The sequence below is a fragment of the Canis aureus genome, chromosome 9, assembly GCF_053574225.1.
Source record: "Canis aureus isolate CA01 chromosome 9, VMU_Caureus_v.1.0, whole genome shotgun sequence".
Taxonomy (NCBI): domain Eukaryota; kingdom Metazoa; phylum Chordata; class Mammalia; order Carnivora; family Canidae; genus Canis; species Canis aureus.
This window is the reverse complement of record NC_135619.1, coordinates 36,102,695-36,391,052: the sequence shown is the minus strand read 5'-3', so window position 1 is coordinate 36,391,052 and position 288,358 is coordinate 36,102,695. Positions and strand designations below refer to the sequence as shown.

General features: G+C 37.5%; 4 protein-coding genes and 2 long non-coding RNA genes across 31 annotated transcripts; 4 read left to right on the top strand and 2 right to left on the bottom strand.

Annotated features, from left to right (window-relative positions):
- Positions 1-14,525: 14,525 nt before the first annotated feature.
- CCDC198 (coiled-coil domain containing 198) lies at positions 14,526-39,825 on the top strand. Of its 8 annotated transcripts, none has more exons than XM_077909426.1 (7): positions 14,897-14,935; positions 17,201-17,283; positions 23,877-24,012; positions 28,960-29,046; positions 30,450-30,548; positions 31,347-31,515; positions 39,566-39,825. In XM_077909426.1, the coding sequence occupies exons 3-7, from the start codon at positions 23,878-23,880 to the stop codon at positions 39,793-39,795; spliced, it is 720 nt and encodes a 239-aa protein (XP_077765552.1). In that variant the 5' UTR covers positions 14,897-14,935; positions 17,201-17,283; position 23,877; the 3' UTR covers positions 39,796-39,825. The 8 variants fall into 8 exon arrangements, with proteins under 8 accessions (XP_077765547.1, XP_077765546.1, XP_077765554.1 ...); XM_077909425.1 differs by having other exon boundaries at positions 23,877-24,039; XM_077909421.1 differs by lacking the exon at positions 23,877-24,012 and having other exon boundaries at positions 14,526-14,935.
- Positions 39,826-58,359: 18,534 nt separating this feature from the next.
- On the top strand, positions 58,360-61,950 carry LOC144320104 (uncharacterized). The gene is made up of 3 exons (XR_013385689.1): positions 58,360-58,467; positions 60,881-61,100; positions 61,634-61,950. It is a non-coding gene; the product is annotated as an uncharacterized LOC144320104 (long non-coding RNA).
- A 9,075-nt stretch (positions 61,951-71,025) lies between these two features.
- NAA30 (N-alpha-acetyltransferase 30, NatC catalytic subunit) lies at positions 71,026-91,773 on the bottom strand. The gene is made up of 5 exons (XM_077909419.1): positions 91,523-91,773; positions 90,450-91,257; positions 85,616-85,739; positions 83,486-83,541; positions 71,026-74,517 (listed from the first exon to the last, which is right to left on the bottom strand). Exons 2-5 carry the CDS (start codon positions 91,254-91,256, stop codon positions 74,380-74,382), a joined length of 1,125 nt encoding a protein of 374 aa, XP_077765545.1. The 5' UTR covers position 91,257; positions 91,523-91,773; the 3' UTR covers positions 71,026-74,379.
- On the top strand, positions 91,477-112,279 carry LOC144320644 (uncharacterized). 2 transcript variants are annotated; one of them, XR_013386251.1, is made up of 5 exons: positions 91,477-91,672; positions 93,296-93,479; positions 108,905-108,985; positions 109,982-110,104; positions 111,868-112,279. It is a non-coding gene; the product is annotated as an uncharacterized LOC144320644 (long non-coding RNA). The 2 variants fall into 2 exon arrangements; XR_013386250.1 differs by having other exon boundaries at positions 109,982-112,279.
- A 13,951-nt stretch (positions 112,280-126,230) lies between these two features.
- Positions 126,231-183,396, bottom strand: AP5M1 (adaptor related protein complex 5 subunit mu 1). 17 transcript variants are annotated; one of them, XR_013386244.1, is made up of 10 exons: positions 182,843-183,378; positions 176,602-177,247; positions 172,048-172,275; positions 171,270-171,409; positions 170,507-170,592; positions 170,297-170,415; positions 167,489-167,585; positions 164,934-165,003; positions 162,939-163,157; positions 156,912-162,824 (listed from the first exon to the last, which is right to left on the bottom strand). XR_013386244.1 is itself a non-coding variant. In XM_077909407.1 (10 exons), exons 1-9 carry the CDS (start codon positions 182,914-182,916, stop codon positions 162,962-162,964), a joined length of 1,488 nt encoding a protein of 495 aa, XP_077765533.1. In that variant the 5' UTR covers positions 182,917-183,379; the 3' UTR covers positions 156,912-162,824; positions 162,939-162,961. The 17 variants fall into 17 exon arrangements, 11 of the variants coding, with proteins under 11 accessions (XP_077765535.1, XP_077765541.1, XP_077765536.1 ...); XR_013386245.1 differs by having other exon boundaries at positions 156,912-162,802; XM_077909407.1 differs by having other exon boundaries at positions 162,939-162,989; positions 182,843-183,379.
- EXOC5 (exocyst complex component 5) lies at positions 183,325-237,864 on the top strand. 2 transcript variants are annotated; one of them, XM_077909403.1, is made up of 18 exons: positions 183,329-183,616; positions 202,052-202,146; positions 202,791-202,938; positions 204,705-204,899; positions 209,490-209,554; positions 212,236-212,264; positions 213,426-213,535; positions 218,887-218,931; positions 219,039-219,179; positions 220,203-220,285; positions 221,318-221,527; positions 223,296-223,443; positions 226,773-226,881; positions 230,536-230,656; positions 231,638-231,724; positions 234,743-234,851; positions 235,050-235,265; positions 235,904-237,864. In XM_077909403.1, exons 1-18 carry the CDS (start codon positions 183,590-183,592, stop codon positions 236,090-236,092), a joined length of 2,127 nt encoding a protein of 708 aa, XP_077765529.1. In that variant the 5' UTR covers positions 183,329-183,589; the 3' UTR covers positions 236,093-237,864. The 2 variants fall into 2 exon arrangements, with proteins under 2 accessions (XP_077765530.1, XP_077765529.1); XM_077909404.1 differs by lacking the exon at positions 235,904-237,864 and having other exon boundaries at positions 183,325-183,616; positions 235,001-235,139.
- The last annotated feature ends 50,494 nt before the right edge of the window (positions 237,865-288,358 follow it).

Below are 288,358 nucleotides of genomic sequence, written 5' to 3'. Positions count from 1 at the left end.
ACTGGAGAAGTACTTAGAAAGAAAAAGAAGGCAAAGACCCAGGCTTGAAGAATACCAAAGAATGGAGAAAAGGAAAAAAAGAAGTTTTTACTGGGGGAAAAAAAAGACAGAGTCATGGTTAGAAATGGAAGATAATTGGGGCACCTGGGTGGCTCAGTGGTTGAGCGTCTGCATTTGGCTCGGGTCATGATCCCGGGGTCCTGGGATCAAGTCCCACATTGGGCTCCCCATGGGGAGCCTGCTTCTCCCTCTGTGTCTTTGCTTCTCTCTGTCTCTCATGAATAAATAAAATCTTTTTAAAAAATGGAAGATAATCAGTGTTGTGTGATTTTGTGAAATCTAATAACAGTGTGTAGGTTTGGATAACCACCAGGCTAGGAAGTGGCTGAGCTCAGAGAGAACTTCAGGACAGAACAGGAAGCCAAAAAAGGGGGTCTTTTTAGGGTATTAATATCACAACTAGAGCTGAGGAATATGGACTCTAATGGAGACTGTGACACCCGGACCCAAGACTAAGGGAAAAGGCCGGGTGAGATCAGAATCCTACAAGTCAAGGAGAAAGCAGAGGCCAAGTGCTGGTGAGTCTACTCTGGCCAGAGTGCTGGGAAGGACAGAAGGGCAGTAATTGGTGGAGATTCCAACAGGTAGGTTTTGGAAGTCTCTGGGATGCAGGCACAGGGTTCAGAGACCCAGGCATGGGGGAATTCTGGGCAAGTTGCTGAAACAGGGAATGAAATACACAAAAAAGCAAGAGCTCAGATAATGAATTACTCTGGTCAGAGGTGAGGCAGCTGCAAAATCAGCTTACGGTGAGTCGCAGGCTGCTAAAGTAGGATCTCCTAAGAGCATCCCTACTAGGAACATGCCTTAATCCTAGATTTGAGCTGGGCTGAGCTAAAAGGTGGCAGTTAAAATAAAGAAAACTAATCTGTTAAAATGCAACATTGTATAACCTAGCAAGTCCGTCATGGCATTTATTCTAGAAAAATACTGGTTATGTCCAAAGAAGCATATTCAAGGATGCCCATTGCAACGTTGTTTGTAACCAAAGAATTGAAAATAAACTTCAAGTCTATTAATAAGGGAATAATTATGTTCATCCATACTGAAATAATGCATAGCAATAAAAAATAATGAAGAAATTCTTAGTGATTGACATGAGAAGATCCCCAATACATAATGTTGAGTTGGGAGGATAAAAAAGTGGCATGATGTTATGAACTATATGAAACTGTTTATGTTCTTGAGAGGAAAGAGAAAGAGATCTGCTAAATGTAGAGGGTTCTGGCACAGTAGAACCTGGCAATCCTTGTAGATCATTACATTTTGACATATCTCATGCTGCCAGGATGCTGAGTCAGGAAGAACTAAGAAAAGACAGATGGCTCTGGATGGAAAGGAACCATCCCTAACCTTCAGGAGAGCCCCAGCAACTGAGCAGAAAAGTGAGAAGACTGAGGAGGTCAGTGGGCGTGGTCTCTACACCTAACCTGGGCCTTACAAGTAATAGCAGAACACCAAAGCTGTCACAGATGGAAAGGCCCAGTGCAGAATTTTTAGACCAAGGGAGATCTGGGCATATGCTTGAAATGGGAAGGGAGAAAGCCCTTAGAAAGAGAACCTGTGGAGACACAGAGGTAGAAATCAGTGGGCTTGTAGAATGTTAAGCTTCTGAAGGAAACTGGGAGCCCACATTGTCCCCTTTATTTTACAATTGAGAAAACTGAAGCCTGGGAAGGTGTTGCGAGTGAAGCCCATGATTGAGAATCCAGACTGCATCTCTTAGTAGCATGGGAACTGCGTTGAGCCACTATTTCCTCATCTTTGAACTAGAAATAAAAGCTGCCTGCTTCAGAGAGTGGTGAGCCTTTATTTCTATTTCTCTAGTAATTATTATTACTATCATTCATTAACATTTATAAATATCCACCATGCCAGGCCCTCTTGTAGTGCTTCACACAGATGAACTTATTTAATTTTCATAATAACCCTGTAAAAACTATTATTATTCCCTTTTTATAACACAGAACTGAGGCATGGAGAAATAGTAAGTTACACAGCCAGAAAGTGATAGGAGCAGGGTTCAAAGCAGGCAGTTGGCTCCTGTGTCCAAGCTCTTAATTACTTGGTCTACTGCCTCTAAATTAGGTTGTGTGAAGTGCCTGCTACAATGCCTTGCATGTGGCAAGGGGTTAACAAATTATTGCTAGTTAGAGAAGGAGCTGGCCCTAGAACACAGGCTTCTTGGTGGCCAGGCCCACCCCTTTACACCACACTGCATTGGTCACTGTTCTGAGCTACCCCGGAGAAGAAGGAAAAATGAAAAAAACCGAACAGAAAACCAGCTACTCTTTCAGCAGAGGAAGTCAGAGCCCAAGTAAAACTCAGAATGAGAATTTCTGAAGCATGGGGGCCTTATGGCCCATCGGTCAAACCCCATTTCCAGCTCTTTTGCTCTACTGGAGGTGGGCTGAGTCAAGGATTGCTTAACACATGGGACCACGAGTCACCATTTGGTAGTCTTTCTGGTGACATGGAGATTTTTTTACTCAGTTTTATAGTCACAACACAATTGACTTTTAACTCTTCTGTTATGACACCTCATCATGGGCGTTCAGACACATGACACAGTAGCTCCACAGTGGCTTTCCAATAGGCTGGCCTATCTTCATTTAAAAGCCATGAGTGTACTGGAGCACTCCTTCCACCTTCTGGGTGAGAAGATCTCCACCTCCCCAAAATAGATGCCCTCATTAGCAATCTTGGTAAAGGGGCCAGAGATGGAAGCACAGAGCACAGCTCTGCAGTGGGGAGAGATGTAGCCCAGGCCAACCATGGAAAGGGAAGCTGTCCTTCAGCTTTTTGGGTAGGGGGCATGCCACGGTCCTCATGCCACATTTGCCCTCAACACACATTTTGGCTTTTGAAAAGCAGGCTCTAAAAAAAAAAAAGAAAGAAAAAGAAAAGAAAAGAAAGAAAAGAAAAGAAAAGAAAGAAAAGAAAAGAAAAGAAAAGCAAGCTCTGCATCCAAAGGTGTCTTCAAATGGAGGGACTTGAAATGCAAAGACATGAGTCTTCACAACATACATTACAATAAAGGCAACCACAGATCAACAGCTGCGAGATCCAAAATGGTCACCTCTTTGCGTCTAAAATAAAGCTCATTAGGAGTTTAATGAAAATGTAAGGACTTTTTTATGTTATTCCGAAGATCTAGCACTAATTAGAAACCCAGAGCATTTTTTCTATAGGCCTGGGGCAGAATGAGGGGTGGAGGGGGAGGATGGGGGAGAAGTGAAGAGTACAGGTAAGTTGTCCATTCTTTCAACACACACAAGCACCTGTTATGGGTTCCACACTGAATGTTTAGAGGGTGAGGGTGAGAGATAGCAGAGTATAATCACTACCCCAAAAAATGATAATTTTTAAAAAAGATTTTATGTATTTATTTGAGAGAGAGAGAGCACAAGAGAAAGCACAAGCAGGGGGAGAGGCAGAGGGAGAGGGAGAAGCAGACTCCCCACTGAGCAGGGAGCCCGATGCAGAGCTCAATCCCAGGACCCCTATGATCACGACCTGAGCCGAAGGCAGACTTAACCAACTGAGGCACCCAGGCCCCCCAGGAATGTTAATTTACTACACAATAAGAGACAGAGCTAGGATTCTAGGCTGGTCAGAGCACCTGAATTCATGTCTTAGTTAATATGCATCATATGACAGAGTGAGTGACTTGGTCTCTGTAAGCTTCCGTTTCCTCATTGGTAAAATGGAATAATGGCAGGACTGTAATCATAGTGTTGCTGTAAGAATTAAATGAGATAATGTATTTAAGAAATTTTACAGAATATCTAGTACATAGAGCTCATCGTATTTTAGTTTTTATTGTTGTAAATAACGAAAGGCAGATAAGAATCACATTAATCATGGTAATCATGAAGATAAAATTCATAAAGATAGAAGTGTTTTGGATAGGAATATACTTTGAGGGGTCTGACTACCTAGAAGATTAGAAGTTTCATAAAACATTTGACAAGAATGAAAGCTAGAAGTTCTCTCAAAATAAGGATTACTCTTCTCTTCAAAGGATCTAAACTCCAGCCCCACCTCTAAACTACCACAGGGCCTGACCCCACTGTCTGCGCTAGCTATTCCCTGCACCTGACTTTATGGCATTGTTTCCTTGGACCCTGACCCTCCAAGATTGCAAAAACCATCTTCTAAATCTTGATCTTCTCAACTCCAACTTCTCCGCTCCCCTGACCAAATGGTGACTTATGCCAGTTTTCTGCTATTCACACTATATCCTCATTTAGCCTTAAAATTTTTCTTTAAAATTTGTTTCTGGGGCACCTGGGTGGTGCAGTCAGTTGACTGTCTGCCTTCAGCTCAGGTCATAATCCCAGGGTCCTGGGATTGAGCCATCACATCAGGCTCCGTCCCGGCTCAGTGGGGAGTCTGCTTCTCTTTCTGCCCCTCCCTCCTCTTATGCATGCTCTCTCTTTCTCTCTCTCTCTCTCAAATAAATAAAATCTTTAAAAAACATAAAATTTGTTTCTTTCATGCAGACTTCTTTCCTGCCCTCCAGAAACAAGATAAGATCATAAATGTGACAAAAAAAATCTGGCACCTACTTTTCTCTTAGGGATATTTCCATGTATCTTTTGCTGACCTAGCAAGATGTGTGAGAGGGGGAGGATATTAAGGGTTTCTTCCAGGTGTGTTGGCCCTGCAGCCACATACTCCAAGCCCCTAAGCTTGCCCTGTAGAGCAAACACAACTATTAGCTAGATGTCACTTTTTTGGAATGGAGGGGCCCATGGACTTTTTCCCTGGACTCAGGTATTAAGGAAATGGAATGACAGTGTAGGAAGAGTGACAGGGACTGCCAGAGGAGTCTGCATCTGGGTCTCCAGGAGAGCCAGAGCAATAATTCATCCCTGGGATCGCCCTGTAGAGTCCTGGCCCCCAAGACACACCTGGATGTTGTAGAGCAGCTCACAGGGCTAAACAGAGTGTTAACGAAAACAGAGTGAGTGGGAATGTCATCAGATCACTTGGTGCTTTGGGGTCTATTCTAGGGCTCAACTAGATCTGATTGCATAGTAGACCCATTTGACATAATTGGAAGTGGAAGCTAGCAGTTTCTTTGCTTGTGTGAGACCTGCAGCAGCTGGCATAAGAGACAAAGCATCATCTGGAATGAATCTGGGAAAGTGCAGGAAAGGAGGAGCCGTTCCTACCACTTGGCCAGTGTCCTGGGCTCTGTGCTCACATCCCCTGTCCTGACCTCCTCAGTGAGCAACCTCTGTGGCCCCAAGGGCCTGATTGTTATCTCCACAAGGAACGGAAAAGATAAGGCCATAAGCTTCTCTGAGGGCCAGGTCTAGGGAAATGCAAAGAGGACAGAGCCTGCCCCCTCTCCATTTATTCTTATTTTTAAAGTAGGCTCCATGCTCAGTGCAGGGCTGAACTCATCACCATGAGATCGAGACCTGAGCAGAGATCAAGAGTTGGATGCTGACCCGACTAAGCCACCCAGGCACCCCTCTATATTTTTAAAAGAAGGCCTGAGACTTCTTTGTCAGAACAAGCTCGGTCCTTTTGGTAGGTGTCAGATTTGTCATGGTCACATGAATTTGAAACTTTGAGGTTGAAATAGTTCCATTGCATTATGGTTAGGAGCACAGGCTTTGAGAGTATCACCCCGTGAGTTACTCATTGCTTTTGGGGTTGGGGGCAGTAGAGACAAAGCAGCTTTGCAGTGGATGGCTCAGTGGTCACCTCACAAACCCATGGGTCAATCTTAGGCATCCAGACTCCCCATCGATGCAGTTTGCCACATGCAGGAGCAGCTAGAACCAGTGTTGCTCACTGATGAACGTCCATCTAACAAGCCTTTCCACCCAACTCCCAAATTACCAACAGAGGCTACAGAAACAAGTTAAATGACCTCAGGAGGAAACAATCGGAACCAGAATATGGGACATTCCGCAGTCTCTTCAACACATTAGTGGCATGTAAAGATGGGAGGGCAAGAAGAGAATGATGAGTTGCACTTCACAGGGCTGTCGAGGAGATTGAGAAAATGCATGGGCATCCAGGAGAGAGCACAAAGGTGGCCAAGTGGGTAGCACATTGGAGATCTGGGTATGCGCCATGGTGTCCCCACAGGCCACCTGCAGTCTGATGGTGGCCAGCCTTCCTGCTTACCACTTCTCAACTCCTTTACATAACAATGCTGAACCCAGCCTGTCAGAAATATCATCTCCCCAGACAAAGCATCTCATACACTGGGTCTTCCCGAGTTAAGCTAGAAAAGTGGCCAGAGGCCCACCCACACGGAGAATGCGGTAAGACAGGTTTAGCAGAGACTACTGGTGCCCTTCCAGGTCCCCCAGGTCTTTGCCATTTCGGGGCACCCTGCCAGCACTCATCACTAGGAATCTGGGGCTTTCTCTGACTGCTGGAGCCTGCTCTGTCCTCAAGAGTGTGGCCGCTGGAAGTGCCAGGAAATCAACATCTTTCTACCATCCCCGGGCCCTCCTCCACCAGCATCCTCCTTCCTCCACTGGGCTAGCTCTGAAGTGTGTGCTCTACATCACCTCCCAGGAACCTACGCAGGCTAAGCTCTGCTCACTCACAGTACAACTGAGGCAGGAGAGCTAGGCTCTTGTCTCATGGAGTCAAAGAATGAATCTTGCAGGCAAAGGAGAATGGGTGAAGCAATAAAAGTTTATTAAGTGAGGATACAGGGAAAGCTCTCAGAAGTGAGAGGGGTCCCGGCAGGGTGCCAGCATGGGCCCCCACTGACAGTCTTTTATTTAAAACTGACCAGGGAGCCTGTGGCCTTCTCATTTTTATAATGTCCTGGTTTGAGGAAGGACTGTTGATACCATCTTTCATGGCTTCCTTTCGGATCTGGTTATTCTTTGTTGGTCACAGGTGACTGTAATTAAAAAAAAAAATCTTTTCCACTCATACCTAGGGCAGGGTGCTCTGGTTTGTTTCCTTATCCCTGGTTTTCCTTACATCTCAGCATCTTTGGGATTTTGTTTTGTGAGCCTGATTCCATGGCCCCCTATCTATCTTTCCCTACCTTTCCCTACCTAGAATGAGCTAGATAATATCCCCTTTATCAGCTGTAGTTACTTCTCTGAACTACTTTCCCCACCCAGCACCTGTGATTTCTAGGAGCACATCCTAAATGAACCAGTTGCATTGAAAGCTTCGTCTAACACCACATACAGGAGTTTGGCTTTTACCCTAAGGGCAGTGGGAAGCCCCTGAGACACTCACTAGACTATTAGTATTGTTCGAGAGCTATTAGTAAGTGTTCGAGAGATCCAAGTTCTGCCCCGCTCTGCCTTTTCATCATCAGTGCTGGATTCTGAATCCAGGAGGAGTCTTAAGCGCTGTGGTTCATTCTTCTCAGACACTTTCCACATAGTGCCTGGCACGACGGGCTGCCTCCGGCTTCTCAACAGCAGCCTCCCCCCACTACTTCCCCGGGGCAACAGGCAAGGGAGCCGTGGAGGCACCCCCAGAGCCCCCGCTCACACACGGACTGTGCATTGGCTGTGAACTGTCGCTACAGGATTTCTATACCTTTAGTTCTTAGTCAAGCCACTTCAGAGAACAAAGAGGAAGACCAGCCGAAGAGTGGTGGGCAGCAAGGCAAAGTTTATTGAGCAAGAGTACACAGCTCCGGGAGAGGGAGGGGACCCGAGAGGGCTGCCATTTGGAGTTGCTAAGTTTAGGGGTTTAATGAGCTCTTTTGCGGAACCATCTTAAGCAACCAGGGTGTGCTGAGTCATGCCAATCAGGGCTTGGACCATGTATTTCTACCTATTAGGTTGATGTTTACACAGTGATGGTCTTTTGCGGCTGACATCTGAGGGCTTATGTCTTCCTGCCCCCTGCCCATGATACTGACAAATGCTTTGTGGTTCACTGTTTTATTTTAGGACCTTTTGCAGAAGTCATTTCTGCAAAGACTACAAAACAGAATGCTAGTGCCATCCTGTCTAAGCTGCAAAACAGGATGTCAGTGCTGTTTTGTCTTGGCTGCCCCGATTCCATCTTTTCTTGTTGGGAACCCAGGCTCTGACTACCTAACTCTCTAACTCCTAACACTGTTACATAGAAATTAACTCCTGATTTCTGCTTGAAGATGTATGAACTATAAGTGTAAAATCCTGCAAAGGACATCATGCCAGTTGTAGCAAGAAACATCCAGAAGGGCCAAAGGTCTGAGGGAGTATCTGGCTGCCTGTGAGTCCAGTGCCAGGGACCTAATCTTCCACAGAAGGGTGGAAGCACTCTCTTCCACGGTTAGAGAGTACTGGAAGAGACCCATGGGAAAGTGCCCTGTGCTAATAAAGAGAATCCTAAGCCCCTGCCTCGCTTCAGCATGCTCGAGCGCGCCAACAAGACCCAGAACAAGCCATGAGCTCTAATATCAGGCAGCAGGCCAAATCATGAGCAAGGCTTTGTGTACTATTCTTGGAACAACTTCAGAAAGAGTATGGGTCCAAATGGGTATTATGATGGAAGATTCTTGGGAAAATCTCACTAGAATCCTGACAACTTCTGGATAACATTTTTTTCCTTCTCATGAGAAGCAGATGGAATAAACAGGTTGAGCCTGTTGTTCTATTATTTTATTGTTCTAAGCAAGATACACCAAGATCTGTCTTTTACTAGGATACAAACTAAAAGGAAGCAAATTGAAGATTAGCAAATTCTTTGCCTATATCCATTTATTTAGCAATCATGCTGATTTGCCTTCTGTTTGTATTTTGAACGAAAGGAAAGGAAAAGAAAAAGGAAAGCAGAAACTTGCCCTACACAGTCCCAAAATGGTCATTGTGTTAAGATTGGATGTCATCATGGACATATAACCTCTGCCCTGAGGAAAGTCCTACATGAAGTCAGAGTGGCCAGGAGCTTAGCCGCAAGTCACAGAAAGCCGTCTCTCCTCACTGCACTTGCAAGTGCCCTGAGTCAGACCAGGTTTCCTGGGCCACCTGGACAAATGAAGACTGTGGGGCAGAGGACCAGAGCAGTGAGGCTGCTATCTCTGTATTTCTTGGCATCACATTGAATGATGAGGAAAAGTAATAAAAGATGGAATGAAGTGAAAGGAAAATCTTTGGGGAAGGTCTCTTTATTTGGTGTCCTCTAAATTTCATCTCAAAGCAATTAAAAATAAACAAAGTACAGACTTTCCCAGAACAGGGTGACATCCTGGATTTGTGCAGAACCCAGAACAGATGCATTTTACAACATAACACTGACAATGGAGGTTTCTGAACTCAGACACCAGCACTAGCCAGACTAGCATTTAGTTCAGGGACACCAGCCACTAGCTGATGCTTCACTCTGCATCACAGTGGCCCACCCTGAACATCTGGCTCACCGGGCACCTCTCTACCCTGTTTTTATGACTTCTTGAAGGCTAGAAACTCACATTTTCATTTCTGGGTCACTGACTTAAATTTCTGGGTGGGGGGGAAAGACTCTAAAGTTTGTTTTTACTTGACATTAGTTAAGAGTAAGCCTTTTGCCTTCAGGGGAAGAAAATACATGTTCTGCAATTTAGGCCTATATCCCGAGGGACTGTTTAGACCAGAGACCACATATTAAAGGTTAAATTTCAGTGTAAGTTCTTGAGACAAACATCTATGGACAATAGTTATTATATACCTTGTTTTAGGAAAGGAAGGGAAGGTGGGAAGGAAGATAGAAGGAAGCTGTCCTAAAGATGTCTTTAAAAGGATTATTATAACCAAAGGTTGACATTCTCCCAATGAGAGACAAAATATCCAAAACCTCCTTGACCTAAGTGAAATCCAGGGGAGCAATCCATTTTAAGACACTCACGTATGCACTGGCTGTCATCAAGGTAGCAGGTATGTGATGGTCTGGTTTTAGCATTTAATTCCATGCTGCACTTGCAGATTTGGGTAAAGATATAAATTTGATTCAACTGGTCTCATTTAACAGCTTATGTAAAAAAGCTTCAATTCACCTTTTTCCCATTTGTTTTGCTTCAGCACTTCCATTACCAAGTAGGTCTGATTGTACTGTCACCCTCACACTGGATGTATGGATAAATATAGTGGGAAATAATCACTGGGAGGGAAATTAAGGTTTGGGTCATACATCAGCTCTGCTTAGTTGGCATCCAAACACATAATTCACATTGCTGAACAGACTCCAGTGATTGCTTATCCATTACAGATCAATTGCAGAAAAGGCTGTAACATTATTAGAAGCATACTTTAGGAATCCTTTAAACATTTAGGATTTAAACCTCATGTACTAAATAGTCAATACATAGTAATTAACCCATGTGTGAAATTAAATTCAACCCTCAGGGATATTTATATACATGTTGTTTTCAATCCTACTGGAAGCCTTTCTAAACAAACTATATGCTAAAGGATCAAAAGGCAGTTTTAACCAACCCTGCTCCAAACCGCCACCATCCTATCCTAAGGAATATCACCTTACCATTCATCACCTGCTTAATATAAAACATCCAAATGTATATATCCATAGCTCATTAAGAAACTCATTCATCCAATATTAGACTTTTAAAATTTTATAATGTACTACCCGTTAACATGTACAGTCATTGAGCATTTGAATAGTTTTCTACTTGTCTGTAGCTGCTCAGAACCTACTGCTACTGCAATCAGCATTCCTATTTGATCACATAGTATCCGGTGAGCTACCTGCAGAAAATCTGTCTTTCTCCCCCGCCCACCCCCCTACCCCCACCTCCCTCACCGCCCCCCCCCCCCCATCTCTAAGAGTCATCAAGATAGAGGGCCAAGAGAATGGGGATGACGCTGTGAAGTCCAGCAAAACTAAGGCAAGAGTTTTCAAATCACAGTCTTATAAACAAAGGTAGGAAAGGTTTTCGCATGAGAAAAAATCGCTGGCGTCTTGCCAGCTCTAGAGTTTGTAAGGAAATGTAGAGGTCACCTCACCCACTCTCTGATACCAAACTCCTACATAAAGCTTTCTGTCATTCAAATGTAAAACTTTTCCTGTTAGAGAGCAGGAGAATCCACATGTCTCCTATGAATGTGTATTGAGTTTCTGTAGAATTTAAATCCAATAGTCAAGATTCCCTAAGTTTTGCAAAAGGCCGCGTAGGTGTGAACCAAGAACAAAAGCAGAGATTTCTGGCTGCGAAAAAGCAGCTTTTTGGCTTTACCTCCTCCTTCCTTTGGATCTAAAGTCTGGAAGAAGAAGGTTAAGAGTAAGGCTAATAGGCGCTTGGCTCACTCCGGGTCTTGAAGAAACGAGTGTCTTGAAGGAAGGCGTTCAAAGAAAGGTCTGAACACTCTGAGCTTGAGCAAGGATATCGCTTGGGAGCTCCATGGTCCAGTTGCGTGTGGAGCTGCTCCAGGCTGGGGCGAGGGGGTGGGGCGGGGGGAGCGCTTCAAACCCTCACCTGCTTGGGGCAGCCCCGGGGGGGTGGGGGGGGCGGGCTCAGCGGTTTAGCGCCGCCTTCAGCCCAGGTCCTGATCCTGGAGATCTGGGATGAGTCCCACGTCGGTCTCCCTGCATGGAGCCTGCTTCTCCCTCTGCCTGTGTCTCTGTCGCGCTCTCCCTCTCTGTGTCTCTCATGAATAAATAAATAAAATCTAAAAAACAACAACAACAACAACAAAAAACAAACCTCACCTGCTAGAATACATGGCTGGCTGTTGAGTCCTGCTTCATCCCGTTGCCTCGGGGACCTCACCACCACCTCTCCCCTCTGTGTCCCCTTTCTCAGTCAAGTTTTCTCTGGGCTCTAGAAGCATTAGAAAAATTTAACTAATCCTTTCTCTGCCGTAAGAGATTGATAACTTACATTCTCATTTCATATTCATAAATTCTGTCTGTTACAAATCCATTATGTCTTATCACCTTTACACCCAATGATGCATGCACATAACCATGCTTGAAACTGGGGAGGGCCATATAGGCATTATTGATAGTCTGGGGAGTCCAGGTTTTGGTGGGTGAGAACTTTTTAATGTTTTCCAACTCTTATGGTTAAGAAATTACATCTTACATGTAATTCTACAAGTGAGGTTAAATTCTCCTTTTCCTCTTTTAATGAAATTGAAATTATTTTTCATCATTATCCTTATAAAAATCCTTTCAGCACGTGAACACCTTTTAAGCACCACTGTCTTCCCAGTTGAATAGGTCCAACTAATGTATCCTTTCCTCATTATTTTTTAATACTTAGGTGTAAACTCCTTAGAAATATATCTATTTTAATGGATTCTGACCAATAGGTAATAAGAACTCTCATATTACATACAGACATGTAGCAGTGCTTTTTCAAGAGAAGGAAAATACTGGCTAATGTTTACAAGAGAGCTTAGTGTATGTCCAGTATTATTCTTAGAGCTATACATGGAATCAATTGATTCAATTCCTCAGGAAGTATTATATTATCCCCATTTTACAGATGAGGAAATCGAGGCATGGAATGGTCAAGTAATCTGTGCAAGTTATAAAGCTTGGAAGTGGCTACTGATAAAAAGAGAAACAAACACGGTGTAAATCCATGTCTTTGATAATTTCCTCAACAAGTAACCAACTTCTGCCGCAAAGGCTCAGATTCTCCACAGATGTAATCTCTTGAAATTAAATAATAAGAAAACTAAAATTGAGAGCAGAATCCTTCTCACTGGTCCACACCCATAAAGTCCACAGTTCCAGCATAATATCTAGTTATCCAGTTGTTTACAATACTTCTGCCCTTAGAAATACTTAAACTGATTGTATCCAGAAGTAAATCTGACTAGATTTTAAGTATTTTAATCTTTATAAGTAGACTAGTCTCTAGTTGCCAGAGGTAATTTTGTTTGCAGATACTGTTAATATGTGATTCTTTCTTATGAGTCTCTCTGCCACAGAGAAAATTGTGTGCAAAACGCAAAGGGACTAAGTAGGAAAAAATTAAACTCATATCTTTTTAGATGAACTCTATTGGCTAGCGAGACTTTCTAAATCCACGTTAACCTCTTAGCAAATAAATTTTGCAAAAATAAAAAATATATATTTCTCTGAACTTCTCTATAGGGAAATGATTAAAAATGTAAGTAATATGTGATCATGAACAATTAACATTTGAAAGTGAGTTTTGAAAAAAAAAAAAAAAGAAAGTGAGTTTTGTTTCTTAGTATGAAAAATAAAAAAATCACCCAAAATCCTATTCAAAACTTACTACTTAACATTTCAGCACCTTTTCTTCCAGTCTTATTTTTTGGCCTATTTTCAAAGCATTGTTAATAAGCTATCTTTGAAAACCTAAGGCTTATTTGAATCCTTTATTCTAGAAGTTTGTCCTCTGGGTATGTATTCAAAGAAAAAGAAAACACCAATTCAAAAAGCTATATATGCACCCCAATGTTTATTGCAGCATTATTTGCAATAGCCAAGATATGGAAGCAGCCCATGTGTCCATTGATAGATGAATGGGTAAAGAAGGTAAAGAAGGTATACATTATTAGAATACACACACACACACACACACACACACACACTGGCCTATTAGCCATAAAAAAAGAATAAGATCTTGCCATTTACAACATGTATAGAGCCAGAGTATATCATGCTAGGTGAAATAAGTCAAAGAAAGACAAATACCATATGATTTCACTTATTTGCAGAACCTAAAAAACAGAACAAATGAACAAAAAACAAAAACAGAATCATAAATACAGAGAACTGGTAGTTGCTGAAGAAGAGAGAGTTGCGGTAATGAGTGAAATAGTCAAAGGGGATTCAGAGGTACAAACTTACAGATATAAATTCAGTAAGGCACAGGGATGAAAAGCACAGCATAGGGAATATAGTCAATAACATTGTAGTAACCTTGTATGATGACAGATGGTAACTACGCTTATCATGGTGAGGACAGTGTAATGGATAGAATCGTAGAATCGCAAAAAATAAAAAATTTAAAAAAAAGAATCGTTGAATCGCTATGTTGTTCACCTGAATCTAATATTAAGTTATACCTTAACCACAGTTCAAAACAAAGAAGAAGAAAAAGTTTGGCCCCTTGTTGTTGTCTCCCTGCCTTCCTGTAATGTATTAATCCCCTTCAAAGGCAATTCAAGGTATTGAAAGAAAAATAAAATTATTTTAGCCACTCTGTTGTTACCTATCCTATATGGAAAATAAATTCTTCAATTAAAATTAAAGATTAACGAATGATGATTAGTGTGTATCCTCTCGTTTCTGAAGATGATATAGCTATTCTTCGATGATAGCTCTCAAAGATGGTATTGAAGGGTACATGCAATAAAAAGTCAAGTTTAAGACGTTTGTAAACCTCTGCTCTCCATCCCTGTTAATGGCCTTCCCGGTGTTAGAGATTTGTTTAATGATCAACAGTGGTTTCTGTTCCTACCACCGAGTCTTTCAGAAACTAGCGTAACAAGTCAATGTTTAACCGGATTCTTTGGGTCTGAAGTGGCAGAGTAGGAGCTAAAGGGACGTCTCCATGGAAACCAGCCTCCCAGGAAGTGGCCAGAGGGTTTACTGTGTGGTGGAATAAAGCTAGAAAGATGCCATGAAGTGCTTTGTGAAGCTGGGATAAAATTCTGACCTACCTTAATTAGAATAAGCTAAATTCAAGGCCCCAAACCACTTCCCTCATGATTGTGCTTTGAATATCTTTACCTTGAAATGGGCCTCAGCCACTCTAAGGCTCACCCTCGGGTGACCAGAGTAGCACCCTTGCAAAACAAAGAGGTAGAGACTCCCTCGGCCAGTCCCGTGGATTTTGCATTGAATCAGAATCTGGAAGAGAAGAGTTCCTATTCGTTCGCAAGACTGCAGGACCGGAATAAAGCTTTGGAAGGGCAGCTGCCACCTCTACGAGAGACCTGGTGTGGAAGATACTCTGCAGGTACGTGTAACACCTATCATGAGATTTGTGTATTTGGACCAATGGAAGCTATTAACAGATGTACTTGACTGTCCGTCTCCATAATCATATCAGAAAATTTCTAAATTGCTGACTGTAAGGGAACATCTTTCAAGCTGCAAGCGCATGTCTGTCAAGTAGTCTGGGTACATTAGAATGAGTGTGTAAACTCTGCACCCAAGGGCTTTTTACCATTCCACACGAGAAGAAAAAAATCGTTTGGTTTCAGCTTATAGTGCTTTCAATGTTTACACCTAGCTTTGCCAGATGATTAAAATTATATAGATAAGATGTGATAAATTATGACAATCATATGTTTCAGTTAGATTCTAAATTTAAACCATTCTCTCCAGCACCACTTAGTGCATCAGGCTTTGTTATTTTGAAAGCAACACTTGAGGAGTGAATTCACCCTAATGTGAATTTGGAAACCACCCCAAACAGAATTGATTTATTGCAGTACAGATGAGAGGATGAGTCACCCCCTCCCCAACCCCACATTCTTCATGCAGAATATGAACTAAGTTCTGTCATCTGGAGAACTAAGAGAATTTTTCCCATTATGACTGGAAGCTCTGTGCCTGGAGTGGCTATCAATTATCCTGGAATATTTTATAAGACATGTAAAATTTTTTTGACAATCACAATGACAATTAAGCAGAGATTCTAACTTGGGAAGAGAAATATGAGTATATAATGTATACATATGTTTATCTATGTAGTATATCTATGTATTTTTTTCTTTATTTATATTCTGGATCAATAACACAAGTAAGTTCCCATTATTAGTCAACCTGACCAGAAAGCTTTATATTCTCTTTTGGTATATCTGGTAGATCGTACCCAGACTGATTCTCATAGCTATTCTCTGTAGAACTGACCAGCTTTGACTGGGTAAATGGCCTATTTTTATGTTCTCCAATTTCATAAACATGTGGGGGGGAATTTTCCTCTAGTTTCATTGAAGAGTTCCTTTTTTATCCAAACCCTCTATCCAGAGTTTTAAGATTCTGGTAACTGAATAGTGAAACTGATTCTAATGCATTAGAGTCCTACATGGAAAATATTCTTATTTTTGAAATGACAAAATCACATTACAAATAACAAAGGGATGCTGAGCATTCTGATCACTAATTTCAGGAGACCCATACTCTAAGCCCAGCTCCACCAAATGCCAAATTATATGAGTTTGGGCAAATTATTGCATCAGTTTCCTTCACCTATAAATCAAGGATAAAAATAACTGCCCTGACACAGCCAATGCTGTTTTGGATGAATCAAAGTAAATAATGAGGTGTTATCACTCAAATCATAATATTAAAATAAGGAGTTGTTAGGCTACTAAAAAAAATGTTGCCAGAAATACTTACATTTTTTTAATACTTACGGTTTCTAATCAAAAATGTTTTTTGTTGTCATTACTGTTGTTTCTGTCTTGTTCAATGTGCCAGCATCTCTTGAAAGAAAATATAAACATGGTGAAGTTTTTAAGGTGGTCATTCAAATGCTGTAAGGATAGAAACACATAATTACACAGGGATTTTTCCATTTACAATGCAAAGTGAAACTATAGGTTAGTCCATGCAACAATCTAGAAATTAGAATGCTTCCAGATTACTAAGAGGAAAAGACAAAACTTCCTTCATGCAGCGTTGGTCATGGTAGTAGTACTAGCGCCCCATGATCATGTTGTATGATAGGGCGACTGTGGGAATTTCTTCTCTAGCTGGGGGGACTATTTAATTAGGTACATACAATGCTAAACATTGCTACTTCTATCACAAACTCATGCTCCATTTTTTAATCATCTCCTATCTATCCACCATCCAACTATATCATCTGAGAAGAGAATTTATTTTCATTTCTTAAGGATATATTATTTCTGATTTCCTAAATTTATTTTGAATAGATTTCATGAAATTTAAACAAATGGAAAAGTTTCTATTTTTCAGACCAAATTCTATGTTTTAACAATATTTGTAGTCAATACATTGTTGATTTTTCCAATTTTCCTCTATCAAACTAGAGAAGAATTCAATAAATTAAATCCTAGGTCTAAACTAATGTTTTACCATTGGCATTCATGTAGGACCCCTGCCTTATGTGTTTCATCTCCATATTCAACATATAGGTTGCACATATATAACTAAAAAGGTACCAAATCATATTAGTGAAGTCTAACGATTAACCTAATTTAATAGTCAATTTTTTAATGGTTTGTTTTTATTTCTCTCTCAATCCTTCAAGTGCCCAGGGCCATGTATTTTGACATTCCACTGGAACACGGAGAAACAAGTATTATTAAAAGGCATCCACCCCGAAGACTTCAAGTAAGATGAATTTAAAAGGCTTCATAAGGAATTTCTTGGATTTCATGGTAACATCCCTTTTTAACTATAATCATAAAGGAGGGATATCGAAAATGACTAAGCTAGTAAAAACAGGAATGTTATTGAAGAGAATGCCGTCAGTTGCAAAGACCATGTTTCTTTAGGATTTCCTTTTGTAATGATTTCCCTTTTAAGACCACCCACCACCAAAAGAAGGAAACGTAATATCAAATACACAGGCATGATGGGATTCAAAGGACCTGTATTTTGCACTGATGAGTTAGATGACCATGGAGAAATCACTTGTAACAAACAATAATAACAATCATAACAGCTAAGACTATTTAATTAGCACCTACTTCAAGTCAGATACACTCTGTGCTGCATGTTGATCAATGTCAATCATTTCATCTTCATATACCTCTAGGAGAAAGGAGGCATTATCTTTGCTTAATACATGTGGTTTAGAGAATTAAGTAACTTGTCCAAGGACAGTGGAGGTCAGATATCAACCAGGTCTCCAAAGCTCATGTTCTTAATTATCAGCATAGTTGATCTCTACAGACCTGCTATCTCTAAACTTCTATTGTTCTAAATGTTAACTGGTTGCTAAAATTGAGGACATTGGATTCCAAGACAGAAAAGTAAGAGCTTTAAATGCATTTACCTTAATAAATATTTAATGAATTCTCTGTAGAGAACTATAAATTCCAAGAACTCTCATCCTAGAAGGAGAAAGAGATCTGAGTGGGTCCTTGAAAATGAGCATCAGCCAAGAGAAGGGTTTGTTTGGGCTCTCCTGTGAGCAGGATCTATTACTGACATTTGAAAAAAGAATTGGGAAAAAAAAAAAAAAAAGAGAAAGGAATTGGAACCAAATCCCACCTGCTACACAATTCACCTAGACATCTGGACAAATCCCAGAGGTATTAGATCTCATTTGTTGGGGATTATTTCTGTTTCAGTTGTTTTTTATTTACCTGTCTTCTCCAGAAGCTCGCATTGAAGTGATTGCATCTTGCACATCTTTTCCCAAAATATTGGAAACCTTGAAATATTTTTATTTAAAGAAAAATAAAGTAAAATGATATCAAATTGATATATAATTTTAAAACTTTTGAGCAAACCTCTAGCTAAACTTATGTTTTGTTCCTACATCAAATGTACCTCCTCAAAGTAGTGTGCTTAATATGCGTTCCTGTGGAGCCAGTTAGCTGAATGACTCAAGTAGGAGATACTACTGTACCCAGTGAAAAGTATTTGTGTAGCAGTGTGTAGTTCAACTCTAAAGCAGCTAAAGTTAGGCTAGGATTCTCAAATCAGTTCAAGCTCAAAAGGAAAACTTCTATGTTTCAGAACCAAAGACTGTATCCCCACATCCTAACCAACCACCTTAAAAATCAAGACAAATGAATTATTTCAGTGCAAAGACTATTGTCTTATTCGGTCTTATATCTTCCGTCACCAACACTTACTATGTACCCCCCCTAAAAAAAAAAAAAGCTTATGAATGAATAGGTGAATGAATGATAATGAGTCCCATGCTCTCTGGTGGGAACAAAAATCAAAATGCATTCTCTCTGTTCCTGCAGACCTGTAGCATCCCTGTATTGTAAGTCCAACTGACTAGCTGCCAATGTCATGAATTATGAAGATCCAGGAGTGCTTGTTGAACCCAAGATCTGAGAGGCACTTGGGCTTCAGACAACAGCTTTGCCTTGGAACCTGAAAGGCACAAGTCTCTCTGTGTCTCCCCTTAGCTCTTCTCTGTGCATTTGCTTTATTCATCCTGCAAATCGACTTTCTTTGCTCCTCAAGACCACTTGGTGAAATATGGCCACCCTCAATTCCTCAATTTGTGTTCCAGTTAAACAGACAGATTGGCCTGGCTCTCTTGGCTCCAATTCGAAATTCCTGGGAGAAAAGATCTTATTGGCTCAGCTTTGCTTATGATTCCAGTTCTGTTCCAGTAAGCTATGACCAGAGGGTATGCTCATGCAGTAGAAATGTGGGCAGAGTAGCCCCCCTCGCCCGCCCCCGACAAATTCTGGAAGCAGCTCCCAGAGAAAAGGGAAATCACTGGGAACTTGGCAGACACTCCCAAAGATATCAACTATAATTATCTTCACAAATGAGCCTCAGCACATTTTCCACCACAAATGGGTTTTTGAGAGAATAATAAATGCTGGGTTCCCATGACATGCTAATTAATAGCCTAATCTCTGCCAAAGAAAATTCTAAAAGTATTTTTAATTATTAAACCAAATCTAATTGCATCCTAAATAATTTGAGTTGCACATTTGGCACTCTCCACTTCCTAAACATCTACTCCTCAAGTAAAGAGCAGGTCATGAACTAAAGTTCTCCAACTCGGAGCTGCTGAATTCTGAGAGCCTCTGCCAGGGAACCCTGAATCCAGCGTGCTCATCTCTGGTTGAAAAGTTGACAATCACCACTGTCCTTCCTGGCCTGATTCACCTTCTCATCCAACCATTTCAGGTCCTGCCTAGGTGGAAATGGTTAACTACCCCCACCCCACCCCCAGGGTCCCATGTAATGTGGTTTCCTTGGGTGACTCCCTCCTTCATCTCCCAAGATTTGCTTAAATCTCACTGTCCTACAGGCTTATCATTATAATCGGGTGACAATTGCGGCTACCCTGGTGCTCCTGGTTCCCCTGATCCACCACTATCTTTTCTTTTCCTCAAAGCACTGACTTCTAACACACCAAGCAATTTACTTCTATTAAGTTCATTGTGTATTTTCTTTTTTTTTAATTTTAATATTTTATTTATTTATTCATGAGAGACAGAGAGAGAGAAGCAGAGACATAGGCAGAGGGAGAAGAAACAGGATCCCTGCAAGGATCCCAATGCAGGACTGGATTCTGATTCCCGGGATCACGCCCGGAGCTAAAGGCAGACACTCAACCGCTGACCCACCCAGGTGTCCCTGTGTATTTTCTTCATCACCTCCCCACCAGTGTCAGGATATTATCTTTCACACGGGCATAGATTTTTGTCTGTTGTCTTTGCTAATGTATCTAAGTGTCTTGAACATAATAGGCGATCGATAAATAGGAGTTGAATAAATGTTGAATGAAGGAATGCAAAGGGGAAAAGAGGAGTATAAACACTGCTGGTGAGAGGTAAGGAGGGCAGTCCCGACCTGGACGGTTTCATTATGTTGTTTTCAGTTTTATAATTTGTCACAAATGTATTTCCTTTCCTTGTCTTTTCTAACTCTTTGCCCATTTTCTATTATCTATTTCTTTGTGATTTGTGAACGTGCTTTATATATCTTAGATCTAGCACTTTGTCAGGGATATGTGTTGCAAATATCTTCTTTTCATCAAAGTGAAAAGGTTCGCCTTTTCACTGTGTGTGTGTGTGTGTGTGTGTGTACATAAAGATTTCCACTTTAAATGTGGTCACATTTCTCAATCTTAGTCTTTATGTTTTGTATTTTTGTATTTTGTCTAAGAAATTTTTCTTCTCCCCAAGGTCTTCCAAATTCTTATTCCTTGTATTTGTTTTCTTGACTTTTGCATAGGCTAGAACTTCCTTCTGACGTTGAATACAAGCAGTGATGATGAGCATCCTTCTCTTATTTATGACATTGATAGGACTGGTTCAAAAACTAAGTACATTTGCAATAGGATTTTTTAAAAAAGATTTTATTTATTTATTCATGAGAGACACAGCAATAGGATTTTGATAGATGCTGATCAGAGTCCCAAGAAGAAACAGATGCTACATTCAAATTAGAATAATTCAAGGAAATTTTCTTTGTAGATAACTGTAGATAACTATTTACAGACGTTTGGATCAAGGGAACCATAGAGGATATTGCAATGACCACTAGTGGCAGCTGAGAAATAACCACCTCTGAGCGAAGGGACTTGGAGAATGAGAGAACCTGGAAGGAGAGTCAGGAGGAGGAAGGTGCTTTGAGAGAAACAGTGGGACACAGTCAGCCCAATATGACCTTCAGGTAGGAAGGCAGAGGAAGAAATATCCTCACCTCATTCTCTCTTCTCTCAGATCTCCTGCCAGGGTTGCTCAGTGGCTAAACCCAGTGGGAAGCCAGAGGGCAGGAGAAACTGATTAGTTCTCACAGGCAGAGAACAGGGTAGAGAAATGTGGCAAGTGGATCTGAAGAAACAAGTAGAAGATACCCAGTACAGTGCCATTTATTATTGACGTTCTTTTTATTCCTGGTATGCTAAGAGTTTTTCTTAGGGCCGAGTGTGAAATTTTATTGAATTTTTCCCCCTTCATCTATTAAAATAATCTTACAATCTTGTAACCAGTTGATAACAATATGTTACACTAATGGACCTTATGTTGAGCCCTGCTTGCATTCCCGGTATAAATCCTACTTGATCATGAGATACCCTATACGTATACAAATACATTGTTGGATTGCCCATGCTTAGGCTTTTCTTATCTATTTTCATAAGTGAAATTGTTCTTTAATTTCCAAAACTGTCTTTTTTTTTTCAGTTTTGCTTTTAGGGTTGTACTAATTTTGTAAAATTTGCTGGTTATCTTTCTCTTTCTTCTGTTCTCTAAAACATTTGATATAAAACAATTATTATCTGTCTCTTAAAAGTTTGATAAAACAGACCTGTGAAATCATCTTTAGCAACCTGGACTTTTGGGGGAATGACAAATTTTCCTACTAACTTAATTTCTTAGTTGTGTTAAGTATCTTATTTTTTCATGATTCAATTTTGCTAATTGATATTTTTTTCAGAAAAGTATCCATTTATTTAAGCTTTCAAGTTTATTGTTATTAAGCCTTAGCTTCTTCATATTCAACTTTTAAAAAAATTTAATTTATAGTTGACACCAATGTTACATTAGTTTCAGGTGTACAACTAGTGATTCACTATCTCTGTACTCTATGCTATGCTCCCCACACATGTAACTGTTGTCACTACACAACACTATTATAACACCATCGTCTATATTCCCTATGCTGTGCCCTTTATCCTTGTGACATTCATTCTATAACCAGAAGCCTATGTCTCCCACTCACCTTCACCCATTTTGCCCATCCCTCACTCTCCTTCCCTCTGACAACCACCAGTCTGTTCTCTGTCTTTATAGGTCTGATGATACTTTTTGTTTATTCACTTGTTTTGTTTTTAGATTCCACATCTGGAGAAAAAACATAAAGTATTTGTCTTTCTCAGTCTGATTTATTTCCTTTAACACTATACTCTCTGGGATCATCCATGTTGTAGCAAATGGCAAGATCTCAACCTTTTTTATGGCTTCTTAATATTTTTCGTATTCAACATTTTGATAATGTAAAATCTTCCAACTTACATTTTGATGCAGCTCTCTTGTACTGGGTAGAAAGGTAGAGAACAGCTCAATCCCTAATTTCAAGCTATAATCCTGGCTCTAGTTTACCCTGTTACATGGAGCATTTTTAGGTTCCCTTTAATCTCCAGAAATGGCCATCAGGAGCCCCAAACATCTTATGGGTCAGCTGCCTCTAAGTATGTATTTGTTTATTTTCTGGTCCATGGAGATATATATCTTGTATTAAAGCCCAATCACATCTTTTTGGCTTTATGTTTTATTTTTCATTGCTAGATGTTTGGGGCAAAGAAAGTTATTGAAATGTGAACTCATTGCAATGCCTTGACCAGAAATTCCTCCTTGGGCTCATGATTTCTTGCTTTGAGGCTGCCCTGGACACTTTTGCCTTCTGAGAACTTTAAAGGACATACATTCTTGAGTCATGATGCCAAACAAATTTTGCAATTTCTTTGAGCTTCTTCTGCCCATCTTTCTCCTCCTGTTAGTACACAGAGGCAAACATCTCAGATTAGTGTGTCATGAAGCTCAGTGACTTCTGCTTGATTTAATCTCCATTTCTGAATTTCTCAGCTGACACTTCAACTGATTAGCCTGACCATTTGTTTCATTTGAGAAGCCAAATAACCAGAAACCTTTAGACAGAGAATACATTTTTTAAAACATGGGATAAAAAAAATTAAAGGTGTCATTCTATCATACCAATTCTCCAGTAATTCCTTCCCTGTGCTTTCTCTGAAGATGATGAAGTGAGGCAGCTTGCTTCCCAAGCAGGGAAAAGGAACATTTATATGAATCCAGAATTCTGGGGCAATTTCATTTGACTAGTTTGTTTAGAGAAGCCAATTTTTCAATAATCTTTTCTGCAGTGGTTCTCAGGCCAAGCGCAAATACTTAAGGGAGAGATCCTATTTGCAATGTTAGTTGCTGCCATCTAGTGCTCTTTGTAGATGAATAGCGGGATTCTTAGGTTCTTTTCAAAGTCCAGGAAGAAAGTAATTGCCTGGAGACGGTTCTTAAAGACACCTCCTCTTTAACCCTTATAAGAATTGTGGGTTTAAACACAATGAGGCTGAAAATAGAAGAATATATATTTGTATTTTCAAAGAAAAACCTGGCCCTAAGAATTTATGGATAGATTATTTTAAATAGCTGAAAATATTTAAATAACTGGAATCTCCAGATTCAATTTTTCCATAGTACCACAAACAAATCCTCTTTGGTCTACTCTGATGTAGTTCCTTTACTCACTTGAGGCAGTATGGAAGCCAGTGGACCCCAACCTAGAAAATCATCAGAATCCTTGGAGATATATTCAAAAGAAACAACTGAGAAGCTGGACCTCACTGAAATTAAAACCTGCTCTGCAAAAAGACAATGTCAAGAGAATAAGAAGGCAAGTAGAGAAGATAAAAGATGGCAAGTAAGCATGTGAAAATGTTCAACATCATATGTGATTAGGGAAATCCAAATTGCAACAACATTGAGCTATCACCATACACATATTGGAACAGCTAAAATCCAAAACGCTGACAATACCAAATGTTGGCAAGGGTGTGGAGCATCAAGAACTCTTATATATGCTGCTGGTGGAATGGAAAAATGGTATAGCCACTTTGGAAGTCAGTTTGGTGCTTTCTTATAAAACTAAACATACTCTTACCATACAATTCAGCAATTGTGAGCCTTAGTATTTGCCCAAAGGAATTGAAAATTGATGTTTGCATAATTTGGATGTCCATAAACATCCATGTGCAGCTTTATTAATAATTTCCAAAATTTGGATGTAACCAAGATGTCCTTCAGTAGATGATGGATGAAGAAACTGTGGTACATCCATATAATGGAATATTATTCAGCATTAAAAAGAAATTAACTCCCAAGCTATGAAGATATATGGAGAAAACTTAAATGTGTATTGTTAAGTGAAAGAGGCCAATTTGCAAAGGCTATATACTGTATCATTCCAAGAATGTTAACTTTTCAGAAAAGGCAAAACAATAGAGACAGTAAAAACATCAGTGGTTGCCAGGGAATAAGCGGAGGAAGGGTGGACTACATCAGTGGATACATGTCCCAATACATTTGTCCAAATCCATAGAAAGTACAACACTAAGCATGAACCCTAGTTTAAGCCATGGACTTTCAGTGATAATGACATGTGAATATAGGTTTATCAATTGTAACAGATACACCATTCTGGTGAGGGACGTTGATAGTGGAGGAGGTTGTGCATATGTGAGGGCAGGGAGTATCAGGGAACTCTCCATACTTTTCAGTTTTGCTCTGAACCTAAATCTGCCCTAAAACTTAAAGTTTATTATTTATATACATAATACACATATTCATTCCCAGGACATACTCTGGACCTGTTGAATCACAACCCTCAGTGAATAGCCCAGGTTTTGTATGTCTGTGTCGGGGTGTGTGTGTGTGTGTGTGTGTGTGTGTGTGTGTGTGTGTTCAATTCCAGGATATTCTGATGATAAACTAAGTTTAGGAACAAGTAGAAGAGAAAGAAGCATGAGGTTTGGAACTGGACAGACTTGAGTTTGAATTCTAGAGCTGCCACTTTCCAGCTGTGCAACATTGGACAAGTTATTAACTTCTCGACAATGGGGAATCATCATAATTACCCACAGGGTTCATGGGAGGATTGAACCAGATGACATATTGTGACCCTGGAAGTGATAGACAGGAACAGCTGTAAAGGCTCATGGGCCTCATCAGCAGAAAGAATTAGATCCTGAATGAAGTCCAGAGAGTGGCACAAACACTTCTTTGTTCTCCCCTCATGCCCTGAATACCCCCCTTCAGTCATTGCTGATTCTTCTTCCCACTTGTGCCTGGATATCTCCTTCCCCTTGGTCTCCATTTCCCAATGGTTCTGATCTGATCAGCTACTACCTCTTATACCAGCAGGTCCCATTTTCCCAGCAGACAAGAGAGCCAGACGAACCTCTCTTACTAGTACTCATCACCTCTCATTACATTCTTGCACAGTTCTTATGTTAAAACCCCCACTTTCTCCACTTAGGGTGAGAATGGAACAGAGAGCTACTTCCTACCACAAGTGCAAATTGCCTGGCACATGTCTAAGCTGAAGATGAGTTCTTTCCCTTTGTCCTGCCTCCTTTGGCCTCGTTTTCTTCCTTGCCAGGTGAGCTTTGGGCTGTGCCAGCAGGAAGGAATGCAGGCTCTTCTCCCTAGAACAGCTCAGGCCGGGGCCCAGAGACCAGGAAATTATTCTATAGGGAAGTAGCAGCAGGCACAGGTCATGCTCCCCATGAGAGCTGGCTGTTCAGCATCCATTTCCCTGTCTCCCCCTCTGTCTTTTCACTCTGGTCACCTTGAAAGCCAAGCTAGCATCCAGTCTACCCCTTGCTAGTGCAACCAATCAGACTAAAATGAAAAACAAAATTTTTCAAAATAAATCATCATTTGCCTTTAGGAGAAGACTAAGGTGGGCATGGTGCTCAAACTGTTTGTTGCAGTGTGGCATCCTCTTCATTTTCCTCCTACTTCTCTAGCCAATCTCTTCTCTGTGTCCTTTGCCAGTTTGTCCCCTCACCAGCTTCTCAGTGTTGGAGCTCTTCAAGTCTTCAGGACTTGGCTCTGCTTTTCTTACTCTTGACCTTAGGGTCAAGATGGTCTTACCTGTGACTATGGTTTCAGTTATTCTCTACCCAGGGATGATCCCCAAATAATGCATCTCTAGCACAGACCTCTCCTGTGAGTTCCATGCCTGTACATCTCATTATCTACTCAACATCTACACTGGTATGCTTCAAAGGCACCTCAAACTCAATCTAAACCGAATTTATATCCTCCTGTTACATCCCATTCACACCTGGTCTTCCTTAGGTTTCCCATCTCAGTGAATGATAACACTATCCATCCCCTGAATTTGGATGCCATTTGGACCCTTCACTCTTCCTCACCAACTATAATAAATCTTATTTGGTCAGTTTTAAATATTTGTACAGGGCAGCCCTGGTGGCTCAGCGGTTTAGTGCCGCCTTTGGCCCAGGGTGTGATCCTGGAGGCCCGGGATCGAGTCCCGGGTCGGGCTCCCTGCATGGAGCCTGCTTCTCTCTCTGTCTGTGTCTCTGCCTCTGTGTGTGTGTGTGTGTGTGTCTCTCATGAATAAATAAAACCTAAAAAAAAACCCCAAAACTTATTTAAATAAATAAATATTTGTAGAGCCCATCGATTTCCCTCCAGGAGCCCCAAGCCCATCACCATTGTCTTCCTAACTGCCCATCCTGCATCTGTGATTATTCTTTTCTAGTTCTCACACTGTGGCCAGAATGATCTTTTTTTAAGGATTTTATTTATTTCAGAGAGAGAGAGAGCGCTAGAGAAACAGAGCAAGCATGAGCTGGGGGCAGAGGGCCAGGGAAAAGCAGACTCCCTGCTGAGAAGGAAGCCTGCTATGGGGCTGGATCCCAGACCCCCATGATCTGAGCTGAAGGCAGACACTCAACCAACTGAGCTACGCAGGTGCCCCAGAGTAATCACTTTTTAAAAAGTGAATGTAATCATGTCACTAGTTTGCTTGATTCATGTCAATGGCTGCCCATTGCTCTGAAGAAAACCAATGTCTTTAGAATGCTCCATCAGGCACTGCAAGACCTGGCCCTGCCTACTATCTCTCCAGCCTCATTTGAGCTATTCTTCCCCTCGCTCTGAACTGCAGTCAACTGACTTCCTGCAGTTCCCTCAATAAATCATGCTCTCTCCTACCTCGGGGTTATTGCCTACATTGTTCCCTCTACCCAGAATACCTTACTTAGTCCCATAGAATTTCCTAAGCATCCAACTTCTGCTGAAGATTACTTCCTCAGGAAAATTTCTTGGACCACCTCCTTACTCCTCCCCGCCTTACGTTAATTTTCTAGGGCTGCAGTAACAAAGTACAACAAAGTGTGGGGCTTAAACAACAGAAATGTATTATCTCACAGTTCTGGAAGTCCAAGGTCAAGGCATTTGCAAGGTTGACTCCTGATAGCCGAGAGGAAGAATCTGTTCCATGTGTCTCAACTTTCAGTGGTTTCCTGGCAATCTTTGTCACTCCTTGGCTCATAGAAGCATCACCCCAATCTCTGCCTTCATCTTCACATGGTGTTCTCCCTGTGTGCATGTGGGTGTTTGCACCTATATTTCTCTTTTTTAATTAAGGTGATCCTTAATCCAAGCATTGTGGGTTAAGGATCACCCTGCTCTAGTATGCCTACATCTGCAAAGACCCTCTTTCCAAATAAGGTCACATTCTGAGGTGTTGGGGGTAAAGACCTCAACATATAAGTTGGAGGAGGGGCACAATTCAACTCATAACACCCCCATTTCCAAGGTGGAATCCTCTGGTTATATATTGTCATAGACCTGCCCGATAGACTTTTTCTTCAAAGCACTGATCACAGTTTGTAATTATTCATGAATAATCACACAAGCAAAATGTATTTGTTCCCCTACAGATTGTAAGCTCCATAGGGAGCATGCTGGGTTTGTTGACCACTGCACCTTCATGCCAGGCATGTACTAATTGTTCAGGATGTACTCACTGACAACAAAAAAATCTGATGGCCCTCCAGGTCCCTGCCTGCATGGCAATGTGGAGAAACCCACCTTTGTCTCTTGCTCTACCACTTCCCAATGCTCCAACATCCAGAGCATTAAGTCATCCGAGGCAAGTAGGGCTGAGGCAGATCCACTGGTTCATCATTTGCTTCCCAATCTTAGTGACCCCTTGAAACTCCAACATGATCTCCCCCCATAAAGACAAGCCCCTACTAGGAAAAACAAAAACAAAACCAGAACAAAACAAAAAAACCAACCATGTCTAAGATTTGTAAGCCCACTGCACCTTCATTTTAAATGTGTCTCATGGGTGCCAGTGATTATTATGGAGGGAGCTTCTCTGGAGATCGTATATACAGGTCACTTTGCTAAGAACTGGAAGAGTTCAGCCTGGTGGTTAAGGACTGAATATAAGAAATTCCTGGTGCCCCCTTATCTCGAATATTCTAAGACCCTTGTTGTCTGGTAACTTCAGTCTTGGTCCCTTGATGCAGACAGAAAAGGATTCTTAGCGTCTTGACTCTCTGACCAATATTTAGATCAATAAGTCACTGGCGGCAGCACAATAGAACAATGAAGAACCCAGATAAGTTGAAAAGTCTGCACAGATATGACCGTAATCCTGTGGAAATCGCCTTCCCTCTGTGCTCTCAGGAATAAGTGCTGCTTTTGCTAAATGTTAAGATAGTTTAATGTCTGGCTTTTATGTTTCATCATCTCATGGCATGAGGAATGCTGAATGCTCTAAATGTTGGACTTCTAGAAGCTTGAACCCATTGACCTGCCACAAGTAATTACCTCTGAAATGCTCCTGAGCCAGCAAGAAGCCAGAACAACTCACAGAGCTAAGGTGAACTGTAGCACTAACTGGAAAGGGTGGTAATGGGGGGTGGGTTCTCCTTTCATGTACTCCTGGCACAAAGACCTCAGAGACAAATCAGACTATTAAGTCATTCAGAGTTAGAATTTTCCAAAGCTATCCATTCTCTCCTAGGCCTGCCTTAATCTGCCAAAGACTCTCATCTCTGAGGTAAATTCTGGGCCCTTCTCCACTTCCTGGTGAAACAGGGAGTTGCAGATAAGAAGAGAGGAATTTTACTTGGATATGGGCAATTCTAGAAGTGTTCAAATTTGTGAAAAATCTAGCATAGCTCGCTCCTTGTGTTCTTCCCCTCACGTTAAACCTTTCTCTTCATTCTCAGCTTTTAGGGGAAATCATCTCTACAAGGTGTCCCTAACTTATTTACCACAACTTCACCAAAAAGGAATCTTTGGAAAAGGTCCTCTGAAGAGCTCTGGCCTTTTATTAATTTGTCATATATTCTGCCGAGATAACACCCCTCCTATAGACATGAAAAACTGGGAGATAGTAGATTTTCAACACTTTCCACTCCCGGTTCATTCTGGAGCCAGCTAGGTGCTGCTGCACAGCTGGCTGATTGGGGAAAAGATGTCCAGGAGCTTTTAGACCACCAAGCCCGGGTTTATGATGCCAACAGCACTGTAGAGATCGTCCCTTCATGAGGCTCACAACAGTCAACACAGTTACAGTCCACAGGGTGGCCAAAGGATATCTCTGAGCACATCTGGCTGCCATATCCCTCCCCTTTGCTGGCCACAGCCAGGAACGAACAAGGCTGTATTCACCCCTGGTTGCTCTCAGTGACTGTCTGTACTGTCCCACTGGGGTTTATGATGCGCCAGGGGAGACCACCAAGTCACAAATAATCAACTTCCTGATATACCAGGGCTTATATTCCTATATATAGGACATTTATAAACAAACCCCATAGGGGTTCTGTCTATAGAAATGGGTTCCATTTAGCCATACAGTGGCTCCCCTCTGATTTCATAGCCAGACACAGAAGAGGCAGAAGAGGCAGAAAGAAAGAGGCCAATCTTATCCAACCAGAACACATTTCTGGGGAGATGGTGATAAGCATCTATTGACAGGGTAGGCGATATTTCATCAAAATGAGATGTGGAAATGTATTTCCATTTAAAATTTTCAAAACTCTACAGGAACCTTAAAAGCTACATTATACGCACAGCAAAGCTCCATTCACTGAGAGCTACACAAAGGACTCGATGGGGGGCTATAACGATCCACCTTCAACATCACAAGAGTTCCCTATGGATTATAACTGATAGCTGATTAAGATCTCACTCTGCTGAAAAAAAATTGCAAGTTACGTATTGCAGAGTCAGTAACAAATTACCCCATTCTAACTAGTGTGTCATCTTTCACAGCAGGAACTGGAAAAGAAGATGCAAACTCCAGGGTACACTCCCGGGAAAAGACAATACTTACATAAGATGCGAATGCTGGAAATGAACCGTAACAGACAAGAGGTAAGTGTGAGAAGAGAGAAGAGTGCTGTATTTACCACGTTTACTCCACGTAATCACTACTCTCACACAGGAATGGTCTAGCATCCATCTCCAGGCTTCACTTAACATTTTAAATTTGGTCATTGGCACCGACACTTCAATTCCAGGAGCTGGGAAGGATCAGCAAGATCCCTTCTTCTAGCGACTCTCTTTGTTTTCAGTTTCAAGGATGGATCTGTGTCCCAAGTCTCTCTGTTATTTCTTTCTTTCCTTTTTTTTTTTTTTTTTTCCTTCACAAATTGCTATGACATTCTGGCTTCAGTGGAAAAATGATGTTAGATCGTTTTTCTCGGTTTAGTAAGATAGAGAGGGGTGAGTCGGTCTTTATCTTGCTACCACGGTATCCCTCCATAATTCATGCCACAAGATTATCTCAGAAGAATCATCTCTTCTAATGAAAGCTTTTATAGTAATATCTCCTGTAATTGGCATATTCCAAATTCCTCACTCTAGTATTTAAACCTAGAATCACTGTCTTCTGCAATTCCAAATATATCGGTGGCCTCCCAACAATTGTTTCTACAAAGATCCTTCTCTTGAACCAAGCCATACCATTTGAGTATACTCGCCTCTCTCCTAACAAGCCTGTGCATAGAGAAAGTTTCTGTGCCTTATAATAGGAAAAAGAAAACTGTATTCTGGTTAGGGGACCAAAGTACAGATAAATACACCACTTGCAAAGTGGCTGATCTGTTGATCTATTCTGATGACAGGAGTTCAGGGGGAGAACACTAATCCATTGTGGCTGATCATTTTCAGGCCCAAGCAGAGTTGAAGAAAAGTCTTCATAGGGAGGTAAGAATTAATCAAAAACCAAGGGACCATAAAGCCAAGAAAATCCTTCAAAGCATCCCAAGAAACCCAAGAAATGATGACGGGGACCTTCCAATCTTGTTGCCAGATGAGACCTTGAACAGAAGAAGTCCAGGTCAGTTCCATACATTATTTTATGTAAATTATGTAAAAAAATTAAGTAAAAATATTTCAAGTATTTTTAAAACTTGAGCAAATAAACTTGAGGTAGAGAGTGTGGTGGTGGATGGACAGCAAGTAGCCTTGGGTTTCTGCTGATATTGTACTTCCTGGAAAGTAGGAATCACACTGTCCTGTAACTTTGGGTGGCTGGGAGGAAAAGACTTGTAGACTTTGTTCAAACCTTGTAGCAAGATGGCTCTCTTTAGAGGCTTCCTGTGAAGCACAGGCATTCTTGCAATTCTTGCTCCAGCCCTAGGAAGAGAAAAAGCAAAAGAGCCTCATCTTGTGGTTAAAGAGAATGAAGCATGCGGACTTCTATTAAATAGAAAACCGGTATCAGCCAGTTTGCTGCCATCTGCAGACACCCTCCCCCAGCCAGCTCTTTCCCCTGCAGCCCTCTCAGGTTCCTTCAGGGGAGCTAAAACTGAAGCCAGCATCACGGCCCACCCCAGGCTTGGTCTGCTGTATCTGCTGTCTCTGTGAGGGCCCTCCTCCTACCCCACTCTGGACCACCTTCCAGCCCTTCTCCTCCCCCTCCTTGCAGCTGGTTAGTCACAAAGTCCTGTTGATGTCACCTGGCACTGAACCATTACCTTCCTCACATCCTCTAATGCCCCCCCACAAGGCATAGTGTCACACTGGGCTACTGCCGGTTCCTCCCTCAAGTCTTGCCCTTCTTCCAGCAACCCTCTATCCACATGGTTCTCAGTACAGTCCCCAGGCCCCCCAGAATGAGCATCACCTGAGGGATTGCTGGGCCCCAGCCAGAGTGATTGAATCAGAAAATGTAGGGGCAGAGGCCAGCAATCTGGGTTTAACTCCCCCTTAGGTGATTCTGATACCCATAAAGTTGAAGAACCACTGCTCTACTTGGTCATCAGTATTGGCCACAGACTGGCACCATCTGCATCACCTGGGAGTTTGTTAGAAAAGCAGAATTTCAGGCCACACTCTGGACCCACTGAATAAGGATATGCATTTTATCAAGATCCCAAGGTGATTCTCATGCATGACAGCTTTAGAAGCCCAGTGCTAATAGCCAAGTAATCTTATAAAATGCCAATCTGACCATATCGTTCTCTTGCTTTAAAAAAAAAATCTTCAGTGAGCCTCCATCAGTCTGAGGACAAAATCTAAACTCTTTGCCCTGGGGGCACCTGGGTGGCTCAGTAGATTAAGCATCTCACTCAAATTTCTGCTCATGTCATGATCTCAGGGTCATGAGATGGAGCTCCAAGTAGGGCTCTACACTGGACATGGAGCCTGCTTTAGATATTCCCTCTCCCTCTGCCCCTCTTCCCTCTAAAAATTAATAAATTTAAAAAAATTAAATAAATAAACTCTTTACCTTGGTACTCTAAGCTGACCTTTGTGGCTATATCTGCTGCCATTTTGTGTCCAACTTCACCTCCAACCAGGCCAGACTGCTCAGTGATTTCCAACAGACATCGTGTTCATAGCCTCTGTACTGTGTGGTCTCACCAATTTTAGCCCCAGTAAGTTTGCCCTGTCCATGTTCCCTCAGGGCAAAGCACCCTTTGAATATATAATATTGTTCATGCACAGAGCTTACTGTGCTGTGAGCTCACTCCCCACATCAGCAAAACTGACTACTGAGAGATCTACAGAAATGCTGGCCATGTCTCTGGAGATCCTGAGCTTCTCAGATGCAAAGTTGCCAGCTGAAAGAGACATTGCTCCTGCTCACAGGAATAGGATGCTTAATCAATAAGTTAATTAAATAAGAAAAGGCTGAATAATTGAAAATCTACTTGGGGAATCTATTTAACCTATACTCCCAGTGCCTGAATGAAATATGCTATGTAGGCACATAGATAAACAACTTTTACAATGTAAAAAATATTGCCAAAACAACCCAAAAAAAGGTGTCTCAGCTTAAGTTAGATACTAAGAGTCATTGCTTAAGAGCGAGCCAAGAAAAGCCAACATTGGTAAAATCTTTGGAAGATGGCCCAAATCTGGAGGGGCCCAGGAAAGATGGTGGCATGTGGAGAAGAGGGTTTCTCTGCATTTCCTGATGCTTTTTAAAACTGCTTCATTTTGTTCTACTTAAAGTTTAAAGATTTATTTGTTTATTTTAGAGAGGGAGAGAGAGAGCTCATGAGTGGGGAGTACGGACAGAGGCAGAGAGAATCTGAAGCAGACTATGTTGAGCATGGAGCCAGACCTGGGGCTTGATCTCACAACCTTAGATCTGGGACCTGAGCCAAAACCAAGAGTTGGATGCTTAACTGACTGAACCACCAGGCACCCCTCAAGCTAAGGTTTATTGAGTGTGTACTATAAAGCAGGAACTGTTGTCCATGTGCAACATGCATTATTGCTCCTAATCCTCACACAGCCTATATGAAGGAGTTACTATTACCTCTTATGTGACAGAGCCAGAATTTGAAGTCAGGTCTTTCTGACTCCAAAGGTTCACTCCACCCATCAGCACCCCCTCATATACCCTCATCAGGAATCCAGGGACTTGGAGATCTGTCCGAACAACCTTGGCCAAGTCTGCAAATAGAGGGGTGTGACTCTGAACCTTCTCTGTCATGAGCAGGCTGCTCCTCTGCCAAGCCTGCAGATTTTACCACCACAACAGGCATGTGCTTGAGCAGTGATGCCTTTTACTTATTTCCAGGTAGCATCCTTGCTTTCTCTCTCTGTCTACTGAAAGCAGTCCATTTTACGTTCTCCCAAAAGTGGAGCAAAGCCAAGATCATAGAATTACAGGAGCTTTCTGCTAGTCCAGTTCTGATAATTAAGATTCTGCTGTACCCCCCTTCTGTTATTGAATGCTATAGTTGCCCATTCTTGTTCCTTTTTTGGGAAGGTGGGATGAGAGTTTTAGGTTTCTCTCTCTCTTTTTTTAAAGATTTTATTTATTTATTCATGAGAGAGAAAGAGAAGCAAGCTCCATGCAGGGAGCCTGATGTGGGATTTGATCCTGGGACCCAGGATCACGCCCTGGGCCAAAGGCAGGCGCTAAACCGCTGAGCCACTCAGGGATCCCCGGGTCTCTTTTAAGATAAATGTCGGTCTTTGTTTTCTGTTGCCTCTTTAAAATGAAATTTTACATATATTTTACATTTATATACTTTAAATACATGTTATATGTTTATGGAATGACTTACATATGACCTAAGATAAATGTATAATAATTACATTTAACTTACACAATAAATTACTTATAACTTATACAATGGCTCATAACTTACACAAAGTGAGCATTGTTCTTTGGATGTACAGTTTCTTTTTTTCAAAAAATATTTATTTATTTATTCATGAGAGACATAGGCAGAGGGAGAAGTAGGCTCCTCGCAAGGAGTCCAATGTGGGACTCAATACTGGACCCTGGGATCATGCCCTGAGCCAAAGGCAGACGCTCAACTGCTGAGCCACCCAGACATCCCTTTGGGTGTACAATTTCATGAGTTTAAACATGTTTAGGTGGCTCTGGCCTTTTCCAGAAGCCATGATAGGGTAGTGGGTAGCAAGAGCAGTGAACTTGAAATCAAAGTTCTTCATCTGAGCCCCAAGAACTACATTTCTAGATGTAAACTCCATGGTAACAGGGCCCTCTTTTTGTTTCTAGAACAGTGCCTGTACACAGTAGCCTCTCAATGAACATTAGCCATATATTTGTCAGATAGTTTTATTCTATATAGAAAGACAATAGCTAAACTCCAGTTACTTAACCTCTCTGAGCCTCAGTCTCCACATCTGTAAAATAGGAATAAAGCCTTGTCTACCACGTAGAGTTTATGAAAAAATTAATCCAATGTGTGTAAAAGCACATATAAAATGTAAAATGCTGGGGCACCTGGGGGGTTCAGTCTATTAAGCATCTGGCTTCGGCTCAGGTCATGATCCCAGCATCCCACATCATCGGGCTTCCTGCTCAGTGAGAAGCCTGCTTCTCCCTCTCCCTCTGCCCCTTCCCCTGCTTGTTCTCTCACCATATCAAATAAATAAATCAATAAATCTTTTAAAAATAATTTAAAAAAATAAAATGTAGAGTGCCAAACTCATGCATGGGAATATAAGCAACTGAAGAAATATGGAACTGATGAATAGTAAAAATAACTATCTATCTCACAGGAGGTGTCACCTTAAAAACATTATTGTCACCTACACAATTCTGGTCTTATCAGGCCACCGCACCATTATCCACTTTATTTTTCTTTAAAGTATCCTGGGTTTTTTAGTGTGTTTTAAATTTAGCCTTTTCTGTGAAATTGGGGCTTTGATGTAATGGTGATACATTTTGCTAAAATATATATATTGTAAAACACATAACCATCAAAGATTTTTAATACTTTAGAGAATCTTTGTACTACCTAAAAATCACTCCATATTTTCCCCCCACTGGCCTCTGTTGCTTTACCTCTCTTCTCAAATTAATTTTGAAGTTGGACACACTCTCCTCTGCTCTGCTCACCCACAACCCATTTAAGTTTTTAAACATTGTGTTTTTCTTTTTTGTTTTTCCTTATGTCTAGCAACCCCAGAGAATCAAGCAGGGATTTATAAAAATGTAACAAGTAAAAAAGACATCTAGCTGAGGAGTCCTTAAACTTTAATGCTGTGTATACAAAACTATGTATATAATACTTCATGAATGATTTAAGAGATATTCAAGGATAAAATTGAACATGTGAATCTGGCCTCATGCACTAACTTTAGGCCTGCATTATCATAACATCAAGAGTGGTGTGGGACTTAAGCTATTATTAATATTGCATTAGATCCCACCATTAACAAACATTCTCTTCCTGTTTCAAAGCTCCTGCCTCTAGTCAGCAGAAAATTGCTGTTCCCAGTCTGAATGATGCCTCTAGTAGTTCTTGGCTCATTTGCACAGCAGAGATGATTATACCCTCTGGCCCCAATGAATGAAGTCTTTTCCCAGTCCCAGTTACCAGTAATTCTCACCTCCCAAAATTCTCTGATGGCTCACTTGCTCACTCATGTATTCATAGATGTGGCTTTGCAATAGAACAGATGACGAACAAGGAGAAGTCTGATAACTGTGAAACTGAGAGACCTCACAATCTGAGAGAATCAGGAGATTTCCTCAAGGAAGTGGTATTTAAGCTGAGACAGGAAGTAGCTGGACAAAGGGGATAGGAATCCATGTACGTGTAAAGACCAAAGTGCTGGAACATTCAGATATATCACAATATGTGCAAAAGCTCTTGAGTGGGAAGGGACCTGACAGATTCTAGACACTGGTTGGGAAAGAGATTCAGGTAGTGATCAGAGATGGCTCTGGACTGGGTGGCTCAGTGGTTGAGAGTCTCCCTTTGGATCAGGGCATGATTCTGGAGTCCCAGAATCGAGTACTGCATCAGGCTTCCTGTAGGGAGGCTGCTTCTCCCTCTGCCTATGTCTCTGCTTCTCTCTGTGTCTCTCACGAATAAATAAAATCTTAAAAAAAAAGAGAGATGGCTCTGGAGGAATAGGCAGGGCACAGAGCACACAGGGTCTTGCAAGTTGTATCAATTAAGGACTTTGAACTTGAGTTTAAGATCAATGCAAAGCCATTGAAAGGTCAGGGAAGCCACACAATCAGGTTTACATTTTTTTTTTCAGGTTTATATTTTTAAGCATTGCTCTGTCTACCCTAGAGAGGATATGGGAGGAGAATGCAAGAGGGCATGGGAAGACAAGTGATAAGGATATAGCAGAAAAGCAAGTGAAAGATGGTGCTTGGACCAAGAGAATAGGGTGACAGAAGAGAAAGAGCCAGATGTCAGATATTTAGAAGATAGAATTGGCAGAAGCTGGTGATGGATCAGATGTGGGTACATGAAGAGAGCAAGAAGGCCAGGAGGTTTCATGGGATTCTCTTGAAGAACTAGGCAGACAATGGGGCAAAGCTGGTGCCATTTGCTAAATTAGGGTAACTGGGAGAAAAAGCAGGTTTGGAAGAGAAAGAGAAGGTGAGTCTGACATGTTGCCAGGAGACAAAAATGGAGGCGTCCAATTGTACCCAAAAAAAGTGTGTGTAGCTCAGGAGAGAAATTGGGGCTGCAGACATGAATTAACTGTCATTTTTGGTCACTACTATGTGTATAGATAATAACAATAACTATAATCAGATTCAAGGGGGGACAAGGTAACCTATCATGGAGGCACAAAGGAAAGTAATGAATCATAAGGCGCCAATGCTCACATTGAAATGCTTGATTTTCTCATGTAATATATGCAATGTCAACTATCAAGGGCTTAAATAAAATATATCATAAGATTTGATAAACAGTTATCCTTGAGATGACATCCAAAAGTTATGGCTGGTTCAACCATTTGGTTGTGGGGACACTCTGGGTTTTGACCCAGGATAATTTTCCTAGCTCAGAAGTGGTCATTGCTTTTGTTTTCTTAAAAGCCAGACTTCCTTGAATAAAGTACCTGTTCTGAAGTGCATTTTATTTTAAGTTTTATTTATTTATTTGAGGGGGAGAGAGAGAGAGAGAGAGAGAGAGAGAGAGAGAGAGAATCTCAAGCAGACTTCCCACTGAGCACGAAGCCTGATCAGGGCTTGATCCCATGACCTTGAGATCATGACCTAAACTGAAATCAAATATTGGATGGTTAACTGACTGAACCACCCAGGTACCCCCTGAAGTGCATTTTAAAAGGGCATTGGGTAGAGCTTAAATAAAAAACTACATATATACACATGTAAAATCCTATACTAAAAATAAATTAAATCTCTTCTAGAAGGTATAGAAAATAAAATAAAATGTATTAGCCTTTGAGCTCCCTAGTTCTATAGATCTGGGGTGCATTACAAGTATTTGTGTTTCTTTTTTTTTATTATTGGAGTTCAATTTGCCAACATATAGCATAACATCCGTGTTCATCCAGTATTTGTGTTTCTAAAAAGCTTCATAGGTGATTCTAATATGAGGTGAGAGTGGATGTGAAGGTCAGGAAAAGTAATGTATCATGTGCCTAGCACTTGTAGTTGTTCAATAAATAGCACTAGGTAACACAACCTGTGCAATACTCTTGCCAAAAATGCTTAACCTTATTTTAATCACAAGGAAACTGACAAACCCAAATTTAGGGCCATTCTGCAAAACAATTGATCTGGATTCTCTAAAAATTTCAGTGTCAGGGAAAAAGAAGAAGACAATGAAGGAAAAAGAAAGAAGGGGATCATGAATGAGAATGAGGGAGAGAGAGAAGAAGGAAGAAGGAAGGGAGGGAAAAAAGAGAATAAAGAAATAGATAGGGAAGGTTATGCAATACACAATCCTAGATTGGATCCTGGGTCTATAAAATAAAAGACAAACATGCAAACAAAAAGAAGCTGTAGAAAGCATTATTTGGGACAACCATGAATATTAGAATGTGAACCATATATTAGAAAACAGTAATATATCAATGTTAAATGTCCTTAGTGTAATAATTGTATTATGGTTATGTAGGAAAAGCTCCCTTGCTGTTGGATTTGTGGTGATGTATTTGGGAGGATGTAACTGCAATTAATTCTCAAATAGCTCAGCTGAAAAGCACGCATGTATACATGCACGTATAAAATGAAAGCAATATTGTGACATAATGTTGTTAATGAGTTGGGATATATAGGTATGAATTGTATTATTCTTGTAACTTTCAGAAGATTAAAAAAATTTAAACAACAAAAAAGTTATTAATGTACAGAACTTTATATACACAAAGTTAATATATATTCTATATGCATATATATGAGTTTATATATAATATATATGTGTATATATATAATACATACACCTATAAACTCATGAGTTTTTATGTGTGTGTACATATATATACATGTGTGTATATATATATATACACACACACATACACACATAAAAACTCATTTATATATATATATATATATACACACATTTCTAAAGAACACCAAGCAGATTATCCTGCATTCATAAACATCTAGGTACTTAATAAACAAATAAATCATTGTTAAGGGAAAAAATTAATTAAACTTTAAATTTTTCTAGGAAATTTACAGAATGAAGATTTTGGGGAATATCAAGCAATGAATGATTACTGTCCCCGGAAAATTGGCAAAATGGAAACATGGCTCCATGAACAAGAGGCTCAGGGACAGCTTCTCTGGGACAGCTCCAGCTCTGACTCAGAGGAGTTGAAGAAAAGTGAGAAGAAACCACAAGCACTGGTGAGGACCAGGACAGAGAGAATCCCACTTTTTGATGAGTTTTTTGATTGAGAATAAAAATACTATTCACTAACATAGAAACTGAGTGCATTGAGAACTTCCTTTCTCCTTTCTCCCTTCCCCGCCCCCCAAAAAAGAAAGAAAACTTCCTTTCCCATAAAAATTCTTCAGGTTAGTTGTATGAATTATTTGGAGGATATCAATTCATTGTCTTTTCATTTGGAGTCTTACAGTTAACAGTTTTGTCATCTATTATTAACTATGCTGCCTAATGGCCTCAAAACTTAGGGCATTTGATTGTCCCTCTTTACTGTAGTCTGTGAGGCTCAGCTGGGTGGTTCTTCTGCTGGCCTCTTGTCGGACTTTTTATGTAGTTGAAGTCAGATGGCAGCTAGACTGGAATCATCTGGAAGTTCAACCAGGATACTGAGGTAGCTGGACCTCACCTCTTCCCCATGTAGTCTCAGAGTCTCTTTACATGGTTTTTCCTAGTGGTCTCCATCAGAGTAGTGAATTTACTTTTATATCAGCCCAGGACTCCCCATAGCAAGTGTTCCAAGACAAGGAAGTGGACCTGCCAGTCCTCTTAAAGCCTCAAAATGGAAAGGGCGCCCCACCACCCTCACCAAATCCTATTGGTTAAAGCAAGTCACAGGCCAGGTCACTGCCCATGAAAGAGAGGTCCACACAGGGTACAAATTCCAAAGCATGGTCTTTTGGGGTTCATCTTTGACACTTGCCACCATACTATACTTTTAAAAAGCAAATTAGATCTTATAAAACAAATAGATAGGAGAGTAGATTTGATACAAATAAAAATGAGGTTTTAAAGAAAAGTCACAGTAATGCTACATTAGACATCAAGCTCACAGATGTCACTTCTTAGGAGTTAGCAGCTTGTTATAACAGAGAAGTGCAGCAAAGTTGTGAAATAATGTCAAGGGTGGAAGGTCATTGAGAAAGAAATTTCAAAAGTAAATAAAGATCTCATAGATTATGATGTAGATCTTAGGACTCTTTGACACTAAAAGGAATCTTAGAAATGTTCAGTCCAAAAATTACTCTATTAACAAAACTCAGATTTTTTTTAGGGAATCTTGAGCTTTTTTTCTGTAAAACTAAGCTCCACTTTTAGTGTAATCTAAAAATACACTTAAGCCATTCAGAAGCTTCTAAGAATTTAAACTTTGAAACAAAGCAAAACAAAAACATTCTTTTAAATCCTTCTCTAGACAAATGTTGGTAAGGATGTAGAGAAAGGGGACCCCTCTTACACTGTTGGTGGGAATGCAAGCTGGTGCAGCCACTGTGGAAAACAGTGTGGAGGTTCCTCAAGAAATTAATAGAGCTGCCCAATGAACTACTAGATATTTACCCCAAAGATACATGTAGTCAAACGATGAGACACCTGCACCCGAATGTTCAGAGCAGCAATGTCCACAATAGCCAAACTGTGGAAGGAGCCACAATGTCCTTTGCTAGATGAATGGATAAAGAGGATGCAATATATATAATTATTATATTATTATATATATATTCACAATGAAATATAGTATTCAGCTATCAGAAAGGATGAATACCTACATTTACATCGATGTGGATGGAATTGGAGGGTATTATGCTGAGTGAAATAAGTCTGTCAGAGAAAGAGAATTATCATATGGTTTTACTCATATGTAGAATATAAGAAATAGTGAAAAGGACCATAAGGGAAAGAGGGGAAACTGAGTGGGGAAAAATTAAAGAGGAAGGCAAACCATGAGAGACTCCTAACTCTGGGAAACAAAGGGTTGCCGAAGAGGAGATGAGTGGGGGGATGGGGTAACTGGGTGGTGGGCATTAAGGAAACCACTTGATGGGATAAGCACTGGGTGTTATACTATATGTTGTCAAATTGAATTTAAATTAAAAATTTTAAATTAAATTAAAAAAATAAAGCCGTTTCTAGGAAACTTCTAGAAAAAATGTAGGGGAGCACCACCCAAATTTGACATTTGGTGCATTCAGATCAGTCACTAAGAAGCCTGTTGTATCAGGGGACAAATCTTCATGTTCTTGTGAGGACAAAAGGCAATTAGGTCATCCCTGGGCATTTCTGCTCCCACTTCTACTTTTCTGTGGTCAGTGAGAAGTGTACTTCCTGCAAAGGAATATACAAAAGTTGTTTGACCAGCCAGCCTTCTTGAAAAAGTAAGATCTCTGAGAGGAGAAACAAGTCCAACCTATTGATAATATTCTCACACATTATGGTTTATCTTGAAGGCTTAAAACGAATGCTGAAGATAGCAGAGCCTAAGCATATCTTCTTCATCGCTTTGGGCTGTGACTTGTAATTGGGCGACACCCCTTCTATAAGCTCCCTGGACTGCGAGCTACATTGGGCATGGACCACATCTCCTCCCTGTGGCATCCCCACTTCCTGGCACGACATCTGGCCCAGAGTTTATTATTAAATGTTTGCTGAATTCATTAATTTCTGTGTTGAGTTAACTAGGCAATTAGAGAGGCACTTGTTTCTCTCCAGCTATGCAGTTGTTCATTATCATTTCCATCATTTCCCAAGACTCACAGATACACAGGTTGATTATACAGTTAAAAAAAATTTTCAAAAGCTTTTGGAAATTTATACATCTAAATGGAGGGCATAAATTAAGTATCGCCTTGGGATATTGGAGCTAGATGCATATGCCAGTGAGGATGTCACAGCTCAAAATATTTTTCGAGCCTCTATCAGAGGAATGCCTTCTCTGAGTTTATTTGCCTGCTCCATGTGGAACTCCCTCTCATTTCATTATAAATTCAAGAATTTGAAATAATAATAATAAAGGTGATAGTAATAACTGCTCATGTGCATTGATTGCTTATTGTGGCAGGTGCTCCTCAAATGCTTTACATTGGTAGTCCTCACAACAACTTTGTGCATCAGTATTAACACCGTCCCCATTTTACAGATGAGGAAACCGAGGCACAGAGAGGTTAAGTAACTTTCCAGAGTCACCCTGCAGAACTGCCCTTTGGAGGAGTAGACTGTTGCTGACCAGAAGGGACCTGATGGGAGCCAGGAGCTCCTTCCTCCTCTCCTCAATTTTACCTTGAACTCACCAGCTGCATCATGTGGCATTCCACATTTTTTTCTATTATGTAGTGGATTTTTTGGTTTCTAGGGGGTTTTGTTGTTTGATTTTGAGAGGGATAACACTACACTGAAAGGATGAGGGTTCTGTGGGATTAATTTTTAGCAAGGAAGAGTTTCCTAGGAGCCTGATAGCTTCACTGTGGGCACAGGGTAGGTTAAGAACACCTGAGAAATAGCTCAGAAGAGAAAGTTTCCAAGAATGGGGAGATGGGCACACAAGAACAGATGAAAGAGCCAAGACAAACTTACTTTCTTCACTGTTTGGCCAGGGATCAGGATCTTGAGCAACCCCACCAGATGCCCCACCCAGGGTGGCATTCAGTTGCACCCTGTGGCAGGGCTGGAGGCAGTACTTCTCAATACAGCCACAGATTAGAACACCTGACAAATAACCACTAAACTAACAGCCATTAGGATTAATGGGCCCACCTTCCCATTTACCTGGGCTAGGGTAGAACTCTGGCATTGGGTTGATATTTCCTTAAGTTCCCAAAGAGGTAAAAAGATCTGTACTCTGAAAACTATGAAACTTATTAAACAAATTGAAGAGGACATAAATGGACAAACAGGATGTCTGGGTGGCTCAGTCAGTTAAGCAGCTACCTTGGCTCAGGTCATGATCTCGGGGTCCTGGGATTGGGTACTGCATTGGGGTCCCCTCTAAGCAGGGTGTCTGCTTCTCCCTCTGCCCTTCCCCCTACTCATGCTCTCTCTCTCTCAAATAAATAAATAAATAAAATCAAGAAAGAAAGAAAGAAAGAAAGAAAGAAAGAAAGAAAGAAAGAAAGAAAGAAAGAGAAAGGAAGGAAGGAAGGAAGGAAGGAAGGAAGGAAGGAAGGAAGGAAGGAAGGAAAGAAAGAAGAAAGAAAAAGAAGAAAGAAAGAAAGAAGAAAGAAAGAAAGAAAGAAAGAAAGAAAGAAAGAAAGAAAGAAAGAAGAAAGAAAGAAAGAAGAAAGAAAGAAAGGAAGGAAGAAATGGAAAAACATTCCATGCTCATGGATTGGAAGACCAAACCCTGTGAAAATGTCTATACGATCCAAAGCAATCTATACATTCAATACAATCCTTATCAAAATACCACCTTTTTGAGTTCCCAGGTGAAGAAACTAAGGTGCAACTAAGGTTGAAAACTAGAGCTTCAGCAGTACAAACATTCTATTTTACCAGATATATCTTCTATCTTTAAAAGTGACAACTTCTGAGGTAATTTTTCAAAGGTAAGGACATGAAGCCTGGAGCTCCACAAGCAGTAAGAGAATGTTCATTTTGTTGGTGATTGTCTGAGAATACCAGTTCTTTACTTAATCTTGAATTGGTTTGAGGGCTACGTAGGGCCATCAGTAAACACAGCTGTTGCTGGTGAAAACTATAAAATTCAGCCTGGAGGCAAAGTTGTCAATTTTATTCAACTGAAAATCTCCTGCTTTGTGTGTGTGTGGGGGGGGAGCTTATCTATGTCCTAATGCATGGTTTCTCTTGTGAAAATAATGTCCTTCTTGCTCTGAATTTTTATGAGAAAGAAGAATGTCTTTTTCTGGCATTCTTTTGGAAATGTTCTTTTTTTTCCAAATTTTTTTTCAAGTAGGAGGCCATCTTTCCTCATCTGTCTATTGGATGATAATTCTGGGTTACTATGCTGGGGTTTAACTAAAGATGGCTCTTGCTGGCATCATCTATCAAATAATCGTGTAAACAAACAGATACAGTTTTCTGCTTGTTCAGAGCCTTTTAAAGACAAAACAAAACACCAGCTCTCCAAGCCACTTCCTATCTTTCCAGGACAGCATACCTATCATCAAATCATAATTCATATCAAATATTTTCTGCCTTGAATGAATAACAAAAGCCTATTTCCACATATTCCTGCAAAATGTCACTAATTAAGAATACTGTAGGGAACTCTGAGAGAAGGTGACCTAAGGGATAGGTTAGAAAAGGTCAGACCATTAAAAATCTGAATTACATCTCATTTTTAAAGAAACATTATTTTATTCAAGTACAGAATAAGCAAAAACACATGTGAAAACTAAGATAATAATTAAGGTTTATTTTTAAAGGTTTATTTTTAAGTATATATTTATAGTAAGTCTGCAACTCATTCATCCATTCATCCATTTATTCAATTCATTTAATCATGCCCTCAACAAATAGGTTTTTGAGTATCTACTACATGCCAAGCACCATTCCAGATGCTGAAAATACAAGCCATAAACAGGACAAAGTTCTGATACCCATGGATTATGTTCCAGTGGGGAGCAGACAGACAGTGGAATACATTATACAATTTCAGGTCATATTAAGCATTTTGAAGAAAAATGAAGTTGGTAGGAGTGTGGCATGGATGGAGTGGATTGTGGCAAGCAGGTACTCAGAGAAGGATGCTCCAAGTAAAGAGAGGGTGTAAGCCATGGGAAGCCCTGGGGAAGAGAGCATGTACAAGGGCCCCAAGGTGAGAACAAGAATACTTAAGCACCAACAGGAAGGCCAAGATGGCAGAGGAGCAAAGGGGAGACTGGCAGGGATGATGTCAGTCATCCATTCTGACAGTCAGTCAGAAAGGTCATCAGAGCCCAGATGAAGGGAAGCCCAGAGGACCTCAATATGATGATGAGTCTAAGTGTAACAGAATGTCAAAGACAGAAGGGCCTGGTCCTCATCTAGACTGACATCTCCAATATGATCATGAGCAGAGGTACACAGACCCACTAAGGTCACATGGCCATAGCTGACTGACCCGGGGCTGACCCTTGACTCCACTGAGCCAGTCAGAGAGGACCTCTGTCTCTGTTGGTGGTAGGAAGCTCAGCAAGTAAGTTCAGGAACCATGGGCAGCAGTGTTCTGCCCTATGGGCCAGAGATACAGGAACGCTGACCTGCAACAAGGGACCTATCAAGGCCCCAGAGCACATCTGCTCCTCCTTTCCAGCTCTCCTGAGGCCCTGTTGTCTCCTGCTTTTCATCCTGAGACTGTATCCTTCTAGTAAATTCTACTTTCTGCTTGGGCCAGCTCCACTTGATTTTCTATTTCTTAAAACCGAAGAATCCAACCAATAGAAGCCTTACACCACCACCTCTTTGCCTTATGACGTCACACAAGAGGCTGCGGTATGCTAGAATTGGCTAGAGTGGCCAGTTCTAGCTCCCAAGAGGAATTGTGAGGATCCCTTTCCAAATCCAGGTAGAGATGCCCTGTTAGCCACAGAGGGAGTATTTATATCACAAAAAAATGGCAAATGTTACAAATCAGTGCTTTTTTTCAGAGAGCTGGATTTACCAGCACACCTGTCTAGAGATGAAGACCAACAGCTCTAGAGTAAGAGTTCACATCCCAGCTCTGCCACTTCTTACCGTAGGTCAGCTATTTAACCTTGTTAGCCACAGATTCCTCACTGTAAAATAGAAATAATGGTAGTGTCAGCGAAATAAGATAATATATATAAGGGCCTTGGAACAGCACCTGACACATAATAATAGCTCAATACATGTTAGTTAACCAGTGGTATTATTCCCATTGAAATTATAAACAAAATTAGAAATTTTTGTGGTTCTAAAAGTCTGGGCTGTTCACCAAGACATGAAACAGAAGCTAGAAATACATAACCGTGGGACCGTGGAAACAAATGTACCACAATTCACAGATGAGGTGATTATATGCCTACAATGCACAAAGAAATCAACTGTTAATTTAAAATTAACAATGGAATTAGATAAGTGTCTGGATAAAAGAGGTATATTTAAAATCAACAGCCCTTAGGGGCAGCCTGGGTGGCTCAGCGGTTTAGCGCCGCCTTCGGCCCAGGGCCTGACCCTGGAGACCCGGGATCGAGTCCCGCGTTGGGCTCCCTGCATGGAGCCTGCTTCTCCCTCTGCCTGTGTCTCTGCCTCTCTCTCTCTCTCTGTCTCTCTCTCTGTGTCTCTCATGAATAAATAAATAAACAAATCTTTAAAAAAAATTATCAGCCTTTGTAAGTCATTTCTCAGAATTTATACAATGGAAATAAAAATACCAATGTGCCAAGACAAATATTCAAGGATAAATAGTGGGACTAATAAGGGAAATGTGTCAGAGACTACTCTCTTGGAATCTTCTTTCTCTGTTATTCTAGTTCTCAAGTTCTCATTTCCTTTTTTTTTTTTTTCTAAGACTTTATTTATTTATTTGAGAGGGAGAGAACACAAAGGGAGAGGGAGAAACAGACTGCCCACTGAGCAGGGAGCCCCATTTGGGGTTCAATCCCAGGACCCTGCATGACATCCCCGCACTTTGGGAGGACAGGTCCAAGTGATTGAGAGTCTTACAGAACTATGTGGAGTTGGGATCCCCCAAGAAGGGATCCAAGGACACTGATTAAAAGCAGCAGATGTGGGCAGCCTGGGTGGCTCAGTGGTTCAGCACCACCTTCAGCCCAGAGCCTGATCCTGGAGACCTGGGAGTCCCACGTCGGGCTCTCTGCATGGAGCCTGCTTCTCTCTCTGCCTGTGTCTCTACCAATCTCTCTCTCTGTGTGTGTGTGTGTGTGTGTGTGTGTGTGTGGCTCTCTCTCATGAATAAATAAATAAAATCTTTAAAAGAATTTTTTTTAAAAAGCAGCAGATGTCCCTGACAATCGGATGCTTAGGGACTGGCTCTCTCCCTAACATAACACACAGGCGTAAAGCAAAGCAATGGCACCATCCCATCCAAGTACAACACATCAGTGATGGAGAGGATTGTGAAAGTTCTGAAACAATCTTTTACCAGGAAATGATCCTCTAAGAGAATGGATAAAGAAATAATTTCTCTTCAGAATTCATCAGCACAAAGTCTAAGTGGAGATTCCAGAAATGAAAGATGTTAACGTTGAATCCAGGTTTTTCAGGAAAGAAACACAAGGTTATTTTACAATGTCCTATTTTTTTGTACGCCAGTGAACTTACTCAGATGTTCCTGTCATCCTTCAACATTCCCCAAAAATAATTCCCTCCAAAAATATAATCCAAGGCTTATCTTATTATGGAAAGTTGGGAACTCTCTCCATCAACTTCTGGCTCAGAGGACACTGGGAGGCTTCTTGAGGGCAAGTAGGACTTAGGATCAAGCAGGGCACTTCAAATCACAGACTCTAAATGAAGGGGAATTTAGACCTTTCTCCCACAGGGGCTGAAATAATCAAACACTCAGAGTTGATTTTCCAAAGAGACTTGAGTGGCTGACTGATTTTGATACATACTGATTTAGCTTACTTGGTAAATGTCTTAATAATTATTTAATAATTATTTGAAAGGAGACGTATCTTTCACTCGGTGTGTTTTATAACATAACAGACACACACACACAAACCAACCCCCCGCTCCCCCCCCCACCCCCCACCCCCGCCCCCAGTCCGGAAAAGAACCCTCAGTATTTCTCTAGAAGGAGATCTATACTTTACAGGCCTTCAATCTAAGGGTTGTAGAAGTTTGCCACCTACTGACCTTTTGCTGAAGTACCTTGTTCTCCTTGAAATCCTGCAAACAGTCATAATTCAATGCCAGCAACATGCATGGAGGTCTGTAGTTTTTTACCACTATTTCCCAATAAAATGTGAAGAGGTGGTGGTTGGCTTTTTTTTTTTTCACGTTCTTAAAATAAAATCCTATAGGGAAGAGAACCTAAAGCTCAAAGATTTTGCACAGATATTGACGTGTTCAGTGCTGATGTTCATTTGAAGGCCCTCTGCTGGCCATCCTCATTACATGTCTCCTTAGTTTAAGGAGAAAAAACAAAAAAAGGAAATTAAACACAAAAAGTTGATAACAGTGAGATCGTTTTCAGTCCTCTCACTCACTGCAGCATTTATTTCCCTGCTTGTTTTCTTCTCTAGGGTTTGAGTCCACCGCCAAGCATTCCTTATTACCCAGAAATGGAAAACAGGTGAGCGGATCTGGCCCTGACCTTCAGTCTTGTACTGAGCTAGCTTCAGTTTTCCCATTACTCTTTGCAAAGCCTGTGTTATCTAGCTTACGGCTTCTTCCCTCATGCAGTGTTTCAGAGGTATTCCTAAATATAGGCTCTGTAGAACATCCCAAGTGCTTAAAATAATAGCTAATTACCAATAAGCTGGGAGCTCTTGGAGGCAGACACATAAAATCATCCCCAGGTATTACATGGTGATGCCCTACAGGCCAGGCTGTGGACATGTCAGGACAAGATGCATCACCCACCAAATTCTGAGGGCAGAGTCTGTCCTGCTGCTTTGTCTCCCTTCCCTGCTTCCATTTTTAATTTTTTCTGCCATCTTTATTCCCTCTTCAGAATCTATTGGGCTACTCTGCATCTCTTCCCTTTACCCTGCAGGCTGGGATCTTCCCTGGAAATATTGGAAAATGAAATATCATTTCATTTGTCTATAGGTGAGGGAAAGCTAAGCCAGAGAAATTTTTGAAATCCTTTGTGGCTGTCTGATTCTGTGGTGATCAATCAACCCACTGCCGATCTAACTTAAAATATGTATATATTGGGTTGCCTTGGCAGCTCGGTTAATTGAGCTTCCAAATCTTGGTTTTGGCTCAGGTCATGATCTCAGGGTCATGAGATTGAGACCCATGTTTGGCTCCTGCATGGCTCAGAGTCTGCTTGAGATTTTTTTGCCCTCTTCCTCTCCCTCCTCCTCTGCCCCTCCCCCAGCACACACATGCTCACATGTTCCTCTCTCAAATAAATAAATAAATAAACAAACAAAATCTTTTTTTAAAAAATACTAATATAGACACAAATGAGTTGCAAGTTTTTTCAATAGATGAAAACTAGTTAATGAGGATTGACCTATAAGAACTAGGACTTGAAAGGGGCATGATTATAATGATAATAAAACTAATCATCAGCAAATCAACATAGAGGTCCAAAGACAAGGACTAGGGAGATCGGAGTAAATACAGACAAGACAAAATATTGCCAGAGCTGAAATCCTTGAATTGTAGGTGACAGTCTTCATCACAGTTTCTTAGTCTATTAGACTATTAGATAATCAAGATATTAACAGAAATTCTTGTTGACACACAGCTGCATCAAACTCTGAGCAGAAGCTCATGGTGTCTGGCCAGACATTTAAGGATCATCTAAGCCTTATAAATATACTTAAATATTCTAGAATAGAACTACTCCTCAATGAGTACCTACTATGTTGATTGTCTATGCTGCATAATAAACCACTTCAAAATTTAGTGGGTTCAAATAATTATTTATTGTTCAAATTTTGCAGTTAGGGTGGGCTTGGTAGAGCAGCTTATCTCTATACCATCTGACATAGGTTGGGGCACTTCTAGTACTACAGGATTCATGTCCAAGATAGTTCACTCACATGGTTGGCAAATTATTGTTGGCTATCAGCTGGGAACTGTCAGCCCAGGACTTCAATTCTTTTCCCTCTTTTCCACCGGAGTCTCTTCACATGACTGCTTGGACTTCATTATGACATGGCAACTGCTTCCAAGAAAGAAATAGGAAGTATTAGTCCTCTTAAAGGCTGGACTTGAAACTGGCATAGAAACACTTTTGTGACATTCAGTTAGTTAAAGGAGTCAGAGGCCTAACCCAGATTCAAGAGTATGGGGAATATATGTTTCATATGTATAAATTCAGCCTCTGAAATATTAAGTAACTCACTAATATAATGTGAATTTAGAGAAAATAGAAATAGGAATTGAGGGAAATTTTCTTTTTCCTTAACCACCCAAGATGACTTACAACTTCTGCTTCATGCAGAGTCCCTGGAAAAGAGAAACAAAGGGGGACAGGAAGAGAAGAAGATGAAAAGAACTGTAAAAATTGTCAAGAGATTTGTTTCCCCAAACATCACACTAAAACGCAAGCTCCGTGGGGATAAAGATTGCTGTCTGGTTTGCTCCCTAATATACCTCATCATACTAGCCTAGCATAGGTGCTTCACAAATATTTGTTGAATGAATGAATGAATGAATGAATGAATGAATAGGTGGTAGGAAAAGATCACTTCAAGTTTTGATGCAGCTAAACATAGTAGGTGGAGGATTTGGAACTGTATAAATATTTTATATAAGCAAAAATAAAATTAAATAAAAAATTAAAAAGCATTGTCTAATATTCAAAACAAATAAACCTAAGTATATCAAATTGGTGGTATAGCCACACAGAGAATAATAGTTTCAAGTAACTCTGAAACATGGCATTTTAACTCCATATCCTGAGTGGGATATAAAAGCCTAAAGGTAAAAGAACCATAAGGAAAATGAAGTGGATTGATTATCTTACTGATAGTAGTAATTGAAATTATCATGTGTTTGTTATAGACTAAAACTTGTAAATAATTATGAACGAAGATGCTCAACATAAAAGACAGATGAATTTAAAATCAAAGAAGTTCCGTAAAACTCTCTACTCTAAAATTTGTTTTTTTGTTTTGTTTTGTTTTGTTTTGTTTTCAATTCACGTCACTTTATGGACAGAAAAGGAGGGGAAGGGAGTGAGGCAGTGGGCGGCTGGGCCTCTCCCAGCCTCAGAGGTAATACTCTAAAATTTGAATTGGAAATTCCAATATGAATGCATGATTCTTTTTTCTTTTAAAAAATATATATTTCCCAGCTGTAGCCACTAAATAGACCTGAAAACAATAACAAATCAGTAGCTTTGAGCACCCCCTCCACCCAAATCATGTCCTCTAAAGACCATGTCCTAACAAAAGAAATCAGGACTGCTTGGAGAAATGAGTGATTCCAGTAAACAGCAGGAGTGTACAAGATGATCCAGAGCACCAAGAAAGTGAAGAAATTATCAAGTACTATTGCAATCATACTTAAAGGTGACAGTAGCCATCCAAAGGGGTTCCAAATGGCAAAGATGGATTAATTTGAGCAAAGAAAATAACAGTAATGGATTAAAAATATGAAATATAAAAAAAATCCATTAGTTCATAATAAAGACAAACATAATGATTACTCTGGAGATTTCTACCACACCAAATCATTATTCTATTAGAAATTAGTAAATAACAGGAAAGAACTAGCAATTAATCCTGCCTTTCCTATATATTGGATTTCAACATAACCAAATAGCATGAAAGAAAATTCTTCACTGTAGAAACATTCTTACTAAATAAATGCAAACAGAATGATAGAATTAGATGGACACCATTTCTGCAACCCCTAATAAAATAATGAATCTAAGCAATGAAAATCAATGAATACTAAAACTTTAGATGAAAAGGTAAGTTTTGTGATGGAGAGATCAGGTTGACACAACCTGAACCCACCGACCAATCTTTTTATTTTTTATTGAAGTATGAATCAAGAGCTGTGGAGGGTGTGAGATTTTGCTCTATTTACGGGCTAACAGATTAACCCGCCAAATTTCAGGGAAGTTGATTAAAGGTATAGGCTCTGGGTTAAAGATTACAATAGTTAATTTTATGTGTTAACTTGACTGGGCCACAGGGTACCCAAATATTTGCTTAATCATTACTCTTGGGCGTGTCTGTGATGGTGCTTCGGAATATGATTAATGTTTGAATTGGTAGATTGAGTAAATCAGATTGCCCTCCCCCCATGTGGGGAGGCCTGAATAGAACAAAAGGCTAAGAAAGACAAAATTCTTGCTGTTTTTGAGCTGCAACATGGCAGTCCTCTCCTGATTTCAGACTTGGATTCAGACTGAAACTTAACTGCCAGCCCACTATGGGTTCACCTGCTTCTCAGGCCTCTGGACTTGGACTGAAACTTATACCAGTAATTCTCTGGGCTCTCCCAGCTGCATGACTACCATCTTGGCCTTCTCAGTCTCCATAGTCATGTGAGCTAATTTCTCACAGCATATCATTCTCTGTTCCTGTCTCTCTCTCTCTGATTCTCTCCCTGCACCCCACCCCCGTGTGTGTGTGTGTGTGTGTGTGTGTGTGTGTGTGTGTGTGTTTCTCTGGAGAATCCAGTCTAATACAGAGATGGAGGCCCATCAATTACTTACAGCAATAGCAGCGACTAATTTTAGTATTATTTTTATACTGGTTCTGTGAGCCTCAATTCTAATACTAGAATACAGAAAATTTCTAATACAGAAAACCATCAGATGACCTTGTACATGTAGTAGGTTGTTTTGCAGGAAAGGAATCCCAGACTTAGGGAATTCTGAAATTTGACACTGTAGAGCAAGTGTCAGCAATTGTTCTGTACAGCAAGCTTGTCTGTCCTTTGCTCCAGCAACAGACACTATCTCTTTCTTCATATACAAAACATCCTTGAAAAGATAATGTAGACAAAAGGCAGTTAAGGTCTTTTCTTGCAAAACCTGGAGAAATAAATAAAAATCTTAAAAAACAAAGCAAAACAAAAAAACTTCTAAAGGGCAGCCGGGGTGGCTCAGTGGTTTAGCACCGCCTTCAGTCCAGGGCGTGATCCTGGAGACCCCGGATCGAGTCCCACGTCAGGCCCCCTCCATGGGGCCTGCTTTTCCCTCTGCCCGTGTCTCTGCCTCTCTCTCTGTGTGTGTCTTTCATGAATGAATAAATAAAAATCTTAAAAAAAAAAAACCTGGAGGAATGCAAAAGCCCCATGGATGACTGTCTCCCATCCTTCTAATCTCTGGATTGATCTGAACATCACTAAAATTGGGACATCATGTGTCCTGATGTGATGAAATAAGTGCTCAGCATCACCTCGACGTTATTCTTGCTAAAGAGGGTGTATCTGAATCTAATCAAGTCTAGAGATCTCACGGCTAGTTTGAAAGTAATAAAAGAACAAATAGAACTAGGGGATAAAAGAACAAATTGGATGAGGAGGCAATCAGCCAAATCTAGAAGATGGGAAATCGTATGTAATAAATGACCCCATTTCTTCAATACATAAGCGGAATTTTAAAAGACGGGAGGAGAAGGAATAGTTATGGATTAAAAGAGAAATGATGCCATGCTTGGGTCTTGTTCTATCCTAACCTAAATCAACCAATTATAGAATGATTTTTAGAAAGTGGAGAAGCTCTGAACATGGATGGGGAATTAAATATTAATAAAATTATGTGAAAGAATTATTATTGTTAGGGGATATGTTGTTAAAAATCCTTGTGTGTTAAGAGTTAATTACTGGACTCTCTGAGGATAAAATGATATGATGTCATCATTTGCTTTGAATTACTTCACCACCACCACCAACAACAACAAAAATGGGAAAGAAAGAAAGATGGAAGAAGCCTGGCAAAAAGTGGTAAATGGTTAAAGCTGGTGACAGTACATGAAAGTTCATTACATTAGCTCTGCCTATTTAATTTTAAATTTTTCTATTGAAAAGTTTAATAAATAAAACTGTGGAAGAATGAAAAACTCAAAAACAAAAACAAATGTGGGAGAAATGAATCACAGGTGTAAAAGGTGGTAGGAGACCCTGCAGAATGGCTTTAACTTAGACCTCAGTGGACCCTCTCAGATCTTTGGAAGCCTGCCCTTCCTGACAATAACTTCCATTTTTTTCCTTTTCAATGTAGAATAGCTCATACTTTTTGCTCAGCGAGAAGACAGAGTTCCTATGGCAAAAACAAACAAACAAACAAACAAACACAAAACCAAGTGAGGTGGGAGAAGGGAGATAGAGAGAAATAGAGGAGGGAAGGGAGAGAGAGAATGATACAGATGTATCCCCTTCAAAGTCCAGTAGAGGAGACATCCATTAATGCAATAGTCATACAGATGAGTATTTAATCACCAATGGAGGCAAATACCACGAAGATAAAGAGGAAATTTCTATAAGAGCAGACAGCACAGGAACTTGCAAGGCAAAGACAGGCAGCCTCTCTAAGGAAGTGACCCTGGCTGCTGCTGAGATCCGAAGAATAAGTGGATATTACACATACAAATCGATTAGGGGAAAGCTGTTTAGGACAATCAAGAGAGAAGCTCTTGACCTTGGGTTGCAAGGAGGAGAATACACTGAAGGAGGCACCAGAGTATACAAAGGAGGGAGACCCTGGGAGACTCTTGCGGGGGCCCCACTAGGAACAATAGTGGCTTACGCTGGAATGGTGACAATGGAGATGGAGAGAAGTGGACTCATCGGGCAGATATTTATGGAGTAAAATTAATCCAACTTGGTGATGGATGTGATATGGTGATGGACATAGATGTTTCCTATTATACTCTTGGTATTATTTCCATGCTATCCACCCAAAACGCTGAGTTTTAGGGGCCTGTGCTAGTGGACCACTGGATGGGTTAAGTTGTGGGGTGCCAGGAAAAAGAACCATGATTTTGACTGATCCAAGTATTTTACACAAAATCTGGGACACTATTAAGGGAGAGCTGCGGCTGCTGTTGAACCCCTCAACATCTCCACCTACCACACACATATTCATACCCACTGCCAGGCTCTGAGGAAAGAGGAATTGCTCCATGTTAGAGAGCTAGCTTGAGTTCTGGTTATGGTTCTTACAAGTTGGGAGATGTTGGTCAGTTCAAGTTTCTGGGTCACAAACTCCAGTGCTGCCATTGAGGTCTAAGAACCATGGGACACTTGACCCCTGTAATGTGCGCTGAGCTGAAATGTTGAGAGGAAGAAACTGATGGAGGTGGGAGGTATCCAAAGTAGCACTTTAGATCTAGAAGTGATGAGCTCTACAGTAACTCTTGAAGGGAAGGCCAATATTTGCTGTGAAATCACTCAAATGAGCGGTGCCAGGTAGCTCAGTCAGTTGAACGTCTGCCTTCAGCTCAAGTCATGATCCCGGGGTCTTGGGATGGGCTTTGCTGGGGTGGGGGAACCTGTTTCTCCCTGTCCCTCTGCCTGCTGCTCTGCCTGCTTGTGCTCTTTGTCAAATGAATAAAATCTAAAAAAAAAAAAAAAAAAAAAAAAAAGGGAAAGAAAAAGAGAAATCACCCAAATGGTTCTTTTTATTGTACAAATGTAATGGAAAAAAACCTTCTATGAATTATTTCCACACAGAAGAGGATCTTTGCTTTCACTTTGCATAACCAAAGCCTGGTTCCCACCATGAAAGGGCAAGACCCAGTTTTGTAGTAGGTAAAAATCTACTGTTTTCTCTAATGACTATAGATAGGGGGAGAGGAGAGAAGTAGGCTAGTATGGACGCTTCCAGTCTGCATGAGTCCCACTGTTAGGCTTCCTTTCATCCATGACAGTGTCTGTTTTCCTGAATGGGATCCCATGGAAAGGAAAAACAAAGTCAAAATACCAGAGGTTGCCTGATATGGTACTTACTGCTCAAAGCACTGGATTAAGAGTCAAAAGTCTTCATGTCCACTTACTAGCTGTGTAATCATGTGCTAACTTCATACTCCCTGTACCTCTCTCTCTTCATCTGTGGAACTATGATAATAAAGTCACCGCCTCACTGGGAAATTTATGATGATTGAATGCAACACTCTTTGTGAAAGCACTCAGCATAAATGATTCAATACGTATTGATAGATAGTTGCTTTCTTTCTGCTGAAGACAATGGTTTTTTCAGTCATCTGTCCTTGTTCCACGACGAAAACCAAAAAAAGGAAACAGACTTTAACTAGGATCATGTGGCATGTGTACTCACTCAGTCTGTCTCCAGTCACTTCTGAGTCTTAATTAGTAAGAACACTAGCCAGCCAAACCCAAAGGCCCGCAAGCTTAGCCCTTTGGGTTGGCCTCCTGGGGGCCACAGCTCTGTCTGGTCAACCAAGCTTCTGGCTGGGATGCCACCCTTGTTGGACACACCAGCACAGCCTTGACACGTGAATGTTGATGAACAAACTGATACATCTATCCTGTAATTTAGATGCTGGAAGCTAAGTTTCATCCCACTGATAAGCTTGCCGACTATGAAAGCTCTCATGGGTCTTAATGAAAGTCCTTTTGGAAAGTCCTTTTGGACTTCCACCACCTCCACTTTGATCCCAAACTTTCTAATTGATAAGTTATTCTTTCCAGCCTATCTCTTAACTCAGACAAAAAACTCTTCAGCCAAAGCATCTCCTGATGGGACCTGAAACTCCCCCCTCAGGTAATAAAGATTGAATTGAACCAGCAAGACCCTGTGTGATTGACCCCAAAACCGTGATCGATTTGACCTTCACTGCCCAGCTGCGTGTACCCATTGGCCTTTGTCCCACCTTTTCCTCATATAAACCTAGAAGTATTTTTGGCACTTTGGAGACAGGCTTTGAGACGCTAGTCTGCTGTGTTGCCGGTGCTGGCCTCGCTGAAGTAAATCCCTTTCTTGTTTCACTGCCATTCATTTCTCTCCCTTTGGATTTTGTCAGCAGAAAAGTGGCCTAACCTGGTCTGTTTGGGATCCCCGGAGGCAGGTGCTCTTACAATCCTGCACCTTGGTTACACTAATGACCAGTTCTACCTTGCATATGACTACGAACAATCAACTACAGCTTCGACACTAGGATTCTCCGGGACTTGAGTGAAAATGTGCTAATCCAGTGTTTCTCAAGGTGTGGTCCCCGAGCCAATTGCTCCTGAAACTTCTGGAGATCTCGTTGAAATGAAGGCAATTCCCAGCACTACTGAATCAGAATCTCTGGGTGTGAGCTCAGGGATCGGCACTATTAACCATCACCACAAGAGTTTGATGCTCATTAAAGTTTGATGAAGGGTTAAACAAACTCATTCAAACTACTAAGTCTTCAGGGCTATATATAATAGATAATACTTCAAGCCAGAGCAATGTTTAAGTATATTGAAGTCCTGAATTCCAAAATACTAGTTATAATTTTAGAAATGAGTGCAATCTGAGATGTGTAAACGGGTGGCAAAATCTGATTTTTGGTATTTTACCTATGTTAATCAAATGCATTGGTTGCTCTAAAATGGGCAGATTTATCCATAAGGAATAAAATTATTGACTAATGGCTATAATAAGGTGTTACATCAGCCTCTGATAATAAGAATAAGCACAGTAGATAACCACTTTTGATCACTAGCTGTAACAACTGAATGTGACCCTTCACTACAGATTTTTACTGTCTGCTTTGAACTTAGAAGTATGTTTAAGTAGGAAAAATATTTTACTTTGTACTGAGTAGCAGAACTTCCACTTCAGGCTTCATTAAAGAAAATAAATATGCCATCTCTCCTCTTCCATTTCCCTTGGTTAAAGTAAAAAATATGTTCAGTGGGACTGGAGACAAAGAGGCTAGTTGTGTGGTTAGGACATTGGTTACACATAGGAAAATTGACCAACTCAGTAAATATATTGAGGCTATTGGGAGACAGATTTTTCAGTGGTAGAGTGGGGAGGTACAAATAGATAGGAGAGGAAAGTATAAACACTGTGTTGTTGGATTGAAACTGAAGGTATCAGTGTAAATTCATGGTTTTTAGGGTATACAGATAGATGGAGAAATGAATGATGGGTGGATGGATGAATGGATAGATACGGGTATGTATATGTGTGAGTGTGTCATATTTCCTAATCTGCTGAAAAGAGCTAAAAGCAATGATATTCCAGTACCAATGAGCACCAGGATCATGGATTCTAAATTCTATCCTCCACTAAAAGAACCCAAGCCTCTTTAAAGAAATAACTGATTCCAGGGCTGCTTCAGAGAAACAACAGGTGAACCCAGAACATCATGTAGTACCAAAAAGTGAGGAAGTGCTCAAAGAACAAGGTGAGCTTGTCAAAAGCCAGCTTGAGTGGTTTATAAATAATAATAGCAACAGGTTATAACACACTGAACAAAATAGAAATCCATGAGTCTATATGGATATACAAAAGTTAATATATAAATAAATGAAAGGAAGTGAAAAGCTCTACCTTCTAAGAGGATTCCAAATAACGAATATAGAGGAATAATAGAATTAGAAAATCACCATTTGGCAACTTCATGGTACTAATTGATTTAATCATGAATCAGCAATGGATGTGAAAACTAATGAGTGAAAATTTGATGAGGAGCATTAAATTTAGATAAAGCTAAAGCATCTCTCCACAAAATCCTTATTCATTGCTTACTAATAAGTAATAGTTACTAACTTTATAATAAAATAACCAGGGAGATACCATCTTAGCCAAGTGACAAAAGGAAACAACAACAGTAATAGGAAAAATAAATACTGTGCCTCCTGATATTATAGACTGAGAAGAACACAATATCACTTTGGTAGTGTTCCTGCCAGAAATGTATAATTTGAATCCAAACACAGGGAAACACCAAAAAAAAATTTTTTTTTGAGAAATATTTTACAGAGTAGATTTTTAAAACTGTCAATGTCATAAAGGTAAGGAAAGACCAGGGAACTGTTTTGAATTAAGGGAGATTAAAAGAAATAACAACTAAATATAACACATGATCCTAGATTGGATACCGGACCTTTAAAGGATACCATGGGTTGTTAACTGGGACAATCAGCAAAGTTTTAGTGAGATCTATGGATTAGATGATAGTATTGTTCAACATCAACTTCTTCTGGTTATATAAAAGAGAGCCTTTATTTTTAGGAAATACATGTTGAGTTGAAGTATTAAGGGACAAAGGGGGCTCATGTCTATAACTCTCAAATGGCTTAGAACAAATTAAGGAATATCCATGAGAGAAGAAATGATAAGGCAAAAGTGGTAAAATCTTAATGTGGAAGAAGTAAAAACTTGTCATCTAACCTGTTAGGTTCTTTCCCTGGGGTCTGCATATTACACTGACAAAAGACAGATTAACAAGAAGAAAAAGATTTATTCATGTACACCGGAGAGCTAGGGAAAGAAGTAGCTGGCTTCTTAAATGGTTTGAGTGAAAGGCTTATATACCTAATTTGAAAGAGGGAAAGGAGAAAGAAAGGCTTTTCTGGGGAGAATAAATAGGTTTCTTTAGGAAAAACAAATGGGATTTTTGAAGAATAAGTGAGAGATAAGAAAGTGATAGCGTTTATCTACAGAAGTATGAATGGTCTTTCTGCCTCCCTCAGGGCCATAAAACTCCTCAGTGAAGGAATTTGGGGAAGGCTTTATCTATGTTTTCCCTTCCGGGAGTAGATCTTCCCAAAAGAAGGAATTTTTGATAGCCTTATTTTCTAGAAATTGCTGCTTTTAGCCAGATAAGGAAAGCCCCCCAAGAAAGTTTCTTTTTGCATCTCTTGATTCTCAAATATCTTGAGCTTGAAATAATCTTTGTATCAACCCTGAGGTTCTGAGTGGTTCCCTACATTATCAATTGGGAAATCTTGATGAAAGATAAATAGGAGGAGTCCTTTGTATCATCTGTTGCAAAATTTCTGTAAATTTGAAACTACTTCAAATTTAAAAATTTTAAAGTATGCATACCCTTAACCTCAGAAATTGGAAATATCATTAAAAAGGTAAAAAGTCATCACATTTGCTTTATTCAAGTGCCAGCTCTGAAGGATAGATTAAATATATAAGGATTTAATTTCCATAAATAAGTGAGTAGTACACATCTACCCTTGAGGAAGAGAGCCCTGGAAGGAACATTAGTAACTCAATCCAGGTGGAAGGAGGTATTGTCCAGGATGCTGAGAGCTCTGCAGTCAGAAATGTCAGACAACAGATCTCGGCTGAGTGTAGGATAACCACGTAGCTGAAGGCTCTACTGACAGCTTCCTGGGATGTCAAGATGGTAAGATGGCCCTTGTGTCCACAGTTTGATCCTCTTGCCCAAATTCCCATCTTCAAAACCAACATAATGTTCAGATCTTCACTGCTAAAACAACAGGTACTTGCTTTTTTATTTTGCAAAATGTCAGTCCTGATATTTTCCAATACTACCAATAATACAATCAAGCTGCTTGTATTAAATACTTACTCTATGGTAGGCTCTCTCCCAAATATGTAACCTACATTGTTTTATTTGATCCTGCCTATTTTCCTGTGAAACAAGGATTATCATTTTTCTCTTCATGTTACAGAAAAGGAAACCAGATGCTCTGAGGGATTAAACTCTCCAGGATCACAAAGCTGATAAGTGGATGCATCTGGGTTTGAACCCAGGCTTCCTAATATCAAAGCCCATATAATTAACCACAATATAGGATGCTGTGTGCTATGCCTCAACATTCTCTGGTTTTCTCTAGACTCCAGCTTATAGAAATAACTCAGGGTCAAAATTCTGTGCCAAATATACCATCTCAGTGAAAAGAAATCCTGAGGTACCCAAGTGGAAACCAACTTAAGGTTACCATCTCAACCCAAACCCAGCAAGAGGGGAAGTGCTCTGCAAATGAGAGCTACCTCAGGTCAGAGCTGATTCCCATACTGCCAATGCCTCTGGGTGCCTCAATGCCATGCAAACTGGTAAGTGTTTAGCTACGTTTGGTTAAAAGGCAGGCAGAAGAGGTTTATAAAAGAAACTGAAAATTCTTATCTCCAATTTTAATTAATTTTCCTCTATTTTCTTAGAGATTCTTGCCTCAACATTCTTTCTTCCTCAGCTGAGTATTACATATGTCAAATAGCTACTCCTGACTAGTACCTACTAAAACAAAGTTTAGTACCTACTAAATCCAAGAGCTAGGACCAACCTGGAAGAAAATCGTGATCCCATCCCCAACTCTTAGTTCAGTCCTCCCAGCTCTCAAACTCTTTTTCCGCTCCCGTACACAATGGGTGATATTGAAAGTAACACACCTCCTTACTATAGGGATGCCATTAACTCTATGAAAAAGAATACCTTTTGCAAACATATACGTGTTAACTATTATCAGGAATAAGCCACAAATAGCTATGGATATGAAATATATTTTTGGTATATATTCTACATTTATTGCCTCCTACTAAGGGCTATTGTATTTTCCCCTGTTCTTTTGCGATTATTTCATCTGACTTAGATCAATCACCACCACAGCACCGGAGTAGATCTGAGTATAGTGGAAGCATGAAGTCTGTTAGAAATTGCTCCTGCCCAAGAATTTATACTCATCAAATTTATACCCAGAGAGCTGGACAGGTTGATGCCACAAGTAAGCCAAGCTCTGTTTTTGGACTGCCTGTGTGGAAAAGCCTCTGAATACTTCAGCATTAAATGATGATGATGATGATGATGATGATGATGATGATGATAAATTTGAATATATCATGTCATATTCAATCATCACCACAAATATATGAAAGTAACTTTTATTATTTCTATTTTCCACATAAGAAAGTTGAGGTTTCAAGTATTTAAAAAAAGGGTTGCCGGCGGGGGTTCCTCGGGAGGCGGGGCGTGGACGGGGAGGTGGAGACCAGCACGTAGACGCAGGTCGGGGCGGGGAGGACTCAGGAGGTTGGGGAGGACTCAGGAGGTCCGGGAGGACTCGGGAGGTCGGAGAGGACTCAGGAGGTCAGGGAGGAGTCAGGAGGTGGGGGAGGAGTCAGGAGGTGGGAGAGGACTCAGGAGGTGGGGGAGGAGTCAGAAGGTCGGGAGGACTCAGGAGGTCGGGAGGAGTCAGGAGGTCAGGAGGAGTCAGGAAGTGGGGAGGACTCAAGAGGTCGGGGAGGAGTCAGGAGGTGGGGGAGGAGTCAGGTCGGGGAGGAGTCAAGAGGTGGGGGAGGATTCAGGAGGTCCGGAAGGAGTCAGGAGGTGGGGGAGGACTCAGGAGGTCCGGAAGGAGTCAGGAGGTCGGAGAGGATTCAGGAGGTGGGGGAGGATTCAGGAGGTCCGGGAGGAGTCAGGTCGGGGAGGAGTCACGAGGTGGGGGAGGATTCAGGAGGTGGGGGAGGATTCAGGAGGTCGGGAGGACTCAGGAGGTCGGGAGAGGTCAGGAGGTGGGGGAGGACTCAGGAGGTCCGGGAGGACTGCGGAGGGCGCGGGCCGTCGCGGGGAGGGCGGCGGGGCTGCGGCGCGGGGTGCTGGCGCGGGGAGGGCCCCTCAGCCCTGGGGCGGGGCAGCTGGCCCCCGGCCGCCCACTTCCTTCAGCCCCAGGGGGTGCGCTGGGAAGGCGCCCAGGGCCGGGCACGCCGCCTCCCGGGCTGACGTCCTTCCTGGAGGGGGCGGCGCTGCCGGCGGTGGGCGTCGCGGTCCCCGCTGCTCCCCGCACCGGGGCGTTGCAGAGGAACCTTTGCGCTAGCTCCTCCAGGGCGCGGGCGCACACGCACACACGCACACACACACACTCGGTCTGCACTCCTGGAGGCGGACCGGATCCTCTCACGTACACACACGCACACGCACACACACTCGGTCTGCCCTGCTGAAGATGGACCGGACCTTCCAGGGGGCTCTTTGTGCCCCTCCTCCAGCGCGCGCTTACGCATACGGTCCATGGTACCGGCAAATGCCTTTTTGGGATTTTGCCTTGAAGAAGAGGGACACAGAGAGGCTACCAGGTGCTGGTTCTGACCCGAAAACAGAAAATTAGGCTGCTGAAAAGATGCAGCCAAATGGCACTACTTGTAGCGCCCAGCTTTAAACTGCTTACAGGGAAGAGGACTTCTCTCTCGTTTCCTAATTAATCTTTCAAAATTTGCCTTCCGGAGCTCTGACTCCCCACACACCTGAATGCCTAAGTGTTCCCAAGCTTCCCATATAGGGAATATGTGTCTGCTTGAAGAAAGCAAATAACTCCAGGACCCCAGGCCTTCAACTGGCGTTTTCTCTGCCTTTCTCTAGACTTCTGCCGTCTTGGACCCCACAGAGTATTTGATGCCAGAGGAGTGGAGATTTTCTTCTACGATGCCAGGAGCAATGTCTGGCACATAGTAGGTGCTCAGTAAAGGTCAGATGCTGTGTTCCGCTTGGGAACTAAAGCATCTCTTCTAACGTCCGCGGCAACCCACTACTCTCCCTCCGTGTTTGTACTGGGTGATTTCCCACCCTCTGTCTACGCAACGTGGGTTCATTTTCCATGCTGACTTGGGGCGGGAAGGATTAAAATTACTTTCCAGGTATGCTTCTACCTAGGTATCCAAATACATTAGCTGGCTGTTAATTTAGTTAAATCCCTGACATAAAAAAAAAAAAAAAAGTAAGGCTCACATGATAGTTATGTGACCATTCCAAAGAGAATTCAGTACCTCCCAAGCAAGTTGAAAGTAGGGTTAACTCACACAGAGAGAAGGCAATCATATTTTTCCCCTGGTGAAGGCAAACTAAGCAGAAAAGCTGCCTTTCAAGGTAGATATAATGATTTTTGCTGACATTGCCTCTGGAAAAAATATCCTTACAATATTTTTAAATGTCTTTTTGTAAAAAATAAAATCATTCTATATTAAGACTCAGAACCCTCTACTTCAATCCACAAAATCTCTGCTAATATTCTCTCCCCTTCTTCTGCCTATTTAAGTAACCACTGTTGGCCCTGGCTGGCTACACGCCTTTTGCTTCCATCTATTTTTCTATATATAAAAATGACCTTGTTTTTTGGCCTTGATTCTCCTTGCTGTCAGTAGGCTGGTTTGCCTGAAAAGGTGAATTCCTGTTCTTGGCTTCATCAGCAAGTGGCGTGGATAGCTGATTTGACAAGGTTCTTTGGGTGGGGGAGACAGAAGTACCCTATCAGGTGGCCAAGGAATGGGAAAATTTAGGTAACAGGTTAGACAAACTCGAAAATGTAGAGTGTGAAGTCTTAAAAGCACTGTTAGTTGTAAAAGTGCCTGGGTGGCTCAGTTGGTTGAGCATCTGCCTTCGGCTCAGGTCGTGATTCCGGCGTCCTGGGATCGCTTCTCCCTCTACCCCTAACCTCCCCCTGCTTATGCTCTCTCTCTCAAATAAATAAATCTTAAAAAATAAATAAAAGCACTGAAGTTACTTCTCATAACTGAAGTTTTATATGAATAACTTTAAAACAAAATGAGTCCAACTGCACTAGGTTTATGAAAAGTTATTTCATTTGGGCTAAAACATATAAATCAGATATCTCAATTTCCATAAAACTTTCTTGTTCAAACTCTTGGGTCTAATTTACAATTCAGGGTTAATTGTATTTGGATTTATGTGTCTGAGGATTTGAATGTTTGACATGATAAAAAAAATCTTTATATTCGCAATACAGTAGAACTTTGCTTCTCTTTTCAAAAGTATAGGAAAATAATTCAGAAAGAAAAACTTCTGGGATCTTACTAATTCTCCAGAGTTTTTGCCTTGCCAACATTTCTGCAATCATAATAATTTGGTGATCACCTCTGCATTTCACAGAGCTTCAGGTTGGCCTGTGAGTCTCTCAGGAGCCATTTGATTGGCTCAGTCTTCTTAGCGCCTAGCCTGGCCCAGGCCAGGTCCTTGGTAACAGAATAGAGCTGTTTGTCTCATGGCCTTATGATGTAAAGAACATCAGCAGAGGATATATTCTTTCCATGAAGAATGTAGGAAGGGGAGAGAAAGGGATGGAGGGAAATATGTAAAGATTGTCTAACCAGTTACCAGTTAACACCTTTGATACCTCTGATGACTTTAAGTCTGAAAACTTTGTTGTGCAACTTAAAAAAAGCAATCTCCATCAATTAATACAGTTATGTATTAATCATTACTCTTATGCCTAGTGTGTTCCAGGCACTGGCCAGGCAGTGAAAAAAATGAACATGAACAAATTCCCTAGTGTCATGGAGTTATACTCCAGTGGAACTTACATCACCAACCTGAAAGGCAAATATTGATAACCCCATTTTTGTGAGTAGGGAAATGACAAAGGTTTTCTTTCATACTATACTTGACATCCCTGACCTGGCCGGTGTTATCAAGATCCATACTGATGTTGATAATAGCATCCTACTGTTATCTGAAGGCAGCATTATAAGCAAACTCAGTCACTTCACATTGTATAATCAGCAGTTGATACTCTAATTCAAGCAAGTTTTTACCACCAGGAAAATGGTCTATTTAAAAAATATATACATATGTACATACATATACACACAGATACAAACATAAGCACATATATATATATACACACAAAAATAATTTCCTAAAGTTTGCACTAATGTAGACTTAGCACTATAAAAAAAATATTAGTATGACCCTGATTTTTCAAGATGTTAACTATTTTTACATACTTTAATTAGACTTCAAACTTGGTTAATAATCAAGGTAGTTTTTCTATGAACTTCATTCTTTCCCTTAAAAAAAAAAAAAAGTATTTCCATGGGCTTGTTTGAAATTTGACAAGGAAAAGTTTACTGGAAATATGGCAAGAGTGTTACAGGCTAAAGCACAACATTTGGGAAATTTAAAATTAAACAAATATATGAGTATTCATTTCAACTTTCACAGAATGGGACATACACAAGGAAACTTTGTTTTAAAAAAGAAGCCAATGTCAGTCTTCTAGAAAGATACTGTAGGCCTAATTATTAGAAACCAATTAAATATTAAGAACCACTTGATCCTAAATCCTTCAATGGATTTTACAAATTAGACCTATTAAACTGTTTAAGAGAGCATTGAAAGTTTATGCTGAACTCCACAGATGAATTTAAATAATTTAGAATTCATTAAAGTTTTATTTTATCCGCCAGAATTAAACATACTGGACTCTGTCATCTTTAGGTTTCATCAAACAGTGTGATGTGGGAAGAAAATGACATCGAGTCAGGAGGCCTGAGTTCAGGTCTCAGGGCTGCTGAGACCTCAGACAGAGGTGTTACTAAGTACTTTGAGTATCGGTTTTATCTTTCCGTCTCAAAAGACCTTTTTAAAGATGGAGTAAAAGTCGGTGAAACTGCTTTGAAAACTGTAAGAAGGGCAGTTTGCCTAATGGGACTTATTACTGCTATTATTCTACTGCCCTCCCAGCACAGGAGCGAGAACATTAACAAGCTGCGGGGGACGGGGGACAGGGCGGAGGTCGCACCCCAGCAGCCGCAAGTATCCTGTATCAGGCCAGACCCCACTGATCCTCTCCTCGGTAGGCTGTGCAAACACGTCCAGGTGTTCTTCTGCGTCCCCTTTAAACAAAAAAGAAAATTGGACTCACTGGTTTGAGAGGAGAGCCATAATTGTGTATGTAATTCACATTCTAATGCATTTAGTGTAAGCTACGGTTCAAAAAACCTCACAAAGTCTCCTGATTTGATGCATATCTGGCAACTCTAGCTAGCCATGTAGTTTATGATTTCCTTATAGATTCTGATAATGTGATGAATTTATCCTGAATTATTTCCTGTACTGACCTATTTTGAGCACAGTATTGGAGTGTTTGAGATAAAGTGATCCTCATCCTTTCCCCACCTCATTTTCCTCCCAAAGGAAAAAAAAAAACTCTGCATTCATTTGCTTAACTATTTCCATTAAAATTTTGTGCCTCTTTTAGCACCTATTTTTTTTGCTGCTCACTCAAGTGTCTTTTCTGCCATGGTTTACTGATTGTATTTCAAAAGCCCAACCCCTTCTCCTAATAGTAATTCCTTTGTCACTGCTGGCAGTTTCACCAGATTTGTCAATTCCTTTTTATCCCCCAATAAACATCTGAGTCTGAGCATGCCCATAGCTATGAAAACATTAGGTTCTTGGGATCCAAGACAGCCCCTGCTTTCAACCTTCCTCTGCTTTCCCACTCTTTTCTCCTTTAATCATGTCTGTACCTCCAAATCTACCTACTTAGGTGTCCACTGTCCTCATAACAGAAATCTTTCATCGTCTTTGCAAAAGTAGCCTCCTCTGTATTCATTAGATTTACCCTCCACTTCTAACACATCTCAGTACTGTTCTTAAAAAGTTTCCTAGAAATCAGAGCATTAATATTGGTTATATGTCAGGATTACTCTGCGTGTGTATGTTTGTGTGTGTGTGTGTGATGGCATTGTCGTTTTATTTAAAATGAGACTTTACCATTTGAGATAAATACTGAAATATTTATAGATAAGATACAATCTCTGGGGTTTGTTTCAAAAAGATATGAGAAGACGTAGTTGGGAATGGATAGGGCCAGACAGGCCACCGGTATTGGACCTAGTTAAGTACACGAAGAGATCATTATACTCTTCTACCTATTTTAATATTCTCTACAATAAAAAGGCAGAAAGTTTTTTCTCTACACTTGCTACAGTTTGGGTTACTCTCCTAAGATCTAGTATTTAGATGACTTTCGTTGTTGAAATGGTACTGCAGAACTCAATGCCAAAATACAAAATTACTGTATACTATGGTGTGTGTGTGTGTGTATGCATATATATTAACAATAGATATACCAATATTAAATACCAATAACAAATTATCATTTATTCTTTACTGTGTACTAAGCTACTATGCATTGTTAAGCTAATTTACATAAATTATCTCATTTCTTCTTTAGAATATGCTTTTTAGGTAGTAATCACTAAAGGCTAAGAGAGGTTAAGAAATTTGCCCCATAAGGATGGAAATAAACACTTCAAATGTTCATTATCAGTTCCAAATATTAATAATTATTCCCACAATAACTCAAACACAATGCTCACATTCATGTTGATGTACTTCATTTCCAAATTATCAAAGCTATCAAGTAGACTTGGCCAAACACAAGGTTGAAATCAGTTTACATTTACCTAGTTAATACTAGATGGACTTAACAAATTTTATTTGGATTCACAATAAAATCACGTATAAAGCTAGCTGACTGTGCAGCCACTATTTACAGCCACAGTTGGAGGGAGGGAGATAGCAAAGTTTAAAGGCAGCAGGTTTAGCTTTAAGGCAGCAGGTTTAGCCCCCTTAAAAAGATCAATAGCTGTGTGCAATCACGGGAAATCTGGCCCTAAAGATGATAGTGATCAATCCCCTCGAAGTTAGGTCATTGAATCCTGAGCAGTTCACACACACACACACACACACACACACACACACACAAAATTTAGCAATTTTATCTTATATGGGCTTTAAAAAGGTTCATGCAGTTGTGGATTTAATGCAGCACAGTTCCTTAAAATTGTCATTACTTCCTTAATGGAACTAATGCATTCCTAAAAACATGTATTTGCACAAATGATTACCACTAGCTTTAACTAAAAAAATTGAAGATATTTTCTCCTGGAAAATATCTAAGTCTCAGGAAATAAAACTTAAGAATGCCAGTTTAAGGGGCAAAAAAGGGGTGTTTTTTTGTTGGTTTGTGCAACCTGCTGGCTTTTAAGAAAAAAAAAAAAGTGATTCTTTGGCATGAAAGGAAAACATAGGAGACATACAAATCTTTGCAGTTGTAAATTAACAAATGAGGGCACACACTTCCTGAACACAGATCTCACTAAATAAGATATGTTTACTAAAAAAAAGAAGAAGAAGAAAAAAAAACACCACCTGAGTCAAGGGGACCAGAAAAGGCTATAAAAATGTTTTAAGGAAGTTTCAAATCAATTCACTGTTTAACAAATCCAGTAATAAAGGTCTTTATACAATTTCTTTAAAAGCCAGGTCCTTCCCCTAGCATGTGGCAAATTCTTTTATTTACAAAAACGTACATACAGATTCTCAGGAAATTGAGGTATTAGAAAACTGAGATATATTTATACAGCAGAGGTAGTAATGAAAATCCATAACTAAAAATGAGCTTATTTCTTAGCATTATTAAAACCTTACATTATAACCCCTCCATTGTTCACATTTTTTTTAAAGTAGTATAGATAGATTTTGGCACTTGGGTGGTCTTTGTTATCCCTAGGTCTTTTCATACAACAATTAAACACTGATCACTATCAAACAAACATAGGCTCTGAGCTCTTTCCCCAGCAGTGTGAAGGAGCTATACCAAGCCTGGTGCTCCCTTTGGCCAGGTATTTTCTACCCCGCTCCTGCCCTTTTAATGAATTACACAAACTAGATGACCAGCTAGAATCAAAGGTGACACATCGCATAGCCAGAGAACCCAGCAAAATCTTGTTCACAGAAGCAAAAACACTTGCCTTCACGTCAGCATGAATGATCTTCCAGAATTAAAGTATAAATATGATATACTTCCATGTTCTAGTTTGACCACTGGTAAAATGAGAAATGACCAATCTTATTTAGAGGTAAAATGACTTCAAATTCATTTACAATGAGAAATTATTAGGTTTAACAATGTAAAATATTTTAACACTAAAAAAGAGAGGACAGTCTCATCAGAAACTAATTTTTGGCCCTCGAATCTGCATCTCTTGCAACCCAAAAAATTCCAAATAAAAATTGAAAGGGCTGCTTTTCTCAGAAGGGTTGTATCACAATGGAGGGTGGTATCAAATACTGTATGGATGAAACAGACGGTCAACGTAAACAGTGCTATACTCTTGCTCAGAGATCATTCTTAATCATGATGCTTCCATTTTACATTTCAATAAATTAGTAGTCTTAAAAATCTTATTTAAAAAATGCTTTCCTTAGTGATTACTGCTTAAATAGGATCTAAAGCTATGCTGTCCAATATAGTAGCCAGTAACCACATGTGACTACTTAAATTTCAATTAAAATTAAAATTTCAGTTCTTCGATCATAATAGCTACTATTCAAGGAATCACTAGCTACATGTGATTAGTAACTAGCATATTGGAAGGCATAAAGAACATTTTTATTGTAAAAAGTGCTATTGGGCAGCACTGATCTGAAGAAAGTGCAGTGTGCTATATATGCTCATGAGCTTTTCCACTCTTAATTGTTTAAAAGTATTATATCTCTGGGCTACAGATTAATAGTGATCTCTGCTCTTAAGTGTCAAAGGATGGTATCAACTTTCTGATCATTATTTAGACAATTTATGAGGTATTCAGGAGTTCTACATAAGATTCAAGTAAAACAAACTCATTTTCCCTAACTATAAAAGAATGAAGTGAATGCTGTATGGATGATGAAAATTTAGCGTTCATATTTAAAACTTCCCTTTCTTCCACTAATATCCACAAATCTTCAAATATAAAAGCAAACATTACTACCCTTTAAAGCTTCTCACAAGAATGAAGCAAATAGCCTAGATATTGCTCTATTTTACTTTGGTGTCTTAGCAAGGGGAGAAAAAACATTAAGTACAAACAAAAAAAGTAGTAAATTAAAAATGGTCTTAGAAATAAATTGCTATGGGACAAGGACAAAAAAACAAGTTTTGGTTTTATCCATGCAAAAAATGCTCTCATTTGTATCGATAGCTGATATTGAGTTGACTTTGATTACTTTTAGGAAAATCAAATTCATGTGGTCATTTTCATATTTACTTTGTCAGAACACAAAATAGATAATTATATATCACTTCTTCCCAGTAATTCTTGGATGGGAGGCAGGAAGTGGGGAAATGAATGGATTGCTTGGTCTTCTTTCTTAGTAGGTAAAAACAGAACAACTCAATCATAAAATGCACACAGCTCTATCTAAAAGAAAAATGCAAACACAACTTAACCAACTTTATTTGACTGCATCTTATTTAGACAGCTTGCACATTTCAAATCCCATTAAATCTCTCTGTCCAAAAGGATATGGGACAATAGAAGAAAATTATGCAGCAATATCCAGTCATCAAACAGCAGTCCAATATTTTGAGATACACGTGATATTTTATAGATACTCAACTCATATCTGACGTCAATATAATTTATGGTTATGTTTTTACAAACCTGAAAGCCCTGTAACATTATAGCACTCATTTTAGTGATGTCATGGTGCACTGAAAAGTAACTCTGATGCACTACCAATTTGCTTTTATCTATGCTCCTGGAAAGTGATGAACTTCATGATTTTCAAACACCATAATAAATATACACATCCAGTCTTATACATGTCAGCCAATACCATAACACAGGGCAAGTAAAATTAAAACATGTGACAAACAAACTCCTTTACATAGATTTGTCAAGCAAGTAGGGAGGGTAATTTGGGGAAGAGGCAGAAAATATTAAAACCAATTTTTTTTAATAGTAAGTTTTTTTTTTTGTTTTTTTGTTTTTTTGTTGTTGTTGTTGTTGTTGGCTTCAACTTCAAAAACTACTGTTTGGTTTCTGATCTGTGGACTTCTCTAGAGTAGTTTCATCCTAATGTAAGGGAAATTACAATTAGCCCACATATCAAAAATGATAGCATACCCGTTAGCTTCTTCAATACTAACATATATAGCTTCATGGTAGCATGTATAAAAATGTTCAGCAGTATTAACTGCCAAACCAGTGTCAGTGGATAGTACAGTCAGTCTTAAAGAGGCAGCACCCCATTAAAAGAAAGTTGCACCAATTTTGCTCAGTTTTAGCCAAGTGAACTCACTGTGTCATTTTTAAATGGGATGGTTTTAATATTATATAAGAAAAATGAAAGCCTGATATCAAAAAGTAAATTAATGTATGATGCTACTTCAATTGGAATGGACACTTAGTTTTGCTGCTGGGTTATCATGCTAGATATTAAAATTTTAGTCTACTTAACTAAACAATTTTTGCATAACCAATTAAAAACATAAGGGAGACATGTATATTCAACATACACCAACTGAATAATACAGCAGCCATCTGACATTTTAGTCACTGGTTAAGGTCATGTTTACAAACACCCAGTCAGTTCAGCAAAACCTAGTCAATTCTGGGGTAAAAGATCAATAGAGATGGTTTCATTGACAACCTGCTAAAAACATAATGTTGGAAGTAAAAATCTAGCATATATCTGCTTTACAACTGTCCCCATTAGTGAGTCAAGCAAATGTATGTTCATCAACAATCATTACTCATGAATCAGCAAGTCAAATATAAAATGGTGAGATAAAATTTGATAACTGTTTTGGTTCAGTTCCTTCCATATTAAAAATAACAGAAGCATCACTAGGATTGGCATTCCTCTAAATGCTGGAGCCCAAATGACATTTGAGCAAAGACATACTCAAAATCGTCAGCTGGAAAGTGGAGTATTGTGTGATCATCACATTTTTAATGTATTTAGTACTCTGCCCATTAAACTTTCAAGAGCAATATAAAATGGAAAAGAAAAAGTTGTCTTTAAAAATTAGGAACGATGAATGATTCCACCAGCAGGAGGATTTTATTTTCACCAAATCTGTATATCATTATTTTAAAAGTACTTAATACCATGTTCACTTTTAAGACACTACACTGAGCAAGGAGCAGCTTTCCTTTTAAAAAAAAAAAAAAAAAAAGGCAACAAACTTTCCTGAAAGGGGGCTTTTACCAACTGTTAATGGAGGTAGGGTTTTTAAAAATACAGTAATTATAGCCATAAAATAAAATTCAAACCAAATCCTAGAGCAGAAGTAGAGCATATCCAAATTAAAGAAAGAATAACATAGATTCCTAAAAAAATTACACTTTTCACAGAGCATTATTTTTTTTTTTTTTTTTTTATGGGTAGTTAGGTTTTCCAGTTAAATTACCCATCACAGGTTTCCTGACTCAATTGGAAGCAATTACCTTTAAAATCTGTTACATTGCACAGACTGGCCAAAATACAATGTAACTGAACATGGTGATAACTATTAAGAAAACCCATAGAACTCATTCCAAAATTTTTTTACAATTTTCCCTTTTGTTTTTCTGAGAAATAAGCAAAAGCTTCCTCAAGAATTTGCTCAAATAAGTGAAAAGAAAATAAAATCAGTTTAAAATGGATACAATGCACCTTGAAATTTATTTCCAAGACCAAGAACCAAAAGTGAAGCGTTTTAAGAAATAGAAGCAATGTGAAATCCATATCAAGTGGGAAAAAAGTTCCAATTACTTTGTAAAAGCTGTTCTTCACAGCTTAGCAATAATTTTGATTAAATAAAATCATACCAATTTACATTAATTTTCTATTCTTTTCCAAAAATTCCCTCTCAAAAAAAAAAAAAAAAAAAAAAAAGTGCATCCAAAACCCCAGCAATTCCCGGCTCCATCAACTTTTCTCATCCCTTTTGAGTCATTTCTCAAAGATTTTCCAAGTAGATTCAACTTCTTACTGTAAGGAAAGAAGGGACTTTACAGTAAACCACTCTGTCACTCACCTGGAAAAAAGTATCCAAATTATAAAAATCTGAAATAATTTATTATCAAATTTAGAATTTAAATAAAAACAAAAGTTTGCTTGCAAAGGCCTTAAAAGAAAAGGAAAAGATAGCATGCATTCAAAAACTAGAGATGAAGACAAATATACTTATCTACACAGGCACTGGCAGACGCAATTTAATTGTTATCTTTACTCATTGTAAGACACACCCAACCCTACATAACATTTTTTTTTCATTCACTAATCACTGAGGTACCAATATTCAAGAATGGAAAATTTAATATTGAAAAAATAAAACCTAAAATTGAAGCTTTTCCCCCACCCCCTTCAGAAAACTATGGCAGGTTTCATGTGAAATGTTAGTATACTTAGAGATTTTTACAATCTATATTGGCTTTTTTTAAGGAACAAAAATCATGTTCCACTTACTGGTTCTGTGACAAAATGATCACTGTGTAAATGACATTGTCATCAGACTTTGCAAATGAACAAACAAATCTTGGCTATCAACTGGCACATCTTGCTGGTACCAAAAGAACTCTTTAAGTTTAAAACAATCTCTTTTAATTCAGAACAAATGCGCCATGCCAAAGTGCAACAAATATTGTGCGACACTCAATGAGACACTGACAGATAAGAGCTGCATGGAAATTACTAAATCCACCTGCAAAGCAATTCTGTACAAATTGCATTGCATGCAAAGGTCGATTCTGCATGGTTGGAAAGTTGTTCCTCGATGTCAGTTTCTCAACGCAGCCACAATTTAAGTCGCAGTGCATCAACTCCATTTAAATAGTATCTGAACAGCCTCTTATCTCGAACAAAACCAAGATTTTCATAAAGTTTCAAAGCAGACTTATTCGTTATTTCTGTTTCCAAAACAACCTTCAAAAAAATGAGAAAACTAAGTTACCATTTTATATTTTTGAAATTAACTTTATAATTCATAATTTGACAAATCACATATAAACATTTCAAATATTTAAGAAAAACATACATCTGTTTTAAAATTGATGGTAAAATAAATGTTAATGATGTACAGAAAGAACCCAGAAAAATGGTCACTGAAATTTTAACAGTAATTTTCTCTTGGGGCAAGGGGAGGTAGAAATGTGAACATTTTCTGTTCTATTTATTTTTTGTGATGTTTGGAAGTTTTGGCAATGAGAATACATGTTTTATACTAAAACAAAGACGAAGTATTTCCTTGTGGAGAAAAATAGTGTGACAAAAATATGAAGAAGAAAAAATCAACAATAAAAACCTTGAAGAAAACTGACCAGTACTTGAAATTATTCAAATCAACCACCAGCTCCTATATTTTCATTAATTTGTCACCATTTATCCTGGCAACAACTGTCATATTGTCTAGAATCTCCACCAGAATCTGTAAATTATATCCCTTGGGCCAAACGTGGCTAGTGACTGTTTCTGTAAATTATTTTTTAAAGATTTTATTTATTTATTCATAGAGACACAGAGAGAGAGAGAGAGAGAGAGAGAGAGAGAGAGAGAGAGAGAGGCAGAGACACAGGCAGAGGGAGAAGCAGGCTCCATGCAGGGAGCCTGACACGGGACTCGATCCCAGGTCTCCAGGATCAGACCCCGGGCTGCAGGCGGCGCTAAACCGCTGCGCCACCGGGGCTGCCCTTCTGTAAAGTTTTATTGGAACACAACCAAGCTCATTTGTTTACATGCTGTCTAGGACTGCTTTCTCAATACAATGGGCAGAGTGGAACAGCTGCACCAGAGATCTCTATAGTCTGCAAAGTCTAAAATATTAACTTCTCTGCCCTTTGCTGATTCTAGGCAAAAGGTACCCAAACATTAGTTAAACTGGAGGGTTTGCTAAAACGGAATGCTGAGACCCTCCTCCAGAGTTTCTGAGTAGATTTAGGGTGGAGCTCAATAATCTGTATTTTTAAAAAATTGCCAGTTGATGCTAATGTTGCTAGTTGGGAGACTACAGTCTCAGAACAACTGACTATACTATATGAACATCAACACTTAACAAAAGAGCACATCAAGTATTTACTTCTGAGTCTTCTTTAATATTACCAAACCAATGGCCTTGACAATAAAGAAGTGATACTTTTTGATACAGCACTATTTTTTTTTAATTTGTTTTTACCCTCCTTTACCTAAACTTCCTCTATCCCATCCTCTCACCTTTTAGATACACAGCCCTATTTGCCTACCTATTGATTCTCAACCAACCTCATGGAGAATTATCAACACAGTGAGCCATAGTTACTGTTGGGATGTCATAACCCTCAGGTGTTTGAAGTGGGACAAAAAGAGCAAAATAGAATTAAACAAAGCCCTAAGTGAAGCCTATGAGTCTCTGTTCTATCTCAAGCTATCAAAACATTTGACAAGAATTCAAACAGATGTAAATAATAGGGAAAAGAATATAACTCAATTCATCATATCCAAAACTGAAATCATGATCAACTAACTCCTCTTCCACAATTTGATCTCCATCCTACCAATACCTCAAATCTGAAACCTAGGAGTCACTGTTAAACTTTTCTAGCCCCCACCATCACATACATCCAAGCACTGAGTATTTCAATTCTCTTAAATCTCTCAAATCAACCCTTTTCTTACTATCCCTAATAATACCATTCTAGCCCAAGCTGCCATCAACTTTCACTGTAATTTTAACATCTTCCTAACTCAAAGGTCTCCCATTCAACATTTAATGACTGTGTCATCTCTCCTAGCTGATGAGCCCAACAAGGGCAGGGATCATGTATACCTCCTTCACAGCCATTTCCTACGTACCTAACACACAAAGAAGACTCTTAAATATTTGTAAATTATATATATTCTAAGCACCTTTCATTATATTACATATATCACATAAACATTAAACAAGCAAAAGTATTACCAAACTTAAAATGACCAAAGTACTGAAAGAAAAGGCATCTTAAAGCAACTGCCTATACAATTAACTCATAAAAGCAAAACACATGCTAAATTTGCACTTTTAAAAGATCTAAAAACAAGTAATGAATAATTCAAGATCAAGAGAAAAATGTTCCTAAGAAGGAATATTTAAATGTACAACAAATAAATTGGTTTTAAATAAATTGGAATAAAAGCCAATAATTTTTCTCTGCTCTTAAAAAAATGGAATTTATTTTTTAGTGATGTATGCCATTTTCTAGTATGGGACACTACAGTCTGATCAATATAGGTTTTCAATTTTGAACAATTCTCTTGGGTAACTCCTAGAATTGTTTTAGGCCATCACCTAACTACTGCTAAAATGTTGTATCAAAACAATTAATATGTGAAACAATAAAGGTATAACAACTCAAAACTTGGAACCTAATTTCACAGAAAAAGGAGTGAAAGTTTTTATTTATTTTTTTGAAAGTTTTTTTTAAAGTTAATATTCAAGTTTTAGTAAATGCTTTGTAAAGCATTTTTACATATATTATGTCATTTTACATGCAATTGTCATTATGTTATTTTCATCATAACCCTATGAAATAGATATGATTTTCTCCAATTTACAAAAGAAGCTCAAGGCCACCAGTAGTGCTAAATCTGAACTAGAACTTAACAGTATCCACTCTTCAGTGCCTCCCCCTGATTGTTTCCCAGAGTAAAACAAAGCAGCAAATGAGAGATCTAACCTACTTAAGACACAATGAAGAGGATCCAAGTCCATGTTTGTTAATATTTGGCAACTGAAAATATTCAAGACACATCTGAGGCTAATCATTGTTACATAAATACACACATAGGTGTGGTAAAGAGTTGAATTCATGTTCGCTGTCAGCCGAACAAATTAGTGAAATACAGCCCAATTATACAGAAATGGAATTATACAAAGGGCTAAACTTAGTTAAAATGAAAAGATGCTCTCGGTACACTCACATTCTCTAAATAAAGAGATCATTTGACAAAATAGAAAATATCAGGAAAAAAGTAACTACCTTTTATCACTCAAATTCTTATAAATACATTACAAGAGAGTCTGAGTTTATGATGAAAACTCAATATAAAACTATTCTTTTAGTCCACATCTTGGGGGTATTACATAGGAAACCAAAGGAAAATGAGGCTATTTTAGTCCCAAAGAAATTTGGCAAAGTTGAATTCTAGTTAACAGAAAAAGGATTACTGTGAAGTTCCATGGATTCTCTTAGCAACAAACCATTGTCAGGATAAGCCAAACTATTACAGTTTAGAAAGACCTTTAAAATTGTAGGCTGAAACTGCTGGAGTGAGGGGAAGCTGTTCACTGCTAGAACCTAAGCACTTATTGTCTGGCACCTCACAGACCTTCCATCGATACTACTAAATGAACTTTAATGCTCTTCATAACATTCCTTTAAGATCAGAATTACCATCATATCGCATAGACAACAAAGAGACTTGCCTATAATCACACAACTCTAAGTGACAGAAGATGGATCTAGAACCTAGGCTTCGCAGAACCAGTTCTTTAATTAGGACAAACTACTCAACCAAAAATCCTTATAGCTTAAATATCTCCACTTTACTCTGTTCTTTACCCGGCAGCAGCCTCTGTCTCAGCCAAAATATGTTTCCAGTGACACTAAAAATGTTCAACATATAACTATTAAACTTTATAAAAGGCTTAAAAGTCATCTTTACACATTATCAAAAAATCATAAAAATACACAAGGTACATTTGTACATATCAAAATATCATCTGTATTTTAATATGTAACAGATTTATTATTGGTTATAATAAATTAGGTTGTTGGTCAGAATGTAAATCAGTACAGCCATCATGGAAAAAATTTTGGAGGTTCCTCAAAAAATTAATAGGGGCAATCTGGGTGGCTCAGTGGTTAAATATCTGCCTTTGGCTCAGGTTGTGATCCTGGGGTCCTGGGATCAAGTCCCACTTCAGGCTCCCCATGGGGAGCCTGCTTCTCCCTCTGCCTATGTCTCTGCCCCTCTCTATCTCTTATGAATAAGTAAATAAAATCTTTATGATCCAGTAATCCCACTTCTTGGTATATATCCAAATGAACTGAAATCAGGACCTCAAATATGATACTCGCACTCCTGTGTTTATTACGGCACTATCACAATAGCCAAAATATGGAACCACCTAAACATTCAATGTCCAACAAATGAATGGATAAAGAAAAGTGGCACACATATACAATGAAATATTTTTTAGTCTGAAAAAAAAAAAAAGAAATCCTATCATTGTGACAACATGGATGAACTTGGAGGACATTACTCTAAGTGAAACATATCAGACATAGACAAATACTGCATGATCTCATTTATATGTAGAAACTAAAATAATCAAACTCATAAAAGCAGACAGCAGAATGGCAGGTGCCAGGGGTTGAGGGGAAGGGGAAATGGGAAGATGCTGGTCAACTAAAAATGCTTAAAGATTATATATAGCACACTTACATTTAATTAAGAAATGTAGTGTATTCTCAACATAGAGGAGTTAATTCTGAGTGTTAACATCATACCTTAATCTAAAAAGACATTTGTTTTTTGTTTTTAAATTTTTATTTATTTATTCATGAGAGACACAGCAAGAGAGAGAGGCAGAGACATAGGCTGAGGGAGAAGCAGGCTCCCTGATCCTTGGGGGGGGGGGGGAGGTGTCACACCCTGGGCCAGAGGCAGATGCTCAACCGCTGAGCCACCCAGGCATCCCTCTAAAAAGACATCTGAAATTTAAATTTCCAGAAATAAAGACTTCAGTGGCATCTATAGCTCAAAAAGTAAAGCACTGTTCATCATGCTGACTAATCACCTGCCCCATTCTAATTTATTTAGGTAAAAAGCTCATAAAAAGTAAATGGTCACTATATGAGTTCATTATTTTACATATATAAATCCTACTTTAAAAACAGCATTGTAGAAAACTCATTCATGATATTTGTATATATTTTTTTTACTATTTTCCCTAATGTAATACACAAACTCAAGATGCTTGTCTAGTAGCCACTACACGTTTGGCAGCCAAAGCATGTGGGAGTGTAACCAAATTCAGGCCAGGTCAGCAATATAGGTAATGCATTTCCCCTTCATGAAGAGACAAATCCAATGGTTTCTTTTTTTGAAGCTTTAACTTTATAGACAGCTCCAAATATACAGAAAAAGACAAAGATCTTTTAGTTATTCTATTTTAACATGTCTAATTCTGACAAAAAGTTAGGAAAGTCATAGTAAGGCAAAATGAAAATAACTATCAGATCGGGAGAGTATTTCATTATTATTCCAACAAAAACATGATCTACATTTCATGTGGATCTGTGATTACTAACTTTGGTTTAATACACTGTGAATTTATCTTAAAAATGACAAGAACAACGAAGAACAATATTAACACAACTCAAGGTCACAAATAAATTGACTGGATGTGCATAATAAGGCTTCATAGAGATTTCCAAATGAAACTTTTTATAGGTGCATAGAATTAAAAATTTCTATAAGAATAAAAAAATAGCAGTATAAGCTAAGTGGTGGAAAATGTAATTTAAATCCCTTCTCTAACGTCTTTCTGATAATTTGCCAAAATTCCTTAATACTTTAAGAGAAAGGAAGGCTGGCCGAACTTAATAAAAGTAAAATCATATGTTGGTTACTTTATAATTGGTTACTATATTCTTAGAAAATTAAAGCTTCAGTTTTTCTCAACAGTGAGAAATTATATATGTCTTACTAAATACAAAGTAAGTAAGATGACTGCTCTTCTAAGAAAGCTCACAGAAAACTCAGAGATGAAGACAAGTTAACAATTAATTATACAAGTCAAAATTCACAAATGCATAAAAAAAAAGAGGTACAGATAAGATGCTGGAAGCACAGAACTAATCAGTCAACAAATATTTAAGAACCACTGTACTCTATCACAAATGCTACACTTAGTACTAAGAATACAGCAGTAAATAAGAAAAAGAATCTCTGTTTTCTTTAGTGGCTAAAACAGAGCCTCTGAACAGTGAAGAAGCCAAGAAAACCACAGAAACCACACAAATGATTCTGTCCAGAAGAATTAAGGAAAACTTTAAATAGAAAGTTACTGATATTTGTATTGGGTCTTAAAGACTGAGAGTAGTTTAATAGGTAAAGGAGGAAAAAGCAGCTAATAAGGTCTAGCAAATACATCAGAGAGAAAGTAGTTACACTGGGCTGAGGGGAAAGAAACCAAACCAAATGGAATGAAATGGTAAAAGGAAATGGAACCAACAAAGACAAATTATCAAAAATTAGAAGGGAAAAGGGCATAGAATTGTGGCTTACATAGTTTAAAACTCAATGAAAGGAAGAGGGAAGCCCTTATAAAGAGTAAACAAAAGTTCTATCCCTTCATACAGCAAAACTTCTATCTCAACAATGTGGGACATAGACAATTTTTCTTAAACACAGAAGAGTTCTCTAATCCAGAGGGAGAGCTAGTCAAACTGTAAAAAAAAATCATAGAAAAGAAGTAAATTCATGGAACTATCCCCATTTCAGACTAAGATTAGGTGAAACTCTTTGGTTGAAAAGTAAGAAAAATAAATCAGAATTAGATTTTCAGGCCCACAATGAAAAGAGTATTTCTACCATAAAATGTAACACTAACTTAGAGATCTAACTTTGAGACTCAAATCAATTTAACTCAAACGTCCAGATCATTCCCGAGAATTTTCAAAGGAAAACCAATACTATTTGTTCAGTTAAGATAAAGCACATACCTTGTCTCACAGGTAGTGGCTAGGATCACTCACAAAAGGTATAACACCATAAGGAACATAATACTCCCTGTTCATAACATCCCTGCTCACTGGGAACCACTCCAATCAGCAGCAGTAGAGGATCAAAACACAGTCTCATTAACCCAAAGATTTCCTCAAACTGGTTAGCAATTTTTAGGAACCTCGACTTCTCCTGATGAGCTAACCCAGTGTGGCTGTGGTCCAAACAGAGACTTAGACTCATCAGCATATGCAGTCCAGTCCTCTTCAGCAAATTTTAGTTACCAGCTACTTAAATGACCAGGGTCACTGCATCTTTTATTTTTTTATATTATATTAAAAGTTGTGAACAATATTAGATCCTTCACTCTATGTGAATTACCTTATTTGAAATAACACTGAATAGCCTGCAATACCAGGATGACCCTCCTCTGTGCTGCCCAACATATCTGCAGGCCTTCTCATACGACCACTATTTAGTGTGCTCTGTCAGAATACAAACTAATGTGAACGAGGAGCATGAGAACATTCTACAGTAAATCCCTGTATTCTGACATGTAAACATGTTCACAAGATATTGTTAAGCTTAAAAAGCAATTACTGCAGAAGAATAATTATGGCCTCATTTATGTAAAGAAAAAGCATTACACAGGTTAGAGGTGTGCTTAGAAATGAGAGGATACATATTTGAAGATGAACAATAGCTATAAGCAGAAAGAAGAATGAAGAGCTGCAGTGTGGGGATGGCGAACGGACAGACTCTGTACCCCCAAATCACACATACACATCATGCTTAATGACAGTGTATAAATTTCGTGCAGAAAAAAAACCTACCTTAAAAAAAAGTAATCAAAACAGGTTACAGCCTTTTGAAGAAAAAATTACCTAATTTCAAGTCTTTTCAGAACTATCTAAGGCATAGTTGCCCTCCAATAATAAACACAATTGTCACTTCTACTGTTCATAAAATTGTTAGCACAACTTTATTCCAGTCACCACTGCTATATTAAAACCATTTATACTTCTCTAGTTTACACTTATTTCCTTCCATATCATATGACAGTAAATCTTAACATTCCCAGCATCACCATTAGTTATGGAGCATTCACCATGCATACAGCACAGCGCTGTAGGATACAAATTATAGCTGTGGTAGGCTGTACAAACCAGCTAAAGAGAAAAGATGCTCTTAGGTTAATATGCAGACAGGTCTACATTTAAAAAGTGGTTGTCGGGACACCTGGGTGGCTCAGTGGTTGAGCATCTGCCTTCAGCTCAGGGCATGATCCTGGAGTCCCAGGATCGAGTCCTGCGTCGAGCTCCCTGCATGGAGCCTGCTTCTTCCTCTGCCTGTGTCTCTGCCTCTCTCTCTCTCTCTCCTCTCTCTGTGTGTGTGTCTCTCATGAATAAATAAAATCTTAAAAATAAAATAAAAATAAAAAATGGTTGTCTTTTTTTTCCCCTCAGCCTTCTCATTATTTAACACTGAGAGATTTTTTCAAACATGAAATGTCTTTCACATGAGCTAACAGACAGTTGGTCCACAGTTTTAAAAAATGTTATTTAGAGAGAAACTAAGGCCAATATGTAAGGAAGTTGCAGTAAGATTTATAATAAGAGCTACCTTAAATGACTTAACTGATAACAAATCTTCTGAATACCAATTCCTCTAAATATCAATTATTTACTGAAGATGTCTAAGATTTCACCTCCACATTTTGATAAAAAACAAAATTTAGCTATTATCATCTTAAAATTTGTTCTAGGTCAAAATTCATGTGTTTTTATTTTTTTTATTTTTTTTTAAGATTTTATTTATTTATTAATGACCGACACACAGAGAGAGAGGCAGAGACAGAGGCAGAGGGAGAAGCAGGCTCCTGCAGGGAGCCTGATGTGGGACTGAATCCCCAGTCTCCAGGATCACATCCTGGGCTGAAGGTGGCGCTAAACCGCTGGGCCACTGGGGCTGCCCAAAATTCTTGTGTTTTTAAAAGGAATAGAATTTTCACCACAAGCTATAATCATATAATAATAGTTTGCAATGAAATTTACAGTGTAATTTATTATGGGGTATTTATTTTAAAAAACCAAAAACTTGGTAAAATACAGAACAGGGTAAAAGATTTTAAACATTTAGAAAGACTTACCTCATCACAGTCTCCTTCAACCATGGCATATATAGCTTTCTTAACCAAGTTAGTACCTAGAATATAGATCTGAGTATTAATGAAGGAAAATTTAGTTTCTTAAAGATACCTAAATTATCATATTCATAATAAGCACAAAAATAACAAAAGCTGGTTCTACCTTGAATGCAGATACACAGACTATCTAAGTGAGAAAAAATATAAACTGAGAGGCCAACAAAACCTACATATAGCAAATATAACTTTCCTTTTAAAAGACCTCTCTCTTATGTATCCCTTTTTCTTAGGTGTAATTACTTGCTCCAAGCAAGAGTTTGTGATATTCTGTTTGAAGGTAAGAGAAAAAGAGGAAAAAGAAAAAGGCAAGATATGGTATGGCCAGAGCAACCCAGGAAATCCTTGAACTAGCGAGAAGTTACTACAAGACCCTTGAGCTAATTTTGCCAAAGATCATACCAGAAACTGCTGTGACCCAGAGTGGGCCCAAGACACTGGGTTGGTTCCTACAAACCTTATAATGAGCCTGGGCATACTGAAGTCCAGCATTCCCAAATGATGCCAGTGGTGTCTATGTAAATGTCTAGCAAAATGTATCCTAACTTAGGGTCAGATATACTTGGTACATTAAAGGGAAAACAACTGCCAAATCTGATTTTAAGAAATCCAAATTCTGTAACAAATTTCTTTATTTTTCCAACCATGCAAATGAGGAAGAAACACATTACATGGGCCAAACAAAATGTCTGAGGGCCAGGATGCAGCCCTTAAGCCACCAGTTTCTGCCCTCTAACTAGCCAGACAATTGCCTACCATTTGCCATGAGCCCCATCAGCTCTTTGTAATGTCAAAAACCCAAACTTGGCTTATATATAGCAAGTCCAATCCATTGTAAACCCTAGTAGTAAACTCTTAACACTAGTAAGAAAAGTTGATTAAACCAAAGGTATTAAGTCAACCTATTCATAATGATTTCTCATAACACCATCTCAGATTGCGTGAAACAGTCTTAAACTGGACAATAACACTTGTATTAAAAAAAAAAAAAAAAAACTACAAGTGACAAAACTCCTAGTAATTAAATACTGGTACAGGCATTAAATCTTTCACGAATACTTACTTAGCTTCCCTAGATCCCAGAATTTGACATGTTCAGATAAGTGCTTGATCCCCTAGCCTAAAAAAAGAGCAGATAGGTCCTAGACACTAGGACAATGGTTCTTAAACAGGCTTGTATCAGTCACTTGGGGACGCTTTAGTCCTACTTCTAATAGGACTAACAAGATTCTCAGGTGGAGGGACCTAAGCATTTGTTTTTAAGCCACTCTGATGATTCTAATGACCATTATAAATCATAAGATTGACTGAAAGTGCCAGGAAAAGTGGACCCAAGAAAGAAATGAATTTGGGAATAGTAAGACACAATTCTCCTTTATCCTGGTCCTCTCTGAATTGTAATATGTTAGATGACTATTACTAAATAACGGTAACAATTTCTCCATAATTTGACCTTGAGGTCCACTTAACCTAAGTATAGACAGCTCCTGAAAGGCTACGATCAAGCGCCTCAATAATGCTATTAAAAACTGCAGTACCGGGATCCCTGGGTGGCGCAGCGGTTTGGCGCCTGCCTTTGGCCCAGGGCGAGATCTTGGAGACCCAGGATCGAATCCCATATCAGGCTCCCGGTGCATGGAGCCTGCTTCTCCCTCTGCCTGTGTCTCTGCCTCTCTCTCTCTCTCTCTCTCTGTGACTATCATACATAAATAAATAAATAAATAAATAAATAAATAAATAAATAAATAAATAAATAAATAAAAAACAAAAAAAAAACTGCAGTACCTAGAGTAACGCAAAGCATTTTGACTCTGATAAAAAAAAAAAAAAAAAAAAAAGAAATGTTTGGAGGTAAAAACATCACCTGTTACTTGCTAGAAAGATAATTTCTCAAACAAAACATTAATAAAACAATTCAATTTTAAGAACATTTTAAAAATATTTTGAAATAAAAACAATCTTCATTTTCTTCCCTTAGCTTTTCATTTCTATGTATTTATATTTAAATCTTTTGCTTCAAAAAACAAAAATGAAAATAACTTATGCATTCTTTTAGTGACATAATATTTTCCTTACCAATGCCATTTCTCCTGTATTTGGAATCCACGGCTAACATGGCTATATAACCTCTGCGGAACATCTTTTTGTGCATATCCAACTTGCAAACGATGGCACCTACACACTCCTCCCCTACCATGGCCTTAAAAATAAACAAACAGTTATGAAGAATACATTGCCATCAGGTACTGCACAATTACCCAGGGAAATAGCAACCAACCACTGGTCACATTTTTGAGGAAGGAAGAGAAGAATTCCAGTAATAGAGCAATCATAAAAGTTTCAGAAATCTAAATCCCAGAACTCCTCCAAATGTTCATTTTAAAATCATTCAACGTTGTGCAGGGCATGAATTGCTTATACTTATTATCAGAGTATAGGAGGAAAAAAGCAAGATTTTCAAAATAAATATTCAAGTACTTTATAAGATATTTATAATGATTTGCAATAAAGGCCTGCATGTTTAAGATTTGGGAAGGAGGAAGTATACGAAAGTTAATTTTTTTAAGAAAATGTCCATTCATTAAGCTATGATAAAGAATTGTGAAACTTGCTTATCAAAGTACTGTAAATTTAAACTTAGTTCTAATAAGGTTTTAGTGAAAGAGAGATAAAGACATGGTATTTTATGCTTGAAAAATAGTTAGATTTGACCAGGAAAAAAAAATGTAAATGATTTTTAGAAAAAAAGATTGTTTTTAAGGTATTCCTTGGATCCTACCCAAGGGGTTTACGTTAGTGAAGGACTATGAGGACTACATATACAATGGTCTCATTTTTAGGACACTTCTGACAGTATCATTATCACAAAGCTAAGAGATTATCTAGAACTTAAAATCAGAGCTTCATCTTAAAGCAAAAGCTCTAATATAAATTTATAGTTATTTTAATAAAAATGTTTTTCCAGACTGTTAAAGATTGTATGTTGAATAAATGCAATCATCCCCTATTTTAAGATTTCCAGTGTTACCATTAAAAATCTTTTTCAAAAGTTCCATCAGCAATGAAAAGTTCTTGTAATACTCGTATTCTGGTAAATATAGGGTAAAAGCTCCAATTGTTTAATAATGTGTCAGCTCGCTAGAAATACGTGTTTGCTGTAAAGAGCACTCATTAAAAAAATATGAAAACTTCAAATTATCTCTTAATAAAATTAAATTTTCAGAATAAACTATTTCAACAACAAAAACCAGGAATTGGGTTAAAAAATTAAAAAGTCCAGCTTATACTTAATACTTAATTTTAACTTAATTTTGATGTGACATTTTTCAGTTCATCATTCTGTAAAATGATTAAAAAACCTTTTTTTAATTGTAGAGAAATCTTGTAGGCAAGATAATTCTAATCCATTTCTGAACTAGGTCAGAAAAATCTTTTTGAAGGGATATCAAATTCAACAATCCACACTAATTCATTTCTGTTTTATCATACAATCCAGAACTATTTTGGACCAGTAAACCTCTAAAATTGCTACTTCCATTTTCATTCACAATAAATCAATCGAGTTCTATCAAAATTCTTTTGAAAACTAAAATTTCTTTCTGAAATAAGACCTGAAATATGCACAAGAGATGGCTGGTCGAACAATTCTGCTTGTGTGCTATATACATGTTTAACCAAATACATTAAAAAACTTTTTGACCTGATCTCATAAATTAGAGAAAATGGAAACCATAGATCTAGAATACAAAACTGTAGGACAGCTACACTTCAGTTAGAAAACCATCCAAGAAAGGTTTCTTCAAAAATCAGAATACACAATACAATTGGACAATACTTCCAAATTGGATAGGAATTTCAAACAAATCTTTGTCCTTTGACCTAGGCAGTGACAGGCAAACAAAGTATTATCAGTTCACAACTGGACTAGATTGACTTCTTCCTAACTAAGTATCTGTAGGAGCAAAAATCAAGTGGTATGCATCAGTAAAACAGAAAAGCCCAGTATATATTGTTACTAATAAGGTATTGGTAGTGAGGAAGACTTGCGCTCTTATTTTTTTCTGATAAATTGCTGATGGATATACACTTTTAAGACTCAATAAACAGCTTGTCAATTTCTCCAAATAAAAGCTCTGCACATATTTGGAACTCATACTATCAAATGTGTTCTTTTTTCAAGGATGGGAACTGAAAAATTCCTGGCAAGATTTAGACTTAACACTACAAGGTCAAGTGCTTGCCAATCTATAAAACTTGAAAAATACAAGTTGCATGAAACAGAAATTCCCAAATTTCAGAATGCTATATATGGGAAAACAGAGGAAGCCAGAAAGTTAAAATAAACAGACAATATTACATCACTGGTAATAAGTTTAAGAAGTTCAAAAGGCACCAAGAGCTGAAAATACCATGAACTCAAAAAACGTAGAGAGAAATTAGTTAAGAGAATAATAATTGACAGTGTCTCCAATTTGTCTGGCACTCTACTTTCACATCTTCTACAATTATTAGGACGAATCATAAGAAACTGTTGTTTTTGTTAGATATGGTCAAGTATTGGCAATTTTCTTTCTTCATTTCGAACTCATACATTCTATTTGATCCATTTTAGGTTATATGGAAACGAGAACCATTTTGGAGGTTTTTAATCTCTTTAGAGTATTGATGTTTGTAAGAACTGTCCCTTGATGAAGCAGAACTTGGTAACATAATGATCTTCGCTGAACGGGTCAAGGGTATGTCATTTTTCAGGTTCTTTCCATGAGACGTCAAGTAAAATTCTAGCTTTACCTCTCTGCCACTAAATATCTGAAGCTTTTTTTTTTTTAAGATTTTATTTTTAAATAATTTTTACACCCAACTTAGGACTTGAACTCACAACTCACAACCTTGAGATCAAGTGTTGCATATCCACCAATTGAGCCAGCCCTAAATATCTGAAGATTAAACATTTTAAGTCACTTTGGTCCTTAATCTTTTTGCATTAAAAAAAAAAAAAAAAAAAAAAAAAGTGAAGTTGAGCTATACTGTATTTAAGATCCTTTATGGTTCTAAAATATGACTTAAAACTTGTTTTTAATTAGTTCTTACAGGAAATTCAAATTTTTAAATGCGAACCCAAAGGCCCCAATTCTAAACGGCCTCTGATTAACTACTGTTTTATGTTCAATACCTGCAGATACATACTTGCACTAGTAAATCTTAGATGTCAACCACCTGTACAGTATCTCACCTTCCAGAGATTCAGAATTTAACATTAAACAACTCGCTATTAAAGAGCTAAAGTACAAATTAGCTGATAAATTGGAAAGAGCCTATGAAATATCAAAACTAAAATTTACTAAGTTTATCAGAGTCTAAAATGGCAGACAAGTTGAGAGGGGCCCAGGTAATATCAGAACCCAAAGCTGACTAAATATTATACATACAACTATTTTCTGTAATTAACAAAAATACATATAATATTTCAATTTAAGGTTTGGCTCAATTGTATGCATTTGTGGGTAAACTTACAGTTAAATCAATTGTAAATTTTTAGCAATTACACTGACTTCTACATGTATAATAATGCTATAAAATCACTTTCCCTGTGATCACATGCCTGTGTCAATGCATGTCTAAGTACCTCTATTTTGATACAATGGCTAGAGTCCTGGGAGGGCAGTTTTGTAGACTGTAAGATAGTTCCCCACAATTTAAACAAACATAATAAATTGAAGTTTAGCAAAGTGACCACAGAAAATAACAGAACTACCATTCTGAAGTTGTATTTTCAGGTTACCACCAACATATAGAACCAAAAAGATTTCTAAAGCACCGTCAAAATGTCTTGCAGGGATTTGCTATGTGCAACTAAGTCAATGCTAAAATAATAAAAGTAGTAGCTTCTCCCTTTACAGATCATAAAATATTTTTTAAAAGCACAGTGCCTTTCCTCAGTGAAATTCAATGGCAATAAAATGCCTGTGAGCACAAAGACATAAAGCATATACCTTCAGTTAATACTTAAGTGATAGGTTTCATACAGACTAACATTGGTCAGTGTTATTGGGGAAAAAAAACGGTACTGCCAGTACTATACAAATTAAAAATACCTATTTAGCTTGTTGCACAGCCAAATCTTTTTTGCTTACATGTAAGTATAAAAATTTTGTCAACTATGCTTTACACAAGCCGGTGTTACTACTAGTATTTAGGTATACCTAGACCAGTTTCTTAAAGAGAAAAATTAGATTAGTAACGATTTCACACTTGGTTCCCTACTTTCCACAAAAAGATATTTTGTTCAAGTTTCAGTCATCTTTCAGCCACCAGAAAGGTTAGTAGCACCATCTAGCACCAGAAAGCAGGCCGGCTACAACTGTTAATTGTCCTGTTGAAGTAAAAGGAAACTATCTCCGTAATTACAGAAAATGCTTGTAAGATTTAATTCTCCAATGTGGCCACAGCAAGTTTACTGACAATCATGTTCACCAAAACATGTTTATGCATACACTCTTCCCTGATTATGGCTGTAATTGAGAGATTAATAAAGCCTGTATCCGAACAGAACCAATGTTCAAATTAAATGATTGCAAAGTGCTTGGAGGAGGAGGGAGGATAATTAAAGACGGTTAAACATGATTATAAGCTAATATAAACAAGGATCCAAGACCCCCAAACGTGCATCATACAGGCTTGCTGCATTTACAGGAGTATCAAGTTAAGCCAGATCAAGACGTCTTCCCTTCAAAACAAGTTTCATTAAATAACCGGTAGTGTGTACACGCACTTTACATCATGTACCGTACTATATGAAACGCAGAAGTATACACATCCATCCACTGCCACTCTCGGCCCTCACACTCCCTGCCCCGCACGGCCTGGATCTCTCTGCTGGGTTCACCCTCTTTGCATTCCATCCACTTACCAAGAAGCACAGCTGTGGCCAGTTGTGGATAAAATATCTATACGTATAAATGGAGTAGGGTTCAGACAGATCTTTGGTGATCAGTCTCATGATATCGGGCATTTGTAGCTCGGATTCATATCGGACATAACGTATCGTCCGATCCTCCCCAGGCTCAACCTCCCTGCCCGAGGGGCTTCTTAAACTGCAGCCGGTGGTCAGGGATGAAGACAGCAGCCGCACCTGCCGGTCTTCCTCCTCTTCCTCCTGCTCGGTGCCCTCCGCCAGTCCATTGCGGGCCGCCGCAGGATCGCTCGCCGCCACTGCCTCTGCCGGGCTGGGGAGCGCAGTTCTTCCATTACTGGGGAGGCAGTGAGGGGGGCTCTCGCCCGAGTGTACCCCAGCTCCTTTTGTTGCAGTCGCTCTGGGCCCCCCGTCGGGGGTGGCCGTGGTCGTGGCCGCCTCCGCCGCGCTCAGAACCTTGCTCTTGAGGGAGGCGGCCGCCCGGAGGTGCCGCAGTTCGGGGCTGATCAATCCGTTGAGCTGCTGCTGCTCCTGCGGCGGCTGAGGGCAGCGAAGGCACGGATGCCCCTTGGCCGCCGCCGCCGCCGCCGCCGCCGCCTCGCCGCCCGCCGGGCTCCTACCGCTGCCGCTGCCGCCGCCGCCGCCGCCGCCGCCGCCTTCGTGCTCCTCGTCGTCCTCCTCGTCCTCGCTGCAGCAGGCGAGGGCGGCCCCCGCCGGGAAGGGGCAGCGGGGCTCGGCCGCCGCCGAGGCCGGAGGTGCTGGTGGTGGGAGGAGGCTGCTAGGCCCAGGCGGTACCTCCGCCATCCTAGAGGCGACACAGACCGAGAGGGGAGGCCATGAGAGCCGGCGGACGAGCGCGCCGCAGCAGAGGGGGCGGCGGCGACGGTGTGGGGGGGGAACAAAGGCAGAGACCGTCCCTCTCGGAGCGGCCCCCCCAATTCCCCAGGGCCGCGGGCCCCCCCGCTCTTCAGCGCCGCCCAGCTGTTCAGCCGGCCACCGTCCCCGTCCGCCCGCACCCGTCCGCCGGCCCTGTCACCCGCGCCCCTCCCTGCCCGCGCCGCGCGGCTCACCCCGCACAGGTCCCCGCCGCCACTGCCGCCACTCCTCTTCCTCCTCAGCCGCCGCCGCCGCCGCCTCCTCCGCCGCCGCGGCCGCCTCCACCGCCGCCAAGGTTCACACTCAGCCGCCGTCGCCGTAAAGCGCCTCGGCTGTTACCCCGGGTAAAGTTTCCTAGGCCTGGCTTTACGACACTTCCCTGCCTGCCGGCTGCCGGGGCCAAGGGAAAGGGGCGTGGAGGGAGGTGACCTGTGGAGGGGCGGGGACGGAGGTGTCTCCTGCGGGCCGCGGGCGGGGGCCGCGTGCTGACGGGTGGGGCAGCGGGGCGGGGAAGCTGCGGAGGGCTTTGGAGTCTCCGGCTCCCCGGCCGCGCGTCCTCGGCTTTGGGACTCCGCCGCCGCCCGCGGAGCTCCTGACGCCGGGCCGGGGAGAGCAGGGGGCGGGACCGGAGCTCGGGGGTTGCAAGCGCGCCCGCCCGCCCTCCCGCCCCCGCGGAGCTGCCGCGAAGCCGGCCCGCTGGAGGCCTGCCGACCCGGCCGCGCGGGAGTCCCCTAAAGATGCTCTTCCTCCGCGCTCCTGCGTTTCCCCAGACCCGGGGAGGAGGGCGGAGGAAGGAGGGTGGTTACCTGAGTCCCTTGAAAGTGGAGCAAAACTAAATAGGGATAAATTAATTATATTAGCTTATAAATTAAATAAATAAAGGAGAAAAGAGAGGACGTTAGGAGGGGGTTGAAAACTGGTTTGTTTGTAGTGTGAATTAAGCTTAACTCGTCTGCCCCTTTGAGACCAGGGAAGGTGGACAGGTAGTCCCCCTCCTCTCTCTTTACCCGCCTTCACCCCACCCAGGAATTCGGAGGTAAATGTGATTTGGAGATAAAGGTGCTGGACAGATGCAAGCGCGTCTAGGGAAGGCTTAAGAGATGGTGGAGGAGAGTGAAAACGGCCAGAAAAGCGCGTTTCTAAACTTGTGACAAGAACTGTCACCGGGAAAGTAATGCCCTGAAGCTCGCTCCGCACTCGCTCCACCCAGCGGTCGGCCCAGGCGCGTTGCAAAAGGAAAAGCACCGCGGCACGCACTTGAGCGTGTGGCCCCGCTCTTTTCCTCCCTAGCCCGCAAATGGTGATGCCCAGCAGGTCTGTTCTTGTAACTCTCCACACGGAGCGAATTCAAGCTTTTCGAAGACCCGTTTGTAGAGCCAGTCATGTCAGCCGCAGATGGACGTTTTCAGGGACATAATTCTGTGACTGCTTATGTTTGCAACTTCCTGCCATGGCATGAACTCTAGAAAGTGGGATACACTGTAGCATAGCTATTAGGATACAATTTTTAGGATCCTTGTCACTAAAGATAGTAAGGACAAACTACCACCTTCCATATAGAAGTTCAGTCGATAGTGATAAAAAATAATAAAATATGTTACTATGTACCAAGTCCTGTTCTAAGTATCTTACAAGTATTTATTGACTCATAAGTTTTAATAAAAACTGATTTATAGGTTTTTTATAGAAATATTGACATTTATTTCAGCCTTGTCTATAATCGGAAAAAATAAGTCCAAACCACCTTTGTATCTATTAATACAGGAATGATTAAAATAAGCTTATGATACCTAATACATGGACTATAATAGAATGTATTGGTACACTTCCAGTTACTATGACTGCATTGCAAATTATCCCCACAACCCAGTGTTATAAAACAACCATTTATTATGCCAACAGATTCTGTGAGTCAAGAATTCAGACAGCACAGCAGGAATGACTTTTCTCTGCTCCCTTATGCATAGGGCCTCAACTGGAAGTCTGAGGATTAGAATCATCTGAAAACTTTTCACTTTCATGTTGGTGATTGATACTGGCTGGAGGCTGCTGGCTGGAAACCTCAGCTCAACTCCATGTAGACCTCTCCAGGTGGTCTCTTAATATGGACTGCTTTGGGCTTTTTCACAGCATGATGGCTAGGTTCCCAGGGTGAGTATCCCAAGAGAAGGAGAGCCAGGTAGGAGCATATTCTCTTTTATCTGCCTTAGAAGTCATGCAGTGTCAGTTGTGCCACCTTCTATTTCTCTAGGACCTCACAAAGCCTCATCCAGGTTCACAGGCAGGGGAAATAAACCATACTTTTTGATGAGGAGAGGCAAGGTTTTTTGTTTTTTTTTTTTTAATTTTTATTTATTTATGATAGTCACAGAGAGAGAGAGAGGCAGAGACACAGGCAGAGGGAGAAGCAGGCTCCATGCACTGGGAGCCCGACGTGGGATTCGATCCCGGGTCTCCAGGATCGCGCCCTGGGCCAAAGGCAGGCGCCAAACCGCTGCGCCACCCAGGGATCCCGAGAGGCAAGGTTTTTAAAGAGCATGTGGAACCAGAAATATTGCTGTGGCCATTTTGGTGCTTAAGACCTCCAAAACACCCTAAAGAGATAAAGTAAACAAATAAGTACAATGGGATCCCATTTATGGTTTTTAAAAACTAAGACAAAAACCGTATTTCCAAATGCACATACATTGTTTAACAATGCATATTTTTCAAATGACGTAGGTTCAAAGTCAAAGAAACAATGATCTGGGGGTGCCTGGGTGGCTCAGTGGTTGAGCACCTGCCTTCGGCTCAGGTCATGATCCTGGGGTCCTAGGGCCGAATCCCGCATCGGAGTCTGCTTCTGCCTCTGCCTGTGTCTCTGCCTCTCTCTCTGTGTCTCTCATGAGTAAATTGAAAACAAACAAACAAACAAACAAACAATGATCTGTTCAAGTCATGCAGGAAAAAAAAATGGCCAAAATGGTTCCATACAATTCCCCAAGACATATTGAAGGATCTTTTTTACTTAGAAAAATGTATCTCATTATCTGTGGAGTATAACCCTGTCCTAAAAAAGATGTGACTCCATGTAATGAATGAGTGACGGCAAGTCTTAATGTTCTTTCTATACTGTAACTTGGTACTGAGCTTTCTCACACTGAGGAGTTCACTTAATGTTGTCTCACAGTTATTTTCAGAAAGACAAGAGTTATAAAGACCTTCTAGAGGTCAGTGACTGAGTCTTATTTACGTATTATTCACATATCTAATACATGAGACTTGTCTGGGTTTTTTGTTTTTTATTTTTTTTACTACATATGCTATTCTCTCAGCAATTGAGAATGCTTATAATTACAGAGTAAATTCTGGCCTGCTTGCTAGTTGATAAGTTAATAAGATATCTGGTATCTAAGCTCCAGTGACTCTGCTTTATATCCTATTAAAATCCCAATGATGATCTTCTAAGTCAGAAGACTTCTCTAAGAAACCTATCCCTTATATTTGTAAAAATCTTTTCTTTTTTATTCATGTTTGTGAGTAATATGCTTATGGCAGCATTATTTTAGGTGTGAAAATAGGATTAGTTCACTCTAACACTTTAGGCACATTTGCCTATAATGAGGTTCTGAAAAGACAACTATCTCTGTGTGCAATGACTTCAGAGGAAGGAATGGTCTTGGAGCAGGGAAGGTGTAACCAGTGATAGTCTTCTATCTGGATAATTGGTATTTTCATTGTTTTGTCATATCTTATGATGCAATAGTCACGTATTAACTATTGTCTTAATTATTATTGTCTTAACTATTGTCTTTGTTCTCTTTTGAACAATGAAAGGACACATTTAAGTTTTTTAGAAGAAAAAACTCCTCATTAAATCAATTAAAATAACCAACAGCAATTTTGAAGTACTAGCCTAAAGCAACTTCCTGAAGGAGAAAAGTTCCTCCCTAATTCTAATAGCTAGACATTTTTTCTCTTGTTGGCCAGATTTAGGGGGCAATCCTAGCTGTGTACCTACCTGAAAGGTAACTGTGGGAATGAAGATGTTAATAATGGAGAGATGCTTTAAGTCTCTTGATTCAACAGGATGTCGTGTCATGTGCCATAGGCACACATACTGAATAATTTAAATATTCGTGTTGTTTTATTTTACATGCCATGTGGCTCTTAATCCCACTAATCCTATCTATTATACATAAAGTCTTGAATATGAGTGTCCTTAACTTTGTTTTATCCTAGATGAAAGAATGGGGATACATCACATTTGAGATTTATAGAATTTAATCAAAGGATGAATATTAGTATATTGTTTTACCACCTATAATCCTAGAACACTGTGAGATTCCCAGGTAAAGTGCTTTAATTAACAATTTGATTCTTCCCTTTGAATTTGAGGGAGTGACAGTCTGTTAAAGAACAGACTTTGAGAACCCTGGTTGGCAGTCCCAATTGTAGGCATAGATTTTATTTGTATGGCTGAGGCCTCAGGGGTATAAGGAACCAGAGAGGCCTATGGTCAAGTGGTCACTATTTCCATTACTCTCAACATCATACTTCCACAACCTGCTGAGGGCATGGACAGGCTGATTCTCATATCTCCACTTGAGTAGGTGAGAGGTGCTGGAGAAAATCATAAATTCCTATATATTAAAGCCACTGAAAATTCTCGGCCTCCAATTTAGTTATGCCCTCAGTGATCAGTACTCTAGAGTTGTTTTTATCAGTTTTCCAGGCTAGCTTCATCTAATAGCAACTATCTTTGACCACTGCTTCACACTCTATTCAGGCAGGCCTCCACTTCACTAGGAAAAATGAACTATTCCAAAGGTGTACTCCCTCCACACCCATCCTCCCACGTCAATAAATGCATCTATACCTGAACTTATCCATATCTCTTCCCCACCCCCAAAATTAGAGGTTAGAAGATGGCCCAATTCTTCAAGACTAATACCTCCCTCTGCTTGTTAGCTTGATGCCACCTCTTTCAGTCTCCTTTGATACATGTCCCATCATTGTTCTCTCTTCTGAATTTTCAAACTATCTTTTGCTGCCTATTGCTTCAAAATTTATAAAAGCACTCCATCTGGAGACTCCCACTACCTTTCTCTCTCTCCTTTCCATCACAGTGAAATTGCTAATCTGTGATAGGTAGCCACTGTCTCCACTCAGATGCAGGTTTGCTCTGTAGCCAATCAGTTGGCTTTTACCTCAACTCTTCCCCTAATACCTCCCTGGCAAAAGTCACCCATTATGTCCCAAAGGCTAGACCCATTAGATTCTTCAACACTCATGTCACTTTATTTTCCCATGACATTTGATCCTGCTATGCTCTTCTGAAACTCTTAGCATTTATTGTGGGCCTACCATATATTGAGTTATGTTATAAGCAATAGCCCATTTTAATTCTCACAATAACCCTATGAAATATGCAGCTATAAGCCAGACCAGAATTGGGTCACCAGCCTATTCCTCAGTCAGTCACTAGAAACCCGGTCACTGGGTTTACTCTTTTATCCATGAGACCTATTTGAGGCTAAGAGTAAGATGAGCTTCTCCTGATATGTATTACTGGGATTGGTGGGACGGAGGGTGGTGGGTAGAATAGGAAGAAATGTCTATAATAAAATTGAGGTTCAAATCCTGGCTGTGCTACTTACTAGCTATGTGATCTTGGACAACTTAATGTCTCTGAGCTTCAGATGCTCTTACTGAATGTGGATAATACTACATACCTCATGGGGTTTAGGAAAGGTTAAATGAATTAATATATATAAAGTGTTTAGCCTAGTACAAGCACATGGTGTGCCCTCAGTACATGTTAGCCAGTCTCCTATCCCACCTATCTATCCTCAACATTTCTGCCACCGCTTTCCTCATAAAATGCAAACCGACTATGTCCATCTTCTGCTTAAACTTCTTCAATGACTCCCAATGCTTAATAATCAAATCTAGGTTAGGGTGCTTTGGCCCACAAATAACAGAAAATCCAACTCAATGTAGCTTTTTAAAAAGTAAGGAACTGAACTAGATCATGTAAAAGACTATCAAAGGTAGGGTGAAGGTGGGGGCTAATTGGTTCAATGATGTTATTTGAGAACCCAGGTTTCTTTCTCCCGCCATTCATAGAGTCAGCTCCATCCTAGAGCTGTTTCCTTCATAGTTGTAATATGGTTGCTATAAGTGTTTAGGGGTATGTATTTCTTGATTCATGCCCATTAAGAAGAAGAGAGAGGCTTTCAGCAACTCACAAAGAGTTGTACTTTCCCAGAAGCCTCTAGCAAACCTCTCTTGGTGTGTCCTTTATCAGAATTGGTCATGTGCTATTCTGGAGTCAGTCCCTGGAGAGAAATTAAGTTTGCCCCTACTTAGGCTACCTGGAACTAAGGATGAGTGAGTTTCTTTGGAGGCCTATGTGTTTTGGGGGAAGCATGTATCATAAGCAAAATTGAGTTTCTGTTACAAAGAATGGGGAATGGATGCTAGGAAGGCCATGTTCTATGTTCATTGCATAGACAAGGCCCTCTTGATGATCTTATCATGAAGTACAAGTTATTTCTTGCCATTTGCAATTTTAATTCAAAGTATTTATTTATTTTTTTAAACATTTTAAAAAATTTTTTATTTATTTATGATAGTCACAGAGAGAGAGAGAGAGAGGTAGAGACACAGGCAGAGGGAGAAGCAGGCTCCATGCACCGGGAGCCCGATGTGGGATTCGATCCCGGGTCTCCAGGATCGCGCCCAGGGCCAAAGGCAGGTGCCAAACTGCTGCGCCACCCAGGGATCCCTAATTCAAAGTATTTAATTAATAATTATTTATATATGAGTGAGTGAACTTTGAATTGAACTACTACTTGTAGTACCCAAAATGTGCAAGATGATTTTCTGATCTTTATATCCGTGCTCATCCTGCTACTGGTCCTTGAAATCATTACCTTCACTATTCTTAATCTCTCTCTCTTTCTCTCTCTCTCTCTCTCACACACACACACACACACACACACACACAGCCTTACTTTCTCAACACTTGCAAAACTGACTTCTCCCTGCTCTGTGAGTGCTTTGGATTTCTGTGACCAAACTTATTCATGACTTCTTTGCCCTTCTGTGGCTTCTTCTAGAATAGAAGACCCTTAAGGCTGGGAGTTGTGTCTTATCCTCTTATTATTGGTAGATGCATAATACATGATTCTGAATGCATGAATAAAAGATTGATCTTCCTCTTTACCTTTTCAGATTGTAGATGTCTCTTTTGGTGTAAATGTCTTTAAACAAGCTTATTTATATAAGACTTCTCATCACTAGAAGTGCTAAGAAAAGTATCTTCAAGGGTCTTAAGAATCTGGTAGTATCGGGGATCCCTGGGTAGCTCAGCAGTTAAGCGCTGAGGCCCAGGGCGTGATTCTGGAGTCCCACATCAGGCTCTCTGCATGGAGCCTGCTTCTCTGTCTCTCTCTGTCTCTGTCTCTCTCTCTCTCTTTCTGTATCTCTCATGAATAAATAAATAAATAAAATCTTAAAAAAAAGAATCTAGTAGTATCTTCTAGGGTCTTTTGCTTATGGTTCTTCTGCTTGAAATAAGTACTTACAGGAATGGCTAGGGGTGTATACTTGACTTTCTCAAATTGGTCCTAAGTTGGAAGCAGGTACAAAAATTGGACAAGATATCAGTCATTAATCAAGTCCTAGCCATCGGGGTCAGTTGTCACAGAAGTTAGTTTGGATTCCCAAATTTTTACTAGAGGTAGCAGTCTGACTTCCTGCAAGTCCAAATCAAAATAGTCTGGCTTTGCTGGGTTGTTCGTTATAGATAAAGGGTTGGTGGTCAGGTTGCTGCAGGTTGTGGGTCAGAGCTCAATTTTTTTTTTAGGATTAAAATTTTTTTAAATTTATTTTTGAAAGACAGAGAGCATGCAAGTGCATGCACACACAAGCAGTGGGGAGGGGCAGAGGGAGAGGGAGAGCAGATTCAGCAGAGAGCCCAAGGTTAGGTGATCCCAGGACCCCAGGATCATGACCTAAACCAAAGGCAACCACTTAACTGCGCCCCCAGAGCTCTGTTTTTATATGTCTGAGATGCCTCTGTTGCCTAGTATAGTCAGTATCTCAGGGCCGAAGTCAGGAATGTGGAAGAGGGCCCAAGTGAGAGTTTCAAGGTGCTAGAAATATTCTAAATCTATTTTTGATCTGAGTGCTGATTATTACATGAGTGTATACTTTTTGTGAAAATTTATTGAGCTGCGAACTTATGGTTTATATGTGATATTTAAATATAAAATTTAATTTTTAACAAAGAATTTCATAAAAGTAAAAAAAAAAAAACCACAGAGGCATTTTTTATTATTAAAATGGATGCTACACACACATGGCTGACTGAATTGTTTGAGCTGTAGGTCTCAAGAAAGCCTGCAAGAAAGGCTTTATTGAAGAGATACTTTCATCTCTAGGGACCTGAGTCTGAAAACCAGTCCAGGGAAAGTAAATTATCTTGTAGACTTTGTTTGAATATTGCATTAAAATATAAGCTATGCAAAATATTACTTTCTTTCTGAGTGGGAAAATATAGAAACAACCAAGACATTAAAAAGCTAGGTTTAGAAAGCACAAAAAGGGAGTAGTGCTAAGAATAGTGATGTAGTGCTCATTGGGAATGTGTAGGTCTCCAGTCCTAGTAATTTCGCTTTATTATTCATTTTATTATGTGTACAAAACTGTAAAAACTAAAATGCAACTACAGTGAAGAAATAAAAAGAATATGATAGCCAAGATATTTGTTACATTTTTATACTGCAATGGAAGTCATCTATAAACTCACAGCTGCTTCTCAGAGTTCTCATAGGAGAAACCTTTGAAGTTCAGGGAGTCGTTAATGGTTCCTTTGATCTTCTTAGTTTTTTTGCACTTCAGGGAGCTTTGGAGGAGGGCAATTTTGCTTATCACTGGACCTATTGTTAAGCAAAAAAAACAAACAGAAAAAAGCAACTTCCTAGATCTATTGAGATAGGTGGTGCAGGTGAGGGACTTTCCCAGACTCTGTCTGAACTGCTGCTTGTAGCCTGTTTCAAGAAGTAATTCTGCCCAAATTAGCCTCTACCCTAATCAACTTCGAGTACTTATATGGTTAGTTAATTGCATCCTTGGAGCCCATCCTTTAGCCTTTTTTTTTTTTTTTAAATGTCATCTCATTTGTGCTTGGCAAAATAATATATGCATTACTTTACTTTCCAAACCATTTCATGAAACATTCTTTAATTGTTTTCCCTTGAGAAATATGAAAAACTCTGAACATGAGGATATCTGAGAAGTCCAATTCAAAATGATTATAGTTCTGTAGTGTCTTCTAGTAGCATCTGCATTAAAGGTCATTGCCTTAGTAAATCTATTAAGTATAAAATATTTGCATTATTCAGTCTATTCAGTAAAATATTTTTAAGTATATATGCACTGTATGAAAAATATTCATGCCTAGCCTTTAGTCTTAAAACAAGAATAGGAGATAAGGGAATCAAGGATTGTTGCCCAACTGCAGGGGAGAAGAGCAGCTCCTGTGCTACAGCAGCTGAGGGGCCCTACCCACAATTTAAATCCTACCCACCCTCACCTGCACTCTTATTAAAGATTTTTTGTTGTTTTTGTTGTTGTTGTTGTTTTTATTAAAGATTTTTTGATGGCTTTGGTATTTTAACCAAAGTAATACATGCTCATTCTGAAGAGAAATGCTAAAAAGTATAAGGAAGAAAAGTATTTTATATGTGATGACTCTCAGAAATCATCACAATAAATGTTTTGATGCATTTTCTTCCAATATTTTTATTATGTAAATATATGATATGTCCTTTTAATATGTGGGGGAGATTAGTTTGTTCTGTATATGTAGTTTGTATATTTTTACAAAAAAAATGATGTTATTTTCTTATGTCTTTAAGGATTATAATTATTTTATGAATCTTAATTGATTTACTCCCCTATTGTTGGATGAAAACATCTTTTTTTTAAGGATTAGAAATAATTGGTTAATATATCAGAGCACCTCCTTTCCCCCCCACAAGGGGCTTGAAAAATTAATTTGAAAAATCTCTTGAAGTATATACACACATGCATGTGTATCTGTTAATCGAGAATAGGATTCAGAACTTCAGTGCCAAATGAAGAACTCACAGTGTCTCCAGGACTGCCATCATCACATGTATCATCTTTATATTAACATGTACTTTTGGTCAATCAGAGTACATCTTTAGAGAGAAAGTTTTGGGGAAGTTGAATATAATCAAGCTATCTCACTTAATTCATCCATTTATTCATGTATTCAGTAAACACCTGTTGCTCCCCCGTTAGGCATTGTAGGTATCAAGATGAAGGGCAGACTCAGCCCTTGCCTCACAGAGCCTACAGTTCACATGTGGACCATCAAACCAGAGAATTTAATAACACACAGAAAGAGCTATGAAAGGGAAAGTAGTGATTATGGATAGGTGCATGTAGAAGGGGCAGCTGTATTTTCCTAATGAAGGCAACATTTACCCAGAGACTTGAAGAGTAAGCAGGAGTTAACTAAAGGAGAGACAGGATAGGTAAAGCCTGGGGAAGATCAGAATGCCTGGAGGGTGGAGTGAGGAAGCAGAAGAGGAAGCTGGATATGTTTAGCCAAAGCCAGATCATAAAGGACCTTGTCTCAGCCCCCATAAATTAGAGTTTATCTCTAGAGGTACTGGGAATCCGTGATAGGTTTGTTCTTTGAAAAGATCACTCTCTCTGCCGTCTGAAAAAATGGATGGCAATAGGAGATAAGGGAATCCATACTTGTTGCCCAACTACAGGGGGGAAGAGCAGCTCCTGCGCTACAGTGCAGCTGAGGGACCCTAGGAGATGGCTGGACCTGAAATTCTGTAACCATCCTTTTCATTCAGCCATTCATTGCATGTAGCTTTTTTTTTCTTTTTAAGATTTTATTTATTTATTTGACATAGGACTGAGAGAGAGCAAGCAAGCACGCGAGCACAGGCAGGGGACAGGGGCGGCAGGCAGAGGGAGAAGTAGGCTCCCTACTGATCAGGGAGCCCAATGAGGGGGTTGATTCCAGGACCCTGAGATTGTGACCTGAGCTGAAGGCAGACACTTAACTGGCTGGGCCACCCAGGCACCTCACATTTAGCTTTCTACCCTTTTAAACCAACCTAGCATATATTAAGCTCCAAATAAATGGTTGTTGCTTTGTTTGCTCTTTAATGTGTTTGGAGAAGGAATCCACCATCTAATTCAACTTTTCTCTTCTTCCAAAGAATAAAGTATTGAGAGAGAAAGTCTCTATCCCTAAGGAACTACCCCACTTTTTTTCCTAATCTAAGGGCTTCTCCACCTTCCTACAGGGCTTCTCCACCTTCCAACTATCCTAAACCAGTTGCGGAAGTCTTAATTTCCTTTACAAAAGCTTTCTAAGGGGCAGCCCCAGTGGCTCAGCGGTTTAGCCCCGCCTTTGGCCCAGGGCGTGATCCTGCAGTGATCCTGCAGTAATCCTCCAAACCCAGGATGGAGTCCCAGGTTGGGCTCCCTGCATGGAGCCTGCTTCTCCCTCTGCCTGTGTCTCTGCCTCTCTGTGTGTCTCTCATGAATAACAAACAAAAACTTTCTAAGTTTGCACAGAAAGCCACCGAATTCCTGATCTGTATAAAAAGGACAATACCTCAATTTTGCTGTTCTGCTGATATTGGTAACATGCAGCTTTCCCCCATTGTAACAGTAATACAAGTTCAGCATAAAAACATGGAAAACACAGACAAGTAAAAAATAGAGAGGTACTCACCATAGTGCCATCCCCAAATGACAACCACTATTCATATTTTGAGTCATTTTATTTTAGTCTTTGTTTATAGTTTGAGGAGAATTGCTTTTAGATCATTGTGATACACACCCACACATACACGCATATATATATATCCTGAGTTTTTTTTTAAAGATTTTATTTATTTATTCATGAGAGACACAGAAAGAGAGAGAGGCAGAGACACAGTCAGAGGGAGAAGTCGGCTCCGTGCAGGGAGGCTGACATGGGACTCCAGGTCTCCAGGATCAGGCCCTGGACTGAAGGCGGCGCTAAACCACTGAGCCGCCCGGGCTGCCCATATCCTGAATTTTTTAAACTTAACATCATAACGTAGAAAAGTTATTTAAAATATTGCATTAAAATTTTAATTGTCATAAGAATTCCACTGCATGTATTCCAATCGAATTCAACACACAGCCACCTTTATGTTGTGACCACTGTTTGCTCTATAAATAATGCTATGATGAATCTTTTGGACATAAAGTTTTAGGGGTACTTAGGATTGTGCTTTTGAGATAAATTCCTAGAAGTGAACCTAATATGGATTTTTTAAAGGCTTTTAGCATATACTGCCAATTTGACTTACAAAAAAGAGTATACAAAATTTACATTTCAACATATGAAAATACTTGTTCTATTTAGACAACATTAAAGAGAAATCTTTGCTAATTTAATAGACAAGGAAAATGTTTTCAAAGTAACTTAAAATGTTAGTAGTGGTTTTATATAACAACAATAACTAAGTAAGCTAAAGGGAGAAACTGACTGCTAGATTATTGAGCCAGACTCATACAATCAGACAAGTTGGCTGCATCTTCCATAACTTGGTAATGTGAGTAATAACTATCAGGGTTTTAGTATTCCTTGACATAATTCTAAATTTTTGTTTATGTATTTACTTCTGGTTGACTCTGTTTCTTTGTAACTTTAGGCCACAGTATTTTATAATTAAGTCAGAGATTTGAAGGACTAGGTGTACATAAACCATGGCACTAACATTAACTACTGATCAGTATGGTTGTGAATATAAGGCTTTGAAGCCTTTAGCAGTGAGTTAATTTTATTTTAGATAATTTATTTTTCAATGTTTCAAGTTTTTATTTAAATTCCAGTTATTTAACATATTGTGTAATATCGACTTCAGGAGTGGAATTTTGTAATTTATCACTTACATGTAACACCCAGTGCTCATCACAAGTGCCCTCCTTAATACCCACCACCTGTATAGCCCATTCCCCACCCTCATCCCTCCATCAACCCTGTTTGTTCTCTATAGTTAAGAGTCTGTTTTATAGTTTGCCTCTCTCTTTTTCCCCCCATGTTCATTTGTTTTGTTTCTTAAATTCCACATATAAGTGAAATCATATGGTATTTGTCCTACTCTGAGTGACTTATTTTACTTAGCATAATACACTCTAGCTCTATGTTGTTGAGTGGGCTAATTTTAGATGGAAAAGTTAAAAGCTGAATATTAAATTGATAAAAATAATAATAACTAGAGAAAACACAAGAGGGCAATCTTGCACAACAATAAAATATGTTTGCATAAGGTAAAAAAATAATTCAATATTTTTAATCAAGTGTAATTTTTCAATAGACATTTACAGTCTTGTCAGTATGTGTTATCTTTTTATTAACAGTGACAGAAGAGTGACTTTGCATGGAAATTTAGTGCCAATATCCACACAATGAATTTTGCATGTATCTGAATTATATTTTTTAATCCTGGAAAGAAGTGAATCTATTTTCCATATAGCTTGGTTCAGTTTATAGAAAAGCAAGGATATGGATCCACTAGAGAAAAGACACCAAAAATAAAATATTTTTTTTCCTCCTGGATTCATGAGGAATATTTTTTAATGGAAATAATTTCATTTTTTTCTGACTAGGGATATGTGATCCATTAAATTTCAATGGAAGAGACTATTTCTTTTTTAAAGATCTTATTTATTTGAGAGAGAGAGTGAGTAAGTGAGAGAGAGCACACAAGCAGGGGGAGCAGCAGAGGGAGAGAGAGAAGCAGGCTCCTCACTGAGCAGGGAGCCCAATGATGCTGCGATGATGTGAGGCTCAATCCCAGGACTCTGAGGTCATGACCTGAGCTGAAGGCAGACATTTAACCGATTGAGCCACCGAGGTGCTCTGAAAGAGACTATTTTTTTTTTAAATAAAAAAAATTAATTAATTGCTAAAGGAAGAGCATGTTCTAATGATTAAATCAGAAAACATATATGGTCTTTTACATCCTTTAACTTCCTGATACTTAAATAGGACTGTAATTTTGATTAACTGACCAGGCCCTAAAAATAAAGAGCTTGAGAAAATGGGAGGTTTAAGGCAATTGCCTGTACCCTTGTATGTGCAAATTCTCACACATCTTTATTTCATCTACAAAGCCATTACAGAGATAGTATCTGTGTAGTTATACTTCCGATACCCCCATGGCCCTCTGCTACCTCAAACTAGTTTGGAGTTTAGAGTGCCAAACAGGATAAAAAGAGAACAAGAGAGAGAGAGAGAGAAAGAGAGAGAAAGGGGTAGGTGTTTTTCTGATCATATTGGTGGGAGCAAGCCCTAATTCTGTGATCAAGTACTTGGTACTTAGAAAAGCAATATGACATAGTAGTTAATCATACGGAGTTTAAATCCTCTGTTTTGGCCACATACTAGCTGTGTTATTTTAGGCAAGTTCTTAACCTCTTTATGCCTTATTTTCTTTATATGTGTAATGCAGTTATAATTATTCACATCTCATGAGGTTTGTTCTCTCTCTTTTATATTAAACAAATATATAAATACTTAGAGTGTCTGGTACAAACTAAACTTTACATTGCTATTATGTAAGGGAGCCTAATGGAAGTAAACCCAGATATCAGAACTTGAAATACAAGCAGTAACCCTATTGAACATACTGAACCAAAAAGAAAAAAATTTTAGTTTATAACCAATTTTCAAGCTAAGCTTGGCTAAGTGTTTTTCTACAGTTCCTAGGGGGAAGAATCAGAAATTAGCAACAATAACTTACTAAATGCTGTAAGAGTTTTATTCACATTAACCATGTAGAAAGCCATACCTGCTTCTTTCTCTAATGTGAGAAATGGCTAGTTATTCTAAAGTGTTTAATGCTCATAAAACTCTCAATTAAAGAGCCCCTAAGGTCCCATGTCATTACTCACAGGATCTGAACTGATGAGTGTGCTTTGAATGATGGAGTTAGGATACAGGTTTTCTGAGAGGGTAAATGTGATAAGCAGCACCTTCTAGAAAGAGCTGCTTTAACAAAGCTTATTTCTTCCATGTACTACGTGGCTTGTAGTGCAAGATAGTTCAACTGGGGCATTTTCATATTCAGAAACCAGTCTCTCTTCAGGCAACCCTGAAATTGGAAACCCAAGATACATGAGTTCTGTTTCAGCCACTGCCATTGCTACATTCTGAGAACAGGTAAATGATTCTCCATGGTTCTGTTTGTTGTTTGAGTGAATTCCTGATCCCCATTATAGTGGTTTCCAAGATGTTTGAAATATCAAGTAAAAAGTTAAATGAATCATTTGAAAAATCATTAACAATATCGTACTTTTGCTTTGCATTATTCCATCTATATTTTAGTTTCCACTTTAGGTAGAGTGGTTAAAATCTTGAGATTTCTTGCTAGGGAGAAATAATTACAGTAATCTTAAGTGCTTGTGCACATTTCTACAGAGATCATTTAAGAATATCAATGAAAATTTCTATCGTATCCCTGTGGTGTTTTAGCATTTCTGAGTGCCACTGGGGTTTAAAAGGTACCCAGTGTGCTAGGAAGATTTCACTAGGGAAAGCTGCCTGATTGACTTTATTATAAGGTAAGTTTATCTTGGTGACTTACCTGAAGTTATAGCTTTAACTGTCCGAGTTCTGGCATTTAATTCCCAGATTCTGGTCTGAGTGTATTAGACCAACCAAGTTTTTTAAGAGACTGATTATAAATGCAGTGAGCACTGCCTTCAGCTCAGGGTGTGATCCTGGAGACCCGGGATTGAGTCCCACATCGGGCTCCCTGCATGGAGCCTGCTTCTCCCTCTGCCTTTCTCTCTCTGAGTCTGTCATGAATAAATAAATAAAATCTTTAAAAAAAAAAAAAAGAAATAAAAATTCCCTTCTACACTAAGTATTTTCACCACTTTTTAACTCCCTTGTAGTTGTTTTATTCTATCATCCAAAGTATTTTCTGCATGTAAGTAATACTGTATTGTCATCATCATTATAATAAATTCTTGGATTACTTTCACTGTTTCACTGTCCCATTTATATTGAGGGTTTATTGTACCTAGTATTAGCCTATACGAACATGGATTACAGGAGAGTATGGTAGGATAGTGCTGTTCACAGTGTAATAATTTTGTGTGATTCTTTTTAAAAAATTTTATTTAAATTCAGATAATTAGTATATAGTGTATTATTAGTTTCAGCAGTAGAATGTAGTGATTCATTTAGCTTTGGAGTTGCATATAAAACCCAGTGCTCATTGCTTCAAGTGCCCTCCCTAATGCCCATCACCCAGTGGCTCCATCCCTCCCCCCGGCCCCCCCGCCCAGCACCCCTCAGTTTGTTTTCTATAGTTAAAATTCTCTCATGGTTTGCCTCCCTCTCTGTTTTTAACTTATTTTATTTTTCCTTCCCCTCCCCCAATTTGTCTTTCTCTGACTGATTTATTTTGCTTAGCATAATAATCCATGTCATTGCAAATGGCAAGATTTTATTCTTTTTGATGGCTGAGTAATATTTCAGTGTGTGTGTGTCTGTGTGTGTGTGTGCATACACCACATCTTCTTTATCCATTTATCTGTTGATGGACATCTGGGCTCTTTCCATATTTTGGCTATGGTGGACATTGTTACTCTAAACATTGGTGTGTATTTCTACTGAGCTTTCATTCTTAGCATGTCAATACTGTCAGATGGAATTGCACATTTTCACCCAGTTTTGTGCCTTTAAGAGATGACATGGGCTCCTGTTGACCTCAAGGCTGCCTGAATTAGGTCAAGATCTACAAAGAAACCACAAGACCAAAGATGGTCCTTATAGTATGCGAAAACCTTTTTTACAGAATAACTGAAAACATATGCCAACCCTTTTTCTTCTAACACCTACTTGGTCCTGTGGAAATACAGAAATATTTTAATCACCACAAAACATGCTTATATATTGGGGGCAGGACAGGCCTGCTTTGACTTATAAGAAACCTCCCCCCCACAAATTCTTAAGTTTCAAATTCTTAGCTAACCCTCTTTAAAAAATTACTTTATGATTTAAAAGGATCATGAGAAAACACACCATTATTCTTGAAATAATGGAAATTATTTAGAGATCTTTTATTATTTAAAGTCATCAAATAATACATTTTCACTTAAAAATCCAACAAGAATGGCAGAAAGAGAACAAATATCAAAGTTTTCCACTTCACTCCATTGCAGACAATGCCTCTCTTCTGAAATAACCAATGTTAACAAGTCTGCCTTTTGTCTATCTAGTACATATACATAAAATAAATAATAAATCAATTAATCTATGTTATGACTACAATAAGAACAGGAGCACATTGTTCTATGTCGGTGTTTCATACATTTGCTAAAATATGAAGGAAAGAAAAATAGATTATTATTCAGATTTGATTCGTAAATATTACCTTTGTTTCTTTATCCCTGTGGTAAGTATAAACAAAAGAAGAAATTTAAAGTGGAAAAATATCTGGTTTATGTGTGTTCCCCTTTTGCACTGCAAACCCCTTCAGGCTAGGAACGGTCTTCCTGATCTGTGTAGCCTTGGAACCTGATGCAGTGCTTGGAACTAATAAGTCCTCATGAAACACTTGGTAAGTATTGCTGGCTCAGCTGGGCAGTATTGACTATCTTGAACTGGTAAAATGTGGTCCGAAGATGGGCACTTCAGGCTACCGTACATTGCTAACACAGTGATGTTCTCTATACATAGTATGTGAACCTGGCCTGTTTACGACACCACTAACCTTCATGTGGTGAAGGTCACAAGCTACTACCTGCTTTGAGAATTCAAGAGTCCAAAGATATGAACCATGCACAGATAGTCTTTTTCTCCCAGCATCCCCTAAATTCAGGAGTAGAGGTGACATTCCTCTATGTCAGATTTCTAAAATGCCCACCATGAGCTTCAGAGAATCTCAGAATCCTAGACGATTTTCATAAATAAGAGTTTGGAAGGGCCTTTTAGATTTATGGATAGCAGTCTTAATCTGCTAAATATTTTAATAGCCTTTTTTAAAAGATTATTTTATTTATTCATAGGAGACACACACAGAGAGAAAGGCAGAGAGAGAAGCAGCCTCCATGCAGGGAGCCTGGTGAGGGACTCGATCCCAAGTCTCCAGGATCAGGCCCTGGGCTGAAGGCAGCACTAAACCACTGAGCCACCTGGGCTCCCCTATTTTAATAGTCTTAATCTGCAAAATATCGAGCAGAGGAGCAGTTGTGTTCCAAGACAGTGTGCTACAGCAGAGGTGGAACTGCCACATTGTATAAATGTGGATTAAAACACAAGAATAAACAGAAATATAGGTGCAGTTAATTATTTCATACTTTTGCCCAAAACTTCATTTATTCCTTTAATTTCAGTATTTCAAAGTTAATATTGTGAAGTTTACTCCATAAAAATGGTTTTTAAATTTATAATGATGAATATTTTAGCAAGTTCCTCATCTTGGATCCATTGCTAATTGAGTGGCTTTGGTCAAGAAATCACTTGACCCCATATTATTGGTTTAGATTAGTCAAAAATAATCTGTTTCCGCTTGCATGACTTTAACCTTTAATCTTTTGGTTTTGGTTTTGTGCAGCACTTTGTTAGGAGGACATTAAGGCTATGTCTCAACTCGACCAGAAGGTGCCACAATGAGTCAGCACTATCCGTCATAGGCACGCAGAAGAGGAGGGGAATATACGTGTGATCATATGTGCAGGTGCCGGTTTTTGTTTATTCTGGTCTCTTTTTTAAAAAAAAGATTTTATTTACTTATTTGAGAGAGAGAGAGAGAGTACAAAAGTGGAAGGGAGAGGCAGAGAGAGAGGGAGAAGCAGGCTCCTTTGCTGAGCAGGGAGCCTGATGCAGGACTCCATCCCAGAACCCCAGGATCATGACCTGAGCTGAAGGTAAACACTTAACTATCTGAGCCAACCAGGTGCCCCTGTTTATTCTGTGCTAAATGAATTTTAAGGGTTTTTCAATTCTAAAAGTCTAATTCTGTTTATAAACATGGCAATATGTTAATGATATACTATCAGTAAAAAATTATCACTATGTATAAGTCCTTTCTTTGTATACATATTTTAGCATAGAATAAATTCAGAAAGATGCTCATCAGATTATTACTTGATAATCTCTAGGTGGTAGAAATAAGGATATTTATGTATTTTTGTCTTTATTTTCATTTTTTGAAAAAGATTTTTAAAATTTACTTGAGAATGAGAGAGATAGGGCAGGAGAGACTGTACAAGTAGGGCAAAGGGCAGAGGGAGAGGGAAGGAGAGAACCCCAAGCAGACTCCCCATGAGAGCAGAGCCCTCTTATGGCTTGATCCCATGACCCTGAGATCATGACTCCAGCCCAAATCAAGAATTGGATACTCAAGTGACTGAGCCACCCAGGTGTCTTTATTTTTTTAATTATTCTTCAATGATTATATTTTGCTTTTGTAATAAACTTGGGAAACATTTTTTTAATGTCTGATTTCCAAAACAGGTACTTAAGTACTTTTGCAAATTATAAATTTTAATAGGTATAAAATTATAATCAAATCATGTTAGATGAATCATTTATTATAATAAGCAAAATGAGTCTAATAGATATCACCAAATATTTTATGTACATATTGAAAACTAGTATCTATGAAAGCATTTATTAAATTTTAAATTGAAATAATTATACATGCTTCTAGTAAAATTTCCAATAGTCCAAAGAAAGTACAGAGGAGCCCGAGGAGCCCCTGGGTGGGGCTTAAGTGGCTGACTAGCGGTTTTGGCTCAAGTCATGGTCTCACAGTCCTGCAATCAAGCCCCACCTCTGGTTCCTGCTCAGTAGGGAGTCTGCTTGAGGTTCTCCCTCTTCCTCAACCCCTCCCCCTCCTATAAATAAATAAATAAATAAATAAATAAATAAATAAATAAATAAATAAATAAAATCTTTTTAAAAAAGAAAGTACAGGGCAGCCCTGATGGCCCAACAGTTTGGTGCCACCTTCAGCCTGGGGCATGATCCTGGAGACCTGGGATTGAGTCCTGTGTCAGGCTCCCTGCATGGAGCCTGCTTCTCCCTCTGCCTGTGTCTCTGCCTCCCTCTCTCTGTCATGAATAAATAAATAAAATCTTTTTTAAAAAGTACAGAATAAAAAATAATCTTCCTCTCATCTGAGACTTCCAGTATTCCTCCCAATGGCAATGACAATTACTAGTTTCTTGAGTATTGTTATGAAATCACCATATGATATATAAGCATATATATATATTTATATATTCTTGTCCCAAATAGAAGCATACAAATATAGCATCGTATATTTTCATTTGCTTTCTCTTGATAATATGTTTTAGAGATCATTTCCTATCAGCATGGGTAGTTCTATTCCATTTTTCCCTATGGACTGCATAATATTATGTTTGAGGATGAATCTTAATTTGTTCACTTAGTCTTCTGTTCATCAACACTTGTTTCCATTTTTTTTTTTTTTAGCTATTTCAAACAATGCTTTCTTGAATAAAATGAGTAGAATACTCACTTGTATGAGTATTCCAGAGGACAAATTGCTGGAAGCAGAAGTGTTAGGTCAAAGGCATGTGCATTAAAAACATTGATATTTTTCAAATTACTCTCAAAAGATGTTTCACTTATACGTCCTCACTTGTATGAGAATGCTAGTCTTATTAAATCAATGCCAACAATTATTTATAGGTGGAAATAGTAACTTGTTTTAATTGCTCTTGCTTTAATTAGGAATAATGTGATCTTTCTGCATTTTCATACCTTATTCTGAGAATTGCCTGTTAATTTTCCTTTCCTCAGTGTTACATTGCATTTTTTCTAAAAGCTCTTCCAGAAATGGTTAATGAGTGAACAGATGATAATAAAACATTATCTCAAAGTAGTTTCTTCTAAATTGCTTGTTATTAGTGTCTTGAAAATTATAGATTCCATTCCACTTAGTTCAATAAACATTTAAGGGAAGCTTTCCAAATGCAGTGCTGTACACTCTAGGGGAACAAAAAGATTAAATGGATAAAAGGTTAGTTCAGGAAACCCACAATTTAATACTGAAAATGAAAACAAAAAGCCATGCTCTTACAATATTATGAGGCTGGAGGGGAGTGCAAGAGATTGCTTTAGACAGATTGAAGTCTAGGTACCTTATGAACTGGATCTTGAAAGACAAATGTATTCATTTCCTTGAGCTGCTGTAACAAAGTACCATAGACTGGTGGCTTAAAACAGTAGAAATTTACCACCTCACAGTTCTGGAGGCTAGATATCCAAAATTAAGGTGTTGGTAGAGCCATGCTGCTTCTGAAACCCAGGGTAAAATCTTTCCTTGCATCTGCTGAGCTTCTGGTAGGGCCCAGCAATCCTTGGCCTTGCTTGGCTCCTGATTGCACCAGCCCAATCTCTGGCTCTGTTGTCACCTGGGTATCTTCACATCATCTTCACTAGATGCATGTCTGTGTCTGTGTCCAAATTTCTGCTTTTCTTGGGGTCACTGATCATATTGGATAGGACCCACCTCAATGACCTCATCTTAACGGAACTGGATCATCTGCAAAGACCCTATTTCCCAGTAAGGTTACATTCATGGGATGAGGGTTGGGATTTCAACATATCTTTTTGGAGGGATGCATTTTAATCCATAACAATGGATAAGATTTCAATACAGGAAAAGGAGAGGGCAGGTGGTGAAGGGTAGGTATTCTAGGAGAAGAGAAACCAGTAAAGACTTGTCAATACAGGGCATGTCCAGAAACATCAAATACTTTGTTCAGTTTTTTTGAGAACATGTTGCAAGTAAGAAAGTTGTGGGAGAGGGTGTTATGCTCAGGTACTCTCCAGGGAATGGGCAACCACTGAAGCTGCCGATCATTGGTGTCTTAGGGAGACTATGTTCTAGCTACTTGGAGAATGAATTGGACGGGGAAGCCAGTGGAGGCAAGAAAACCAGAGAGGAAACTATTGCAGCTGCCTTAGAGAGGTCAGGCAGCAAACATCCAACCCCTAAATACAGGGAGTTAGGGCATCTGCACTCACCCTCAGACCTTCTTCAACTGGAGTACCAAAGGCCTGCTTGCTTGTGATTTGAAAATTCTGTAATCCAGAGGACCTCCCTGCCCCATCAGAAAATTGCTTGAAATATACTCATATATTTCTTCATCTGATTGGGTTGCTTTATGAGTTGCAGTATGGCACCTGACAAAGGTGAGACATGTTGCTCACATAAAAAGAGGCCCCGGGTTTGTTTGTGACTTTTTGGAAAGCCTTTCTTCTGCTTTCTTGTCTTTAGCGTTTTCAGACTGATTCACCAAAATATCTCAAACCATAAAAATGAAATTTGAAAAACATCTTGTCCGTTAAATTCTTAAGAGCTTTTCTGCACCTTTTGCTCTAAAGAGTATATAAAAATGGGTTAATGGCTGAATTACGCTGTGCCAGCAAGGCAGATATTGTCTGCATTTGCGGAGGAAGTGTCCACCCACTGTTTACCATTGTGCTTGCCTAGATATGCTTGCAATTATGTAGGGAATCCAGCAACAAACGAAAAGAAAAGTCTCCAGAAATAGATGAAAGGTATCATTGTATATTCAGGAGCAGAAGTGTTACACATTTCAAAATGCCCGTTTTCTGCTCCAAGGTGAAGAGGAGCTGGATATGCATAAAGTATCACCCATCCTCTAAGACTAGATAGTGTTCCTATCTGTGGCTGTTTCTCTTGGGTTCCTCAAATCCCTTTAGAATCTTCTTGGCTCTTCTTCACAGAGAAGGCTGTACTTGGCTTCATCTTTCTCAGCAATTGACTTTCAATGTCACATAGCCAATTGGCTTGATCCCTGGTTACTCCTGCTGCTCCAACATACATAACACAATGTGCCAACCCCCAGGTATGGAAGAAGAAGAGCAGAACTTTCTAAGACTGAAATGGGTTAGTCTGAGTGCCCAGTGTTTCAAAAGACCACCATCTTACAAAGAGGAAAACTTGCAAAAAGCAACTTAAATTCAGATCCAAATTCCAGGGCTAGTACTTGTTTTAAGGATATTTTATATACTGTGCCAGATACCATGCTTCTATCTGTACATATTGTAGCCAATGTGTATGCAGGAGACCAAAAAGCTATTGCCCAGATAGGCAGGATTGGATGCAGTAGGCTGAGTTCTAAGTGATAGCATAGCATCTAGAATCACAAGGTGGTCCTGGTAGTAAAGATGAATTGAATTCAAAACAAAAACTAAAAACCTGAATTTGACAAAAGCTAAAAATATTTGTTATCAAGATTAGGGATTCTTGAGTATTGTACATTTTCTTAATGCAAGTTTTAAATTCTAGTCCCAAATGTATTCATTGCCCTCTGGAGGAGGTAGATACCAATTTTTCAGAGAATAATTTGACTTTAAGATAGAAATAGCTTTTTTAGACACGAATCTACAGTTTACTCATTTAATCTGTATTTTTTTTTCGCACTTTTCATTGGTGGGAACTACAGTATCCCCTAACCTATGCAATTATCTTTTAGAATAAACAAATATATGAACACCATAACAGCAAATATCAGCATAGGAAAATCTACACAAGCAATACTTTTTCTTAAAGCATAAATAATAACCACACTGCATTATCCTTGCACTTAAGGACACTATGAAATAAAGATCACTTTAAAAAGCCTTTTCTCCTTAAAATATAGGAACAGGAAAGAAAAATATTCAGGATCACTCTTTATTAATATGGTATGTGCACAGGAAATAAAGACATTTATTTAAAGAAGTATATATATTTTATTTATTTTATTTTCTTTAGAGAGAGAGCACACACGCATGTGGGGGTGGGGGTGGGAACAGAGGGAAGAGGGAGAGAGAGTCTCTAGCAGACTCCACGCCCTGTGCAGAGCCTGACATGAGGCTCTATCTCAGGGCTCTGACATCATGATCTAAGCCAAAATCAAGGATCGGATGCTTAACCGACTGAGCCATCAAGGTGCCCCAAAGAAGTATATATTTTAAAGTAATAGCAACAAGTAGAGTGAGATTTGTAGAGAATAATAGCTTCATGTTTACTCTTTTTCCTTTTTGCCTCTCCATGTTTTAACAACTCTCTTTTTCTTTCATATTCTTCCTTGATTTCAGTTTTTTTCCCTTTTATTTCCATCTCTTCTTGTTAAGTTTTCCTTTTTTCTCCCTTTCTTTTTTTAAAAAATATTTTATTTATTTATTCATGAGAGTCACAGAGAGAGAGGCAGAGACACAGGCAGAGGGAGAAGCAGGCTCCATGCAGGGAGCCCGACGTGGGACTGGATCCCAGGACTCCAGGATCACACCCTGGACTGAAGGCGGCGCTAAACCGCTGAGCCACCCGGCCTGCCCCCTCCCTTTCTTTTTCCTCTTGACTTTTCCCCTTTTTCCTCATCACATTTTATAAATATAGCAGCATATGCAATATATTTATTAATTATTTCATCAAATGTTAAACATATATTAAAGAGTTGTTAAACATTTTATCAAAAAACTTCCCCAATCCAAACCTGTGACAAATAAAAGGATGAAATTCATCAACTCATCAAGAAATCGAGTCTTTTCTGCCTCTTTCTCATTTACACACTGCTTGCAAACAAATTACTCCACTTCTCCTGTTCAAATACCGGAAAGTGAATGTAAAAATAAAACTAAAAATTACTATTTAATCAAAATCAATTATGAGAACGTAAAAGAAATCACATAGCTCCTATGATACTGTTTCTCTAATCCTTATATTACCAAAAACAATGCAACTGGTAAAATATTAACCCATATTTGTCACCCTTGGTTAATAAGAAATATGGACATTATAGAATAAAAATACATGATGACAGAAAGTTTCTTAGGAAAAAAAGAAAGTTTCCTAGGAAAAATGGTGCCTACAGATCAAAGCATAACACTTGATATACTAGCAAGGCATGGTAACTTCAAAGGGTGTTCTCTGCACAGCTGTGAATCTGCTTTAGGTATAAAGCTTGCAAGAACTTGAGCATCCTGAGAATATTCCAGATTAACTTCCCAGTTGGACAGAAAGCAATTAAGCACCCTGCAAAGGAGGATATTTTGAAACTAAAAGCCCAGAAGTTCATTTCTAAAATAGTCTTTTCTCAGGGAATCTTTTCTCAGATAAAAGTATGACTGGACATTCAATATTTTGTTCAGGAACTGAGGCTAATAAACTATGACTGTTCAAAACAAGCAAACAATGACTGCTCAAATGGAGAAGGAATGGCAGATGTAGATGGATTCTAATTTGAAAATGTAGGAACTACCAAAGATTACACCAACAATACCTGATGTTCTTTCCTTCAGGTTTTGCTGCTTAAGTGACTCACCACCTCTCCATCTCTTCCATTGCTTTTGATCAACTTGATTCAAGTCTGCTTCATTATCATCCTCCTCCTAATTGCTCACTTTCTGAGACTTCCTCACTGTGTTCAAGGGTGATACCTTTTGTAACGAATACAATGGGGTGCAGATGAAATATTGTTCAGATTTGATACTTTGATGCAAACACAATATACCTTTGTATTGAAGTAGAACAAATGTTCATCCTCCTTGTGCATTTACATCAACTTCTCTCTTCTCTTCCTTTGTTTTCAATAATGCCATTTTTTAGTTCTACAGCCCTCAGAAGTTATTGCCCATGCAATGCCCCGCATGTACCTGTAAAGATTGGCACGCTTCTTTTTCTATGTGGATCTCTCCCCTGCTAAATGTAATTTTGGTTTTACCATACATTGGGACTTTCTTCTCCCTTGCTCTCACATTATAATGTAATTTATCAGTTGTCCAACAGTAATTCATCAATGAGGTAAGTTGTCCTCATGATGGCTTATCTATGAGCATCAGTGATCTATTCTGCTGCTTGTTTAGGGCTTGCTGAGACCCTCTCCTGTGTCAAGAAGACTTTAGAATTGTGTAGCTCCATGTAAACATAAAGGAAGAAGTGAAGCAAGCCATCCTATAAGCAGAATTCCAGCCTCCTCGTCTCACCCTAGCTAAGAGGATCTGCCACCACATTTAAAATTCTCCCCTTACTCTTCAAGTAAATCCAGAGTAGATTACATGTTCTATTTTTGTGCTAATGTTTAATCCTTGCAATACCAAAGGTAGGAGAAGTATAGATGTAATCAATCAGTATCCTCTTCAGAGGGGGAGTGAGTCACGGGAGAAAGATGAGCTTTAAGGTGTTTCCAGCATTACAAATCCTTGTCTATAATGGTGGCTATGCTTAAAATGTTTTATCAGGGAAAAAATTACGTATTGGATCTGTAAATGGAGTTAATAACAGTGCTTATCTCATTGGGTTATAATAAGAATCAAATGAGATAATGCCTGCAAAGTACTTACCATAGCACCTGGGCTAGTACTCAAAAATATTAGAAACTACTAGTATTTTCTATTAATTAGCATGTTGTCCATTAAGCTACACTTTCTCACTTTTTACTATAAAAATCACATAAAGCTAGGTAATGCTGTGTTTAAACAAGAAGTGATTTTTAAAAAGCATGTATTTTTTCCCCACCCAAATCTGTTATTTAATTAGTTTACTCAACACAGGTATTTAGTGAAGAAAATACATTGTCACTTTTAGGAATCTAATTTTTTATATTACATTATTCTTAATAATGTGCTATCTTGATCTTGAGATAAATTGTTAGAACAGAAGATGAACATAATAATAATAATGTTTTGACTTTCTCCTTTTATCTCACTCCCTTAATGTGAAATCATGTAAGTACTGTCCTGTTTTTCCATTCTGATAATACAGAGGAATCTCAGAAATAAACTAAATGTCCAAGAAGGCATTTTGTAGTATCTGCCTGCCCTGACAATAGGCAGCTGTAATATTGCTCTCTTTAGAGAGAGAATGTTTTTCTTTCTGTTAAGTACTGTGGCCTAAGATTATGAGTCTAAACTTAAACAATTTTCTCTCATCCTTGAAACAACAAACATCCATGAAACAAATTTCATCTCATCTCATTTGTGTATTGTTCCTTAAAATACAAACCAGAAACAGGCAGTTTAATACACAGTGGGTGACAGTATAAATTGAGACAATATTATTTGGAGGTTGAATTAACAATTTTTATTAACCTTTTAAATGTGCATACTCTCGAATCCTGCAATTTCACTTCTAGGGATTTCTCCCAAAGAGATATTTGCACAATGCCCCAAAACTACATGTTCACTAGGATGTTCACTGTAGTGCTATTTATGATGGAATAACATTATCCCCAATTCAAAAGTTGATCAGTAAGAGGTCTGGTTAAACAAAATAGAATGCTATATAATCGTTAAAAAGACCAAATTAAATTTGCATGAAAAAATATGGAGGAATGGACACAAAACCACTAAGAGTGGTTATTCCTCTACAAGAGGTATTGTGGAGGATCTTATTTTCTCCATTATATATTTTACTCACAGTTGAATTTTCTTTTCTTTTCTTTTTTTTTTTTTTTTAAAGACTTTACTTATATGACAGAAAGAGAGCACAAGCAGAGGGAGCAGCAGAGGAAGAGGGAGACGCAGGCTCCCTAATGAGCAGGGAGCTCAATGCAGGACTCGATCTCCATACCCTGGGATCATGACCTGAGCAGAAGGCAGAGGCTTAACCAACTGAGCCACCCAGATGCCTCTCCTATTTAAAAAAATATTTAACTCTGAACTTTGAAATAATAAATTGTTTTGTTTACAAAAACACACACACGGAAACATATCATAAATACAAATAAAAACTCAAAAGACAGTGCCAGGCAAATCAGAGTGGTTGATTCAGATAAAGCAGGAATAGCATTCTGCCTCTAGACTTCAAGTCCTGTGTGCTTTTTAAAAGATAACACCACTTATATTCTTGTGTGAGCCACATATGGCACTGGTGTATGTATTTATGAAAGAAGGGACTTTAGATTTAGTAAACTGTTCTTTTAAAATTTAGCATTCTTTATGACCGTAGGACTCCTCCTTCCTCTGCCCCTACTGGCACCTCCCTAATGAGTCACTCACTCCCTGGCCCCCCAGCCCCTGGGCGCCCTTCAAAAGACTATGGTGAATAAACTTGTTTTCTTGAGGTAGATCCAACTGAAAATTAGTGCTGCCTTTAGGATTGTGCTGTAAAGGATCCTGAGAACAAATCTAGGACATAGTGGCATGGTGCAGTAGAGATGTTGGCCATGAGTGAGGGTGATACCACACATGTATCTTGCGTTCGCTAACTCAGACCACGAGTACCATGATGAATATCATCCCGAGAGCTACCACCACTTCCACAGTTTTTCCCCAGGCTTAATAACTCGGGACATTAGGAAGTTTTTGAAACTAGGGAAAACAGAGCAAACCTCCAACACATCATGTTCTGAGTAGTCATTCGAGTGACTGCCTTTTTGTTTTCTCTGAGTGGCTTTGAAAAGTATAGGAGGATTATCAATTGCCCAGAATTGTTCTACTTTCTTTGAATGGTTCATTTTTCCTTGGGCATTAAGAATTTTTATAAGCTTATTTTCTGTATTATCACAACGTCTTGGAATAATAGAATCATAGATCCACTTCATTCTTTTGCCGCTGAGCATAACTATACTCAAACCAACTCTGTTCTTATTTTATTTCCAGGAGTGTTCTATAGCTTTAAAATTTGGCATTCTTTTTAGGCTTATTTATGTCTTACATAAACCTACTAAATTACTCAGTATTATCTTACTTTAAAGTCTATTGCATCTTATTAAAGTTATATTCCAAATTCAATGTTTGCATATTTTATCTTCGCAGTGGAATAAATAAATGTTAAATGTTAATCAGTTGAAAAGTGTTAACAATGTTGCACTGAACTTAATGATAAATATTGTCCTTTTAAAGATTCTGAACATGTGAATCTTATTTGCTCAAGTCCTTAAAACGAATGGAAATGGACAGCCCGGCTAGCTCAGTGGTTTATCGCCACCTTCAGCCCAAGGTGTGATCTTGGAGACCCAGGATCAAGTCCCACGTCAGGCTTCCTGCATGGAGCCTGCTTTTCCCTGTGCCTCTCTCTCTCTCTGTTTCTGTCTCTCTCATGAATAAATAAATAAAATCTTTTTAAAAAAACAATGGAAATGTCTTTGTTAATTATGAATATATGCAAAAAAAGTCTTAAAAATAGTATTGGAGGGAAGGGACCAGGGGTTAGACAGCTGACTACTGAATCTGTGTTTTTTCTCTATTGAATATTTTTCTTAGTGTATAGCCACTGAGCTTCAAAGAGGACCACAAGTTTATAAAGAAGCATTCCATTTCTCTCTTTATGTTTTGGATATATGAGGAGGAAAGAATGGAGTATTTCCTTTGGTTTCAGCACAACAAATAATTATTTTGATAGTTTATTTCATACCACATGTATCTCCTGGGAGAGCTATACTTTCTTCAGTTTTCTTTTGTTCTTTTTTCTCTTTTTTTAAGTAATCTCTATGCCCAATACAGAGCTTGAGCTTACGACTCTGAGTCAAGAGTTGCATGTTCTACCAGCTGAGCTAGACACCCCATTACTTCAAATTTCTTAATAGGAGATTCTTACAGTTCTGTTCTTAAAAGTCTGTCTTTTTGAGAATAGCTATCCTAGTGAGTGATAAATAGTATGTCTTTGTGGTTTTGATTTTTCATTTCCCTAATTACTAATGATGTTGACCATCTTTTCATGTGTTTATCGTCCATTTGTATATCTTTTTAGAGAAATATCTATCCAAATCCTTTGCCATTCTTTACTTGGGTTATTTATCTTTTTATTGTTCTGATTTCTTTTTGTGTGTTTGTTCAGAGCCAGACATACCCACCACCAGTATCTTTTTTTTTTTTTTTTTACAATTTTATTTACTTATTTGAGAGAGAGAGAGAAAGAGTGCATAAGTAGTGAGGAGGAGTAAAGGCAGAGGGAGAAGCTGACTCCTCACTGGGCAGGAAGTCTGACGACCCTGAGATCATCCCAAGACCCTAAGATCATGACCTGAACCGAAGGCAGCCACTTAACCAACTGAGCCACCCAGCCTCTCCCCGCCCCCCGCCACCATCAATATCTAAGAATTAAGGAAAACCACTATCGGACTTCAATAGGGGAAAAAAATCCAAATCTTCTATTCTTCCATCATTGAAAATAGATATACTTACTAGATTTCCTTTTTAAACATGTGGTAAAGACCAAAATTTTACTATTTTTCTGTGGTTAAAAAATATTTGGATAGTACAATTTTATTTATAATATGTGAATTAATAATATCTACCTTATAGTGTTGTATTAGAATTAATTTAGTTCACCCCTCTATCCCTAGGGCTTAGTACAGTGCATGGTATATAATAGACACTCATATGCTGAATGAATTTGCAAAGTACCCAAAGGAATCCCACAAGCAACTTATGTATGAGTTCCCTCATCTTCTTCAGGAGACTTGAAGGAGGGAAAAATAACCATACTAACAGAGCTAGAACCCTCCGAACTATGTGGATTGTGGTACATTATGAGTTATTTGCCACCTAAACACTGTGAGATCTCTGGAGCCCAATGGTTTAAAAGATGTGAATGCTGGAACTCCACCTGTCTTCAATGAAAAATGGGAGTTTGAGTGTGTTGGAGAGTGGTTGGGTTTGGAAAGGTAAAAAGACCCTCATAGGTTACAGTGTTCCTAACTTTGTGATACTGAGTCCTTTGTCAGTGTATTTTCTGATTTGATGTCCTGCATGTCATGTAAGTTGGATCCTTAGTGAGGAGGCGCCCATCATTCCTGTGCCTTAAATGAAGAGTAGAGAAGCTAACATGCTGGTCAACTCAAGACACTGAGGTAGCTTCAACACAGGCACGTTGTTTGACTTTTGGAAGTGGTTGCAGGGCCACTGTCACAATTGACATTTCAAATGATAACTAAAATTTCAGATCACCTCTGAAAAATAACTGGTTTTATCCTCCAGATATATTAAGAGAATATTGCATAAACTAAGAAAATTCATTACTCACCTTCTGATATTATTGTCAACATGTGCAGTCCAACACAACCACAAAAAAAAAACCTGCTTACATATTTATATCAACAATATTTGCTGCCGGACCTGAGGGAAAGCAAGTTTCTTATGGCAAATTGAAAAGCTCAATCTCTGTGATTTAAAATTGTTAGGGGCAAGACAGTTTGTGATACATAATATGTGAAAAGTAGAAATGACTTGCTCATACAGTTTAAATTAATGCAACATGAATAACTGAAGCCACAAATAATTTTTTATTGAATTTCAATTTGAAGTCACAAATTAAAAAGCATTAGTTATTTCATACTTCAAATTAATTAAAAAATACTCTGATAATCAACAAACTTAATTTGCATTTTTAGAAGATCTAATTTTTTAAAAAGACTTGACATTGCTAAACACTTGAATAATCTTCAAGACAAAACTAAATTTACCTCTTAAATCTTTTAGACGCAGGGGCACCTGCGTGGCTCAATTGGTTAAGCATCCAATTCTTGGTTTCAGCTGGAGTCATGATCCCCAGGGGTCATGGGATGGAGCTCCCTGGACAACTCTGTGCTTACCATGGAATTTGCTTGAGATTCTCTCCTTCTCTCCCTGCCCCTCTGTCCCCTTCCCTCGTTCATTTGCTCTCATAAATAAAGGAATAAACAAACAAACAAACAAACAAAACACAGGGGAAATACTGTGAATCTACAAATCTTTTAGTGCCAAACCTAAACTTTAGTTAATTTCTTTTCTTGAAGATACACCAGGCAGAGCTGAAAGAGCAAGATATTCTGGTAGATTGGATGAGCTCCCCAAGGAATACATCTTCTAGCAAAGACCTGAGGCATAACATCTGCTAATTCTATGTTACTAGAAGATAGTTCTTATCTTACTGGATCTAGAGAGAGGAATTTCCTTTCAACCTCTGGGGTTTCATAGCAGTCGCTGCCTATGGTATGATCTCCCAACGTACACTTTTAGCGAGCTGTGAGTATTCATTGGGGTTTGTCTGTCTTAAATAACGTTCAGAGAAAAGGAATGGCTACTCAGATATTGATGACCTTTTTTCTCATGACCCAGAGATCAAGAGTCACTGACTTGGCTGTACCAACTGAGCCATCCAGGTGCCCCTCCACTGGTGATCTTGTTAGCTGAGATCTAAGGCAGATATAGAGCTATTGAAAAAGAATGTGCATTGTGGAGAAATAGCAGATGAAATAATGTGAAAAACCATTAGAAATAATAACACTGAAAAAATTTTTAGGAAAACAGGTGAATCATTCTTTTGGCCAGTGGTCAAATTCTTGGAAATGGAAGCTATAAGAGATAATTATGTGCCTTTGCAAGCACTCTACTACTCCGAAATAGCAGAGATTTTGTCTAATAGGCCTAGGTGCAGAGAGATGGTAGATGATAGCCATGGAATGCTGTTCCTGAAACGACTGAACACCTGGGTTCTCCGAGGGGCAGCCTGGTGGCCTGTGCATGCAGGCAGAAGCATGCCATTGCGTTAACATGACCAGTCACATCCACGGCTCTCAGGATAGCTCGTTCTAAATTGGTTTGGTGGGTTTTTTAAAAGATTTTATTTATTTATTTGACAAAGATTGAGAGAGCGAGAGAGAGCAGGCATGCCAGCACAGGCCGGGGGCGGGCAGCAGGCAGAGAAAGAAGGAGACGCAGGGAGCCTGCTTAGCAGGGAGCCCAACGAAGTGTTTGATCCCAGGACTCTGGGATCACGACCTTAGCTGGAGGCAGACGCCTAACCGACTGAGCCACCCAGGTGCCCCTGGAGTTTGCTTCTTGGTTATGCTTTTCACTTGGGAAATTCAAAACTAGATCAGCAAAGGAATCTCTGGAATTGGCACATTTCGAATGCTATGTGGAATGAATAAAGAGTCCTTAGGATTTAGGTATTTAATAAGTCAATTCATCTGCTTTATTTCTCAAGCTCTTTATTCCTTTCTAAGAGCTTGTTCTGGGTTTGAATTCATGAAGCACAGTACTGGGTTCCTCTGAAAATTGTATGCAAATGCTACCCACATAGGAATAAAGATATGGTTTCATATACATCTGATAAAAACTTACCTCTTGACAGATATTACTTTTATAATAATATCTTCCCTCTCTTATATATCTAAGAATCTAGAAAATTTTTCCAAAAGCATGTTCTTCAAAGTCATAGCATCCAGTAAGAATGATTATGCTTATTATACTTATAAGTGACAGAAATGCAATTGTTGAAACAGTTTGTTCAAATGATATAACAAATTCACAATTGAGCTATAATTTATCCTTAATTGCTAGGGTCCTATCTTAATGATTCTTGCTACCGTTTGTTCAAATAAAAGGATATTGATTTTAAGGCGATCACAACTGAGATGTAGCTTATATTTCTAATAATTTTCTCAGCAATACTGTTTCATTTCTTACCTGGAAGTAAAAGCACATGTAATTGTGTTGAAATTGTATTTTTTGGTTGTACAGTATCTACATTTTCATAAATTAAAAAAATTAAAAGATGGGAGCTTAATCAAGAGCCAAATAAAAAATTTAAGATATATTAATATCCTTCTTATACTTTTTATTTCTTGGAGAAATGGCCAGGTGAAAAAAAATCAAGTCTCAAAGAGGAAAAATATGTTATGATATTGAGCCTGAACTCTAAAGCAAAACAATACTGTGTCTCTGTCAAGTAAACCAAAGCAGTGGGATTTATTTAACTGGTTAACTTAATTTTTAAACTCTGAATTTTCAGATGACCATCTCTCCCAACAGATTCCTTTGCTTCAGCTAGAGCACTATTTGTAGCATAGATTATTTATAGTGAATAATAACCCTATATTCATTTTCCTAAGGTAAAGAGAGGATATAATAAGTTATGCTCGATAACTTCCCCAGAATTATATACAAATTACCAAAATTATCATTATAGACTTTCATTTTTATGAAACAAGTAAAAACTTTTAAAAATGACTAATTGAAATTAATACATCTTCTGAGGGAAAACTGAAATTAAGTGTATAATTAAGTATATACAAAGAAAGAATATCTTACTTAAGAATTCTAATAGAACAATTAAACTAATATTGACTTTATTTAAAAAAATTAAATTCAATTTAATAACATATAGTGTACTATTAGTTTTAGGAGTAGAATTTAGTGATTCATCAGTTGTGTAAAACACCCAATGCTCATTCCATCAAGTGCCCTCCTTAATGCCATCACCCAGTTACCCCATTCCCCAACCTCCTCTCCTCCAGCAACCCTCAGTTTGTTTCCTGTAATTAAAAGTCTCTTACAGTTTGTTTTTTCTCTGTGTATGCATCTTATTTTATTACCTTCCCTTCTCCTATGTTCATCTATTTTGTTTCTTAAATTCCATACATTTAATAACTATTTGTTACATAGACATATCCTTAATTAATTATATGATATTTGTTTTTCTCTGATTCACTTTGCTTAGCATAAGCATGTCGATCCTTTCATCCGTCAATGGATATCTGGGCTCTTTCCATATTTTGGCTATTATGGACATGGCTGCTGTAAACATTGGGGTGCATGAGCCCCTTCAAATCACTGTTTGTCTCCTTTGGATAAATGCCTAGTAGTGCAATTGCTGGGTCATAGGGTAGCTCTATTTCTAATTTTTTTGAGAAACCTCCATACTGTTTTCCAGAGTGCACCAGTTTGCATTCCCACCAATAGTGTGAGGGGGCTCCCCCTTTTCCACATCCTTGTCAACATCTGTCATTTCCTAAATTGTTAATTTTAGCCATTCTAACTGGTGTGAGTGGTATCTCATTGTGGTTTTGATTTGTATTTCCCTGATGCTGACTTTATAATAACAATGGCAACCATATGTTTAAATAGGCATTGCTTATTATTGTCAATAACCTACAGCATCACAAAAATACAGACAATTATAAATAATAGCAAGACCAGCATCTTGATGAATGCAAAACACATGGAAATAGACTTTGCACTTGTATAGTTCTTTCTGTTTATAACATTGTGTCACATTTATATTATTTTACTCTCAATTATTTTATTTTTTAAAAGATGTTATTTATTTATTTAACAGAGAGAGCACAAGCAGGGGGAGAAGTAGGCAGAGGGAGAGGGAGAAGCAGATTCTCTGTGGGGCAGGGAGCCATCCAAGGGCCCTGGGGTCATGACCTGAGCCAAAGGCAGTCGCTTAACCGACTAGGCCACCCAGGCACCCCTTATTCATAATTTTAAAAGATAAATGATTTTATACATTACGTGTATTCACATAACTAAAAGTCTCTTTTCACTGAAGAAAACTGATCAAGCATCTACATACTCTTCCACCAGTTTAAGTAAGTTGTTTTTCCAATGTTACCTTTTTTTTTTTTTTACTAGGTTCTGTTTCACTGTATTTACTTTCCCTTGTTTTATTCTCTGGAATACTGCTACCTCAGGAAAATCTTTATCTTCATGATCAGAACTCTTCTATGTTTTCTTTCCTTCTCCCATTGAATAGGACCATTGAAGTCTTCCTTGGTAACTATGGTATATTCTTCTGTGTATTATAATACCATTCTTCTTGTTTTACCACAGAATGTATTATACTACTCAGGCCATTTTCTTTATTTCCCTAATTTTTACATTCATTCAGAACATAATTATGGAGCAGAGGTAATAAAGATTTAATAAGGGATCAGGTTTAAAATTGTGGTTGCTATATAATAAATGCTGTATTTGAAGACATCAGAAATACATATTCTATGTTTTCATATTTTTTATTACAATTGCTCCTTAGTTGAAACACCTACAAATGTATGTGTTATCAGTATGTATTTAATAACTATTTGTTACATAGACATATCCTTAAGATATTATCTGCTGAACTGTCTTTAAAATGTATCACCTGGGGCAGCCCCGGTGGCCCAGTGGTGTAGTGCCGCCTTCTGCTGGGGGTGTGATCCTGGAGACCCAGGATTGAGTCCCATGTCAGGCTCCCTGCGTGGAGCTGCTTCTCTCCCTCTCCCTCTGCCTGTGTCTCTACCTCTCTCTCTCTCTCTGTCTGTCATGAATAAATAAATAAAATCTTTAAAAAAGTATCACCTGTCTACATGAAACTAGAGAGCTACCAAGATTTATTTATTTATTAGATAATTTATTTTTATGCTTCTTCATTTAATTTTTCAAACTCTGCCTGAAGTGAAGTTTATTTGTCTTTGTGATGCTTTCATTGGGACACTGGTATCAGTTACCTCCCCCAAAATTATTGGTTTTATAAAATCTGAGAACACCTGTGTTGAGTGTATTGGTTTATCACTGTACAAGTTATAATTTATAATCTCATTAGTACTGCAATACTTGCTGCTCAAGATTTGTACATATTCTATTTGTGTGTTCAATGATAAGTTGTGCTCAGAAAAATGAGTTTCTTAAAGTCATTTTGTGTGGGAATTATCCACCTGTGAGTTTCCATAAAAATTATTTATAGCAAGTGACCACCCTGTGTCTTCCAGAGCCTTCCTTTCCACTCTGCCCCTGGTGCCACTTGCATGTCTCATGATGGCTGTCATGTTAATAATGACGTATTGTGTGATTGACCAGGAAATGGAACAATCCCAGTGCCATTTTTACTTGTTTTGTCTTTTAAAATTAGACTCTGAATGAATTACTAAACATATGTGTATTACTAGCTCTACCGTGAAAAGTTGTGTTGTTGACTCTTTCACATGGTATTTTCTTAACAATTGTGAAAATAGGCTGGAGGGGTGGATTTTAAGAGATAGTAATAGTTCCAAGGGTAGTCATCACAGTATTATAAACTTCTTTAATGTCTTCATATGCTCCAGTCACAGATGATATTTGAACGTAATCCAGAGCCATTTCCATCTTGTTCAAATGAGAAAATGGGTCTCGTGGGAATTTTTTTTTTTACTGTGTCCACCTGCCATGAGGTATTTAGCAGATTAGAGCAAATGTTGGGAGGTGCCTCATGTCATCTAAGTGAATAATAACACATTTGCTTGCCTTTCCACCTTCAAGGATATTTGAAGGTCGACTTTTGAAGAGAGTGTTTTGTGAACATTAAAATAGCCACATACTTGTATAGAAATAGACAACTTGATTGAAAGGAGGATCTTCCAAGCACATAGTTACAAATAAGAAAGAAAGCACAACAAGGCAGACCAGTTCTCTGTGTCTGATCTTTCAGCGTGTGAGGGCTTCATTCACCTCTAAACATCTCACACTTGGGGAGGCCCTGTCTTAGAGGTGCCCAGGATCACACTGGAGCTGTAAACAGTGCTCAGCAATCCTGTCCTACTTTGAGCACAGGTGAAAACCCAAAGGGGGAGGTCGTGAGAGAAGTGTTTTTTCTTTCCAGAATGTTGCATTCCATAAAGGATTGAAATGTGCAGATTTCTTGATGCTGTTCCTGTACTGAAAGAGAACAACATAATAGCAGTTAAAATCGTCTTATTAGATAGCATTCATCTAGAATTTCTCATGTCCCCACTGCATGGTAGGGGTTTGCAGGAATCATGCAATTGGACTTCACTTCCTTTTCTATAAAATGGAAAGAGTAATGGGCACCTCATTCTTATGAGGAATAGGATGTTTTATATACATAAAAGAAATAAATCCTATGGGTAGACAGTTTTTAAGATCCAACAAATATCTTATTTTTGATATCTATAATATTAAATGAGAGGAAATGTTTTTCTTTTTACTTCTTGAAGAAAACAGTGATATTTTAGGAAGTTGATACACCATGACAAGTGGCAGAAGACACTGAGAACAGTGGTCCAGGAGGATTAGTATTGCAGTAAAGAGTAAATGGATAATTGGAAGAGTGATTAGTTTGGGTTGTCAACGAGTAATGTGGGAAATAGAACTAATATTAGAGGCATGTGGCTAATTCCATCTGCCTCTGGAAAAAAGGAACTGCACTGGGCTTCAGTTATTAATGAAGAAATTATTTTTAACAGTGCCTCATTTTATAGTTCATTTTTAAAAAGCTCAAGCTTAAAACTGGTGAAGCCCAAGCAATAAAATCTCCATTTGAGGGACACCTGGGTGACTCAGCGGTTGAGTGCCTGCCTTCAGCCCAGGGCCTGATCCTGGGATCGAGTCCCACATCAGGCTTCCTGCATGGAGCCTGCTTCTCCCTCTGCCTGTGTCTCTGCCTTTCTCTCTCTTTCTGTGTCTCTCATGAATAAATAAAATCTTTAAAAAAAAAAATCTCCATCTGAATAAGCATTCAAACATATATAGAAACAAAGGGCTTCAATGACCAGAGTCCTGCCTTCTCACTGTGAAGAATTTTCCGGAGGTCCAGAGGAGGAGATGTGGCCACACTTCAATTGGACGCAGGTGCAGTTTCCTTCTGCAGAGAAGGAAAAATGTCTGGACTTAGCCAGCATTGGTTTGCCGTACCCCGTGGCGACTGCCAGTCGTTTGCAGGCTTTTGTCTATGCTTTGTGTACTACTTGACTCAGCTTGAGCCAAAAGAATCAGCAGCTGAGGCTGGAGTCTACCTTTCTGCAGAGAGTGTAATGTTTGATGTTTCTGAACATTTTTGCAACACGTAACCCCTACCCCGAGCTCCTGCTGCCTTACAAGCTCTTCTCACATGAAAGTACAAGACTATAAAATGGTCCCTTCCACACACTATACTCCCATTTAGGAGGCAAGCAGACAGTGTTTTCTGACAGCTGGCTGTCCATCTGGTGTTTGATGTGTGGCAGAAAAGCACGGTGGGGTAATAAGGGAGATGGATGTTTCTCTAGGTGACAACCTGGTGTTCCAGAGAGCAGACTCCCCTGGGCTCCCTGCCCTTCTGCCCTGAGTGCTGCCTCTCCCCACAGGACCACAGGCTCTGTCTTCTTCGTGTAGTGCAGCTAAGCTCTCTCTACGTACCTACCTGGCTTTTCATTGATTCGCAATATTCTGATCACAACAAACGTTTCTGCCACTTTGTTATGCTGCTGTCAGCATGAATGCATTGGTAAAGGTTTGTGACAACTTCCAGCTTTTCCCCATTTTTATTCACGCCTGAAATTCTCCTTTATTTTTATTCATTTGTGAATGTTATCTAGTCTCTGTTCTACAAAACTAAGACCAAATATAATGTTTTTAAACTTTGATAATCTTCAGTTTGCTGTGTTTGAAGTTTATAAACAGTTTGAATATCTGCATACACATTGCTATATTATGAATATCCAGTTTAAGAATTATTTGGACAGTTAAATTCTGAAACAATTACATTTTTCAAAATTATACTTGGTATCTACAAAAAATGGTTTGGACTTTTGACAGATAAATGCTTTACAAGCAATAAAATGTGAATGAAGCATGAATTATTTAAACATCAGAATCGTCTGAATTCCCTTAGTGATAGATAAGACTATTTTGAAGACAACAAATACACACTTAGGAAAACCAATCATGTATACACTTAATTTTTTTATTTTTATTTTTTTCATATACACTTTAAAACATAGAAAATATTTAAATTTTATCCTCAGTCTTAGTGTTACCTTAAAATAAGCATTACTTGTAATTGATTAAAGAAAAGCACCTAAGGCTGTCACTTGAAGATTTTATTTATTTATTCATTAGGGACACAGATAGAGAGGCAGAGACACAGGCAGAGGGAGAAGCAGGCTCCATACAGGGAGTCCGATGCGGGTCTCAATCCCCAGTTTCCAGGATCGGGCCCTGGGCTGAAGGTGGCACTAAACCACTGAGCCACCTGTGCTGCCCTAAGGCTGCCACTTGAAAAGGAGCAACTCTTGTGAGCTATAATTATCAGAAAATGTACTCCACTAGGAAGAAGAGGAGCATCCCAAGGGCAGCCTTGCCTTCTCACTGGGTTTAGAGCCCCTCTTCAGGATTGATGAGCATTTTGCTGTAAAGATGATATCAACCTGCTTTTTCCCCCATCCAGCGTTGTTTTCTCTGCTTTGATTCCTCCTTGTATTCTTTGTCCATTGGCAGTGAGAGTGAAGCCATGGTGATTAGCTGGGGCCTGGCATCTAGTCTCAGGAATCCTTTAGTTCAGCAGATGGGAGTAAACAGCCCAGGGATGGCCAGTGTCAGCCAGGCCCACTCTGGGCCTTGCTCCCACCTCCTGTGTTGAAAAAAATCAAGTCCTCCTTAATTTTTCAAGAAGACTTGAAGAAGTCTTCTGTCTCCTTGTCCTCCTCAAGGAGACAGAAGAACAATGGATTGAATTTTCTTGTTGGTTGTGAAGCCAAATTGGCCAGATGAGGAGTGTACCAAAAATGCAAATCTTTGCTGTGAAATTTACGGTTTCAAATAAGTGATTCAAGGAGTACTTCTGAGTGTTAGTACATAGCTGTTTGTCTTATTCAAAATGGAAGAGGAAATCTCCTGTTTTAAGCAGCACAGTTTTGGGCACCTGGGTGGCTCAGTGGTTGAGCATCTGCCTTTGGTTCAGGTTGTGATCCCGGGGTCCTTGTATCAAGTTCCGCATCAGGCTCCCCGCCTTTGACTTGATTGTAAGTGACAGAAAACCCAGAATGATGGTGGTTTAGGTGTGGCTTCTTTTATTGTTCTTCCATACATGGTCTCCATTCCCAAGGTCATTCATGGTCTCAAGTGGTTATTTTACCTCTAGCTATCACATCCACATTTCACATAGCAGAATAAAGGAAACCAGAAAGAGTAGGTAAAGGGCGCACATGTCAGTTGTCTAATAAGAAAGATTCTCAGGAGTTGCCACATCACACTTCTGCTTTTATCTTATTGATCAGAACTTATCAGGCCACAATGGGCTGCAAATGAGGGTCAGAAATGTATTCTTTAATCTGCATGTCCATGTGCCTAGCTAAACTTTTTACCACTATGGACTAAGTGAAGCATATATGGTGAGCAACAAGAACCAGTCACTGCCACATTCTTGTACCTCTCAGCCACCTCTCTTAGAAGCCACCAGCAGACTTCCCCTTATGTTCTATTGGCCAGATAAGCATTGCATGCCCATGCCTAGGCCATTTTTGGCAAAGGAATGGTACCATCATAATTAGTTTGTATCAATCAAGACTCACCATCTAGATTTGGGGCTGGGATTATCCTCTCCCAACGGACATGGCTTCCAGAAAGAGAGAGGACATCTGTAAGAAGTCAGAGCTCTTAAGAGGCCTAGAGTGGATATGGTAGGCAAGGTCACCTGCACACCTTCTGTATGGAATACAACAACGTCCTGTATGGAATACAACAACTCTGATTTTAGGTGCAATTGAAATATCTATGGTGGTTCTTATTACAGTCTCATCTCTTCACAGCTCCCAAAATAAATAATGGATTTATTGTGTATTTGTATGTGGGGAAGGGTGGGAGAAGGGGAGAGGAACAAAGTCCAATCAGACCCAGCTCCCTCAGTATGTATTCTCTCTGTCTACTTAAGAGTTCATTTGAATAAAGTTCTGAATATTAAAATTGTTTGCATTCAGAAATTGGAATTAGACAAGCTTCCCAGGAAAAATATAACTGTTCCTTACTTAGGGTGAATGAGGAGGATCCCTGAAGAGTATAAGACAGAGAAAACAAATTGGCATTTAGAATTTAGGTCATATTTTTAAAAAAGATTTTATTTATTCATGAGAGACACAGAGAGAGAGAGAGAGAGAGAGGCAGAGCCATAGGCAGAGAGAGAAGCAGGCTCCATGGAGCCTGATATGGGACTCGATCCTGGGACTCCAGGATCACACCCTGGGCTGAAGGCAGACGCTCAACAGCTGAGCCACACTCAACAGCTGAGCCACACAGGCATCCCAGAATTTAGGTCATATTGGTTAGTGGCATGTACTCATCTTTTTTTGCCACACATGAACGTTTTGGGGAGGAAGGAACAGACAGGCGAAAAAAGATGAAAAAAAAAAAAAAGGATGGAAGACAATGGCCATGAATGAAAGTAGATGAGAATGAAACAATAAGAGAGCACATATGTGAGGGGGAGGGATGGGGCTATGAGCTTTTGTCACTATTTTGTTGCTATGGTAACGAGGCAAAATTGGGTTGATGCTGCTCTATTGGTTTTATTTTGAATGGAGGACCAAATATGGGCAAGCAGAATGACAAATTAAGTCTTCAGTAAACCAAAGAGACAGTCTAACTGTATTTCCTCTAAAAATTCAATATAAGAACGCCTACATTCTTTTGAAACAATAAAATCTAAAGAAGATTCTGTATACTTATACAATAATATTGAAGTTTCTTCTTAGGAATTAATAGTGAATGAAAACTTCTCAATTATAAAATAGATGTTCACCATTGAAAAAAATCTAAATATATAAAAAACCAAAGAATATTATAAAAAAGACAGTTGATCTTATCTGTTAATGTTTCCATGCATACCTCTTCAGTGTTTTTACTTATATATTTTTGCCGATTGGGATCACATTTTATTATTGCCTGTTGAATATTTAATTCCAGTTCTTCACTGTCTTAGCTTGGGCTGCTATAACAAATTACCACAGACAGGATGGCTTAAACAAATATTTACTATTTCTTACCGTGCCTGAGGTTAGAAAGTACACAATCAAAATGTCGGCAAGATACAGTGTCTGGTGAGAGCCCTTTTCTTAAGAGCTCCATCCTCATGACCTAATCCCTCCCAAAGGCCCCACCTCCAAATACCATTAGACTGTTTGTGGATTAGGGCTTCAACATTTGAATTTTGGAAAGACAAATATTCAGTGTGATTACAAATAAGCTTGTACACACTGTTACATATAAGATTTCAAAGAAGATGTTTTACATACTTTTTTTTTTTGCCCCTCCATAAAGTACCTAGAGCAACTCTTGACACATTTTAGCCATTCAATAGATAGGAATTCCTATTTCCATTAATAACCACACATAAATTTAGTGTGGTCTAATATTACATGTTGACTTCTTAATTAGGGTTCCTCTTCAACCATTATAGAAGGTACCCTGCAGGAGTCCTGTTCAAGTGGATGGCTGGAGGGTTAGCAAGCCCTCTGCCAGAGGGTCCCACAAGGTGGCCTTTACTTTCTTATGGTTCTCAAAGCTGAGATTTTGTACACATATGCAGTCAGACTTGGAGATGCCAACCCACATAACTAAACTCACAACAGAGATAGCCAAATTAATACAAAATCTCTAATTCGCAACAAGAAATATAACTGCTAGGAAGAAGGTGTATTTTCATCTGCAAAACTAGTACATTGTCTTAGAGTCAAACAGCAACTACTAAAGTGAAACTCAGAGGTCACTAACACAGAATCAGGTAAAATACTAGTGTGTATGGAGCCTTGTCATTCAGAGAAGTCACTGTCTTTCCTAAACAGTCCATACACTCTATCTCCAGTACTAGTACCATAAAATTCACTACCCTTTTCTAAACACAATTTCCAGATCACCTTGATTGGAATTGTGGGGGTTCCTAATTGTGGGGACATAAGTCACTTACTTGCAGACACTGCCCTGATTTCCTTAGATGGCTGTTCATGTTCATTTTATGTAGACGTGATTAGTTTAACTCCAGGGTGATGAAGGGTAACCTCTTCATCACCATATTCTTTCCTGGTCTTTGTTGGTTGGGCATTTTGGCAGAGAATTGAAAGGTTTCAATCCATTTATTAAAATGCTTACAGGATAAAAATCTAAAGACTATGATGTAATGTTGAAAATATCATTTGCTTGACAAATATTTACTGAATACTTACTGAGAAAAAAGAAGTGGACTGGGGAATATTTGTTGTAACATTTGTTGCTTTGCATAGCACTCTTCTATCCTTTGGGAAATAATCCTTCCTAGTAAATGGTCCTATAGAGGCTGCCAATCAAGGCAACCTACCCTGTTGGCCATAGGATTGGGCATACCATTCAAGCCAGTCAAGTCCTTCCACAAGAGTTTCCAGTATTTGGGCAAATGGGTGATAGAAGGAAAAAGATAGTCCCTTTCTAGGTAATGAACTATGAGGATACACCATCCTGGATGGTGCTCCATATGACTCCTAAATCTGTATCTCTGGCTCTAATCTCTCCTTTACCCTTTAGTATCTTTATAGACATCTCTATCTGAATGTCTCATCAACCAATGGCCTAGACAGAATTGTTCATTTCTCCCACCCCAAAGTGATCATCCTGCATTGCTGTCAGTGCACCAGCCATCCAAGTCAGAAATATGGAAGTCATCCTCAACATCTCCCTCTCTCTTACCCCCAAACACAAATAGTCACTAAAGCTTGTTAATGCTACTTTATAAATATTTGCAAATTTCTTTTTTTTTCTATTTCCACTGCTGCGGCCTTGGTACAATTCTTTATCACAAGCTCTTAACTGGTCTTCTTGCCACCAGTCTTAAAAACTTCCAATCTATTCCATTCTGTTCCTATGTTCACCCTCACCCTGGGGAGAATGAGCTTTTTCCTTCAGCACTTTAGAGTGTGCTCCTGCTCCCACTGCAGCCCCTTCTCTGGACACCCTCCCTGCTCTCCAGCCACACTGAATAGCCTGCAGTTGCCTGAACTGTGTTCTCTTCCTGTGCTAGGCTGCTCACTTTGCTTAAAATACCTTTTTTATTTCTGTCTTTCTTTTTAATGGCTAACTTCTGTTTGTGGTTTAAGGTGGGAATTGGGTGTTGCTGCCCCTTGCATCCTTTGGTGAGTTTTCATCTGTGCCTGCCTGGTTGGGATCTTCCAGACACACTCTCACAGCACCATGGTTTATGCTAGCAGAGTACTCACAGCCCTACACTGTGAAAACACATATATTTGTCTTTTTTCCCTACTAAACTTCAAATTCTTTGAGGAAAGAGATTGGGTCTTGTTCAAGTTTGTATTCCATTTCCTGGTTTGGAGTCTGACACATAGTAGACCATTAATAAACACCTATTGAAGAATAAATAAATAAATAAATAAATAAATAAATAAATGGGTGAATCCAGGGAAGATGTCCCATTAACTTTAGTACTTTGGCTTTGTGAACCCACTCTCTTCTTGGACGATGATGGTTCACTGAAGCACTGCTAGATGAAGTCTTGTCTGAATACTATATTCTCATGAAAATGTATTTTGCTATCAAAGCTGGAAAATAGAGGTCGTCTTTTTTCCAGATAAAGAAACTAAGGCACAGACAGGTTATATGACACTCAAGGGCACACAGCAGAGCCAAGCTGGGTTAGGATCCTGGCCTCCTCTGTCCTGTCTGTATTTTTTCCCCACTACTAAGCTCTTTCCCTCAGGCATCTGTAATTTCAAATACTTCTGATCTTGTTTCTTTGAAGAATGTGTTGAATGCTTTTAGCCTTAGGAAATAAACACTCCCAACCTGCAGACAACTCCCAACAGATATTTAACTCCTTTCTGAAATGATTTTACTCCATATTTTAGGCAGGAGGGTTAAACAGAACACCTTCTAATTCAGCTGACCCTGGCCTCCTCCATTCACTTCAAAAATTCTGCAGAGGGAAAGTCACCTTCTCCTCTCATCTGGCTGGGAACACGAACATGGTCTCTGAGCTAGGATCCATTTGGTTGGATAATGCACCTCCCGGGTAGGTTTTTATAAAAATCATTCAAAGTTTAGTCACGACACTAAAGCATTTGGTGCTGGAGGTGGTGAGGTAGGTGTTCAGAAAATAAAATGGAAAGCTGAGAGCTGTTTCCATGATCATTTTTCATAACAGTTTAGGCTTCTTTTCAAGCCAAACCTGGTTTTAGTGCCTACTTCTATTTCCTTTTCTCCCCTAGTCATTCTATGTATCTGGCCATTTCTGTTTAAATGATCTCTCCTGATTTGTCTTCAGTTTATTTCTCTGATTACTGTACTTACTGCTTATGGCATTTAAATATGTTTAGCAAGTCAGCTTGACTGAGGTGTCTTTTAGTTATACAACATAATCCCCAGTTTAAATATTTGATTTATTAGAATTGTTAAATTCAAAAGACTGTTGGGAATTTTAAAAAGAGGATGTCTTATAGATGGCTAGTCTATCAAATGATTGTTTTTATTATTTCTCAGGAGTTCTCATATTTCTTGTGATCATTACAGATGTTTACTCATCCAAAGAATAACATTAGAAAAAAAGCCATAAACCCAAACTTAGGGGAAAGCTGATGGTGAAGGCTTGCCATCCTAGTGAGGCTTCTCTAGGGTTCACTTTGAGCCAGATTGCCCACAGTGTGTATATATATGCTGTGTGTGTGTACATATGTACTCATATACAGATTTATTAAATATATCCACCATGCATGCTTGTTGGAATATTAGGTCAAAGCACCCTAAGAAACACTCTCTACTAAGGACTCTCTACTAAGGAATAATTTTGAGCACTGTGGGTAAATTCCAAGACAGATTAATTAAAATCATTGCATGAACAGCTATTTCTTTTTCATATCAAGCATTTATCACAGAGTTTGACCTTTCTTTAAAAAAAAAAAGGCACTCTAAATGTTTACTAATAAAACCTTCAGAATCAAAGTCTTGCTAACTAGTAGTTGAGAAATAAAAATTCTAGGTGCTATGCCTAAGGTTCGTGATTACACAATAGAGAAGAAACAATTCTGGACTGATGATGCCCCTGAATTCCATGGCAGCCCCACCTGCTAGGTGGAGGTCTGAGCATCCTCACAGATTCCTTTCCCTGGGCCGGTCCTTCCCAGCAGCCTCCAAGAATAACTGTCCAGGCAGCCTCAGGCTTCCAGTAGGGGGTGCCGTTGTCTAATATAAGGCCTATTGTTCTCACTACAATTTGGTTATCTTTCAGATCATTTCTAACCTTTGCCCTTTCCCAGGATTAAATCTGTTTAAATTAATATGGGTTATTTGCTCTTGAGTTTAATGTGAATTTAATCTTATGTTACTGTCTAATACGTTACAGTGCTATTTTGGTGGCTGCTGCTGTACTGATTAGCATTAATTTCCCCAGAATATGTTCTGAATATCAGTGAGCCTGTTCAGTAGAATCAATGATAATTTTGTTTTAAAAACAGTGAAATATTTGAGCACTTTATAAAAATGCATGGAAGTGAATTTTGAAGTGATCAGTTTGGGAATCAAATGAAGACTTTTGAGAGGAAATGAAATACTGGCCTTACTATACAAGTTCTGCCTTTAGAATTTTATTTTTCTGCTGGTGAGATGCATTATATTTGCATTTTTGAGCCTGAGTAATTTTAATTCCATTTTTATTGTACAAACCCAAGAGGAACATTTACTTTGTTTTCATTGATTAGTTATACAATTATTCTTTTCAGATACTACAAGAACCATGAACCATAATATTATATTCCTTGCTAATACATTTGGCAAAAGTATTTACATGAAAACACAATACATAAATGTAATGACTTTCTCAAATGAGTACATTGTTGCCAATCACCTTTATTCTAATACAAGTAAAATTCATTAAATTTTTCTCAATTAGCAAAGCGACTTTTCCAAATGAACTACTGAAGGAAAAACATTGCCTGTTTTATCCTAACCCAGCTGACTGGCCTTTTATTACTAGATGCATATTTAAGGAGGAGGGAAAAAAAAGGAAGGTTTTAATTTTAATACACTGGATGCAATGCTGACTTCTAGGAGATTAGGTATGCTTCTGATACACTTAGTTTCTTTTTGGTTAGTTTCAAAGTAGAAGTTAGAGTCAAAGGCAAAAGCCTTTCAAGCAAAGATTCTACCTTCAAGACTCTCATGTTGAAAGACAGAACTTGAAGGCCCAAATGAACAAATCCTCTGAATTGCAAAACTTAATTTAAACAAAAGAATATTGTATTTGTCCCCTTTCACTAAAATGCTTAAATCTCTCCATAAGTCTAATAACCAGATTAAGTCATTTGACACAGACAGTTGAGTTGAGCCTTGTATCTGTAAGTGCAAATGTAGCTTTTTGGAAAAAGAATACAATTAACTTTGAATTCACATTTATATAGTATAGATTTCAGATTAACTCTTTTTAAAGTAATTTTTTAATTCTAGTGTTGGTTATTCTTTTTATGTGTAGAGTGAAAACATCTTTTTTTCAAGTAAAGAAAAATGACACTAGCTATGCACACACAATGAGTCAGAGTATGGGATTTATAAAATTTGTTAGATATTCCTAATAAAAATGCAAAAAACTAAGAAGTTAACTATCCTATGTATATATGGGGTTCCTGCTCTTAAAATACTTAATATCATTGAATTTAATTCTTGGAATACCTGTTTAGCATTCTTCAGATGGATTGTAAAATGTGAGTCAAATAATATTTCTAAGGATATAAGGTTAAGACTGAAAATTCCAATTTCTAATACTGTTGTTCTTCAAGGATAAGGGGCAACTAATACAGTCTCTGTCTTGTAAGAAGCTAGAGTAAGGTGTTAAAATAAAGTCTACATTAGTCCCGAGGAAACTTACCGAAATCTCTTTCCTGATATTTCCAATAGCTCTTAAATTGACAGAGGGTGGAGTCCTAAAAGAAAAAGAAAAAAGAATCACAGCATTAAATTAGGGGTATATGATATTCTCTAATAAAAAGAACCAGGCTCTTTGGGGAAATGGCTGATTATAGGGCTGAGGAAGAAAAATATTCAAGATGAACTCAGGGCATCCTGTAATGCCAGAAACTAGGGAAGTACTGAAAACACAAACAGGAAATGAGGCATAACAAAGGGAAATAGGAGCCAATCGAGAAGAGCTACCAATGGACAAACCAGGAAAATTTAAGCAACAAAATAAATAAGGTTGTAATAGATTATAATCCAAAGAATAAAGAACCATGAATACATAATTGAACAAATAAATTAAAAAAGGAGAAGGGAATAATTCCAAATGCTTTATATAGATACTCCCCACCCATCTTAATTCCTCACCCCTGTGTGTGGGCTAAGCTTAGTGATCTGCTTCTGAAGAATAGAGTGTGGAAAGGAGAAATAAGTAACTTTACATGGATAAATGTGGCAAATGCTATCTGGGCCAGGGCATCGTGGTTAACATCATCAGTGATGTCACACTGACAATATGTACTCCAGATATGATGTGACAAAAATGACATTTCATCTCCCCGGTCTTCTTCCCAAATACCCATAATCCCCAGTTTAACCATGATAATAAACATCAGACAAACCCACACTTAGGGACATTCTACAAAATACTTTATCAACACTCTTAAATTGGCCAAAGTCATCAAAAACAAGAAAAGTCTGAAAACTGTCACAGACCAGATGAGGCTAAAGAGACATGTATGTAATATGATATCCTAGAGCATGACCCAGGAACAGGGAAAAATTAATGAAAGAACAAACTATGGAGTTTACTTTATAGTAAAGTACTTATGTTGATATTAAAAACAAACAAAAGGTATTTAAGATCTTACTTCTGTTACATAGGTCTTGATAGGTTTGGAGGAAGTTGAGAATGGGGAAACAGGAAAATGTGACACAAGGACTAATCCTTCCTTTCAACAGCATAAATGTTTTCAATTATCATATAGCAAAACTGACTTCTTTTTTTTAAGGAAATTTGTGAAAAAATGCTCCCATTCCCCACCCCCAATGTTTCACCCTTCTGGATATTAGTGATCATAATGCAAATTGGATTTGAAGAAGTCTTAAGTTTTGTATTAAGCTAATGGTTGACACAGTAGATGTGTCTGACTGGGTGAAATACAGGTTAGAATTGTGATTCTGACATAACCTACAGGGGCATTTGATAGCTTTTATCCCAAGAACTCTATTTGCCTCTTGAATGTTTAAGATTCCCACTCTACTGGACTCCAAGTTTTTAAAATTGTCTACCCCACCTTTCTTTGGGTGGAGGATCTCCTCCAGTAGTTACATGAAAAAGGATACACAGGAAACAGATTTTGAGGAACTTGAATCTCTGAATATGTCTCCTTTAAGTGATATTTTGAGCTGAGAATGCTAGAATGGAAATTATATTCCCTTATAATTTTGTAGGAAATATTCCATTTTCTTCTAACTTCTTGTGATCTCTAGAGAAGTCTTATTTGCTTCTCAATCTTGATTGTTTATATGTAATCTGTTTTCTTTCTTTAGAAACACTGTGAATCTTCTCATTGTCCTCTAAGTTTTGAAATCTCATATTTAGGAGCCTAGTATAAAGTCTATTTTTTATTAATTTATTGGACATTTTCAATGTGGAAATTCATGTTCGTCATTTATTTTTGGAAAATTTTTATGAACATTTTTGTTGGTGATTTCTACCTCTTTATCATCCCTGTCACCCTATTATTCAGGTATTATATCTCCTTGTATGCCTCTAATTTTCTTAAGCCTACTCTTGTATTTTCTACTTGTATTTTAATCTGATTTCTGGGAGAGTTTCTCAATTTCTCTTCTAATCAATTTATTGAATTTCTCATTTCTGTTATCATACATTTAATTTTCAAGAATTTTTTTCTTTTGCATTTTCCTGAATGTTTCTTTTAATAGAATCTCCTGTTTTATGGATGCAATATCATCTTTTATTTTTCTGAAGATTTTAATAATAGCTTTTTTAAAAAGTTTTCATCTCATCTCCCTCTATAGTCTTTGTTTCTTCCAAATTGCAACTTGTTTTTTTTCCTTTGGTTCATTTTGGACATTATCTTTTATGATGGAAACTTCCTTTAGATATCTAAGAATCCTTAGCTGCTTGATAATAATTAAGAATTGATCACTTAAAAGCTCAATGAAGGTTTTCTGGTTAGCCTGAGAGGCTTGATGGCTATGGGTCTCACTAGAGAGTGATCAGGATGCTCTGTTTATGAGAACTCCCAGCCCACATCAGGTCATTTTTATTGGTGGGTTCAGATTTCCAAAGAAGAACTTTTATTACTCCTCCCTGAATTTATAAAGTGGTCTGCTTTCTGGAAGCCAAGTTGAGAGGCATGCTGGCAGTAGTTTTGACATTTAGTATGTATACATATTTCACTTCATTCTTCTATTTTCAGTATCAGGCTAACATTATTAACTGCTCCTGGCCAACCCTTCTGCAAAGTCCAAAGACCCTTTTTCTCCTCCCTCTGTAGGAATCAGGAACTGGTTCTCTGCCAGTAGAAGAAGGGATGGGATCTAGTTACATCCTTCTCCCACTCTTCTCGTTCAGAGTTCATCTTCATATACATCTTCCTAGGTATCTGGGGCCATCAATTCCTAAGGCTTTAGAAATTTAATGTGCAAAGCATGCTGGGTTGCTTTGTTTGTTTGTTTTTGGGTTTTTTGTTTGTTTGTTTGTTTGTTTTGTTTTTTTTGTTTTTTGCTTTTCCACCATTGTCTTAAGACTCAACTTTCTCTGGTTTACTAGGTGAGAAGCCTGTTGTCTTGCTTTCCAGCCTCTAACATACTGTTGCTATCATCTTCTTTCCTTTTTTTTTTTTTTTTTTTATCATCTTCTTTCCTATTGTCTTTGAGTCTTTATAGCTTTTGAAAAAAAAAAACCCTCCTCAAAACCATCCTAATATAATACTTTCTGTGAGTTTTGGTAAGGGTGTCAGAGGAAATGTGTATGTTTAACCTGCTACCTTTAAATGCAAATCCTACATGTGTTTATTGGGCACCTACCTAGAACTTGCGACAGAACTTTAGTCTGTTGTTGCCTTGTGGAAATGAGCAGTTCAAGTTGTCCAGGGAAACCAGAAATCTGTATTTAATATGAAATATTGAAATGATATATTATAAATACTAAAATGTTAATATGAAATAGCCCAATATAAAGTTTTAAAATATTACCAAGTAGTTAAAACTAAACACTGTGTGAAGAAAACATTTGTGAACCAAACTGAATTGTAGATTTCCAACCTATGCCACAGTTCTCTTTTTTCCTGGGTTATTTTTTTGAGATTATTATTATTAGGGTCACTCATTCATAATTTTCATGGCACCCTAAATTTTGGTGTTAATTTCTGGGGAACAGTAAGCTTGTAAATATGTGAATAAAGATTTGGATCTACTAAGAAGGGAGCCTAGAAATTCTATATATTCTTTGCCATGAAGCAAAGAATATATAGAACATCAAAGAATATATAGAACATTATTTTCTCATATAGAGTTGACCCAACTCTTTAAAATCAACCTGATTTTTCAAGTTCCTTGTGATCAAAACGGATCCTGAAATATTAACTAGCTGCATAAAGTTTTCTATCTATTGTTAGGAAAAAGATTGACAAGATATATTGTTAGGTAAAAAAAAAAAAAAAAGCAAGTTGGAGAACAATGTCAAAAATGATACTTTCTGTGCTAAAATAGAGAAAATACAGATGTATTTTTATAGTTGCTGGTACATGCATGAAGGAAACCTGTAAGGTTACATACAAAAATTAAGAATGACCATTATTAACCTGTGTGGTGGGAATGGGCAGATGAGACAATATGGAGAGGAGGCTTTTGCTTTATGCCATTTTCTTCAGGTATGATATCACCTTTTTGAAAAATTAAATTAAAAAAATCATATTTTAATGATAAGTTCATATCCATCTAACTTAAATTTGAAAAGAGTATTTTGTCAGCTTATGTACTGGGATTTCTGTCAATTCTCAGCTCCTGGATGTTGGCTGCTCTCTCTTGCAGCAAATGACTGCCTCAAATGTTCAGTAAAAATGGCCACAAGATGCATGATTATCATAGGCTTTTGTTACTCTGATAGCTTCCCAAAGAGGAAGAGAAATTTTTTTCCTTCTCTGGCAGTAAAGGCCCAAGAGCTCTGAGCCATCTTTCTTGATCCCTGAACCAATCACTGTGGTCAGGAGTTAACATACTGTATTCTGATTGGCCATGCCTAGGTCACATGGGGTTGCCCTCACTTGGACCACACAGAAAGGGGAAGAATATTCCCTCAGGCTAGGGAAGATGTGTAACAAACATTTATCTTCTATAGAGCTAAATGTGCTTAAAACAAGAACAAACTTACAGGCTCAGATCTCTATATCTAGACTTGCTGCAGAACCCAGGGAATCATGATGCTAGGGACATGGAAAATGACCATTGACTACCCAAATGTATGCTCTCCATTTATGCGAGCTGTGAAGTTGAAATGGGAATATGACATCTGTCTCTAAGACCGTACCTGGCTGAAGTTACTATTACAAACTGGGAAACACATTATGCCCCTTCTCCTCACAGACTTTATTCCCTCCTGGTATAAATAGTTTTTGAGTCTAAACTTAAATGGTGAGACAAAGGAAAATGTCTGCCAAAAGAGAGAGCAATATAAGCAGCTCTGGTTTCAGAAGTGCTGAGTTAATCTTTACCAAACTGTCAACGTTTTAGAAAATAAAAAGCTCAGCTAGGCTCATTTAAAAAGTCATATAACCTGGGGGCACCTGGGTGGTGCAGTTGGTTAGGCACCTGACTCTGGATTTTGGCTCAGGTCATGATTTCAGGGTCCTGGGACTGAGCCCTGTGTTGGGCTCTGTGCTCAACAGGGAGTTTGCTTGCGACTCTCTCTCCCTATGCCCCCACTGCTGTTCTCTCTCTCAAACAAATAAATAAATCTTTAAAAAAAAAAGTCATCTGGGGATCCCTGGGTGGCTCAGCGGTTTAGTGCCTGCCTTTGGCCCAGGGTGTGATCCTGGAGTCCCGGGATCGGGTTCCCTGCATGGAGCCTGCTTCTCCCTCTGCTTGTGTCTCTGCCTCTCTCTCTCTCTCTGTGTCTTTCATGAATAAATAAATAAAATCTTAAAAAAAAAAGTCATCTAACCTGATGACTGAAGACAAAAGGGTGGATGTGCAGTTAGTGAGTTATCTAATGGATGCTATCTTGCAGCTTTTCCAGAACCTTGGGAAAACCCGTCTGCTTCAAGAGAAAACACAGTTCTACTCAAAACTAGCTATATCCCATGCATCGTGAGAGGAAGCAGGGTGAAGCCAAGCCATTTGAATCTCTGCAATATCAGCTTCCTCATCTGTAAAATGGAGATGATGAGTCTGTTTTGTGAAACTGTGGAGAGTTATATAGTGTCCTATTGCTATTATAACAAATTACCACAGGTTTAGTGGCTTAAAACAACACAGACTTCTCATTTACAGTTCTGATGGTCAGAAGTCCTAAGTGGTTGTCAGGACTGCATTCTTTCTGGATCATGACCCTTAACTTAAATCACACTTGCAAGGACTCTTTTGCCATAGAAGGTAAGAAAGAGACTTACAGTTTTCAGGGATTAGGACACAGACATGTTTGGGAGCTATTATTCTGCACTACTATAGGAGTATAAAACTAAAGCATTATCTGTGAAGATTTTTAGTATTGTGCTCGCCACATAACAGTTACCTGACCACATCCCAATTTGCAGATTTTAAGTTTTGACAGTGCTGATATTTGACTATGCATACAGTCCACCACCCAGGGCCCTGAATCAGGGTGGTGGAGGGTAAATTTTAATGTTTTTCTCATGGCCCATTACACTCTAAGGACTTCAGTGGCCAACTAAGATTCCTCATTACTTTGAAGATGTGCACTGGCCTTTGAGAGAGCCTCCCAAAAAGTTTCATGAAACTTTGTTAATAAATCTAAAGAAAAGTAAAGATGAAGAATTCATTAATTATAGTGAAAAAAAGGAAACATTCTCATGATAACCAGAGGGGTCAATCTCTGCAGTGATGAAGTTTATATTTGGTCTGATGGGCCATCCCTAGTACGTGTACCTTCTGGTTAATAATAGTCTTTGTTTGGTAGGCACTCTCCTAGGAGGGAATGCTAATGTAATACTCACTGAGTTTTCTGCTGCTGGCTGGGAATTATCAATAGGTCATAAATAAACTACCACCACATAGGAAAGACAATAAGATTATATATACTCCTACCACCTCCAATTACAGTAAGAGCAACAATTATAAGGTTGTACTCCTACAGCCACCCTAGGGAGAAAATGAAAGGAAAATGTTCCATTAGCTTAATGAAGAGAGCACAGCAGAGCTACAGTCAAATTTTCTCACTATTAGCACCTATGGTGTGCTCCAGCACACAAGGGAAGCTTGATACAGGGTAACAATTAAACTTTCTGACAATTAGCCCCTACAATGTACATTCCCTGAACCCAAAGGAGACATTTCAAAGAATTACATTTCTATTTTTCTCACCTCTTGATTATGAAATTTTAGTGAGTCGTTTGTTTGTGGAAAGGAGTCAGGACCAAAAGTGTATTTTATAGATGACTATGAAGTGTCACTGGCAGGTTTGCTGGAAAGGACACATAAACTGAATGGTAGAGTTTGTAAAAGGGAGGGTTATGAAAGATGAGAGCAGAGAAATGGTCATACCAACCTAATTTAGGGACTAGATGGACTGGATCAATGTTGGTAGTTTCAGTATTTAAAGTAACCTCACTCTTACCTAAGGAAGGAGAAAAATTGGTGGGGATGGTGCTGGAAACAGATGTAAGATCTCTTATTCCAACTGCCAAAGAATCGGGTTCACTTCCTGGAAGGCACTGTATAAAAAGAGCTCCTGACACTGGCTGCCCTGTGCCCAGATTCTGGTCTACCACTTCATCCTGCCAAACTCCAATTTCCCTCCTCTACAAAATGGAAATACCAAACTTCCATGGGTTGTTGGGAAAATTAAAAGAAAAAAAGGCCTAGGGATTAATCAACAGTAAATGCTTAACAAATGTTAGTTATTATGATCTATGTTCAGAATCAGCCTAGAACATTATGCATTTGTATGGCATTAACTAAATATTTGTGTGCAATGACTACCAAGATTTATTTATTTATTTATTTATTAAAATATAATTGACTTGCTCTTTATATTTTTTATTTATGATAGTCATACAGAGAGAGAGAGAGAGAGAGAGAGAGGCAGAGACACAGGCAGAGGGAGAAGCAGGCTCCATGCACCGAGAGCCCGACGTGGGATTCAATCCCGGGTCTCCAGGATCGCGCCCTGGGCCAAAGGCAGGCGCCAAACCGCTGCGCCACCCAGGGATCCCTGGAGACCAAGATTTAAACTTTACTTGGGTGATAGAAAAACAGTTCACTTTGTTTCATCTCAGTTTAAGAAGTAAAAGATGTTTTTGCAATTTGGAGATGCGACTATCTGACCTCCTCTATGCATCATCCATAAATATATGGATAAATATGGACAAATAATAGCTACGCCAAAACAAGAGACTTTTGTTTGGTTCAACTTCTTCAACCCACAAAGTGGAATACTGATACTTGATCATACCAATCCACTACTGCTATTGCCTCTTATTGCCACACGGAGTTGCTGTTGAAAAATGGGTGTTCCACTGTCCAGCAGGCCCCACCTATGGTGCAAGGAAATCTCTGTGCAGGACAGAGGAGTTCTTAGACGAAGGCCAACTCCTTTTCCCTGGAGCTAGCTTTGACCCAAGGTGCAACTCCAGTGTAAGATTTTTCCTGTTTTATACCCCATGACCACCAGAACATCTGCTGGCCTCAGTAACTAGATCAAAACGCGTTCAACCCAGAAACCTCTCTCATCACCCTTCCCTGGAGTTTACACCTCCAGGAATCAGGTAACTTCTCAGTTTAAATCTTATAATTACTGATAGAAAGCTAAAAAAGGAAAATGTCAATTCAAATAATAGATTCTATCTTACTGAGAAACAGCATTCCCTAGAATAGGATGTTTCAAGCATTATTATCCTTTGTGGATTTTGTTGGTGTTTCAGAAGGTAGTTTGCAACTGTAGTTAGAATTTAGGTATTCTGTGAAATTGCCACAGGTGTTTTATTTTTTAATTTTTTAGGGAGGTTTTTATTTTTTATCTTATTGTCTGATTGATGGAGCATGGTGGGGGGGAGGGAGGAAGGGAGAGGGAGAGAGGATCTTAAGCAGGCTCCATGGATCATGCCCCAATGTGGGGCTTGATCTTACAACCCTGAGATCATGACCTGAGCCGAAGTTGAGTGGGATTCTTAATTGACTGAGTCACCCAGGCGCCCCACTACAGTTGTTTTAAAATCATTTAGTTTGTATGAAGATACTGATTTTAAAAAGTAAAAGTACTTCTCAATTACAACTTCACCTGTCCTTGGGACACCTGCTGTTTTGCAACAAGCAAAGTCACTTCCTGAATGGTGCAGAAGCTGTTTTTCATAGCACTTGCTGTTGTCTTCCTGATTATCAGAATGTCCACTCTTGCCCCCACCACACTTGCCTTCAGTTTCTGTGACAATTGTACATTTAAAAATCGTACCCCACTTCCATTCCCCCAGAACTCATTCTTTTTTTTTTAACTCTAATTTATCACTACTGACATACTATATATTTTTCTTAGTGATTTTGTTAACATTTGTTAAGAAGAGCCCCCAGGTGTGGGATGGTGGGCCATGGTTCAACAAAAACCACAAGGGAAAGTAAAAGGAAAGGGAGAGAGAAACCCAATCAAGAAACTTCCATAAGGGAAAGATTATTATAACTCCACAATTTGCTTTCCTAACCATGAGTCCTGTGATCATTGTCACCACCATCACATTTTCCTATTATTAACAATTTGTCTCTTCTCTTTTCCCAAAATTGTGTGCCCACAGATGATAAAATTTGGCTTATAACATTTGTTTTATATGTACAATAGAAATATAGAAGGTAATAGGGACTCTAGAGATCATCTAGTCATCTTGCCTTCTTCCCACATTTTTTGGATGAAGAAACTGACATAAGTGATATAGTCATAGGGTGCCTGGGTGGCTCAGTTGGTTAAGAGTCTGCCTTAGGCTCAGGTCATGATCTTGACCCAGTCTAACTCCCTGCTCAGCGAGGAGTTTGCTTCTCCCTCTGCCCCTCCCCTCTGCTAGAGCATGCTCTCTCTCTTAAGTATATAGGAAATCTTTAAAAAGAAAATAAGTGATATAGTCATGATTGTATAGTCACCAGCACTGCCTTTTGTTTTAGTTTTGGGATAGAAAAGCCTTGTGATTTTATAAAAAGATTTGAAAACTTGTCCTAATCAAGATACAAGCTCTCATAAGCTTTGAGTCCTAATGCTCCATTTGCAATCTTGAGGTAATGACATGGACTGTCTTTGTATCAGATGGACCATGTGAGTAAGATAAACAGAGTGTGGTTGATGTGGTGTGATCTGAAAGGTGGTATGAAGGCCCTAAACCCAAGATACAGAACACTCTGTCAGAAATTGCACCTTTGGTCTTTGTGCTAAGCTCTACTCACTCTGGATTCCTATTTGAAAAGCGAATCCTCTGAATGGTGGAACACACAAGGTTCCTAATACTTTAGACATATAAACTTTGGAAGTAATCCCAGAAATCTAGGATCACAGTAGCACTGAGATTCTAGGTTTGGGGAAGGAACAGAGTGGAAACCAGGAATGTGCTTAAAGATGGAGCAAACATGCTGAGAGCCTGCGGCCAACTGAAGGCCAGCTCTGAGTTTCTTCTCCAGGTTATTGGGTTAGAAAAAAAAAAAAAAAAAGACTTTATATAGTGTTAATGGTGGGATATGATGCAGAACTAATGATGTTGTACAACAGCCCTGGGAAGCAGTGACACACAATTATTTAACAACTGTTAATTTTACTAATTAACCCTTGGCTCTCCTCACTAAATGAATACTGATGAACATGTAAAGATTGGTGCAGAACATCTTTGCATGTTTTCTTCAGTTGATGTACCTGGCACAAAACCAAGCATGTTTTGTAGGTTGAGATGAAATGAAAGTATGCTGTCATGTGTTGAGGGCAGGGTCATCACTTCCTGATGTAGGTAGGCATTGTCTGTAGAGAAGCGTAAACACAATAATAAAACTGACAAAACATTGGTCTGCTTTTTATTGCCATGTGCCAACAATCCTAAACAATGTTAGTGCAAAGCAATCCTCTCCAAAACTGTCTCTTTTTGGTCTAAATTCTAAATAATTACTGATTATTGAGTTGAAAAAAAATGTAAATTTCAGATTAGTACATTTTGATAACTTATCCTTTAATAAACAATGCATCTTATATGTAAGTTAATTTGGAGGATTCCCGATTATACCATCGGCCCCCACACATGGACTTGGCTGTGTTCATTCCTTTCCACAGTAAGAGCAGTTGAGGATTGTTAAAGCCTGCTCTGAAAGCAATGTCTGCCTCCAAATTTTGTGGTACAACATAATCATGTGTTTAAAGAATATATTTGAAATTAATAATTTAGCATAGTGATTTTAAAGATTAAAAACAGAACTTGAGTCACTTTGATCCAGTCATTCTGGGAAGTTTTTATTACAACAGTGAGACAACATGCTAAATCTGAAGTGTGAACTTTTTGTTTGAGCAGTGTAAATCTTATTTCAAACATCAAATCTTTTACTAAATTTGAATAATATTTTTTTATTATTAATCATTTGTTTTAAACTAAAGAATAACTTCAGGAAATAGAATGCTATATCAGTGGTATAACTTAGCTGTTTAAATTGTACCTTTTGCAGATGTGTTGATTCTATTAAAATCATATCATTACCATAAAGTGATTATGCATTACTGTTACCACTATGTAAGTATAAATTCGCCCTTTAAAAAAAATAAATAAATAAATTCGCCCTTTTACAATACATTTATTTATAAGTATTAGTATTTTTTATGTGATATGTAATAAATATTTCATTTTATATATTTTTTTCACTGGCATGATTATTAAGCCAGTAAAATAACTCCCAAAATATCCATAATTTTCACTATCTGCACTTCTTTTCTGGACATCATTCTTATTCCTTTCATGATTATCACTGAAAATAATTTTGTCACATGGAGGTGATAGGTATTAAAACTAATCCACTCTGGGTGTCAAATACTCTAGCATGCCACTAATATCTACACTGATTCTACACTGAGATCTTCAACCAGGATCTCTAGTAACTAGTTGCAGCTTTGCAAATAGGCATTCCACCGTGGTTGATTTTTCCAGTGATTACTAAGCCAATGAGCCATATAAGTACAATTTGAGTTCCATTTTTAACTTCATCAGAAGAAAGGCATTCATATTATTACAATTACTTTGTCTTTACTGGTTAAATTAACATTCAACTATTGAGATTGCTGTGCAATAAACGATATTATTTTACCTACTGCGTGTTCAAAGTAGTCTTGTCACAGTAACAGCATGCTAGCTTGAAAAGCCTTATAACAAATAGGTAAATACATGTCTCTTGTGAATTAAAAGGGGGTAATTATGTCAGCCTTACTACATTTGTGGGTGAATAGCTAAAAATAATTGAAGTAAAAATGTCAGGTAATATTTAACATTAAATACAAATAATCACAAGATTGTTATAAGAATGACCGATAAAACGTAATTTTTAGTTTCTCTTGATAGCATATTCAAATTAAAATATGAAAACACATGCATAAATACTCTTTTATTTTCCCTTCATTTTAGACAGTCTCAGTCCTATACACTACAGGTTCAATTGCTGCAATTTTCCTGTCAAAATAGATCTTTGCTATAAAGACCCTCAATTATTATTTTTATTTAAAAAATTTATCTTTATGCCTTAATCAAACAAAACTCAAATACTGACATTGAAAATATTTTGGCTTCCTAGAAACATGTAAATTATGCTGTATAGGATGTGCTTATTACTGAGATGCTTTTAAAAACAAACACCCAAACTTGCAACAGAACTTCAAAGTAGTCTCTTTTGCTAACTACTTATTGCATTAAGTCTGTCATTGTACCAATCTTCCTAGAAATTCCTTTTTGTGAATGGCCTTCAAATCATGTGACATATCCTTCCAAATATTTGATTTCTTAAAAATTGAGTCCCATGAATATATAAGACAGTTGATTAAGATAGATAAAGTGGGTTTTATTTAAAGAGAAGAGGTAATCATAAAGTTCATTTTTCTTCTGTTGCTTCTAAATTAGCTTTGAAGGCTTTCGCAAAGACAAGTCCCCTCATTATTTTTCTAGCTATGATGGATTCACTAGAATCATCTCTAGAGGAGACTAATTTGAAAGACAATACGTATTTGAATACATAAGCTGGTAGAGTTAGTGAAGTGAGTCTCATTTAAAAAAAATAGTCAAACAGATTCTAATGGCTTTTGATGTAAAGCAATGATTGGTGGCATAACTAAGTTCACTGTATTTTAGCAAGAATGAACTGCCTAAAGTTAGAAGTCACCAGAGAACTGTCTGACATGACCAGTTTCAAGATTTTAAATTCTCCCCAATCTTTTTCTCTTAAATTTTGCCTAGAACATTATCAGTGGTAGATTAATGACACTATTTTACATATATAATTATTCCTAACCTATTCCAAAAATGATTTTAAGAAACCAACAATAAAGGATTTAATGACAATAAAGATCAGTTAATAAAGATCAATATAATAGGATAGGGTAGTATAACAAAATAAAAAATAGATACATGACAACAAAGAGAAAGTAGAGGATAGTAAAAGGAATACAAAGATAATAACAAAAATTTATTTAAAAAGTTCTAAAAAAAGGTCGAATAAATGTCAACATTTCAGCTCTTAGTTTTTAATTGCCAAAGCAGAGAGAGCAAAATTACTTGTTACAAGAATGTATGCGTGTGTGTCAGTTCATTTACTGTGTGCATATAAGGAGAAACAGTGAGGTTGGTTACCTTAACTAGATGAAAATCTACATCTGACTTTGACACTAACACAAACTTTTGATTTCTCTGTGCTGCAGTAAATGTGGGAATCTTTTTTTAATTATTTTTTTTAAATGTGGGAAGTTCAATATGCTGCTTTTCTCTATTTTGCTAGTATATTACCAAAAAAAGACTGGAATAGAAATAATTGTGACCTACTTCCAGTTTAGAAGTCACGAAGAGAAACAGCTGACATTATTCAAGGGTGAGTCAAAAGGAATGAATGAGCACCACTACTTTCTTTTTATACGTGCTATGTCATTTAATTCAGATACCAATTTTATGAGGTTAAGACTCCTAGTTTACAAATGAGAATCTTGGGCCCAAGGTTGACTTACAGAGATGGCATTTGAACTGTGTCTGCCTAACCCAGAAGCCAGAGTATATGCTCCGTAGACTACACTGCTTATTAGCCCCTCTGAGGACTTTATTGAAAAACTATCTTGAGTAGCATAATGAAGAGTTATTTCTATTTTTGATTCCCTGTCAAACTTTGATTTTCAAAATGCCCCCAAATAATTTTTGTGCACTCATCTGCATTTCCACCTGTTTGCTATATACCACCTGAACTATTTATTCAATCTTTCTTTATATACGTTCATTTTCAATTTACTTTTTAAATTTAATTTTAATTCCTTATAGTTAATACTGTTATATACTCATTAATTTAAATTTAAGGAGGAAACTTAATATCACTATTAAAAATGTAAAATCAGTATGTTTGGTAGAAACAGAAATATAAAGAGAAATACCTGTTAGTAGCCGTGGGTTCTTGCAGCCCCTAGGAAGCTCTCAGGCGCCACCAACTGGGCATCGCGATGGAACCCTCCTATGCAGCACTGGGAAGTTAGCAAGGCCCTCCCTCCTTATGGGGAGTGGTCTTCAGCGGGAGTTCCCTGAGGGCCACAAAAGCCTCGAGTTATCCTTTTCCACTTTTAGACAACAGAGAGGCTTGGTTGGCATTGTGGTTGAGACTCAGACCTGGGGAAGATGAAGGAGTATGCCCACCTGCTATTAGAACTCTGCAGCTGCAGCTTAGGGTACTTTATTCAAGAGCTAATTTGGGCAAAAGGGCCAGTAAAACAAAACAAAATGTCCATGTTCTGTGGGGGAAAGAACAAATGGTTTTCAACCCTTTTTAGCATTACTAAGATTTAAGTGCTATTGTTTTCTTTTCCAGGAAGCTAAATTTGACAGTTGTTTTATCAAATCAATAAATCAAGCAATTAGACATTACAAAAATTATGTTATCAACTAACTCAATTTTTTTAATTATTTATAGGAAAAAGTGTTTCAAGAAAATCCCACAGATAACAGCTAATACTTAAAGCATTTCTCTACCTTTTATATTCAAAATTCTAGGAAAGCAAGCACTTAGTCTTTACATTTTTTCCTATACTCAATGTCACATAGGTCACATAAATGTGTGTTTCAGAATAGTCTGGATATATTCATTTCCTTACCAGACATCAGATTCAGGTTTAATCAGTGATTCATCTAATGAAAAAACGACTTTCACATCTAACAATTAGTTATGAAAGGCACAGACTACATCTTGGATGACATACAGAAAAGCCTTCCAGAATTAAGCTCTATTAAAGGTTTGTGGGCTATTACTGTATTTGTTCAATGTTCCTGTGTATGGATTTTATTTTCATTCAATCTAGCTTTTGGCAGATGACTCATAATATGAATTTTGAGTGAATGTCTTTCCATGAATGATGAATTATTAAACTTTGGTAAAGTTTATAAAACACTTAACATCTATGTGATGAATCACTGAATTTTATTCTAGAAATCAATATTGCACTGTATGTTAACTAAAATTTAAATAAAAATAAACCCCTACTCAATTCTACAGCCGTTTTAATTCCAAGGATTCAGTCAAGCAGTGGAATAGGCATTCCTGTATATGGTATAAGCTGAACATTCAAAACCCAGGCCAAAAAGTGACACCTAGCTGGCTCAGTCAGTAGAGCATGAGACTCTTGATTTTGAGGTTGTGAGCTCTAGCCCCATGTTGGTTATAGAGCTTACTTATAAAAACAAGAACAAAAACAAAAAACTCCACCAAGGTCAAATGGACAACTCATAATTTTGATAATCTGAAGCTATAACCATCTAATTATAGGCAGAAAGAGTTGCATGAAAAGGCCATTCTTAACTTTTGATCCACAAGAGAAAGAACATGGATTGAAATACTTATGCAGGGAATTTGGTATCATTCAATACAATAATCCTATGGAGCTAGGAGGAAAGAGATCACAGAAGTAATTTTTTCAGGACCACCCAGCTTATAAGTGGCAGGTTTTGAAATCAGCTGTGTAGGACTTTAAAGATTGTGTATTTCCTCTACACCACTCTGCCTTTATGGTTAATGGATATGTCCAAAATAACCACTTGGAATTCTTGGATACTAGTGACTATTTCATCAGTATATGGGAACCACTGAAAGCTGTGGCTTTATGGGATGAGAGGTGTCATAGTCTATCAGGTCATATTATATTGAACAAAATCAGGATCAAATCTGGTGAATAGTGGGGAACTCACAAAGCTATCGTAGAATGAGTTCCAGAAAGGATTTCTAAGGGAGCGCCAAGTGCTTTAAGATTCACTGAAGCATAACTGCAAAGAATGTATCCTATGATGGGCAGCAACTGCAGGCCTCAGCTGTTGCTGGTCTAACAGGCTAAGCCAAAGCTCCACATAGTAAGCCTGAAGAAGTGTCACAAATAGGGGACAATTTCTCTGAATAGTGCTAAGATGGTAATCACAGGGCAGAAATCACCTGTGCTAAATGTGGACTGAACCACTGTTTGCACAATGAACATTTTATACACACATGCAAAACCATAATCACTCAAACATCATTGATTTGTTTCAGGTGGAAAGACAATCTGCTTTATTATGTATTTAACATTTTGCTACTTCACTGAATCAAGACTAAGCTTCTTTTGTTTCTGGTGGTACTGGGAATACAAAGATGGGAAGATAAATGTCATTATCCTCAAGAAGTTCAGAGTATTGACGTGGGAGGTGGGGGAAAGGTTTGTAAACTAATAGGTGAGACTAGTGCTTGAGAGCTTATATTTTTGTTTTACTTACTTATACCCGTTTATGTGTACAAGTATACATACTCAAATGAAATAAGGCTAATATGTTCCAAAGGTAGAAGTTCTACTGTGGGTGAATTAGAGAAAACTTTAGTTCATCAACTATGTATAACATGTATTACCCCATCAAGTTACAGAAGTTCTTCACATATACTCTTTGTAATCCTACTTACACATCATTCTATTTTGTTCATTGGTCATACAGAAGCACATTTCATACTAGCACATGTGAATATGCATAAAAATTATGCAGGGGAGAAGGGGAGATAGAGTGGAGGTAGATTTAGTAGGCAGAAATGCTTTTATATTTGTATGTTAGGGTGGAAGTTAAATATAGCAATAATTATTTTCCTTACAAATTTGTATTTATCTACCTAACCAAATGTCAAACATTTGGAACCAAAAAAATATTCCATGTATATACTATGTTAGATGTTCAGGTTTCTGGAATTTTGTCAGACACACCTGCACAGATATGATGTTGCCCTTGGGATGCCCTTCTGTCCTGTTTGACTGGACGTCAACCATAACTTCTTTAAACAATTCCTGTAATTAACAAATGTATAGAAGTAGTCTTCCATATTATAATGCTAATAAATTGCGTGCCTGTGTGGCTCAGTGTCTAACTTTGGCTCAGGTCATGATCCCAGCTGGGATCGAGCCCCACTTCAGGCTCCCACCTCAGTGGGGAGCCTACTTCTTCCTCTCCTGCTTACCCTGCTTCTGCTTTCACTCCTTCTGTCAAATAAATAAATAAAATCTTTAAAAAAAAACCCAACAGCAATGCTAACACATTGTGAGAGTTATAAGGTACCACTTAAAATCAGATACTACTTTTTTTTTTGTCTTTGTGTCTAGTTCTAGAGTGACATATAATAAGAGTACAATACAATAAAGTTCAACATTGAGTTTTTATTGACTAAATTAAGGTCTCCATTTCAACTAGATTACTCAGCAGTTTTTAATTTCAAGTCATAACTTATGTTCAATTGTGTTTAGGCCTTTAATATAAAATAAAATCGCATGTTCTCTTGGGAATCCCTGGGTGGCTCAGTGGTTTGACGCCTGCCTTTGGCCCAGGGCGTGATCCTGGAGTCCCAGGATCAAGTCCCACATCAGGCTCCCTGCATGGAGCCTGCTTCTTCCTCTGCCTGTGTCTCTGCCTCTCTCTCCATGTTTCTCATGAATAAATAAAACCTTTAAAAACAATAAAATGGCATGCGCTTTTACTAGAAGGAAATACGTATTATGAATGTGAAGCCACTGATATCTACATAAGTTAAAAAGTCCTCTTACCACAATTAATCTATGCACATTACAAAACACTTTTCCTGGTTACTTCCTTAGCAAAAGCAGAGCTAGACATTTGGCATTTGCTGGCATTTGCTTTATTATCAAAAAAAATTTTAAGATCAAAGACAAAGATAGTACTTCAGGAAAATCTTAAAATATTCACTTTAAATATAAACCTCTGTACAGTAATTCATAAGTTTTAAGTAGTTTTTATCAATTTTTCTGGACTTTAAAGTATTAAATATATAATATTCTGTAAATATATGTGTTACAGAAATGGTAAGTAATAAAATATCTAAAAGGTTCTCAACAGCCTACAGCATGGGCTAATATCCTTTGCTAATTGTGACAGATACATTTTTAGTCTGAGATGTAGAAGACTGACAACCTACCCTTTTGGTGAAACCAAGAAAATAGTTCTTTAAAAATCAGTCCATCCGTAAGAGACTAAAGATACTGAATTGCACTCATTAATACTTATTAAGAGACGAAGTAAAATATGATACTTGAATCCCCATTAAGTACTATACTTTCCCAACTTCTAAAACATAATAGTGATTAAATTGTTCATTTTAGGTGAAAACTAAAATTATTTCTGAACTTTTATTAATTTCCCATTTTACCAGTACATATAATGCTTCTTTAGTTTTTAAATGTCAGATTGACATGTTATCATTTGCTGTCTCAGCTGTTCTCAGCTTGGTTTTTATGAAGTAGTTCAAGACAACTGTAGCTCACACAAGTGCTCACACTGATGCTATTTCTCATGCACATATGATGTATTGTTACACACTAACTTCACAGCTATTTAATTTTTTGTTTGATTGTTTTGAGCCCATTATTCCCTACGCATTGTTGTTTCTGGGAGGAAAGTTTTATCAAGCATTTGGAAGTAACTGGAAGGTATATTCAAATAAATGAGTCTTTTCTAATGGGATATGTTTCTTAGATGAAAATCTTCAAAAGAGAAAGTACGTAAGTCTGATACTTAAATATTTTGAAGACAGTTCAGTTATTTTGAATATTTTGAAGATAACTGTCTAAAATGTACACGACTCATTTTTACTCTCTTGCACTACACTAGTCCAGAGAATAGCAGGTTGAAGATGCAACAAATATTCTTTTGAACACTTCAATAAACACAATGTAAACATTCACTTTAATAATGTTGCCTTTGTTAATACAAAACTGGGTGCATTTTTTCCTTGTCTCTGGCTGAGCCATGACTAGCTGAGTAGCAACAGCAGAGTGCTGAAAGAATTTTTCAACAGCAATTTGCTTGTTCTAATTTACTTTTCAAGGCTGATGATCAGGATCATTATGTTGCTTGCAAAAAAATCTATTTTTATTAATTTGACCCAGTCATTTCCCTTGTTCTCATCATGTTTAGTTTCCCTGGCAGCTTTAAGTGAATCAGAGGTGCTACTGGCACTCCAGTTCTATAGTTTCTATACTAAATGAACTCCTATACCCTTTAGGAATAGAACTGTTGTACCTGTTGAGAAAGTATGAGTACACTGAAATGAAGGACTCAATAAAACCTCTGCTTTTTGCTCAACTAGAAATGCTCTTTCTAGCTAGCAGACCTACATATTAATAACATAACCATTATCTGTTCAATTCTTTCTTTAAAGAAATTCTAAGCCTTGTTTTTTAACTTGAACACAAGCATCACTTGTCAAGATCAATACATAGAACTTGTATATAAATTAAAAATTTTACATGATGCTTATTGAAAAAGGCTTTATATCAAATGTATAATATCCTAAGAATGTAATGTAACTTGAAATAATCAAGTTACTTTCTATATCTCCAATATACTTCAAAATAGCTAAATGTTTTCCTGATTTCCTTTCTGTGAGAGAATATGAATTATTAGTTTCAATGTGTATAGTTCCAACATTTAAAGAGCCTAAACTAGTAAGTGATTTGGAAATTTCAATGGTAATATTCTTCATACTAAACACAACTATAAAAAACTGACAAAAGGAACTCTTGCTTCAATCACTGACAAATTAACAAAGCTAACAATACAAGTAAAATAAATTACACCTAATGCAGACTATGCTTCTAAAAGGGAAAAACCACAGGGTTTAAATATAGTCATTAATTATCTCTTCATAGCCTGCAGAGGGCACTCAAGTCCTTTGAAAGAAAAAGTAAAAATTGTGAGAGGGATAATAATTTATTTTTCATTTTTATTATTAGTAGTATGTTAACTAAACAGTATTGTTTTTATAGATACTATAATTTAAAAAGAAGACATGGATTTAATGTTTAATGGATTATTAAGATGTACAAATTTCCACATCTTGATAGAAAAAACAATTCAGCAGGTGGTTTCCAACCCAGGGTACTTGTTAATCTGTAAATGCTGTGCATCATACATTAGCACCACACTGTAAACAATTACTCAGATTAGTCAGGGTCTAGAGAAATCAATCTGGACTTCAGAGTAAACTAGTAATATAGATAAGGTATTGCCTGCTCCAAGCTATATATAGACAATATTATCAACTCCATTTTGAGTTGTTAATTTTCATTTTAATGAACCTCTCTATTGCTATTAATAAACATGTTTGAAGAGAAGATATTGGACTTTAAATATTCTTCCTTTGACATGATATACAAACATTTCATAGGGAAACCCAGAGATAAACATATACATTACACAAATACATGCGCATATATATATACATACATTTTACATAGATTCTCTGATAGCATATTTCAAGATATATTGCAACAGTTATTAACTAAATATTGACTTCATAGAGTAATTATTAAAAATACTAGTTTCTTACCAACATTACCAAGGGAATCCTGCCCTTTTATCCTAAATCTTTTTCTGCTTCAGTTTTGCTTTGGTATATGTGCTGTCCAAGGGAGCTCAGCACATCAATTTTGCTTTGGTTAAGTAACTTGCTATCAGAAGATATTGACAGATTGGTTACTAAATTGAAACTAGACTGGTTTGGCACCAACATGAATTAGATGTGTACAAGTCATTGTTTCAATTTAGAAATTGGATCACAGAATGTTTGAGACCAAAAAAAATGTGTGTAAATCATCCAAATATGAACTTGCATTCCAAACTGCTACTAGAAGAATGAATTATAAAGCACTTAAAAAAACACCATCATTAATAATAAAATTAATAATTTAATATTTTAAACCTTTTTTTGTTAAAAATCATTGTTTTTTTTAAGAGTCAGTCTTGAAATATATTTGAGAAATAAATCTCCAAATCTGCTATCTTCGAAGTGAATACTGATGCTGACGTTGATAGTAGTTTTAAATAGTAAATTATTTGAGAAACCTAGCATAACCCAAATCTTAAAATTTTTTCCTTAAAATATTGTGCAAGGTTCTGTAAAATATTTTGAAGTTTAAAGTTATGGAGAAGAGGTACTCAAGAAAAAGGCAGAAAAGATAGTAATCAGTACAGTGGAAAGTCATTATTTTGATAATTTAAATTGTATTATTTTTGTAATGGCATCATTTATCTTTCTTTACAGAAATAAATGCCATTACCCTGAAAAAGAATGTGAGTATTCTTATGATGGCAATATAACAATCCCTTTTTCCTCAAGGAAGAACAAAGTTAACAAATAAAGCTTTGAAACCACAAATCTTAAGATGAATAATTATGTATTACAATATGTTTTCCCCATTGGATTTCTTTACCACATAGCATGACATTTTTTAATGGGGGGAGGGCGGGGAGAAACCATGCAGTTTAATAAAATAGAAGCATTTTCTCAACCTAAGTTGTAGCCACTGCTTTGATTTTTTAGTTTATCTCAGGGCCAGTAAGTACACACTCCAGTACATGAAACAAAACGAGAAGATAAACTTAGAATGTAGTCTTTGTTTCTTCTTTCTTCAAAGCCTATGTTTCCTAAAATCATTGTTCGTCAAAGCAAAAAGAAATGTTTGTTCTATTACGTAAGAAATAAACTTCATTTGGTATTCAATTGACTTTCTAACTTAGCAGACAGGACTTTACATCTTCAAATACTGAAAATAAATTGCATTCTTGGCCCTTGCTTTAAAAGGTTAGAGAGAATAAACGCACACCCTGGTAGTGTTCTAGTGATCTCCCTAATCTCAGTTGCACTTTGTCAGAACGAGGTAACTGGTAGTTAAGTGAAATACCCTAGATCAAAGGGGGATTAATCACCAACTGAATCCTTGCTGAATAAACCTGTCATTCAAGAAAATTATTTCCACTGAACTTAGCAGAGGATTGAAGGTATTTGCATAACAGGGACCAACGTACTTCAGCCAGGTTAAAAGGTTCAGAATTCATCCCATGTTTAGCTTTTTGCCTCCTTTTCCTTTCAGCAGCCGGGTACAATGGTTTCTAATCTGATAATACAGCTAACTATCTAAATGATGTCAGAACAGGAAAGTATTGCAAAGTTTGGATGAGGGATGGATCAATTTCACTTTCAGTAACTCCTAAATCTGATTTGCTGGAATTTAAGATGTAATCCTAAAAAAGTCCCTTAAACCTGAGGACTGTTTATTAACATCCCTTTTCTGACCTTTGTCTTAGAAACAACCGTTCTGCTATGGCAGCAATCCCTGCAGAGGCTCTGGATGATAACTCGACCTACCTACCTCTCATGGGTGGTACAGGAGTCTATGAATGTCTATAAAGCAGTATGAAATACTATAATAAAAAAATAAAAGAAAAATATTAGTTGTTACTGTGTATAAAATTGTGCTTTGAAAGACCTTGAAAATCACACAATGTATAAAAACCATAATAATTTTAACTCAGAAATACTGAGTTCATGTGAAAAAATTGAAGTTTATGAGGTAGACTATTGTTTAATGAAAGAAACTTTTTACACAAGTAATTTTCTTGAGAATTCCTGACAAGGCTATTTACTTCAAACCTGACATTCGAATCAATTATTCAAAAAGGAAAAATAAAAAGTGCCCACCACTGTAAGGGTATATTACATTACACTATAAGAGTATTGTTAGCTTTAAAAAAGTTTTTAAAATATTGTTTAGTAAAAAAATGAAGGATTTTATGAAAATCATGAACCACTTTTTTTAGAGTACATTCTCAGAAATTTAACACTTTTTGTACCTTTTGGGTTTACTGGAGAATAATTACCCTTATGATCGACATCAGATTTCATAATCATATTTTGGCACTAAAAGGGAATTTAGCAATTTTGCATCTAGAGTATGTCTGACACCATTCAAATCTTTAACTGGAAGTAGATGCTCATATTCACCACAAATGCAAAGCATCTTTCAAGTTAAAAAATGCAAAGAATAGTTATCAAAGAAAATGAATAAAATCCATAGTGAGATAATTTTTTAGAAAATGATTGAAGTTTTAACCCAAGAAAGGACTCTTAGAGTGTCTTATAGCTTAGAATAAGAACATGTCAATCACGATTAAGCTTCTGGAATCGGAATCCCTTTGAAATGCAGCTGTTTCTTCTTTAATTGTGGCAGCGGACTCTGAAGAAAAGAAAGGTCCAGCCTTAAAGATGAGTAAGGAATACAAAATAGCTCAGGATTAGTTGTGGAGTTCAAAGGTCGCTAATTACACTAAGGAGTTCCCAGACACAGGGAAAACATTAAACAGGTCACCTACCAAACGGGAAACAGACTTTGTCTTCAGAAATTATCCTGAAGTGACAGGTTTCTAGACAAAATCAAAAGCATCACAGTGTGACCAGCTGATCTCAACAGGATGAAAACACGAGTTGGTTTTAGTTCTGTAGCGTTATGTTAGAATGGAATGGCAACAGATGGCATCAGGTTCTCCTCCACCGTACACTTTTCCAGTACTCCCTAGATTTTCCTCAGGCTTCTAGAAATGTCAAATCAAAGATTCACTGGTTTTTCTGATTGCTTATTAAAAAAAAGTTTTCCCTAGGGGATTATTATACTGAATATCTGTGTACTTATTAGATAAATGCCTCTTGCCTGCCTTCGTGTACTTTACTCAACATTTATATGATCAAGATGTCCAAATGGCTCCATTAATATTAACATAAGTTAAACGTTAAGCTTCCCTTGAATTTAAGAGAGATCAAATAACTTAAGCAAAATGGTTTTTTTCTTCTTTCAAAAGGAAAGCCTTTACTACTGATTATCTATGATTAAGCCAGAATAATAAGTTAAAGTCCTGGTCAGGCAGTTATTCTACTTTCTTTGTTACTTGGGATAATTTTGAACATAGAGCATTCTGCCATGATAATGCCTTGCAGAAAATGAGAATTTATAATGAGTGAGACTGACCTTAATTAAAAAATCATATTTCAAATCCTAAACTCATATGCAATATCCCTTCAAACTATCATAGCTCTCTTTCAAGGAGTTAGAAGCTTTTTCTAAGCTTTTGCTTAGGAGACTCATTAAAAAATAGAAACCAAGAGATAATTTAATTGAATATTAATCTGCAATGCATATTTTTATGCATAACGCTTCTAATTCTGTTCTGTAAAAAGGAACCTGACATGGATGAAGTCTAGAAGATCTCAAGATTTCATCTTTTCTTGAATGGTCACTTAAAGTCCAACTGGACAAGGAACTGCTTTCAAACAGAATGACACATATAATTTGTAAAGACAGAATAAAAAGTATGATTGGGTGGTTCCTAAAGAAATCAAGAGAATGCTAGTAAGAAAGTAGGGGTGACAAATTTAAAGGAAATAGGCTATACAAAACTGAAAGAAGATTAAGCTATACTCTCTACCCACAGAACAGCTTTGATATTTTTACCTGAATTTATTAAGAATTTTCATATGACAAACATGAAAATCAGTATTATACCTAAATTTATCTTTAAAAATTTGCGCTGCAGGCATTAAGTGATCAAAAAACACTATGCTCGTTTTCTGAAAGTATCCCATCCTTCTTAGTATGCTGACATCCTGAGCAAAATGTCACTGTGGCAGATTAATAAACTTACCTGAAAAATAACTCTAGAACAGAGATAAACACCTTGAATAGAATTATGCAGATTCTTTATTAGTCAATAAGATAGTTCTGATTAAGAACAGGTTACCAATTAAACAATATTCTTTTGTTTTCATTGACTGTTTTTTTTCCTCCAAGAGATTTACAGTGGTTTCTGGTATTCCACAATAATCCATTATACTAGGAACTTAACTACTCAGGTTTGAAAGAGCAAAGAGTTTTTATCTTGCACATCTATCGTTCTATCTACAATCTATCAGAAGTGGCTGTTTGCAGCTCCACATTGAGAAAAGAGCCTGAGCCCATATCCAGGAAGGCTCAGTGGAGAAAGAATGTTACAACTGATTAGCTATGTCTGCCGCAGGAGCAGGAAAGTTTGTATGGTAGGGTGACCCAGGACTAGTTTAAAATAAGCCTAAAGTGAATCACTACTGTTTTATGCTCTGAATCACATTTGAGTAAAATCAAAGGGTAATAAAATAGGAAAATGTTCCTTCAAACTATGTCAGGCTAAAAACATTAAGCAAGAGTATTTTTATAATTAAATCAAAGACTCTTCATTCATAGGTTATATGCATATACATTAAAAATAAAAGACGAATGATTTAAGCACTGTTATTATATAAATTCTATTTAAATATGAATTAATTACAGTAATAATGACCCATATGTTACTACTGGTGCAGGAGCTTTAGAATTCCAGATGTAATAGTCAGAAGAAATTAGTTTCCGGTCTATAAAAAAAAAGGAAATAAATGGTAAGACTGTATTAGCTTCAAAAATTCAATGAGTGAGCAAAGTCATTTAAAATGCGGAACACAATTATTTCAAGAAAGGCAATACTTTGAAATATGCATTTTAATTTCACTTCATCAAGGCATTATACTTTTTACAACTTTAAAAATATGGGTTTATTAAATATTTAAATCTATCCTTGAGCTTATTTATGCCAAACTTATGCAAATATCCCTCATTTATTCCACTTCTATCAATTTTTCTCATTATTTCCTTTAAATTGTTTCTTATGGACCATTACATCAACTAAAAAAACTTAAAAAATTTTTCATTGGTTTCCAATTCTGTCACCTCTCTTCACCATGGTCCTCATTCTGATCTTGCTGTTCTTTATCTATTCAAAGTTTTAGAGATAGAAATAAACATCCTACTTTCTGGTAATATTTTTTAAAAGTTGCTTCAATGGTTTCTTAAAGTTCTGATCAAAGTTAAGCCTTTTGTTTTAACAGCTTTGTAGCTTTGGACAAATGACAACTTCTTTGAACTAAAGTTTCCTGATATGTAAATTTGAGCTAATAATGCTCATTTGGAGCTAGACCCATGTAAATTCTGATTATTACACACATCTGTAAATATCTGTAAATATCTAATTCTGCCTTTTCTATCTTTCTTTTTCATGCTTTTCTTCATAATGAAAAAGAGGTAGGATGTATTACCTTGTTATTTATTTATTCAGTCTAAGAACCTAGTAACATTGAAAGCAATACAGCATACTGGTTAAGTGGGCACACTCCAGAGCCAGACTGCTTGGTTTGATTCCCAGTCTTGCCATTTACTAGCTATGTGACCCTAATCCCTCTATTCCATCAGCATCCTCATCTGTAAAATGGAGATAACAATTCTCACACACGGTGCTGCGAGGATTAATAAGTTAATACACATAAAATATTTAGAATTATGCCTGGCACAAGGTAAACAATAAATGTTACTTATTATTATTTAAATTAACATTAATATTGGCATTAATATTTTCAGAACTAAATTGTATATTATGAAAATAGATTGTATTGTCAAGATGATGGTAAAATAAAGATCTTAAATAGTTGCACAAAGTGGCAGTCACGTTCTGAAACTAACAGAGGAAGGAAATAAAAGACTGGCCATAATTATGCATTTAAAAGGACCTCTTTTATTCAATATATTAATATTTTATATTAATTTACATTAAAATATAAAGATTTTATATTAAAGAGGTAGATTACTGAAACATCCCATTCTGTATTATGCTGAGAACCGCTACAATTTGTTCAGTTAATAAGATACTCAAAATATTTTAGACATATCTAAAGAGACAATAGATCTCTCATAGACAATCTAAAATATTGGTCTGTTTGCATTCAGTATCCCATTGATAGAATCCAAAATTTTTGCATTTAGACAAAACCACTGGTTTGTCTAAATTGATATAACTATATCATGCCTTCATTAAAAAAAATGCATCATGAAGACTCTTCTATGTATATGCATTTCTTTAAAATATGACACAAAATATGATGAAAAAAAGAAATCCTAAGGAAGAATATGACTTATTCTGATTATATTACATAGAAGTTACTTTTGCCCTTCACAAGTAATTACTTAGAATTCTATAGTTCCAAGTTCTGTAATTCTTCTAAACTTTCAAGTACAAAGTCTTATCTTATTCTACCTATTCTGGGACTCTAATCCTTTTTTATTTTTTTTAATTTTTTTTAAAGATTTTGTTTATTTATTCATGAGAGACACAGAGAGAGAGAGAGGCAGAGACAAAGGCAGAGGGAGAAGCAGGCTCCATGCAGGGAGCCTGATGTGGGGCTTGATCCCAGTACTGCAGGATCACGCCGTGGGCCGAAGGCAGGCCCTAAACCACTGAGCCACCCAGGGATCCCCCTGGGACTCTAATCCTTAAAGAAACATTTATCTAGGGGCGCCTGGGCCCCAGTCAGAAGAACATGTGACTCTTGACCTTGGGGTCATGGGTTTGAGCCCCATGTTAGGTGTAGGGATTACTTAAATCTTAAGAGTTCTGCTTATGTTTAACTAACTTAACCTCATTTTAGCTACTTTTCTGTTTTATGCTTCCATAAATATTTGATGTGAATTAAATAATTCTGAATTCATTTATAAATTGCTTTGTATCCCTGTGTTTTCATATACAGTATATATATGTTTACTTATAACCAACAAACTCACTAAAGGCTAAAAACCTTCTTTCTATTGCCCTATTTATAAAATGGAGAGAGTGCTAAATAATGCTCATTTACTGCAGCATTTGCTAAAAATATTCAAAATTTTAAATAATAATCATATTATGATCAGATCAGAATTTTTATAAACTGGAATTATTCTCTGATTTCTTTCTGTTACATTTTAATTTTATCTTAGGTAATAACTGCATAGCACCATTTTAACTACCTCAAGTTAGTTTGAATCTATACAACTTACATGTACTTATTTTTGGTTTTCCTGATGCAAAAACTTGAACTGAATGCTGATCCGCATAACAACCAGTGAGTGTATAATCTAAGATCTTAAAATGAAGCTAGAAAAAAGAAGAGAAACATACCAAATTGAGGTGATTATTTGATAAAAGTGATGGCCACATTTTTTCCTTTGACACTTTAGGAATTTATTTCATATAGTTCACAAAATAAAAATGTCTCTATGTATACATACATACATACATACATACACCTTTTTCCCTTTGTATTAGGACTATTTCTTTGTAGGGTTGTCATTATGAAGTGCTTAACATCCACCAGATACTTCACTAATATGGACTCTAATCTATATTGCAAAGCATCCCTTATTTACAAAGGGCACTGAGGTTCAGAGATGGAGCAATTAGCATCCTGAATGTAAGTAGCAGAGCTGGCATATGAACTCAGACTCAACTGACAAGAAAAGCTGGTGCCTCTTCCTCTAGGGTGTCTGGTATTCTGTATATTCTCGTCTATCTCTAAGGCTATATGATTGTGATCTATCTCAGATCATAATTCTTTTATAGTCAGAAATGTAGATAATTCCTAGCAAAACACAAGAATGCAATTATTAAAACTGAAACAGTTTGTTTCATGTTTGGGAGGAATGAGATGTTCTGCTTAATCTTCCAAAAACTGAAATTCAATTTTTATAGAACTAAGCTTAGAAATCATCCTTTGTCTCACCTGCAAAACCTTTCTAAAATGTTATTCATATTTTGGGATTTAACTGATAATGTGGCATCATCAGTATAAATGATGATTATTATATTGTGCTATTGTAGAAAGGGCCATTAGTACCTTCTCTGAAGGCAGAGTAGGGGTGCCTGAGTCACAATGATATTCACATGAACAATCAAAGGTCTGTGTCTTATCGAGTGAGCTCAAGTATCCTTTTGCTGTGGTTCTCATTTTTACTGCTAAAAGCTCCTGATTTTGCAATATCCTGTTATCTTTTCTATACTTCTTCCACTTCTCATCCCTTCAAATTTCTCCCATTTCCTAACTTTCTCCTTTTCATTGCCAAACTAACTGATCTACATACATAGGATGTAAATTTTCCAATCTTCTAAGCAATTTTTTTCCTATTGCAACTCATTTTATCTCTAATAGAAAAGGGCTTTTGCTTGCTTGTTTAGTAGAATTCTGGATTCTGGAAGTTATACCAAGATTGATTTCCACAAAACTAGATATTATAAAAAAAGTTATAATCCCTGTCTTTGTAAGACCTATGGTATAGTAACATTTCACATTTTTTCTGAAAAAATATCTGGAAGTAGGAATCTTTATAATAATCCTTGAAACAAAGTTTGTGGATATAGCTAAAGCCAAGATAGAAGAAATGAATATCACTAATCTACTTCTGACTTCACTACTATTTCCTCTAATTGTTTTTATAAATAGATTTCAATGTCTCTGATTTCTCTACCATTCTACCTAAGTTTTCCTCCTCCTTTTCTGATCACTCCTTCAATTCCTCTCATTGGGTCTTCAAAATTATCCGCTTATTTTCACTTTTTCTGATGATATTTATTTTTACTACCTCTACTATTTTTCTCCACAGGTAACTTCTAAATTCTTATATACTGTTGAATTTTCTCTTGAGAATCATGCTCTAGGTTTTTAACTACCTACTAGACACTTATATTAGGATATGTTGCTATCACCAGCAACATCTATGATATGGAGCCCACTTCCTCCTAACTTTCTCCATATTAGTACTTTCCCTAAGTATATTCATCCATCAGCAAATATTTATGTGGTAGGTAATCAACTAGGTGTTGATGATAAAAATAATGAATGAATGACACTCATATGGTCTCTGCCCTCTTGAAGCTTCAAGTCTGATTTAAGCTACTTTTTTTCCCTTAAATCTTGGACTTAAAACCATTTTTTATTTCTATATTTAATTAGTGACCAATGCTTTACTTTTATCACAGCTTCTCCAGCAGTCTTTCTTTCTTTCTATGATCCTAAGCATCATTAACTTACTACCTTTCATTGGGAATCAAGGTTTTTGGTTTTTTTTCTACTCACTTTCTCACATTCATTCCAAATTGATCTTCATAAAGTACTATTTTCTGAAAGACCACTCCCATACTAAAAAAAACCCTAACATTTTCTAACAAAGGAATATAAGTCAGAATGCAAACCCTCCAAAGCTACAATCTAGATCTAAATCACTTATCCAGTCTGATGTATTACTACTATTTCTAGCACTGGTTCCTAAGTGTGCCTGTTATCCTTCATTCTTTTAAGTCATTTATTTACCTATATAAATGTTGGTCAATCTGCAAAGTTTCATTTTCATGCTTATCTGGTCACAGAGTTTTGCTTAAACTCCTACCTCTTACTGCAAAGGTTTCCTTGACCACATTGATCAGAAGTACTCACTATTTCCTTCAATACCAAAAGCAGCACTGATCAATTACTAACATTCATCAGTGGAAAATCTCTAGAGGGCAAGGGCTAATCTTATATTTTCTGTATACAAATCTTCAATGTAATAACTAAGAGCTGGGTAGGTAGAACTTGGTTAATATGATGTGCTAAGGTTATAACTGTTTTATTTTAAAATTGTTAAAGTATTAAGTGAAACAGAAAGTGACTAATACTAAACAAAAAGAAATCTCACAAAAATCTAAAAAAAAGACTTAGCACAGACAAAAAGTTCCCCCACAAAAAACAGCCAGAAAACATTAAAAATCAATTAGATATAGGCCACTTAAAAACAAAAGAGTTCTAAGGTAGTGAGCCACATAAATGTATTTACCTTTAAATATGCTGTACCTCCAATGCAAATCTCATCAAATGGCTGCTTCTCATGACTCTTAGCTCCAAAAGTTACAGTTCCAGAAAGACTAATTTCCATGGATTTGGGGAACTTCTGTCCTAAAAACACAAAGGTACCAGGTAACTATTTTAAAGTAAGTAGATTTTACAACAGATGAATGAGAAAAAAAGTCAATAAATAAAAGCTCACCAATAATCCAGATCAATAAACTTTTCTCTCGAAATACTTCAAGCTGGCCAAAACTAACTTTGGATTCCACATGTGTGATGGGACCTCTTTAAAAAAGAAAAGGATACAACAGAGAGAAAAAGTGATCACAGAGGAGTTTTTAAGAGACCTAAGTCAAATCTAGCTAGTGTTATTTAATAGGACAGCATAAAAGCAAATCCGAATTCAAGTTTGCAGACTAAAGCAGAGCAAGTATTTTATCTCTAAAACATCAGAAACACAAACACTTTTGGTGATGATATACATTTCATTAACTTTAAAGACAATTATAAAATCATATAGAACATATTAATTCAGTTATATGTATTGACACATTAAAATTATGATTTTACTCTATCTTTAAGCATCCTATGGAAAGAACTATGCTGCAGAACAAATTTAAAAGCACAACTGATAAGGAAGTAATCTTATGATATCATTGGCTTAATTCACCAGGTAGCTGATAGTTGAGTTTGACTTGTATGTAGACCACAGAGAAACTGCTAGAAATAAAGCCAGCAATGAAATAATCCTCAAAGAAGCTACATTGACTTAGGTTTATATTTACTAATAAGTTTAACTAGAAAAGGTAAAGAGAGCATTTTTATGGTTGATTTTTGGTTCAGAATCAGCATTCATTTGAATAAAACAAATTTTTAGATCTTAAAACAAATAATTTACTGTAGGGAGGTGGGAATGTACTAAGAAAGGGAGAAATCACGGCACCACATTATTTTATTCCTACCTATTATAGAAAGGTATATGAGCTTCACAGAATTCAAAATTATTTTTCACACTTTCATGAAGTTTTAAGTTAACTGTTATTTTTACTTTTATTTCTTCCTCTTTCATTTGATAAAAACCCAAAATTGGTGGGACTGGGACCTGGAAACAAACATAAACAAATTTTTGTACAATTCTCAGGTGATTGGGTGCAAAATACCAATAATGCTTGAGAAAAAGGCCTTGCAGTAATGTAGTCATTGCGTACAGATTACTCCACACTCTTTCGATAAAAGATGAGGGAGCCATTATCATTCTAAAGGCAAGGATTTTTCCTCCTCTGTTTCCAGAGATCAGAAAGATACCTGACATTTTCCCTCATTTGCTCATTCAGGTTCCCCTCCTCTAGGTTGGGAGGAATGTCTGACACAGCACTTATTCAACAAACAATACCTATTAATAATATTATATAGTTGTAACCACAGTTGCCTGGGATTACGGGTATCTATGTTCATAATCCAAACCTGACTAAATTATACCAAGATCTATCCTGTGACCATGGAGTCCTTATTAGGCAACATTAAAAAATCCCATAATTTTGAAAACCATTCAATGCTATTACTAACACCAGAGAGAAGAGGTATCCTTTTTAAGACCTAAATCTTCATCTTCATTTATTAATTATTATCTGGTAAATAATGAAAAGTTCTCATGTGGGCTAAAAGTGTGAATGATTTACTTACAATAGAATTCATAAGCATGAAGATTCACAAGGTCTCAACTTTTCCAAGGTTGTTTACCTGAGAAGTGTAGTAGCATAAGTTGAATGACTCTAAAGGAGGAGTGAACGGAAATTTGTAAGGTCCGCTAAATGCAGAATCATCCATTGCATCAATGCTACTAGAAGTCAGAATGGCAGAATCAAGAGAAGTCACACAAGGATGAACTAGAATATCCTGAAGTGGAGACCCATTGGTAGGGAGACTCAAGCTGATGGTAACATTTGGCATAATTCCTTCTAAATCACACTGCAATAGAAACAGAAACAGATATTACCAAGATCTTAGATGCAGCACTTTTCAGAACTTTCCATGGATTTCTGCTTTGAGGTTGTAACAGATAGACATGGTGGTATCTCATACTTATCTGTGAATTCTGGCTTCTCCATACTAAAATCATTAGTGACTGTCTCTGGAAGGTTGCAGCTTAGATCAGAAACTTTGTTCTCTTAACTCCTTTTACAGTTGGTATGAGCTTCTCAGAATTCAAAATTATTTTTCACATCTGCATGAAGTTTTAAATTAACTGTTGTTTCTGGTAAGCCCTAAATCTTATATTAAATATCTTTACTCTCTTAAACCTTGTAATGGCTTTTTCTGACCCAAATGGCTTTTCCTGACCCAACAAATTGACACTTGTCTGTTCATGGTAATCAGGTTCTTCCTTTCTACCTCAGCTCTAACCTGACATTTACCTCTATTAAAGCACCCAATTAAAACTAGCCCATTGGGCCATATAAGGCTTATTGACATATTTTGTTTGACAAAATTTGTTTGACAAATTGACACTTGTCTGTTCATGGTAATCAGGTTCTTCCTTTCTACCTCAACTCTAACTTGACATTTACCTCTACTAAAGCACCCAATTAAAACTAGCCAATTGGGCTATATAAGGCTTATTGACATGTTTTGTTTTGTACACTTGAACAAATATTTTAAGAGTTAATAGAAACTCAGCAGGTAGGATTAGCTCCAGATGCAAGCAGCTATTTCCACTACCATATACATGGCATGCATCACGTAATAACTGCTTATCTCCTCTATAGGTGTTTGTGCCCTGTTTCTCTCTTGAAGCTTTAAGTCCTTTTTTTTAAAATTTTTATTTATTATTTATGATAGTCACAGAGAGAGAGAGAGAGAGAGAGAAAGAGAGACGGAGATGCAGGCAGAGGGAGAAGCAGGCTCCATGCACTGGGAGCCCGACGTGAGATTCGATCCCGGGTCTCCAGGATTGCGCCCTGGGCCAAAGGCAGGCGCTAAACTGCTGCGCCACCCAGGGATCCCTTTAAGTTCTTTGAAAGCAAGAATTGTTACATTTTTCTTATTATTTCTAGTACCTGGCACATTGCTATGCACAAGAGACATTCAAAGAAATGTTTACTGAATGGGTATCTTCTTCTAATTGTGGATCCTACCTTTGTTTTCCATTCTAATGTGACGTTTTACTTCCTTATGTTTTATTTACTACTTGACATATGCGTGAATTCAAGAATAAATGTTATACGACGTAAGCACTTAGAGAAAAGGCAGGCACTATGAACAATACCTGGTTTTAATACTTCATAAAGATTTTTGGGTAACAGTTACAATACTATCACATTTGAAAATATAAATGTCCTATTACCTTACCTCAAAACTTAAAAACAGCTTAGTGTTTTGAGTTTTAAACCATCACTCTCTATATGTGAACTAGCAAGAACAAAGAAACATTTTGTCTCTTGATATTTTAGGGAAATAATAAAATGAGCAAATCTTATTAGAAAATACTATTACAATGTTTATATATTCAGTTTATATTTATTAAATTAGCCTAATATTCTTAGAGGGATTGGAAAATTGCAACCAGTAAGGAAACCACCAATGAATTATCTGCTACCTAATCATTTAAAATAGCAGATCATCCCTGGGTGGCGCAGCGGTTTAGCGCCTGCCTTTGGCCCAGGGCATGATCCTGGAGACCCGGGATCGAATCCCACGTCGGGCTCCCGGTGCATGGGGCCTGCTTCTCCCTCTGCCTATGTCTCTGTCTCTCTCTCTATGTGACTATCATAAATAAATAAAAATTAAAAAAAAAAATAGCAGATCATCCGTCATTTACTATAGAATGCAGACTTTCTTTCTAGATGAGACCTGAGTACTACCCTTTAAGGCAATCTGACATATGTAAATCTGGACTTTTAACTAGAAATTATAAAAACAGAAAGGACCTAGGAACTTTCCTGATTTTAAAAATGAAAAAGACTAAAAATTGGGACTTTTCCAAAGACACACAAAGAATTAGCAGTAGAGTAAGGATTAGAACTTCAGTCCACTGAATTTTGGTTCACTAGGTTTTCTACTAGGAACATTAAATGAAAATAATTATTTCCATTTATAATAGGCTTTATAATAAAACTTTAAATAATAAGCCCCTGAATAATTTTTTTTAAAGATTTTATATATTTATTCATGAGAGGCACAGAGGGAGGGGCAGAGACATAGGCAGCGGGACTCGATCCTGACATTGGGATCACAACCTGAGCCAAAGGCAGACAACCAATGAGCCCCCTGAAGAACTTTTAAAAAAAATGTTTGGCTAAAAGATGTACCAGGTTTGGCTAAAAGATGTACTATTTACATGCAAGTTTAAAGAAACATTTAGGGGAACCTGGGTGGCTCAGTTGGTTAAGCATCTACCTTCAGTTCAGGTCATGATCCCAGGATCCTGGAATTGAGCCCCACTTTGAGCTCCCTGCTCAGTGAGGAGTCTGCTTCTTCCTCTCCCTCTTGCCCCACCCCACTTATGCTCTCTCAAAAATAAATAAAATCTTAAAAAAAAAAATTTAGTGCATGGATTAAGGCACACTCCCCCTTTTTATTTTTAGAAGTTTTTTAAAGAAGATTCTCCATCATGATAATTTGTATAGAAACCAATCCAAAATTTCCATAAGCAATAAACTAGGGTCAGCCTATCAATGAGCTGAGATATTTAAATACCATATTAATTACTAGCAAATTATATATAACATATTCCCTATATATTGCCACAGAATAAGAAAACAAAAATGGTGAATTTTCCTTTTATTTTACAGAATTATGGGAAAGGATTCACCTGCTTTAAGATTTATAAATGACATAATCCACTTTTATGATGGATTTTAGAGCCATTTATAATAGTCCTTCTTTTTTTTTTTTAATTACAGAGAGGCAGATGAGGGAGCGAGAGAATCTTAAGCAGGCTCCATGCCCAGTGTGGAGCCTGACATGGGCTTCAATCTTACAAACCTTAGATGGTGACCTAAGCCAAAATCAAGAGTCAGACGTTTAACTGATGGAGTCACCCAGTCACCCGATCATTTACAATAGTTATTTTTAATAAGTTAGTAACTGGAATGTATTTTTGATCATGATAGAAGTTAGTTTAAAACAGACACATAAACTCATAAGTTACTTTAAAGTTAAAGAGGAAAAGAAAGACCCAATTTGTCTGCCAGGACTGTTCTAATTTTCTGTTCTTAAAATCTACTTTTATCTATAGCATTTGTACACAGCCACTCAACACTATGTATGATTAAAATTTTTATATTCACAAGTGTAGAGAAAAAAGGATATCAGAAAAATAAAGACATCTAAGATTACTGATATAAACTTGTAGAAATTACACAGGGCTTTTTTGACTATTATTCAAAATGGCACTTATCACTTCTAATTATAGTTACTCCTATTTTCATTTCCTATTTTCTAACCTTAAACCAGAGAAGCCTATATTGACCTACCAACTTGTTTAAATAATGTAAGAGCCCTTCAAAATGGTTTTAGATATTAAGTCCAAGATTTGTCAATTTCACCGTTAGAGAAAATGGAAAAGGTATGACGGTTTTAAAATATTTTTACGAATTCTTGACATTACTCTTTTCATAAGGTGAAGCCTAATTCTAGTCCCCTTGAATGTGGACTGAACTTAGTGACCTGTTTCTAATGAACGAAAAGTGGTGAAAGTGATGCTATCTGATCTCAGCCAAAGTAATAAAAAGAATAATAGCTTCTACCTGTACCTTCTCTTTCTCTCTCAACATTTGATCTAGAAGCTAGTCATCAAGTCGTGAGGATATTCTTGAAAAGCCTACGGAGAAGCCCACATGGAAAGGAACTGAGCCCTCCCACCAACAACCAGCACCAACTTGCTATCCATGTGAGTGAGCCACCTTGCCAGTAGATTTTCCAGCCCCAATAAAACCTTCAGGTGACTAGAACTCTAACTGTAATCTTGACTGTGATCTCATGATAGACTCTATACTAGAAGTTCCCAGTTAAACTGCTCTTGAATTCTTAACCCACAGAATACTGTAAGGATAATAAATGTTTACTTTGGGGATAGTGTAACAATTCATTATGCAGCTTTATATAACCAATACAAGTCATAAGGAATGCAAAACGGTAATGTTACAAAATTTCATATGAATCTAATGTTTAATGACTGCTGTTTATGATAAGAACCAAGAACGTCATATAACAATGTAAAATAAAGTTAGAAGATTCTACTTTTCTCCAAGGTGTTAAATGGTATGATAAAACAAGTACCAGAGAAAATCTCACCTTGCAAGTGACAGCTCCAACGACCTGCCATGTATCTGCTATATCCTGTTTATCATATTGCATGGATTTTACCTTTTCAGTGATAGAAATAGAAACTTGTGGTTTTCCTTTGTATGTTCCAACTTTCCAGGCTGGCTGTTTTTGTGGATGTGTCACAGAAGCAAAATTAATACTATCCAATGAATTCTGTAAGTTGGCATCTAACAAAGTTCCAAATGGACAAGCTTGTAGAAGCAAATCAGGCAGTTGGTTCAATTTTGTATTTATTTCAGTGTCATGTTTTTGACCCAAGTAAAGAAAATCCTGTATCCCAAAAAGAAGTTCAAAGCCTTGTGAAATTCCACTAATGCTAATTAATGGTGGGTGAGGGGATAAAGTTTGTTCAACTAGTGGAACACAAGCATATATCATGTTATTCTTCAGAAACGCAACAACTGGCCAGAGTTCTCCACCTCCTATGAGGAGTCCATAGACAGATGTTTTATTGATGTGTGAACAGCTATCACGGCTTTCTATGAAGTCCTTATCATCATCCAATAATCTAAGTTCAAAGAGTAGTGCTTTCATAAAGGGACCATCTTCAGGAATAGGCATATAACTTGCTCCATTGAAGACTTTGGCTCGTTTTTCAACAGTTGGATATCGTCTGAATTATGGAAACAGAAGTATTGTAAAGGTTCTTCCAAGGAAAATAAAAATAGAAAAATTAAACAAACAAACAAACAAACAAATCCAAAACACAAAGCTAACAATAACAAAACAACAAATACGTAACATACATCCACAAAAACCACAACCAAAAAAAAAAAAAATGTATTACATGTTAAATTTCTACTGTAGTAACTGTTATATACTTGGTATATTATCTCAAATTATAAAAAAAATGTATTACATGTTAAATTTCTACTGTAGTAACTGTAATAACTTGGTATATTATCTCAAATTATGATGTTATTATTTATTACTGAAAATAACTAACTTTAAAAAAGTGTTTGATTTTATTTACTTGAGAAAGAGAGAAAGCACCAGGAGGGAGAATGGCTGAGGGAGAAGCAGGGAGGAAGAAGCAGGCTCCCTGCTGAGCAGGGAGCCCAATGCAGGGCTTGATGGCTTGATCTCAGGACCCTGGGATCATGACCTGAGCAGAAGGCAGATGTTAACCAACTAAGCCACCTAGGAGCCTGAAAATAACTCAATTTAGTTAATTTTTTAAATAAGTGGAGCACATCATTAAAATTCAAAATTCTAGTTTCTTGGCTGCTCAGGTTCCTGCTTGGTAAGCCAGCAATGTATATTTGGACACATTTTAGGTGTCTAGAAATACTTTTTTTTTCCTGATTGCATCTTAGTAGAGCAGAATCAAAAGAAATGGTTCAATTTAACCTGCCATAATTTTGGATTCACTAGTTGAGATGATACAAATGTAAAAGAAATAATTTATTCTACTCAACTAATACTGAATAACAAATACTCTTGAGTCTTCTTACCAACTCCTTAAAATGTAAGAACATTTTAATAATAAAACTATTTATCTCTATGGCCCTGATATTGCGAGGTTATAAAAATAATGTAATCTGAATAATCCTTTACATGTCCTAGACTGAACAGTAAATTACTAATATAACTTTTGAGGAAAAAGACTAGGAGATGCTTTTACTCATGCACAAAATGTTAGTCACATTTTCTTAGTTTAAAATAACTTCTGTGTAAGTCATCTAACTTCCCTAAGTCTGTTTTCTTACTGTAAAATAAAAGGGTATCTAAAGAATATATCAGAAATTGTCTTCAAGGATCAAAAAAACCACACCTGGCCAAAATAATTTTTTTTTTCATTACAACCCCTAATAAGATATTGATGTTTACTAATAATTTTTAAAAAGAAAAATAGGAATGTATTCAAAGTTATATTAGTGAACCTCACTCATATTCTGATGTACTTGCTCAGCTGAGAAAGGAAAAGAATCAGCTAGCCCTTTATTAATGACTTAGCAGCTGAATGCTATTTCTTTCCCTGGGTCTTTGGATAAGAAGAGTTGAGAACTTTGGACTAAACTCTAGCCCACTGTCTTACCCTTTGGTTATCTAGACAATAATTAAAGTCTTTCTAAAGTGTAAGAATCTCAATGTTGGATGTAAAGATAAGAAGTTTACATGTGACTGTATATAATACCTTGATATATGCTCAATAAATATTGTTGGATGATTCAACGTATCATTTCAGATTTATTCTAGACCTTTTCTAAAACAGGACTCAAACCTTGGCCCTACAATTATGGGGTAAAATAACTTAAGTCATACTTCAGCTGATACTATTACTATATATCTAGACAGCAAACTTCTAAATCAAAATCTAGACAAAGTTTTGTTCTGGAAAATGTAGTTACATGCAGGAAAGATCATCTGTTTTTAAAAATCTTAAATGAGGGGATCCCTGGGTGGCTCAGACATTTAGCGCCTGCCTTTGGCCCAAGGCGTGATGTGATCCTGCAGTCCCGGGATCGAGTCCCACGTCGGGCTCCCGGCATGGAGCCTGCTTCTCCCTCTGCCTGTGTCTCTGCCTATCTCTCTCTATCATGAATAAATAAATAAAATCTTTAAAAAAATAAAAATAAAATAAAAATCTTAAATGAGAGCCATTAGTCTTTGGCATATATGTGGATAATATGCCAAAGTATACATGTACTAAAGTATACTTTAGTACTTACACCAGGCCCAAGAGGTCAGAAAACGGAAAATAATAAAACATAACTAATTTCTTTAATGATTCAGAATCAGTAAGTGACAATAAGTTATCTGAACATAACTTGCTGCCTCCCAGAGATGCTGAAAAGCTCACCCAAACCTATCTGAATTCTTCTGAAATCTCCTGGGTACAATGAGAAAAAAAAAATCTGAAAACAACCCTAAGTTCTTCCAGGAACTTATTTTTTTACTTTATTTTATTAAATCTATTTATTCATGATAGACACACAGAGAGAGAGGCACAGACACAGGCAGAGGGAGGAGCAGGCTCCATGCAGGGAGCCTGACAGGGGACTCGATCCCGGGGCTCCAAGATCACACCCTGGGCTGAAGGCGGCGCTAAACCGCTGAGCCACCAGGGCTGCCCCCAGGAACTTATTTTTATAAGTAGTAAAAGAAAAACTCATCTCCAAAAGATATTAAGGTAAGTTACAAAGCCACAGATACAAATACAGTATGGTACTGACCCAAGAACAGGCAAATAAAATCGAACTGAAACAGACCAGCATTTGTGAGAGAGACATAATCAACCATCAATAGTCCCCGAAGTCAATGAAAAAAATACATATACTGAAAAAATGCATTAATCATACAGGAAAACTGGCCTATACTGATAACGGGAGAGCTTGGTTCTTATCTCACAGAGTAGAAGAATGAATTTCCAGACTACAGAGAGAAAGCAAAGACAAAGAAATTTATTAAGCAGAAATAACAGAGAAAGCACTCAAAAGGCAGAGGAGTCTACACAGAGTTGCCACTTGAGGGCTTGTATGGTCTTTTTATAGAAAGCTGCCCAGGGAACTTGGTAAATTTCTTGTCAATATAGGGTGGATTTGTAAATATAGATCTATATTTAGAACAAGTGTGGTGGACTTCTAACAAGATTTTTTTTTGGTAAATATCATGAGTACAAATAAGGTGTTCCCTTCTTTCTGGTTAGTATTTCCTCCATATCTATGCCTGAGATTTCTCTGATTACTTAGTAGCCATTAAAGGGGATACTCCCTAACATTTTAGAGCTAGGGAGCCAGGTTTTTCTGTTTTTACTGTCTTATCTGTTTTCTTGGGATGGGTAGGAGCCACCCTGGGACCTTTTCCTTATCTTTCCTGGTCTAGCTCCAAGTGCCCCTAACTAGTTCCTACAACAATACTATAGAGGAAAATATAATGGCATGCCTTTATTAGCACCACATCTGGAGATGGATTAAAGACCTAAACATGACAGATAAAATGATAAAGTTAAAAGAAGATAACGTAAGATAGCCTTGGGAAATAAGGGTAGAGTATGACTTCAACAAAAACCCCAAAGTACTAACTACTTTGTAGTAAAATCTGGTTTGTTTAACCAAGGTACATAAAGTTGAAAATGACAAAATAAGAGAAAATATCTGTAGTAGCTAAAAATGACAGATGTCTAGTTTCAAGAATATACAATGAATACACAATACACAATGAATTAATTTTCAGGAGAAAAATAACATGAAAACAGACAAAAAGCAACTCTCAAAGATAAAATGGACAAGGATATGTACAAGCAATCCAAAGAGTTTACAATTATTGCTACCCAGAGAAATACAAAAGGCTAACAAGCATTGCTACAGAGAAATGCAAATGAAAATAAGATATCCTTTATAGCAATATTGACAAAAAATGGAATAAAGGTCAGGAAAGAATGGATATAGGAACCTTTGCTCACTGCTAATGAGAAGAGTATCGACTGGAGAAACTATTCTCAAGAGCTAATTATTTGGCAATATTTAGTTAAAATCAGCATAGGTAGGGTATTTGGTGCATCACTATTCTGAAGGCTGAGTTGGAGGCAACCTGGCGTATCATCACCAGGGTAAAAGGAAAACAGGTAAAAACATGGAGAATGTAAACCATGGAATACAACAGAGCAATGGCCTAGATCTGCACCGTCCAAAAAAGGAGCCACACGTGACTATTTAAACAAATTAAAATTAAACAAGATTGAGTTCCTGTTATAATAGCCACATTTCAAAATCAAAATAGCTACAGGTGGCTAGTGGCTACAATTGTAAACAGCAAAGATTTGTAACATTTCTCATGTCCATCATTGCAGAAAATTCTATTGAACAGTGCTGCTCTGGATGAACACAAAGTAACATGGATGTTTCTTAAAAATAGTGCTGAGAAGTCTGGCAAATATAAGAAAAGAAAATGAAGTTTGTAGCACATACTTAATTGCGTAATTTGAAAAATGTACAGACACACAAATAAAGGGACAGCAACAAACAAAGAGTTACCTGTGAGGAGGAAGAGAAAGGCAAAAAGAAAAATACTCAAAGGACTCTGTAAGTACCTTGGATAAACCAATGGGGCTCCTGAACCATACTAAAAGATAGTATTAAATTCCTTCCTTGAGCTACAATAATAACAAAGTAAGCCAGGTATGCTGGGAGAAACGGTAAACTTTAATTCTGATAACCTCAGTAACAAAAAATGTTTAGGTTGTGAAGAGGAAATCTTCCATATCCACACTGTCAACCAGTTTCATTCAAAATCACACTCCTCTTTATCTGCCTTTATCTCAATACAGAGCTATCCCTCCTCCCTACAGAGCTTTAGTCAGGGAAGAATAAATATGTTGGCAAGAAAGAACTGTCAATAGCCACTAAGAATAAAAGGTGATACAGATTACAGAACTGCCACTTGCATTTCATAATGAGTTATAATTCTCATCCCAGAACAATTTTGAAAGAATTTGCGGCAAATTCTAAGAGTGGAGCCAGATCAGCAGCTTACACCATTCTAAGAAAAAGTGAATACGATTTAGTTTTTTGTACTTTTCTGATTTCCTTCAACAATTAGCAGTTTCAAAGTAACCCATCTGGAAGTTCCTAACAATGAAAACACAATACGAAAATGACGGGTCTTTCACTGCTCAGCAAAAATTTTCTGGAAGAATGAGCTAAAAAAAAAAAAAAAGTCCTTGAATGATCTTTATTAACGAAAGTATAAAAATTTGAAACATGTTTAGTGCGCAGTAAGTTTCCTTCTCTTCCTTTGGTCATCTCTAACCTCCATTACTGAGCAGGTGGAGTTAATTAAAGGCGCCTGGGTGGCCCAGTCCATTACGGGTTTTGCCTTCCGCTCAGGTCATGATCCCAGCCGGGGTCCTGGGATCCAGACCCGCGACTTGGGGGCCTCTGCTCAGCAGAGCGCCTGATTCTCCCTCGCCCTCTGCCTGCCGCCTCCCCTGCTTGTGCTCGCGCTCTGTCAAATAAAGAAATAAAAAACATATATTTTTAAAAAGGTAGTAATACTAACACTGAAAAGCACATGATGCTTAGTATGTGTCAAACATCAACTCATTTAATTCTCACAACACTATCAAGTAGCAGTGCTAAGATCTCCGTGTAACAGATGAAAGAGGTTAGGTAACTTGCCCAAAGTGGCGGACAAAGACACCCCCGAAGCCACAGTGCATCAAACACCCATCCGATCCATCACCCCTGAGAATTCAAACTGCTTTTACCTGGAGAATCTGACGGTGCCGCGAGGTGGAGCTCCCGGCTCGTGGCTTATAAGCCACACTGCCCGCTGGGCCATGATAAGCCCCTAAAGCATCAACTCCTCTCCAAGGTGGCCACGGAGGAAAGGCGCAGGCCGGCTTTCTCAGACGGGCGCCTACCGGAAGATCCTAGGCTCACCCAAGCTGTGCCACCTTCTGGCCCGCCACAGACAGGCGGGGCTCAGCAGAGACGCAGGCTCGTTCAGGTGAAGTGACTCAAACCTCCGAGGCCCTCCTGTCAACACATGCCACAAAAGTCCTGCGAATCCTCACCCAGAATCTCCAGAGGCATTCCTCCTCAGCAACTCCGGTCCTTTCTTCCTCTAAGGCCCACTTCCGGGACGGTGGCCCGCAAGGGTCAGGGTTCCTCGCCCGCCCCCGCCACCAGTCTCTCTGCAGTTCGCCGGCTGCTGGATTCCCTCCTCGGCCCCTCCCGACAGCCAACAGGGCGCGCAGCTCCACTTCCGGCGTACGAGGCGGTGACAATGGGAGCGGCGCGGGCGGCGCCGGGAGGCAGCTGACAGGCGTCTGCGGCTTCGCTTCATGGCCGCCCTCCCGCCCCGCCTGGGCTCTGTGGGGAGTGGGGGAGCCCGCGGCGGCCCGGAGCCAGGGCTGACGAGCCGAGCGGGGACCTGTGCGCGGCGCCGCTGAGGCGCAGCATGTGAAGAGGAGACGGCTTCCAGCGCGAGGCGAGCTTCTCAGCCGGCCGGGATGGCTACGACGGCCGAGCTCTTCGAGGTGAGACCCTGCGGCTCTTCGGGGAGTGGCAGGCCCCGGGCGCGGGCAGCGAGGTGGGCGGGCGGAGGAGCGGCCGCGGCCCGGGGAGGAAAGGTGCGGCGGGCGGGGGGTGGGGTGGCGGCTCCGGTGGCGGCTCCGGTGGCGGCGCGGGCGGAGCGTGAAGGGGGGGAGGGGCGGCGGGGGGCACTCGGGTGGGGAGGTGGGCAGGGCGCCGAGGCTGGAGTCCGCGGGGAGGAGGGGGGCCTCGGAGGTTCAGGGGTTGGAAGGTGGACTCAGAATGAGAGAAGTGGGAAGGGCTGACTCAGGGCGCGGAGCGAGGAGCCGGCAGCCCCAGGTGGGGCGAGCCCCGGTCTCGTCGCTTGGATCTTCGCGCAATATTCTGAGGGGGCCACCTGAGACTGGGACGACTATTGAGTAATTAAAATCATTTTCTTGCTAAACGTGACAAGTGGCACTCAGGTGCCTGCCAGTTTCCCCTTACATTCAAATAAGCTGAAGTGTTTTGTTTTTTTTTTTAGGACAATAAAGGCCTACTTCAGTCTTCAGACTGAAGGGGGAGGTGAAACTGGTTAATTAACATTTTTGTTCGGGTCTCCGGGAATTTAAATGCATTTTAAGACCCACGTCACTGCAAGCTATAAAGAATCCTTAGCGCCTGAGACAATGAGCATTCTAATGTGTTTTCCTTGAGCGTTTTTCACTCTCTCCAACTTAAAATTTAACTTAGCGAAATTCCATGTAAGACGAAGCTGTGGCGATTGAGATAAATAGAACAGGAAAATTCTGCTTGGACCACCAGACAATGAAATATGAAGGGTCTCTTTTTGTGAAAGAAATGAAAACAGAAACGTGAAGAAAAAGAAAGCAAAGGCCCTTTTTGTGTGTGCTTTTGTGTTTCAAATTGAGTAACAAAAAGGCTAAGTAATAATTGAGAAGAGTACGGTTGACAACTGAGAATTTCTCCACAAGTGAAAATTGGATTCTTTTTCTGCTTAAGAGTCAGCAGGTTTTTTGGCTTAAAATTTGAATGTCACGGTTTTTGCAACAATTGGGAACTTTTCATTTGTTACTTAGATTTTGGGTTCCTGTCAGTTCTTGGGTAGATAATGCTTTTTTGGGGAGGAATTTCATATACTATTGCTATAACAACTAATACATAATAATTTTTGAGTGAAGGATTATAATTACAAGAAAGAATTCGGAAATATTAATTGTATGTTCTCAGGTATGTTGGAGGTGTATTGTATTAGCTTGCCTAATTCCAAAATTGTGCCATCTGTTTATTGATTGATGCAGGAGCAGGGAGACATTCTTTTGTTAAAAGCTGTGACTGTGTGTTCCTGAGCAAGATACTAAGTAGTTCTATAGTTCCTTGTTTTATCTTTCACATCTTATAAAGGTAGAAACCGGTTTATGAAGTTGCAATCTTTAATTTACTAAATGAAATGTGTGGCCAGCTATTAATAGAAAACTATCATTTTCTTATATGGTTCCCAAGGCATTAACTTGTGACTTAATGAATCCTGCTTGACATTCCCCTTGTGTCTCCAAGCATATTATGTCTTTTTTTCTTTAATGTTTGGCCACGAGTCACCTAATTTAATTGAAAATATATATGATTTCTGCTCTCCTTACCCCTAGGATAAAAAGGAAGAGATAGAAAAATGCAAACAAATATATTTCTTGAGAAATATATATATACACACACACACACATATATATATATATATATTTGCTTTCTAGTGTTACACTATTTAGTGAAGTAGGTGAACCATATTAGGGTTTAACCTGAATGACTCGTTATGTATAGCTGGAAATACTCACTTAACTGATCAGTGATGGCATAGGCATACTAGTCCTGTGGCCAAAGGGTTCATAGGGTAGCCTTAAACATGCTTATAGATCCTAATTCATGTGACCTTTTTTGTAGCGTCATCAAAATTAAAAGCATATTACAATAAAAGTTACAATTAAATGTAAATAGTTACAATTAAGAAATGTAATTATCTTTTCAGCCTACAGGACTATTCTTGGATAAGTTTTCATCTCTAAGTGAAAAGTTGGTCTCTTTGCTTTAGAGTGAGGAGGAAAACAAAAAACATAACTTCATTCAGTCATCGCTGCCATTTCCTGTTGCTACTACCATAGGATCCAGATTGTAGGACATGTCAGGAAGTGTCTTTTTCTCTTCCCTTTTTTTAGTCACAGCTGGAGAACTGTAGGAAACAGAGGTCAGGATGTACTCAGGATATTTTGTGTTTATACATCCTGATTTTAATGCACTGCTGAGTTGAATTCTGCTTTCATTTCCACATGGAAGAAGAGGTTAAATTAATACAAAATTATGCTTTGAGTCCATGAAGTTTCATAACTGTTAAATCTATTTCTTTAAAAATCTTATTGTTGAATCTATGAGACTTCCTTTTATAATGTAAACACACTCATACAACAAAATCAAGCTCCAAGATATTTCTTCATTTGGCAGAAATGATTTAATAACAGATGATGCAGTTATTTTAATCGTATATATCCCGGAGATTGACCAGAATACCTTCAGAGTTTCAACCCTCGTTGACAAATTTTCTGAAAGTTTCTATCTCCCGTGTTTCTAAATTATTATCTCAGGGTGGACATTGTAAACAGGCATTCCTGTGTGGTTTAGATTATGTTCCTTACATATAAAATTATGTTCTCTGCATATAAAAAGTGGCTGGGGTAATAAATTCTTCTGTTGTCACAGATATTTGTCTCTTTACTGCACGACTAAGGACATTATACTTCTCTCTCACTTGATATTTTTCTCTCCTGTCATTCTTGAAGTCTTCTTTTTGGGCAGGCTGCCTTTATGGTAGAGTTCTTTGTTAACCAGGGTCAATTACCCATTCATTCAACAAATATTTGTTGAGTACCTATTAAGTTCAAAATAAGGTGCCAAGATTAATGAGGCTGCGTGTCTCAAAGGCATGCCATAGAATAAGTAATCCTATGAGATGTGCTACAAAAAAACCAATATGGTTTAGAGACTAAATAATTTTTGGAAGTGGGCATTGTTTGTTTTGTTAGAGAGTTAAAACATACCTTAGTATATTAAAGTTTCTGAGAAGTGTATTTCCCAAACTAGTTGACCATGAGACTTCTATTTTCAACTGCTTAATTTAGTGAATTCCATGGAACATATTTTGGACAATGTTGAGTTACATATAGAACCTGCCCTTATTATTAAATATGGGGAGAGTAAAGATACATAACTGTGTACACTTGAAATAAAATTATAGCACTTTATCTTTGACACTTTATATGAGTTGAGAGGATGGAAAGATTATGTCTAGAAGTGGGAAGGATTAGGAGGTGGTATTTGAATGATATATAAAGGATCTTAAGATTTGAGTTAGTGCAAGTGGGTGGAGGGACTTTCTAATAAAGCAGACATTAAAATCTAAGACATAAAAGGAGGTAAGTATAGATCCTTGAAGCAAGGGAAGAGTTCCACTTTGGCTGGAGTACAGCATGCATGAAGAAGAGGAATGGCATGAAAGGTAAATTGGGGTTTAATTGTGGAGGTCCTAAATACCAGGATTAGGAATTTGAGTATTTTCTTTCCTGTAATTATAGGCACTTTGATAATTGTATTTGAGGTCAGATAATTTGACTATGGTAACAATGGGTGTTTGGCTTCCAGATTAGAATTTAAATAGCCAAGAACACATTTTTGCACACAAATATATTTATATTTCTTAGATTTTCAAACTAAGTTACGGAAGTATTTAAACAGTTACTGAAAAAAAAGAGTGCTATTGTTCAATTAACTAGCTAAATATATATGAACAAACATGAAATCTACAAGTAAGGACCATCCTTTTACTTTCTAGTTTCTGAAAGGCTACTTGTTTTAGCCATATTAGCTGTTAGATAATTGTGTGTGGAACCTGGCTACCAATTAATTAATATTCATGTATTTGAGAAAATATGTTCATTCACCCAACATTTATTGAGTACTAGGATAGAAGTCATCTCGAGTACTGGAGTTAAAAGATGGATTAAGTTAAAAATCTGGTTGGAAGAACGAAAGGAAAAGAACTCTGTTCTCTCAGCACTCTACCACTAGTCTCAGTACTTCATTTCTGACACCAAGGGTGTGGGGATTTTACCTACAACATTTCAGTTAAGTTTTCCAGCAGACACTGTCTGAGTGTTCTACAATTCAATTCTGACACTGTCTATCTGGAGTTAGCATCAGATCCCATAAGTTAAGGGCTCAGTACAAGAAGTATACCCACACTTCAGATACCAGTTGCAGTCCAGGTTGTCACCTGTGCTTCTGACAAACTAGCTATAAGTTAGAGTTCTCATGACCCCTTCCTTAGGTTCAATAATTTGCTTGAACAGCTCACAAAACTCAGGCAGTTTACTAATTAGATTACTGGTTTATTATAGTGGATATGACTCAGGAGCAACCAGATGGAAGAGATGTCAAGGGCAAAGTATGAGGGGAAAGAGTGTAGCACTTACAAGCCTTTCCTCAGTGCGTCACCCTCCCAGCATCTTGATCTATTCAGCAACCTGGAAGCTTTCTGAACCCCACGGGGTTCAGGGAATTTTTTTTTTTTTTTTTATGGAGGCTTCGTCAAATAGAAATAATCAGTTATTAACTGAGTTAGTCCAGGAGTAGAGGGACTTATGATTATGCTTGATCTTTCTGGTGACCAGCCCCCATCCAGGAGCCTTATTGCTTTAGTAGAACAAAGGACACTTTGATACCTAGGAAATTACGATATAGGAGCTCCATGTAAAATGTTCTATCAAACCACATCACTTAGGAAATTACAAGAGTTTTAGGAGTTCTGTGTCAGGAACCAGTGTCAAAGACCAAATAGTAGAATAAAAGATGTTCCTAGTACATTTATCACTTAGGAAAAAACAAAGGTTTTAGGAGTTGAGTACAAAGACTAAAATATATTTTTCTTAAAATATACATTTCTTACTATGGTTTCATACGGAGATATATGTTAACAGATGATACAGTGTAATACGAGTACTGAAGCTCTTTGTGGGATAATTAGGAAAGTTTTCATAAAGTAATGACGTATAAATTGGTTATTGATGGATGAGTAGAAACTTTTCAAGCAGAAGGGTGTTCCAAGACAGAGACAGAAGTGACTAATTTTTAAGGTGAGGTGGTCAGGAAATACTGAGAAGAGATAGGGCCTAAAAAAAAAAAAAAAAAAAAAAAAAGAAGAGATAGGGCCTATGTAAGCATGTTGTAGGCATGTGGAGTGGTGGCTGAAAGCAAGGCATTGGGACCACAGAGATCGTCTGGGAGAATCTTTGAGAGACTTACAGTAATGCTTATGGGGGCTGACATGACTTTTTTGGGGGGGAGGGAGGAGTGGAGAGGCAAATAATTTTAATGTTGCTATGATCTTCAGTGGGGAAGAGATTGTTAGTTGGGAAAATATGGGCATACCCTACCTGGCATAGTTCTTGTCATTTGGTAGGTAGTACAGAATTGTCTATTGATTGATTAATCTAGGCAGGTAAAATTCTGACCTAATTCAGTGGGAACAGAAAAGACAGGAAATTTGGGAAGACATTTTTAAGAAGGATCTAAAGAATTTGGTTACTGAGGAGTTAATTCCAAATTTATAAAGTTGGGAAAGTAGGTGGTGATTCAGTAACTATGACAGAGAAAATAGGAAGGACCCTTTCAGGGGAAAGAAATAATGTTTTCATGTTTTAAAAACTATATTTTAAATTTTTAGTAAGACATCCTGGTGATAAAGTTGAGAAGGCAGTTGGAAATAGGAATTAGTAACTCAGGAAAAGACCACAGCTAAAGATAGAAATTATCATGGGAATTGTCATCCTTTGTGGGTGCAGTTTAAGACTGGGAATATGGATGACATCTCTTAAACTTTGTCCCTTACTATTTTGTAATCTTTGAGAAGTTACCTAACCTTTTTGTACCTACTTTTTATCTGTAAAATGGGGATAGTAACTACCTACCTTAAAGGGTTGCTTTGAAGATTAAATGAGTGGATAAAATTAAAACTGCTTAGGAGAATGCTATTAGAAGAGTAGTAACTTTTTAAAGTTAATATTCATAAGTGGATTGAGAAGAGGACTAGATTGAGAATAGGTCAGGGAGAAAAAGCCTTCCAAGGAGACTATAGGAAATAATCCTGGAGGGAGGAGAGATTACAATTGGAGAGAATTACAAAAAGGCGCTATGGAAGGTTGTGTTTTTCCAGGATGACCACAGATCTGATATCCTCTAATGTGATACTGACACTCTTCCCATAAAGAGATAGGGTCCACGCTCCCTTCTTAAATTTAGGACTATAACTATTAAAAGTACAGCTTATGTGATTTCCAAGGTTAGGTCATAAAAGCGACATGCTTCACCTTTTGGTTCCCCCTCTTAGAATCCAGCACTATGCTCCATAGCCCATTGGGAGAATCAAGGCTTTCTGCTGACTGAACTCCCAGCCTAAATTAACATCAACTTGTTAGCTTGAAAGTAGGTCTTTTTGTTCCAAGTTGAACTGTTTCAGCAAATGTGACATGGAACAGAGAGGAGATTTCTACACATCCAAATAGCAGATTTGTAAACAAAGTAATCATCATTGTTATTTTAATCCACTAATGTATTGGAGTGGTTGTTATATAGCAGTAGATGATTGCAACAGGGGCTGATCAACTCCTTATCTACACCAATATTTAGTTGGCTTCTACCACTTTCAGAGTGGTGCAGGTAGAGCAAGATGCTTAAAGAGTAATGGGTTTACATTTAAGTATTTTGTGTTCTGAATTCTCTGGTCAAACCAACCTGGTAGTGAACTTTTGAAATGAACAAATCTTTAAGTTGAAGATTATTGACTGTGCGTGTATAATTAGTGTAAAATACTGAGTCCCTGGTGTGCTCAGGAGTTGAGTGGTATGTAGTTTAAAAGTTTATGTATATTTTAAAAATGTGTGCTAACTTTTCTGATGCTACTTTCTTTCCTTACAATTGAAATATGAAAATAGTGTTAACAGAATGTAGTTAATTATATCATATATATACATTTTTGGTTACTAAGGATATAATAAATCAAAAAAGTGAATGATTCTGGGGTGCCTAGGTGGCTCAGTCAATTGAGTATCCAACTCTTGATTTCAACTTGGGGGTGGCAGGCTATGTGCTCAGCAGGAAGTCTGCTTGGGATTCTTGCCCCCCCCCCCCAAACTCACGTTCTCTCTAACATGAATGAATTTTTAATAAAATTTTTTTTAAAGTAAACAATTCCTTGAATCCATTTGCTTAATTTTATCCCAGAGGTATTTATTAGATGTGTGTAAAAAAATTTTAATGTGTAAATTTGTAAATATATTTAATTTGATTTGAAATGCTAATGTAAGATTTTGTTAGATACTTTAGGTGATAATTTTCATGATCTTTTGTATAATTTTAAGAAAGAAAAATTTCTGATTAGAATACTGGTTTAATATTTTGACAAGACTTAAATGTCATTGCTTTAGCTACGTATAAAAATGAGATGAAGGGACTAGAGTAAGTTGTTATTTAATGACCATTGTAGCTGTAAAATTTTTTTTTAAGATTTTATTTATTTTAGAGCGGGAAAGAGAGTGTGAGTAGGTGGAGGAGCAGAGGGAGAGGAACAAGCCGACTCTGCCAGGCTGAGCACAGAGCCTGAAGTAGAGCTTGATCCCAAGACCCTGAGATGAGTCAGACGCTTAACCTACTGAGCCACCAAGGCACCCTAGTTGCCCCTGGGCAACTTTCAAACTAATTCTGTGATTCTCTTGACTGGTATAAATATCCAGTATTTTACTGTCAAATACTACTTTGCTGTCAGAAGTGAGATGTTCTAAAGAGATTTTTGCATGAGAGAATCTAAAATACTTCATAAAATTCTAAAATACCACCATTTAATCATCTTCAAAACAATCCTAGTATGATTAATTGGTTAATTTTATGATAGTTTAAAGAGCTGGCATCCCCTTCAAGATTGAATGTTAAAATCGACTTTAAAAAAGTAAAACTATTCATCTCATAGTGTTGCAGGTGATTTTCAAACTTACTTTTGCAAAGTTTACCTTAGTTGTATTTAAATGTCCTAATGTGCTTTATCTTCTTACCTTTCCACTTTGCCAGCCTGACACAAAATGAAAATATTTGTAGTGCTTTAAATACTCAGTAAATGTAATTCGTCTATTTAATCCCCCTTAAAACACATAGTTTCATGAAAACCAAATCAAATGAGGTTAAAAAGGAGAGGCTAAATGTAATAAAACTCACTTAATTCCAGTGCCAAAATTGCATAAGTTTCGTATTTGGTTTTCATTAAAATTTTGAATTTTCCAGAATTGAGAATGCCAGGTCTTTATTTTTGGAGACGGGGTGGTGGTGGTAGTACTCCCTTTTTGGTTTTGGATATATGGATCAAGGCTTGATTTTCAAGATCCTCTGCAGGGGATTTGGTCATGGCCCCAACTAGCAAGTGTTTGACTTCTTATTGTGGTGCTCAACATTATTTTGCTGACTACAGTTGGAAAGCAAGGGAAATGTATGACAGACACTGCCTTTGGTTTCAATTTAAGTGTGGAAAAGAGTAAAACCTAACAAAAGTTATTATAAGACAATAAATGACAATAATATATTGTTCTGTGTTGAGATTTGAATTTTTAAGCTTTGTAGGGGCTTAAGAGTGAAGAAATCAGTATAGGTCATGTAGGGAAGAAACTCATCAAGGAGGAAATAGGAATTGAGCTGGGCTTTGAGTAAATATATAAAGGTGCTCAGATTGTTAAAAGAGAAAGAGTATCCTTGTGGGATGAGTTACCAGGCTATAGGTAAAGAACCAGAAGTAGCATAGATGTGAAGAGAAGAGTCGGATAGGCTGATGGTAGTGTGGCTATTCATTTTGGGAGTAAAAAAAAAAAAAAAAATGGATAGATAGTGTAAGATAAGAACCTTAAAGGATAGATGTAAGGTTATGAACTTGATAGTTTAGGAATTGCATAAGGAAGTTTCTGACTAAAAAGCAGTGTTTTAAAGATGAGTTTGGCAGTGGTATGCACAGTAAATTTAAGAAAAATACTTTAGGTAGTATTTGAACCTATGGGTTAGTTGGTTTAATAGGACACAAATACTTCTTTCTGAAATCCTCTGAGTCTTATTTTATTTTATTTTATTTTATTTTATTTTATTTTATTTTATTTTATTTTATGTAGGCTAGGGGAAAATACTAGTTTTATTGAGCTTATGGGTGGTTGTAACACATTTCATTGGATCTATTTTTGGGGAAGATGCCATAAGAAAATATAAAGGTTTAGTTTTCTCAAAGAGACAGTGTTAAATTAGGGATGTATGTTTCTGGTCAAGGGCTTAATGTCTTAACTTTTAATAGAAATGACCACAAACCCCATGTTTTCCTTACAATCAGTAGCATTTGTAAAAAAAAAAAAAACAAAAAAAAACCAAAACGAAATCAGTTTAACAGACCAATACAATAATCAATTATGTAAAATTGAACTTAATATGGTATTTTAGTCTATAGTGCATATTTCTGAGGTTTTTGTTTTGTTGGAGCAATTTTTGCTTCTGATTACTATAGTAAAATAGAAGGTTAAGGATATAACTTTGTCAGGTTTGTGAAATTCTAAGATTTGGAGTAGAATTGTTCACAGGTATCTTTGAGAATCCTTGGGGTGGCTTGGTCATTTGGAAGTCTTAAAATCTGTTAATTTGGCTATTTTTCTTATTGTAAATGCCTTTGCAGCAAGGGTAAGTTTTAGCAAATTATTGGGATTTATTTAGTTTTATAAGCAGAAAGAGTTTTGTTTTGCTTTTTTGGAACTTTCATTCCATTGAGAGCAGTAGCTGATGCATCTTAAACTCTTTTGATAATTTGATTACCTTTGAAGATAAAACCTGCACTTTGCTTCCAGGACACTGTTCTCTCCTGATTTTTCTTCCTCCTCCTCCTACTGGTCCCTCCTGCTTTGCCTCTTTTGTTCAGTCCTTTTCCTCCATCTATCTGAATGTTATTGACGTGCTCTTCTTCCTAGATGTCTTCTAGTTCTCAGATTTTAAATAACTCTAAAATTATATCTAGCTCTAGTTTCTTCCCTGTAATACAAACTTATTTTTCTGATTTTATACTCTACATTTTCAGTTAACTGCGCATCTAATCTAATAGGTATTCACAACACATCATATGCAAAACAGAAATTGTTTCCTCACTCCCTCTTTCCATTTCTTTCTAGTCTTGGTAAATAACACCTCCCACCATTCACACAGTTGTTCAGGCTGCAGTCTTCCATGAGTAATCATGATTTCCTTTTTAAATTTCTTCCCACATCCAATCCAGCAATTTGTATGAATACATCCTTTAAAATGTGATGACCCTGATCATTCCTTAGCACCTCCATCAGTATCATTTTCGTCTGAGCCATTATCATTATCTCTTGACTATTGCAGTGTTGCAGGTTGAGTTCTCTGAAAAGCAGACTTTAAGACTGAGTTTAGTGTGGAGAATATTTACTAGGAGGGACCCTTGGGATGAGTATCTGTGAAGGGGCAGGGTAAGGATGCATGATTGAACCTATGGAGGAATAGAGTTACAGTGCTGACCCATTGACAGTGTTGTTGGCCCCAGTAGGGAGTTCTGGAACAAAAATGAACTGTCAGAGTTGTCCTGCTTTGGACCAAAAGTGGTTAGGCCTTTATATCCCTGTCTTAAGTATTGCTAGACCACACTGGGAAAGGTATAACATTGAGTGAGTTGGTTCTCTGCAGCTGAGATGATCCCAGAGAATACTGCCAGCTGAAGGCTCTCTGATAGGACAGCACTGCTGGGGGCTAGAACAAATCCCTTCTTGAAGGGAGGTCTGGATAATATATCACCGTGTCCACCCCAGACTACCCATGTGCCACTAGACTCCACTTTTTCATATACATTTGGAGCAGCTCCTCTGGCATTCCAGTTGGGAGAAAAATTAGAAGGTTGGTAGGATAAACTATGGCTCCCACTGTTGTGGCTGGTTTCAGGTTACAACTGATACTATTCTGTTTCCCTTCTCTGCTCTCCATTCTAATACCCCCTTACCTTCAGCTAATGCCTCTGCTACTCTTGGTGGCTTAACTGGTTACCATACCCTTCTTAGGCCAGAGTTGCTATGCTTGTCTGTGTACTTTCAGAATTGTCAAAGGAATACCAAGAGATCTCCATGAAGAGATCTATGTGTCACAAATATTATTCCTGCACCTATTATATAATAGCAGCCCTGCCTCCTGATGAGAATCAGTTGCCCTCTGCCAAAGATGGTCACTCCTGTTCTTGCCTTTATCTGCTGGATATAAGCAGCCAAAGTGCCCAGGCAGCATTTGTAGCTATAGTTTAATAGGGCTCTTATTATATTCCCAACTAAAGTGATTTTTTGCCTTTGGAGACCAAGACCTCTAACTCTAGACCCCAGAATTGTAGGAATAGCAAGTACAAATTGAGAGTCCGTATAAGCAGGACCACTTAGGCTTTTATGCTTTGTTCTCGGACTCATGTTTTTCTTGTGGGAATACAGCATCATATAAAGGTTTTAAATTCTGAATATATACTGCATTTTGGAGAATAGTGGTCCATCTTTATAGTTACTGTCTCTGAACTGGCACTTCAGCTGTGCCTCCAGTAGGCTGTTCCATTGCCCTATCAGACTGCTAGCTTCTGGGTGGTGTGGTTTGCAATATGACTAGTGGAACCATGGTCACCTCCTTTGCTGTAAAATGAGTCTTTTGGTTTCAGGTGGGATCCAATGTCACAGAAACACTCCTGAGGAGAGGCATACCCAACTCAAATGTTTCTATTCTTGTCAGAATGAATTACTTGTCTAGAATGGAAAGGAACTAATGTAACCAACTTACCACCACATGGTTGATTAGTCTACTTGAAGGATGTGGCTGTTTCAGGGGCTTAGAGTTGGTCTCTATCATTGTTAGGCTAGATACTCAGCTTTGACAGTAAGGATCAGCTTTTGTAAGTAGGACCTCATGCTGTTGGGGCCGTGTTGTCTCTGTACTGTATTCTTTTGTTCATGTCCTCAGTATGCTAATGCTGGGCAAAGGCTGTCTGATGTCAACTGGCTGTCATTTTGTCTGCTTGGTGGTTTGATTCTTCTTCCATGGTAGATAATCCTGTTGTGGGGTTAACATATGATACAAAGATCTTCACACTCTGTGCCCGCTTACATGTATCTCCACATGCCTCTCCGATTCCTCCATCAGTCTTCTAATATATTTCTTCTCGTAGCCAGGCCCTTTACCATTGTCTATAAGTCTACATATGTATCCTAACCTAAGATCTGTTCTCTGTCCGCCTAAAATAATGACCAGGTGTATTTCCCAAAGTCTTGCCTTTTGAGAGAATTTTTTTTCTTCCCACCGAATTTCAGGGTCACATCAGTGAGATTTTAATTGCAGCTGCTGTACATTTATATTGGTAACCACATGCCTAGCCAATTCTCCACAAGCCAGGCTCAGACTTTTTCCTTCTCCATCAGCTGATTGTAGAAGATCCCCCATAAGGTTATACATGTTAATTGAAAGAGGGATGCTAGCACAATAATGGTAGAAGACATGGGAGTTTGGGCTTCGGCTTATGTAGTTTATTTTCTAGTTCTGTTCCTACTTAATTCAGGTTTATCAGAATCAAGCATGGTTATTATTAGTTCCTCAATACACTTGACATAATAACTTGATGAGTCTATTTGAACCCACCGCGTGCTGTATAGTTCTGGATACATCCTCTGTGATTAGGTATCCTGTCTACCAGGTCCAGTAGCACACTGGGAATTATTTCTCAAAAGATCTATAATTCTCTGCTATAGATGACATGGTCCTGCTTTATTATCCAGTGATTTGTGTTGTGATTATCCTGCTGGGGCTTGCCACAACTCTACTTGACATTGTTTCCCAATACTGATACCTTTAATACTTTAGTAAACATTGATTCCTTTAATACTATAGGGTCTGTGAAGTTGTATGCCCCAGATAGTAGGGTTGGTTGTTTGGCCCCTGTTTGTGCAGAGAGCCCTTTCCTGCTTTTGTGTCACTTGTTGTATATGCCAGAGCATGTGTGCTCTGCATCCAGAACCTGGAAAGGTCTATCAGGTGGTGTGTCTTTCTTTGTGATGGAAGATGCAAGGTACACTAATTGTCCTTTACTTTGGGTGAGATGTCCTGGCATGCCCCTGACTACCTTAAAATTTTACTGGTTCAGTGTGCCCTTGAATCTTTGTATAGTATATAAAAGTCTCTTAAGAAGATGTATCTTGCCAAGACCCCTCCAATAGTGTCAGTTACGTATGATGGGTCTGTAAGATGTTCTGCAGAATGTTCACATTGTACAGATCATGTTTAATAGAGATAGGGGAGTTCACAGAGTCTTGAAGCAAAACTGCAAATGTATACCATTGTCAGTTCAATGTGACTGAACTGTCTGATCCTCTTATTTAATAGGAGTAGAAAATAATGTATTTGCCAAACCATTGGCCATGTACCATAAGGCTGGGAGATACTACATCTGGCATAACAGATGTAATAGGCTACTTTTTGGTTGATTTTTGAGATAATCGCCTTCTAGGATTTGTGTGATTTCTGTAAGACCCAGACTAATGAATCAAATGAGAAAATTATGGGAATGTCACCACAGCATTCTTTAGATAAGGGGTTGGCAACCTTATAGCCCATGAGATAGATACCTGTTTTTAAAGTTTTATTGATATACTGCTGTGCCTATTTGTTTACTTATTGTCTATGGCTGCATTTGTACTATGACTACAGAGTGGAATGGTTGTAAGAAAGACTATAAGGCATATAGGCCTAAAATACTTACTCTCTGGCTCTTTAAGAAAAAAAAATAGCTGATCCTTGTTTTAGAGCTTTAAGAGTTGTACTGAATTTTGTCATTCCACTTGATTTACAACATTGAGTAAGGGCAATTTCAGAACCTTCTTGAACTTCCCCACTATAAAGCTCTTACTATAAAGGACCCAATTTGGAAGTTACATCAGCCAACAGATGTGTCTATTGCTACTACATATTTGTAGACTGGGGAAGTGGCCAGTAGTTGGGCTAATGGTCCCATTGGATCTTGGCTAGCAATCTGTTTATTACTTGGTTCCCATATGTCCTCACTGTCTTGAGTCCATGATGCTTAGAGTCAGTCAAGTTATCAGTATCAGCTAGGACCTTGTATACAACAGACCTCAAAATGTTTGCCTGTTCCCATTTCCCCAGTGTACAGTTAGTTACTCAAGTATATGGTCATAGATAGCTATTTTGGGAAGGAAGAGTAGAATCATTATTGCATATATTTGCTAGCATGTTGCAGAGTTCTTCCTTCTGGCCCTTTCTTCAATTAATAGCTGGAAGTATATAATGATACATCCCTACAGGACCTTGATGCAAGCTCTGGACTCTGACTACCTCTTCTGTGCCTCATCTACAACTATTCTCCCCTTTGCTCACTCTGCTTTAGTCAATTTGGACTTTTGGCATTTTCACATACTGTTTGTTCTCTGTACTTGGAGCATTCCTTTCCTACATGGCTTACTCCTTAACTGCATTCAGGTCTTTGTTCAACATTTATTTTCTTAGAGAGGCCTTGCCTGATCACTTTTACCAAAATAACTATAATCAATCATTCTATCCTTTTTAGTTTTCTTCATAGTTCTTATTTACCGTGAATCTGTTCATTTGTCTGTCACTCCCTTTCATGACATCCATAGGGGTAGAGATTTTTCTTCTGCCTTGTTTACTGCTATTTCATATAATGGCAACATGTAGTAAATTCTTCATGAATATTTCTTGAATGAAGGAATATTGTATTTTGAGAAAATTGAAATATTTCAAATGAAAAAATGCATATTTTTTACCATGTTAATATTTATTGATGTATAAATTTTTGGACATATCATTTAGTAAAATTAGCATATTGAAATTGATGAACACTATAAATTTCAATGAAATTTAGTTGAAAATTGCAACTACTGAATAATGAAATTAATAACATATGAGAACTACGATTATTAAGTATGCATATGTAAAAGTTAAGGGAAAGGAACATGATTACTTAGTAAAGTTATTTAATAAGAATATTGTGGACTTTTGGAAGAGCTGACTACTTCCTAAATTAATTTAGCTTCTTTTTTTAAAAAAATTTTTATTTATTTATTCATGGAGAGACACAAAAAGGCAGAGACACAGGCAGAGGGAGGGAGAAGCAGGCTCCCTGCAAGCCCAATGCAGGACTCGATCCTGGTTACCCAGGATCAGGCCCTGAGCCAAAGGACGACGCTCAACCACTGAGCCACCCAGGCATCCCAGTTCAGTTTCTTTTAAAGAAAAAGCTCTGGATTTTACCAGAAGTGAAAATTCGGACCTCTGAAGTTAGATAAATCTGTGTGACTTTGGATTAAAGTCAGATTTAGTTAAATTTCTGAGTAGCTCATTTTCTAAAGTTTTAAGTAGCTCTAAACATAAATTCCTTTCTCTTGAGTCAAAATTCCCAATTTATATATGCAAGTCAAGAATTGGTAGACATCAACTTTTGTCTTGACAGAAAGTGAGTAGAGAGAGATATGATTATCTAAATGATGATATGCTTACAAAATGAGTTAATTACATTTCAGAGGTCTAAAACTTTTTTTGTGGGATATCTAATTCATTCTTAGGATTTAATTCTCAAACATGTCAGTGCATAGATAAATGATTTTTTTTTTTTTTAATAGCTGGCAATCTTGTTTATTTACTGTGCCTTCATCCTATCAGATAGCTTTCCTATAACGGAAATTTTACAAGAGAAACCAGATTAATGTGACTGCTATTTTTCAGTTATTCGACCACGATAAAAGAGACTTTTATAGGTAAAATGTAGTCTTTAAGATTTTTTTAATACCTATGTATATTATTTTGTGTTCTTCTTGAGGTTTACTTTCTTTCTTTTTTTTAGCAACTAGTGATATTAATAGTCATAAAGGCTACATGGTTTTCTTATATGAACAGTTTGAAAGTTGATCTTGGATCCTATGTATATAGAAAGGCATGTGACAGTGTATCAGTTGTCTGATAAAATTATTGGTTTTCATTATTGGTGGGTCTTTTGATTAGAATGTTTATAAATAGAAGTTTTAAAAGTCATGGTCAGTGATGTTCATGTACCTTCATCTGATAGTTTTCACCTTTTTAGCTTCACCTGTTATGCTTATCATCTAACTTTAGGTACAGGGAACTACTTGTAGTTTCCTATAGGTGACATTCAGTTTTACATAGCAGTCGAACAGAACGATTTAAATCTCAGCTCAGCTTGTGTTATCTTGGGTAAGTAATTCTCCTAATCTTAGTGTCCTCATCATAAAGTGGGGATAAAATAGGCCCTCCCTTATAGGTCTTATGAAGAGAGTAGTAAATGAGAGAATGCCTGTAAAGTGTTTATGTGAGCTGTTATATTTGTTGGTACATATTCCTATTCTTATTATGATGGTTACTCATAGTCTGACTGAAATTCATCCTCTCATTCCTTCTCTCACATGAGACTGGTGAAGCATTCTCTCAAGTATCAGTGTGATGATGAAGATAATGATAAAAAAGAATAAGGTTATTATCTGTTGGCCTTAATTATCACCTCTCGTTCCTCCAGATGAGGTTCTTGTGAACCAGCCCATCTTACTTCTTAGTTTCTGTAATAGGTTAAGTTCTATCTTCTCTTTCCCTAATGGTCTAGAAAAATATTTGTTCCATTATTGCCTGGCTGATTTTTCTTCTTTCTTCTGGTCTCATAAGTGACCTAGCATAAGTGTTAGGTCCTCAGAAAGTTTGCCTGATGTAATGCCTGCTTCTTTGCAGTCTTTTATCTCTTACTGTCTTCCATTATCTCTGTTCCTGTTGTATAGTGTTAGATCTAAGACTTTTCCTTCCCTCATATTTATTACAATTGTAACTAATGTCTGTAATTGTTTAATGTTGGCATCCTTACATAGAAGACCGTTTCTCTGAGGCCTTGCAGGAACCCTGTCTGTTGACTTGACATCTATATTCTTAGTGCCTACCACTGTGCCCAGAACATAGCAGTTGCTCAGCAAAATTTGCCGAAAAAATACCCATTTCTATTGCACAGCTACCTGTAGAGGTAACATCTTAGCAGTGTTAATATTAAAATTTGCGTAAATTCTTAATTTTACTTATCAGATACAACTGCATTCTTTATAATTTTTCCTCTGTTAAGCTGTGAGTTTCTTGAGGTTGCAGTTTTCTAGTATACTTTTTAATCCAGAGCCTATCAGAATGTTTGGCACTGGAAATTTTATTGTTCAGTGAATGTTTATCAATGAAAATATGTTTTTAAAATATGATTAACAAATGGAAAATTTTGCAGATAATAAGAATTCAAACTGGAATCACCAGCATGCTACTAGTTTAAGTAACACACTAAGTGGGAGGCAATATTTGATAGCCATTTGCAGTAAAGAAGGTAATATGAAAAATACGTAAATTAGTGTGTGTATTCTAAAAAGTTCATTGTCAGCTAATGGTGAATATTTGGAAATTTAGTTTCTTGATTGGGTCTTCTAATAGTCTTTTTTTCATAATTAATGCTTTTCCCTGAGAAAATTTAGAAAACTGTGTCCTGCTTTTTTCATCAGTATTATATGGGAACATTTTTTCTCATTGCATTTAATTTTTTCAGTCTGATTTTAATAGGAACATAGTTTTTCATCCTTTAAGTTTGTCATAATTTTTCAATAATGGTTTTATTGAATATATAACCTATTTTTAGGTATTATATATAATACTCAGTGAACTTTCTGCAGAAATTGTTGTATTCATATCTGCTTTTTCCTTAGAATTTTAAAAGTAGAATTACTGAGTTAAAAGGTTTGAGCATTTCTAATACTGTTGATGTTACCAAATCATTATCTGTTGCCCTCCAAAAGTATTGTATCTGTTCATTTCTAACAAAAATGAGGGTGAAGAAAATTTCAGTTTACTCTCTTGTATTGCAAAGTATAATTACTAAAACCTTGTTAGTGTGTGAGGTTAAAAATAGTGATAATTTAACCTTATTTGATTACTAGTGAGGCCACATATATTTCATGTTTCTTGTATGTTTTCTATAAACTGTGTCCTTTGCTCATTTTTCCATTGAGATATTCTAACTAATCACAATATTGTTCTAATATTTTAATATCCTAATTTTAATTAATTTGTTTATTGATTTTTAAATTGAAAAAGCTTTGTACAATCTAATAATATCAGTGTATTTAAATGGTAATTTAATTCCATTGTAAGCTCTCACATAATAGAACATGTTTCATTTTTGCAAGTAGCATTAAGTTATCTTCTATGAAACATTTTAAAAGAACATTTATTTTGTAAACTAGGAGCCTTTTGTAGCAGATGAGTATATTGAACGACTTGTGTGGAGAACCCCAGGAGGAGGCTCTAGAGGGGGACCTGAAGCTTTTGATCCCAAAAGGTGAAGTAAAAAAAAAAAATTTTTCCCCGTAGATCCAGTCTAGTACAAATTTGTGTTTAGAATAGAGGTGACTATTGAAATTCCTTCCAAGGTTTGTGTAAAGGGATTTTAGTTAAATACTTGGCAAATAAAGACACAAGCACTGATTTATTTTCTCTTATATTTCTTTTATTTTAGAGAAGGACTTTAACTGGTGTGAGGGTAGGGATTATATATATAAGAATTTCATATTTTCTCCAATTTGTAATTAGAAAAGATTCTTATATCTCTAAAATAAATTCATGTTGAATATGTTGATTTAAGTGTAGTTGTAAATCAGAGGAACAGAAAGTCACTCTTCCGTGGAATGCACAATATTATTTTTATGTATTTTATAAAAATATTTTTGTACTTCATGTATATAGATATATTTTTATCTTTTTGACTATTTTCTATAGAATTGGTTTCTATTCTGGAAGGTAGTAGAGATCCTGGGTGAGGTTTTCAATCTTGTCAAAGATAATCCCTAGGATGCTATCAAGAAAATTAACATGATCACCCCTACTTCAAGGAATGCTTATTGATACTTTATTATAAGTGAACTGGCCAGCTCCTAATGATTAATCATAGATGGATTGATACATACTCTAATTTTCCTCTGTTAGGTTATTAGAAGAATTTGTAAATCATATTCAAGAACTCCAGATAATGGATGAAAGGATTCAAAGGAAAGTAGAGAAACTAGAGCAACAGTGTCAGAAAGAAGCCAAGGAATTTGCCAAGAAGGTACAAGAGCTCCAGAAAAGCAATCAGGTAAACATTTAAGCTGTGAATAATATATACAGGTTATAATATCTCTTTATTTCTTTCCACTTAATTGAGTTCTTTAAAAATTCTAGTCAAATAATAGTAACTGTTGAGGTTTCTTTCAAATGTTCCTATCCTTAGGGAAAAGCATCAGTGAATTGTTATCAAGCACTCTTAGCACTGACTTGCTGTTGATCCTTGATTTAGAATCATAGTACTCCTTTCTTAGGCTAAAGTAGTATGTAGTACAGTCACAGTGCACAAACTTTGAAGAATGACCCTTTAGCAGATCTGCATTTTTAGGGGTTCATGATTAGCTTGGATATTTAAGTAGTGATTTGTATTCTCATTAAGCATAAAACAAAGTAATACCAGAACACCTATTACTTCAATCCAATTTTTCCCTAGTCTGGGAAGTTTTACAGAAGTCATGGAGTATATGCCCCCATGAGAATTGTGGTATAACTAGAGGAGAGTGGATACAGAACTCCTCTTCAATCCATTTTGGAGTAAAATCAAATTATCAGTATGGTTCTGGGGTAAGTAGGCCAAATTTCTTAGCTGTTCTTAAGTCCTAAACTGAATCTGGAACCTGTGAACCCATTTTACAGCCTGGGCCAGATCCTGGAACTTGATTGCCATTTATAAGTCTAGTTCATGGAGTGATGTTTAGCATTGCTGCCTCCCAGGGGCTGTTTTTCCTTAGTGTTAGGGATTAGCAAACTGATTTCTGCTCAAATGTTATTTGATTTCCTTCACTTAAGTATATATATGGCTGTGAGAAAATATTTAATAAAGTCAGTAATTTATGTAAGATAGAGAATGTGTTTTAAAGTAGTTAAAGTGATAGATTCCAAATACTTCAGTTTTCTCTTGGTAATATATAATAGTATAAATAGTTAATCTATCAGGTTTGGAGATAGTCTGCTCTGCCACTTACTAGCTATATAATTTCAAGCAACTTCCCTGTGCTTCAGTTTTTTTCCATCTATAAAATAGGTTGTTATAAGGAATAAATAAGTAAATACGTGTAATATATGCTTAGAACACTCTGGCACAGAGAAAGTCCTTACTGTATATTTGCAGCTCCGATCTCTCACACCTCGTAAAGTTAGAACAAAAGTGCCATACTGAATTATCAGCAATTTTGGTTTTGGCAGTTCTAAGGTATTCATTGTACATAATTTTCAAATATCACAAGACAAAGGAGAAGAATATGTTAGGAAGTATTGTACCTTTGCCTTTAATTGAATAATTGTTATAGTTTTTATGTTTTCAAAACTGGGCAAGAACCATCTTACCTTATTTCTGATTCTAGCATCGTTCTTCAAATATTTAAAATAAATTTTAAATGCTCTGTTTTTAAGTAGTGCCTTTTATTTCTTAATATTTTTGACTCCATGTAGTAGCAAGCAAATTGTTCAGAACACTACACTGGTTCCTTTGATACTTAGTTCATTGTTTTCAGAATCAGTGTTTAGGATTAAATGGTACTGGGAATATTGTTAAACAGGATACTATTTTATTGCCCTAACAAATGTTCATGTTAAAATATTATTTTAATAGTTAAGGATATAAAAGTGTGCAAAGGATTCAGATCATGCAGTACTAATGGGCATAAATTGTTTTTGTAGTTTAGCTCACATATAACTTCTATTATCTTTAGTTACCTAAGTTACAGTAGAGATGAGATTGGGGTCTAGTTTTGATATGAATTCACTTGTAAACTGGGTTCTCTGATTGTATTTTATGCTTATGCACATTTTTCGTAGGTTGCCTTTCAACATTTCCAAGAACTAGATGAGCACATCAGCTATGTAGCAACCAAAGTTTGTCACCTTGGAGACCAGTTGGAAGGGGTAAACACACCTAGACAACGGGCAGTTGAGGCTCAGAAATTGATGAAATACTTTAATGAATTTCTAGATGGAGAATTGAAGTCTGATGTTTTTACAAATTCTGAAAAGGTGAGCACTGTTAGAAGGATAAAAGAAAACTGCATCATTAATAACAACGTCCAAATTATGAGCTTCGTTTATTACTTTCCAATTATTACTTTCAATTCACCAAGTAGCTGACTTATTAAAATTTTTATTCAGAAATGTGTATTAGTATACTTACCTGCAGATAACTGATGAAGTATGTATATTCAGATTTTTAATTTGATAATTGGAAATTTTGTTTATGAAATTATGTGTGTTTTGAAAATGCTGAGGTAACTGTACTAGTAAGTATTTCTTTTCTGTAGTTGACTTTTAATATTCACAGAATTTAATAGTTCTATTCCATTGAGTGAGGGGGTGGCTTGACCTAAATCACTAATAGCCTGAAGTATCTTTCTGCACAAGGAATTCAGAGCTCCTAATTTCTATTATTTTAATAAAGAGCTCTTATAAAGAATTCAAGCATAGTTTGGACCAAAGAAAATTGAAAATTCTGAATTATGTTAATCCTTTTCATAGCACTTGTCACTTAATACTTGACTAAGGGTATATGGTATTGGCTGTTCTACAGTCTTGAAAGGTTATTTAGATGACTTCCTTCCTCCAGGGATGAGGGAATCAAAATGCATGAAATAAATAGGCCTTCTTTTTTTTTTTTTTTTTTTTTTAAGAAATTATTTATTTATTTGACAAGGACAGAGAGTACAAGTAAGGGGGGTGGCAGGAAGAGGCAGAGTGAGAAGGAGAAGCAGGCTTCTGCTGAGCAGAGAGTTCATGGCCATGGGTCTGGATCCCAGGATGCTGAAATCAGGACCTGAGCCAAAGCAGACACAACCAACTGAGCCACCCAGGTGCTCCAAAAATAGACATTCTTATAGATAGTATTATATACACATGGTAACATTGTGGACTAATATATGAATACAGTCTCCCTGGTTTATTCCAAGTTTACTCCATGGACTGGTTTTGATAGTGGAATGTTAAAAGTTAAGTATTGTTGAAGTTTACTTTGAATTAAGCAACACATTTTTGTGAGTAGGAACTATATGGGCTTAGCATATTTTAAATAATGAGTTTAAGCAATTGTATTTATAGTATAAAGTTGAATTGACAATATTAAAAACATTGTCATACTTAAAATCTTGTAAAATGGTGGCAATACTCAGCTTTTATTAGAGTTATGTGATTTTTAAGCATAAGAGTTAAATATATACATACAGACATACACCCCACAACTTGAACAGTGAACTGTTTTTCAGGATAGTTAATGGAATGCTTTTATTTTATGTTTCCTAAATATACACATATATATTTATAATATAAAAGTATGTATATTATAAATATGTTTTAAACATGAAAAATTATATATAATTTAAATTTTATAACTTGGATTACCTTGGATTATACCTGTTGCATTATGTAATTTATATATGCTGTTATAAACCAAATCCAGATATTTTATCCAATGTGAGTTGACCTGTTTATTTGAATGCAGCTCAAAGCAGCCAGTTAGGATCTAGAGAAAAAAATATTTTAAAATTGACTGATCATACATATTTTTAATCTGATTTGTATTGCTTGTAATATTTTACATCATGAAATTAAGTCCTTTACACTTTCATTTAAACATTTTAATTATCCTCAGGTAATTATATAGTTTTTGGTATTGTTACCTCTTAAATTTGGGGTTTTTTTTGTTTGTTTTTGGTTTTTATTTTTAAATGTAAATGGACCATGCACTTTATTAATTTTTTTTCCAGCTTTTATTCATCTATTTGAGAGAGAGAGAGCACAAGCAGAGGGAGTGGCAGGCAGAGGGAGAGGGAGAAGCCGACTTGCCACTGAGCAGGCAACCCAGTGTGGGGCTCCGTACCAGGACCCCTAGATCATGACCTGAGCCTAATAACCACCTGAGCTACCCAGATGCCCCAAGTTTTGAGGTTTTAATTGAAAGAAAAAGTCTTGGGATCCCTGGGTCGCGCAGCGGTTTGGCGCCTGCCTTTGGCCCAGGGCGCGATCCTGGAGACCCAGGATCAAATCCCACGTCAGGCTCCTGGTGCATGGAGTCTGCTTCTCTCTCTGCCTGTGTCTCTGCCCCTCTCTCTCTCTCTCTCTCTCTCTGTGACTATCATAAATAAATTAAAAAAAAATTTTAAAAAAAAATGAAAGAAAAAGTCTTAATATTGCTGGTTCATTCACTTGGTCACTTAGCTATCTATAATTTTTGAGGTATAAATATAAATTAACAGTTTAAGTGAATTCTTCTTCATCTCTTCTATATTCCATTTTCTTTCATCTTATATTCCCTTTTTTTTTCTTAAGATTTATTTATTTGAGAGAAAAAAGCATGCACACATGCAGGGAGGAGGGGCAAAGGGAGGGGGAGGGAATCTCAAGTAGATTCCCCACTCAGTGCAGAGCGAGGAGCCTGATGTGGCACTTGATGCTGGGCCCAATCTCATGACCTGGAGATCATGATCTGAGCCAAAACCAAGTGGTTCAACTGACTGAGCCACCCAGGTGCCCTGTATTCCCTTTTTCTTATTTTCTATTCCTTATTTCTCCAGTTGTCTTGTTTTTCTCTCATGTTTTCCATAAGTATTGGGTTATTGTTTGCTAATTATGAATCATTATTTTTGTCTTGGTACTATCACAGTTAACTGCCCTTAGGAACTCATATATGATAATTGCTAATTGTCAGATAAACTTCTGGCTATCTCAATTTCTACCTTGCCAAAGGAAAGAAAAGGCAAATTAGCCACATAGTGAGGGAGGTGTGTGATAGTGGAAGGAATTGGAATGAGATAAGATATCAACACATCATCTTCCTGCTCCATAGTCATTTTTGTTTTTTAAATCTTTGCTTTTCAGAATCTTTTAATTTTCTTCCCTAGAAAAGACCAGTTTTATAGCCATAGTATATATTGCCTCTTACCTGTATTCTTACAAAGTATGTTAGTTGTTTTTCTCCTAGAATCACAGCTTATTGTGCTTCATGTAGATCATACATGATGACCCTAATTATCTTTTTTTTTTTAAGATTTTATTTATTTACTCAGACACACAGAGAGAGAGAGAGAGAGAGAGGGGCAGAGACACAGGCAGAGGAAGAAGCAGGCTCCATGCAGGGAGCCCAATGTGGGACTCAATCCTGGTACTCCGCGATCACGCCCTGAGTCCAAGGCAGATGCTCAACCACTGAGCCACCCAGGCGTCCCAACTCTAATTATCTTTAACACTGTTTGCTAGCATAAGTGGTCTATCACCGCACTCTAGATATAAGCAAATTATTAGATTATGGACTTGACAACTTCTGTACTTACTATAGTTTAACTGATAGATGACCTTAAGAACCATTGTGCTTTAAATGATTCTTACAAAATAGTTACCTGTAGAAATTCAATGAAATCAAGTGTTATTTGTTACTATATTCCTACTACATTGAAGCAGAATTAACAAACAGCACATCATGGGGACTTCCACCTCTTAAAAGATCAAGAACAAATTCCTGATGGAAACAGGACTGGCTGTGGACCAGGCAGGTCTTTTCTCAAGGGGGATATTGGTGAGAAGAAAAGGATGGACATTGCTAGTCCAACTAAATGGCATGGTGAAAAGTGATATTGCAGTGGTACATGTGCAGTAGGATTGAGTGAGTGTTTGATAACTGAAAATGACAGTAACATGCTGATTGGGAAAGAAGAAATAACTGAACCGAAATGCTAACTATATTCACTATTGTTTGACAACAGTGATATCCTGTCTTTGGCCCTGCTGTTATCCACTGTTGCTTGCTAGACTTCACATGATTAGAAAGATCTAATGTTTTTAGCTCTTCCTTCATGTTCTTAAGAGTCTCTTTTTATTCTTTAGCGTAAAAGAAAGCGGGTGAGCATAAAATCAGTTACTGAAAGTGTGCCAAAATAAAACTCAGTACTTATGTGGCATTTTAAAAAAATGAATATTATATAACTCCCTACACATTAGTGTAAGTTCAGTCACACATTTGCATTTTAGGAACTTTAGACCCTTGGCCTGAGTCCTTTAGTTCTACAACATAAATAAGTACACACGTTTCTGTACCATGTTTCATTCAGGAGACTTCATATTAAATTTGTTTGATCTTTGCTTTTAGAACAAGTTTTATAAATTTATGTATTTATTAAATGACAGGTATTTCTGTTGTTTTATGCATTTAAAGTGAGATACATGCAGCAATATGATTTGAATTATTTTCATAAATCTTATTTGTCTTTTTTGGGTTCATAAACCAGAAGAGACAGATACTCTTGCCTTCAGCAAACAATGATTTGAAATTTTTCCAAGTAACCTTGAACTGCAGGTTTCATTGGGAAGAGACTGAGACATTATAAAATCACAAAATTTCAATACCAGAAAGATAGATGTTTATGTTTTATTGACTCATTATTGGTGATATCCCAAATGTATTTCTGCTCCTCACAAGGTTTTATTTTTGTGGATTTTAAAAGAAAATTGTTGGAGGGTCTGTGTACATACATAGGGGAATATAACTGTTTTCAAATACAGAAATATTTTTGATATGCATAAGGGCTTTATTTTTTTTAATTATTGCTTTCACTTATTTTTGAATAGATAAAGGAGGCAGCAGACATCATTCAGAAGTTGCATTTAATCGCCCAGGAGTTACCTTTTGACAGGCAAGTTTATTTCTCAAGAGCTAATTTGGATATATGTTATAATTCATAGATAAAGTTGTGTTTTCCCTCTGTGGTTTTGCTTATTCAACAAGAATTTATTCAGTACCTCCTTTGTACAAGGTATAGTATATTAGAGTTGGTTGAAAAAGTATGGTCTTTTAATATCTACCTTTAATGATATACCTTGAAATACTTTGGATCCTTTGCCTTTCTTCTAAAATTGCTGAAGGAGAATCATGAAATTTACAAAAGTGATATTTTGAATTTTCATTTTTTGGACTTTGATAACCTGAGTAGGAGAGAACAGGAAAAATTGAAACGGGGTCATTCAGCTGCTTTTTCTTATATCTAGGTGAGAATTCTTAAACTTTGGGGTTTTAAACACTATAGCTGATGAAAGCTATAAAGTTTCTTCAGATAACTCAGATACACACAGATTATTATATACATACAGATTATTATATACTTCTTGGAATTTTAGACTCTTAGCCAATCCACAGACTCCTCCTAGGGATATCAGGCTAAGGAACCCTGCCTTAGATGCAAAGCCCTAGCGCCATTAGCTAAGTCAGGTATTAATGGTTTTATTTTAAAAAGAAACTTCATGGAGAAGGAGATTTTTTTCATGATTTCCTTTAGTCAGTAGAATGTCAGACTTTTTAATAAAATCTTGGTAGTAGAAGTTTCCTTATGTGAATGTTTGAAAAATTAAGTCTTTTCCTATAATAGACAATATATCTATTATTAATTAGTAGACAATATATCTATTATTAATTTTGGCAGTACTTGAGGATCCTTGGGTGCAGGTAGAATATAAATGGATTGCTATACTTAAAACTAGCAGTAGAAACAGAATGAGAATGAATTCCCTACCCCCAAAATAGATCTTATTTTATTCCCAAATCTGAATTATCATATAGAATTAGCAGTAATGGTCATATATCACTTAGCTATTGCTAATAATCTCATGTTTTCCTGGCAATATGAGTCATGATTTTTAATGAATAGTTCTGTTTTATTTATTAAAATATTATACTAGGGTTAGAAAAATTCTTATATATTTTATGAAGAAATATTAAGTCATTAAAACATAGTTAAATCGGAAAAAATCTTTTGGTATATTGTTACAATTTATTGAAGCAATTGCCAATGTTCATTAATTTTGTTTTAAAATATATTTTGAGGGATACCTGGGTAGCTCAGTCAGTTAAGTGTCTGCCCCAGGGTCCTAGGATCGAGCCCTGTGTCAGGCTCCCTGTTCAGTGAGGAGTCTGCTTCTCCCTCTGCCCCTCCCTTGCTTGTGCATGCATGTGCTCACTCTCTCTTTCTCTCCAATAAATAAAGAAAATCTTTTTATATATAAATAAATAAAATCTCATATATACATAGATGAAACAAATTAGAAATGGGATCAACAAAACAAATATTTCAATGTATTGCTGTGTCCTCAGCAAGAATTATCATTCCCATCTCCTTTGTTTATTAATTGATTTCTAATATTTATATATTTAAATTATTTCTAAACCTAACATGGGGCTCGAACTCACAACCCAGAAATGAGAGCTGCGTACTGTACTGACTGAGCCAACCGGGCACCTCATGAGTAATGATTTTTAAAGTCACCCGCAGAAACTTCTCTTTATTTCATTTCAGAGTTGGACCATTTATTTAAGTGGGTAAAATGTGTGGCTCACAATAGGTGCTTGATAATTATTGGATAATTTCTCCATCCTATTCTGCATATACTCATCTTCTTCCACTTCTCAGTTATATACTTATTTTGCAGTTTTGTTTTTCTCTTCCAAGCCTTGGAATTGGATATATATCCTGATTAGATTTAATTTTTTTCACAAAGGTCATTATGGACTTACATCCACTCTCTTTTTCACCATGACTTTGATACATAAATTTTGTATAACTCTATAAATTTTTATTACCTTCTTTATTTGTCTTTGCCATCTCTTTTGCCAGTCATTTTCCTCTCTCCAAACTGATTGTATAGCATCTCTCAACATTAATTTTCCATGTTGTACCTTCTCCCTTGATAATTAAGATTTTAAAATTTCTAGTGTATGGTAATATGTGATATTTTAGTTTTTGAATTTGCAAAGGTTGAATGGTAAGTCTGTAAGACACATTGTTGGGTCCTTTTTATGGCTTCTGTTTTATTTTTTATATACTTATTTTATCATTGTTTTTCTTTTAATTAACAATAATGGAATTTTATATGAAAAAATCCCAACAGAAGAGGCAAATAGACAAGTATCAAGGAATTTAAAATGTTAGTGAATATAAGTCGGGACAACTCATTGCTGGAGCTGGTGGAGTTGTTAATGCCTCATTAAGAACTTCTCCCTCTTTAATAACAAGTTATGGTCATTCAGTGTGAAGTTTGTAAATGAGAACCAGCTACCCACTCTGAATTGCCCAAATTCAGTTTTGTTACCTGGCCTGCTTACTGTCAGTATTCTTTCCCTTCTTGCTGGCTGCCAGCCAGCCTGCCTGCCTGCCTTCCTTCCTTCCTTCCTTCCTTCCTTCCTTCCTTCCTTCCTTCCTTCCACCTTTAGTACAAAGGGTTTGCTTATAGCCTCCAGACCCTTTTCCTGCTTTTATTAACATCTTAGATTACTATGGTACATTTGTCACTATTAATAAGCGTTATCATTGATTTTATTTTTCAGATTTTCAGAAGTAAAATCCAAAATTGCAAGTAAGTAGGGGTTCTGTTTATTTAATAGTTTTAAATAAATGATAAAGATACTTGTGTAAAAGAAAAAAACTAAAAGGAGATATTGGAAACAATGTCATCCTCCCACCCCATCCCTGAGTTTGACTCTTCTTCCTTGAAACCATCATTACCAGTTTCTTGGGTATTCTTCCAGAGTATGCTTTGGATATACAGGAATAGGACATAAATCATGGATGTATATGTAGAATTTAGTTTTACTGTCACTGGTTATTTTAAAATAATTGGCTAGCATACCGTACAAATAGCTTTATACCATGTGTTTTTAATTTAACAATATATCTTGGAGATTGTTTTATATCTATACACATATCTCTAAAGTAGATTATTTTTCTTAAAAGCCAAGCTCATTTGAACATTTCAGTACCTATATAACTCCTTACATGATTAATTTTATTCTTTCTAGTTTTTGAATTGTATTTTAAGTAGGTCAGTCTACATCTCTGGAAAAGCCACTATATTTGCAGGTCCCCATGGTAACCTGAGTTACATTTGGGATGCCATTACATAGAAGGTTCAAAGAGCCACCTGTTTTCCCGAAAGTGATACATCAGAATGGCATAGATAGTTGGACTTCTGGCAATGTTTTTGACTATTATAGCTTAGTCCAAAGTTCAGGTTTTCATTCAGAACATTAGTAGCCACAATAATGTAATGAATCAGATACCATATATTATCTTAAGGTGAGATTTGATGTTGAATCCACCATTGTTCGTGGTAAAAACCTCTCTATTAAGGACTTTTATAGTCCTCTTTACCCTTTCTATAGCCTTAGAGAGATTTAAGATTTTTTCCTTTTACTATCAGAAATGAAATCCAGAGGTTTATCTCAGTCAGTTACTTCTTTAAATAACAGTGGTAAATGGTAATCAGATGGAGTTCAGCTATTTTACTGGTTGGGAAGATTTTATTGTCTTGAAAGTATAAATTTATATATTGTATATTATAAGGCTAGATTCACTGCCTATAATTTCATATTGTTTTTATAATTCTTTAAAAAGAAAGCTAGATCTATACTCATTATATTTGTAAATAAATCATATGTTTGTAAATAACTTCAATATCCTTGTCTATCTCATTGTAGCTGAAGAGTTTGTTTTTTTTTTTTTTTTTTTTTTTTTTTAGGTAAATACCATGACTTAGAATGCCAGCTAATTCAAGAGTTTACCAGTGCTCAAAGAAGAGGTGAAATCTCCAGAATGAGAGAAGTAGCTGCAGTTTTGCTTCATTTTAAGGTAAATAGTAATAATAAAAATGAAGATTAGTTTTCAAGATTGTGGAGATTATATAAATTCGATATATTATAGTCTCTGATTTTATTATAGTTGTATGAATATATCACAGTGATAATTTTTATTGTATTGAGCAATTTGAATATATGTCACATCTCCATGTTTTATTTTTGTTTTTTGTTTTTTGTCTTTTTTAAAGATTTTATTTATTCATGAGAAACACAGAGAGAGAGAGAGAGAGGCAGAGACACAGGCAGAGAGAGAAGCAGGCTCCATGCAGGGAGCCTGATGTGGGACTCGATCCCGGGTATCCAGGATCAGGCCCTGGGCCGAGGGCGGTGCTAAACCACTGAGCCACCTGGGCTGCCCTCACATCTCCATGTTATATTTTATATTTTAATATTGTATATCTAATAATATTAATATTTATCTGAATTTTTATATTGATTGACATAGAAAATCATTCTTTTTGTTTTTTTATTAATTTTTTCAGTCAAACATGTTATGAAATAGGTCAAAAGCAAGAAGACGTAACCTTAAATATCTGGTGGAATGTAGGAACCAGAGAGTATGAAATGTAACTAGTAAAAGGTTTAAATTTAATCCAGAGGATCTCAGTTGGTAATACAAAGGAATATTGTCTTCTTGAAATTTGCATTAGGGACAGAATCCCTGTATGACAACGCATTTCTGCAAAGAAAGTGCTTAAAGAAATAGTGTTTCCTTAGTTTCAGACCACAATGCTATGAAACCAAAGTCAATCACAAGAAAAATTTTGGAAAAACCATGAATACATGGAGGTAAAAGAACATCCTACCCAGAATGAATAGGTCAACCAGGAAATCAAAGAAGAATTTAAAAAATACATGGAAGCAAATGAAAATGAAAACATGACAGCCCAAAACCTCAGCAAAGGTGGTCCTAAGAGGGAAGCAAAACAGGCCTTCCTCAAGGAGCAAGAAAAGTCTCAAAAACACAATCTAACTTTACACCTAAAGGAGCTGGAAAAAGAGCAGCAAATAAAGCTGTTTAGCAAAAAAATCTAAAGCCAACAAGAGAAGGGAAATAATAAAGGTGAGAGCAGAAATAAATGATAATAGAAATTTTTTAAATAGCAGAACAGATGAACAAAACTAGAAGTTGATTCTTTGAAAGAATTAACAAAATTAATAAACCCCTAGCCAGACTTGAAAAGAGAAAGATCCAAATAAATCATGAATGAAAGAGATCACAACCAACACCACAGAAATGCAAGCAATTAGAATATTATGAGCAATTATATGCCAACAAATTAGGCAGTCTGAGAGAAATGGATAAATTCCTAGAAACATATAAAGTACCAAAACTAAAACGGGAAGAAATAGAAAATCTAAGTAGACCCATAACCTGCAAGGAAATTGAATCAAGTAATCAAAAATCTCCCAACAAACGAGTCCAGGTCCAGATGACTTCCCAGAGGAATTCTACCAAACATTTAAAGAAGAATGAATACCTATCCTCTGAACTATTCCAAAAAGTAGAAGTGGAAGGAAAACTCATTCTGTGAGGCCAGTATTACCTTGATCTCAAAATCAGACAGAGATCTCCCCTAAAAAGAATTACAGACCAATATCCCTGGTGAACATGGATACAGAAATTCTCAACAAGAATAATATTAGCTAATCAAATCCAACAGTACATTAAGAGGATTGTTCACCACCACCGAGTGGGATTTATTCCTGCATTGCAGGGGTAAGATTCAGCATCTGCAAATCAATCAGTGTGATAGACCATATTAATAAAAGAAATGATAACCATATGATCCTAATAAAAGAAATGATAGCCATATGATCCTCTCAAAAGATGCAAAAAAAAGCATTTGATAAAATAAACATATTTTCTTGATAAAATACAGCATCTTTCTTGAAGAAAGTAGGGATAGATGGGACATACATAAACATAATAAAGGCCATCTATGAAAGACCCACAGCTAAAATCATCCGCAGTAGGGAAAAACTGAGAGCTTTTTTCCTAAGGTCAAGAACATGACAGGGATGTCGACTCTTATCACTATTGTTGAACATAGTACTGGAAGTCCTAGCTTTCTCAATCAGACAACAAAAAGAAAAGGCATCCAGATCATCAAGGAAGAAGGCAAGCTTTCACTCTTCACAGACAGCATGATACTTTGTAGAAAACCCAAATGACTCCACCAAAAAAACTGCTACAGTGGATACAGAAATTCAGCAATGTTGAAGGAAATAAAATTGTACTGAAGTCTGTTGAATTTCTATGTACCAATAATGAAGCAGCAAAAAGAAAAATTAAGAAGTTGATTTCATTAACAATTGCACCAAGAACCACAAAATACCTAGGAATAAACCTAACCAAAGAGAGAAAGGATCTGTACTTTGAAAACTATAGAACACTTGTGAAAGAAATTGAGGAGGACACAAAGAAATAGGAAAACATTCCATATTCATGGACTGGAAGAATACGTTTTCTTAAAATGTCTATACTACCCAAGGCAATCTGCACATTCATTGCAATCCCTATCAAAATAATACCAGCAGTTTTCACAGAGCTGGAGCAAACAATCCTAAAATTTGTATAGGACAGGAAGAGAATAGCCAGATAGCCAAAGTAATGTTGAAAAGAAAGCTAAAGCTAGAGACATCACAATTGGTATTACCCAAACTATATTACAAAGCTGTAATCATTATGACAGTGTAGTATTGGCACAAAAACAGACACATAGATCATTGGAACAGAATAGAGAACCCAGTGGTGAACCCACAACTATATGATCAACTAATCTTTGACAAAGCTGGAAAGAATATCCAATGGAAAAAAAGTCTCTTTAACAGTATTGGGAAAATTGTACAGCCACACGCAGAAGAATGAAACTAGAGTATTTTCTTACATCATACACTAAAAAACTCAAAATGGATGGAAGACCTAAATGTGAGACCAGAATGCATCAAAATCCTAGAAGAGAACACAGGTAGCAACCTCTTTGACCTCGGCCATAGCAACTACTCACTAGACATGTGAAACAAAAGCGAAAATGAACTATTGGGACTTCAAAATAAAAAGCTTCTGCACAGCAAAGGAAACAATCAACAAAACTAAAAGGCAATGTATGGAATGTGAGAAGATATTTGCAAATGACGTATCTGATAAAGGGTGCTAGAATCCAAAATCTTTAAGACTTAGGAAACTCAACAAGCAAAAAAAAAAAAAAAAAAAAAAAAAAAAAAAAAATTTCAGTCAGAAATGGGCAGAAGACTGAAGAGGCATTTCTCTTAAAAAAATGTACAAATGGCCAACAGATATATGAAAAATGCTCAACATCATCTGGCATCACAGACACAAATCAAAACCACAATGAGATACCACCTCACAGAATGTCTAAAATTAACAAGTCAGGAAACAACAGATGTTGGTGAGGATGAGGAGGAAAGGGAACCTTCCTCTTACACTGTTGGTGAGAATACAAACTAGAAATGGTGTATAGGTTCCTCAAAAAGTTAAAAATAGAGCTATCTTATCCAGCAATTGTATTATTAGGTATTTACCCAAAGAATAGAAAAGCACTGATTCGAAGGGGTGCATGCACACTAAGGTTGATAGCAGCAATATCCACAATAGCCAGAATATGTAAAGAACCCAGATATCATCAACTGATGAATGGATAAAGAAGATGTGTGTGTGTGTTTGTGTGTATGTGTGTGTATACACAATGTAATACTACTCAGCCATCAGAAAGAATAAAGTCTTGCCATTTGCAGTGATGTGGATGGAACTAGAGTATATTATGCTAAGCAAAATAAGTCAGGCAGAAAAAGACAAATGCCATATGATTTCACTCATATGTAGAATTTAAGAAAGAAAACAGATGAACATAGGGGAAGAGAAGGAAAAATAAGATAAAAACAAAGGGAGGCAAACTGTAAAAAACGTTTTTTTGAAGATTTTTATTTATTTGACAGAGCAAAAGCAGGGGAGCTGCAGAAGGAGAGGGAGAAGCAGGCTCCCCACTGAGCAGGGAGCCCAACGTGGGGCTCGATCCCAGCACCCTGGGATCATGACCTGAGCCAAAGGCAGACACTTAACTGACTGAGCCACCCAGGTGCCCTAAGAAACTCTTAACTATAGGGATCAAACAGGGTTGCTGGAGGGGAGGTTAAGGGGCATGGGGTAAATGGGTGATGGGTATTAAGGAGGGCACTTGTAATGAACACTGATGTTATATGCAAGTGATGAAATCACTAAATTCTACCACTGAAACTAATAATATATATGTTAACTAACTGGAACTTAAGTAAAACAAAAAAGAATAAATACACTATATATATGTAAAAGAATACACACACACTATATGTGTGTGTATATAAATATATATATTTATATATTTGTATATATTTATATATATATAAATCTCTTTATTATTTGTATCCGAGTAGGGAAATAGAAGTTATTTGTTGGACTTTTCATGTGAGTAAAATATCTGCTTGAGTATTGAGAATAGTTCTTGAGACAATAGAATACTTTGCATTACTCGTTTATATTTATGGTTTGTTAATGAACAGGAATCATTATAGAAAGCTTACTATGACAAATTATTTTGTTTAAATACATTCTGCGAAAATAGATTCAATTTTAAAAGTAAATTTGCAGGGCAGCCCGGTGGCTCAGCGGTTTAGCCCAGGGCCAGATCCTAGAGACCCAGGATAGAGTCCCAAGTCAGGCTCCCTGCATGGAGCCTGCTTCTCCCTCTGCCTGTGCCTCTCTCCCTCTCTCTCTGTGGATCTCTCATTAATAAATAAATAAAATCTTTAAAATAAATAAATAAATAAATGAATTTGCAGAATGCCAGTTAAATACAGCTCTGTTCAGATTCTTGCAAGAGAACACAAATACTTTGAACCTGAGAGTAAAGAAGGAAATACATACATACCTACATGCATACATATATATATATATACATACACACACTTTTTTTTTTCAAGATTGTGAATCTGTGTGTGTGTGGGCACATGCACGCATATACATGTTGGAATTGAAGGATATGGCTAGGTGATCATAGGGCAAAATGTACAGAACTCATACCTCAGTTTCTTCTTTCATTCTAAAGTCCTGCAAGGATATGAACCTGGTGGTCATTTTCATAGAAAGCAACTGGGAGAGGGTACTATATTATTAGTTTTCTATGATTAATTTTATTTAAGTCCAATAACTATTATATTGGTGAGTCATTATGATCATTATGACATAGAGCTTTATTACATAAAATAACTCTTTCATTGAGATTACTATTATGATTATTGTTGTCAAAGCAGAACTGTTTTGATGTATTTCTTTCTTCTTCATAGGGTTATTCCCATTGTGTTGATGTTTATATAAAGCAGTGCCAGGAGGTAACATAACAGTACACTTTATTGGATTTTATTTTATTTTATGTTAATTTGTGTTTTTAAAACCATTTTAAAATTATGTATTCACTATGTAAAATGCCTCTGTTTAGGGTGCTTACTTGAGAAACGATATATTTGAAGATGCAGCAATACTCTGTCAACGGGTCAACAAACAAGTTGGAGATATCTTTAGTAATCCAGAAACAGTACTGGCTAAGCTTATTCAAAATGTATTTGAAATCAAACTACAGGTAATTTTAAACAATAACTAAATAGTTCTTAAGGCAATATATGATTTTTTCCCTCTGTGTTTTAAGAATTTTTTTTAAATGTAGTTTATTCATTTAATGCCCTTTGGAATAGTAATCTACTTATTCAGCAAAGGGGAAAGGAATGACAGTATCATGTTTTGGTTTTGTTTTTTTTTTTTAGTATCATGTTTTTTAAAAAAATATTGTTCATCAAGAAAAAAGATGATCATAATCATTAAGCATCATCAGAATATGGTTGAAATTTATGTAGCAGCAATAGTAGTTAACACGTTGTGGAGGGGTAGCCTCAGATTTTTATTTTTATTGATTCCTCACTTTGACCAATAGATGGTATTTATGAAATTGGTATTTATGAAATTATGAAAGAATTACAAGTGCAGTCTGTAGAATTTTTGATAATGAGATACTAACATGAAAAAACACAGTAATTTAATTTACAACTTGGACTACTGTAGCACTATATATTAAAGCATCATTTCCTAAACTATATTTACTACTAGATTAAGCAACATTAAAGAAGCGTTTATTTTTAAAACACAATTCATAGCCTTTAAAAGTACTAATGCGTATTGTGATTCTCTAGAAACAGGAGTGTAAAGTACACTAAATTTTTTTCCTAATTTTAGAGTCATGCCTGTTAAAGTCTCAAAGGACACTAGTGTTACCCAGGCCACAGTTTGGGAAATGCTGCTCTAAGGAATTGACTATATTGGTATAACTTCAGTTTTGTTTTTTTAACTGTACTTTATGAGGCAAGATAGGCCAGTTCAAAAGATATTTTGAAATTCTTAGTATTTATTCCTGAGAGTGCTATATATAGATGAACATGTAAATATGAGAAGCATTAAAAAAGCCTGTTTTATTTTTTTATATTGGGTATTTTCTGTGCATTGCCTTTTCCATTGTAGTTTAAGTCAGAACAATTCAAGGACATGGAATAATTTTGGAGAAAAACATATAATTTTGGCTTAATTGACAAAACATTGACTTTTTTTTTTCCAGAGTTTTGTGAAAGACCAGTTAGAAGAATGTAGGAAGTCTGATGCAGAGCAGTATCTCAAAAATCTCTATGATTTATATACAAGGTATGCTTTTATTTACTATTAAATAGGAAAATAATAACATGTCAGATTTTCTTTGCTTTTTCTTTAAAATAGAAAATGAAGAAATATTCAGGCTTTTGAGTTTGTCAACAGTATACCTTTTAGCATGAAATGCTTGTTTGTATAGATTACTATTCTATGAAGAACAGCATTTTTAGCACGTTAACTTAAGGGATTGGAGATTACGCTTTATAGTCATGTACTTAGAGAAACTTTTTTTATGTTTAAGACTCAAGAATTTTGTTTCTGATTTTAATTGTAATCTACTTACTATTTAATTTTTTTTCTCTAAGAAGTAGTTTAATTACATTTATTTGTAGTTAAAATTGTAAATTGAGAAAGTCACAAATTCTTAAATGACAATTTCATCCTTAAGTCTGATATGAAAATTTGCCTTTGGCTTTTGTAAATGGAAGTGTAACATTTAGAAATACTGTTATCAAAAGCTTCTTATGGAGGTTTTTTTTTTTACCAGTCCTTTTGCTGTTCATGAGTATCGTCATTTTGAGAGGAGGGTTTTCAAAAGTAACCATAACCAGGAAGCCCATCCCAACATTTATTGTGAGCCTATCCTTAATAATATGAAACAGAAAAATAGAGGAAAGTCCACATGGACAAAGACAAAAGAGAATGAACAGAAAGCAGATCTCTCATTATTCTGGGTACATTTGGTACATGGGTACCAAATCATGAATAGCATTAGAACATATTAAAGTCATGCTGCCACTGTTGCCATTTCTAGACTGGTTGGTTGCCTCAGTTTCCTCTCATAAATCATCCCTAGGAGATTATCCCTAGTCAGTTTTCTAAACCATAGTGTTGTTTGTAATATCCAGTCTACTTTATACATAGATGTATGCAGCTGCTCTCTGTATCCTTAGTGCCTTTCTAAGGTTTAAGAAATGGTGTTTAATATAAGTTATTAAAATCACATTGTAAAAATATATATTACTTAGTATTGTTACTGTATCTAAAGTATACATTAATCTCTTTTTCCCCCTTTTCCATGAAAAGAACTACAAATCTTTCCAGCAAGTTGATGGAGTTTAACTTAGGTACTGATAAACAGACTTTCTTGTCTAAGCTTATCAAATCCATTTTCATTTCCTATTTGGAGAACTATATTGAGGTGGAGACTGGATATTTGAAAAGTAGAAGTGCTATGATCCTACAGCGCTATTATGACTCAAAAAACCATCAAAAGAGATCCATTGGCACAGGAGGGTGAGTATTTTTATTAAATGTTGTAGTTGGGGATCCCTGGGTGGTGCAGCGGTTCGGCGCCTGCCTTTGGCCCAGGGCGCGATCCTGGAGACCCAGGATCGAATCCCACATCGGGCTCCTGGTGCATGGAGTCTGCTTCTCCCTCTGCCTGTGTCCCTGCCTCTCTCTCTCTCTCTCTCTGTGACTATCATAAAAAAAAAAAAAAAAAAAAAAATGTTGTAGTTAAAAGTAAAGATTTTAAGAACTGTATTATATTCGGACAAAATTGTCAAATGTTGACAGTCATTGGAATTCTCTGTGAAGAACTCAATTAACCCAGCTTATTTACACCATTGATCAAATCCTGTCACTTGAAACACATGTTGGAATGACCTAACATACTGCGATTAGAATTTAAAGCAGAATACTAGAACTATAAAGAGTTCGTATAGTCTCTTTTTTTTTCCAGACTGAGTAAATTATTCCACATTATTAACTAGGAAGCATACATTTTTTGTCATTGCAAGTGGAAAATAGCAGTTTACAGTGTAGATATCCTGAGCTTTTTCATGATTTGACTTAAAATTATTTAATTAATTCCTTAAAATCTGTGATTATTCACATACTAAAAGAAAAGGATTTGCGGAAGAATTGGTAGCACCTGTTATCCATATCTCAGCTGTCTAGAACCATTTGATTCTAGGATGAAGCAGAACGATTTATGTGGAGCCATATGATTAGAGTCCAGAGTATACTCAAATAAATCTGTTTCTTGTTTCCCAGTTTGTCATATACTAAATAATAATCAGGGAGAGTTATAATTAGGAATAAGAAATGCCATCTGAAAGGCAGCAGCAAGTAAGGGAAGAGAAAAACTAAAGAATAATCATGAGAATTAAAAAAATAATTTGGGATACCTGGCTAGCTCAGTCAGTGGAGCATGCAACTCTTAGTCTCAGAGTTGTAAGTTTGAACTCCACCTTGAATGTAAAGATTGTTTAAAAAAAAAAAAAAAAAGAAAAGAAAAAAAAAACCGCAGGATGCCTGGGTGACTTAGCGGTTGAGAGGTTGAGGGTCTGCCTTTGGCTCAGGGCATGGTCCCAGTCCTGGGATCGAGTCCCACATTGGTCTCTCTGCAAGGAGCCTGCCTCTGCCTCTGTGTATGCCTCTGCCTCTCTCTCTGTGTCTTTGATGAATAAATAAATTTAAAAATCTTTTTTAAAAATTAAAAAAAATAAAAACCTTAGAAAAGTTTAGAATAGTCTAGAGTTAGGTATTCTAGGAACAAAAGAAATCTAACCTAAAGATACCACCATATAATAAATATTCAAAGTAACTCAGTCATTAAGAATGCTAAATTATGTTTAATATATCTTGCTTAATAATGATAAGGAAATGTGAATATGCTCAAATAGTTAAATGTATTTAAAAAGCATTAAATTTTTAAAGTTTATTGCAAGCAGGACCGTTTAGTTATATTAATTTACTTGTAATAATCCACTTAATAAGGAAATAAAACAAGGAATTTTTGGCTGTTGAGTCAGAATTATAGAGTCATAATTATAAATTATTATTTTAAAGGTCATAACTCCAAATATACTCCTTTTTCAGACGAAAGTCTTCTGCTAAGAGATTGCTTTGCTTTTACAGGACTAAATTATTGGAATTAGAATGTTTGAGTTTGGCAATTAGTCCATTTTTCTTTGTTGATGTATACTAAATTGAAGAGTACTTAAAATTGAAATCTGTGTAAAATGTTCTCTTTTCATTTCTTGTTATGATGCATTAGTATTCAGGATTTGAAAGAGAGAATTAGACAACGTACCAACTTACCGCTGGGGCCAAGTATCGATACTCATGGAGAAACTTTCCTATCTCAAGAAGTGGTGGTTAATCTTTTACAAGAAACTAAACAGGCCTTTGAAAGATGTCATAGGGTAAGAGTAGTTATAAATTTATTTCATTTTTATGTAGTTGTGTATTTTAATTTTCGCCTTGTTATAATATAAATCTGCTCTCTGGACAGGAACAGCTAACCATTACATTTTTTGTAATTAGATGGAGTTTTTGTTTTGGAGAACAGAATTATTTTAAAATTATTTATAAGTATATTTTAATATTATTTTATAAGTTGAATATTCCCAATTTTTCTTCTGTAAGTTATATTAAATCAAGATATAAAAGGGAGATTTAGAGCTATCTCATAAAGAAATAGAAATAATAGGGAAAGAAGGATGTTTTAAGAACCCAAATATCAAAGGAAAAGAATGAGAAGTTGACTCCAGTAAAATTTAGAATTTCTGTCCAACAAACACTTGAACAAAGTAAGGAGATAAGTCACAGCCTGCGAGAAGATATTTGTAACCAATATTACTAGCAGAAAATTATGTAAAACAAATAATAGTGGCAAATAATTGTATAGCACATACAACGTTCCAAAGCACTTTAGGTATACACCAACTCATATAATCATTGTAACAATCTTGAGAGGTTTTGATTCCATTTTACAGAGAAAAAACTGAGATACATACATCTTAAGCAGTGGAACTGAGAGTGGAGGCAGTCTTAATTTTTTTTGTATTGATATTATATATTTTATATTGATGGACAATAAATCCATATGAATTATACAAATAAACAATATAAATTATACATACAAATTATACATATAAATCAATAGAAAACAAAGACTAATAAATGTACATAGTAGGTTCTCATTAGATGTGGTAGCCAAGAGTGAGGGCTCTGGAGTCAGCCAGAGGTGGACCCAAAACCCAGCTCTTCTGTTTACTGTGGCCAATGACCTAATGTCTATAAAACTCAGATTCCTTACCTACAAAGAGGAGATAATATATGCAGGTTATTTTGGAATAAGTTATGAAAGGTTATTTTGATATACATAGACAAATACAGAAAATGTAAATTATTAATAAGATATCCAGTCTCACTAATAGGAAAATGAAACTTAAAATAGGGAAAATAGTCTCATTCAGATTGCAAAAATTAAGAAGTCTGATAATACACAGTGTTGGTAAAGGCAATAGAAATTTTCATACGCTGCCAGTGGAAGTAAAAATTGGTATAGTTACTTTGGATAGTAACTTGCAAATTCCTTAGAGAAACTCAGGTATACATGCAATATCTAACATAGCAACGTTGTTTATCAGAATCAAATTAAGTGTGCCTTGAAAAGAGAATTGATAAACTGACATTGTTCATACACTAGAAAACTACAACAATTCAAATGACTAAATGAGTTACATGTATCAACAATAAATCTTAAAAATACAGTGTACAGAGTTGACTTCTGGCTTGAAGTGTAGCAGTCACCTCAAGAATCCCCCTGCTACATGTGGGATATTATGTAACGGGTGTTTTTTAATCTAAGAGACCCATAGATTCCAGTTTGCCCAGCTATGGGGATCTGGAGAGTCAGTAGGGCTACAGTATATGAAGTCACAAGGAAGACTCATTCATCATTTTAAGGCTTAACCTGCTGTTTGCACCATAACAGATTGCCTTGTGGCATCCTGCTCACGTCTGACAAGTTGTCTCAATTGGAGGTTCAATTTATTGAATTGTCTGAACCCTGGAGGTTCATGGTTTTTGCCTCTGATATAACCTGCTTGGGTAAACTCCCAGCCTGTGCTGGAATTGAACTTTTTAAAAGTAACTAAATAGAAAACAAACTTGTAAAGCAATAATAGGTAGAGATTCCAACACCAGAAAGAAACATATCTTGAACCAGTGAAAGGGCAAAGTCAGTTACAGCTAACAAAATCAGTAGTAAGAGACATAGCAACTTTTAAATGCCATTTGGGGAAAATGCCTTTGGATTTATGACTGAATTGTAGCTACCCCACTACACTTACCAAATTTGATGTACGTTCTTGTGTTGCCTTATCTCCATAAATGTTCATTATTTAAAATTAAAACCTCTGCAAACATTTAAAAAAACACACACACAGTTTTGAGTGAAGAAAACAAGATAGGGAAAAGATGTATTCTGTATAATACCACTATATAAAGTTTTCAAAAGTAAAACAATACCTTATATTGTTTAGAGATATGCATAAACGTGATAAATTCAGGATAGTGTTTGCCATGTGGGAAGAGCACCTAAAGGACCCTATTCATGTGTAGGACTCTCCTTCCTCCCTCCCACCCCTAAAAGAAAAAAAAAATCTAAAGTACATATGGAAAAATGTTAAGATACCACACATCTGGGTGGGTGATGGGTATATTTGGTAAATTACTATCTCTAGTTTTCTGAATGCTGGAAATATATTAAAATATTTGTAAAGGTCATTGAACCTTAAGCTGTCAATATTATGTTGTTTGAATCATAGTAACCAGCTCTATATCATGACCTTTTCTCTGGAAATTTACAAGATAGAAATTCATTTCAGCACACTCTGATCCAAGATATATGTGTTTACTTTGTACCAGATGTCTGGTTAGGCATTGATAATACAAAAAGAAGACTTGTACATAACTTTTGAATAGTGTGGGAAAATGAGGTAGACATTTAAACAATCAGTGCAAAATAGGTATACCCTGCTGGGACCAAAGAAGATGCAACCAGCTCTGTCTGGTCAAAGAATTGAGGAAGAGTATTTGTTTGAAAAGGTTTCAAAAAGAAGGGGACTTTTTAGGCCTGAGTCTTAAAGCTACATAGCATATTTCAAGAAGGTAATTCTTGCAGAGAGAGTGTACATATTAACAAAAAGTAATCTACAAAAATCAGCTGTGTAGCATAAAAATGCTTGAAATAAAAGTGTGCATGTTATAGTTGGTAGCTCTGAAACTTCTTTGACCACAATCTATAAGAAATAGACTTTACATAGTCCAATGAATATTTATGTGTATGCATGTATGATGTTTTTATATGTATTTCATAATACTATATTTGGTTTAAATATGTACATTATACTTTATTTCCTGTTGATCCTCTCTTCTCTTCCCTCTTTCTTTCTCTTCTTTTCACAATCCACTAATGGATTGCAATCCAGGTGAGAAAAATCTTGAGCTAGTCTGAGCCAGTAGAATTGTAGACAAATGAAGAGCATTCTAACTATATGTCTGTGTATGTGAGAGAGGCATTGGGGGTGGGGAGAAAGAGGCATAAATTACTATTTTGCTACCCGAATACTGGCTACATCTTGTAAGAAGTTGATTGTTTTAACAAACAAACAAACAACAACAAAAAAAAACCTTTCTTTTTAAACGATAGATTTGAGGAGTAATGTATTTGTTTTTTTTAAAGCTCTCAGATCCTTCTGATTTACCAAGGAATGCCTTTAGAATTTTTACCATTCTTGTGGAATTTTTATGTATTGAGCATATTGATTATGCTTTGGAAACAGGACTTGCTGGTAAGTGTATATATTATGTTATACTTTGTGTTAAATTCCTTTGACCGTGCTTGATTAACTATATACATAATGTTTTATATATATTAAACTCTATATGTCAGATTCAGTTCAATGCAATGAATAATGCTTTTTGAACTTCTTAAATGCAAGGGTTTGTCAAGTGCAGAAAGTTACACAAAGACACACTTCTCATATTACTTACATTATGCAGGACAGGGTAAACTACATCACTCACTGAGTGTATGGCAGAACGTAGTACAATGCTGTAAATTATAAAATGTTAAAAGAGCAGAAATGAAGGTGACAGCAGTTCTGGTTGAGGCAATTAAGTAATGTAAAGTTTAGAAAGGAAAATATATTCCAAAATAAGCCTGGAAAGGAGTGGATTCATACGAAAATTTTTCTTTTGCTTTTGGTCTTCTGGGTTTACTGGTATTAATATGATAATAATGATTTCTTGCCTAAATCCCATTCCAAGTTGCCTCCTTGAACTTTCTGCCTGTTCAGTGTGTATCTCAAATTTAACATATCCCTATGAAACTCTTTATCTTCCATTTAAGCCTGTTTCACTCCCATTCTTCCCCATGTCTATAAAAGGTATTACTGTACTGGTTGCTCAGGCCCCATAGAATTTGCTGTAATTCTTCCTTTTCATCAAACCTGATAGCCAGTCTATCAGCAAATCCTATCAGTATACTTCCAAACCTAATTCATACTCCTCTACTTTTTTCAAGCTCTACTAATGCCGCCCTAATTTAAATACCATTATCTTTATCCACTCCTAACTGGTCTTTCTGTGTACATTCTCTCTCACCTCTCCACATTACTGACTCCACATATAGTCAGTTTGATTATCATTTCCCATTTAAGACCCATTAGGAACTTCCTATTTCTTTTAGGGGAAAACAATAACAAACTTTATAAAAGCAAGACTTTTGATCTGTCCTCTTCTTATGTATTCATCCACTTTTCATATTGCACTTTCTCTCACTACCTCAGCTGTCAGCCACTCTGGCCTTCATTCTTTTTTCTCACTCAGACTTTCCCCCTATCCTCCAAACCCTTTTCCTTCAGCTCTTTTCATGCATGACTTTTTAATCTCTGATTTCAGCTTAGATGTCACCTTCTCAAAGAGGCTTTTGTGGATCACCCTAGCTAAGGTAGCCCTCTACTCCCAGCCTAGTTACTCATTACTTCATCACTGAATTAATATTTTTCATAGCACTTATCACAATGAAATTTTCATCTATTAATGTCTTCCTTCGCTTACCAGAATTCATTCATTAACACATACCTTCTAAGTGCCTACTCTTTCACTTATGGAGTTTTCTTAAGGATAAGATGGGCAGATGACTAAAATGCAATGAAGAAAAATAAAATTGAGTAAGAGAAGTGTTGAGAAGGTGGGATGGGGAATTCAGGAGCAGAGGACTTTTTTTTAGAGGTTGGTCAGAGAATGCTTCTCTGAGGAGATGTTGAGCCAGACAGCTGAATGGAATGAAAGAGTAAATTGAGTATTTGGAGAAAGTATTTTAAGGAAACAGCATACATGCTGTTGTGGCTAGGAATCTTATCTGTCTTAATCACCATTATTGCCTAACACTTAGAAAGCACATAGCAGATGCTCAAAAAATGTTTATTTGAATGTATATCATGTCATTTAATAAAGTTTTTAAACACTGAAGCGGAATTACCCATAATTCAGTAAACTTGTGATTTATTCTTACCCATTTTTTTATTTGCTCTCCTGTAGATAAGCATTTGTACCCTTTTTTAAAACTTAATTACAGTAGACTCTTTTTTTTTAAGTTTATTTATTTTCTTAAGTAATCTGTACCCAGTGTGGGGCTCAAACTCATGACCCCAAGATGGAATTACATGCTCTTCTGACTGAGCCAGCCAGGCTCCCCAATTACAGCAGCTCTTGACATCAAGTATTTAACATTTGCCATTTGCAAATGACTTAATGTGGAAATTTGTATTGGGATAATAATACCTCAAGGATATGATGAAGATTAAAGAAGATAATGGAAAAAGGTAACAAGAATTTGAATTCATAGGGTTATGAAGGATTTGTTGTTTAGCTCATATGGAAATCTAGCATCTTCATTTTAATAGCTGTGTTCACAATTTGAAAGACTTAGAAAATTTACTGGTAGGATAAAAATATCCTATAACTTATATTCATACATTTTCTTTCATGCAGGCATTCAATTAGTACTTACTGCTCTTATTTCTAATGATAGTATAAAATTTCATCATGTATACATACTATAAAGATAAATAAACTTAACTATCCCCTGTTACTAAACATACTGGATATTTTCAGCAATTTAGTAATATAAATAATGCTGCAGTGAACATTGTAGAGCTTAAAGTTTTTTCCTTATTTTGAATTATTTTCTTTGTATGAAATCCCAGAGGTGAAATTAGCAGATCAAAGGGGCACTTAGCTGGCTCAGTTGGTAGAGCATGTGACTCTTCTGAGTCGTGAGTTCGGGCCCCCATTTGGAGAGTAGAGTTTACTTAGAAAAAAAAAAAAAAAAAAATCAACACAAAGTGTGTTACCAGTTTAAAATTCCTATACATACAGATTTTTCCAAAAGGGTTTTTTTGCACTAATTTACACTGCTACTGGCATGTATGATTACACCAGTCTTCTACATAACATTGAATATTCTTTTAAAAACTTTAATTTAGTGGTTAAAAACATATATAAATATTACCTTAATTTTAATCTCTTTCATTAATAGTAAGGACTAGTATTTTCCACATGTGTATTGACTTTATTTTTTTTCTCTTGTAAAGTTTGTGTTGAAGCCTTTAATTAAAAGTTGGTGATTTTGTTATGGGAAAACATATGGGAAAATGAAACACATTTCATTTTTAAAGCTTTGAAAAAAAATCATCATCTTATAAAGAATTCTAGGTATTAATTTTATTTTCTCATATGTATTTTCCCTAGCCCATTATGCCTTTTAATTTTAGCTGGAGACATAAATATCTAAAGTTAGAGTGGAGCTTAGAGTTTATCTATTGCTCTTTTAAGAAAGGAGGAAACTGAAATTTGGAGAGATCAGCTCTCTGTTTAGGAGTCAGCATGTTGCAGTGCATGAGTACCATGCTGAAAATCAAGAATTTATTTTGTAAACAGTGGAGAGACTTTGAATATTTTTGAGGAAATAATAGAGAGCAAGATGAGTGAAATGTGTAAGTTTAAGTACATTACTCTGGCAACAATACATAGCAGAAAAGATAAAGTTATTTGAACCTAGAAAACTAATAAAAAATTACTTTAACTCTTATAAGAGATAATGAGGCCTTGTTATAAGAAAAATGGTGGAAGTATATGCATGGCTCATGTGGAACAGAGAAAAAGGAGAAGATACAGTCCAAGATGATTCATTTATTGAGTTATTTTTGGTTTATCTCAGCAAATAATGAAGACTAAGTAGATAGTGAAAATTTATATGTAGAAACTTTGGATTAATTTTATTAAGTTATTAAGCTTAATTTTCTCTTCTGTCCACAAAAATCATTGTTGATTTATTAAAATAGCAGTTACCTTTATTCATGATACCACATTCTTTTTTCTATTGCCAAGGTGAAATTCTTCAAGTATGATTCTAATATACACATGCCTTCCAATTTTAGGAATTCCTTCTTCAGATTCTAGGAATGCAAATCTCTATTTTTTGGACGTTGTACAACAGGCCAATACTATTTTTCATCTTTTTGACAAGCAGTTTAATGATCACCTTATGCCACTAATAAGGTTAGTCAAATTGGTTTTTGTTGGTATTTCAATGAATATTATGCTGCTTTACATATAAAGATACACAACAAAAATTTTATAAGATTAATAGGACAGATTTTAATAAGGCATTCAATAAGGCTTGTTTATATCTTCCTGTCAATTTATGTGAACTTCTAAAGCATGTGAGGATTAAGTAAGGTAGAGAATATATGAACATGCCTTATAAAGTTGTATGTGTACTATTACTAAAGAGGAAAAATTTTTTAAAAGAGGAAAAATATATAAAAGATAACATTTTAAACATTTTATTGTATACATTGATATGCCAAGAAATTAGTCCAGAAACAGTCTCCAAGATAAAGATGACTTATGATCCCTGAATTACACTTAAGAGCTGTAATGCCACATAGCAGAGTTCACATAACTTTAGAGTTGCATATTTTTTAATATTTTAGGTGTTTTTGACATTTAAATGGCATTCAGAAGGCAAATATGATTATCAGTTTTTTTTTTTTTTTTTAATGTAAGAAACCTAAATACAACTGGATTGGCTGCTATTCTCCAAATTTTAATTAGTGTAATTTACTATGTATTCTAAAGACTCTGGTGATGTCATATGGGGTTTTTTGTTTGTTTGTTTTTGTTTTACTGTTAATCCAGATATTTAATTAAAAAGGAAACCAAATAATCCCAAAATTTCAAAATCACATATATTTATATTCTTAAGGAATATGGTCTCTGAGATGAAAGTAACAAATCTAAATCTTCCTTTTCCTTCTCATTTAACTGGTTAATTTTTCCTAGTGTGACTATTAGGCATAGTAACACCACATAATTTCCTAGTATTGAATTGGGCATAGTAATTACTTCTTACATGCTTCTTCATTTGTAAGCAAATTAAAATATGTGTATTTATAAATGTATAACAATACACATGTGCACATGAAAAACTTTTATAAGGCTACTAATGTGATTTTCCCCCCTTTAAACATTGAATAGCTCTTCTCCTAAGTTATCTGAATGCCTTCAGAAGAAAAAAGAAATAATTGAACAAATGGAGATGAAATTGGATACTGGCATTGATAGGCAAGTTATCAGTTTTACCTTTTCTCTTATATTTATGTTTATTTGTTTTTTAAAGATTTTTTTTTAAAGATTTATTTAGGTATTTTAGAAAGAAAGCAGGAGTGGGGGGAAGAGGTCAAAGGAAGATGGAGGGAGAGAGAGAATCTCAGATTCCACATTCAGTGGGGAGCTGGATGCAGGGCTCAATCATGATTCTAAGATCATGACCTGAGCTGAAATCAAAAGTCAGATGCTTAACTGAAGAGCCACCTAGGCACCCCTTTAAAGATTTTATTTTAAAATCCACACCCAGGGGATCCCTAGGTGGCTCAGTGGTTTAGCACCTGCCTTCGACCCAGGGCGTGATCCTGGAGTCCTGGGATCGAGTCCCATGTCGGGCTCCCTGCATGGAGCCTGCTTCTTCCTCTGCCTATGTCTCTGCCTCTGTCTCTCTCTCTCCCTCATAAAATAAATAAATAATTTTTAAAAAATAAAATAAAATAAAAAAATAAAAATAAAATCCACACCCAACATGAGGCTCGAACTCACAATTCTTGAGACCAAGAGTTACGTAGTCTACTGACTGAGCCAGCCAAGCACCCCCCCTTCTCTTCTATTTTTTAAATTGTAAAAACACCATTATAAATGCAACATGAAAATGGTTTTCAGTATGTTTAGGTATACTTTTAAACTGGTTTCAATTGAAAACCATTTTTGTAAGCCACCACTTTCTCCTTCACTTCTTTATTTCTCTCTCTCTCTCTCTCTCCAAACTCCTTAAAAATGGTATGTAACAAAAAAAAAAAAAAAAAAATGGTATGTAACATAGAGGATTTTATTTTCATTTAGAATTTTCAGGCCTATATCTGAAATGGTTTAAATAAATACACTAGTTTTTTGTAAGTAAATTTCATTAATTGAATCCAAACTCTGCATTCAAAAAATTTTGTTTACTTTTTCTGTAGTTAATTACCTGTTAATAGCATAGAGCAATGGGTCTTTTATCCTTTCTTGAGATGACATAGTGGGCATATATTGATGATGATGGTGATAGTTACCACTTACCAAGCATTTGCTGTCTGCCAGACACAGTGCAAGGACCTTCACATGTATTATTCTATTAGATAGGAAATGCTATCTTTCTTTTACCCATGAGGAAATGGAGGCTTAAAGAAGTTAAGGAATTTGCTCAAGATCATACAGTTAATGGTGGTAGAGTTGGAACTCAAATTCAAAGCCCATGCTACTAGATTTGGGCATATCTTTTTTACTTACTATAATTCTGTTTCTTTCTCTTCTATTTAGGAAAGCATATTTGAGTGCAAGTTAGTTTCAGTGCTGTTATAAGGATAGCCTGGAATCCACTGTATTTAATGAAAATAAATAATTTTTACATTATCAGTAGTATCAAACTTTCAGCTCACGTCCCAAATTATACTCTTAGTAAGATCAAGAAGTACCATACAACATATGATAATGAGGGAAAGAAAAATAAAATTGAAAAATAAAACTAGGAAAAATAAGGATGTTATAAAATTAATTACTGAGATTAATTTACTGAATTATATGCTTAGAATAATCCTAAAACTGGTCTCTCCCTTTTCTTTTTAGTTAGAACCATATGAGATTATATATATATATATATATATACACACACACACACACACACAGAACTTTATTTAATATAATGTTTATGATTATTACGTATATTATAATCATCACTTCAAGAAGTATTTATTTTCCTAACCCAACTGCCTCATATTAACTTAATTTGTTTCTTCTTGCTTTGCCTCAGAATACCTGAAAAATTATATTTGGGACATGGGGAGGTTGATTACATTAAGCTTTCAAAGGTATAGGAAAGATGTATTTCCTTGGAGTCTTCTTAACATCTTTCTGTATAAGCCTTAGTCTCAGGCTTTGCACTTGTTGACTAATTGAAGGCACAGTATTCTGTAGTGGTTTCATGAATATGAACCTCTGATTTTTTTACCCATGTACCATGGAGCCAAGAGGTAATCCCTTCTGATATTTTCAGACCAGTATCCATCTATAGGTGTTATGTCAGAACCTCTTTGTCTTTAAAACTCACAGCATCTTCTCTTACTGCTATTGTCTCTCAGTCATTTATGTTAGTGTCCTACATTTTTTGAGGATTTGGGCATCTGGCTTACAATTTTCCTTTTAACCTTAAATCGTAAGTTATTTCCCCTACCATGTGTTTGACCCATTCATATTCTTGATCGTCTTCATTTTAGTTGCCTACACTCATATCCTGCAGCCCTCATTATCATTGGTAGCAAAAACCTCAAACTTGAATATCCCACTCATTGCTCATAACCTCCTGTTCTTCCAACTCCATAACCTGCTTTCTGACCTCAGTGGGAATTTTTCCAATCTACTATCATTTCTTTATTCATTATTATACTTAGGTTGCTTGATCCATCTCTTAAATTAGTCCCTTGTAATTACCCTAAAAACTATTTCCATTATCCTTAACTATCTTACAGATCCAAAGTTTTGGACCAGTGCTGTCTTTTATTCCTGTAACTGGGTAGCTGATTGCTGTTGGATAATATCATGTAACTTGAGCATTATCAATACACTGCTATAAACCCATGTTCTCATTTCTCAACTGAGTCTTTAGTACCACTTGTTTAGCCTCCTGCTTGTCCTTAGAATGTGTGACTCTCCTATTCTTACCAGTTCTTCCAAACGTTGGCTATTTGTCTTAAACCCTCTGTTTTCCCCTCATACTAACCATTCTCTATATATGGTTGCTAAGGAAATAAGTTAGTGACAAGTTTCTAAGATCTTTAAGATTATCTTAAAGTATTGGGCAAGAGCAGGAAGCTAATAAAACCAAGAGTTCATTGCTAGCAAGACCTAGAATTTATTTTTTCTAAAATCTGAAGTCTACCAATAGTAAATAGTTTTATGGTGCTCTGAAATGAAATAATTTCAATTTAGTATAAATAATATAAATTAAAGTAAATATAAAATAAGTGGGTCAAATATATGGTGTTCTCAATTCTCCAGGACATTAAATTGTATGATTGGACAGATGAAACATATCTTGGCTGCAGAACAAAAGAAAACAGATTTTAAGCCAGAGGATGAAAACAATGTTTTGATTCAATATACTAATGTAAGTAAAACGATTCAATATGCTAGTAAGAATATCTGCTATGCTTAATACTTTCATTAACATTTTCTTTGGTGTATCTTACTGTGCTCTAAGTTTTTTTTCTTTTATACTTAGAAATTAATGAGACACTGTATGTATTTTCTCCTTAGCTAAGCTGATACACATTTCTATGTAATAAGTGTAGAAAACATTTTACAGGCCTGTGTTAAAGTCTGTGCTTATGTAAGAAAGCAAGTGGAAAAGATTAAAAATTCCATGGATGGGAAGAATGTGGATACAGTTTTGATGGAACTTGGAGTACGTTTTCATCGACTTATTTATGAGCATCTTCAACAATACTCCTACAGTTGTATGGGTGGCATGTTAGCAATTTGTGATGTAGCTGAATATAGGAAGTGTGCCAAAGACTTCAAGGTATGTATTCACAAATATAAAATTTGTAAATAGGCTCAAGATCATAAGTCAGGCCATTAAAAACACATGCTGACTTTAATCACTACAGAAAAGTTTACAACTTGTTGATACCATAGTGAGACAGATCTAATATATCCTAACTGAAAAAGCCTTGTTCTAATCATATTTTCTGTCTTAACACATTTTTGCTGTGTACTTTATTTTAGATGAGGACATATTTCAGTTCCACAGTCCAAATGACATTGTTCACTTTCATAACTAATGCTGTCTATATCACACATAAGGAAAATATTTTTTCGCATACATGTCTCTGAAACCAGTTTACCTTAAGGTTTAAATTATCTAAGAAGAGTACTAAATTAATGGTAACTAATTCTAATCCACAAAAATATAAATGATTGTTACTATTGAAGAAAATTGACCTGTATCTTTTCAAAAAAATTATACCAAGTTTATATACTCTCTGAAATATTTGAGTTTTAACACTTTCAGGAGCTTTTATAATTTTTAGTATTGAAGTTTACTACATTAGTCAGTCCTAAGAGTATATAAATGAGAAGAATTTATAAACTAATTGTAAAACTAGAAATTGTTTTATTTCAATGTTTTTTTTTTTTTCTTCTCTTATTTCAATTCAGATTCCACTGGTATTACAGCTTTTTGATACTCTGCATGCACTTTGCAATCTTCTGGTAGTTGCTCCAGATAATTTAAAGCAAGTCTGCTCAGGAGAACAACTTGCTAATCTGGACAAGAACATTCTTCACTCCTTCGTACAACTTCGTGCTGACTATAGATCTGCCCGTCTTGCTCGACATTTCAGCTGAGGTTGAATTTATAAGGGAAACATGTTGTACTTCAGCAGGCCTTTGGTTGATAGAAAGCACAGGAGATTTCTTATGACAAAGCCAACATTTTATGGAAAAATGACTGTTTGGATAAACAGCAGCCATACTTACCCTTGAGATTTCATTTGAAATTTGAACACTACCAGCCATATTTTGCTTTTTCACCTGAAGTTGAATTTTAATTCCATTCTTGAACATATAAATTTCAAATTCTAAATTTTAAATTCTGTGAAACTACATGTCACTGTTTTCATCCTGGAAAATGTTGGTGTCAGAAGACAAATGAGATGTTATCAGTGTTCCAGTTGACATTCTTTTACATATGCTATTGGGAAATTTCACCATCCTATTTTGCATTAATGGTAAAATACAGCAAAACTGCATTTATTATTTACCAATTTTTAATGACCTTTTCAGCACTTGGTAATTGTTAGTCAAGTTACTTTAGGTTTTCCTAGAGAACTTTTGCCTCTTTCAAAAGGTTAACAATTGAGCATAATTTCTGTAGTTGGTTAATTAGATTTTTTTTCCTGAGGTACAGTAGTAATATTCCAAGAAAAATGTTATAAACTAAACTAAAATGATGAGATGTTTTATGTAGATAATAGGAATGGATCAGAATACATCTGCTTTCTGGGTAAAAAAAAAGTTTACTATTTCTTATTTCGTAAACAGATTTTAAGCCAATGCTAGCAAGAAGTTAATAAGTCTACCTTATTTTATATTTCACTTAAGATAAGGTGGAGGACTTTAAAGGACCATATTTATTCATTATTTTAATATTACAAGGGAAGTAAAGTGAGGTATAGTCTAAATGGTAAATATAAGAAATATTGACAGTGTTTAGCAACAATGCAGTCTTTTAAGATTTCTTTCTTAATGCTAAACTGGAATAAGATAGGATGGCTAACCATAGGTAGTCTATTTTAAGGGGAATCAGGAATTGATAGTGTTATATATTCTAAGTCTAGAGATGAGCTTTGTAAAAACTGGTTGCTTTTCAAATCTATAGTTTCTGTCATCTTTTTCAAGGCGTTTCTGAAGCAGTTCTTACTGATTGGAGTTAATTGAATTGGCTTAATATGGTGACATAATAAATCACTTATAAAATTTTAAACATCAAGTGGAAATTTAGAAAGGCTATTACTCTACAATTTCTATAAACTTGGTCTGCAAGAATTCATTCTTATCTGTATAGTGTTTCAGCTTCCTTTGTGTTGTTCATAATCTTCTAGGAACAGATAAACTTTAATGTTCAGCTCATTCTTGGCATTTTTTTTCCTTTAATGTATGCTGCTTTGCCTAATTTTGGCAAACTACTTTTCTTTTAAGACTATATTTCTGAATGGTCATCGATTTTTACCAAAACTTCCAGGTCCAGTGCTAGCTACTGTTCAAGTTACTATTGACTGAATTTTCTTCATTTTCTGTTTAGCCCAGTGTTATCAAGGTCAGGAAGAGAAATGAAGTATGCCAACTTTTATCAAAGCATTTTAGGAAATCATGGCAGCTTTAGAAGGCTGTCTGGTTTTCTATTCCTTAGCCAAGGGAGAGCCAGAGCAGATTTTGGATACTAGAGAAAGTCATATGCTTGTACTATTGCCATTTTAGAAAGCTCTGATGTGAATTCAAATTATACCTCTGTTACTTAAAGCCAACAATTTTAAAGCAGTAGTTTTACTGGCCATTTGAACTCTTTGTACAGTGTCAATTTGTAAAAAAAAAACAAAAAACAAAAACAAAAAATAAAACATGAGAACATTTTAAGACTTCAAATCAGAGAAGTGCTTCAAATTATTTTGTTTGGATTAATTTTTAAAATGTAAAGCATATACATGTTGCTTAGATATTTTGTTAATTATTATTTCCATGCTTGAGTTTTGTGCAATATTTTCCATTATGTCCATGACCAGGCAGTGACAAAGAAAACTCATAAGTGAATACTTAGAAGTGTTAACATTAATGCTTAATAAACAAATTCCCTGCAATTGTTTTTTTATTTCACTCCATTTTTACATCTTTAGGATATCTGTACTTAATTTTATAAATTATTTCTATTTAAGTTTTCAAGATGTTCCTTATTTTTATAGCATAGGTCTTCTCACTTTTTTTAGCAGAAAAATACTTTGTAACTAAGATTTGAAATTTAACCTAAGCTGATTATCTTTCTCTAAGAAACTTTTTGTTGTATAAACCCTTATGCATTCCTTGCATTCTTTGTATTCCAGTTTTTAAAGCATTTTTTATATTTGTGGCCACTATAAAATTTTTCCCACAATATATGACCCAAAAGAGATCAATAAGTAAGATGTTTTTCACGTGCACATGGTAAAATTTTAAGCAGCAATAATGGAACTTTGTATATTAATAACGTTAGCCTATGTTTGAATAAGGAGAATCATTAGTATTCTGCAGTTCTGCATGAGCTAACAGGCAATATTTAGGTAATGTTTTGAAGTTGAAAATATGCTCCAAAACACTGCAGGTTATTTTTCTCTGCAACTTGAGTATATTATATTTGCCTAAAATGGTACAGAAAGTGAAATACACAACACAAATTTCAGAAGGAAGTCTAGCATCTATAAGTTATGACAGAGTAGATGAATAGTCCTTATGAAGAATTATTAGCTCTTGGATGGATCTTTAGATAGTAGATATCTGACTATTTCAAGACAAGTATTAGCCTCATTTTGAGCATCACCATGGTTGCAAGTCCCTGGCACTTTCCCCCTTTTTAAAAAAAGCTGCTAAGTATGTTAACTTATGATATATTTAAATGATTTTCTTTCCTCTTTCACTTTAAATATTTCACTATCTGACTATCAGCCTTATAGTGAAATAATTTAATTATCAAATTGTTTCAAAGTAGAGAATTTACTGCTTCCTTAAAATGCCTTTTTTAAATCTATGATGGAGAATATTTACAAGTATCCAGATAAAGAAATTTTGGTTCTGAAGAGCCACAAAACCTTTTGAGTGGTCGTGTTTATAAGGGTAGTGCCCAAGGCATGCTTGAACAGCTAAGCAAGTTTCATCAGTGCATAATTTGTCATTGACTAAAAAGCTTATATCTGGGAATTTATTTTTTTTTAAAATACAGAAGTAGGCTGCATATTACCCATATATATTTATTACTCATTGACTTAGAAATGTGAGATGTTTCCTAGAAGTGAACTGAATTCTCCTGATTTCTGTTGGACAATTTGACATAGAAAGCACTTTATGCTTTTACCCCAATTAGTTTAATTATATTCAATTTCTGTAGTACTTCCCTCTGCTTGAGAAATTCAGTCCTGAAATACATTGTATACTTTGGAGAAAAAAAACAGTCCATGTTGTTAGAGTAAATAATCCTACATAAAGTAAAAACAGCAATTTTTAACTTGTAATGCATAATAAAAACAGAGCTACATTTATCTCCTCAAGTCCCATGCACTGTGCTGACCATTTGTATACATGATCTTATTAGATTCCAAAGCAGTCTTGGAAGTTGGGTACTATTATCTCAATTTGACAGATGAAACATCTAAGCCACAAAAACGTTAAGTAGACCTACTCAGGGTCTATAGCTAATAAAAGGCTCAGATTGAAACCTAAGCCTTTCTCACTCATTCTTTATGTTCCATACACTCTCCTTGTTTAACATTTAAATAGGTCCTTTATTTTGATAGGCTCACTAATTTTGCTTAATCTAATTCTCTTCTCATCCAATGTCTGGTTCTCACTATAATGTTTAGGCTATGAAGTTGATACACAGGGTCAGTATCTAATTTACTGTTGGATTTTTTTAATGTCTCCAATGTGTGATCATACTTTTTAAATTTAGTTTTTAAAATTTTATAAGTGGTCATGAAATTTTAATTTAATATTAAGTTTGTATTCAATAGAAATCTTTCTATTAAAAAGTTCTCTTTAGTGAGTATTATTTTACATAATTATAGTACTATGTCTGCTTAATAATCTTTACAGAAGAAAGAGTCCAGGTATTTTGTATGATATTTTATAACAGGAATAAATGACAACTGTACCTTGGAAAATAGGAGGAAATCAGTATTTCTACCTTCAAAAACAGACTGTTTTAATGTCATAAGTTTGTCAATTGTGTTAACTATTCAATGCAGTTGGTAGTTTTTAAATGAATGCTAGAGTGAAAATACAGGGAAAAGGTACTCAGTGAATTAGCAATGGGTAGTCATCTTCATGTAATCAAAAATAACATGTTTAATCTTTTAAGAATTGCCTTAACTCCTAACTTTTATTCTTAACAAGGATCAATCCTCTCTCTTTCCAAATTTAGGGGAGAAACATGACACATTAGATTGTAAGAATTTTAATTGGTGATTTGGAGCAGTTAGGCTGATAACTCTGGGCTTAACAAGTTTGGTATTTTTAAACTCAGCCCTGTATACTTTAACACTGTTATTTGGGTGGTAACAGTAAACTTCAGTTCTTGTGATAAGTAGGACCTCTAGGGGGAGGGAAAAGTAATTAACCATACTTGTTCATTTTCTAAGTGTTTTAGATGGTTGCAGTCTGCCTCACCATACAAAGCCAATTTAAATATGAATATATCACATCATACTCCAAACAGCAAACAACCTCAGAGGAAAGTCATTTATTCAGAAGGCATAGATTTGTGCTAGACAGCAGTGATGCATTACAAATATATAATTATTTGCACTAATATTTGAGCAGGTGGAATGGATTAGAACATGGTCAACATTATGCTGCTGATAACATGTATTTTTCTATATTAATATGTACTGTGCAACATGTATTAAAATTGTCAATAATTCATTTTAGCCAAGATACTAATATTTATATTACTATGTTGAAGAAACAGTATCCAACTGAGCCACTTTTAATTTAAAAGTCTGAAACTGGAATTAAGTTTACTTTGAAAAACCACTTAAATTACTTTATAATCACGGGAAGGTCAGTAAAACATAGAATTATCAGTGACTGGTGACTTAATAGAAGTGTGGAGAGTTAAGAATAGGGCTAGGATTCTGCAATGAGTAAATTAAGTTTCATTTATTTATAGCTCCGATTTTATTTTCACAATTAGCAATCTTAAATGAAGGAAAATGTCTTATCCCTTCCAGTGTATCTTTATACTAATACTCTAAGTCTGAAGATTGGATGGAACCAACTCCAAGGAATTAATCTCCAATGGTGGACTTTCAGATTTTCTAGATTAAACTTTTAAGAGGTAGAAAACCTTCTTGATGCCCCTGTAATCTTAAATAGGCAGATGCCTTTAAGTGAGACCATCCCTTTTTACCTATCATTTTAATTTTTTATACTGTGGGTAAATTTAGTTCCTTTGAACTCTGGTATTTTGTTGTGGCAATTCTCTCAAATCTGCAGCTTTTTGCTATAGAGAATATTGTCTAAACAGAACCTGGACAGTGCTGACCTTAAAGAGACCTGTGAAACTACCTCTAAGTATATTTTTTGCAAATACTTTGTGCTATTTAGAGGATTCACTTGAAATTCTGTGAAAATACTTTATAAGGAGTAATACTAAGTGCCTCTATATTAGGATGCTCCAGTAAAATGTACTTTCATTTTTTGCCACAAGGGGGGAGGCTATTTTTATAGTAATACCTGCGTTTTTGTTTGATTTTAAAAATAGAACTCAGTTTCTCTCTACTGAACAGCATCTTTGAACATATCACTATCGTAACCAGTAGGAAGAATGTGTGATTGTGTGTGTATGTGAGTTTAAAGAAGATTCTGAAAGTCATATGAAGAATTTCTGGACCAATTAATGGCATAAAACTAAGGTAGTTTTGAAGAACCTGTATGTGCACAGTGGACACAGGAATTGGACAAAGTTCATCCTAATTAAAATTATGTTTTTGGAGTTCTAGCTCGAATTACTTTATCAGCTCTTTAAGAATAATCTATTGATTAGTTTTCTGCATTCTGCTTTTTAAGGAAAAAATTTTGAAACCATCTCAAACTTACAGAAAGGTTGTAAATACTGTACAAATAAAATTTTTCCGCTTTGAGAGTAAGTTGCTGTCATGATGCCCTATCACCCTCCAGTACTTTTGTATTTCCAAAAAGAAAGAATTTTCCCATATAACCATAATACAACCACCAAAATTAGAAATTAACACATATTACTCCCTTAGACCTATCCAATTTTCATTCATTGTCCCAATAATGTTGTATAAAGATACAGTTCAAAATCACGTTTCCTTAGGTTGCAATATCTCTTGTTTCTTCCACTGTGGAACAGTTCATCAGTCTTTGCTTGACTTCTGCTACCCTCGACTTTTGTAAGTGGATAGCCTGGTTGTTTTATAAACTGTCCTTAAATTTGGATTTACCTGTTTCCTTATGATTAGATTCTAACTGTGCTTCTTTAGTAGGGATATTAACAGATGCAGTTCTGTGTTCTCATTGCATTCTGTTAGTGCACAATTTCATTTTGCCCCATTTCTGATGATGTCCATTTTGATCATTTGCTTACCATCAGGCTTCTCCACTGTAAAGTTACTGTTTTTTTCTTTGTGAGTATTTTTTGGGGGGAAGTAGTTGAAGCCATTATATATCCTGTTAATCAAATTTTCTATTTATTGATATCAGTATGAATTAATGATTTGCTAGTCATGGATTATAATCTGTTACTAATTTTGAATTATAATCTGTTATTTATTGAATCTCTCAAATTGTGCCACATTAGCCAGCACAAACCCCTTCACATTGGCTCCTTTGCCCTCTTGATACGTTGTCATCGTTTTTTTTAAAGTACTTCCTTTTAGGCACACAGGATTCCGAAACTCACCTTGTCTTGCCTTGCCTCGCCCCAGCCCCAGAATCAGTGATTTCTCTACCATTTAGTAGGAATTGGTATTTAAAAGTCATCATTTGTGCGTGAGATGTGCTTATCATGACCAAGATGTCACTGTCTCTACTCCCTCTCAGTAGACAGTGCTAAGGGGTTTTATGTGTGTATGTACACACACACACACACACACATTTTAAAAATTTATACACACACTCCCTCTCCCATGTGACGCCCTTTTCACTCCACTTGAGCTCCAACACCCCCTGTACTAGGTTTCTCTCCTCTCCTACTCTGGAGGGTTTCTTCACCCCATTCAACCACCAAAGCTTTGTCTTTAGGACAAAGGGAGGATGAAATGGTCATTACAGAAAACATGTAAGGATTCCAAATAAAAATTACTCAATTTCATCACTCAATTATATTTTGGTGTGTTTTCTTTTACTGTAGTGAGCAAATTAGTAAAGTCAAAATTGAGAAGGTTAAAGTGTGCCCAAACACAGCACTTTCATTTTGAAAGAATCAAATTTGAAGTGCATGTCATATGTTTCTCTATATCTTTTTCCAGCTATGAGTAGTTGCTAATTAATGATAAAAGTATATCAGAGAAACTGTGTAAATGCAAACTTGATGATTGAATACCAATAGGGTATTTTTACTAATAAAGTTCAGACGAAAAATGATTATACAGTTGTCATTTTGTAGGCCAAAAATAAAAGTATATTTAAGATTGACTTTATATGAGAAAAGGGTCAATATCTAAGATGAATTTAATACATGTTATAATGAACTTAATGTGAAATAGTCTGTGCATGGACAAACTACTCAACTCTCAATTTCCTTGTTAGGTCTCTATAATTACTAAAATTCTGTAATTCTAAATGCAAAAAGATGCAGGCATTCTATTAAGAGTGCCTTATTGTGATGTCAGAAATAGATTAGCTCAAGAAGTCACCTCTGAGCCCAAGTGAGAATATGTGAGATCCAACTCCTCCCCTAATGTTACCAGCATGCAGTGACCATATACCATTGTGATTAAGAGCTAAGGCTCCTGATCAGACAATGGTAGATGTGCATCTTGGCTTTGTCACTTACTAATTCTGTGACCTTGTGCAAATATTGTAAAGTGGGAAGAGGTATTTGTGATTGTTTTTCATTCTCACCAATTTCTATGAGCTTTTGAAAGGATTTCCAATCCTCTGGAGGATCACCTCATTTGTTCATTCTTCATTTGATAAACATTGAAATTCTGTTTTTTGCCAGGTACTGCATAAGAGGTTAAGGATATTTAAATAAATAAAAAGATCCTGCCCTCAAGAGTCTAGCCTAGTGAAAGAATGGATGCAACCAATCATAGTGCTCTGTGTTAAGTACTGTAATAGTATGGAACCAGGTGCTACAAAAGCTCAGAGAAACTTTTTACATTTGTGGGCTGGTAGGGAGTGAGGCAGGTAATTAAAGCTACTCAAATTACCATTTATTAAATACCTACTAAGTCAAGCACTTTGCTAAAAAAGTTTTTTTTTTTAGCATGTTTTTAGCATGTTTTGTCGCTTAATTCTCACACTGCAAGATAGGTACTGTTACTATCCCCATTTTACAAATGAGAGAACGGAGGCACAGAGAAGTTTGATAACTTGATGAAGGCTATATATCTAAAAGGTAAATAGAGTCAGTATTCAAACTGTACAGACAAGCTTCCAGAACCAATGGTTGAACCACTTTGTTTTATTACCTTTAAAAAGATTTCACAAAAGAAGGTTACATTTCAATTGGGCTTTAAAAGGCAAGGAACATTTCAGAGGATGGGGCATTCCAGATATAAGTGGCTCACACTTGCAAGGGTATAGCACACCACTTACATTCATCAAATGGGAAGGCTCCTGTGAATAGAATTCTGGGTGTGTTGTCTATCAAAGGCAAGTAAAGGTCGAATACTTGGATCAGAGTGGGATAGCTTATTAAGAATCTTAATTGTTACGCTAATTGTTTAGGCTTTATCATGAAGATGACAGAACCAATCGTTGATGATTAAGTAGGTAAACGATATGAACAACTCTAAAAAGATGACTAATAAGGAATGTATGCACTGAATGAGAGGGGAGAAGAGAACAGAGTGAGGTTAATCTGGAAGGCGAAAGCCTGAACTAGGGAGAAGCACAGGAATGAAAAGGAGGTGATGGATTCAGGAAACACTTGAAAGATTAAGACAATAGGACCTATCTATTATTGCTATTGGGTGTGGAGGGCAAGGAAGAGAAGGAATCAAAATGATTCCAAGATTCTTAGCTTTCCTATCCTGGTGAATGCTAATTATCAATACACACAATAATGTATAATATGTACATTAGCAAAAGTAGGGAAAGTCAAAGAGTGCTGTAAGAATTACTCTTTCCCCAGGAGAACTTGGTTAAGGTCATACAAAAAATGTAATCTGCATTTTTTTTTCCAGAAATACTAGAAGTTGTAGCAGAATAAATTCCATTGGCTTTGAAATGTAAGGGAAGGATTTTGAAATTTGAATAATATTATTTGATGATTGTATAGTTGTTTTTTGTTTTTTACTTTAGGAAAAAAAAACTTAGCATTTAGTGTATAGCTGTATTGGGTAGATTGAAATGGAATGACACCTGTCCCCCTCCTTCCCTGTCAAAGTCAGTCCTTTGAAAAGCTTAAATTGGGAAGTATATAGATGACTTCCTATGGTTGGATCATTTACATGTACAGTAATTAACATCATCTGACCTCAAGAGATAAGGCTTACCATAGTATTTCCTTTGTAGGTTGGTTAAGGCCTGTGTATATGTAATATTTTTTCTCATTTCTAAAATTATGTACTGTAAATACTCCAGACATTACAGAAATATACAATGTAGTATAACCAGAAATAGTGTAGTGTGCTACTTCTCTGGCTTGGTCTATAGAAGATCAATTTTTAAAAATACTGAAATTCTAAGAATTCAATCCAACACCTTGAATTGCCCCCAAACCTAAAGTTGTAGTGTTAATAAAGCTTTACTGCATGCATGGGGGATAACCAAAGAACAGTTCCAAAAGTGATTTACTCTGCCATTGGCAGTGACTTTTCTCAGGTTATGAGCCCCAATTTCAATATCAGGGACCCTGTGGAGTTTCTATCAGGCTCCCAGATGTTGAGGCCAATTTAATGCCCATCAAAAAACTCTCCCAAGAACTTTCATGCTTCAAATCCAGATCCAAAGTTCTTTCTGTCCCCCTCCCACACTCCTAATTCCAAGGCCCCTTCATTTTTCTGCTTTAAAATGATTGAGAGAGGGACTAGAAGGTCAGCTATAGTAGAGGGGATTTCTCAAAGCCCAAGTCAGTTCATTTTAATAACACCCTACAGGAGCACTGAGAGTCCCCTATCTAAATCTACATATAGGAAGGCAATTCTCCAATGTTTCAGGAGCCCACCACAGCCAACACCAACCACATTCAGTTACTAAACAGAATTAATGATGATAGTTCTCATAGAGAATTTACTTTGTGCCAGATGTTATTTTAATGATTTTACATTCAATCTACACAAAAGCAATGTGAATAAATACTAATATTGTCATCATTTTATAGATGAAAGAGTCAAGGCATGAAGAAACCTGGTGCAAATTTACCGAGGTGTAGGGGAAGGTAGAGCAAGAATTGAACATAGGCAGTGAGACATTGGTGCCTATAACTCTTAACTCTACCATGTTACATTTCTTCAAGATCAACTGGAGAAGAGCTTACCCTGGATAATTTTCCTCAAAGTGTACATCTCAGTTTATATTGGACATGCCTACTACCAGAATCCAAACTATTCAGCAAACCCCAAAAGCTAGATCATTTACAAAGCAAATGAACCAGAACATTGAAAAAGTGAAAAACCCCAATAATCCTGCTCAGAGTTCAACTCTGTTAATAATTTTTATTGGCGTAACTTTTCAAACTTGTTCTTACCCTTAAAGAAGTCCATATTTTTTCACATTTCAATGTGCAGCTTGAACATTAATGTGGCCCTTCACAGCATGAGAAGGTAGAAAAACCTGAATCAACATGAAGAGAGTGAGCCTTTTTTTTTTAAGATTTTATTTATTTAGTCATGACACACACACGAGAGAGAGAGAGAGAGAGAGGCAGAGACACAGGCAGAGTGAGAAGCCTGCAAGGAACCCAACGTGGGTGAGAAGCCTGCAAGGAACCCAATGTGGGACTCAATCTCGGGTCTCCAGATGACACCCCAGGCCAAAGGCGGCGCTAAACTGCTGAGCCACCAGGGCTGCCCGAGCCTTTCTTATTTAGAGCCAGTGGATAAGAATTCATTGGCCAGTTGATAATGCTACTTAAATGTTATGCTAGGCTAGACTCAAAGCTTGGTCCATGGTCCAGATTCCAAGATAGGAAAGACAACTTGGGCCTATTCAAAAAAAATTTTTTTTAAGATTTTATTTATTAATGAGAAGCACAGAGAGAGAGAGAGGCAGAGAGAGAGGCAGAGGGAGAAGCAGGCTCCATTCAGGGAGCCTGATGTGGGACTCGATCCTGGTTCTTCAGGATCATACCCTGAGCCAAAGGCAGACAGACTCTCAACCACTGAGCCACCCAGGCATTCCAACTTGGGCCCATTTTAATAAGCAAACTGCAAATGAGCAGCAATACAAGTATGTGAGTAGAGAGGTCCCAGTGTCTCCTTCACTCTTTGCTGAAGGGTGCCCCAAATTCAGAAGTTTAACAAAGCACGTTTCTGGTGAGGAATCATCACGAAACTCTACCTCATAGTTTTATTAGCCTAAGATAGGGGCCCTATTAGCACTTGAGAATGTATTTTATCGTTCATGCAAGTCAATAAATATTTACTGAACACTTACTATACACTACACACTGTTCTAGACACATGTGATATATCAGTGAACAAAACCCTATATGTTGTTGAGCTCACATTCTCTAGCAGAAGAAGCCAATCAAATTTTTTCCATCAATAAAATAAGTACATTCTAAAATACATTAGAAGGTGATAAGTGCTATGGGGAGAAAATAGATCAGGGTATAGAGAAAAAGAAGACTTGGCAGGGTAGAGTTTCCATTTTAAATTTGGAGGTCAGGATGGCAGGATTAGCTTTCTGTCTGCAATCTGCAGTTGCATGTGGCCCATGCTCAGAAGGGACTGCCCTTGGTTTGATGTTCTGCTGACATCTTGAAATTCTTGATTTTATCTTTGAACTTTTGCTTTTTAAGTGAAGTCTGATGGGACAAGGGACTATGTATATAAGCAGAGGAGATATAATTTTTACGTCTGTTGAGATTCTACTTGAAACTGCAGTATACTGGCATATTAATTTGGGGAGAATTGGTATTTTTAAAATGTTAAGATCTTTCAAGAAAATGATATGCTTTTCTATCTGGTTTTATGTCCTTCAGTAATATTACATAAGTATTTTCTATTTAGGTTCAGCACATTTATTTTGTAATTTATTTAAATTGTATTTGAATTTATTCCTAGGACTTTTCTGGGAGAACAGCAGTTTCAATGCAAGAAACATATTTTTCATATTAAAAATCTAGCATTTGGGGGCACCTGACTGGCTCAGTTGGGTGAGCATGCAACTCTTGATCTCAGGGTTGTGAGTTCAAGCCCCATATTGAGTGTAGAGATTACTTAAATAAGTAAATAATTTTTTTAAAAAATCTAGTATTTTGTCATTTTACTTATAATCATAGGAGAAGGGAGAAAATTTTGGTGAAACATACAACTAAAAACATGTTTGCTGGCATGTTGTATTCCTAGCTGTCCTTTGTTTGCAAGTTTATTCTAAAACTAATTGAAATTAGATACATAATCCCTTTCAGGAGAAACCAGATCAGTGAGTCTGAAAGAGTAGTAGTGGACAAGACAAGGTCTGTATTGGCCATGAGAATTGACTGCTCTGTGGTTACTTGTTGGGATTGCTATGATTGTCAGTAAGACCAAACAGAAGTAGCCAAAAATGTCAATAACCCCATGGCCTCTTGGGTAGTGTCTACATGTGTATCATTGACACCAATGGCCAATGAAGACTGAATGCAAAGAGCAGCACAAGCAGGAATCACAGTGGCTGATGTGGTATGTGGTCCAGGCTTGATTCATGCAAACAGGGGAAATGGAACTCATCCCAGATCAAAAAGGCTATCTATCTTATTGTAAACCAGAACAGACACATTTAATCAGCAGAACTATCTTCACCAGCAGTGTAGGATGTGCAAAAATTCGGAAATGGAGCAGCTAAATGAAAAATGAGAGCAAAATCTGAAAAATAACAGCATCATGCAGAAAGAGGTGGACATTCTAGACTAAAATTAAGTGTACATAGAGGTATTTGACAGACTACTACCAACCAGCAGCATCCTGCTGGAGACTGTGATTCAGAGAAGGCAAATCAGCCCAGCTGGGAAAAGCATGGATTCAAAGGAGATGAAGCAGAGAGAGGAGGTCCAAGACTAGGTCTGACACTGCTTCTTTCTACTTGGGCTGTAGGAAAATACACAGCCTTAGAGAAATCATATGAAATATAGCGAATTAGTTGTGCTCAAGTCAACCACTTTAGTGGACCCATATGCCACTTACTCATATAGGTATAGTTTCCCACCAATTCATATTCCTTTGTTTACAATGGCTAAGGAGATCTTCATTCAGGTGTTCGAATAGAAACAAAGAATCTTCTGCACCCCGATAAATTTGAAGCCATGATAATGGTTTCTACCAGAACACTTAATTGTTAGGCCCCAGTTTCATAGATTGCTGCAATTTTGCAATTATGGGAAGGTAGAATGGGAGGCTGTTGTTTGGACCCAAAATGGCAACCCCACTCTCAGCATTCATTTTTCAGCTGAGCACTGTATGAACCGCAGGCAGGATAAGAGTTAAGTATGTCAAACTGCATGCACAAAATAAGAAAGAGGGAGAAAGAAATGTTACCAGCATATTTTTAAACAAAAGATATGAAAATGGAGGCTCTTTCGGGTATGAAAAAAATTTTCCTTTTCATACATATTGACAGCCAGAGGGGGTTATTATTGAGAATATGGGTAAAGTTACTGCCAGTTTCTGCTGGTACTCATGTTTAAAAAGAAACTATGGAAACCAGGAGAAGGAATATTAATTAAGTTCAAATTTGGAATGTCTTTGCCAGGAGTAGATGAATGAATTCAATGAAGCAACCTGTTGGGTTGTAATTCACTGTTTGGTTAGCAATTTAATAGAATGCTGAACTTTTCATAAATTAACATTTTGTTTTAATAATCTTATTAAAAGGTTATTTTTTGATAAGATTAGTCCTGGAATGATTTTGTTTTATACTTAAAGAACCAGGTTATATTTTTTTCTTTTTTCATCATTTAAAAAAACCACATTCTTGGTTATTAATTTAAAAATGTTTAACACATTTACATGTTAAAAATAAAAAGTGTAAAATAATAGAGACAAGTAAATATCTTTCCCACTGCAGACTCTCAGTCTTTCCCCACCCTGACTGAAGAAAATTGTTATTGGTTTCTTGTGTATTTCTTTAGAGATATTATTTGCCCATCTGTTTCATACAAATTTACAGAATCCTTTGTTTCTTTAGACCTCTTATATTTCTTTTTAAAGGTTCCCTAATATATATATATATAATATATTATATATATATATAATATAACATATATGTTTAAGACCCTTTGATGATAACATCCTCTGGGTATTATTTATTAAGAATACATGCCTTTTAAAAGAATATTTTCTAAGTGAAAGTAATATGAGTGTCTGGAGCGGGTAATGCTAATGAGAAAATACAAAATGGGAAAATTATTCACCTGAATAAACCTGGAGAGTTTACAAGTAAAGCTTCACTGGCCACGGCAGGGTTTAAAGTTCCCACTTTACAATGTAAATATGTTGTGGTCGTCTTAGTTCTGAGACTAATTTGCTTCTTTCTGGTGGGGAGGATAGCAACGTTGAGAAAACTGACTAAACCGAAAATCAGCTCCATTTAAATGTGAAGCTGTATTCTAAACACCAGCATCGTCTGCTGAAGGGCTCTGAACATTAAGCTGCATGCCTTACTGAGTTTTATTCCAAATAGACAACAGCAGATGGTAACAATGCACTTCTCATAGATGGTAGGAGGGAGGCAGTCTTGTTTCAAGTAATACTATTTCTGGGCGATAATCCAAAATGCGCAGTAGGCAGAAGTTAAAAGGAAGCGCTTGCTTTTAGGTTTTTAAAATATATCCCTTAATCCTGGGTGATGATTGACAATCATGATTTAGAGTATGAGGGGCCTCTCTTTAATCTGGCAAGTTTGATGTTATTTGCGTATCTAGTAGGGCTTTTATTCAACTAAAACTAAGTGGAAGCCTGTGCAATTGATGCCACATTTCAGAATTGATTTCTGGCCTGGTACTCTATTTACAGATTAGTAAGTACACAGGATCCGTCCTCCTCATCATCTTTTTGAAATTTAAAGGCTCTAAAAGGCACATTTACAATTAAAATGTTTCTTGCTGTGTAAGACTATGACCAGGAGATGACGTTTTTCCCTTATAATTTAATTTCTTGAGAAAAGAAGCAGTCTGTAAGATTACATTAATCCTGATTCGATTCTTAAAATATAATATTAGCCATCCATATTTACAAATGGTCGAAATGTTGTCATTATTGCTTCATGCAATTTGCTCTTAAGTTCTTGGGAGAGATTTTAGGAATTATCTCCAAGCCTCCTCCTATTTAAAAGTTTCTAGCAAAGCCTTTGTAAGAAATACATCAGTGTTCTGCTATTGAATTCCTATTGTTTTATCAGTTGTGATAATAAATTGATTAAAAAGTACACATTATTAAAAAATAATTAGTTAAATGATAAACTCCAAACCAAAATATAACTAAGAAAAGAAAATGCACAAGGATGCAAGTTAGGTGAATTTTACAGTATTAATTACAGAGCAATTTTCATCAAGACATTTAAGTCCTGGTGTTAATGTCTCTGTCACAGTTGCCTTAAACAAAGCAAAATGGGCTTGTAAGAAGTGAGAGAGAAGTATATGTGAAGCCCAAGTGATTGAGTGTTTAACCTACGCTCTCATTATGATCTTTTAAATTATGACTTGGGGGTGGAATTTTAAGAAATAAACCCACTCATTACCAAAAAAATTGGAAGGTACAGAAAATTGTATAAAAAGAAAATAAATATTGCCTTTAATCCCGTTTTCAGAGACAATCACTCTAATGTACAGTCATCATTTTTTTTTCCTCATTGTGTTGCAAAGATCCAGAGAAGGGCTAGACTATACTTCCCGGATGACATCCTGGCTGCTGGGAGCGTGCAGAATTCAGAAAGCATGCCTTGCAACCTCTGGAATCGGGGTGAGTGACACAAAGTACTACAGGTTTGGTCTGTGTTTTATAGCTGCATCAGCAGAGCTTTCTTCCCATAGAAACCTCAGTGATGGGATCCTTTGTGTTTAGAATATATTCTAGCCTAATAAGTGAATGTTGATAATACCTCTTTTTGTTAACATTTCAAAAGCCTGTTTTTGCTGCAGAATCCTGTGTTTGATATTTAAAGGCTAATAAAAATAAATCCAAGTGATAGAAAAATTGTATGAAAATCATATTGGAATATCCATTGCAAACAGTTATTAAACCCAAATTTCCTTTTTGCCCTTGGTCTTGCAGTTCCTTGCCAGTAAGTGATTGAGCGATTGCAAAAAATTTTCTGAAAACACTACTTGCCTACAGCTTTGCTCAATTTATTCATAAGAGTTGCGTAGGTAACTCATCAAATCTTAATAAGGATTTTCTGAGAAGTATAGTAGGTAAACCTGAGTCTACAGGCTCAAAAATTAAATCCTAACCCCTCAGAATGCCAAATCCAGGGAAAAGTCAAGGACCTTCCTTTCTGGTCAGCGATCGATGGCTGTCATCCCAGAAACCTATCTTGTCACATGGCTTTCCTTCTGCCTGGCATCCTCTTCGCCTCCCTACCTCCCACCCTCACATTACTGGCTGCACATTTCCTATGAGATGCTGCTCCGATATCTCCTGCACCATGAAACCTATGCCTGCTGCCCGCAGCAAGGTCGCTGGCCCCTCCCTTGGCACTGCCAGCACGCCTCACACACACACCTCTGCCTCAGCTCTCATCACTGTTTATTTATTGTCTGTTTCCCTTTCCTGTGAGCTCCTACAGCCTAGCACAGCATTAAAGAATGATTTGTTGACTGATTGAATTACTAAATAGACGAATAAACAAATGGATGGGTGAATTTGCTCATGAGATAAGGGTGTCTAGCACCCAGTCTAGCAGCACAGTGCAGACCCATAGTAGCAACAATAACAGTCTCCGATGCCTTTTACTCTTACTGAAGAGCTATCAAACACTGCATTCAATAATTTAATGGGTTACTCATTTATGGTGACATTATCCTTTATTGCACATAGGAGGAAACTCTGATTGGAAGTTGCAAATCACTTGTCCAAAGGCATACGATCAGCAGCTAACAGGGCAAGGACTGACGTTCAAGCTGTGTCAATCCAAAGCCTGTGTACTTACCATTATCAGATGCTGCCTTTTTCTGCAACAGGCAGTCAATACTTGTTGAGTGAATGAATAAATGAATGAATGGGTACTCTCCCTGTATGGGCAGTTTTAGTAAGAAGTTAGAAGTTACAGTAAGACTTAGCACCATTAGTGTAGTAAGTGCTCAATAAATGGCTTTGCTATTGGCTTTGCTATTTTATCATATAGTCTATGTGGAAACAACCAACCCAAATAGCATCGGTGAAAATCTCACATGAAATTAGGGCTGGATTGACATATGTGAGCACTGTGGGTGCGAAAAATACTTGTTCAACATTTGTTTAGTGATGTGGATCAATACTGGCAAGAATGATTTTTTCCTATTCCTTTTTCTCTTCTCTTCTCTTCTCTTCTCTTCTCTTCTCTTCTCTTCTCTTCTCTTCTCTTCTCTCCTCTCCTCTCCTCTCCTCTCCTCTCCTCTCCTCTCCTCTCCCCTCCCCTCCCCTCCCCTCCCCTCCCCTCCCCTCCCCTCCCCTCCTCTCCTCTCCTCTCCTCTCCTCTCCTCTCCTCTCCCTTCCTTCCCTCTCTTCTTCCTCTCCTCTCCTCTCCTCTCCTTTTTCTTTTTTTGATTTCTTCTGGAAGGTCATCTACTTCAGTAGAAATGGAACCATGTTACATTTTGCCCTATATGTTAGAAGGTATGTATAGAGACCTGAGTTCACTGGCAATATATTCTGTGGTATTTTTGACACTTCTGATATATTGGTATACAAGTATTTGGTTGGGCCCACCCATAATCTGTTTTATATAAAGATTAATATTGTTGTGATAAGTGCCAAAATATCTAGGTGATCTATGTGGCTCAGTGATTTTCTCAACCTTGGTTTTGAATCAGCTCATTTGGGGAGTTTGAAAAATCTTCAAATTTCCAGCGCCTAATCCCAGAGTTTGTGATTAGGGAGACCTGGGGAGGGCTGTGGCTGACATATGCATTTTTAGGAAGCTCAGCCCTATGAATTAGAATGTGCAGCTTGCAATAGGAACTAAAGAGACAACATATGTAAAGGCCTCTCCAGTGTCTGTCGTATAAACATAATTTTTCCTTATCCTGAACTCTCTTAAACAGGATGGCAGACAGAAAAAGGAAGTAGTGAGTTACTTCCAACCTTATCTAAGGAGGGAGAGAATCTAACTATGGATATGCCAATTGGTTTAACCCACTTCAGTGGTTCACAGACTTGGCTTTTCTGAGGGAGCTTTTAAAAAATCACCAGAGTTCACTAGAAACATATTTCAATAGTATATCTAGAATCCCTAATATGTTGATGTCCTGGGCTCCTACCTCTACAGATACTGATCTGATTGGTCTAGAACGTGGCTTAGGTATCAGAATTTTTTAAGGCTCCCAAGTGATTCTAATATGCAGAAGACTTTGAGAACCACTGGGCTGGTTGGAGAGACTATATTAGATGTCGAGTAACTGATTCTCTTTGGCATTATCCCTCAACAAAGGTATCTTCTTGTACTGATCCTTCTGCCACTCCTGAAGTCTGACTTTCAGAAAGCAAGTTTCTATTTCAAAGACAAAGAAAAAGAGGTAGTGCCTATGGCTAAAATGTTTTCTAGGATTTCCAAGTGGAATCTCAGGAAGTATTTTGTGGAGTACGGCTTTACTATGTACTTCTGCTCTAACTTTATTCTCACTAATAAAGCCCTTGACCTTAATTAAATTTCCTAAGCTAAGGCACAGCCTGGACAATAGGAGTAGTCCATTTAGCAATCAAATATCTCAAATATGAGTCCATTAGGATTATGACTTGTGTGGTAAATTAGTATGAGCCACCTCTTGAAGGCTTGATCACTCTCAGGTGCAATAATAAAACTGTGGTTCAACACCCACAAAGCTGAGAGCCAGATCCTACTTTCTCAATGATTCTACCAAATTGCCACCCCATGAGATTTGTCCAAAAAGTGACAGCCAGCTTTCATTTTTCTCTTTACAGAAAGACCTGAGGACCGTTGCTGCAGCATTTACCATGTTAAATAAATTGGGGCCCCTTACTCTAGCTGAACATTAGAAATCATGGGCAGATATTTGAATCAAGCCTACAAAAGAAAACAATCTGACAGCATGGAGGAAAAACAAGATAAATGAAGGGTCTCTGAGTGCAAACAACATGAACACCAGTCAAAGGGTGGTGTGTTTGCAAGGCAAACCATATGATGGAATGAACCTAAGCCAGATACACATTTGAAGGACCCTCCAACACCAATCCCACAAAACTCACTAGTGAGATGACAATCATGGGATACATGGAATACATTCAACACCAGGGTCTCCTCTTCTCCCTCTAATTCTCCTTCTACTCTGCATTAATCTTATGGGCTCCATGAAAATACCACTGCTAAGGCTGTGTTTCAATATAAAATACAAATCTCCAGAAAGGCTTATATAAGAAACCTTTCCATTTATGTACATATAGTGATTCTCAACCCTGGCTATATAGAATCAGTTGGAGATGATTTTTTTTTTTTTTTAGATACTGAAGCCAGGGTTCCATGTCAAAAATTCTGATTCAATTAGTCCAGGGTAGTGCCCATGCATTAGTATATGCACACACACACACACACACATACTTATATGTGTGTGTGTGCATATATATACTTACATACTATATATATACTATACTATATACTTATATATATAGTATATACTATATACTTCTATATATATACACACACTTATATATATATTTATATATCAGAGGCATTAGTATATGCACACACACATACATATAAGTATGTGTGTGTGTATATATATACTTATATACTATATATATACTATACTATATACTTATATATATATACACACACACTTATATATATATTTATATATCAGATACCAATGTATGTGTGTATATATATATTTATATTATTTCTTAAAGGTGATTTAAAAATGATTTTAAATGTTCACACTTGGACTAGAGTGTGAACATTTTGATCATATCCTTTCTGGAGGGCAGATTTTGATTGGGAAGGAAAGAAAACTGAGTTCTGGGGTGAAGGGATGTAGGAAGAAGTACCTGGGGTTTTTATAGGAAGATAGGGAGAGTGGAGATTAGGAATGAGGAGGTAGTGCAGGAAATAAACTTCTATTTGTCAGTTTTGCCCCGGGCTGGCTCTGACCCAGGACATAAGAGAGATAAGAAGAGAGGAGGAGAATGAGCTTATGAGAGAAGTGCATCTTCATGAATACATATTTAAAAACTGTCTCAATAAGCATTCTCAACATCACTGGTTCTCAGAGATTGACCACTTCCAAAAGCAGTTTTAGTTCCTGTAATACTGAGTCTTCCTGAAAAATCCTAAAATAAAAACCATCACGAAATTGAGCATTAAATAAGTCTATGGGAGTAATGATGAATGAGAGATCTGCTTAAGGATCCCTTAGGATAGTACATGTAGGAAGCTGAAGTGTGCCCTTGGAGAATTGTCTTACTTTGTTATGGTGAAATTGCTCTGTAAATTTTTTTTTAAATCCAATTTTATTTGACTTTTGTTTGCTTCTCCATTATTTGCTGACCAAACAGCTTGCCCCTTGTCTCATTCACTTCTCACTTTGTTTGGCATGAAGAATTTTAAGTATTTTTGTTGGTTGTCCTCCTGACTTTTGTTTAGAACATTTTCCAGTGCTGCTGCTGTACATCTTGGCCTCTGAGAGGCAGTGTGGCATCATGCATCGAGCTTGTGCGGCCTGGGTTTGAATCTCAAGTCTTTGAACTTGGGCAGACCTTACTGATTGCCATTTCCTCATCTGTAAAATGGGAACAATGGCAGTACCCTTGCAGAATTATGAAAATTGAATGACAATATATGTGAAAATTGCTTTGTAAACTATGACATGCTGTGCAAGGGATTTTCTCCCCCTTCCCTGGCTCATCCTACAGGAAAGGCCTGTTAAACTCTTCAGCATAGTATTAAAGGGTGATGGATTATTTGGGGATATTTTTAATGCATCTGTTCTTGGTCTATGGATCATTTCAGAACAAATGTGCTGAGATGATCTTCTGGTCTGCCTGAGGCCACAACTGGAGAGTCATTATCAGCAGCCTTTGGGTATATCACTCAGTGAGTCTCTGCCCTAGAATCTGGCACCAGAAAGATTTGTATGGATTCCTGGGTTTGTGGATCTGGCCTTGTGTAGGGCTCCAAATCAAGCCACTATGTTTGTGATAATCAGAGTGAGCCATAGAGCTTTGATGATATAGGACCAGTTTCTTCTCAAGCCATCTTAGTGGTTTTGGGTCCACCTATCTCTCAACCTTTAAAGGGCCCATTTGTTCATCTATAATTCCCTGGGGATGTGAGAGTCTCCTGAAACATCGATCCAAGGCAACCTCAGAGCTAGAACCTCATTAGTAGGACTTGTGGTTGTTCATCAATATTGTATGATAGAATCTGCTATAAAAATACAATTCAATAGGAAATGTAATGTCTGTGTTTTAATAAGCAACCCACCTCCCATCCCCTTGAACCTCCCCAAACCCCAATGATTCTCATACTCACTGAAGTTTGAGAACAACTGGTCTAGAAGTCAGCTACCTAGGAAGCTGTGACACCTGTGTTCTCCCTGGGTACATTAGAAGTAGAAATGATGATCTTCAGGGGTTTCTCTTAGGTCCCCTCATGGTAGTCACCCAGAAAAGAAGTCATTATCAATGGTCCTGTGCTCTGAAAGCAGTTTGACTGGCTGCCATCAGGCTCTCCATTCTGCTGCTGCACTTCTCAGATCTTCACCTCATCAACTTCCTAGATTCAGCTGCTTTTACTTTCAGTCCTAACAATTTTGAGAAGAAAGGCCTATGATTTCTCTGCCTGGGTAAATGTGCATTTTGTTATCTGACCTCAAGAAATAGCATGAAATTAACTTATTTCCCCTACCCTTGGTTAAAAGAAACATAATTTTGTCCTGTGGCTCTTCACACGTTTGGTAATATCTGACCATAAATAGTTTTAGGACTAGAGAGGGTCAAGCAAATAAAACACCCTTGCCCATAGGCTGGGGGGAAAAATTCCACCCAACAAATTTAAATTGCCTTTCCTTTGATCATAACACATATTGTGGCCTGAAGGAGGATAGTACCAGTGTGCTGAAGGCTAAAATTTCCATTTCTATCACTTTTTCTTTACCTACTGGAGTGGCTATCTGAGGCTGTTGGTCATACTCTCTAAGTAGGGTTCTGTGACAGTTTCTGCTTTCAAAATGTGCTGGAAATCAGTGTAAAATGGCACTTTTTACCAAAGTCAGTAATGGATATTTTCTTGTTTTGCATATGATTGCCATTATCTGAGTAGTCACATTTGGAAGACATGGAAAAAATATTTTTCTTGCCTTGTTATTGGTCTTGAGCTCTAAAAGGTTGTTTCTCAGTTCTAATTGATAAGGAAAAGAGACATTCAGGAAAACTATAAATTCAAATGCGGTTTCTGACTGCTCTTCAACTCTAAGATTCAATGAGAGAGGTCCCATGCTAAACAAGATCCCCTCTTCATTTGGTCATGAACTCAGGATTCTACTGTGTAGCAATGAGCTCTTCACCAAAGCCTTTTCATTTTCTTGCCACCAAATACTTCAGAAGAGAGCTAGTGATCTTTGTCATTACTATTCATCATAATGTGATGAGTGGGGCTGAAAAAATAAATTGGCTGAAATATGAATGGCAGTATTACAAGGAAATGGCCAGGGCAGTCATGTTCAACTGGCTGCTGGATACTGGGTAAAAATGAACAATTGAAATCTATCCTTTGCCCAACTTTGATTGGCACCACCTGTGGCTGCTTTTCACCCTGGCTTATATTTCAGTGGGGGTAATTCTAGGTATTGGAGCTGTCTGGAACTGACAAGACAATGACAGCAGTTCCAAAAAGCTCCCAGATAATTACATCTGCTTGCATTGGTCTTAGAGTGGGGGATTGGGCAGGGAAGATATGGGATTATGGGGCCCCATGCTCTGCTGCTCTGCTTCCTCATGTTTTCCCTAAAGCTTCACACCCTCCTCACAGCAGGTTAGAATTTGAGGATGAAGGCTGGAGGAAGACAGAAGTCAATTGCTAATCTTGGTACATCCAAACTAATTAGGGTTTTCTGTATTAAGACTATCAGCACACTCAAGGTAAGAAAATATTCAATTTATGTTTGACAAATTGAGTTAAAAATACATCCACCATATCCCTGGGAGAAAATACTAATTTTTATTAAAACTTTAACTTTTAAAGAATTATTCCTTATCTTCTACTCACTTTATTCCTGCAGCTTTACATTCTGGTAGATTGGGGGCCTCTTTCATGATCTACATTTTTCAAATAAGGAATCTAGGCACAGGATAGGCAAATGTCTTGTCTGAGATCACACAACTAGAGAGCCGTGGAGATGAGACCCAAATCACTGCTTGTGATTTCCAGCCCAAATCCTTTTCCACCTCTACCTTACAGCAATGTCAGTTATATATCAGAGATGCTGCAAACTTTATTCCCCTTTCCCTCAACCAAAAGGGTAATCCAAACCGTAGTCTTGCATCAACAAAATAGAGGCATTTTTGGAAAAGGTAGAATGAACGAAATAAGAATTGGATTCAAAGGTGGAATGAATGAAATAAGAATTGGATTCAAAGAGGACAAATTTTTATGCATGTGCTCAAGGGTTTGGCGACAGTTTTATTCAGTCATGAGCCCAGCACTTGCTTCATTAACTGCCCACACTCTGCTTTCTTCAACATCAGTACAATATGGGCCTGGGGAGCCCCAATTTTTCATCCTCCTTAAGTTCATAGGTTAAAAAAAAGTGTTTCACTTTGTTCATTATGAATGTTTGAGAGTTATTTTCTCTGGCTAGGAGAGATTTTAGACGGACAGAAACCATCAACTTACAGACCTATCTCATTATTACACAGTCAAGTGTTATTTAAATGAATAATTATTTAAGTTAGTTGAAAGTGGTATTTTTTTTTTCCTCTAAGGAGAAATAAAATTTTATCACTATTTCTTTCCCCAACTCTTCTCTTTACCTCTAAATTTTATATGAACCCTCTGAGTTGCTCTTTTCCAGTTATTCTTCATTATTTAAGTCAATCAGGCAAGTACGTACTCGTGCTAGTCTGAGACTATGTGAATAAAGAACAATGTTATTTTATAATTTAAGACCCCCTGGAGAAAGTAACTGGCAAAAATGTCTTAGTGTTTGAGTTCAGGTTCAGTTTTTCAATGATTTTTTTTTTGAACAGAGAGAAAAAGGGGCACAAGTTTTATTTCAACAAATTATATAACTTCTCTAATGTGAGGAAGGACTCAGACAATAAAACCAAGAGCACAGAGAACTCCCACTAAATTCAACAAAAGCCGACATCACCAAGGCACATCAGAGTCAAAATCACAGAATCCATAGACAAGGAAAGAATCCTGAAAGCGGCGGGGTAGCGAGAGTCCTTAACCTACAAGAAGACGAAGCCAGTTCACAGCAGATCTGTCCACAAAAACTTGGCAGGACAGAGAGTTCTGGAAGGAAATATTCAATATACTAAATGGGAAAAGTATGCAGCCAGAATTCTTTTTTTCCCACTTCTATAATTTCATCTTTATTTTTTTATAAATTTATTTTTTATTGGTGTTCAATTTGCCAACATATAGAATAACACCCAGTGCTCATCCCATCAAGTGCTCCCCTCAGTGCCCATCACCCAGTCACCCCCACCCCCCCCTCCCACCTCCCCTTCCACCACCCCTAGTTCGTTTCCCAGAGTTAGGAGTCTCTCATGTTCTGTCTCCCTCCCTGATATTTCCCACTCATTTTTCTCCTTTCCCCTATATTCCCTTTCACTATTATTTATATTCCCCAAATGATTGAGACCATATAATGTTTGTCCTTCTCCGATTGACTTACTTCACTCAGCATAATACCCTCCAGTTCCATCCACGCCAAAGCAAATGGTCGGTATTTGTCGTTTCTAATGGCTGAGTAATATTCCATTGTATACATAAACCACATCTTCTTTATCCATTCATCTTTCGATGGAGACCGAAGCTCCTTCCACAGTTTGGCTATTGTGGGCATTGCTGCTATAAACAGTTTTTCAATGATTTGACTGTAAAGTGTATAAATTTAAAAATCAGCTATTTGGAACAAACAGTCTGTTCTGAATTCTGGACATCAGGTGTAGTGTTTTTATTAGTCTAAGCATAGACATACCAAAAGGCTTCTTTTTTGGCGGTAAAATCTATGTTGTAAGCTAGTCATATAAACTGCCCCATAGTATTCGTCTAGGACAGGGGGTCAGCAAACTTCCGTAAAAGACCAGGCTGTTAAATTTCTCAGGTCTTGCATATGTGGTGTAATAATCTTTGTCCAGGTTGCTGGCACAGAGCTCCCAAAACCTTTGTCATTTACTGAATGATGGGGTGCTAGGGAGCATCTTTTGTTCTAATATTTGGTCTTTGACTCGGGTTCCTGATACAAGAGCTTCTAGGACCTTTGGAATTCCTGGAGTGGTAAGAGGGTCTTTTGGTAGGCTAATGAGAGGACTGGTGGCTGGTGTCCCCCAGATAGCTTCAGGATGGGTGCTGATCACCAGAAAGACCAATCATGTTTAGAAGCTTGGAACTTTCAGCGACTCCACCATCCTATCTTCTGGGGCTGGAGACCAAGTTAATAATTCATCATGCCTACATGATGAAACCTCCATAAAAATCTCTAAACTACAGGGTTTGGAGAGCTTCTGGACTGGTGAACACATCCACATACTGAGAGGGCAGTGCACGCCAATTCCATGAGGACAGATACTCCTTTGCTTGGGACGCTTCCAGACCTTCCTCTATCTACCTCTCCATCTGGCTGTTCACCTGTATCCTTTATAATGAACTAATAAAACCTAATTGTTTCCTTGAGTTCTGTGAGCCATTCTAGCAAAGTATTGAACCTGAGGAGATTATAACTCATTGGTCAAGAACACAGGTAACAATCTGGGACTTGTGACCGGCAGCTCAAGAAGGGGAAGCTCCTTGAAAGCTAAGGAAGCTAAGCCCCTAACTTGGAGGTCTGCACTAATCTGAGCAGTTAGTATCAGAATTGAATTGTGGGACACCCAGGTGGTATCTGGAGAGTTGGAGAATTAGTTGGTGTGGGGAAAAATATCCACACATTTAGTGTCAGAAGTGTTATGAGTAGAAAAGGAAACCGTTTTTTCCTTTAGTGAGTCATACTACCTCTATTGCAAGTACTCAACTCAGCCATTGTAGTGTGAAAGTAGTGTAGACAGTCTGTAAGCAAAGGAGTGTGGCTATGTCCCAATAAAAGTTTATTCACAAATACATACAGTGGGCTAGATCTTGGCCTAGGGGCTGTGGTTTGATGACCTCTGATCTAGAAACTTCTTGGAATGAATTTGTTCTTCTGAACTTTAGGAAATCATATCAGATAAATATTAAAAAGTCAGCCAATTATAGCAAGAAGCTTTATGGGTCTGACTCCTATGATTTAGGCTCCAGAACTATACGTTTAAAAGAGGGACTTTTTGTCCTCTCATAAGGAATTTACAAAATTTAAGTGCTTCATTTTAAAAGACAATTTTTAAGTGAAGTATATTTCTCAGGAAAATATATATGTACATTTTTGCATATATATATTCATATATATATTGTATCTAGGTATCTAATATATTCATACTTCTATCTAGTATGCTGTGAAACCCTACAACTTTTTCAAACTTTATTTTTAGTAGCTACTTTTGCAAAGAATAAGACTGGATCCCTCCTTGACCTCTGGACTCCAACTGAAACAATCACCCCAGATCCCCCAAATGTCTGTTAGTGATTCCAGGGTTGGTCTATCCCAGGTAAGAGCTGTCCATGGGAGCAGTGCTTGAGTATCTGTGGCTCTAAGTCTGCCCTCTGCCAAAATGATTGTTTGCCACGTTGTTTGATCAAAGGGGGATGGTAAAAGGATTGGTAATCACACCCCAGGTCATGAAGACAAAGGCTGGAATTGACAGATGAGGTAGATGGATAGGAGAGGCTTAGCATGCTAAAAGGTGTTGTAAAATTGTCAAGAGGATGGTTTGGAGGCAAATTCTATGAATCCTGGGCATCTGTTGGGACATCCCTTCTCAAGGGCAGCCTGGCCCTTTGCTGGTTGGAGGCCAGTTTTTGCAGTGAATGAAACTGCCAGATTACTTAGTGACCCATTGTAGGAATAGGTAGGGTCCTGAAGGATCAAATCACCTTGGATCTCACAGCATGAAGTTGGACTGGCCAGAATGAAGGGCAGTAAAACTGTCATCAAACCAACACAAAATTTCCTTTAATTGTTTGTTAGTAGCATGACCTAGGGCTTTAGCTGTCCTAGAAGGCAATCAAGGTTAAAACCAAGGGCTCTGAAGTTCATCAGGGTTCAAAAATCAACTCCACTGCTTATTAGCCATATAAGCGTACTGTTTAAAATAACCTAATATGTCTAAAATTGTTGACTCTGTAAAATAATCTATTCATATTTCTAAAATAGCATATGCTCCTGCCTGCCTTCTCTGCTTCCCCACCACCCCACATATTTTTCTCTGGCAGCCACAAATTGCTGGATGGAACCATATGAATTCTAAATTACTTTTAAAAATTGACATTACTTTGCTGTAAGCCAACTACTTCATAAACTGTGTCAGCTAAAGGTCTCCCCACCAGTTAGTCTGAAGAAGTTTTTGCTGTCATATCTGTCCTGTTAATTTAAGCAGAAACTGTAATTAGATGTAAGTGGTCCTGTTCCCACAGAAATGAATGGCAGCATCTGTAGAGAGACAACCGTTCCAAACCCTTTTGGCTACCAGTGCTCTACAAGTTAGCAGTATGGAGCAAGGCCCAGATCCAGACTTCTGTCGGCCTAATTTTATATCTGTGGATGCACAACACTAAATCCAATATTTCTAATGCCTTGCTGTGATGGGTGCAAAGCCAAGCACATTCCAGACTTTTGTGCTGGTGACTCCTCCTGAGAAGGACACACTGTGTGTTTGTGTGTGTGTTTTCTATTTTCCTCAATCACTTAGCATAGATAGGAAAAATAGAGGTTTTATAAGTAGCTATGTGTGAAACCAGAAAATCAGAAAAATAAGTAAGTTGTGTTTATAACAGAGCAATGGAATCACAAAGATATTTTGAATAAAGATGTTTTGCTCCTTTGTTTACCTCTCTGATAAAGGAATGAATTGCTTGTGATCTGAAAGGCTGGCCAATTGCACAGCCAAATGCCAGAACCTCCTGTGCATGTGGGAATGTATTTGGGGTTGGAGTATCTGTGGCAGACAGTTTTCTTATCCAGGCAGTTAAAGAAATCTATACTGAGATAATTCATACTGTACGAAAGTTTCAATAGTGCAATAAAACTGGTAGTTGTTGAGTATTTACCCTTTATCCAAAGCACACTGGACACTGTGAGGTATATAAGAACTACAGAATACATGATTTCTCTTCTTAGTGAACCTGGAATTTGGCTGGGAGTTGAAACATCAAAGCTCAATAGTAACACTACATAAAACTGAATATAATAGTAAGTAGAGTAAAACCCTAGCCATGAAGAGAGATGTATGGCCCCAAAAATTCACTTGCTTAAAACCTGGCATCATATTGCAAAATTAATGAAATGACCATAGTAAGGCTGCCCAACTAGCCATCTGGGACTTCCAGGGGCCTGTGCCATCCAAATCCGTCCCCGTCCTGGCCACAGTTTGGTGCCACCTGGTGGCAGTTGTCCACTCCATCTCGAATATACATGGAATGATTCTGGGCCTTGTGCTTGATGGGACTTCCAGAGAAGAGGCAGTATTCCAGGAATCTCCCAGATAATTGGCACCCATCTCATCAACTCGATCCAGGGAAATTGGGGACATGGAGACCACCCTTAGTTTCCCTGCTTCCTGAGGGGGGTACCTGCATAAGTTCCTCTTTGCCTTCCCAGCAGCCTGTCTTCCCACTCACCAGCATCCTTGAGGACAATGCTGGCCAGGCAATTGCAGCCAACCATTACTCCTATCATATTCAAATTTGTCTTTCAGTGTTTAAAAAAATGGTTATTCTCTTATTTTACGAACTTGGAGAGGAGTTATTGCAGTGTAGGTCATAGCAGCAAGGGTTTCCTGGAAGAAGTTCAGCTTATACCTTAACAAAAATGTGAAATGTAGCTGTCCCAGGTGATAGTGAAGACATTTCAGGAAAGATAAGCTTTACAATATCAAGTGAAGAATATCTCTTAGCTGACTTTGTGGTTTCCTAGAAAGTGTTTGCCTGATTTAGTGTGTATTTGACCAATGAGATACATTTGGGGGAACCCTAGAATCTCTTTGAGTGGAAATAAGGGACAAATGTGTATATCGTACCTGGTCATAGTCTCTGGTTTCAAACTATTTGATGGCCTTAAGCACTTTTGTCAGTAGGGGAAAAAGCTTCTTTTCACACAGATGGATACTTAGCATTGCACAACTTAAAAACACCCTCAATTGTGACACGTTTGAATGTGAGGATCAATACATGACACAGAGAGAAAGAGACAGGGAGACAGAGACAGGGAGAGAGAGAGAGAGAGAGATAAGAAGTGCCCCAATGCTCACCTAAGAATTAAGTTACCTTGAATGTTTCTAATTTTAAAAATGGACTTATCCATTATAGAAACACAGCAGCTTTGCCTTGAAATTTGATTTTAGTTAAGTCTGAATCAGGCAAACTACAGATACTCCAGGGATCAAGGCAGGACATTTAAGTTTATATCAATTGTGTAGCTCATTTTTAGTGATGGCTTTCCTTCTCGTTGATTCACTTGTTATTACCTCTTCCCTGGGTGATTTTCCTGTTCCTCCCAATGGTTAATGCTTTGCTTTTTTTTTTTTTTTATATAGTGCATTTTAATCTTTAAAGTGCCATGCCAGCAAGAATTAATCTCTGGTGGAATTTTTCCATTTTGTCGATGGAGGAGATAGCAGAGGAGATGTAGATAGATTGTCTGGGACTCCAAAGTGGAATATTTTCAGAGCTGGGATTTGGCAAGCAGTCCAAGCCCCAGAAATCCTGAGGCAGCATTAACATATCTATTTGCTCCTGGATTGTAGATCCTCTTGAACCACATTTATGAATATATGTGTCTGTATGTTGTCAGGGGAAGAGGATGAGAAGTGACCAATGGATAGAGTCAAATAATACATTTTCAGTTGGCTCAATTGTAAAAAACCTACACTCAAACAAGAAAACCATTGATGTCCTCAGATACAAGAGACAAAGCTCTGAGCAAATATACTTTATTTATCCTTTCGGGGTGCAGTGCCTTTACCTATAAGAACTTAAACAAAGAAAAAAGTTTTTCCTGAGTAGCTATGCATTACCATACATGCCTCATACCGAGTTAGGTGCATTCACAATGGTCACTGAATTTCCCTAAGTCCAGTATCTTAGCAAAAGGAGACCCAGAGAGATGCCATGACTTCCTCATGATTTGTCATAGTTCATTTAACTATGAACAGAAATAGTATAGTCATGGGACCTAGATCCAGTGGTCTTTCTGTCACATTATTGTTGCCTTAAAAGCAAGGGCAAGGCTAGTTGATCTTGCAGGTCGTGAAGGGCTCCAGCGTAACATGGCCCCATGATGACTGAGTGAATACAATTCAATGTGTCTGAGTGGGAGATGAGAAATGAGTAAGGAGCTAATCCTCATGGGGATGGCTCACTGAGTCCTGAGCAGAGGTTCTCAATCTTGACTTTGCATCAGCATCATCTCTTGAGCTTATAAATCAATGAATAACTCTAATACTTAGGTCTATCTCAAGACACATTAAGTTATGGGGGAGGGGTCCAGACGTGAGTCTTCAAATCATCCCCAGTGATTTCAGTGGCCAAGGTGGAGTACGACTACTTTGGACTCAGGAATTCATACCAATTAACCTCCTTTTTTGATGCTGACATACTCTTTTCCCCTTCTCTTACATCTTACCTCCTTTTGCTCTTACAAGCCAATGGGGAAGACAGCACATTCAGCTTTCTTGCCTGTTCTCCTTACCATTTACCACAGAGCATGATTGCTATAGGGGAGGGGAAGAGAGAAAATTAATAACAACAGGCATGAACAACAAACATTGGCAACAGGTCTGTTCCTGACAAAGACTTAGCAGTGCATAATCATGACATGCCAAAACATTAGCAAGGAAACTACTCACGCGTGACTTGCTCGGGTGGCTTTGCCAGCAGATATCAACGGGCTCTTGGGAGTAGCCTCCACCCAGCTCTTCAGATACAGGGTGTTGTGGCTTTCCTTTAGGGGAGAAACAAAAGTGATATACAATGTCAAAGTACTCCCATGTTCAAAATGACCCAACACCATATGGGATTCTATGAGGTAGAAAATAGTTGATTAAAATTTCAACCCTCTTCACAGACCAAAAGGGATTTTATCCCCAAATCTGGCATAAACTGTGGCTGCTTCTAGAGTTGGATTATATCCTCATGAAAATGGGTCTTAACAATTTCCATGGGTTCTTATTCAGAGTTAGGCTCCCTGTTTTGGAATCTGATTTCAAACTCTGACAGATGGAAATCCACACTTCTTGACAATAAACATGGCAGAGTTATGAGAAAATATCTAGATCACCTTATTAAGTTTAAAATACATATGCATTTCAATAGTAAAGTGACAAAAATGGGACTGGGGCTGGATAAAATCTGATAAAATATTTCCAGGATTTTCCTAAATTTTAAGTATGTGAGGAGTAGTTTTAAAATGAGTTATTTTTTTTTTTCTGATATTCTTTTTTTTTTTTTTTTTTTTTTCTGATATTCTTAACTAAGTGAGAAAAAACAGCAAATGTGAAAATGTCAATGTTTCCAAATTTAGGAGAGATTTCCCAACTCTCAGATTATTAAATGGAATAAAGGTACTGTTCCATTTTTTTTTTCCAGCAATTTGAGTTTCAATCATTAGTGACCAACACAGCAGAAAGCAATGTTTTAAATTTTTTTCAGCCTTTTTATTGCGAAACACATACACATACATACATCAGAAAATTGCTAAAATAAATAATGTTTAGTTCCAATGATCCATCATAAATAACATTTGTAGATCTACTACCAGGACAAGGAATGTAGCAAGCCCTCCTACAGTAAATTTTTCAGGTAGAAAAGGCCATCATTTTGAATTCTGTCTTTCTTCCTGAAAAGGTAAGAAAATAAACATTTGAAGCTGGTTTTGAAAGATTCCTAAGAGAAGAAAAAGAAGGCAAGCATGTTAATGGGAAATGTTAAGTTCATCTGAGGTGTTGAGGAATCATCTCTACAACAACTGGAATGTTCATTATTGCCTAAACGTATTTCTGTGCCTTTGCCCCTGCTCTTCCTTCTGTTTAGAGAGACATAACCTGGTGGAATGTAAAAAGGAGTTGATAATACCTTTCCAACCAGAGACTTATATAATTATGTAACTTAAACATTAACTAAGGCCAAAGTAGCCCAGTCTCTGTGAGAAGTCATATTCTTGAGAAGCCCCACAACAACAAGAAATTAAAAGTATTCTAATTCTCACTTCAATTACTTAAAGAATATTTTCATATATTTCATACCCTATACTGACAAAAGTTCCCTTGCCCCTTCTCACTCCTTCTATACTCTGCAACAATTGTAGAGAATCTCACTTACCACCTCTACCCCAGAAATAATATCTAGACACCTAATGCTGCAGTATTTTCTCTGTTCTTTACTGTGTGGACCAATTAAAACATTCATGCTTCTTTAAAAAATTTTTTTCTTTCAGCTTTTCCCATCCCCTAGATTTTTTTTTTTTTTTTTTTACAACAAAGGGGAGCACTGGAAGCAGCCCTTCTTCCTATTCTCTTCTTTCTTTTAGGTCCTTTTTCTGTCTACTCATTCCTCACATTTTGTGTCACAAAGATCTCAAAGTGGTTTGGCAAAGCCCAAAATATGCTTTAGAGGAAGCAGAAGTGGGAAGAAGTGGGCAACAATCTTTCAGCTGGTGAGGGTGGGATATATGAGTGGATGGGTGAGAGAGTAAGGATGAAGACTGGAAATATTCACATTAATCAGCCTTATCCCAGAAATGATTCACTGACTTAAACTGAAATTTTTAAAGATTTTATTTATTCATTCACAGAGACACACACACACACACACAGAGGCAGAGACACAGGCAGAGGGAGAAGCAGGCTCCACGCAGGGAGCCCAACGTGGGACTCGATCCCAGGACTCCAGGATCACACCCTGGGCTGCAGGTGGCTAAACCGGTGCGCCACTGGGGCTGCACTTGAACTGAATTTTTAAAACAATATGAATGTGAGTAAAGTTTGGGGATATCACATCTTAACCTCATATACTAAAAAGGAGAGTCTAAAAAAATTAAAAAATAAAAGGACAGTCTATTAAAAGTTTAAAAAGTATTGAAAATCTGCCCTGTGTGAGTCAGAGTTGCAGAAAGCATTTCTTTAGCCCCGAGAGACTCCTGTGTGGTGGTGGTTGAGGGTAAGATGCAGAGAAAAGGGCTTGAAAGGAAAGAAAAAAGCCAAGTTATCTCTTTGGGTGACAGTTGTCTTCCTTCTGGTTTTTTGCTATGGTCAGTCATATCCACAGGACCATTTGGATATCAAAATGTGCCTCATGTAGGACAAAGCCCGAGGAGCTCGATAGCAGTCAGATTAGTGGAACCGAGGCCATGCAGTCAGTGTGCAGCCAAGATAGCCATTGGTGGGGACCACCTGGGTGGGGAATGTGATGAGAAAGAAAAAGTGACCAGTCAAGTCACAGACCTGAAGCCAGGTAATGACGCTTGCTTCCTTTTTCTAAAGTGTCAGGCAGCCTCAGAGAAAAATGTAACCTTCGTACAAATGTAAGGAACGTGATGATGAGGTCAACTGAGTCCACATAATGTAAGACAATGCTCAGAAATATCAGCTGCATAAGGGAAAATGAAGTGATTTTCAGAGAACAGTAACGGCAAAGATCTAGAGATTTCATTTCATAAAACTTGCTTCTAAGCCACCCCATGGTGTGATTTGGGACTTCTGAAACCATGCCAATGTGTCTGAAATCTCCATTAAAGAAGCACTCTGGAATTGTCCATCGTAGAAATACCTAAGTCTGATTCCACCTAACGGAGCATCTGTTCACTCCAATCGTGGCCCATCAGGGACTACTATACAAATAAGCGGTGTCCTCCCAGGGATGATGCCATCATCCACTACTCCTGACAGTGCTCGTTCTGAATTTGTAGTTCCTTGGTTTCTGACTTCAGGTTTATGACTGGCAACTACTCATGCTCACCCAGCTTTATGGCAGTACAGATAGATTCAAGTTGCTTTCTCCAACCTCCCTCTTTTTTGTTGGTGTGATCACCAGATTCATAATCATTTTTATCTTTCAAGTCTCCATTTCCTTTTCCCCCATATCCTATTTAGATCTTCCTTGTTAATGTGTCTGGAATCCAGCGCTGTCCCTGTCATTTGAGGGACCTAAGGCAAGAGTAAAATAGTAGTGGTCCATATACTCTGTATCTGGGACACTTAGAAGTCATGAAAATTTGAGCCCACTGACTATTGAATGAGATATGCTCCCTTTGCCTGGATAAATAATACCTTCATAATGACACAATAATATGAGTAAAGCTTTGGTGTATATGTGACTGAAAGTTGGCAAAATGTCAAAGACAACTGAATTTCATTATAACTGCACATGACTGGGTGTATTGTTGATGGGCTGGCAATGTTTAGATGAGTGACAAAATAAAGATATACATATTTCACAAGTTGTTTTGTACATATTTAATAAAATTTATTTTCTTGCCTTTGTTCTAGCAAAATCACTAAAAGTGTTGCTATAATCCAGATTTTCACTCAATTTGTACTCTATGAACAGGGATGACCTAAAGAATTAGAAAATAAGATATAATTGTATCTAAGGGTAGGAAATTTGAATATATTTTTTTAGCCAAAATACGAATTATAGTAAAAGTAAACATTGAAAATATTTTGAAAAATTAAAATTACTTCTCAATGTGTTTCCAAAGAGCTCTTTTCTTCTAAAATATTTAAATGTATCTATTAAAGTTAAAGGCAAAATGCAAGTAGTGAATTTTGATGCTTTAAAGCAAAAGTTTTTAGATAAAGCTAACCTTTACACTTAATTTTTTTTTTTTTTTTTTAGATTTCATTTATTTACTTGACAGAGAGAGTGCACATAGGCAGAGGGAGTAGGAAAGAGAGAAGCAGACTCCCCGCTGAGCAGGGAGCCCAACTCAGGGCTCAATCCCAGAACCCTGAGATCATGAGGCAGTTGACTAACTGAATGAGTCATCCAAGTGCACCTATATTTAATTTTAAAATGAATTTAGTTTTATTAACAGTTTTTGTCAACATGAAATTATTAGCAATGGTAAACTATCCTTACTACATACATGTTGTATCTAGATCTTCAAATCGAAGAATATGAATTGTTTAATACTGCAAAATGTTCTTCAGCTCCCACATGAATCGTTTTTAGTAATACATTAATTCATGAGGATTCTCAAACCACAAACTGGTGCATAAAGAGAAGCAAGAAAACAGATACTGAACATTACTAGGAAAAAATTTGTTGTAAGCAAGAATCTAGTGCCTTCATGCCGAGAAGGCTTTTGTATGTTATTGTTCTTTCTCAAACTTCTGCACTCCTGTTGCTCAAGCCTTCCTGTACTCCATTGTTTGCCTCCAGTGTGGGTATTAGCACCACTGATAACCTTCATAGTGTTGGACACAGAGGCCTGAACACCACGGGACTTTGTTTTAAGTGCTTAAAGTGAGAAAAGTTGGAAAAGCATTTCCCTGGGATCAAAGAGGTGTTAGTATCCAAAAAAAAAAAAAAAAAAAAAAGAGGTGTTAGCAGAGTAGATGTTTAGAGTTATGGTGTGGTGCCATACCAGCACAGAACATTGAATCCAGAAATATGTGTCCATGTGCTCTTTATGAAATTTAATTAAAAAAAATTTTTTTTGTGATATGTGGAGCCCTCTGCAGCTTGGGATCCCAGTCCTTTTGCCTGGGTCTGATGGTAGGACTCTTCTGTTAGGTGTCTTCCTCTCTATTTTTTAGCCAGTTCTAATTTTCTAATACCCCGAAATTTGAAATGTCCCAGCCACTCTTCTCCTTCCAAGTCATCTGAATCATCATAAGATGAATTTCCCTAATATTCTGGGACCTACCGTGTCATTTCTTTACCTTAGAACTTATAGTAGTTATCTACTGCTTACTGGATCAAGTCCCAAATGCTAATGGACTATCTCTCATCATCAAATTAATTTTCTTTGTTTACTAATAAATATACTTTGTTTAACCAAGCTGTTCTTTTTGCCCTCCAAAACTGTAGTTATCATTCTTCTCTGAGGAACTTTGCTTCTCTGCATCCCACTTTTTTTTACCCATGTCATCTTGGCTAAGACAGCACCAAGCATCTTTTGGCTTATCTATGTCAACTTCTGTTGGGAGGTTTGTGGATTTTTTTCCAGCTGGATTGTATTATGTCTTCCTAAGTATTAGTAAAAGTAGGGTAGTTTTATTCTTCTTTGTTCTTTTAAAACTGTAATCATATATTTTTTTAAGATTTTATTTATTTATTCATGATAGAGAGAGAGAGAGAGGCAGAGACACAGGTAAGGGAGAAGCAGGCTCCACGCAGGGAGCCTGATGTGGAACTTGATCCCAGGTCTCCAGGATCACGCCCTGGGCCAAAGGCAGGCGCCAAACCGCTGCGCCACCCAGGGATCCCCTGTAATCATATTTTAAGAGTACATATTTTTTTAAATAAAAATTTAGGTGTATATGAAGTACAATGTGAAACTATCTCTCCTCATCAATTTCAACTCTGTTCCCCCAGGAGAAAGTCCTAGCAATGATTTAGTTTGCAGTTTCAGACCTTTTTCCATGTATAATTGCTTACAAACATTTTTTGTGTACACTTTTTAAAGTTTTATTTATTTATATATTTATGTAACCTCACACTCAACATGGGCCTCGAAATCACAATCCCAAGATCAAGAGTCAAAAGCTCCTCTGACTGAGCTAGCCAGGTGGCCCCATGTATACTTTTTTTTTTTCAAAAAAACAAGAGGTAATCATCCTAAAGATTCTCTTTTATGATTTTCTTTACTTGCATAACAATAATCATGGGCATATTTCCATGTCAGCACATCAGACTGAATTATTATTTCAAAACTGGATATGATGACTATTACATGAATGTGATATCCCAGCTGTAAATACATAGAATAGTGTGTATTTCAGAGGGTTATCATCGGAATTAAAAAGGTTAAGATGGTGCTTGGGTGGTTCAATCAGTTAAGAATCTAACTTTGGCTGAGGTCATGGGAGTCCTGGGATGGAGCCCCTCCTCGGGCTCCCTCCTGTCCCTCTCCCTCTGCCCCTCCCCACACTCCTGCTCTGTCTCTCTCTCAAATTAAAAAAAAAAAAAAAAATGTTAAGACGTTTGAAGTGCTTAGAATTGTATATAGCACATTGTTAGAACCAGTAAATTTTACCTACCAATAAAAACAGATTATAATAATACTTATTAATTTATTTGCCCATTTCCTGCTGATAGACATTTATATTTTCTTAAATATTCACTTTTATGAATGCTACAATGAATATCCTTAGAAATATTCCTGTACTCTAAATCATGCTAATCTATCTTTCCATCAACCGAGTGAAAGAATGCAGTGTGACAATTTTTAAAATTTAATTGTGTTTCTGATTGTAAAAGTAATATATACTTCTTATTATTCCAGAGAATTTGGAAAATATAAAAAATGACCAGAAACTAAACCCCATCAGAGCCCTACCATTCAGAGATGAAATAACTCTTAACATTTTAATGTAGTTCATTGGAAATCATCTTACTGAATCAGTTTTTTTTCCCACTCAATTTTATAGAGAAAGCACTTACCCATGACATCAAATGTTTTATCCCATGAAATTATCATCATTTACTTAACTATTTTTCAGTTGTTGGATATTTAAGCTATTACTAATTTTTCACCGTATAAACAAGTCTGCAGTTAGCTTTTCAACATATATTTTTTATCCATGTTTCAGTTTTACTTAGACATAAAAGATGCAGACTTTGGCCATAAGAGATGGCCAAAGGGCTTTCCAGAAGATGGTCAGCAACGTAGGAAGTATCTCTTCCAGGAATGGCCGGCAAAAGTCAGCCTCCACTTTTCCAATCTGGACACATTCACCAGATCACAATTTCTCCACCATTCCTGGTGCTGGACTGCTCCAGGCAATCTCAGCCACAGATAATACTCCAGATATTCTGTCACAAGACTTTTTTTTTTTTTTGTCAAAGACCCTTGACAGTCCACAGGCTGGCTTTTCCACTCTGTATTCAGCCTATCTAATAATATCACTTCTTGCTCTTCACAATATTCCATTCAAATTCTTTATGATGACCATTCATCCTCTTTTTGAATATCATTTCAGCAAATCATAAAAGATTGGAATCTTGGCAAATCTGAATTCTATTTTCCGCTCGGGCAGGGACTTGTGATTTCTCCCCTCCCTGTCTGGGTGTCCTAATCAGTAAACTAGAGGTATATGGAATAATACTTTTTGCAATATGACAGTTACAGTATTTTTGTAGTGAATAAAATCACTACAAAATGGTTTGAAAGATAAAAGTTCACTTGTAAGCATGCCTGTAAGGACCATCTGTGGCTCATAATTTTGTTGCCCCACGAATGGAGAAGTCTGCTTTGTTGATCAAGCTGATTTTTGCATTTCTTTTGGCTAAGGGAGACAGCTGGCAGGGCCTTTACTCTGTAGTGCAACCTTATAAGGAGGCAGGCAGTGAGAAGGGCGTGGAAGCAGAGACAGGGCTGGCAGGTGATGACGGCAGGAGCTGGAAGCACAGTCTACCTGTCAGCTGTGTTGATGGCTTTGGTCAAGAATTCACATACCAGGAAGTCAGGTACAAATACCACAGTTTCTGTAGCCACAGGCAGAGAGTTCGTCAGTTCCTTTCTTCCTGCTTTCATCCATATGCAAGCAAGCGATAACATGTACTAAGTTAAATAATGCATGGTACTTCAACTATTCTTACTTTCTATCCTTTGGTTATTGTAATTACATGTAATTTTGTGACGGATTTTCTATTTTTTAAGAAATCGCACTTTTGTACTTGATCCAGCTAACAGGATTTTCTTACATTACTTCATAAAGAGACCATCTTTTAAACTTCTAATGTTATTTCTTATTCATTAGTACATTTGCCTGTGGGGTATGTTCATAAATGGGTTAAAGTTACAAAGTTATGCTTATAAAAGCTCATGGTAATTTGGAGTATCAGGAGGATTTATTAATTTTGAAATCTTAAAAGAGCAAAAGCTAAAATGAGATTGGATTAAGTATATTCTTGCATGCAGTTATTCTAAACACCCTTAAGGACCAGAGACTAACTTACAGAGGACATTATGCAAATGTGAATATATCTCTAAGTGCCTCGTAGGCTTGCTGATGTAATATTTTACATGGTTAGTTAAGTACATCAAGTAAAAGGTTTGACCTTGATAGAGTAGAAAGGTGCTTATTTCAAAACAACTCAGTTGTTTTCCAGGCCATTGCAGAGCCTTCACCATCAAGTGAATGAAATCTAGAATCTCATCATCAGGATCTTGGTGGGCTAAGCATCTGCTTCACAGAAAGCGACATCTATTCTTAGAAGACTTCGTGTTTCCCATCTAAATGCTCCCTGGGCTGGAATGCTTCTTAGGGACCACACTGTTGTAATGTGAAGAAACAGATCTCAGATACAGCTGATCTCAAGAAAGGAAATTAAAAAAAAAATTAGATTCCCCAGGTGTCACCAATACACAATTAGATTTTTTTAGGGTGGGCCCAAGAATCATGAGCTTTTTTAAAAAGCTTGCCCACATGAATCCCACGGTCTGGTTTAGGAACCAACAGAGGCCCTATAAACTGTGATTTGACAGACTGCTGTGGTATTTTTGTATCTTTCCTTTGGCCACATTGTCATCTCAGTACTATGAGGAGTAGATACACTTTCTTGGATTTATGGTTTCTCTATTGATATGAGAGGAAGACAGTGTTAATGAGAGTATGATGACTAGACTCCAGAAACTCAGAACAAAGAGGCCATTCTGGTACATTCTGGCTCACCCATTATTATCTGGTGTCTGTGTATCTAGGGTTGGCTGAAAGTAAGGGAAGAGTCTGGGGGGAGATGGGAAATGTTACAAAGAAACTTAGACATTCATGACCTTACCCCCACTTCAAGTAGAATTTTTTCCTCCAAAAAAAAAAAAATCCATTAATTGATCATTAATTGGGATGCCTGTGTGGCTCAGTGGTTGAGCATCTGCCCTCGGCTCAGGTTATGATCCAGGGGTCCTGGGATCGAGTCCCAGGTTGGGCTTCCTGTGGTGAGCCTGCTTTTCCCTCTGCCTCTGTCTCTGCCTCTTTCTCTGTGTCTCAAATAAATAAATAAATAAATAAATAAATAAATAAATAAATAAATCGATCCTTAGTCACTAATTGATCACTAATTTAGGTAAACATTTGCTTTTAAAAATTTTATTCAACAAATATTTACTGAACATTTACCGGGTCCAGAGTGCTGGGCCTGCCAAAGGGCCATTGGTTTTAGGAGCTCTCTAAATGTTCTCTGCCTTATTCATTAGCCATGGCAGGGAGAAAGCAGAATATGCCTCTGATCGACAAATTCATTTTAGAAGAAATTATTCTGAATGTGTGTGGACGAGGAGGGATGCAAATTCCTCATCTTGAGCTAAATGCATTCTTTCCCATCTTAATAAGAACTAGTGTGTGTGTATTTTTTTTTTTATTTCTCTCTGATCATTTCTTTGATCATTTTAAGCATCACTAATGCCCCAGCAGACTACAATGAGGACAATTGGCAGGTGGGAAAACTGATGATGGTAGAAGCAAAATGTAATTTCTTCTGCTATAATTCTCTACAAGCTGTGTAAACTCTCCTCAGTTAAACAAACATTTTTAAAGACAAAGATTTTACATTTTCATCCAAACACTGCTGGTAACAACTGCTCACTTTCATTCTTTTGGAGCCTTCCCAAACAGCCAGGAGATTTGCATTTTCTTTAATAGTCTCAGCAGTATGCTTCCTTCCAAAAAGAGAGAGAAAATGAAAACCCTGCATTTCCCTGAATACTGAGTAAAATAACATGACTATATTCCAGGTAGCCCAGTGGATAAATATGCAATTATTATTATTATTATTATTATTATTATTATTATTATTGATTGATTTACATAGCAAACATCTCAAGCATTTGAACTTCACACACCACTATTTAAAATGACATCATAAGCCTGCATACCAATAGGAAAGTAGCAGATTGTGTTTCAGTGTTCATATATGAGTATGCCTTCCCTACAGGAGTCCTCAGCATCTAAATTCAAACTGAATCTTGAGGCCATTGTATAAAGAGGTGATGAAGAGGACCCCCTTGTCTGGTTCACAATACACCCCAAGGCAAAATTCTCTCCCTTTTGGCATATGTTTTTATTTTGCTGATTATTTTTGTGTCTGTGGACAATGAATAGTGAGGAAATCTTCAACTCGACTCCACAGCATTCAGTGTGAGCTTATTGGAACATCAAATGGCATGTTCACTGTATTTGAAGGGAAATTAAAAGTTTAAAGAAACAGTTTAGGAAAATTGTGGGAGTAAGGGGCACACAGCAGAAGGTCATTTGTTTAAGATCACGATGAGAGTCAGTAGCAGAATCTCAATATAGTGGCTCCCAGAGAGCAGGCCTCTTCCATGAGCTGGTACAACTATTACAAAACAGCTGATACTCTCATACTTAATGGTGACACCCTAAGAAGTGACTCAGAGCCCAAACGTTCAACGTAGCCAGCAAAGGGCCTCCCTTGGATGCTCTGTTGTATGTGGTTCTCTTGACGTGACAAAAGAGGCTATCCTGTGAATACAGAATGCCAAAAACTCAAAGACTTAATACAAAAATGAATTAACATAATTTTGTATGGAGTTTATCTCCCCAGCTCTCAACTAAACTTGACAATCTGACCTCCAAATTTTCCACTGATGCTCTCTGCCTACCAGCAAACTGCTTCTGTTCTAGATTCCCAGAGCAGGAGGGTTGGATGAAGCCAGGGAGAGCAGCTGATAGCAATTCTTTGGTTGCACTACAGGGAACTCCAATTAGATTAGACAAAAGTACAAAACTGCTCATGTTACCTGGAAGGCAGGCATTGCTGGATCCAGGACCTCAATGATGATGTCTGTTCTGATCTCTCTTTGTTCCTTGACTCTTGACTTGTTTTTCTTTCCTGCTGCCCAGAAATTTTCACTTTGTGGAAGAAGAGAAGTCTACTAGCAACCTTAATTGCATCGTTTTGCATTTTATGATCCAAAAGGAAGAGAGCCTTTATTTCTATCAGGACTCATCCATCAGTTCCTAAGGCAAGATTCCAGTTGGTCCTGAGGCTCCTGGGTGGCTCAGTCAGCTGGGCGTCTGATTTTTAACTTCAGTTTGGGTTATGATCTCAAGATCATGGGGTCAAGGCCTATGTCTGGCTCCACACACAGCAGGGAGTCTGCTGGAGATTCTCTCTCTCTCTCTCTGCCCCTCCTCCTGCTCTCTCTCTCTAAAATAAATAAATCTTAGAAAAAAAAAGATTCCAGTTGGTCCTGCTTTGTGTCACATGCAGGTCCAAAATATGGTCGGGTCCAAAATATACCATAATTGGCCATATCTGAGTCACATGTCCAGTATTACAGCCAAAGGGAGAGTGAAGTGCTATGAATCATAAAAATCATTTGAAATAAACAAAGGGCAAAGAAAATAGGGCTGCTTTTTCTCAGGAAGGAGGCAGCTGAAAGAAACTACCAAGCAGACCAAAACGGGAGTTTCAGCAGGCACTTAGGACACGTTCTGGAATAAAACCCTGCAGCGTTGGGTGGGGTTGGATGCCAGGGTCAGCTGACAAGCAGTAAAGCTATTGGTAGCCAACAGAAGTTCATAGGTGGATTGCTGCTTTCCTGCATGCAGCTTCCTCCCGTGAGCACGCTGATGAATATGAATGAATGGGCTGAGCTGCATGAGGGAAGCACAGGGCAGGTTTGCTTCCTCATGGGCATGTATGGGAATGCCACTGGCTAGATTCCCGACACAAATTCCATCTCTCGGAATGGTCTGTGACAAGCTGTAAAGTCAATAAGCTCCCTTGCCTTTGCCATAGGCTGCATTTGCCTCAGAATGCCATTCATTCGTTCAGTAATTATTTCTTGAATTGCTACAATGTATCTGGCATTACAATCTATGTGTTACATTGTGTTTTCCCCTCCTGGACCTTGCATCTATTTGAGAGGTAGACGTTAACCAGTGAATTAACCAAACTACCTTCTCAATTTTGTTATCATTTCAACTACTGCTCCTTACCCATTCTCTGTGCAGTAACCAGACTGATCTTTTAACAACCTAAATCATGTCATTCTTCTGCTTGAAATACTTCAATGACTTTATTTTTCTGGGAAGGAATAAAATCTTTCTAATTTAAAATTGTTTTCCAGCTTTAATTGCCATATAACTGACATATAACCTGATGCAAGTTTAGGTATACAATGCATTCATTTGATACATTATGTAGTTCAAAATGTTTACCACTGTAGTATCACGTGCTACAACCACCATTTCATTTTGTGGTAAGAACATTTAAGATCTATTGTCTTAGCAACTTTCAAGTATATAATACAGTATTATTAAGTATAATCACCATGCTGTGTGTTAGGTTCCCATAACTTATTTGTTTTATAACTGGAAGTTTTCACTTTTTGAGCAATATCTCATTTCTCCCACTCCCTGGCCCCTGGTAACCACTGTACTCTGTTTTTATGGGTTTGACTTTTTTAGATTCCACAGGTAAATGAGATCATATAGTATTTGTCTTTCCCTGATTTATTTCACTTAGCATAATGTCCTCAAGGTCCATTCATGTTGTTGGAAATGGCATGATGTCCTTCTATCTCATGGCTTAATATACATACATATATATATATATTATATACTAAACATATATATTATATATACTATAACTTCTTTAATCAATCACCTGTTGATGGGCACTTAAGTCCCTTCCATATCTTGGCAAATGAGAATAATGCTGTAATGAACACGGGAATGCAGATATCTCTTCGAGATCTTGTTTTCATTTCCTTTGGATATATATATCCTGAAGTGGGATTGCCAGATCATCTGATATTTCTATTTTTTCCCTTTTTGAGGAACCTCCACACTGTTTTCCACAGTGGCTGCACCAACTTACATTCCCACCCACCCTGCACAAGGCTTTCCTTTCCTCCACATCCTTACCAACACTTGTTATCCGTTGTCTTTTTGGTGAGAGCCATTCTAATAAGTGTGAAGTGATATCATATCATGGTTTTGATCTCTATTCCTGGGAGTAAAATTCTCATCTTTACCATTGCCTTGATAGCCTTCTGGGACCTGGCTGCAGCTAAGTCCCCCACAATGTCCACCCTGCTGTACCCAGAAAGACCTACCTCCCCTATGCTTCTAGCCTGCTCCAGCTTCTTCCTAGGCCTGGCACTTGCTCTTCCCTTAACTTTGCATGTGTCTAGCTCCTTGTCATCCTTTCTCCATTAGGTCTCAACTCAAATGATACCTCAAGAGGCCTTCCCTTACCAGCCCATTGAAAGGAGCTTCCTTCCCTATGTCACCATCATTATTCCCTTCACAGCACTTATCACAATCTGCAATCATCTTCTTTATTTGTTCTCTTTCTCAATGCCTGCTCCCTCCCAGGAGAATGAATTCAGGGACCATGTTGGTCTTCTTCAAGTCTTTATCTCTGGACTGAGCAATTGGTAAGCTCTGTGGGGTGATCTCTTTAAGAGCCACCTCCAGAGCCACCTCCTCCTCCATGAAGCCTGCCTTGGGCAAAATTAATTTCCATGTCCATGGTGCCACACTATACTTCGAGCTTACCTTGGTTATAACACTTGCTCTACAAGGTTGTAATTGCTTTTCTCAACACCTGGCTTCTCTGCTGGCACACAGATCCATGAGATCAGAGACTAAGAGTTATCTCTATATACCCAAAGCCTATCAGTGGTACCCAGCACATAGCAGGGGCTCTGCTGCTTAGTGATGGAATGAAAGCAACCCCAATTAATCGGCAATCCATATCTGTGTGTCTGTGTATTCATCAGGAAAAGGAGGGGGCAGAGAGCCACAGAAGGGAGCTCTGTTATTTCAGATTTATTTGCTATCAGGATGGGGAGGGTGGATAGGGATGAAGGAAAAGCTTTACTAACAGAAGACAAAAACAAGCAAACTTGCAAAGAAAGAGAACATATTTTCAAGCATTTAGATTCAATTAGTAGCCTTGGGTGGGTTTAAAAAGAGAAAAGTACTAGGGGAGAGCCAAAAGACAGGTACTTGACAGCATTCCTTTAATGCTTTTCTGGTGCCTTGATGCATTGTCTTCTTGTGCAAGTATCAATATTGTGTGTAGACAGGGAAAAAGCATCATCTTCAAACTGTAATGCATCTAAAATGAAAACAAGCCACACAGTTGGCCAATACTGCTTTAAAATTGCACATCAAGAACACTTCCAATGACAAACACTTTCAAGGCAAACAAACCAAACAGAAATTAAAAAATCTCTGTGGGGTATAAATATGTAATTACACTCACACAGGGAGCATTTTATCAGGTAAACCATCCCACTTTGTTAATTGAAATGCTCCAGCGCTGGGCTTTTTTGACAAAGCGTCTGAATATGTATGTGTAGGGTGTAGACACGCTGCTTCACCACGGCCGTTCTTCACTGGGGCTAACCGCCTCAAAGCCATTTTCCTGTGCAGCTGGGAGGTCAGTTCTGAAGCCTCCCTTTTGTTTGTGTGCTTCTATTTCCATCTAGCTGAATGTCTCCAGGATGCAACCTGGTCTAGAATTCTAAATACCTGTCCAAAACACAGCCCATTTCAAAATTAAGAGGAAGACTTTACTTTTACGTAACTCATTTGCAATATATAGCTAAGCAGGGACGCCTAGGTGGCTCAGCGGTTGAGCATCTGCCTTCAGCCCAGGGCATGATCCTGGAGACCCGGGATCGAGTCCTGCATCGGGCTCCCTGCATGGAACCTGCCTCTCCCTCTGCCTGTGTCTCTGCCTCTCTGTGTGTCTCTCATGAATAAATAAATAAAATCCTAAAAAAAAAAAAAAAAAAAAAATATATATATATATATATATATAGCTAAGCAATCCTGTTTGGTAATTTAGAAATGTTAAGACAACCGAAAGAGAGAGCTGTTCCAAGCATCTGCAGTAGTACGGTGCGGTGGGGCAATGTGGGCTAGAATTCCCGCGCCTGGGCTCCCCGTAGAGAGCTGACTGCAGACCTGGCCAGAGGCCACCAACACATTGCCACCTCCTTTTTCTCCCCTAAGATAAAGGTTGGTCTGTGATGGCTAAAAACTCTTTTCTATTCCAACCAGGCTTGTGATCCACTATCTAAATCGTCCTGCCTTTTCTTGAAGGCTATTTGTCTGGGTTGTTTTGTTTTTTGTTTTTGAGCAGTTGAATTATCCATTCAAGGAAATCTTTATTAAATGTTCAGAAAGTCACCCAAATGAGGCTCTCTTTCCCTCTTCTGGAGTGGCTGGGTGCTCCAGTCCGCCTTCAGGCCCTGGCTTGGCCACTGCTGTGCCACGGGCCCTCCAGCCACCACTGCAGATTTACTGAGTGTTCTCAGTGGCCTTATGAATTCGCAGCTGCATTCGTCTGCAGAGGGAAGGGACGCCGAGTGGTGTCTGGGAGTTGCTAGAGGAGGAATCCAAGTCCCAACATCCTATGGAATTTGTCAGACCTAATGTATTTGTTTTCTAGGGCTGCTATCACCAATTACCACAAGCTGGGTGCCATACAGCAACAGAATTTTATTCTCTCATAGATCCAGACGCCAGAAGCCTGAATCAAGGGTAGCAGTACTTCTTTGAAAGGCTCTGAGGAGATTGTGTTTCTTACCTTTTCCAGCTTCTTGTGGCTCCAGGCATTCTTTGGCTAACAGCTAAGTCACTCCAATGTCCGTTCCCATGATCACATCACCTCCTTCTCTTCTGTCTTTCGTGAGGAAACTTCTCATTGGATTTAGGGCCCACCGTGGTAATCCAGGATGGTCTCATCTCAAGATCTTTAACTTTATTATATCTGCAAAGATCCTTTTTCCAAATCAGGTAATATTCACAGGTTCTGGGCATTTTAGCGATGGCATATCTGTTTAGGGCCACCATTCAGCACTACACCTAATCGCGATCCCAAGATCTCTAAGCCCGTGGTATAAAAAGTCTGGGTCTAGTGATTCAAGGCTTACATAAATGATTATCATATGATTCTCCTCTAGACCATCTTAGCTTGTAATTTATAAAAGACTGTTGGCAGTGGCAGGAATAGGACATGAATGCATTTGGGATTTATGGCAGTGAGAGGAAAAGACAGTTATGAAGTCTGGTACTGAATGCATATGATCTCTGCAGGGCACTATTGGAACAAGATGTATGAAATATGGCTCTCCCTTGAGCAACTCACAGTGCAATAGAATGAAAAGCTGTGAGGACGGGAGACATGGAATAAAAGGGAAGAGAGATGTATTTCTGAGATAAGTGAATGATGAGGTTTCCCCCAGTTCTCAAATATTGCTTCTGAAACATGCTTCAGAAATGCACTACTTTTAATGGGGGTGGATGGGTAGAGGGGCAACTGGAATATCTCTTCTCAAAGATGATCTGATCAGATCCTGTCACAAGTGGGGTTTCCCAGGCAGCTGAATCTGAAATGGAGACTAACATTGAGATGCTGATTAAGAGTGCTCTGGAATCAACACCTGTGGTAAGGGGGGGCAGAGGGACAAGCCGAGCTGGGATACAATCTCTACCAACGTCTCAGGAGAGCTTCAGGAAGCTCTGGAGTGAGGATGGTCCTTCAGAGTTGCCCCTCGATGGGACTCCTGAAGCACACATCAACCAGTCACTGGATATGTGCTGCCCAATGTGAGAAGCTCTCTTCAGCCAGGGTATTCCCTCAGGAGGCTGACAGCCCAGGGCTGTGTTCCAACAACAGTCCCAGCAGCTGGGGGATTTGGCTCCCCAGTTGTGAAGGAGGACGTAGGCTGGCACATCACAGCATCCACTACCAAGCCTTGCTCAGGTGTCACCACCCCCAAGCCCCATGCCAGCCCCATTCCACAAGCTTTACAGTTTTTTTTTTTTTTTTTGAAGATGAAACACACCCAAAAAGGCAGATGCAATCCACATAGATTCTTCTGTCTGGCTCCATTCATGAGTCTGTTTTTGAGGAAGACAGAATTTTGTGCTGCAGAACAGAGCTATGATGAGCCAAAGGGATTCAAGGGAAAAGAAGCTTGGTCCTTAAAACTTCTCATGACACGTGTTTGAGGCAGTGCTGGCTCTGCTGGGTGAGGTGATAGGATAATGCCTCTGGGTGGCTCCTTAACTGTACTCTACTTACTTTGTGTTGCTTTCTCTCTCTAGACAAGTGGGCATACGATCGAGTAATCCCTCCAGACTGGAAAGAAGGAGGGAGCTTCTAGAAAGTAGTTCTGTCTCTGTGTCAGAATTTAGTGGAAGGAACAAGGGGAGAGAAGGCAGATGGACAGGCAATCAATAACCATTCATCCCTTTTATCCATTCCTTTATCCTTATTTTCTGGAAGCAACTCTTCTGGTCCTCCCATCTTCCCAGGATAATCCTTGAGGCCTTAAAACTTCTAGTTTTATATTTTGTAACTGGCTTCAGAGTCTGCACTCTTCCGGGACAATGTATGTACTCCTTTGTCTGCCACACTGGGCTTGGTCCATATCCTCATATATCCTCATATCCTGGTTCTGCCACATATATACTGAGTGATTGCAAGCAAATTAGCTCACCCCTCTATGACGCGGCTCCTTTTTTTTTTTTTTTTAAGATTTTATTTATTTATTTATGAGAGACACACAGAGAGGGACAGAGAGAGAGAGAGGCAGAGACACAGGCAGAGGGAGCAGCAGACTCCATGCAGGGAGCCCAATGTGGGGCTCGATCCCGGGTCTCCAGGATCAGGCCCTGGGCTGAAGGCGGCACTAAACTGCTGAGCCACCTGGGCTGCCCGACACGGCTCCTTCTTATAAATGATATATAAACATTTATATACCCACATATAGTTACAGACTATATTAATAGAACTTAACTATTAAACTTAACACAATTGTGCTTGTGTTAAGCACTAAGCCCAATTTTTAGCTCAAAGTAATTCCCAGTGTCAGCTGTGCTTCACCTCATTATCTCATGTTCACAATCATCAAGTTGTCCTTGGGTATCATCCTCTGTGAAGCTGACAGTCGAGGTCCCTGTTTCCTCAACTTTGTTTACTCTCTGTCACTGCCATTCCTCGGGCTGGCTTTTCCATCCTCCCACGTGGAGACTCTCTTGACCTCCCCAGTGTACCACCATCCTCCCCACCTCAGCCCTCCTCCCGGGCTTTCCTCCCGGGCAGCAGAGTTTACGTCCTGTGTTGCGTCCGTCATTAGTCAACAGACCACAGGCGCATTTTTGGCTCTCTCCAGGATCAGGCAAGCTGATCATCGTCAGATTGAAAAGGAGATCAAACGTTGGCAGTGATGAACTTAAACCTGTGATACTGAGGAGAGGGTGAAAGAACAGGTAGCTGCTGGTGATAAATTCAAGTGTCTCAGCCTAGGTGAGTTATGTACCAACTGTTCCATTCTCCTGTCATTCTTTTCCTTGCTTTTCCCCCAGGCACCCTTCCTCCTGGACAGAACTTCCCAGAGACCTGCATTGTTTCCCTCCTTGCCTTCTTCTGTCTCTAGCTTCCTTCTTCATCCTGCCCTCCCCCTCCTTCTCTCATTTCTTTCTTTCACAACTATTTATTGAGCGACTTCTATGTGCAGGGCACTGGCGTGAGGGTGAGCAGGATGAGTAGGGCCCCTAGAAGGTCTGGAAAGGCATGGAGGCATGGCGGGACCCCTCACTGTCCCTCTCCAGTGAGGGATGGACTCCTCAGAAACACCCTGGAGACCGCATGGAGAAAACAAGAAATGAGAAACCTGCAGGCATAGTAGGTGAAGATACAAGGAACTTCAAACCCCTTCCCAGTTTCTGTTCTCCAATTCTGAACCTTCCATGACCTTGAGCCACTTGGTACCTGCCCATTGACTGAGTCAACAAATCCCCAGGAATGACCATTACATGTCAGGTAACAGGAGGAGCAGAGAACAGAGCAGTGAACAAGACAGAAGCGCTTCCCTGCCCTCAGGTGGCTGACCATTCTAGTGGAGGCCTTGGGACCAGGCCTGAGTTTGGTGATTTATAGGACAGACTGTGAACTCAAAGCACTAAGCATGGGTTAAGTAATTTAGTCCTTGTCCTCGCCCTGTGTGGAAGGTAGTGTTGTTGTCATTTTATAGATAAGGAGGCTGGGACACGAGGAAGTTGAGTAACTTGCTCAAAGTCCTGTAACTAGGTCACATCTGGCCTCTCCCATTTATTAGTTATGTGACTTTGGCCAAGTGACTTAATCCTTTCTTTAAAGATTTTATTTATTTATTTGACAGAGAGAGAGAGCAAGCACATAAGCAGGGGCAGCAATAGAGGGAGAGGGAAATGCAGGCTCCCCACTGAACAGGGAGCTCAATGTGGGGCTTGATCCCAGAACCCCGGGATCACAACCTGAGCTGAAAGCAGATCCTCAACCCACTGAACCACCCAGTCACCCCTAAGTGACTTGATCTTTACAGCAACCTTATAAGGCAGAGATTATTATTATCATCCACATTTTATAGGTGAGAAAACTGAGGCACAAAAAGATGAAATCAGTTAGTCTACCCAGAATGCTTAGTATGATGCCTAGCAATGGTTTCTATTATTATTATTATTATTATTAAGAGAGAAAAAAAAGGAGGAGATAAGGAGGATTCAGAAGCCTGGAGATGAGCCAATATGATTCCAAATTTTCATAATTGTGTCATTCTACCAACTATAACCTGATGAGATGACACAGATGCTACATAAGATTCTGTTACATTTGACTGGCAAAGCTGTTCGTATCATTTAAAAGGTGGTGTTGAGCATTTGCCTTTACAAAGAGCAAGTCTCTCCATCTGTCTCTCACGATGCCTCAGGTGTGTTGTTAGGTAGACATGGCTTCACAGCCACATATGAAGGGGGAAAATGTAGACATCTTGATTGACAACTGACGAACGCCATTAGTCTGCTGAGGAAGCCATCACAAAACACTACAGACTGAGTGGCTTCAATGACAGACATTTATTTTCTCATAGTTCGGGAGGCTAGAAGTCCCCCCCTCACGGTATCAGCTAATTCAGTCTCTGGTGAGGCTTCTCTTCCCGGCTCCCAGATGGCCACCTTCTCACTGCAGCCTCACATCCCTTTTCTCTGAGGCGCAGAGAGGGAGCTAATCTCTCTTCCTCTCCAGTCCTCTCACACGAGGGCTCCCATGACCTCATTTAATCTTAGTGACCCCCTCAAATATACTCACGTTAGGGGTGAGGACTTTAACATAGGAATTTTGCAGGGACACCACTCAGTCCGTAACATTCCACATTAGTCATGTAATGTAGCTGCAGGAAACACCAACCTTCAGGGATGGCATTGATACATTATGTTAATAGAAGGAGAGTGCCCCAAACACTGTATTTCACCTCATTTAGTTATGGGTGCCTCACCTGAAGATGGGAAGGGAAAATAAATATTTATTGGGCACACATTGCATTTGATACTTTACTTA

Excerpts from the sequence above, each read along its gene's own strand:
- CCDC198 (XM_077909420.1), top strand. The coding sequence starts at position 14,713 with ATGGGCCTCAGCCACTCTAAGGCTCACCCTCGGGTGACCAGAGTAGCA. Across the intron at positions 29,047-30,446 it reads GAACAACTCACAGAGCTAAG|CAGGAACTGGAAAAGAAGAT; the intron begins GTGAACTGTAGC and ends CATCTTTCACAG. Across the intron at positions 30,549-31,346 it reads TGAACCGTAACAGACAAGAG|GCCCAAGCAGAGTTGAAGAA; the intron begins GTAAGTGTGAGA and ends GATCATTTTCAG.
- NAA30 (XM_077909419.1), bottom strand. The coding sequence starts at position 91,256 with ATGGCGGAGGTACCGCCTGGGCCTAGCAGCCTCCTCCCACCACCAGCA. Across the intron at positions 85,740-90,449 it reads GGCCACAGCTGTGCTTCTTG|GCCATGGTAGGGGAGGAGTG; the intron begins GTAAGTGGATGG and ends TTTATTTTTAAG. Across the intron at positions 74,518-83,485 it reads TTGAAGGAGACTGTGATGAG|GTTGTTTTGGAAACAGAAAT; the intron begins GTAAGTCTTTCT and ends ATTTTTTTGAAG.
- AP5M1 (XM_077909406.1), bottom strand. The coding sequence starts at position 182,916 with ATGGCCCAGCGGGCAGTGTGGCTTATAAGCCACGAGCCGGGAGCTCCA. Across the intron at positions 167,586-170,296 it reads GAGGTACAGCATATTTAAAG|CTTCATTTTAAGATCTTAGA; the intron begins GTAAATACATTT and ends TCTTTTTTCTAG. Across the intron at positions 165,004-167,488 it reads AAAACCAAAAATAAGTACAT|ACCGGAAACTAATTTCTTCT; the intron begins GTAAGTTGTATA and ends TTTTTTTTATAG.
- EXOC5 (XM_077909403.1), top strand. The coding sequence starts at position 183,590 with ATGGCTACGACGGCCGAGCTCTTCGAG. Across the intron at positions 202,939-204,704 it reads AGCTCCAGAAAAGCAATCAG|GTTGCCTTTCAACATTTCCA; the intron begins GTAAACATTTAA and ends CATTTTTCGTAG. Across the intron at positions 204,900-209,489 it reads TTTTTACAAATTCTGAAAAG|ATAAAGGAGGCAGCAGACAT; the intron begins GTGAGCACTGTT and ends ATTTTTGAATAG.